This window comes from Cryptomeria japonica, chromosome 5 (genome assembly GCF_030272615.1).
Source record: "Cryptomeria japonica chromosome 5, Sugi_1.0, whole genome shotgun sequence".
NCBI lineage: Eukaryota > Viridiplantae > Streptophyta > Pinopsida > Cupressales > Cupressaceae > Cryptomeria > Cryptomeria japonica.
Genome location: NC_081409.1, coordinates 628,341,850 through 628,630,207, shown reverse-complemented (window position 1 = coordinate 628,630,207; position 288,358 = coordinate 628,341,850). Strand labels below are relative to the sequence as shown.

Sequence of the window (288,358 nt, the reverse complement as noted above, 5' to 3'; positions counted from 1 at the left end):
ACAAAGTTCGCCATGGGGAGTTTTCATGGGGACTGGTGTTTGGCTGCCCCGGAGAAGTGAGTGCCGATGGTGGAGCCAGTGGGGTCAAGTATCTAAGTATCTGCTCTGAATAGCATAGCCTCGGGGGAAACCCCATGTGGGATCAACAACTATTGTCTAGGCCAGCCATAAGAATTTTGCTTGTCTTATTTTGAACAATCAAACATTCAAGACCAAACATCAAAACATTGTCTTTGGTGTCTTCAAGTGTATGCAAAACATTTTTACTTCAAACAACACACTTTCTTTGGAGTCATTTTTGAGTCATTTTTTGAGTCTAAACACTTGCAAACATTGAGTCTTCATCAACATTGTGTCCTCTTGTCATGAAAAAAGCAGTCAAAAATTCAAATTTGGTCACAACAAGCAACTTCACACATTGGAAAAATTGCACTTAATTTCTAGAAACGTGTCTGTGTCTGATAGAATCATGTCTGTGTCATCTAGCCACGTCTTTGTAGGGAAGAAACGCATCTGTGTTCTCTTAAGCAACATTTCATTTATAAAATCTCTGAAATGTGTCTGTGTCTGACAGAACCATGTCTGAGTCATTTAATCATGTCTATGAAGTATACAAGCATGTCTGTGTTTAGAATTGGAAAAATTTATAGTCCAGCCAATAAGAATAGTCAGTTTCAGACTTATTGAGCTTCCTAGGTTATCTCTCTGGGTTTTCATCTAGCATTCAACCTATCTTTGGGTCTCACAAAGTTCATCATTGCTTTACACCTTACATTACATTCACATTTGTCTAAACATGAGTCAAAAGGTCACTTTCTTGTCCTCATCTTGCTTTGTCAACACACTACATACAACAACATTTTTCTAAGTGGTCCCTCATCAAGGTATATCACCTTTGGGTCTCATTTGGTCTTACTTAGAGTCAAGGTCAACTTAGCTCATCAAGAGAAACTATCATCTCTTTGGAGGACACACCTACTCTACTACATATATACTTGGATTTACACTTTGGACATTGCAAGTACACTTCAGATTCATTTACATTCCATCCAACTCTTGGTCTTCCATACTCTTTTCCACTTTCATCTAGTCTCACACATCTTGGTCAAGACCTAGCTCATGGTTGAAACTCATTCCCAAAAATCTAGGAGAGAAGCTAAAGAGGCTCAGGAGTCCATAAACATGAGTTCCTATGAGTATGACAATGATGTCTTTTTCAATTCTGATCATACCACATTACCTAACATGGATGCCTATAGAAACATTCCAAATTTTGAGAACATGGACACTGCAAACAACAATGATACACACAATGACAATATGGACAACTTTTCCATACATTCAACAGAAGTGTAAGAATCCATTATGGATCCCTGTTTTAATCAATTGGTTGAGGAAATAATGAGGAGAGATAGACAATACTTCTTACAAGTGATGGCACAAAGTGGAGCCAAGATTCCTCATGATTTTGACATGTCTCAAATAATGGAAAATCGACCTTTGCAACAACCTCACCTCAACATGGATCAAAGGAGGCCTAATAGTGGAGGCAATAGAGGACCACATATGGTGCTTGAATCACCATCATCTTTGTTTCAAAAACCTGAGGTCCCATACACACATGGTCAAGCATATGATACTCACCTTTGTAGACCATTATGGAAGTCTTATACAGAAAAATATACTCAATCACACACCAATGCTAAGGACCAACCACCAAAGCAATTGGATATCCAAAGGCATGATCAAAATTTGGACACAAGAAAACCCCACGTCAAATTTGGGGGCAACACACTAGAATAAACTCATGACATGCCTGTAGAGTATGGTATACATGGACAAAGTAGATATTCCATTCCTCATCATGACTCTATACCAAGTGGTCCTTATACGCAACATCATTATAGACCTCCTCCATATGAACATGTGTATGATCAATACCATCCATGTATGCAACATGTTTCTCCACCTAGTGGTTCAGGCATGGGATATGGTCCAAGAAGTCGGTCTCCACCTAAGAACAATTTGGAACAACAAATTAAGGACTTACAAAAGAAAATAGAGGACATAAATACACCAAAGCCAACTTACACAATGAGAGACATATTTCCCTATCCATTTGACAAGAGCATTCCAATGCCTCCATTTCTTGCACATTTTGTCACACCTAAGTTCGATAAGTACAGAGGCAAAGGAGATCCTAAGGAACATATAAGACAATTTTTCACAGCTTGTATTGAGGTAGCAGCAAAAGAGACATATTTGATGAGATTATTCCCACAGAGCTTAGGTGATCAAGCTATGGAATGGTTATCCAACTCCCACCTGGAAATTAAGTCATGGGGTGACTTAGCAGAGGAATTTATCCAACATTTCTCATACAACATAGAGATAGACCTACCAGTCACCACTTTGTGCAACACTAAGCAAAACGATGGAGAGTCTTTTTCATTATTTTTACAAAGATGGATAAATCTAGCTAGCAGATGCTCTTGTGAAATTCCACAAAAACAAATGGTAGAGATGTTCATCCAAAATATTAACAAAGACATTGGTTATGATCTAAGAAAAGCTTGTTTGTCCACCTTCAAGGACGTCATTGAGAAAGGCTTAGTGATAGAGAAGGTCCTAATTGAGAAAGGCATCATCAAAATATTCAAAGAAAACAAAGAGGACTTTAAAGGAAAAGACAAGCCAAGATTTTGGAATAAAAACAAGAACACAATCAATGATGGTGTGGTTGATGCCAATATAGTACGACCCAAAATCATTTTTTTTGGATCAAGCTCTACAAACAATCAAGTGAATACTCAAACAGCTTCCAAATAATGAAGGAAGTACACCCTATTGGGAGAACCACTAGAGTCAGTTTTCAAAAAGCTAGTGGAAAACAAAATAATAACAATTCCAGATCTGCCTCCATATGAGCCAAAGGTCAAACCAAATTGGTCGAATGACGATGAGTATTGTGAATTTCATAAGAGCAAGGGACATAAAATGGGAAACTGTCATTGATTGAAGAACATCATACAAGATCTCATTGATAGAGGCGACATTGAGATAGAGGGACACTCATTCAATCAAGAACATGAAATGTTTAAAGAACCATTCCCAAAACATGATAAGAGAAAAGCCAAAGCCATAGATGACCAAACCAACTATACCAGAGCATCTTATAACTATGATTAAACTTTCAATCATATTTCGATGGATAATTACATCTCTACCATTATCATCAAGGACGAAACACCTGAGAATTCTACCCAAAGACCCAAGATTGTCCTAAAAGGCATTGGATCTTCTTCTAAACCTACCTCTGAATGTAATGTTACAACTCATCAAGGTAAATTCATCTTGCAAGGTGCTCGAGCTAAAAACATCACTTCCTCATCAACCAAACCTGAGTATGACCTTGTAGAATAGTTAGGGAAGACACCCACGCTTATCTTCATCCTCAAGCTCTTACGCATATCCCTTGCACATAAAGCCATTCTTGACAAAACTTTGAGAGACACTTTTGTCCCTACTAATCTGAACATGGACTAGTTTCAATCCATGGTGGGATACCTTTCCATTCCACACCCCCTTACATTCACAGAAGCTGACGATGCTTCTGTTAGCCAAGCACATAATGTACCTTTATAGATTGAAGCCTTCCTACACAAACATCGAATAAAACAAGTCCTGATAGATGGAGGAGTAGGTCTAAACATTTGTAAATTGAGCACTATTAAACAATTGGGATATTTAGACAGAGTTGTGAATGCTACAAACAAAATTACCATCAAAGCATATGATGATGACGAGTGTTCATCCAAAGGAACAATCACCTTACCTCTCAGAGTTGGACCAGTTACAAAGGATGTGGTTTGTCAAGTTCTTGACCTGGATCTCACATACAATATATTGCTAAGACATCCTTGGATTCATGAGATGAGGGCAGTCCCATCTACATACTACCAATGCATTAAGTTTCCTCACAATGGAGTTGAAATAACAGTTAATGGTGATCCTAATCCATTGATATACTGCAATAACTTGAGACCAAAAACTGAGACGATCAATCCAAGTAATAGGGAAGTTGTTCCTTCTTCTGCATACATTGATTGTGAATCATTAAAACCTTCAACATCAAAACAAGGTGAGCTTAAAGGGAAAGATTGGGACAAAGGAATGGGTGGATACACTTTGAATCAAACCATGTGCTTACAACAAGTTATGAGTTCACTAAAAGAATATGGACAACCACATCCTACTAAACAGGTATCTATCATTACACTCAAGTGGGATCCTACTATCTTCCAAAAGTGGGGTGAAATGAAAGAGGAAGATTTATACAAAATGCTTTACAAAGACCTTGGAAATGGTACACAAGATCACATCAGCATACCATGTGAAAAATATGGCAAAGGATTCAAGATCCTACAAAATTTTGGGTATGATGGTAAAAGTCCTCTTGGCTTAAGAAAGGAAGGTATCATTCAACCTTTGCAACTAGAATTGACATTTAAAAAGGAGTGCTTGAAAGGAATTGGTTTCATGTCTTCTAGGGTAAATACTCAAAAGACACAAAAAGCATTACAAATCAAAGCTGCCAAAAATCAACAAGAGAACCACTATTCCATAGACTCCAATGAATGGGAATGGGATTTAGACAAATACTCCAGTGACTATGAACTCATTGAGACATTTAGATAACCAGGTGAACCCATAGAAGAGGAGGAATTTTATTGAAAATTCAAAGTTGGCCAGGAAACAACCCCTGATGATCCCACACAATCTTTGCCTCTAGGTTCTAGGTTGAAATCACAAAGAATGAGGAAACTCATCCTCGAATGCACTACTAGTGATGACAACTTGGATTCGTTCACAATCGAGATAGATGAGGAGAGCGCCAATGATGACCTCGATAATTACCTCGACATACTTGAATATAACTGCATCTTCACCCTTAGTCCCACTGACTTTGAAAACATTGAAGGCCTTCTCTTTGTTCACCACCAACTCATTGACTGGGACCATGAAGGACCTGTACAGTTTGACACAATCCAAAATGATGAAGCCTTTATTGACTATCTAGGCATACGAGATGATCTTCCCCCTGGCGACCATAAGGCAGGATACACTATAGAACTCAACAACATGGCATATTTTGGTGAGGGTGCTGGGCCTTCTAGTTGCAAAAATATAAAAATAAAAACAAATCATGGATCTTATGGTGAAAACCACGTTGTGGCACTATCTGACCCCAAAAAAGTAAAAAGAAAGGACATATCTGAGGGTGAAAACCTCTCTGAGGCACCTGAAGATGGAAGGCTTGACATTCTCCTAACATCATATGAAGAAAAATAATCTATGTTAGTAGAGGAGACCATCAAAACAAACATTGGTACAGAAGAAATTCCACATAACATATTCCTAGCACAGTCTTTGACAGAGGAAGAAAGACCAAAATTCATAAGTTTCTTCACAAAGTGACAAATCAATTTTGCATGGTCATATGCTGATATGCTTGGACTAGATCCGGATTTAGTAATGCATCATTTGACAGTCAAACCGGGGGCAAAACCAGTAAAAAAAAAATTAAGAAAGATGCATCCACAAGTGGCATTATTAGTCAAAGCAGAGCTTGAAAAATTATTGGATGTTAGATTCATACGACCAATTGATTATCCTGAATGGATCTCCAACTTAGTACCTATCAGTAAACCAGATTGTAGCATCAGAATATGCACAAATTTTAGATACATCAACAAAGCTTGTCTTAAGGATGATTTTCCATTGCCAAATATCGACCTAATTGTAGATCTTACAGTAGGTCATGCGATGTTATCTTTGATGGATGAATTATGTGGCTATAATCAAATAAAAATCACATCCGAGGATCAGCACAAAACAACATTTACTTGTCCTTGGGGAAATTTCTATTGGAATGTCATGCCCTTTGGGCTAAAGAATGTAGGTGCTACATATCAAAGAGCCATGACTACCATCTTTCATGATCTCATGCACGTTACTGTGGATGATTATGTTGATGACCTCTTGGGCAAATCAATAGATAGAGATACACATTTAGACATACTTTCAGTCATTTTTCATCGGTTGGAAAAATACAAAGTAAGATTAAACCCCAAGAAATGTGTCTTTGGAGTAACCTTTGGGAAGCTCTTGGGATTCATTGTCTCAAAAAAAGGAATTGAAGCCAATCCAACAAAAGTCAAGGCCATCCTAGAGATGCAACCACCAAGAAATATCAGTCAAATTAGATCTTTGCAAGGGAGACTCCAATCCATACGAAGATTCATAGCACAACTTGCAGACAAATGCCATCCTTTTCAGCACTTGCTACACAAAAACATCAAATTCAAATGGGATGATAATTTCCAACAAGATTTCCAGATATTGAAAGATTATCTTCTGAATCCACCAGTCTTGATGCCACCACTTCTGGAACAACCCCTATTACTATATATATCTCCTACTTCAACAGTACTGGGGGCACTCTTAGCACAACAAGATGCTTAGGGAAAAGAAAAGGCAGTCTACTACATCAGTCGTAGTTTGGTGGGATATGAGCTAAACTACACACCAATTGAGCATGCATGTCTCTCTTTTCTTCGCAGAAATTATGACACTACATGCTAACTCATAAAACTAAGTTGGTCGCAAGAATTGATCCATTGAAATACCTTCTCAATAAAGCAACGCTTACTAGTCAACTAGCCAAATGGGTGATGCTCCTGAGTGAATTCGACATTGAATATGTAGACAGAAAAGAAATAAAAGGACAAGCTATCGCAGATCAATTAGCAGATGATCCCATGATAGATGATGCTCCTCTAACTTCAGAATTTCTAGATGAATCCATCTTGATAGTATCACACACAAAGCCTTGGCAACTATACTTTGACGGCTCATACACACAACATGGTGTAGGAGTTGGCATCCTCTTCATTACACCTCAAGGGGATTATATACCAAAAGCATATTGATTATCATTTCCTTGCACTAATAACATATAAGAATATGAGGCATTAACAAATGGATTATAGATTGCAGTTTAGTGGAAGATCCAGGAACTTCATGTTTTTGGGGACTCTCAACTTGTAATTCATCAAGCAACTGATGATTACCAAACAAAAGATGAAAAATTAATGCCTTACAAAAGAATGGTGGATGACCTGAAACAACATTTTGCAAAGTTAGACTTTGAGCAGATACCAAGAGAGTAGAATTGAGCCGTAGATGCCATGGCTACCATTGCTTCACTAATCTATCTACCACAAAATGAAACCTTCTATGAGTTCTTGGTGGATAACCTTTTGGTTCCCTTGTATGAGATCACTCCTACTAAGATGATATGTTTTGTTGGTCCTGATTCTTAGTTATATGGTTCCATTTTCACATACCTTTTTAATAATACCCTTCCTCTTGACTTATCCAATAATCAACGTTGCACTTTCATTCGCCAATCTTCTCGATACATCATTTTAGCCGATATCCTATACCGTCGAGGTCTAGATGGCACTCTTCTTAGATTTTTAGAAAGGGACGAAGATCAGATTGAGTTACGTGAAGTTCATGAAGGGATATGTGGTCCACATTCTAGTGGTCCTACCTTAGCCAAGAAACTAATCAGGACTGGATATTATTGGCCCAATATGGAAAAATACTCATACCAGTTTGTCAAGAAATGTAAGCAATGTCAAATTCATGGAGACCTTATTCATGTGCCAGCACAAGAACTTCAACCAATTGCGACTCCTTTGCCCTTTTGCGAATGGGGAATCGATCTCATAGGCAAGATTCACCCTCCTTCCTCCAATGGCCATAAATTCATCATCACCGCCATAGAGTATTTCACAAAATGGATTGAAGTCGTGCCTCTTATACAAGTCACTGGAAAACAGATTGCTACATTCATCCTCAACTACGTCATTTGTCGATACGGTATTTCTATTTCCATCATCACTGATAACGGGAGTCCCTTCAAAAATCAAAGATGTTCGTGAACTTTGTGATCACTTCCATATTACACATCATTTCTCCACACCTTATTACCCCCAACATGATGGCCAAGTTGAGGCATCTAATAAAACCATTCTTAAAATCCTAAAAAAGATAGTCGATGATGTTGGCTGCAATTGACATATCCAACTTAATCCTGCACTTTGGGCTTACCGCACAAGTGTCTGCACACCTACAGGAGCCACACCTTATTCACTTGTCTACGACATTGAAGCTATCTTTCCTATTGAGGTCAAGTTACCCTCTTTACGAGTCTCTCTACAAAACATTATCAGTGATGAAGACTACAGGGTCTCTCACTTATAGGAACTTGAACTATTGGATGAATAAAGATAAACTGCTTTTAATCATCTCAAGGCTTATCAAGAATGAATAAGTCATAGTTACAATCAAAAAGTCAAGCTTCGGACATTTGAGGTAGGTGACTTAGTTCTCAGAGAAAATCCTAAAAATGGGCAAGACAGAGAGAAGAAGGGCAAGTTCGAACCAAATTGGCTTTGTTCTTACATCATTACAACATCCTATGGATCCAATGCATATCGGATCTCAACCACATAGGGAGAACCTTTGGAGGATCCCATCAATAGCATGCACCTTCTCGGGTTTTACACATAGCTCTTCAGAGTATCCTAAGTCAAAATACAAAAAAATCAAAAAATGATCAAAAATACAAAAAAATCATAAACATAAAAAAATCGTTACTTGGTGAAAACCTGACAAACAGGCGCCTTGTGACACAAAAAAATTGGAAAACAGAAAAATATTTCATCCAATGGTGAAAACCACTTTGGTGGCGCCTTGGGCAGGGACCCTGGTGAAAATCGGGTCACCGACGCCATGTGTAGAAACATTGCTCCTCTCTCCTTCAGGATTGACTTTCATCCTCTCACTTTGCACACACTCACAACCTATTCATCCATAATAAAGCAATGGGGATGTCAAGCTTTACTTCGTTATCATTTCCCTTGGCTTCCCTTATTTTTCCTAATTTGGGCTCTTTCGTACTCGATGGGCCAAAACCCTGTAAATTGGGTTTAGGGATTTTATACTTACTGGAAGCCCATTTGGGGTGTTTGTTTCTTTTGCTACTACCTATGCCAGGTGTAATATTTTGTTGGGGGCCCTCCTCCTGAGAGGCACAATAGTCTAGATCTTCCAAGAAATTGAGGTATTGCCAGTCCATAGTCATACCAGATCCCTCTTCCTCCATCTCCATGTCAGACACAATTTGTACATCAGGGTTAGTCGAAGAATTTGTAATTTTGACAACTGGGGATGATTTAATCCCATGATCTTTGGCATATTCTATGATAAGGATGATTAACACCTCATACAAGATAGGGTTGTCACTATTTTTTGCGTGATTCCCAAGCTATTTTCAAGAGAAGATAACAAGTAGAAAGGCAAACAAATTCTTTTGTTATGCCTAAAATGATCCAATATCATAAAGTGGTAAGAGAAGATACTAGAATAGCAGCCCTCAAGAGTAATGTACCTCATTATCACTTCAACCACATCTGCCTAGAGTGATTGTAGGTCCTTCGTATTATAACCATCATCTGCTATCTTTTGTATGCTATCTCATCTGCTATCTTTTGTATGCTATTTCTCTTTCTTTGTTTGTCGAAGAAGGCCAAAATGGCTTCTTCCGCTACCTTCCTTTCTCTGTGAAATATCTTGCCATCCATCTGCAAGCCAGTTATCTTTGCAATTAAGGTTTCATTGATTCCAAACCCCACTCCAAAATCTTTGAGGATACCTTTCTTCCAACCATTCACAAAATCCTCTATCATTTTTGGGTCATTTCCATGAAGCCTCTTGAGATACGACACAAGGCCGCCATTAGTAATCGCCATCCACAAATCCCTATTATTTTCCCATTTCTTATAGGAATTAGGATCCATTCTATTTTTGTCACCTCCCATAATCAGTCTACCTCTGTAAATTTGGGTGTACTCACCAAACCTGAACCAGGAAATGAAAAACTAGCCACGATAGAAATCTCTAGAAACACTAGTTTTGAAATTCGAACTCAAATACCACAAAAGATCATTAGTCATTCGACAATTTGCCATCATTAATGTGAGATAAATGGCCAATAAATTCAACATCCTTTCTTGTTAGTTCACACAATTGTATCAGGAAAGTTTCCCTTCCCGTCCACCATCATATGTCTGCATAATCCACACCAATGTTTGCCAGGTGGTCCATTGGTATGTTAGCTTCCTGATAAACATGGGAAATTTTGAATTCATCCAATTTTTTTTTCATGATGTGGCACTATCAAATTAAGTACTTGATAGTCCAATTGGGATCAGAATGTTTACTCACACATCTAATGATGTTTAGTGAATCTCTCTTAAGCCACACATTTTTGAACCCTTCTTTGATAGCCATGTGCAACCCAATGTAAGAAACTTTTGCCTCGGTGAAGTGGTTTGTATGGGTGCCCAGTGGGAGTTCCACCACCGAAACAAGCCTACCATTATAGTTGCGAGCAACTCCCCCACAACTAGTTGGCCTAGGATTATCTATCTGTAAAAGTAGTTACTTTGTCTTTCGCACCGTGTTTATGATGCACCAAATATGTTAAAATAACTTGTACCAAAATGTTGTAAGAATTGATTTATCAATTGTTAATTTTTTTTAATAAAATTGTTAAGAAAAGAGAAAAAAACAATCTAGGTTAGATACTCTCAAGGATCTAGGAAATAATTTAGTGAGAATAACATCCTCAAATATGAAAATGTTGCATTAAAAAGTAGAAAATGTCGACATATGACTATTAGGATCACCTTTCTCAATATATTTCACAAAGAAAGGTATCTCAATATGTTATGCAATCGAAGTCTTTAGAATGACAATGAAAAATAGATTACTTTTACAATATGATGGGAGATTTTATTAAAATTGGGTTATATTGGCCAATTATAAAGTTGTAATGATGAAACATTATACAATAATTGGTTTATGGCAGCATTTTTTAGGTGAACTAGTTTGTGAAATGTTAGATTGTGGTGGTGTGTATGTTGAACATAATGGTAAGTGAGAGGTGGAGATGGTTGATTGGTGTCTTGATAAAAGAAAGGAAGATTAATTAGTGATGGAACATAGCTATATTGATTAAAAGGATTAGAGTCATAACTAACATGAATGACATTACCATTTTGTGTATTAGTAGAAATCATAATAGAGGATATGTATGTAGGAATAGTGGACATTGTAGGTATGGATATCTCAAATTGATATTTAGGAGTGGTATATCCTTTTTTTTTCATCCACTATGTGTGCTATTGTATGAAAACATCCACACCATGTGAATCACCTTGTATCAAATTCCCTAGTTTCTCAAATTAAGGGGACTACCTCTTCATCCGAGTATTCTCCACTCACAAATTGTTAATAATAATCCAATTCTTTGTTGAAATTCATTATTTGTTTGTTAGAAATTTGTGTTTAAGAGTTATTCTCATCATGAGAACCTTGAGGAGAATGATTTTTTAGTTATGTTATGCAAAATGTGTGCTTGATTATGAATATTTCTCTCCTTGGTGGGAATAAGTAAACATGTAACCCAGACTCTATGCCATTTCTAATTTAGCATGGGAACCAGTGAGATAGTAACTTCTTCTCACATGAATCTCATATTTATAATAGTGAGTTATAATGTTCATAAACAAGTATAAGCTCAAAAAGCACACAATTCCTCCTAAAATCAATAAAGAAAAACTAGAGGCAAATATATGGAAATTGGTTTATGCTTTTAATTCCATGATTTATCTCTCAAAATTTATTAAAAATGTAAAATCAAATGAGAATGATGTAAACAATTAACCAATCACTCAATCGATATTAGATGATAGTAATGATGAAATTGAGTAAATCATTCAAAATAGGGTTCTATTATGATCAATTAACCACTTCATCACGTACTACAAGATAACAATATTATTACTAATTGTTGGTGTAATTCGTGTCTCATGTAATTACACTATACTTAAGTTGACTTAGGATAATGCATTTAATAGTAATTTGCATATGAGACACTTAGGGAATTACATATCTAGCGAATATGGTTGTAGGAGAAATTCTACCTTTGGTGGGTGATCAACCTTAGTGGAATTATTTTTTGTTTATCCTACCTACTCCTACAAACCCTTGCATCTCATTGAGCCACATTTCATGATTGTGTGCTCTTTCATTTCCCTATAGCTTTGCCTTTATAAGCAAACTCATGATCATTGTATGTTAATCTAGTTGGGCATTTTGCATCTTGATGAGAATACAGTTTGTTCTTGTCTATATTGTTCTCTCTTTATTTTGTCCTATTCATTGGCCTCTAAATCTTGGGTTGCTATAAGAAATTTTTTACATAGTATCAAAGCTATTAGAGTGCCATTGGTTTTCCATTTGAGAGAAATTTGATGCAATTTGGGGTTTCACATTTTAGAGCTTGTTGGGTCAAGTCTGAGGTTACCATTGGATTGAGGAGGTTCGAGAAAGTCAGAATCACCTTTTGTTTCATCTAAATCTGACACTACGGGCCAAATCTAGGACCATTTGAAGGTGGAGGGTAATTACCTATCCCAAGAGTGATATACATTTTAGGAGCACTTTGGGCAAAATTTGACATCACCATTGTGCTTATAAGGCCCAAAAGTCCCAAGATCACCTATCCATTCGTCCAAATTATAGCTTGGCACCTTGAGGTGAAAAAATTACCCTCCCCAGGGCTATATAGATGTCATTATTGTACATCTGATTTTTTAAATATTTTTTAAAAAAAAATTTAAAATTTTTTTCAATTAATTTATAAAAAATAATTAAAAAATTAAAATGTTCACGAGGGGGTGTTGTTTGTTAGGAATTTTAGCAGGGTGGTACCCCACGGGTACTGCAAACCCTACAACTTGCAATGTACCTATGGTAACACAGGGTACGTATAGTTAACGCACGCCCTGTAGCTCGTAGGTCATTTGTGAGTACCATAGGTCTGTGGCCGGCAGGGGTCATGATTTGCAGCCATGGTAGGGTATTATGACCTACCACGACCTCGGCTATAACATGGGACAATACTTATTGCCATGGTGTAGCTTTTTATTTTTTTTAATGAATTTTTTTTAATTAATATACTTTAAAATCATTTTTTATTAAGTTTTTTAAATATAATATTATTTTTTTATTAAGTTTTTTTAAAATAAAAAATTTGATTATTAAATGAATTTATGAAAATAACTTTTTAATAATTTTTTTAAAATTAAAAATAAAACTAAAAAAATCAGATTTTTTAAATTATGTTTAATAAAGTTTTTTATGCTTTTAATAAAAAAAATTATTAAACTTTTCAATAAGTTTTAAAAAGAGTTTTTTTTTCCTAAATAAGCAAAATTGGGAACACATTTTTCTTGTCCACATACATACCTGTATTGAAGCATCATCCAATTAGCTATCGGGGGGGGTAGTTGCTCCTATATTTTTCTTGCTGACATACCAATCAGAGACATATTCATTTACAGTCTTTTATAGGGCATATTTTTTGTGGCATCATCTTCATGTTTCTAGATTCGTACTATGTCATGTTGTATTCTCTTGCATGAGCTATGTTGTACATGCACTAATACGTGACTAATATAGAGTGCCATTTTTCTTTGTACCTTGTCATTGATGACATATTTGATGTAATCCTCTTGTACTCTATACGTTCGGAAATATCTTGTGAGACTTGGTACATGGCTCTAGTGGAGACTTAGTTTCTACAAATTTTTGCATGGCTCTAATGAGTCTTATATTTTACTAATCTTCCATTGATGAGTATCTAGTCGATGCTCATACAGGTTGTCTCCATGCTTGATCTTCATTTTGTTGCAAGGAATGATTCATCGACATTTGTACCTGGTTTTGTTACACTTTGGCATTCTTGGTGCAACATTGGCTCTATTTCTTCCTAATGGGGAATAATTTTGGTCAACATCATTGGACAATCTTTGCAAGAGATTATAAATTGAGTGGGGCTTCATGGTCTCTCTTCCTTTCTCTTGTGGGGGGGACCTATCCCTCACATGAGGTTTTGTTCTTCTCATACATCATTGATATCATTGTGTATTCATCTGTCTTTTGGGGGACGTTTTTCCCATTATAATTTTCTCACTTTCTTCATTTGTGAGAGATTACATTGCATTTGTACATGGGTACCTAATAAGACCTCATATCAAGGACACATCTTGCATTGTTATCTTGAGTCTACATTCCCCTTAAGTTGCACTTAAGGGGGTGTTGGTGTAATTTATGTCTCATGTAATTAAATTTTACTTAAGTTGACTTAGGATAATGCATTTCATAGTAATTTGTATATGAGACGCTTAGATAATTGCATATCCAGGGAATATGATTGTAGAAGAAATTCTACCTTTGGTGGGTGATCCACCTTTAGTGTAATCATCTATTGTTTCTCATACCTACTCCTACCTACCCTTGCATCTCATTGAGCCACATGTCACGATTATGTGCTCTCTCATTTCATTTGTGCTATTCATTTGTTCTCTCTTTCTTTTGTGCTATTCATTGACCTCTAGATGTTGGGTTTCTATAAGCAAATTCTTACACTAATTTATGAATGCAAGAACATAATCTATAAATTTTAAAAGTGAATGTCTCTAAATCTAAGAAAAAAATTAGAAGTTGTATAAGCATAAGATATGTTGGGTTCACCAAAATGCAATGTGATGGAAATGAGACCCTAGCCTAGGAATGCAAACTAAGATCTCAAATTTCCATTGCATGTCATTGGAATAAAAAATTGGGTTCAACTAGTCCTAATAGGACTTTAGAGTGTTGAAAACTTGTGGATTTGTGATCTTTCTTTTGTGTATTGAAATGGGTCCAAATTACAAAGTGTGTATGAATGAATTAGGTTAAATTATTAAAAAACATTACTTTTAGAACAAATTATAAGATACAACACTAGAAATCATCACAATAGCTTAGATCTAGAAACAAGAGATAGAGAAGAACTTGTTACTACAATATAGAGTAGAATATGTTGGATATGGATGGAATGCACTCTACTATGGGGATCTCTAATGCAATAGAAGGTTCTAGTTTCTCAATTTGAAGGCTTTGTAGATCTCCCTCTTCACAAATTAGCTAAAATGTGTTAGACATAGTTGGAGGACACCCTAGTCTAGGAGTTTCTACCTATTCGAAGTCTAAGGTCATCTATCATTGTATACCTTGTGCACCTATAGCACACTTTGTAGTCCAATTTGAACCTACGCACATGAAAAGAGAAAAAATAGTTGTGATATATAGAGGTTTTCTTAAGTTTATCCACGTGTTGGTATTTCCACCTCCAATATAACAACAAATGATGAAAATGAAGCTTATCCCTATGGAGGAAAAATGTTTAAACCTCAATGGAAATGCTTGAAATGATAAATATTACCTTTGATATTAAACCTTGGTTTTAGGTTGCTTTATTTATGTTAATGTATGCCTTCATCATTGAGAAACACACAAAAATTGATCATGATTATTGAAACTTTAATGCTCAAATAATTTATTGTAGACTTGTGCTCAATTGCATTGAAACAATTGATTGAATGCTTGAAGTATGATAATTGTAAGATCTCTAGTTCAAATGAGAGAGAGAATTATATTTATATTCTTAAACTATTTTTATTTACTTTTTAGTCAAGATTGACATTCAGGAGTACTTTCCCAATACATGCAAATTTGAGAATTACATATTCAAATTCGGGGCTAAAATTCCTAGACAAAGACATTAGACAACCTAGTCCACTAGGACAGGTGCACTAGGTTCCCTTTTCCTAGTAGTCTAGACCATAAAAAATGTCAATGAGTATGGGATATCATTGATATTTCAAACATGGTCACAAAATTAAGCACAATTAGGCATGAATTAGTAATACTAGGCACAGCCACCAAAATGAGTCCAAAGTGAGAGTGAGATTGTAAAGTTATCCAATTTACTACACTAAACTTTGTATAAGATTGTGGCGAGTAGTGAGATGCGTGAACATAAAAGGAAACCTTACTCAAGTTTGTTAGAGTGGATCTCTAGATGAATTAATCAAAGGTGGTGTACAAAGCAACATAAGAGTGCATAAAAGAAAATAAATAATTGATAACTTTTAGATCAAAAGATTGAAGTTTATAAATGTGATAACAAGATAGAATCATACCAATCCCTTGAGCAGAGGTACAAGTTTATCATCAATTAGTAATTCCCTATCATCCCTCACCTTTCCATAAATATTTAATAATCTTACAATAAATGGTGAATAAACAATGTTGAAAACTTGATACTTGGATTATTCTTCAAATTTATAGATATTTGTGATCAATTTGGCAAAGCTTTGTTTTTTATTCAATTACTATTTACAATAAGATAAGATACTAGCTTATATATGACTCACGAAGATGATTTTTCATAAAAAGTTGACAAAGATGATAAAAGAAAAAATTAATGTCAAATTTCATAATTTCAAGGCCAACACTTAATATTGAAAAAATTGAAAGACTTTAGAGGGAAATTTGTGTTGAGTATCCTAGTCCCACAAAAATAAGCTCTTTGAAAGAGGAATGTAAGGATCTAGGAATTTTACATCAAATCTAGTTCTAAGCCTAATGATGGATTTAGTGTGAAATAAAATGAAGAAGATTTAAAATATAATAGGACATATCACATTGGGTTAGGAGTAAAATCAAGGCTAGAAATTGTCCTAAAATGGTTTAGGGTATGAAACCTAAATTGTGTACTAAGAAGATTGTGAAATTGGGCTCACAATGAAGGAGTACAATTTAGAACACTATAAAGTCCTTGAATTTATAGAATCTTGGAAGAGGTAATGGGTGTGTATGTGAAAAGTGGACCTGTATCTGAATGCACAACACTTCAATTAAGTCAATAGATGCATGGTTAGTAAATCAATAATCAATGAACAATGAAACCATTACAAAGAGACCTATTACCTTCTAATAGATGTGAGTTTAGTTTTTCTCTCTGATTTCTTTATGCAACACTAGTGACTAGACGACACGTAACGAAGGATTTAATCTATATGAATATGAAATTGAGCTAAATGGATGCAAAGTTAAGCTAACATGATTAAGTTATGAATGAATATTTAAGCTAGACGACTTAACAAATATGAAATATTCTCAATGCACAAAAATATCAAGACCTAGAGCAAAACCAACATAATAACGATAAATCTCTAGGTTCTTTTTATGAGAGATGAGGGCCTAAATTTATAGAAAATCCAGAGAGAGACCAACGGCCAAAGATCAATCAATGATGAATGACAAAGATTCTCCAAGAGGAAGCACAATCCAGGAGAATTGATGTGATTGGCTGCTTTTATCAACTTTAAAGGAAATTGAGCTAAATTTAAGATAAAATCAGAAAAATTGATTTATTTCATATTTTATTCAATTTTGATATTTAATTGATTTAATTGTTTTTCTGATATTTTTCAATTTAATTCCATTTTGATTTATTTTCTCAATTTTAATTCTTTTTTCAAATAAATTCCTTTTTAATGATTTAATGGTAAATTGATTTATTGATTAAATATTATAGGATATTTAATTAAATAAATAGGATAATTGATTAAAATGATTTACATGGAATGATTAATTAATTAAATGATTATTTAATTAATATAGAATCTTTTATTTGCCATGTGACATTGATGACTAAGAATTAATTAATTAGGTGTTCTGGATTGATTTAATTTTCCTTTGGCTACGACCTTGGTGATGTAGTCAAGATTAGGGGCCCATGGTTTAGATGACCATTTTTAGGGTATTACATTTGCCCCTCTTTGAATTGATGTATGACAATCGCATTGATTCAAAGGAAATTTAATGTCAAACAGATTATCAGTTCTGAACTTGATGGATCACAAACTGATGAAGAAAGAGATATTTAGCTTGATTTGAAGCGATGAAACTGAATAGATTGATTAAAGAGACAACGATCCGAAACTTTATTGAACTAGGACCAACAAAGAGCGAGATACCGATATTGAACTTGATGAATCAAGAAATGAGTATCGATCTAGAACTTGACTGAACTAGATTGAGTGAAGAGATGAAATCGATTCCTAACTTGATTGAACAAAAATTGATTGAGCAAAATAGAATGTTCAACTTGATTTGAAGAGATGAAACTGAACACTGACTTGAATTAAGCATAATTCAGATGAAGACTGATGCTCTGCAAAAGGGATTACAAAATCTGCTTGATGGCAACACACACAAGAGCACAAGAAACAAACGTTAGTGTTAGCAACAAAAGATTATCTTAAACAGGCATATCAAGAGAGATATTAAACATGAAATAGAAAGCATACAAACATAGAATAGATAAACTATACTCCTCCAAATGCTAATCAAGATGCTCATAGTTGCTCCTCCCTTGTTCCTCTCCTCTCCAAGTCCCACATGAGTGTAGCTCTCAGCTTTTAGCACTAGCCATGGATGCCATATGGAGATTCAAAATGGTTGAATATGATAAGCAAATGCTATGCAAGTGTAGATAGTGATGCTATGAAAAATCTCTATGCTAATACAAGTATAACAACAATACTCTAATTCTTCCTTCTTTGCTTGAGGAGAAGGGTTCTATTTATAGAAGAAATGGGGAAATGAAGGGTTAAGATTGAGCAATCTTAACAAGGGTTAGGATTGAAAGATATTCAATCCATGTGAGACTTTCAACCCAATCTCATGTTGACAAGTGTCACCATGAGGAGGCTTGAGAGGAGAGATAAGGAGCATTAAATGCTTGAGGGGACATGATGGTTACCCTAGTCAAAGAAATAAATGCTTTGAAGAGACCCATGAGTCAAAAGGATGGTTAAGTTAGAGGAAAGTCTCTAACCAAAGGTAAAAGGTGAGTTAACCATAAATGGTTATGTAAGAGCCTTTAATGGTTTGGAAGACTTTAGAGGTTAACCATTTGAAGACATAAAGCCTTTAATGGTTATTGAAGACTTTGGAGGTTTTTGAGAAGTGACTTCCTTTTATTTAGGAATGTGACAATGATTAGGATAAGATTAGGATAATTAGAAAGAGTTAGAAGAATCTAGAAGGGATTTAGGAATGCAAGTGGATTTTGTAGGAGAATGCAAGTGGGAGGAATTTTGGGATTTTCAATTGAAATAAAATCATTCATTTCAATTAAATGGTGTAATTTGCATTTGGGTAAATATTCAAATAAATATTAATTTATTTAAATGAGAAAAAGGAAGATAAAGCATTAAATGCTTGAAGACTTTAAGGGAAACCATTAAAGGTTTGAGAAGACTCTAGAAGGAAGCCATTAAATTTGAAGACTTTAAGGGAAACCATTAAAGGCTTGAGAAGACTCTAGAAGGAAGCCATTAAGTTTGAAGACTTTAAGGGAAGCCATTGAAGGTTTCAAGTGGGTGAGGATAAATAGGATTTTAAATAAATAATTTATTTAAAATAGTTGTGCAACTTGCATTTGTAGGAAAATGCAAGTGGGTGGAGGATAAAGGTGATTTAAATAAATGTTAATTTATTTAAATGCGAGAGATGGGATTTTGGGGGAATTTTAATAAATATTAATTTATTTAAATGTGAGAGAAGATTTAATTAAATAAATATGATTTATTTATTTAACTAATGGTCTGAATTTGGTTAAGTGAATTAAATCAAATAAATTGAATAATTTATTTAATTAATAGGAGAAGAGGGTTAAGATGAATTAATTAAATATAATAATTTAATTAATTATTGATTGATGGTTAAATAATCAAATACATACTAAATATTCATTTACTACATTTGCCCCTCTTTGAGACAATGCAGTTTTATCGTGTCGTTTCAAAGAAAGAAAAATAGGTGTGAAGAAATATGCCGCATAAATGTTAATTTAGTGGGTGGTATGCCCCCTCGAGAGATGGGCCGAAAAATTTCAAAAAATTGGGCAATCTCTCGAAAAAGAACGAGAAGTGGAGGGGAGGTAGAATAAAAGAAATTAGCAATAACGGTGAAAGAATGGAAGAAAATAGAGTGAATACGGAGAAATGGAAAGCCAGTGAGTACCCGTAGGTTATGCAGGAGATACAGTGCAAATGTGGTGTTGTTCTTTTGATTGATATTGTACAATTGATCAAAGTTGGTTGGACAATTTGGTGCAATCGGTTTAATTGCTCCGATCGAGTCTAAGCATGACAGTTGATGTCAGTTGTTCGCTTGGACAAGATAAAATCTGAGTAAGTGAATTAAAGTGACCTAATGGTGACTTAGACAATTGATGTAATTGCTCAATGAAGTCAAGGTATTTGAAGCAAAATACTTGTTGAGACTTAGACAATTGATATAATTGTCTGTTGGATTGTGTTTGATTGGTTGATCAATTGATAGTGTGTGCATGTGATGGATGGTTGTGGTTAATCGTAGCAGCCCCGTTGAGAATAGGTCATTATGATAAATGCCTGATGTAGTCTAGGATTACCATGATCGATTACCTATTGAGACCCGAAGATACTTGATCAAAGTATCTGTTGATAGTCTAGGTGTGCATGAGTCGAGGTACCTGTGTAGATAGAGTAACTTGCATGGCTTATTGGATGACTTAGGATAGGAAACACAATCCCTTCTATTTAGAGATGGATGGTGATGAATGTGGCTTGATTAGGTTGATTGGGACACGATGTAGGGTATGTGATGCTGATTATCAAGATAGGGAGGGTGAGGGGAGGTTCAATGTTAGATAGAAGAAAGGGAGGACCTATGACTCATTCCTATGGAAGAAAAGGAAAATAGAGTATGCACCCATTGTCATTACTATGTATGAATGATATGCAACTATTATGAATGTATGGATGGATGGAATGCAACAGAATGCAATATATATAGATGAGATGAAATGATGATCCATAGTGCTTTATTTTTCATCATTGAGCTTTTAAATGTTATAAGAAAATACAAGCAACTTGACATAATGATTCAAGATGACCTGGGTATTCCTTACATGGATTTCGATATAGCAAGTTAATACAAGCAATTTGATATAATGGATCAAGTTGACTTGAGTATTGCTTGCGGAATAGACAAGGATCATCTCCTTTCATACATGACTTGGAATGTCCTCCTTGATCTTGGGTTGATCATATCCTAAGACAAGTTCATGCCATAATAAGAGATAAAACCTTTATCCAGTTTGGATGAGGTAGGAGAAACCAAAGAAAGAGCATTGTACCTGTAAGAAAACATCATTTATAAAGAATAAAGAATATGGATCCTCGATAATGGTTCATGCTCATATGGTCGAGGTATACACTGTAGTTAGCAAGCCATAGTGATCTATGACTATATTTCGCATAAGATCATGTAACTTAGTGAACTTCCCACATAGACACCATTAGTACATGCCCCAGAATTTCATCAAAATAATTCACAGAAGACATGCAAACAATGTCGTAGGAACCATCTCGGCTACTCTAATCACTTGCGGATATCCCGGAGTAGTGTAGGAACCTGATATATATAAATGAATGAATAACCTACAAATCAAATCAAGTATTTTGATAGCTTAAACATAATTTTCTTATCAAAGAAAATGTCATCTTGTCCTTGTTTTGGTAAGGAAGGATGCATCCTTGTTAAGACAGTTTGTGTGTTGATGGTTGATTGTTGATTTTGATGTGATAAGAGGGAATTTTGTGGAGTATATCACAATGTTTGCATGGTATTTGCCCAGATGAGTATGTACAATGTGGTGCCATGTTTTTGTTTGATTTTGATGTTTTCTATTGTTTTTGGATTTTGTGATTTTGAATGTTTTTGGTATTTTGATGATTGTTTTGAATGTTTTTTGGATTTTTGTGAGATAGTTTTGAATGAAAAACCCAATGAATCATAAGTAATGTAGAATCCACTTCCATCAAAAGAGGGTAAGGGCATTGCCCCCAGTTTAGACATGACTATGAAAAAGCGGGATACAAGATGCATGAAGTACTTTCTTTTTAGTGCAGATCAATAACAAGCCATGATTCAAATGGATGGATGTGTGTATGTAATGAATGTGATCACAACAAGTCTGAAAGACAATGGAGCCATAGCCTTTACAAGTGGTGCCTATTTGCCAGGTTTTCACCATCGCACTTACCCAAGGTGCCACCGGAGTGGTTGTTCACCATTTGGACGCATGATTTTTCTTTACATTTTTTATGTTTTTGTATTTTCTTCAAGTCATTTATTTGAATGTTTTTGGATTGATTTTCTAGTATGTATGAGAGCCTGATACTCTGTACAGCTTTTATGTATAAAACTGTTTGAGGTGCATGTTGTTGATCAGATCTACTAGTGGTTCTCCTTCTGAAGTAGCCAACTGATATGCCTCGGACCCAAATACAACAGTGATAACATATGGACCCAGACAATTTGATTCAAACTTTTCCTGATGTTCTCTGTTTGGTTGGTTACAAGGATTCTCTCAAAGAACAAGGTCACCTACCTCAAATGTACAAGGTTGAACTCGGTGATTATAGCTTCTGCTCATGTGCTGCTAATAGGCTTTGAGGTGATTGTATGCAGCTTGTCATTTCTCATCAAGTAACTCTATGTCTTGAAGATGGGATACTCTGTAGGCTTCGTCATCTATAAGATTATGAAAGGAAACCCATAGAGATGGTATCTCGACCTCAATAGGAAGGATAACTTCCACACCATAGACTAGTGAGTAAGGAGTTGCGCAAGTAGGGGTTCAAATGCTAGTTCGATATGCCCATAGTGCTTGATTCAGTTGAACATGCCAATCATGACTGACATCATTGACTGTCTTCTTGAGGATTCTCAATATGTTTATGTTTGATGCTTCGGCTTGACCATTGCCTTGTGGGTAATAGGGAGTGGAAAAGCGGTGTTGAATGTGAAATTTTTCACAAAGTTCATGGACATCTTGATTCTTGAAAGGAAGCCAATTATCTGTGATGATGGACATGGGTACACCATACCAGCAAATGATGTAATTAAGGATGAATGAGGTGATCTACTTTCCGGTGACTTGGGTAAGTGGAACAACTTTGATCCACTTTATGAAGTATTTAGTGGCAGTAATAATTAATTTGTGGCTGTTGGATGAAGATGGATGCATTTTACCCACAAGGTCAAGTCCCCATTGACAAAAGGGCCATGGTGTTGTGATCGGTTGCAATTCTTGTGCTACTGCATGTATCAGGTCTCCATGAACTTGACATTTCTTGCATTTTCTAACAAAGTAGTAGGAGTCTTTTTCCATGGATGGCCAATAGTATCCATCTCGTATGATCTTCTTGGCTAGTGATGGGCCACTTGAGTGAGTCCCACAAATTCCTTCATGTACCTCTTCCAAGGCCTTTGTTATCTCATCTTGTTCCAGACATCGAAGGAGAGTACCATCAAGACTGTGTCGGTATAGGGTTTCAGCAATAATCATATATCGAGGAGTTTGGCGAATGAAAGTTTTACGTTGGTTATTTGATTGGTTGGGAGGAAGGGTGTGATCATGGAGATAGGTGTAAAACTCACCAAACCATGGGGATTCAAAACTGACAAGGCCACATATCATCTCAGATTCGGGGATATCATAAGCGGGAATCCAAAGTTGTTCTACCAAGAACTCGTAGCATGTTGAATTTTTCGGAAGATCTAGGAGAGATGCAATAGTAGCCATAGTGTCAGCAGCTTGATTTTGATCTCTTGGTATTTGCTCAAAGGTGATAGTAGTAAATGATTCCTTTAGACTGTCCACCATTTGCTTGTATGGCATGAGTTTGTCATCCTTGGTCTGATATTCATCTGTTGCTTGTCAAATGACTAGTTGGGAGTCACCATATACTTGTAGTTATTGTAACTTCTATTGTATGGCTAGCCTAAGTCTTGTGATCAAGGCCTCATATTCAGCTATGTTGTTTATGCATGGAAATGTAAGCCTATAAGACTTCGGGATGCTGTCACCTTGAGGTGTGATAAATAGAATGCCTGCACTCGAGCCATGCCTAGTGTATGAACCATCAAAGTATAGTTTCCATGGTTGTGTTGTTGTGATCATGAATATCTCTTCATCTGAAAAATTAGAAATGAGGGGATGATCGCCTATGAGTGGTGCATCGGCCAACTGATCTATAATAACTTGTCCTTTGATAGCTTTACGGTCCACATACTCAATGTCAAATTCACTTAGAATCATCACCCATTTGGCCAAGCGACCTGTTAATGCTGCTTTGCTAAGTAAGTACTTGAGTGGATCAATCTTTGCAATGAGTTGTACTTTATGTGTCAACAGATAGTGCCTCAATTTAGTGGCTGCCAAGATTACTACTAGGCAAGCTCACTCAATAGGTATATAATTGAGTTCATAGCAAACCAGTGTGTGAGAGATGTAGTAAACAACACACTCTTTCCCTTTTGCATTGTGTTGAGCCAGTAGCACTCCCAATGCTGTATTAGTTGCTGAAATATAGAGTAACAGAGGTCTGCTTGGATCTGGTGGGATCAACAATGTTGTATTCATGAGATAATCTTTAAGCATCTGGAATGCTTGCTCGCATTTGGTATCCCATTGAAAGCAGATGTTTTTGTGTAGCAGGTGTGTAAATGGGTGACACTTATCTACCAGTTGTGCAATGAATCTTTGGATGGATTGTAGTCATCCTTGTAATGTCCTTAGTTGACTAATATTCTTTGGAGGTGGCATGTCCATGATTGCCTTGACTTTTGTTGGGTCAACCTCAATACCTTTGCTTGAGACAATGTATCCGAGAAGCTTCCCTGAGGTTACTCCAAAGACACATTTCTTTGGGTTGAGTCTAACATGATATTGTTCCAATCTATCAAAGATTCTCTCTAATATGTCCAAATGACCTTCTCTTGTGAGTGATTTTGCTAGCAAGTCATCAACATAATATTCCATTATGGTGTGCATCATATCATGGAAGATAGTGGTCATTGCTCGTTGATAGGTCACTCATGCATTCTTTAGACCAAAAGGCATTACATTCCAGCAGTATGTTCCCCATGGACATGTGAAGGCCATCTTATGTTGATCCTCTGGTGTGATCTTTATCTGATTATACCCTGAAAAGCCATCCATGAGTGAAAGCATGGCATGTCCTGCTGTTAGGTCCACTATGATATCGATATTTGGTAGGGGAAAGTCATCCTTAGGACATGCCTTGTTCAGATCTCTGAAGTCAGTACAAATGTGGATGCCCCCTTTTGGTTTGTCAATAGACACAATATTGGATATCCAATTTGCATAATCAATTGGTCTAATGAAACCAACATCTAGGAGTTTCTTAAGTTCTTCTTTGACTAGTACTGCAATCTGAGGATTCATCTTGTGAAGCTTCTGCTTGACAGGCTTGGCTCCTTCTGCTAATGTGAGGTGATGCATGACTAAATTAGGATCAAGCCTAGACATGTCTTCATATGACCATGCAAAGTTGATCTGACGCTTTTGAAAGAACTCTACAAATTTAGGTTGTTCCTCTAGAGTTAGAAGAGATGCCAGATGTATGTGGTGAGGAGTTTCAGGAGTCCCTACGTTGTATTCTTTTGTTTCCTCGATGAGAATCGTTGATCATTCCCATTGTGTACTAGCAGGGAGAATGTCAAACCTTTCATCTGTCGATGCCTCAGAGAGGTTTTCACCATTGGATACGCTCTTTCTTTTTACTTTTGTTGGATCAAACAGTGCCACAGTGTGGTTTTCACTGGAAGATCCATGTTTTATTGTTATATTTTGCAGCTGAAAGGTTTGGCATCTGCCCCAAAGTATGCTACACTATTAAGTTCTATGGCGAATCCAACTTTGTGATCCCCACTTGGTATGCTATCTCGCAGTTCCAAAAAGTCAATAATCGCCTCATCATTTTGGAAATGGTCAAGACATGGGGGATTAGGTTGGTTCCATTCGATGAGTTCAGGATGGATAATGGGCATTACTTCATCGATTAGGTTAAGTTTGTTAGATGTGTCAGTGAGGGTTAAGACGTTGTGGTGAAGGTTGTTGATGGTACTCTCCCTGTCAGAATCAGGCGTAGGATATGACGTAGGGCCTATGGAAGATGTTTCCAGTTTAGGAACCCAAGAGGTTTTAATCTGTGCTTCTCCATAAACAAGAATGTCTTTGTGAGGTGGAAGGGGTGATAAGTCTTCCTCATTTGAAGTATTCAGATGTATTGAATCAAACTCCCACTCATGTGAGTCAGTCTCTGAGTCACTTTCCAGTATCCGATTGTTATACTATATTGGGATATCTTTTGAGTTAAACACTACAGGTGTGATTGGCTGATGTACCATTGTAGATGAAATGATCAGTGCTACAGGAAGGATTATGGGGATTAGTGAATCCAATACGGGGAGCATCGGTGTTGTTGACTTTGCTACTTCTGCTGGAATTGCCAGTGTTGTTGATACTATTGGGAATTCTGATATAGTTGTTGTTGCTAATGGTGCTTTTGATGTTATTGCTGCTGTTGATAGGGTTGCTGGTTTGATTGGTGGAATGATGGGTGCTGAGGATGATCTTGCTGGGATTTTTAGCCTCAGTGGGGCAGTTGTGATGGTGTGCGGTGTTGCTAATATGATCAAAGGTAGCCTTTTTGTAGTAGGTTGATATAGAGGTTTGTTGGGTTTCCTTTTGAATCAGAGCTTAGGCAGGATCTCCTTTTGAAAGCCTAGTCCTATGTTATCCTTAGGCTTTAATTCCGACTGTAGAGGCTCATGTCATCCTTGCTTGCAAGATCCCAAAGCACTCTGACCATCATAACCCATCCTTTGCATAATGAGAAGGCCCTTTCCATATTGATATGTGGGAAGCTTAGCTTGTGCGATGTTTGTGGTGATAGGATCTTTATAGATCCATTCTGCTAAGTCCTCCTCTCTGGTTTCCTCTTCTTGACTCTTTCCAAGGATAAAAGGTGTCAAAGTACATGCTGGTTTGACCAGTGGTGATTGAAGTACCTATTGAGGTTTTCCATGTGTTCTAGGAGAAGTGGGCATTTGTCCAACACAAAAGAGTTGGCTTAGATTGTAGTCTCTAGGACCTTCTTCTGTTATTTTCATCTTGAGCTTCTCTTGCTTGGATATAGTGGTGTTTGAACTGGAAAGAGAGGATGGACTTATGCATGAGGTGGAGGAGATGGCTTCTCTATTGTTGGGAATGGTAATCTCTGGTTGATGACTTATATTATGACAATATGCAAAGCGATTTGCATCTCCCAAGATTGTGATTTCTACACCATTATGCGGGAACTTGATACACTGATGGTAAGTGGATGGAACGACTTGCATGACGTGTATCCAAGGTCTTCCCAACAACAAATTGTATGGTAGAGGAAGGTCCAGGACTTGACAGATGATGTGTTTCACCATAGGGCCCACTCAGATTGGTAGTACAACAACTCCTTTGGATGAATGCTCTGCATTATCATAAGCTTTGATTGTGATCTTCTTGTGGGGATCCACTGAGTCAATTGCATATCCCAAAGCTATGACTAATTGTAGTGTACAGATATTCAGGCCTACTCCATTATCGATCAAGACTTGCTTGATCCTACGTTGGTTGATAAACCCTTCAATGTGGAGTGAGGCATTGTGAGGTTGTTGGAAGGATGAGTTGTCACTTTCAGAGAAAGTGAGACAAGGTGATGACCTTAGATTTCCAACCATGGCTTGGAACTAATCTTTATTTAGGTTTGCAGGGACTGACGCCTCTTGGATAGCTTGATCCAAAATTGTTTTATGGGATGGAGATAGGCGCAATAGCTCTAAGATACATATTAGTGTGAGCATTTTGTCTAATTGGTCCACAAGGTTATACTACTTTGGGATAGATTGAGTGCCTTGTGGAGCTGCATTTATGGTAATCTTGCTGCGACATGTAACAACATTGCAGGTGGAGTTGGGATTTTTGATGGTAATAGTTGCAAATTGTTCACTGGCATCATATAGATGATTCATAGTGTAATTATATGCAACTTGCGTATAATTGGTGGTATTTGTGTTTCGCCCTGAAGTGGAAGGACCCCTTTGATCTTGGGATGGAAGTGGATTTTTGAACATTAGATGATCATTGTTTGTTGTCTTTAGGTCGTGCCCTTCGATTTTGATATCACCTCGGTCAATAAGATCTTGAATAAGATCTTTCAATCTGTGACAATTGCTTGTCTTATGCCCTTTTCCTTGATGGAAATCACAATGTTTAGTATCCCTCCACCATGAAGGTTTGAATTGAGTTTTGTAATTTGATGTTTTGGGTAAGGTCACTAGATTTTGAGAAACCAATTAGCGTAACACTATTTGGATGGGTTCCCCTAAGGGAGTGTATGTTCACTTCGGTTTAAAATTTTGTTGACGTTATCTAGGTTCTTCTTGAGATCTATTGTGGCCTTGATTTGGAGGAGCAACTATGTTATTCTTGGGTGGGGGGTTCTGTCCTGCAAATCGGACCACATGTTGTGCACTTTTGATAGTTCGTGCATCCACAACCCCGTCATTGATAACATTTTTATTTTTGTTCCAAAAGTTAGGCTTGTCACTATTGATAAATCCTTTCTTGATGAGAGCTCGCTCACATTTTAAGCCTTTGGTGATCATGTCATTGAAAGAATCTATGTCTTTTACATCTAGGTGAAATTCCATTTCTTCGTTTAAGTTGGAAATAAATATTTCCACTAGTTCTTGTTCAGGTAACTGAAGAAAACGTCTGCCAAACATCTGATGCCATCATTGTAGGAAGACTAAGAAAAGTTCACCTAGTTTTTGTTTAGTGTTACATAGATTAGCCATGGTGATATCACGTTCAATGTTATGTGAGTAATGTGCTAGAAACTTCTAGATGAGTTCCTCAAATTTCCTAATTCCACTTGGTAATCGGGAAAACCATGATGTGGTTGTTCCTCCCAAGCTTTGGGGAAAAAGGCACATTAGGTATGTATCCTCGTATGCCACTTCAAGGCATGCTGAATGGAATTCTCTGACATGATCGTGAGGATCTCCTTTTCCTCTGTAATTTTCAAACTTGGGTATTTTGAACCCTCATGGAAAAGGTAGCATATAAAGATTCCTATCAAAGGGATAGGGACAAATGTCATTAAGTGAGAATTGATTAGTCTTCACACCACTACGGAGTTGTTGGGTGAGATTTTCAACTTGTTGCCGCAACATCTCTATGTCATTTGGAGGAGGAGGAGGTGGTGGATTACCTTGAGGAATGTTATATCTGATGTGATCTCTACCTCTATCATCCTCATTGTGACTCTGTCATTCTGATGCTTGTCTTAGTTGTGGAAGATCAAAGTCAGAGGGGAGTTTAGCTCCTTCTTGAGCAAGTCTTAAAAAGTGAGCATCAACATTACTCCTGAGTATTTCATCAAAAAGTCTGTTAAAGAGAGGGCTGTGTTGTGCCCTTTCTATTATCACAGGAGTAGGAGTACTTGGGTTTTCGTCATTCACATTTCCTCCAAGTGCTTCTTGAAATTCATTGAGATTTTCCTCTTCTTCTTCTTCAATTTCTATTTCTCATTGCCTTGACCATGATCGGGTTTGGGCCATTTTGTTTACAAGCTTTTGTTGAAGTTGGGTGAAAATGATGATGAGTTGTTGATGAAATGAAACATTTATGATTGGTGAAGTGTTTTGCATACGGATCTCTAACACTTAAAGGTAGATATGACAAAAATTATTTCTTGAATTGCTTGTTGTGTTTGATAAGGTTTGATGTGATAAGGTGTAGAGAAATCTGAGATGCATTACAGACTTAACTACCTAGTAATGAGAGGATTCACTCATACACTAGTTTTAACCTGCGTAGATATGTCTCTTAGGATGAGCTTATCCTAGATGTAGAAACAATCTAAAAAGTGATTTGTTGTGTTGATTCAAGCAATATCCAAAAGAGAATTTAGGACAAGAACCTCTTAATGTTTTGAGAGTTGAAATGAAGTGATGAAGTGAAGGTGAGAAATGGATGAAATGTTTAACTTCAATAAAAGCTTTGTGTAACAAATGGAACAAATTCTACCTCTTCTCTTTCGGGTGTTGGTGACATTTCTCGAACCACGTTGTATGTGATACAAATGTCTGGGAAGAAGTCAGGGTTGATCTTTCCTCCTTTGTTCTTGTGATAACTCAAAGCTCTATATTGCATAAAAGCTCTGTGGTTCAATGATTCTGGATCAAATTCATTTGATTTTCCTTGAAGATAAAGGTACATGTGACACAAAAAAGCTCTATGAGAGATAAAGATTTGTCTATTTAGATAGAAGAATTTCTGCCTTTTGATTAAAGCCTTTGAGCTCAAGGATCTTCTTTTCAAGTTGATGTGCTGATGAAGATTCTTCTTTCTCAAGATGTGAAGAATGGTCATATATTTTGATACTCTTCTCTTTGTTTTTGATCTTTTTGGTTGTTTTGAAAATATTTGGTTGGATGAATACTTGTTCTGAAATTTTGGATTTTATGATGTTTCTTTGACAAGAAAACAAAGCAAGCACACAAACACAAGCATGTTGCCTCAAAGGCACAAATGAGTATGGGTCTAGATCAACCCAATCCTTGGAATTTTTATGACCCTTTCCTTTAAGTGTATTTTAGGTATTTTTCTTTCCAAAGCCTGAAGTCGGCTCAATTTGCACTTGGTCTTAACTCAAATGAAAACACTTCAAACACTTTTTATCCCTAAGGTCAAATGGCCAGTTGCAATAAATTCAGCCCACATCTTGATATTTCTTCGACTTTGGTACTACATACCTTATGAATCCCATTGTGGCAGGTAAGGATGTGATATACTAAGTCTTGCACAAGCATAACAAATAGATGATCTCTATGATGGGGGAGTCACCACTTTCATCAAGCCACAAGTGACTTTTCAAAAAGCTATGTTTCTACTCAAGGAAATATGTATGGTGAGTATCTTAGGAGCAAAACCATCTATGCTCTTGCACTGAATTGTATCACAAATATCCTCAATCAATAGAACGGGTGGGCTACTACTTAAAGGTGTTTAGCAATGTTCGATGTCTTTGAATATAAGTTCATTATGAAGTGACTCACTTAAGAGCCTTGTAACTTGTGGTGGGGCCCATTTGTCCTTTCAGCAAGTTACATTGTAGGAACAACTATACCCAAGGCTACAACTTTCACTCTCACCTGATTTATATAGCGGCTCGAGGATTTACTGCGCGAGGTCGTTCCCAAGAGTAAACGATCCCTTGGCAGGCCTCTCTTAAAAAGATAAAGTTTTGAGTGTTACTAACACTTTTCTCTTGCACCTAGGACCATGAGAGCCAAGGGAGAGGATAGTGTGTGTTAGAAGTAGGACCACTCGACTAACTCTTTTGCACAAGTGTGCCAAACATGAAATTCACTTGTTCTTTTTAACTTGTCATTGCAATGATGTTCTATCTAATTGGAGATGTTGCTCCAACAATCATGGTGTTCTTTTTATCCTTCAATGGCAAAATGTGTTGTAATCTAGGAATTGGAAATCCCGGTCAACTAAATTAAGAGCACGTTTTGCTTGAAGTAAATCGATTTGAGAACAACTATGACAAATTGGGGATTCTTTTTAACTTGCACAAAATGAAGTGTTGATTGTGAATTTTAGTTTGATGCAAGAAATAAAATTTGCCTTGTTGATTTTAAGAACCAAAAGAATTTGTTCCTAACTTTGCAAAAAATAATTTTGTGTTTGTTTTTGTGATTCTTTTTAACTTTGAACAAGTGTGATTCTTTTTAGAGCTCTAAACAAAAGATGTGGTTCTTTTTAAAACTCCAAATGAAAGTGTAGGTGGTTTCTAACCCAAAAGGAAAATGAATTTATTTTATCCTAACTTGAAAGACAAAGTTAGCAATATGAACAAATTTATTTCGTAAGCTAAAATTGCTAAAAATAATCCTATTGTAGGGGTTACTTAAAACTTGCACAAAAGATAATTAGTTAGAAAAATCTGCATATTTTGGTGGGCTTCTACAAGCCTAGAAATTTTGGTTTTTGGTTACAAGGAATTTTCTTACAACTCTCTGTTACAATAGTGCTACTCTGTGTGAAAATAGAAGCGCTATTTAACATGAAAGATCAACAGTATAGACGATAGCGCTAAAGTATCAATTTATGAAGGCGCTAAACTAAGAACAAAAGTGCAAGAGAATGACCTATGAGTCAAGCTAAATAGTCAAAAAGTTAGTAAAAAGTTGTTGGATTCACGTCGGGTTCACCAAATGATGCTCTACAAAAAGGGATTAGAAAATCTGCTTGATGGAAACACACACAAGAGCACAAGAAACAAATGTTAGTGTTAGCAACAAAAGATTATCCTAAACAAGTATATCAAGAGAGATATTAAGCATGAAATAGAAATCATATAAACATAGAATAGATAAACTATACTCCTCCAAATGCTAATCAAGATGCTCATAGTTGCTCCTCCCTTGTTTCTCTCCTCTCCAAGTCCCACATGAGTGTAGCTCTCAACTTTTAGCACTAGCCATGGATGCCATATGGAGATTCAAGATGGTTGAATATGATAAGCAAATTCTATGCAAGTGTAGATAGTGATGCTATGAAAAATCTCTATACTAATACCAGTATAACAACAATACTCTAATTCTTCCTTCTTTGCTTGAGGAGAAGGGTTCTATTTATAGAAGAAATGGAGAAATGAAGGGTTAAGATTGAGCAACTTTAAAAAGGGTTAGGATTGAAAGATATTCAATCCATGTGAGACTTTCAACCCAATCTCATGTTGACAAGTGTCACCATGAGGAGGCTTGAGAGGAGAGATAAGGAGCATTAAATGCTTGAGGGGACATGATGGTTACCCTAGTCAAAGAAATAAATGCTTTGAAGAGACCCATGAGTCAAAAGGATGGTTAAGTTAGAGGAAAGTCTCTAACCAAAGGTAAAAGGTGAGTTAACCATAAATGGTTATGTAAGAGCCTTTAATGGTTTGGAAGACTTTAGAGGTTAACCATTTGAAGACATAAAGCCTTTAATGGTTATTGAAGACTTTGGAGGTTTTTGAGAAGTGACTTCCTTTTATTTAGGAATGTGACAATGATTAGGATAAGATTAGGATAATTAGAAAGAGTTAGAAGAATCTAGAAGGGATTTAGGCATGCAAGTGGATTTTGTAGGAGAATGCAAGTGGGAGGAATTTTGGGATTTTCAATTGAAATAAAATCATTCATTTCAATTAAATGGTGTAATTTGCATTTGGGTAAATATTCAAATAAATATTAATTTATTTAAATGAGAAAAAGGAAGATAAAACATTAAATGCTTGAAGACTTTAAGGGAAACCATTAAAGGTTTGAGAAGACTCTAGAAGGAAGCCATTAAATTTAAAGACTTTAAGGGAAACCATTAAAGGCTTGAGAAGATTCTAGAAGGAAGCCATTAAGTTTGAAGACTTTAAGGGAAGCCATTGAAGGTTTCAAGTGGGTGAGGATAAATAGGATTTTAAATAAATAATTTATTTAAAATAGTTGCGCAACTTGCATTTGTAGGAAAATGCAAGTGGGTGGAGGATAAAGGTGATTTAAATAAATGTTAGTTTATTTAAATGCGAGAGATGGGATTTTGGGGGAATTTAAATAAATATTAATTTATTTAAATGTGAGAGAAGATTTAATTAAATAAATATGATTTATTTATTTAACTAATGGTCTGAATTTGGTTAAGTGAATTAAATCAAATAAATTGAATAATTTATTTAATTAATAGGAGAAGAGGGTTAAGATGAATTAATTAAATATATTAATTTAATTAATTATTGATTGATGGTTAAATAATCAAATAAATACTAAATATTCATTTAATTAAGTGGACAGATTTATGTGACTACATTTGCGCCTCTTTGAGATGATGCAGTTTTATCACGTCATTTCAAAGAAAGAAAAATAGGTGTGAAGAAATATGCCCCATAAATGTTAATTTAGTGGGTGGTATGCCCCCTTGAGAGATGGGCCGAAAAATTTCAAAAAATTGGGTAATCTCTCGAAAAAGAACGAGAAGTGGAGGGGAGGTAGAATAAAAGAAATTAGCAATAACGGTGAAAGAATGGAAGAAAATAGAGTGAATACGGAGAAATGGAAAGCTAGTGAGTACCCATAGGATATGTAGGTGATATAGTGCAAATGTGGTGTTGTTCTTTTGATTGTTATTGTACAATTGATCAAAATTGGTTGGACAATCTAGTGCAATCGGTTTAATTGCCCCGATCGAGTCAAAGCATGATAGTTGATGTCAGTTGTTCGCTTGGACAGGATAAAATCTGAGTAAGTCAAACAAAGTGACATGATGGTGACTTAGACAATTGATGTAATTGCCCGATTAAGTCAAGGTATTTGAAGCGAAATACTCATTGAGACTTAGACAATTGATGTAATTGTCTGTTGGATTGTGTTTGATTGGTTGATCAATTGATAGTGTGTGCGTGTGATGGATGGTTGTGGTTAATCGTAGCAGCCTCATTGAGAATAGGTCATTATGATAAATGCCTGATATAGTCTAGGATTACCATGATCGATTACCTATTGAGACCCGAATATACTTGATCAGAGTATCTGTTGATAGTCTAGGTGTGTGTTATATTGTTATATTGGTATATTGTTATACTTGATCAGAGTATCTTTTGATAGTTACTCATATCATAGAGTTTACTCATATTGTTCAAAATCTTTACTCGTATGAGTTGCTGCCCCTTTGTGTTTACTTGTTTAAAAAATAGTGAGCATTTTTTAGCATTGAAACTTGAAATTTTGATTTCTATGATTGATTAGTTAGATTCATGGGCACTTTTGACATCTTTAGAACTCAATTTGTATTGCATACTGACAAGTTTATGTTTAATTTTGCAGGTTAGCTTGTTGGACATACAATTTTGGTGTACCTATCTACCGACCATGAGATTAGTTCGACAAATATCAGATGCTCAAAGGGCTCATATTGAGGCATGTGGTTTTGGACACTTGTTGTAAATGCCAAATATTCATGTGAATCATGGATTGCTGATTGCATTAGTTGAGAGATTTCATTCAAAGCATAACACATTTCAACTACCTACCGGGGAGATAATGATCACTCCCGAGGATGTATACAGGATTCTAAGGATTTTGTTTTTAGGTGGTGGAGTGGATTATGATTTGTCTCCTCAGGTGGGGATTATAGCATTACATAGGGTCTTCCAGGAGGACAGTCTGATAGTCTAATCCATTTCACGGGGTGACCTAATGAGCAGATATGGAGGGAGATTTCCCATTGGTTGTGTGTTGGCTGGATTGATAGAATGCTTTATTATGCTAGAAAAATGTCAGTAGGGATTCTTGTATGGTTGGGGGAGGATTTTAGAGATGTTAGTTGCTCATCCAAGAAGATTGGGTTGGGGATCTCGCTTGCTGACACATATGTATCATGAGATGAATGAGATTGCATACTGAGATGCGAAGAGCATGGCTATTGGAGTTCTTATTCTACATATATGGGCATGGGAGAATATCCCAGTATAGAGGCTAGTGGTTGATGATTTGAGAGAGGCACATCAGCCCATCGTGTGTCGATATTTAGGTTACTTGACATAGCCTCACTTGGGGAAGATAGGTTTCTAGAGATGCCAATTGGATGACCTTATTGCTGTTGTCTAGAGGCCTTACAGATAATTAGAGAAGTGGGATGACTAGAGGCATGAGTGGAGATTGATGTGTATGACACACCCACTCATTGGGAGATCGCAATTAGTTATTGAGCAGTTTTTTATTAGCCAGGTGATGAGGCAGTATGGGCAAGTGTAGACTATTTCATAGTAGTTTACTACTTATGCTTGGTTTGGGCTTGAGGAGAGGAAGGGATGGGCGCTGAAGTTATCTTATGCCCTAGTAGTATAGGAGATGATATTTAGAGTACAATGCTAATGCAGGGGTGACCCCAGAGTACAAGGATGAGTCCTTGAGACATCCATTCCCATGGTTTATAGATCTATGAGAGCGAGTGCCTCAAATTGATGAGGGTGGAGAGGATGCACGAGCTCAGCCACAGGGATAGGCTCAAGTATAGGGAAAAAGAGTAGATCCACCTAGGTAGGCCAAAGGTGATCCCGGTGCGAGCAGTAGTAGGGCACCAGTGATTGGTCAGCATTGGAGGAGGGGATAGCCTGGTTCATTTGGTGCAGTTGAAGGATAGGCAGGTGGATCTTGGGATGTAGGGGCTAGAGGTGGTATTGATGGTGAGGGATGAGAGGAGGAGATACCTCAGGGAAAGATGCTAGTGGATATGATCCGTATGATGAGAGGGAAGGTGAGGACTCTCAAGACATAGATGGCAGTCATGCAGAACCAGGTTGTAGAGCATGATCAAGAGGCATTGAGATTACGAGGAGAGTTAGCTGCCTCCTGATGTGAGGTTCTACATCAGTCTAGCCGAGAAGCATATTACATCGCAACATACAGTGCAATAGTGCTTGCACATAAACAAGTGACTCCTTACTTAGAGTATATGGCTAGATTAGAGTGAGCACAGGCACCTTGACAGTTTGATGTTCCATAGGCACCTCCTCCTCTAGGTGATGAGGCAGAGGGTCAGAGCTAGATTGTTATAGGCTCTGTTTTATGTTGTATACCCCATTTTTGTATTTTATGCAATTCCTGCTCTGATAGACACAATTTATGATATTTTATATCATTTGTACCCATTTGGCATTGACATTTTTGATAAGATATATACAACACATGATTCAATCTTAGTGTTGTTGTGTCGAATATATGAAATGTTTTGTGAGATGTCCATCTATATCCATTATTCTATGTGATGTTCTAAATGAATGCATTTCTTTTCAGTATGTAATGCAGATGAATATGGATGTTTTTGTTTCTTTTTCATATGCAATAAATAATAAAAATGATGAGCTAATGATGTAAATGTATATTTTTTTGTTTTTCATGCAATAATATGAATGGAAATGAATGCTTAATGAACTTATGGATCTATATATGATATACTCATGAATGCAGCAAAAATCTCATGTAAGATTTTAGATTTTGGTGCTCAACAACTCAATTGTGTCGATAAAGTCAGTTGACCACTTGGTGAAGAAATGATGATTGTTTCGAAGTTAGGATCTCATTCAAAGAACAAAGAGAGAGATTGCATTATGCTGAAATCACTTGTAATGCACAAAATTAAGAATGAATGCAACTTAAAACCGAGTCACTAGGTTTTAATTTGTTTTTATCATCACTGAGCAGAAATGTAGGAATAAACATAAGCATCAAAGCACGAAGAGCCAAGATGACTTGAATGTCACGTCCTTTTTAATATAGCAAGCAAACATAAGCATCAAGGCATAAAGAGCCAAGATGGCCTGAATGTTGCCTGCATGCAAACATACCAGACAAAGCAGAGTTCCTTCCTTGTTATATGCAATATTGATTATCTCATCCGCAATCACCCTTGTATCATTGATATCCTAGGACAGATTAAGCATGTATCTAGATTGCATGATAAAGAAAGTTACTCAAAACATACAAAGAAATTATTCCAACCCCCCTGTAGCATACAAATAAATAGAGTCGAGGTATGTGTGGAGAGTTCACCTTGATGTGAAGGAACTTATCACAGACACCCAACTTATGAGATGTTTTTAGATCATCAGAATCATACCTACAAGCAGAAAACAAATAAAATTATCATGCCCCCAGTCCTTGCTCCTCTTGGTCAAGATAGACTTCCTCGAGTTACTTAGAGGGAATAATAATCGAAAACCAAGTTAAAAGACAACATTCAAAGAAAATTTAAATCAAAGCTCAAACAATTTTCAATGATTGTTTTCAGTGTTCCTTCTTTATGGGTCTATTCAGTGGTCAAAATCTATAGTAAATAGGAGACAGGCGAATGACTCAGATTGGATGACCTAGTACTACCAACCTAAAGATGACTTGGTTGAACTACTTAGGACATTTAAATTGATCAGTGGATTACCCTTAGACTAGGACGTTGATTGGTTTCGAGCCACGAGGGTTCCAAGAAGAACCAAGGTGTCATGAAAGTGACTGAATGATATATACAAGATAAAGCGAAGATGCAGAAATGAGGGAAATAAAGAAGGAAATGCCCAATTTGCATTGATAGATGGAGCAATTCATTCTAAGAGGTGCCTGCTTACCAGGTTTTCACCTGCTTGGCAAATATTCTTTCTTTTTTTTTACTACCAAGGTGTCTGTTTACTAGGTTTTCACCAAGGCATTTTCTTTCATATTTTGATTTTTTTTTTTGTTGTTTTCTCTTTTCTCTTTCTTGTTTTTCTATAGGACCTTTTCTAGTTTTTTAGAATTTATTTAGGACTTTTTTCAATTTTTAGAATTTCTTCAGGACTTATTCTGATTTTTAGAATTTCTTTAAGACTTTTTCATTGTAGAGAATGCTGGAGCAAAGAATGCTAGGTGTAGAATTTATTCAAGTGGATGGTGTTGATCAGTTCACAGAGCTGTTCTCCTTTTGATGTTGAGAGTTGATAAGTGCTAGAGCCAAAGGCTGCAGTAATGATGTAGGGACCCAACCAGTTGGGTTCAAACATCCCCTTTTGTTCTTGAAACTGTTGATTTTTAGGATTCTCTCTTAAAACAAGGTCACCAACCTAAAATTCTGTATGTCAAACTTTCTTGTTATAACCTCTAGACATTTTTTTTTCTAATAATCTCTCAGATGATCAAACGCCACTTGCCGATGTTCATCTAGCAATTCGAGTTCTTGAAATCTAGATATTTTGTGGTCTTCTTCAGTGACAAGACCTTGCAGAGAAACTCTCAAAGAAGGGATTTCCAACTCTATAGGCAAGACTGCTTCAACCCCATATACCAAAGCAAAAGGTGTAGCTCCTATAGGTGTTCTGATGCTTGTTTGATAAGCCTACAGTTTCAAATTGAGCTGCAGATGCCAATCCTTCCCAGATTTGTTGATCGTTCTATGTAAGATAGTCAACAAATTTTTATTAGATGCTTTAGCTTGGCCATTACCTTGAGGGTAATATATAGAAGACCAATGCTGTTTGATTTTGAACCTTTCGTAGAGCTCATCTAGATCCTTGTTTTTGAACTGCCCTCCATTGTCAGTCATAATCAAATAAGGTATTCCATACCTACAGATAATATAGTTAAGAATGAACATAGCTACATGTTTACCAGTTTCTTTGATTAGTGGGAGCACTTCAACCCACTTGGTGAAGTATTCAGTTGTAGTTATGATAAACTTATGTCCATTAGAGGATGTAGGATACATTTGGTTGATGAGATCAAATGCCCATTGTTGAAAAGGTCAATGTATAATAAAAGGTATTAGCTCTCTTGCTGGAGCATGTATGAGATGCCCATGTAGCTGACATTTCTCACAAGTTTTAGCAAATTTTATAGCATCTTTTTCCATATTTGGCCAATAGTAGCCAACTCTTAGTAGTTTCTAAGCTAAAGTTATATCAGTTGAGTGAGATCCACAAATATTTTAATGGACTTCAGAATGCATGTTGGGATTCTTTAGGTTCTAGACACCTAAGCAATGTACTATCCAAACCTCACCTATACAAATAATTAGCAATGATGACATACCATGAAGCATTTCGGATCAGGTTTTTTTTCTCATTATAGGTAAGGTTATTAGGGATAATTTGGTCACATAAATAAGAGTAGATATGACTATAGCAAGATGAGTCATGTCCAATGATAAAACAGACCATTTGGGACTTAGGGGAATCATAAGCAAGATAATGATGCTCTTCCACCAAGAATTAATAGCGATACTCAAATTCTTGTAGTTGTGGTATGGATGCCAATGTAGCCATAGCGTCGACTGCTCCATTTGTTGATTTGGGAATCTGCTGAAATGAGACAAAAGTAAAGTATTTCTTAAAGTCATCAACCATTATTTTGTAGGGAATCAGTTTTTTATCCCGAGTTTGATATATATCATTGTTCTGGTTGATTATTAGCTAAGAGTCACCATAGATTTATAACTCAACCAATTTCCATTCAATAGCTAGCTTGATTCCATTTACCAAGGCTTCATATTTTGCAATATTGTTTGTACAAGGAAAGAGGATCTTGCACACCTTTGGGATTGAGTATCTTTGAGGAGTGATAAAAAGAATTCCAGCAATAGAACCTTGTTGAGTAAAAGACCCATCAAAGAACATTTTCCAGGATCACTGAGTAAGGTGCATTATGGACTCATCGATAAATTCTATGTGCAAAGGTTGATTGTCTTCAAGAAAAGCATCAACAAGCTCATCTGCAATGACTTGTCCTTTGATAGCTTTGTATTTTATATATTCAATTTCAAATTCTGTAAGAATCATAACCCACTTAGCCAATATCCCTGTAAGCATTGCCTTGCTGATAATATATTTGAGCGGATCTATCTTAGCCACCAATTTGATAGAATGTACTAGCATGTAATGTCTTAATTTATGTGGTGCGAAGACCAATTCTAGACAATCTTTCTCAATAATAGTATAGTTCATCTCATAGGACACCAACATCTGACTGATATAATATATAACTCTTTCCTTTTTATTCTCATCCTGTTGAGCCAAAAGTTCCCCTAGTGATGTATCAGTAACTGATATGTAGAGTATCAAGGGTTTGTTTTGAATCAGTGGCATTAATATAGGTGGATTGGAAAGATATTCCTTAATTTTCTTTAGATGTTGTTCACAATATTCATCCCAGTTGTAGGTAGCTCCTTTCCGTAAAGATTTTGTGAATGGCTAAGCTTTATCTACGAGCTAAAAGATGAAATGTCCTATGAATTGGAGCCGCCCTTGTAGAGTCCTCATCTAACTGACATTTTTTGGAGGTGGCATGTCCAAGATAGCTTTAACTTTTCCTGAGTCCACTTCAATTCCTTTCGCTGAAATAGTTTATCCTAGGAGCTTGCCAGACGTGACTCCAAATGCACATTTCTTGGGATTTAATCTGAGTTTAAATTTTTCCATCTCGTCTAAGATTGGACCCAACTCTGAGAGATGTGTTGATCTTTTCATAGTTTTGAGTAAAGTATCATCGACATAGTCCTCCATGTTTTTGTGCATCATATCATGAAAAATTGTTGTTACAACTCTTTGATAAGTGGCACTTGCATTCTTTAACCTGAAAGGCATTACATTCCAGTAGAAAGTTCCCCATGCATAGGTGAACACTATTTTCTCTTGATCCTCAGGTACAATTTTGATCTGATTGTATCCAGAAAAACTATCCATCAGATAGTACATTTCATAACCTGTATTCATGTCCACTATCATGTATATGTTGGGCAGTGGAAAATCATCTTTTGGACATGCTTTGTTTAAATCTCTAAAATCTATGTAAACATGTATTGATTTGTCAGGTTTGGAAATAGGTACAATATTAGATATCCACTCAGCATAATCAATTGCTCTGATGAATCTAGCTTTTAGTAATTTTTCTAACTCAGCCTTAACAAGTAATGCAACATGAGGATGTATTTTTTTGAGTTTTTTCTTAACAAGTTTAAGTCCGGGAGCGATAGAAAGATGATGCATGATGATGTCAGGATCCAGACCTAGCATATCAGCATATGTCCATGCAAAATTGATCTTTTTTTCATGAAGAAATCAATAAATTCTTTCAATTCTTTTGCTAATAAGGATTGAACTACATGTATGGAATGTTAAGCTTCTTTTGTTCCAATGTTTACTGGTTGTGTAGGTTCAATCAATATTGATGGTCACTGTTGAAAGTGATTAGGTAAAATATCAAGTATCTCACCTTCAGGTGCCTTAGAGAGGTTTTCACTATTAGGTACATCCTTTATTTTTCCTATTTTTGATTCTGACACTGCCACACTGTGGTTTTTTCCATCAGAACACTTGTTTTTCTTTTTTTGACTTTTGAGACTAAGATACAAGTGACATTTGTTGTTGTCATGTTCTCATTTTGTTCATTGGTGGAAGAGCCCATTTTTTTGAGTGCATTAAGATAACAGGATAATGTATAGTCATTGAAAAAGGTAGGGATATTCAAGGGTTTATCTTGGAGAGTACATTTAATAAGCTCAGGATGTACCAGGGATAAAGATTTAATAGGTTCAAGGGAATTCATGATATTGTCATCACAACCTTGGACCGACAAGTTGAGGTCTAGGAGACTACCTTTCGTAAGCGTCTCGAGACCACGAAGATTTATAACACACTTATCAAAGTTTACGTTAGTATTTATGGGACCTAACCCAACAAACTTACCACTAGTACTGTCCTCTACTTCAGACTAGACTACATATTGTGGTTCAACAGTAATAGGATTTTCTGACAGAGTTTCGACATTCATGACGAAGTAGTCATAGTTTGGTGTCGAATAGGTAATGTCATAAATAGATCTTATTTCAAAGTGATCAGAGTCAGAAGAGGAAGCCTCTGACTCCTCTTGAAGTGGCTTAGTGAAAGCATGTATAGTATCAATATCAACATCTTTGATGCTGCAAGTTCCTTCATGATTTGGCTCAATGATCACTTGTAGTTGACATACCTATTGACATAACCTTGATGGCTTTGTTAGTCTCTGTCATCATTCCCACTTATCTTCCTCTAGGATGATGACCGATCCTTCTTCTCTAGCCTACATTTCTTCATTTATAGTCTCGTATCTAATTTTCTCTATCTCATTAGAGGGAGATATAGTAGGTGAAGAAATTTCCTATTCTTTTCCTTCTTTCAATTGTTGTTCATAATCTTCTTGTCTTTTTAGTCTGATTTCCTCTATTTCCTTTTGCATCTTCAAGTGTATTCTTTCTTGTGCTCCATCTATGATATCATTAGGTTCTTCAAGAGAAGTATCTGAGAGAGGCTCTGGACCCCATTCACACTCATTTTATTCTATTTCTGAATCCTCTACTTGCATTCTTCCCATATATGTGACAAGAATGTTTAGCAGTGCAAACAGGTTTTTAATTCCTTCTGCCTCTTCTCTCATGTATTTTGGAACATCTACTTCTTGTAGTGTGTTTGCTGATATAGTTGGAACTTGATTACAAGCTTCTTCTTCTCTCTTGATTACCCGTTCTTCTTGTTCTTTTTCATACTCATCCTGAATTTGTTGAGTATTTACTTCTTGTGATGTTGGAGGTAGTATCTTTTTCCTAAACTTAGGTTGTTGATGAGAAGTATGTTTTTTATTTGGTGACTCTTCTAGATGGCCACTGAGTCCAGTTTTATCATTTGTAGACTTAGTTTGTAACTTGATAGGTTCAATGATTCCTTCTTGGCACTTTTCCAAAGGATCGAGACTTGCATACCCCATGCATTGAATCATCTTATAGCTTGGACCATATTGTTCAGGGGAAATATCACTATGTTGTCCTTCTCTATTTTCACTCTCTTCTTTGAAAATCCATTTGATAAGTCCCACCTCTTTTATTTCATCTGCAAGGGAAGTAGAGGACTATACAAAAATACCATCATAGACGATGTTTGTATTTTAAGTTTGTGGTTTCATAGCCTTTGATGGTTTTCTAGACTGTCTCAATGATGGTGGAAGAGACATTAATGAGAGTATAGGTTCTATTTTGTATCCATCCATGCCAGTACCTGTGATTTTCAATTTATGTTCTAAGTCTTTCATTAAAGTTTCTGAACTTTCAAGTGCATAGGCTTCTTTTTTATGAGGAATAAGGGTATCAACACACTACTTTAAAGCATTACAGGTATAGGTTGTATCCGCAGGAACACTAACTTCAATGCCATTGTGTTGAAATTTAAAACACTGATGGTAAGTAGACGACACTGCTTGCATTTCATGAATCCATGGTCTACCCAACAAGATGTTGTATGATAATGGAAGATCAAGTACCTAATAAATAACATCTCGTTCTATAGGTCCCACCCAGATCGATAATAGTACCAGACCCTTGGATGTTCTTTCTTCTTCATCATAAGCTTTGATTGTTATTTTCTTTGTTGGATCAATGACATTATCAAAAAATCCCAACTATATTAGTAAATTATAGGTACAAATATTCAACATAGTGCCTCCATCTATCAAAACATGCTTGACTTGGTGCTTATGGATCATTGCTTCAATATGCAATGGCTGGTTATGCGGATAATTCAGTGAATTATCATCTTGTTTAGAAAAGGACAGGTAGTGAGGTGAAGTCAGGCAACCCACCATAGATTGAAACTAACCCAAATCCAAGTCTTTAGGGACGTTAGTAGTGAGCAAAGCTTTGTCTAGAATCTCTCTATGAGCAGAAGAGATTTTAAGTAGTTCAAAAATGGAGATTTGAGCAATAGATCATTTTAATGGTTCAACAATGCTATAACCAAAAGAAGATGATGAAGTTAGCTATTTAGATTTATCCGTGATCGTATCTGGTTATTTGTTTGAAGATGTTTGTAAGTTTGATGTTGTCAATGGATTTGATGATGTTTGATCAGGGGAGGAAGAGCTAGCTCCTTTGAGAGTAGCCTTCTTTTGAGCGCGGGTTATGATATTTACTGTTTGTATTTTTTTTAACTTACCTTTAACTATGATCACATTGTAATATTTAGATTGGGAAGATTCAATCATGTTGATCACATTGTCATTGTTGGAATAGGTGTAATTGAATTTGGCACCTCCCTTGGATTTTGAGGAATCACCCTACTCATAAGCAGGTAAGGGGTATTTGAAAGCCTTGTGATCAACAATGGTTGCTTGATTCCAACAACAATTTTGCCAGCATCGATGAGGTCTTAAATCTTGTGTTTGAGCTTCATGCAGTTATTTGATGTATGAACCTTGTTTTGATGATATTCATAGTATTCATTTTCCCTCAACCATTTAGGTTTGACCTCAAGATCATATGGCTTAGAGTTTTTAGGAAATGTGATCAGTTCGTTTGCTAATAGAGTTTTAAAAGTTGACTCATAAGATTCACCTAGAGGAGTAAAATCACGCTTAGGTTTTGAAACCTAAGGTTTCTCTTTAAACCACTCTTTTGATTTCATAGGTGGGTTTTCTATAGCACTTTCAGCTGCTTTGAGGGCTTGTGTTCTGCTAGTTAGATTGAATACTATAGGTTTTAATTTTATTTTGGCATTATCAACTACTTTGTCATTAACAACATTTCTGTTATTAACTTTTTTGTAATTCTAGTATTTGATCTTTTCTTTGGAACTAGAGCCTTGATGTGTTTCTTTATAAAGTGATATATTTCCTTTCCTTACAAGCATGTCTTCCATTTTGAGAGAACTATCCACCATTTTGTTGAATGAAGAGTATACTTGCATTTGGATATTATATTTCAACTCAGAAGTCAAATTATTGACAAAGATGTCCATTTTCTTAGAATCAGGAATGGGTCATGAATATCTAGAGAACCTCTTTATCCAACGCTGAAGGAAAGTAAGAAAAGGTTCTCTTGTCTTCTGTTTGGTATTACAAAGCTCAATCATTGTGACCGAATGGCGAATGTTATAGGAGTATTATTGTAGAAAAAATTCAACCAGTTCTTCAAAAGATTTAATTCCTATAGGCAGGCTTGAAAAACATTCCATAACTTGTCCTCCTAAACTTCTTGGAAAGAGGCGCATGAGATAAGTCTGTTCATGCATGAACTCCATATATAAGGCACAAAATTCTCGAGCATGGTCATGGGGATCTGAGTTTCCATCATATTTATCAAACTTAGGAATTTTTGTTCTGGAAGGAAACAGAGGCATGTAAAGACTCTTGTCGAATGGAAATGGGCAAATTGTATACAAGGAATATTTCATAGGAGATTTTCCCTTGTCTTTAATTTCTTTAATCTCAGTTTGTAGTTCTTGTAATTGTTTTGTCACCAATGCTAGTGGAGTATCGTCTTCTTTAGTGATAAGAATTTCAACATTGTAATCAGGGGGGAGTTTAGCTCCTTGTTTGCCCAATTCTAGAAAGTATTCTTCTTTTTCTCGGGCCAAGATAATCTTCATCATCTTTTTGAAGTCTTTGTCCTTTTGACATTTTACTCTTGTATCTTCTCCAGGTTCAGAAACTTTAGAATCATTGTCATTAGCCTAGATGCTAAGGTCATCACGAGCATTACATTTACTGGCCTCTTTTTCTTGTCTTCTTTTAGACATATTGGAAGATAAGGATATTTCCAAAAGTGGTTTGTTTGAAGACCAAGGTTTCTCTAAACTTTTTTGTTCAAAAGGTTCGTCAAAAATTGGTTGTTCTTGGAAAAATGGATTAGTTTGCAATGTGACTATCTCTTCCTCTTTCTTGTTTTTGTTTTTAGAAGAGCTCCTAGTTTGAGCAAGCATTTACAACTGATGTGACTAAGATTTAGATGTGATGCAAATGTCAAGATCAAATCAAAGCTAGTTACATGTTTAACGTAGTCATTGAGAGAGGTGACTAAGACCTAGTCTAGTTTCAGGAATGATCTATCCTATATAAGACGTGATCTAAAAAAACTAGGTTGATTAAGTTTGATAAGTGAATGATTGAACTAGCTGGGAGATGATCGAAAAAGTCATGCAACACAATGAAAAAGGTACACTATCAAGGCTGTTTATGCTCAAGATTAAAATGACCATATTTACGCTTACTACAGATTGATTAGGTAAGTTTGATAGATCTGAAAAGAATGCAAAAAATTAGATTTCTATAATGAAAGAATCAGAGGTTCATACAACAAAATATGACAACCTGGATGATAGTTTAGTAACTTTCAAACAATAAAGACAGATACTCATACGAGTTGCTGCCTATACTCGAACGATAATTTAAAGCTTTCCAGACAACAATTTTTTATAGACCAGTGTGACTCGTACGATAGAGTTTATAAGCCCAAATTACAATCTTCAGAGACCAAAATGATAGTTTGGAGAAGATAGAATGACAAACTAGATAACTTGAATGACAATGTAGGTAACTCATATGACAATTTAGATGACTCAGACAATGAATTAGGAAGCTTGTATGATAATTGTGACTAGATCTCAAAAGAGAAAACTCAAATAATCCCATCCTCTGAGCCTTTAATCCCAGAAGGCCTATTTATTATAATGAGTTGGAATGCTTGGGTTTAGCTGTACTCACTTGGGTCATTCTCACATGGTGATTACTTTTTCCCACTTTGACAGGCCTGCTAAAAGGTACACAAATCTCAAACTTAGAAAAAGCTTCAAGGGTCTGGATTTCTGATTGTCTGTGCAGACAAGAGCATACTCTCCTACCACTTATATTTTTCTCCAATACCAAAAAATAGATTTGTTCATTAACAAATAGAAATTTAAGTGCCTAAAAATGAATTAAAGAATACACAATATTTGGTCTATTATCCTTAGGCAACCTGTAAAACCAATGCGTCAGTGGTCATATTTTTTTTGATTCTTTGACATGCGTGAGTTTGATTTGATAGATTATTTGACAGGCATTTTGCAGAAAATTAGTTAGGTTATAAAAATACCAGGGATTCAGGTAGATAGAAGACAATTTAGGGTTAGCATCAATAAATCCAAAGCCAAATCAAGAAAACCCTAAAAAGTATATTGTTTATAAAATGAGAAAATCAGAAATTTGTACGACAATTCTCACATAGCAGAAGGAGTATTCTCACTGAGCCAAACGAGTAAACCCCAAAAGAAGAAAATAAAGTAGATACTTGTACGATGATTCCCATAGAGCCAAACGAAAAATCTAAGAACTCGTCCTGTATGCTGTAAAAACTCATACGACCTTTTGCATATATAAGTTGTATGGACGAAACCTAAAAAATAAAAAAAAGATTTGCAAGGTCAAAAATTAAATTCTCGAGCCCCATGGTGAGCGCCAAAAATGCGTGTGTGAAAAGTGGACCTGTATCTGTATCTGTATCTGAATACACAACACTTCAATTAAGTCATTAGATGCATGGTTAGTAAATCAATAATCAATGAACAATGAAACCATTACAAAGCAACCTATTGCCTTCTAGTAGATGCGAGTTTAGTTTTTCTCTCAGATTTCTTTATGCAACAGCAGTGACTAAGCAACACCTAAACAAAGGATTTTTTCTATATGAATATGAAATTGAGCTAAATGGATGCAAGATTAAGCTAACATGATTAAGTTATGAATGAATATTTAAGCTAGATGATTTAACAAATATGCAATAACTAATATGCAATATTCTCAATGCACAAAAATCTCAATAGACCTAGAGCAACAACAACATAATAATGATAAATCTCTAGGTTCTTTTTATGAGAGATGAGGACCTGAATTTATAAAAAATCTAGAGAGAGACAACGGTCAAGATCGATCAATGATGAACGATAGAGATTCTCCAAGAGGAAGCACAATCTAGGTGAATTGATGTGATTGGCTTTTTTTCTTAGCTTTAAAGGAAATTGAACTAAATTTAAGATAAAATCAGAAAAATTGATTTATTTCATATTTTATTCAATTTTGATATTTAATTAATATAATTCATTTAATTGCTTTTTTGAGTTTTTTCAATTTAATTCCATTTTGATTTATTTTCTCAATTTTAATTATTTTTTCAAATTAATTCCTTTTTAATGATTTAATGGCAAATTTAGTTATTAATTAAATATGCTAGAATATTTAATTAAATAAATATTATAATTGATTAAAATGATTTACTTGGAGTGATTATTTAATTAATATAGAATGATTTATTTGCCACGTGACATTGATGATTGACAATTAATTAATTAGGTGTTCTGGATTGATTTGATTTGCCTTTGGTTAGGACCTTGGTGATGTAGTTGAGATTAGGGGCCCATTGTTTAGATGACCATTTTTAGGGTATTACAATGGGTAGTTGAGATTTGATGGTGAGATCAATAGTGAAGGATGATTAAGAGGATTTCCCTATGATATAGGTGAGAATGAAGGCTTTAGATAAATGTTGTTGGAAGGTCAAGGGATAGGATGAACTTACTAAATTTAGTAGTTGCAACCATGAAAATATAAGTGATATATTTTTAATAAAATCAATGAAAAGATTTGATAATTTCCAATATATGTTAGAATCAATTTAGACTAGAGTACAATTACATAGAGAAAGAAATAGTTATACAAATAACTATATTGACAATATATAGTTATTTATAGTTATGCTAACATTTGCCCCTTATTTCATTGTTCTTGCAAGTATAATCAAAACCTCAAGCTTACATTTTTTAGAAGACCTTTCTCTGAAGAACAAAACTTGAATGAAGTGGAATTCCATCAAGTTTCTCAATGACTCAAAATGTCAACCTTCATAAACATACTTCTTTGAATTGAATTCTTAAGTTCTTAGTCCTTAATTCTAAAATCACAAACAATAAATTATTTTGACAAAAATACACGATGAGTTTTGCACACATATCGATCCATCATTTTGTCTCTAATCCTTGTAAGGTGATAATTTTCGATCACAATCTTGTGAAATCTTAGGGCAACCATCCATACTATTCTCTACACCAAACCCCTTACTTCTCTAAAAAAATAAAGCTTTATAATGCATGTATTATTTGAATCCATCGCTAAAACTAAAAGGAAAGAAATAAAGTAAAGCCAAAAATGCTTCTCATGCAAAGAACCATCTCAAGTAAGAAGGTAGATTGAGATGATGGAAATCCTCCATCCTTTGGTGCCATAGCCTTCAAATTGACCTTATTACACTTTATCCATTTGTTATTTCCATTGACTCTTTGGAAACCTTATTAGGTATAGAAAAGACAACCTAGAATATCCAATCATAACTATTTTAAGATGAGTTCATGCCTTCAAAGGCCCTATTAAGTGTAAAAAGGATGGCTCCAAGTGGCATTCTAAATTTTTCCTCACTATGATTGGAGGATCCAAATGTCACATATGGCTCAACCTGATGAAACATGCTTATTTTTTCTTTGTTCATGACATTGAAGATCTTCCTCATTTATAGAAATTAAGAAAACATTCTTGTCTTTCGATGCATATTGAATCAATACCAAATTGTATGAAAGTCTCTATATATTTGAATAATGGGAAACATAGTCAACCTAATATTTGAATCTTAAAAATGAAACCCAAACACCAAACAAGTAAACAACTAAAATTACAAACAAAAATAAAACTTTAGACACCATTACATAACCTCTTTTATTACTTTTGTCCAACTACTCATTATTGGGTTACTACCAAACAACAATAAAACTTTTCCTTATGTTAATAACAAGATACTTCTCATGAAACAATAAAACGATTTAAAATCAAATTATGAACCTCTAGAAACATTTGCCTATTCGAATGGGAAAATTGTTCCATGGTTTTTATATGCCCTTGAAAGAGTAAACCATATTTCTATAACCAAGCAAGTATTTTTATGAAACTATGGCATGCGGGTTTTGATCCTTCATAAGAGATTTCTTCTAAGGTTCATGTTTGGGTATGCTTTCTTTGTCTTCCAATGGAGTTTTGATGCTTAGACACTCTTCATTCTATAGCTACAATTCTTGGGAAACCATTGGGTCCTTCACATCATACTTTGAAATGTAAGGTACTCACATATGCATGTGTTTGTTTTGAAATAGATCTTAATCAACCTTTGCCCAAGTCTATTGAGATTAGATTTAGAAATGTTAATTGGATCCAATATTCAGATTATGAGGCACTCCCATTTTGTTGTCATGTGTGTCATGCTTATGGTCATTTACAAAGGAATTGTCCCAAGAAACCTTTTGTAGTTTCTTCTACTACTTCTGGTTCTTCTAAGAATGCTTCTAACATAAAAGGAAAGCAACCAGTTCCTAATGATAATAAGGACTCTGATGGTTTTAATCCAGTTAAATCCCAAAATAAAGGGAAAACAGTTGCTAAACATCATCCAAGTGTGGGAAATGGAGTGACATCTAATAAGTTTGATGTTTAGAGTTCTTTTGATAATATGGACATGCATGTATTTGAGCCTTCTCCTGCTTCAACACTTGTCCAAGCTCCACTAGAAGAAATTGTTTTTCTTCAAACCTCACCTCCTAGGGACAAAGAGAAGGATTTTGTTGATAATTTTGTCTCAAACCCTTCCTCTAATTTAGCTATCATTCCTTTTGGATATTCTTCTGATGACAAAAATAGAAGCATTCTCCTCCTCCTTTAGATCTCCATCAACAACAACTTAAAAAGGAAAATTTAAATAAAGGAGGGAAGCTCCACCTTAGGGATTCTTAGGAAACTACTAAGAATATAGGTGATTCTATGGAAGAGGAGTTGGGAGGAGTTCTTACTATAGAGCCCCCTACATCCCATCAATGATTATACTATCATGGAATGTTAGAGGTCTTGGCAACACCTCTCATTGTTAAGATATTCAGAATTTGGTTCATGAGAATAAGCCTTCAATTTTGTTTCTTCAAGAGACTAAGTTATTAGTTGAGAATATGAAAAATGTTTCCTTGGACTTATGGAAGGGTATTCTTTGCCAGTGTATTGGATCTCTAGGAACTAAGGGGGGGGGATTGCCTATGGGATCCTTGTCAGTTTACCCCGATCTTTTGGATTGCTTCTAAGAATTATTTATCATTGGGGGAATTTGTTTTTCTTATGGTGATATGATATTCCTCTTTAATATTTAATCTCCTACTGATTATTAAGGTAAGGGTCATTTGTGGTCCCATTTTGTTTCATTCAATCTCAATTTGACTCTTTTCCTTGGATCTTGGCTGGTGATTTTAATGCTATTCTTTCTTTAGATGGTAATATTGGAGAGAATACTCGTTTGGACCCTTCTTCATTACTATTTCAAGAGAATATTTCTTCACTTCATTTGGTTGAGACAAGCCTTTTAGAGGTTCTTTCACATCGAATAATGGATGGTGTGGTTTTGCTTCAATCTCTGAACGATTGGATCATTTTATTGTTTCCTCTTCCTGTATAAGGAATAGGTGGCAAGTTATGTCTAAGATTATGGATTGGTAAGGTTCAAATCACTGGCCCATAAAATTTATCTCTTCCAAATTTTTGATTCCTAAGAAGTCTTCTTTTAAATTTATGTGGTTAAGGGACTCAACTCTTCATGAGTATGTAACCCAGTGGTGGCAACTAGTGAAACCTTCTTATGGTAGCTCTATATATTATTTTTTTAAGAGGCTTTAGTTTATTAAATTCCAGCTCAAAAAATGGAATAGATCACATTTTTGGCGACATTTTCTCTCAGAAGCATCAACTGCAAGAAAGGCTATGGGTAGTCACTTCCCTTATTCAGGATCATAGTTTGTCTATAGATTGCCTTTAGGAGGAATGTTCTTTATCTAGACAAGTTTAAGAATTGGATCTCTGGGAAAAGTTATTTTTGAAACAGAAGTCCTGCATTACATGGTTACAGGAGGGAGATCAAAATACTACTTTTGTCCACTAGTTTGTTAATGAAAAGAATAGTGGGAATGCTATATCTTAAATTATTTCCTCTCAAGGTGAGAGGTTTTCTTCTTTTGCTAATATTAGTATGAAGGCAGTTAAATTTTTCTCTTCTCTTTTTACCGATTTTGGTCTGCACTCTTTGATAGAGGTGTAGATCATTCTGACTTGCATTCCTTCTCTTTTTTCTTGGGAGATGAATGATATGTTTATGGCTCCAGTTACAATAGATGAATTGCAAACCATGGTTTTCAGCATGAAAAAAGGTAAAGCCCCCACCTAGATGGTTTCCTCGTTGAGTTTTCCCAAACTTTTTGGGAGCTTCTTAAGGATGATTTACTTGCAGTAGTGAGGGAATCTCAAATCAGTAAACAAATTCTTAAGGCATTAAATACAACTTTTTTCGCCTTGATTCCAAAGAAGACAGGTGCTGATTGTTTTAGTTCTTTCCATCCAATTACTTTGTGTAATGTGGTGTATAAGATCATTACTAAGCTTATAGAAGATCATTTGAAATAGATTTTGGAATCTATTATCTCTGCTAAGAAAGGAGGTTTTGTTAAGAGTCATCATATCTTGGATGGAAGTGTTATTGTGACTGAGACTATTCATTCTATGGATTCTTCTAGGAAGCAAGCTATGTTTGTCAAGCTAGATATGTCAAAGTCATATGACAGAGTTCGTTGGCCCTTCTTGCATCACATCTTGTTTGCTTTTGGGTTTAGTTCCAACTAGATCCATTGGGTTATGAGTTGTGTTGAATAGTTTTCTCTCTATTCTTATTAATGGTGTTCCTTCTCCTCTTTTTATTCCCACTTGTGGTATTCGATAAGGTGATCCTTTATCTCCTTATTTGTTTATTCTTATGGCTGAAGGACTTGGATGGTTTATAAGTTATTGCAAGTCTATTGGTTCTATTCAGGGTTGGCTGGTGGGTACAAACTGTGAGTTTGTGTCCCATCTCCAATTTGTGGATGATACTTCTTTGATGGGAGTTTCTACTATTCATGAGGCCACTGAATTCTACTATGCTTAAGATATCTATTTAAGTGCTTCTAGACAACGAATAAATGAAGACAAGTCTATTATTTATTTCTTCAATACTCCTAATACTAATCACAATCAATTTGTTCTATTCTTAGATTCCCTATTGGTCATCTTCCTTTGGTTTATTTGGGAATTCCTCTCCACTTTGACTCGCTTGGGCGAGACTACTAGAAGTGACTTCTGGATAAATTTTGAATATGGATGAACCATTAGACTTATCATTGTCTCTCTTTTGCTGGCCATGTTACATTATTGAAATCTAATTTCTAGGCTCTCTTGATTTATAAGTTAATGGTTCTTTCTTCTCCTAAATCCTTTTTGAAACAATTTGATTCTCTTTCTAGGAATTTTTTATGGGCTGGTAAATTGGATATGACTAGGTGGAATCTAGTAAGTTGGGATTGTGTTTGTCTTCCTAAACAATTTGGTAGCCTAGGCCTTCGACAAGCTCTTCTGAATAGTCAAGCCATAGCTTCAAAAATCTATTGGAGATGGTGTGTTCAATAGACTTATTTTTGGGCTCAGATAATTACTCATAAGTATCCACATGGAGTGAATTATCAAGATGTTGGTTGTTTTAATTCACTTAGTAAGGGCTCATTTATATGAACTACTCTTCAGAAGGAGGCTTCTCTTGTTAAGCAAGGTCTTTTGGGGCCTCTCAAATCTTGTAATACAACTCTTTTTTGGTGTGATTCCTGGCACAATTATCCTCCTCTACTATCTACCTTTCCTGCTCTTCAGCCTTTGAGTCAGATTTTCATTGGAGTTGGCTGGAGTAGTGTTTTTGACTTTAAGGAATGTTGTTCTATGGGCTTGTTCCCCATCTATCAGTGGAAGGATATGTCTAGTTGTCCCCCTGGAGGAGATGTTTCTTCTCGTGTGCTTCTCTCTTCTATTTTGGAAGAAATAAATCACTCTTCTTTGGGAGGTAATGATATTATAGCTTGTGGTTTTAACTTTGTAGGTATTTACTCGGTGTCTAGTGGTTATAAGAAATTGGATATTGATAAGTTTGGATTGGAAACTTTCCCCTGTTAGAAACAAGTTTGGAATAATTTTTTTTGGCCCAAATGTAACTTTTTTGTTTGTCTTCTTAGCCAAAATAAGTTTGACTTGGGATAACCTTTGTAAACAGGGGTTTCAAGGGCCTTCAAGGTGTGTTCTTTATGGGTGTAATGGGGAGGACTCTACTCATCTATTTTTTCAATGTCCTTTTACACTACAGTTATGGTCTTTATGGTGGAATTGTTGGAATAGACCTATCATTCATGCTACTTCTTTGATTGACTTTTGAAGACATTTGGGTCGGCCTCCTACCAAGGCTCTTGCACTTCAAGTTGCTTTGGAAATTGGTCCTACTTTCCTTCTTTGGCAGGTTTGTTTGGAAAGAAATTGTAGTATTTTTTAGGGTCATCAACATCTTATTGATCATTTTTGGTCCAAAGTTATATAGTCCATACAGGAGACCCTTATGGCTAAGTGTTCTTCTGATGGGGATCTTGCCCTTGTTGACATTACAATGATTCAAAATCTGTAGCTTGGATATGTTTTTGAGAATTATATCTCCCTTTCTCAAATCTGATATTCCTCTCGTCAGATTAACAAGGATGGTCACTGGACTCTTCCTCCTCGCAATGTTTTCAAGATAAACATTGATGGTTCTTCTCATGGGAATCTTGGACCTACAGGTATTGGAGGTGTTGGAAGAAACAATTATAGTTCTATGCAATTCTTTTTTTTAGTAGGCATGGGTTTTGGAACGAACAATCAGATGGAAGCCCATGCACTCTTATTTTCCTTATAACAGGCTCTCGAGTTACATTGGAATCATATAATCTATGAGTTGGATCCAATGATTTTAGTCTCTCTCCTTACTAATCCATCTTCTAAGAGAAATTTTTGGCAACTTTCATCTCTTGTTACCTAAATTCGACAAATATCTTCTTGCTTCAATTCTATCTCTTTTACTTATATTCCTCGTGAGTGGAATAGAGTTTCTGATTTTCTTGCTAAATGGGCATCAAATGCTCCTTGAGGTTGGAATGCTTTTTATTTGGATTCTCTATCAGCTGACAAAGTTTCTCAGTTATTTAGTCTTCTTCAGAATGGTACAGGGTGATGGTTTTCTTTCTTTGTTTCCTCTTGGTATCCTGTGGATCATCTCTTTGTTGTGTAGGGTTGTTAGGAGGCCTCTGTGGCTCCTTCATGTTTTTTGGGTGGTCATGTCCACTTTTATCTGGAAGTCCTTTAGCATTGTATATGAATTTATGTACTTGTTCATAACGTATTTTTAGCTTTTTACCAAAAAAATAAATAAAATTGAGGTGATTTTGTTATCACCACAAACAAAACCTCAAACCCTCTTAGATATGCACAAATATTCACATGCGATCTTCTTCCAATACCATTACTCTCTCTGACATCACAAAGATCACATATGATACAAATTCCTAGCAATGAATAACAATCAAGAATGGTGTAAATGCTTACCAATTTTTATGCCACAAATCTTCTTTGCAGTTTACAATGACAATAATGCAAGCACAAAAGTAAATGGTTAGTGATAAAAAAGGTATTGTCAGATACATATCTTCCACTTGGAAATAAGGATTTCTAATTTTTACCCCTCAAATAATAGTAAAATTGATGCAAATCTAAGTGTAGTCTGTTGATTTCTTTGAATTATGAGTGGCAACTAATCCATTCGGCATAGGATTTCATTGTCTAGTAACTCACACAAGTTAACATGGTTATTAGAGTTGTGCTTCATCCTTAATAGAGTAGCACTCTAGGGTTTAACAAGAAAAATCCCTTTTCTTCAGATGAAAACATTAGATCCCATTCTCCCTTCTTTCCTAGGGGTTAGTGCAGGAACATGGGGGGCCAAAAAGTGGCGATGTGAAAAAAATAGCCTTCTCCACCTGGCTAAAAATGCAAAAAATCTGTGTTGACTTTTTGCTTGGCCTGGGTGTCAGTACACCTTGGCATGGTAATTACCTAAGCAAACCGGATATCGGATAAAATCAGATATCCGATTTTTATTTGTAATTTTCAAATAAAATATATATTGTATAATATATAATGTAATATTATATATTACATATTATATAATATATAATATATTATTATATTAAATTATATATATAATATAATATTAGATTATAAAATATTATACTATATTATATTATAGTATATATTATATTATATATTATATTATTATATTATATAATATAATGTTATTTTAAAATGATTTAAGTATAAAAATCGGATATTCGATTTTATCGAATATCTGATTTTCTGAGATAATATATTTCAACTCTGACAGCCCATGAGTCATTTTTAACCCACGGGCTGCGTGATTTTATAGAAATCCGATATCTGATTGCATTCAATCTAATGTTTTGCCCAAAAATTGCTAAAAAATAGATTGAAAGGTAAGATTTTTATTGTTTTCAATCATTTTCATTCAATTTTTGTATTTTTTTAATGTTTATTTGATTTTTCATTGAAAATATGGTTTTTTTCATAAAAATTAGGTTTTTTAAAATCAAATACAAAATTGTTTAAATTTGTTAACTAAATTCAATTGTTTACATTCAATTAGGTTAAAAATGGGGGATAACAATGAAAACATTGATCAACCACAACCACAACCGCAACAACCAAACCCTCCTTTGCCAAAGCCCCCCTCAATTCAGGATTTGATTGCACAAAATTTGAATGAATTGAGGGGGATTGCAGATGTATATCGTAGGATCCCTCATCTAAACCTAATGTTTGATCCTCTCATGTCGATCATAAAGAGTATGGAAATCATGAATGAGGAGTGCAATGTTGCCCTTTTGTGGCAAGATTCTATAAGGGAACAATATGCAGATGGCTTGTCGTATAAGGAGAATAAGGATCTCAAGATATCGAAAGTCAATATCGCCTCATTGTTTGTGAATCCTCGCACTGGTCAACTCGTAGACCCCCCCCCCCAAAAAAATTTCTATTAAATGGTGCACAAATGATGGTATTGTGAAAAACTTTTGGGATCGTTGGTGGATGGTTTTTGACAAACCACCCAACAACAATCTTGATGTCCCCTTCTACTTCATAAAAAAATTGTATGCTGAGTTTGTTTTATGCAAAAATGTGAACTACTTTGACATCCAACCTTTCTAGGGTGTGGGTTAAGGTATGCCCCAAAATAGACCTGGGGCAATTAGAGTAGTTCAGGGTCCATATGTCCCCCCTCCTCCTGTTGATCCTGCACCTCCAGTGCAACATCCAGATATCATTTGTGAGGCAGCTTCACGGACCATATCGACTATTCACTCTTTGAGTAGCATTTTGGTTTCTCAGGCTGGGTCAGTAGCTCAACCTAATTTTGATGATAGCGGTGTATCTAGTGGTGCTGACACGTCATCCTCGACTCCACACATATGCGTGCCCCATAGTTGTGTCATGTGTGGGCACGTATGCTTGGGTCCAGTTGGACAACCTGTTGATCCTCCTGTGGACAATGCAGATTATTAGGGGCATGAGATGCATGATGCACCAGATGTTATGACACAGAGTGGAGGATACCCTAGGGAGTCCTCGCATGCTAGAGGCGAGGAGGCACCGTCATCATACATTGATGATGTAGTGGTAAGATTTGTATTTTCACAGTTCATGCTATATTTTAAATGAATATTTATAATCTAGATAATATTAGTTACTAATTTTTATTTACATGGTCTATTTAACAGTTGATGACCGAGGAGGAGTTGAGACAGATTCAGGAGGGCACCTTGTCGGCCATTTCATTTGGCCTTGATAGCTTGACGATACATATATTATTGCACCTAGTCATTTGTATTTTATTGTACATACATGCTCATCAGTTATATTGGTATTAATTAGATTATGTAGTAACTTGCATGTATATCTTATTTTACTCTTGTAGGGCACAAGCAACACGAGTGTGGGGCGGTGTGATTTAGGATCTGGCAGTGTAGTTGGAGACAAGGGAAAGGTAATTAAAAACAAATATGATTGAATGAATAGTTTGAATAACTTATAGTTATTATACACGTCTAGTCATAGATTGATAGTTTCATATACTTGTTGTGTATATGTACAGAGAATTCTTGGCTTCACATCTATGATGACTACACCCAGTATACCTGAAGATGAAGAAGAAGAAGAGATGCCTCGAGTAGATGTGTGTTTATTTTATTTTGTGTTTAGTAGATATAATTTATTATCAGTGACAATTATATGCTAACTTTTATCAATGTCATGTTTCTGAACATATGTAGGTTCTGTATGAAAATATTGAAAACATACCTCCTCTACTGAAGACATACATCAAGAGTCCCGCAAAGATGAAGAGAAAATGTGGAGATGAAGTAAACATGAATAGTTCAATTATAGTTCATTTTTATGTTAACTTTTTGAATGTGAATTATATAATATAACTAATATTAATCATGGTTTGTTTTTCTTGTGCATGATCCTTCAGAGCTGAGCAATGCAGCAAAGAGGATCAATTTTGATGATCCATTAGTAGCTTAAGATGTTATAGATAGTTTTGGGATGCTTACATGTCTAGTTGGCATGTATATTTTGTATATGGACATACATTCACGTATTTAGACATACATTTTGTTTGAGTTGGTGTTTATGCCATATTTGTGTATGGACATACATTTATAATCATTTGACATTTTTATATATACAGAAATTGATTTTTGATCCTATAAATTGTTGCTCATCTGTGCATGGTGTTATCACGGAAATCTTTAATCTTCATTCTAATAATTAACAATTGTTAATAATGGTTATTTAATGAACAATACAATTCATTCAATGAACAATAGAATACAATTCATTTAATGAACAATACAATTCATTTAATGAACAATACAATACAATTCATTTAATGAAAAATACTTGACACAATTCATTATTACCCTATGCATGCTCCTATTTTTCCCCCCCACTCGATCGAACACTCTGGGTCATACCCTACCGACATCGTCCCTTGAGCGCCCTAAGTGCTAAAATTGTCAAACTTTGATGGGCCCTAACTCAAAATCTGTGACACTTGTGAATGATCTATTTGAACCTATGGGGCCATGAGAGGAGTTCCTACCAAATCCTATCTCAGTTTTTCAATTTTCCCTACGGTTTTATTAGGGCAGCAATTTTTTGATTGGCAAAAAAACCGTCAATCTTATTCATTCGAATGTTGTCTCGTGGCCAATTTCTCATTCTACTCATTGTAATGACAAACCACCAACTCCAACATGTCTAGTTAGGCATATGCTCCTATTTTTTTGCCCCACTTGGTCAAACGCTCGGGGTCATACCCTACGAGCGTCGTCACTTGAGCACCCTAAGTGCTAAAAGTTGTCAAACTTTGACAGGCCCTAACTTGGAATTTGTGGAACCTTTGAATGATTGGTTTCAAACTATGGGGCCATGAGAAGGGTCCCTACAAAATCCTATTTCAGTTTTTCAAGTTTCCCTACGGTTTTATTAGGGCAACAATTTTTCGGCTGGCGAAAAAATTGTGAGTCTCATTCATTCGAATGTTGTCTTGTGGCCAATTTCTTGTTTTTCTCATTGCGATGATGAACCGTTAGCTCCAATATGTCTAGTTGGTCATTATTACCCTATTCATGCTCCTATTTTCCCCCCCCACTCGGTCGAATGCCCGGGGTCATACCCTGCTGACATCGTCCCTTGAGTGCCCTAAGTTCTAAAAATTGTCAAACTTTGATGGGCCCTAACTCAGAATAAATGACACCTATGAGTGATCCATTTGAACCTACGAGGCCACAAGAGAGGTCCCTACAAAAGTATATCTCGGTTTTTCAATTTTTCCTACAGTTTTATTAGGGCAACAATTTTTCAGTTGGGGAAAAAATCGTTAGTCTCATTCATTCGAAAGTTGTCTCGTGGCCAATTTCTTATTCTACTCTTCACAATAATGAACCATCAACTCTGACATGTCTAGTTAGGCATTATTACCCTATGCATGCTCCTATTTTTCCCCCCCACTTGGTCGAACGCTCGGGGTCATACCCTACCGACGTCATCCCTCAAGCGCCCTAAGTGCTAAACATTATCAAACTCTGACATGCCCTAAATCAGAATCCATGGTACCTGTGAATAATTGGTTTGAACCTACGAAGCCAAGAGAGGGGTCCCTACAAAATTTTATCTCGGTTTTTCAAGTTTCCATACAGTTTTATTAGGGCAAGAATTTTTCGGTTGGCAAAAAAATCATCAGTTTCATTCATTTGAATGTTGTCTCGTGGCCAATTTCTCATTCTTCTCATCGCGATGATGAATCATCTACTCCAACATGTCCAGTTAGCTATTATTACCCTATGCATGCTCCTATTTTTCTCCCCCACTTGGTCGAACGGTTGGGGTCATACCCTACGGGTGTCATCCCTTGAGCACCCTAAGTGCTAAAAAATGTCAAACTTTGACGAGCCCCAACTTGGAATCCATGGCACCTGCAAACAATCCATTTGAACCTATAGGGCCCAGAGAGGGGTCCCTACAAAAGGCTATCTCGATTTTTCAAGTTTCCCTATGGTTTTATTAGAGAAACAATATTTCAGTTGGCAAAAAAATCATAAGGCTCATTCATTAGAATGTTTTCTCGTGGCCAATTTTTCATTCTGCTTGTCATGATGATGAATCGTCGACTCCGACATGTCTAGTTAGGCATTATTAACCTATGCATGCTCCTATTTTTCCCCTGTTAGGGTTTCAAGTACATCTGAAGCAAATATGAACTAACAATTATATGCAGATTTAAATACAAAAAGATAAAGAAATAAAACAGGAGACAGATAACATAGAGATTTAACGTGGTTCACCCAAAATGGGTTACGTCCACCATACATAGCCATCCAATCTTTCTTATTATCCAGCAAAAATAGTACATCAACCTTACAATGCCTTAAGCATCCCAGCCGCTTATAACATGTGTTTTTAGGGCAACAAACAAAGTCGGCCTTTTTAGGGTTTTATTACAATGTCGGTTTTCATCAACGAAAAATAGCAAAATTTTTTTTCTTGGGGGCTACCGCCCCCAACCCTCTCTTTTCTCGGGGGCTGCCGCCCTCGAACCCCTGCCCGGGGCCCAACCCGGCCCCGGACCTCGGTGAGGATACGTGTTGAGTGTACAATACTTTGCTGATCAGTCGCCACATTTCAACAATCTCCCACTTGGAGATTGATCAGGCTCCACACTAAACAATCTCCACTTGGAGACTGATACTACACGACACCACTATACATGCAACATCTGCTGGATAAAACACTAGGACTCGGCTAGTATAAATTCCACAATTATCAATCAAGAAGACCAATAGAAACTGATGAAGAAATCAGCTTCTCCTATGGAACTGCCTTTGTGAACATATTGGCAGGATTCTCACTTGTGTGAATCTTCTCAAGCCGTAACTGACCCTCCTCCAAAATAGTCCAGATGAAGTGATACCTGAGCTGAATGTGCTTTTTCCTTGAATGAAAAGCAGAGTTCTTTGCAAGATGAATGGCACTCTGGCTATCAGTATACAATGGGCTATCCACTTGTGTCTAGCCCAATTCCTTCAGAAAACATTGCAACCAAATCATCTCCTTGCTAGCTTCTGTAGCAGCAACATGCTCAGCTTCAGTGGTTGAAAGTGCAACAACCTTTTGCACCCTAGAAATCCAACTGACTGCAGTTCCCCCTATAGTAAAAACATACCCTATAGTACTCCTCCATGAATCAATATCACCTGCCAGTTCAGAGTCAACAAATCCACTCAGAGCAGCATTAGATCCTTTGAAACATAATGCCTTCGTAGTAGTTCCTTTCAAATACCGAAGAATCCATTTCACAACATTCCAATGTTCCATACCCAGATTACTCATAAACCTACTCACAACTCCCACTGCATGTGCAATATCTGGCCTTGTGCATACCATTGCATACATCAGACTGCCAATAGCTAATGAATACAGGATGTTAGACATTTTATTAACCTCTTCTTGTGCCTTTGGGCACATCTCCTTAGTCAATTTGAAATGACTAGCCAAAGGTGTACTAACTGCTTTCGCATCCTGCATGTTAAATCTTTTCAACACCTTCTTTATATACACACTTTGGGACAAATTCAATGTTCTATTTTTCCTTTCCCGTGTAATCCTCATACTAAGAATTTGCTTAGCTACACCCAAATCCTTCATAGCAAATGACCTCGCTAATTTCTGTTTAAGATCATTTATATGTTGCATGTTAGACCCAGCAACAAGCATGTCATCAACATAAAGCAACAAGTTAATATAACTGCCATTGTCAATCTCTTAAAATATACACAATGATCAGAATGACATCTATGATAACCGTGTTCAACCATGAAACTATCAAATTTTAAATACCATTATCGGGGTGCTTGCTTTAGGCCATACAAACTTTTCTTCAACCTGCACACCAAGTTCTCCTTACCTTTGACCTCATATCCCTGTGGTTGCAACATGTAAATTTCCTCCTCCAAATCTCCATGGAAAAAAGCTTTTTTGACATCTAATTGTTCAAGATGTAAATCAACTGCAGCCACAAGACTAAGTACAGTTCTAATTGAAGTCATTTTTACAACTAGAGAAAATATTTCATCATAATCTATACCCTTTTTCTGTGCAAAACCTTTTACCACAAGTCTGGCCTTATATCTTTTCTGACCTCCTTCCTCCTCCTTCAGCCGATAAACCCATTTGTTAGGCAAGGCTCTTTCTTCTGCAAGTAAAGGGACTAAGTCCCAAGTCTTTTTTTTTATCAAGGAGTCTATCTCCTCTTTCATGCCTAGCTCCCACTGTTGTTTGGCATCTACCTGCATTGCTTCTTCATATTCTTCTGGTTCACCAGAATCTGTTAATAAAATAGAATACAAAGAAGGAGAAAATCTTTCAAGGGGCCTACTTGTCCTCATAGAACGTCTAACACTTGCAAGAGTTTGTGGGACAATTTGTTGTTGCTGAGCATCAGGTACCTATGGCATTTCATTTTCAGGAATCTCATCCAACATCACATATTCTTGTTTGTCTTGTTCATGCTTCTTTTCCTGCATCTGTTCTTTATATATAGCCTTCTCATTGAATATAACATCTCTACTTCTAATTATTTTCTTATTTTCAAAATCCCATAACCGATAGCCATATTCATCTATCCCATATCCAATGAAGGTACAATTCTGAGATTTAGCATCAAGCTTGGTTCTATTTTCATTATCAACATGGACAAAAGCTTCGCAACCAAAAGTTTTTAGAAAAGAATAATTTACCTTTTTACTAGTCCATGCCTCCTCTGGAATACCACCATCCAAAGGGGTTGAAGGTCCTCTATTTATCAAATAGATAGCAGTATGTATAGCATCTGCCCAAAAATGTAAGGGCAATCCAACATGCAATCTCATGCTCCTCGCACGTTCCATGATAGTCCTATTCATTCTCTCTAACACACCATTTTCCTGTGGAGTTCCTGGAACTGTCTTCTGCTTTCGTATCCCATTTAAGGAACAGTAATCTTCAAATTCTTTGTTGCAATACTCACCTCCATTATCCGATCTGAGACACTTCAACTTTTGTCCTGTCTCATTCTCAACCAAAGCTTTCCATTTCTTAAAAGTTTCAAAAATATCTGATTTTTGTTTTAGGAAATATACCCATGTTTTTCTAGTTGATTCATCAATAAAAATAACATAATAACAAGAGCCACCAAGAGATGATAACTGAGCCGGTCCCCATACATCTGAATGTACAAGCTCTAACTTCTCACTCTTCTTCTCTTTCCCAACCTTGAGAAATCTGACTCTTTTCTGTTTACCATAAACACAATTTTCATAGAACTCTAAATCAATCTTCTTTAGTCCTAGCAATAGATTTTTGGAGTGAAGGATTTTTATCCCTTTCTCACTCATGTGCCCAAGCCTATGGTGCCACATAATCGAATCTATTCTTGCAATATTTATTGTTGTTGTCCCTGCAGTAACTTTATCTGTAGAAGCTAAGGTAGAGTAAGTGTTACCAGTACATAGATATAATGTGCCTACCTTTGCACCTTTAGCTACTAGTAATGATCCTTTAGTGACCTTCCACATACTGTCTGAGAAGGTAACTATGCAACCTTCACTACCTAGTTGCCCTGCAGAAATTAAATTTCTTCTTAAATTAGGAACATGTCTTACCTCCTGCAGAAACCAGTCATTACCATTCTGCAACTTGATCTTTATCTTTCCTTTTCCAACAATTTGATATGGCTCATCATCACCCAAATATACCTGTCCAAAATCACCTTGAACATAATCTAGAAAATATTTTCTATGGGGTGTAGCATGAAATGAAGCCCCATAATCTATTACCCAGGAATTATTAACATTATCCAAACATAAGATTAAAGCATCTTGTAAAGTATTACTTGCAATATTAGCTTCCTTACTGTCATTTTCATTTTTGTCTCTTTTGTTTTTCCGAGACCAACAATCTTTCTTTAGATGACCAGGCTTTCCGTAGTACCAACAATCTTTCTTTCCTCTAGATTGAGAGCATCATTTCTTTGACTTCCCTCGTGACTTCTCATTCCCAGGGCCTTTTCCTCTTTCCTTTGATCTTCCTCTATTCTCCACATTCAAAACACTACCCGATGATGTTGGAGTTTCACCTATGCTTTTCCTTCGCATTTCCTCGCTTAGGATAACACCAACAATATCATCAAATACCAAAGTATTTTTACCAGAGACAGAGTTACTTACAACCATAACCAAGCTATTCTAGCTTTTTGGCAAAGAACATAAAATCAAGAGAGCCCTAACCTCTTCTGCAAAGGTAATTTTTATCGAAGACAATTGAATGGTAATTGTATTAAATTCATTTAAGTACTCCGCTACAGATCCTCCCTCACTCATTTTCAAATTAAACAAACGCTTCATAAGAAATACCTTATTCAAAGCTGAGGGTTTCTCATACAACTTAGCCAATGTTGCCATCAAATCTACTGCCATTTTTGCTTCTGTTATATTGAATGCTACAGACAGCGAAAGGTACAATCGAATGGATCCCAGTGCCTTTCTATCTAAAATGTCCCACTCTTCATCTGACATTGTGGTCGGTTTCTTTGCCTTTCCTTCCAATGGCTGCCACAAATCCTTTTGATATAGGTAATCCTCCATCTGCATTTTCCATAGCTGATAATTCTGGCCGTTAAAATTTTTGACCTTGAATTTGGAATCCTCCATTGCTCCCACTCAAATTTGAAATCCTGCCAATTTACAGAAAACCTCGCTCTGATACCAATTGTTAGGGTTCCAAGCAGATCCAAAGCAAATTCGAACTAACAATTATATGCAGATTTAAATACAAAAAGATAAAGAAATAAAATAGGACACAAATAACCCACAGATTTAACGTGGTTCACCCAGAATGGGTTACGTCCACCATACACAGCCATCCAATCTTTCTTATTATCTAGCAAAAATAGTATATCAACCTTACAATGCCTTAAGCATCCCAACCGCTTATAACATGCGTTTTTAGGGCAACAAATAAAGTCGGCCTTTTTAGGTTTTTATTACAATGTCGGTTTTCATCAACAAAAAATGGCAAATTTTTTTTTCTCAGGGGCTACCACCCCCAAACCCCCACTTTTCTCAGGGGCTGCCACCCCCGAACCCCTGCCCGGGGCCCAGCCCGGCCCCAGACCCCAGCGAGGATATGTGCTGAGTGTACAGTACTTTGCTGATTAGTCACCACATTTCAACATCCCCCTCACTCAGTCGAATACTCAGGGTCATACCCTACCGACATCGTCCCTCGAGCGTCATAAGTGCTAAAAATTGTCAAACTTTTATGGGGCCTAACTCAGAATCTATGGCACCTACAAATGATCTGTTTGAACCTACAGGGCCATGAGAGGGGTCAATACAAAATCCTATCTCGGTTTTTCAAGTTTTCCTACAGTTTTATTAGGGCAACAATTTTTTGGTTGGCAAAAAAATCGCCAGTCTCATTCATTCGAATGTTGTCTCGTGGCCAATTTCTCGTTCTGCTCATCGCAATGATGAACCATCAACTCCAACATGTCCAGTTAGGCATTATTAGCCTATGCATGCTCCTATTTTCCCCCCCAACTCAGTTGAACTCTTGGGGTCATACCCTACCGGCGTCGTCCCTTGAGCGCCCTAAGTGCTAAAAATTATCAAACTTTGACGGGCCCTAACTTAGAATTCGTGGCACCTGTGAGCAATCGGTTTGAACCTACAGAGCCATGAGAGGGGTCCCTACAAAATCTTATCTTGGTTTTTTCAAGTTTCCCTATCGTTTTATTAGGGCAACAATTTTTCGGTTGGCAAAAAAATCATCAGTCTCAATCATTCAAATGTTGTCTCATGGCTAATTTCTCATTCTTCTCATCGTGGTGATGAATTGTCAGCTTTAACATGTCCACTTAGGTATTATTACCCTATGCATGCTCCTATTCCCCCCCCCCCACTCAGTCGAATGCTCGGGGTCATACCCTACGAGTGTCATCCCTTGAGTGCCCTAAGTGCTAAAAATTATCAAACTTTGATGGGCCCTAACTCAGAATTTGTGGCACCTATGAATGATCCATTTGAACCTACGAGGCCATGATAGGGGTCCCTACAAAATCCTATCTTGGTTTTTCAATTTTCTCTCCATCTCTCTCTCTCCATCTCTCTCTCTCTCTCTCTCTCTCTCTCTCTCTCTTTGCTAATCTCTTTATCTCTCTCTCCCTTCCTCGCTCCCTCCCTTCCTCCCTCCCTCCCCCCACTCCCCCCTCTCCCTCTCCCTCTCCCTAATATCATTTACTAATTTATTTATAAATTAATATATTAAAATATTATATATTAATATATTAATAAACATTAGATTAATTATGTGCAAATTTAGTTAGTGAATTTACTTATTAAAATTGGATATCCACTTTGTGTTGTAAAATTTTCAAATTTTAAATTTCGGCTTAGAAATACTTTGGGATTTGGCTTGGAAGTGACAAGCCTAGAAAGTCAACTGAAAAAACGTGTTTTTCAATATTCCTTAATTTTCCAGACTTTACATTGGTGGCTGACGACTTTTTTTGTAGTCAAAGTTGATAAAATGAAAAATGGTTTTTTAAGGACGTTCTCAACTTTCCAACAATATAAGGCTTGTCTTATTTCAACTTTAATAAATAATAATTATTTTTTTCCTAATTGAATTCTAACAATAGTCCTGATTGATAGATTGATTGAAAAACACTCATAACTTTAAAACAGCATAACATTTTTTGAATCTGAAACATGCATCACATCCTATGCTTCATCTACTATAGGGAAAAATTTTAAAAAAATAAAATTCATAAGGTTTTTGACCAAGTTAAGGTGGTCAGACGTAGGAGTTTTTGAAATTCTGAAAAGTTGTAGTAAAAAATTCATAAATAATTATTTACTTTATCAAAAATTTAAAAAAAAAAATGTGTCACTTCCGGACACGAGTCTAATACTTATATTATAAATATTATGATTTGATTGTGATTAGGGTGGCCAGACATACATCTACTTCTTATCTTTTTCCTGAAATTTTAGTGCCACTGCATTGAAATTTGAAATATTCATCAAATAGCATTTTTTTTCCAAAAAAAACTAGTAGCTTAGAAACTACATTCAATTTTCTATAGATTCTCTTTTTACATATTTCAAAAATAATGTTCACAACTTATTCAAATTTTCATGTCAAGTTGCATAACTCCAATTTTTGAAAATTTTATTGCCACTTAAGGGCCTGTTCTGGCACACCATGATCCTGCACATACCCCTAAATAACACATGAACTATCATTTTAAATTCTCTTCATAGAAAATTGTATATTAACACTTATATAGACAATTATTATATGCTAGAAAATTATTTCAACATGTTCAAATGAACTAATTAGGAATGAATTGGCTTTTATTTGAAATTATTAGATCTCACACACAAGTGGGTTTGGATTATCATGAAACTCTAAACAAGTGGTTTTGGATTATCACAAACCAAGCATACAAGTGGTTTCTGATTATCATGGATCACCATGATGGGGAAGATAATGTACATAGATTCTAATCATCACTTTGGGATTTATTTTTGTACTTTTATGCTTCTCTTTCTATACTTGCATTTATTATTGATTCCATATAAAAAGAAATCCATCTACAAAAACACATGGGTAACTAGGCACTATTCTCACTATTTCTATAGGAATCATTTTCATATAAATGGTTCATCAATATGTTAAAATAAAACACTTTGTTTTGCTAGGTACAACCTATCATGCACCCCTTATAACAAATTAGGATGATACATACTTTGGTTTTAACTTTTAACAAAGGTGACTGGCATGGAGTCATTTGAAGCTTTTCAACATACTTTTAGTTTTGCCTTTTAATAAAAGTGACTAGCACTCAAACATTTTCCCAAAATACCTATGCTCATTTGGTGTAGTTACGAAAGGAGGGTCCTCAAGAGAACAGTCTGGACCATGCAGCAAGAGTTACACTACATAAACAAATCAATTTTTATGAAGGTAATATAGAAACAAATTGTATTATGTCATGAAAATAAGTTACAAACTACTAGCAATATGCAAGCTTACAATATTCAACACACTGACCTAATTACATACATGCTCAAGTACAATATGTAGGCTCAAGCAAGAATGTGAGCTAACTCTGGACCTTCTAACCTTCAGATTTTTCTTCTATGTTTTGATGAATGGCTACTACATTTTTGATTATATTGATTTATATGATCAAGAATGGTTTGCATTGTCCCAAGATGAAACAAATGCCAATGATCAAGAGGTAACGTGTAAAACAACCAGGCCGACCTCCACCAAGGAGATCCTTCCAGAAAAGACATAGAATGAAGTGCGGACCCAAGGGAAGGTCAGCCACAAGCCAAGGAATATTGGAAATAATGAATTGAAGCCCTACAAGCTTGGAAAATGATCCACAAGATTTGCCAAAAATAAAATAGGTTCAAGATGTTCGGGTGCTCAAGACAGAAAACTATCTCAGATTTTGGAAGTGATAACATGTCAAAAAAAGATCCAACCATCCTATAAAATTAGGATAAGATATAATAACATGTCCACAATCAAAATCCAGCTCCGCAAGATCAAGTGATCAAATGCAAAGAAATGCAAAAAGACATGCAAAAATAAATGTTGAACTGCAAAATAGGAAACAAACTCAAAGAAAATATATTTTTTTGGTTGATGGAAGATTGTCAAGAACCAGGGATACTCCTACATCAGACATCTAGGGTTATTGAAAAAGTGAGCCGCTCACTTTGCTGGGATCAGAGAAAAACCAAGACGGTCTACCTCTGCCTAAGAAATCCATGATGAATCTTCAACTGGTCTGCACTTCCACTTAACAAGATACTCTCTATATTGGTTGCTCCAGGTGCTACGCCCAATCCTACTATCCAAAATATCTTCAATCTGGTCTGATTCTCTTCAGGGTATCTACCTCTCCATGTCTGCTACAATGTCTTCACTCAATTTTGTCTCATGATACTAATGTAGGTCTACAATGTTGAGTATAGTTGAAATTTCCAAAGTATCAGGTAATTCCACTTCATATGCATTGTTGGAACTCAATTTCTTAAGTATCTTACAAGGTCCAAAGTTCCTCATCTTCAATTTGTTAAAGGTTCCAATTGGAAATCTCTCTTTTCTCAGATACACCATCACTTCATCTCCAACTTCAAATTCCTTGTGTCTCCTCTTTTCATCTTCTTTCTCCTTATACTTCTTGTTCATGTCTTCCAAATACCATTTAACCTGAGTATGTACTCTCTTCATATGCTCTACAAATTATTCTACTTCTACACTCCTTTAATCTTCATTACTGATGTTTCTCAAGTTTGATATGCCTCTAGTGTGTGCTCTCATAACAATCTCAAAAGGTGTTCTTCTGGTACTCTTGTTCACTGAATTATTGTAGTTGAATTCCTCTTGTGCAAGAATCGAGTCCCAACTTTCAATATTTTCTCCAATTAAGCATCTCGACAAGTTTCCCAAACTCCTATTTACCACCTCTATCTGTCCATTCGTCTGTGGGTAAAAAGTAGAACTAAATTTTAATTCTATCTTCATCTTCTTCCAAAGTGTTCTCCAAAAATATCCAACAAACTTAGTGTCCGTATCAGAAACTATTCTCTTAGGTCATCCATATAGTCTCACTACCTCCTTGAAAAATAGGTCAGCTATATGCACTCCATTTATTGTCTTCTTACAAGGTATGAAATGTGCCATCTTTGAGAATCTATCCACCACCACAAATAGGAATCATTTCCTCTTTGTCTTAGGAAATCCAAGTATAAAATCCATTCTTATGTCCTCCCAAGGTCTCTCTCGAACTGTCAAAGGCTTATACAATCTAACATTTTGACTACAACCTTTTGCAAGTTGACAAATCCTATAGCTGCACAAATTTCTAGACATCCTTATGAATCTGAGGCCAAAAGTAATTCTCACTAATCAATGCCACTATCTTGTCAACACTAAAGTGTCCAACTAATCCTCCACAATGCTTCTCTTTTATTAGATTCTCTCTCATAGAACTCCTAGGTAGACACAACTAAACTCCTTTGAACAACATCTCATCTTGAATGAAATAATCTAACCACTTACTTCTGTCCACCACAACCGGTTCCTTACAAGCTTTCAAGGGTTCTGCAAAATCCAGTTCTACCTCATACAAGCTTTTCAATTCCTCAAAACCTAGTACCTCCACTCTCATCTCTGTCAGTATATTCCTCTTTCTACTCAATGCATCAACAACTTTATTTGACTTTCCACTTCTATGCTTCAAAACAAAGGTATATCTTTGCAAGAACTCTACCCATCTCATCTGTCTCTCATTAAACTTACTCTAACTATTCAAATACTACAAAGCTTGACGATCAATATACAACACAAACTCATTAGGCAACAAATAATGTCTCCACTTCTTCAATGCTTGAACTATGACATTAAATTCTTGATCATACACTAAATATTTCCTTCTTGGATCATTCAACTTCTCAATGAAATAAGCTATCAGGCTTCCTTCTCGACTTAACACTGCTCCAATTGCATTACCATTTGCATCAAAACCCACTTGAAATACTTTGTTAGAATCCGGTAAAGCCAACACAGGCTACTCTATAACCTTCTACTTCAATAATTCAAAGCTTTTATTTTATCTGATTGTCCACTTGAAATCCTTCCCATCTCCTCTCATTGCTTCTATCATAGGGCTACAAACTGAACTAAAATTTTTGATAAACTTTCAGTAGAAAATAGCTTACCCATGAAATGATCTTACCTCTCCAATACTTTCTGATGTAGGCCATTCAACAATTTTTCTTACCTTCTTAGGGTCTATCTTCAATCCATCCATAGATATGACAAATCCGAAATAGAGTGATTATTCCTTCATGAAACTGCACTTCTTAATGTTCATTAGCTTCCCTTCTCTCAACCTCTATAAAACTTGTCTCAAATGTAACATATGTTCTTCCTTGCTCTTAGTGAAAATAAAAATATCGTCCAAATATATAATAACAAACTTACCCAAGAATTTATTCAATACCTCATTCATAAACCTCATGGAAGTACTCGATGCATTAGTTAATCCAAAAGGCATCACCAACCATTTATATAGTCCAACATTTGTCTTCATTGATGTCTTCCACTCATCTCCTTCTCTAATTTTGACCTCATGGTGTTCACTTTTCAAGTCTATCTTTGTGTAATATCTAGCTCCACTCAAACAATCCATTATGTCATCCATCCTAGGAAAAAGAAATATGTACTTCACTGTGATCTTGTTTATTGCTCTGGAATCATTACGCATCCGCCATTCTCCATTCTTCTTAGGTGATAACACTACTAGAACTACACAAGGGCTCAAACTTTCTCTGGTCAAACCTTTCCTCAACAAATCCTGCACTTGTTTATTCATCTCATCATTCTCTATCAGTCTCATCCGGTGTATTTCTTTATTAGGCAAACTATCTCTAAGAATTAGTTCTATGTAATGACTGATACTTCTCACAGGTAGTGATCCATTAGTTACATTATCTAAAATGGTGTCTCCATACTCTGTCAATAACTTCTTTATCTCCTTCAGTTGTTCTTCTTCATGCTCCAAATTATTAGTCTTCTTAGGAACTAAGGCAAAAGACACATTCTCATGTCTCATCCCATCCACCAATTTCCTTCCATCCACCAAAAAAATCCTAGCACTGGTATAAAGTTCACTTTTCAAAGGCTCCTCGAAGGGAAACAATGTCTATTTCATCCCATTTGTAACAAAAATATATATGTTCTTCCTCCCATCATGTATTTCCTTTCTATCAAACTACCAAGGTCCACCCAACAAGATATGACATATATCCATAGGCATAATATCACACAAAAGTTCATCATGATAATATATAATCTTCAATTTTTCCAAACATTGTTAACTTACTAGTATCTTATTATCATCTCGAATCCATGCTATTTGATAAGGCTTAGGATGCTTCAATCTCTCTAAATTAAACTTATTCACCATCTCTGCTGAAACAAGATTATTTAAACTACCACTATCAATTATAACTTTACCACACTTACTGAATACTTAACATTTGGTCTTGAACAAATTCTTCCTCTACAAGGGCTCTTAATCCTCTCCGGTATGACACAAAGATCTCCTCATCACCAATAATTCTCCATCTTCCAATTTATTAGTTGATCTGGTGTGGTCTTTTTCTACCAATGTTGTTCTCTCACTCTTCTTTGCCTTCCTACATTCAAAACAATGATGTCCTTCTCCTCTTCACTTAAAGCAAGTTCCTCTAAATACTCTTTTATCTTGTCTTTTATCTTCTTGTCCATAACCCTCATTCTGGTATACATTAGGTTCTCTTCTCTGGTAAATTTTTTTATCATCCTTCCGATATGAACTACTATCTCTACTAGATTCCTTGTCCTTGTTCTGATTTGCATAGGGTCCTCTTCCTCCAGAATAACTTCTTCCTACTTGAAATCTTCCTCCTTGAAATCTTCCACCTCTACCTGTCTTCTTTTGCTCATGTATTTTTTTCAACTTCTCTTCTACTTTCAATGCATATTGATAAGCTTCCTCAACACTCTACAACTTAATTAAACTGATTTTATCTTGTATAGAAATCCACAACCCATTCAAATACCTAGAAAATATTTCAATCCCGTCATCATTATATCCAGATCTAATATTCAACTTGTAGAATGATTTGATTTACTCCTTCACACTAGATTCCTTCTACTTCAGGTTCTGTAACTTCCAGAACAAATTCACTTAATAATCAGAAGGCATAAAATTTGATTTCAACTTGTTAACCATTCGCTCCCATGATTTAATCTTCTCTTTATTTTTCCTATCTATCTATAAATGTTACCACCAAAGAGATGCATGTCCTTTCAACTTAGTGAAAACATATCTTACCTTCCTATCTTCCGTAGTGCCTTCAAATTTAAAATACTTTTCCATCTTCATGATCCAATCCAACAATTCATCTGAATCCAACTTGTCATCATAATTCAGTGGATTGAAATGTGGTCTAGTATTCTCTCTTGACAATGCTCTTATAAACCTCTCTTCATTTGGGTCATTCGCTAGTGGATTTGCTCCTTGTTCTCCAACTACTTCTTCTTCCTAATCATCATTCACATCTTCAACATGTCGACCTCTTCTATGGGATGTTTCAACAACTTTTAACCCAACTACAATTCCTCTTAATATTTCCATCATAGCATGGTTTGCATTTCCATGCACTTCCTCTTTGAACCATCTTCTCGCCAATCCTTTTCACCTGGAGGCCGAATCCTCAATCCGCCACCCTACAACAAATTCTTATAGGACTCTAAAATCTCTAGAACAAAATCTCGCTCTAATACCACTTGGTGTAGTCACGATAGGAGGGTCCTCATGAGAACAGTCTGAACCATGCAATAAGAGTTACATAGAAGAAACAACTCAATGTGATGGCGGAAATATAGAAACAAATTGTATTGTATTATGAAAATCAGTTACAAACTGTCATCAACATCCAGTCTTACAAGATTTGACACACTGGCTTGATTGCATACATTCTCAATTACAATATTTGGGCTCAAGCAAGAATGCAAGCCAACTCCAGATATTCTAACCTTCATATTTTTATTTTATGTTATGATGACTAGCTTCTACATGCTTGATTACATTGATTTATATGATCAAGAATGATCCGCATCGGTCCAAGATGAAACAAATGTTGATGATCAAGAGGTAACATGTAAAACAACCAGGTCGACCTCCAGCAAGGAGATCCTTTTAGAAAATCCATTAAATGAAGTGCTGACCCAAGGGAAGGTTGGAAATAATGAATTGAATCTCCGCAAGCTATGAAAATGATCTAGAAGATTCACCAAAAGCAAATAGGTCCAAGCGGTTCTGGTGCTCCAAGCTAGAAAATCGTCTCAAATTTTGAAAGTGATAACTTGCTAGAAAAAGATCCAAATGTCTTGTGGACTTATAATAAGGTAGAATAACATGTCCACAATCAAAATCCAGCTCCACAAGATCCAGTGATCAAATGCAAAGAAACACAGAAAGAAATGTTGAACTGTAAAACAAGAAACAAATAGAAAGAAAATGTTTTTTTTTGGTTGATGCAAGATTGCTAAGAACCAGGGATGCTTTTGCATTATCATTTGTAATGAAAAAATTCTTGGCCACTTTACAAACAACATCAAACTATTTCCTTACAAATTCCCAAAATCTTCATGAACTTGAATGCATTACTTTGGACTGGCCTCTTTTCAACAACCACTCAAATATTATCAATGATGTGGAGAGTTTTGAACACTCAATGATCATCTTTAAATCAACAAGATTAAACTTCTCATAGCTTCCAAATGCTAGAATATGATTTGTGCTCCATATTTAGGGGTTTAAACCTTTCAATCAACAACTTAACCAATTTTTGGTCACATTTAACTAATTTGGGACAAATCAACATGCCTTCATACTCCATAACTTCACTTTGCACAATAACTTAACAACCCATGATCATGCGTACAAAATGACTTCCTTTGCCACACTCAATCCACTAAAAACTATGAAATGTGCTTATCAAAACTAGATGTAAAGACACAAAGAGAAATGGGTCAAGAATAATGACTTCCTTTTAGATCTATGATCTCTTCTCTTTTACTCAATTTAAAAAAAATAATTTATTCTTAGCATTGATCTTTTGTATAACATCAATCCCTAAGACTATAGCTGCCTCATAATCCTTTTCTTGGCTAATGTATAGGTACATTTAATCTCATTCAATCACAATCCATATGACTCATTTAGTCTACTATAATACAAGTGAAGAAAATACTATAAACAAAGAAACATAGAAACAAAGCAATATAGAATTGGTTGTAAATTGAAAGCATACACTATAGAGTCAAATTGGGAGAGAATGCAAACACAAAAAAGCTAACAAGATGGCATTGGGAATTGCAAAACATTAGGAATAAACTCTTCCTTTGGAAATCTTCAAAACAAACATCAACCTCAACAAACAACTATCTATGCAACTTGACTTACTTTGGTGACAACAACATCATTTTACTTGTTGGCAGTAGAAGTGGTTAAAACTTGGATGATTCTTGTTCTTTAACATCAATAATCCTTAAAATTATCTAGTACACACTCCTTCAGGTTGTTCTATCTCCAGACAACTCACAAAGTATAGCATTTAATAATGTCTCTTTGATTACATATGCCATTCAATTCAATATATAAGAAAATATATAATAAATTCCAAGAGGATTGTAGCAAGATGTTAGCTATAACATTTATGGTGGATAGGTGCAATGTGAATGCCATGGGGTGGATAAGGATAGTGATTAGTTAGCTAAAGGTTGTGTAAGGGGTTCTCTTGGCATGTGTTGACAACTAAAAAAATAATTATTTTATTAATTCTAACAAGGTTGACAAAATATAGTCACACAAAAATACTATTATTATTATTTAAATATTTTAATTGTGTGAGATGGAAAATAGGTGTGAAAGGTAATTATTTATTTATTTATGTGAGATGAGATGGAAAAGGGGTATTTAGTTGAGTGAGAGATTTAAGATAAAGGGGAATTTTCTATGTGATGTATTTTCCTATCAAAATAAGGAAACTTTATGTTTTCGCACATGCTATAATCAAATATATTAGAATGAAGAACATAGGAAAGCTAAAAATTGTTTAAAAATTTATCATCAAATATTTATGTGTCTTGGAAACATTAAGAACCCTAATAAATTATCTACAAGAACATATAGGAGGCTTCTTAATAAATAAATTATAAAGACATTGTGAAGTAGTCACCGGTGAGGAGGGACCTCAAGGAGATCAGTCTGGACCAGTCAGCCAGAGTAAACACAACGCAAACACACATATATGATGGAGGCAATTCAGAACATATAGTTTCATTGCATGAAACTTGATTACATCCAACCGGTAACAATCGGGTTACAACATACCTGCACACATGCCTGGTAGAATAGGTGACAACCGGGACCTTGAATCAAATCTATCTTCTAGGAATAGTCTATCAATTTGATACTTTGCTTGATTCTTATTGATTACATTCTAAAGAATGATTAAAAATATATATATATATCAATCGAAAGGATCCAGTCAATCCAAAAGGGATCAAAACCCAAAGAAAAAGACCTAACATGCAAAATGAACAATGTCGACCTCCACCAAGAGATTCCTTCAAAAAATACAAAGTATGAGATGTAGAAGGCTAACCACACGCCAAGAAACATCGAAATCAATGCTTAAGGATCTATAAGTTTCAGAATGGGTTCCGATAGATCACTAGAACAGGTCTCAGGGAATCGTTAACAAAGGAACAACTGGTAACAAGAAACCGTCATGGAAACTGTTGGCGATATCTAGCCAGAAAGTGATCCAAATGAGATGTAGTTTGACAACAAGAAAGATGATCAGGTCTTCAAGTAGAATCCAACTCCACAAAATCTGATGAGCCAAAACTGGGAAACACATAAAGAAAACCGAAACTGCAATCAAAACAGAAAGGAAAATGTTTTGGTTGATGCAAGATTGTTGTGAACCAGGGATGCTCCTCCATCACATTGGGACACAATAAACTATTGGACATTATTGATATGTTGTTGTCATTGGTGTCAATATATTCCTATAATTTACTGCAACCAAAGTTGCAGATTGGTTTATTGGGATCATGGTTCAGTCTATAGAGTATTTATAGTGTCATTATATCTTTTTGTATTGGTTTAGTGATCCAGAAATCCTAATTGATCATATCATATGATCTGGTTTGCGGTTTATTTTTCTAATGAGTGCTTTGCAGAGTTCAATATTTCCTCTAGTATATTCTGGTGTGATCATATATTGAGCTAAGATTTTGGGAGATTTTTTGGGATGTTCATGTGTATCTTCATTTTAGATGGTTCATTATTTGGTTCTCCACAAGTTATCTTTCTTTGTGACAGTTGTTGTTGGTTGAGTGTTCTTTAGTTTTAGTTGTTGATCGATGAAGATTTGATAAGTGGTGTTGGTTCAACTGTTACTGATGATTCTAATGTGCTTGCTGGTGTTTCCTAATTGTGTCCTATTTTTTTTGATGGTCCACATTGATCATCATGTTATATTTTAGTTATTTTCATGATCCTATGATATTCTTCATGTTATACAGTTTTCTTGGTGGTGTAGCATGTTCCGGTTGATCTTGGTGAGATTTACGGTGGTGATGTGTGTTTAGAAATTTGGTTTAGGTCCATGTTATATCATGTATACCATAATATTGGTCCGATGGTTGATCTTTGTATCATGTGATGTAATTTTGTAATTATGAGATGAGGGTTTAGCAGACCTTGTTGTCAAGGTTAATGAATTGTATAAATAGGTGGTATAGTCAAGTAATTTAGCTATCAAGTTTGTCTCTGCATTATTAGGGAGTGGTATATGTGGTTCTTAAGTGAATTTATCCTTCTCTGTGGTGTATTGCATTAAGGTGTTGTAGGGTAGACAAATATTCTTAACCGAAGCTGTCATCAGGCATTAGCAAATGCTATTATTGCAGTTCATTCCTTTTGGATTGTAGTATGAATCTTGTTTTAAGTCAGTGAGATTTCCCTGAGGGTTGTAGCCTTCCAGGTTATTGTATCTTGAGTTGTGAGTTCTAGGAAATATTCCTGAATGCTGGTGCTTCCCCAATGTAATTATTTTCACATACTACTACAGAGTATCATCTTATTTTGGGTACGTTCCCAGTGTGGTTTTTCCCTTAATTGAGTTTTCCACATTAAAATATTGGTGTTCTGCTATCAATTTGCCTATCTTTGTTGTTGCTACAGTTTATCAAATTTGTATTTAAGGTTAAGTTTGATAATCCAGTGAACATTGATTCATCCCCCCTCTAAGTTTTTTCTCATTGTTGCTGCCAATAATTGGTATCAGAGCTAGATCCTTTAGAAGAAGCTTAACCACTCGAGGAAATTGGGGATGGCAACTGGAGGTGTTATCTTTAAGAAGGAGAGTTCGAGATTTGATAGAAGTAATTATGCTATATGGAAGAACCGGATGGAGGTGCACGTGAGATGTCTGTGAGAAGATTAGTAGAATATTACAAAGGATGTCTATTATGTTCCTCATAATGGACCAGTTGTTGCTATTGAAATCAAGGATGATGAAAATAACATTAGAGCCAAGGAAGCATTGATGATCGCCTTGACTGATTCAAAAATAACTAATGTAATGGGATTTCAGACCGCACATGAGATCTAAGAGAAGCTGGACACCCTAAATGAAGGAGATAAACAAGTCAAAGTTTCTAAGTTGCAGAGTTTGAAAGGAATGTATGGGATGTTGAAGATGGGAGAAGATGAGAACATAAACACCTTTATGGATAAGGTGAATGAACTTGTCCTAAGTATCAAATGCACCGATGAAAGCCTTAAATATGATGAAATTATTGCTAAGGTGCTGAAATCATTGCCTCCTACTTACAAACATAAGGTACCTTCTATTGATGAGATCCAAAGTGTAACTACTGTGACAAAAAATATGTTGGTTAGAAAGATTGCTACATTTGAACTGAGCGAGTTTGGTGTGTCACATGGAAAGTCTAAGACAACATTTAGAGCATATGTATTTAGAAAGAAGAAGTATGATCTTGATGAATGCATAATATCTAGATATGAAAGAGAGAGAAGAGATATGGAAGAGCAAAAAAAGAGAATTGGATGAGCTTGAAGCATTGATCTCCTGGAGATTGTCTACGGGAGCTGGTAAGTATGATGGAAAATTACCTCTGAAATGTTTCCCTTGCAATAAGATAGGACATTTTGGTTCTAGATTCCCAGAGAGAATGTCTAAATATGATAGGAATGATAAATTTGATAAGCATGACAAGCATGATAGATATGAGAAGCATGAAAAGTATGATAAACCTTACAAGTCTAACTAGATGTATAAGCATTATAAGAAATGTTATTATGCTGTTGATGAAGGTGTTACAAATGAAGAATCAGAAGGAGATGAAGTTGTTTTTATTGCTATCAAAGAAGATGGACCGATACCTACTGATTCCACAAGCTGCACTATTGAGGAGAAAGCTTTAGGTGCTAAACTTGAAGAGAAATATGAATGGATGATTGGCAGTGGTTGTTCACATCATATGACCGGTGATAAAAGAAAATTTCTGAATATGGAGAGGTATTGTGGTGGAATAGTAAGATTTGGAGATGACAAAGCCTATGTGATTCATGGTAGAGGTTCTATTTCCTTTGATGGTTAGCATAATACTGATGATGTCTTGTATGTTGAAGGTTGGAAGGATAATCTTGTAAGTGTTGGACAGATGGTTGACAAAGGTTATGAATTATAATTCAAGAATGGAAAATGTGAGATCCTAAATGTCTCCGATATAGAGATTACATCAAGAACTAAGACTGGAGGTAATATCTTTCATTTGAATATGAGTGAGAAAAGTTGCTTGATTACTCAGATTGATGAAAGTTGGTAGTTGGTTGTGGCATAGTAGAATATGTCATGTTAATTTTGATTCAATGATTAAGATCAGTTCTACACAAGTTGTTAGAGATTTGCCTAAAATTGTTAAGCCCACTAATCTGGTATGCAAGGATTTTCAATTGGGTAAGAAAACAAGAATTTCTTTCAAGAGTAAGCAATATACATCTAATGGATTGCTAAACCTTTTGCATACTAACCTATGTGGACCTACAAACATTAGAAGTGTGCATGGTGACACATATTTCATGTTAATGATTGATGATTATTCCAGAATGATGTGGGTTGTCTTTTTGAAGGAAAAATCAGAAGAATTCAAAAAATTCAAGATATTCAAAGAAAAGGTTGAGACTGAGCAGGATTGAAGGTGAAATGTCTGAGATCTGATAGAGGAGGAGAATTTTGTTCTGGTGATTTTGATTCATTCTATGATAAGCATGGGATAAGAGGACAATTATCTTCTCCTAGAACCCCACAACAAAATGGAGTTGTTGAAAGGAAGATCATAACTATCTTGGATGCTGCAAGGACTACGATGATTGAAGGGAATGTTCCAAAGATCTATTAGAGAGAACTTGTCAGCACTCTTGTTTACACATTCATCTGAGTGCATATAAGAGGTGATACCAATAAGACTCCTTATGAGCTATGGTTTGGTCATGTTCCTACTATGAGATATTTCAAAATTTTTGGAAGCAAGTGTTATATCAAGACTATTGAGGATATAGGAAAGTTTGATGCAAGAAATGATGAAGGAATTTTCTCAGGATATTCAACAAGGAGAAAAGCCTACCAGTTCTACAATAAGAGATTGAGAAAGATAGTGGAAAGTGCAAATGTGAAAGTTGATGAGAACTGTGGAAAAGAAATCAGAGCATGCGGATATGATGATGGTGAGCATGTTGTTCTAATGCCTATTCAGACTGAACAATTGAAGAAAAATGATCTCGTAGAGACAACTAACCTAGATATTTCTGCTACCAATGGAGAGGTGTAGGAACCTGCAAATTAGAATAATGAGAAGGCTCCAAGGTATGTAAAATTGAATCGCCCAGAAAATCATATTATTGGTGATAAAAATAAATGTGTGATGACTATAAGAAGGCTCGCTGTTGAAGAGGTATGTTTGATTTCTAAAATTGGACCTAAAGATGTTGTTGAGGATTTCAAAGATGAAAATTGGATAAGGGATATGGAAGAATAATTGAATCAGACTGAAAAGAATAACACATGGGAACTTGTTACTAGACCTAAAGACAAGAATGTGATTGGTACTAAATGAGAATTCATGAAGAAATTGAAAGTTGGTGAAGTTGTCAGAAATAAAGGAAGATTAGTATGCAAAGGATATTCACAGAAAAAAGGGATTAATCATGAGGAGACTTTTTCTCTAGTAGCTAGACTTGAATCTGTTAGACTATTCCTTGAGACAATTGCTGTTGGTTGAGTGTTCTTGAGTTTCAGATATTGATCGATGAAGATTTGATAAGTAGTGTTGGTGCAGCTATTACTGATGATTCTAACATGTTTGCTAGTGTTCCCTAATTGTGTCCTATATTTTTTATGGTTTTCATTGATCGTCATGTGAGTTTTTGGTGATTTTCATGATCCGATGATATTCTTTGTGTTATACAGTTTTCTTGGTGGTGTAGCATGTTACAGTTGATCTTGGAAAGATTTCCGATGGTGATGCGCATTTGGAAATTTGGTTTGGGTCCATCTTATATCATGTATATCATAATATTGGTCCAGTGGTCGATCTTTGTATCGTGTGCTGTAATTTTCTAATTATGAGATTAGGGTTTAGTTGACCTTGTTGTCAAGGTTGATGAATTGTATAAATAGGTGGTATAGTCATGTAATTTAGGTATCAATTTTGTCTCTACATTATCAGAGAGTGGTATATAGGGTGTTTAAGAGAATTTATCCTTTGGTGTGGTGTATTGAGTTAAGGTGTTGCAAGAAAGATAAATGTGCTTAACCGGAATTGTCATCATGCATTAGCAGATGCTATTATTGCAGTTCATTCCTTCCGGATTCTAGTCTGAATATTGTTGTAAGTTAGTGAGACTTCCTTGAGGGTTGTAGCCTTCCAGGTTATTTTATCTTGAGCTGTGAGCTCTAGGCAGTGTGCTTGAATCCTGGTGCATTCCTCATTGTAATTATTTTCACATACTCTTGCAGAGTATCATCTTATTGTGGGTAGGTTCCCATCATGGTTTTTCCCTTAACTGAGTTTTCCACGTCAAAATCTTGGTGTTGTGTGTTGTCCTATCAATTTTCTTATCTTTGTTGTTGTTGTAGTTTATCAGATTTTCATTTAAGGTTAAGTTTGATAATCTGGTGAAAACTGGTTCACCCCCCCCTCCCCCTCTCTTAGTATTTTGTCATTGTTGTTACCAACAGAAACATGTCACATGTTAGAACTTCTATTAGTAAAAAGTAGAAAAAAATTATCAATATAAAATATTTTATAATAGGTATTGAAACATACAACTAAAAATGATGAACATGGCCATAAAGAACATTGGAAATTCTGTATTGATAGATATAATACATGTTTTTTTTCATAGAAAGTGATTCACTAATTCATGCAATTAAATCATGGATATATAATCCATGATAAAATTGATATAGAAATTGAGATGAAATGGCTATGACAACTATTGCGAGATAATTCCTAAGGTTTACATCCATCCATGCATATAAAATACTATAAATAGATTAAATATTTGGTCTAACTTATTACTTTATAAACCATTTTATAACATAGAAAGAGATAATAGACTTATAAATCAAGCAATAATATTAAACCGAGAGACATTCAATTATAACCACTGACATGTGAGAATAACAACTACTCTAAAAGATACTTAATAAAAAACATCTACTTTAGAAGAAATTCAAAATAATAACATGAATCTAAAAAAATTAAAGATAATCAACCTCTTTAATAAGACACATAGTAGCATGAGTAAGAAATCATATTTAGATTAAAACATGGTCAAATTATTTAAGTAATAGAAATAGATTAGTTGGGAAGAACAGATATTGATAAACAAACACCATGGTCTCATGACTGTCAAGGTGAAGAATATATAATTAAAGCAATAAAATTTACAATCACCACAAAAGATGATGGGTTTCTCATAGATGATAACACACCAAAAATAAGAATAAGAATAGGAAAATTGTATCTATTTGGTGTCATTATCAATTTTAGAAGATACCAAATTCTTAGATTAGTCTTTACTTCTATTACTTGCTCTTAGTAGAGTTGTATCATTGAATATTAGAGCCTTAAGAATCCATTGCCAATTATAGATTTCATTCAATTAGATTGTTCAATACTTACAATTTTTTAAAAATAGATTTGCAAAAGAAGGTATATTAATTGATTTTATTAAATTTATTGAATATAATTCTCCAAAGAACTTAGATTCTGGATTATGTGAAATTGTAATCATAAATTTTGGAGATATATCTAGATTTTGATTAAACATAGAAAAATATATTTTATATTTTAATACATATAATTCACAGGAGAGTGACTATTAATAATAGATATTTACAAAAAAAAAATATTTATTATTTTTGTATTTTGGAAGTATATCTATGATTCTAGTTGGATTTTTGGGATAGTCGTTTCCTGTTAATGATAAAGCACCATATGATAGGCAACGCATCAGTCAGGAACACTCTTGTCATTCCTCACATGCACCATATGATCTTTAGTAACTCACCATCTGGGCAGAGGCCATCGCTACTCAGATCCATTTCCTCTGTCTAGTATTCCATTGTCATTGGATTTGTAATTTGCTTGAAATAATAGGTAGCGTAAGATTTTTCTTCACTTTCCTTTATGGTTGTAGCTCAAATATAGCATTTCAAGCATTTAGAATAATATATCTAAGATGCTACTGTCTTATTAACATAAATATACAATATTCATTTACTATCTACAAGTACTCTATTAATGTAGATCATGAAGAAATAATTTGAAACTTCAGTGTATTCTTTGTTTATAACTTAAAATATTATATTTAATAGTTCAAAGATCAATATTTTTTTATTTTTATTTTTGACATAGATTATTGTCCATCCTTATCTTACAATGATATAATTGCATTCTTTAATTCACAAGATTATTCTATACAATTTCCTCCATACAGATTTGAATATTATAATATATTCTTTAACACATTTACCCACCTAACTTCAAGATCCTTGACACCAATGGAAAAATATATACCTCTGTAGATTAAGAAAACATGAGTTTCAGTCCACCTTGATAGGCTAATCATAAAAATGGAAGAATACAATAAATAACATCTTGGATGCCATGGTAGGATACACTTGACTTTGTACCATTATTATTTTTTATTTTTTATTTTTATTTTTTATTTTTGTTGAGAAAATGATAATTAAAATCTTAATAAATAAGAAATTAGATAAGATAAGTTTAATTTTAGAGTCTATAATATATTTTAGAATCATTATTCCATATTCCATATAGTAAGTGAATTTCTTTCTCTTGATTTCAAAGTTAATAAAAAATAATGATAGATAATAAATGATATTATTATTTGGTTTCCTTGCATCAAAAGAGATAGCATAGGAAATGTTTAATATGAGTAAATAAAATTCAAATTTAAATCTATTTTATGTGAAACAATTATTATCTTACAAATTTCTCTTTGAATAAATGATAAGTTTGCATGTTACTAAAGAGATATTGAGTTTAGATGAATAGTTATGATCATAAAACCATTACTTTTTTAATCATATATTACTTGGGGATAGCTTTGGAACGAGTTTTTAATTTGAATGGTGAATTTCTAATGAACTGTGAACTCTTACAAAATTCTTCTAGAGTTCATAGTAAGTTAGTTGAATATTTATGGATTTTATTTATTGATTTGTCAATCATGAAAGCATCTTGATCGATTTGAGTAGTTGCCAAAGAAAATAAGTATGATTTCATGTCTTTTAATTTCGAACCAATTTAAATTAAGACATTGAGTTTAAGATGCATTGATAATAGTAAATTTCTTAGGAACTTTTTTATTTGATACCCATTAGACCAAACTATACCCATTTGAACCAGACTTAGGTTTTTTGTAAAGATAAAAATATTCACATTAAAAAAAAACAATTTAAATGCTTCCGTAAAGTGTGTTTGTGACATACATATCATTTTTAGTAGTTAATTTATCCGTATTCCACTTTAGTGGTTGGTAGTCAATGAAGAATTTTTTGAGGAAAATATACCGTAGAAAGGTTCATTAAATCACTCACACAATTAAATGAAGGATTTACTAGAAAATAGAATTATGTTTTTTTTGTCTTGGTCCTTTTTGGAAGTAGGGAATGTAGGTTTTTTTAGAAATAAATTATGTTCCCATTACTCTTGCATTCAGGTATAAAGTTAGGGGAGACCCTAAAAATGTTGTGACAATTGAATAGTTAATACAAGGTTAATTATTCAAGATAAACATTCAATTTAGGGAAAGGTTTATTTAATCTATAACATATGTAATACGCTAAAATAAATTCCTTTTATACTCCTAAATATGAGCCTCAATGCACTTCCATTAGGGAGTCAAGTTTTCAAGGGGACTGACTTAGGGTGATGGGTTATCCCAATATCTAAGTATCTGATAAGAGTATTATTCTTCCCATCATGTTTGATGGGTTGATACCTATTCTATTTAATGGATAAATGATGGATGCCCATCTTGTTTGATAGGTGAATGTTGATCTTGTTTGATGGGTGGATGTCTATTTTGTTTGATAGATACATGAATATCTGAGTATAGAAGTGAATGAATATTAAATAAATTATGTTTAGAATAGTAACACAAAAAATAGTGGTATTTTTGGGTTAGATGGATTAGATTACTACAAGAAGATTTGTTGTTAGTATTTATTTTTATTTAAGAAGGTTAAGAATCTCTTTCATTTCTGGTGGAATGAGAAGTTCCATATGGAAGCATAATACCTAATAGCTCAGGACAATGATTTTAGTGTAATATATTTGGAGAAAGTTTAAATGACATAAATAATTTGGTGATTAGTGTGGTGGATTTGACCATTACATTAGTTTTCTACAACAAGAATATTATGACCATAGCTCAATGTATGAGACATGACGTGCTCATACTCATGTTGGGTTTTATTCTCAAACAATATAATAAACCTCTCAATTATTCTTCTCTTATTTGAATTATGAAGAAACACATTTTCTCTCTATGATGTTGTATTGAATTTAGGAATTTTAAAGGCCTTCCTAAATGTTGATTGTAAAATATTGATAGAATAAAATTAAAAAACATTTTAAGTTTCATTGTAGATTATGCAAAAATTATGGACATTAGAGATTAGGGATTTTTAATTGTATATCTTGGTTTGTTTGTTTTCTTATGATGATTTCTCCCTTCTTCCAATCAATAAATAATTATCTTTGTATATGCCAACTTTGTTAATTTGGTTCTTTTTCTTTGAGGATTTTTAGTTTTATTCTTTTATTTTCTTAGAAATTTCCATACTTTTCTCTCAATTATAAGGTAGTTTAGTTGGTGTGGAATAGGAAATTTCACATTTTCATAATATCCAAAGTTATAATTTATTTCTACTTAATTGGTCATTAAAAAAAACAATATTGTTGTGATTACTTTCAACAAAGATAAATGAACTTGGAATGTAATACATTATACACATGGTACATTTTTATTCTCGAAGGAGCATAATTCATTGTAATAGATTTATGCATATTATTTGAAAGTTTTGTGTAAACTATGCAAATGCATTTATATACAAAGTGTTAGTTCTCATAAAGATAATTCTATAGACTATTAAATTTAATGTCAAGTGCTCCCAGTTCAATTTACATATCTACAATGAAAATGATTGAGTGGTTTTGTTGCCTTTAATCTATTATACAACTAGTAGAATTCTCTTCACTAATTATGCTATCATGATTGCTCATTTAGAACCATAATTAATTTTTTTACATATTTAATGAAATGATTATATGAATTTTAAAATTAATGTATATTTAACTTTAACTATCGAATAATGTTGTAGATGAGGGTTGCATAGTTTATTGCCAAAGAGCATGATGCCACTTAATGTATAATAATAAACCTAGTTTTCATTGTATTATTTAGTTAATTAATTCTTATGGTCATGGTTAGGGCTAGGGTGTAACTAGGGTTATGATTCAACTATAGTTAGGGTTAGGATTTGATTAGGGGTAGGGTTAGTATTAGGGTTCCATTAAGATTATCTTTATTATAATTAAAGTTCAAATAGGGTTTATATTAAGATAATGATTCAATAAAGATTATATTTATAATTCAATTATTAAATGTTGAATTTCTATTATATATACTTATAAAAATAACTATTTTATTTTTCCTATATAGATTATTTTTGTCATCTAATAATGTTATCAAACACGTGTTCGCCTTTATTTCTCTAACATATGGTATCAAACCATTGGTTCTCTCCTGTATTGCTATGCAAGATGATTTTAACCAGTTGATGTTTGCCATGGTAGTTTAGGTGCATAGAAGGTTGACCAAGGATTGTTGAAGACAAATCAAGATGTGGAGAATTTATTGAATAAAATCATAGACCCATGTAAAAGGGATAGTGAATTTATAGTAGGATTTAAAAGAGAAATTTGATGCATCCAAATGTGAATGTGAATGAGTTTTATTGGTTCAAAGATTTTATAAGTTGATAAAGGTGCACTGAAGTGAATAATTTTTACCTTGAGCTTGAGAATGGTAATATATTTTAGCCACTGACATTCAAGGTGTTGGTGTATTTAAAACTCCTTTTTTATGGGCTTACAAGAAATTTGTTAGTTCTTGACATGCCTAGTTGAAGTATGGGATATCAACTCTAGCAGGCATTTGAAATGATCGTATATATTGTGTTAAAACAAATTATAATTTTTTTAGTCATTAGAAAAATATCTAACAAATTATATTGAGATAATTGACTAGATTGATTTCTACTCCTTACATAAATTTGATAGACAAATTTAGTGCAAATGTTCTAAGTTTTATAAAGGTTGAATGATGGGTTGAGTTGGTGGAAGATTTTAGAGTTTTTTTCTTCTCCTTTCTGTCAAATTTCTCCAACCAACCAAATTAGCATGTAAGACACTAACATATTATAGAGTATAACCAAAATATATAAGAAAGTTAATCTCATCATAAATCAACAAATTAATTATTGGTTATATGAAGTCTTGGTTTATTCATTTCCCTCAAAAACTTGGTTTATTCTTTTCCCTCAAAATATGTGACTATGAGTTTCTCATTCAAAATCTCATTAATAGTTGTATGGATAATGTAATTCATGATGTAATTTGGAGATTTTAAGATTGTTGTTGTATGTATTCCAAAAATAGAGATACTAATAAGAGATATTTACCCTTCTTCAAAGTGGATGTAGCCTTTATGGTGAACTAATATACATGAGGTGTGTTGTCTATTTCTGATTATATTTATTTTGTTTCATATTTTCTAATTCTGCATTTATATTTCTTTACACTTCATAATTAATAATTGGTATCAAAGATAAATGTTGAAGATACTTGGAAATCAGTGAATAATCTCCAAAAAAATGAAGTAAATAAATGAAGAATAGAGAAATTCTCAAGGTACAAATTTTGATTGTGGAATGTTGAAATAAAAATATTGCTGATCAAACATGATCTCTTACTCATATTGTAAGGAAAAGTGAATAAGTCCACTTTGATGGTTGATGAAGAGTAGGATAAATTGGATAGGAAAGTGAGAGAAACAATCTTCCTGTCATTATTGAGCAATGTTCTCTTCAATGTTTCAGTTAAGAAGATATCAAAGGCATGACAAGATAAACTTTCTGCCATGTATGAGATGTTTTCAGCTTCGAATAAGGTTTTTATTATGAAGTAGAATTTAAAAATAAAGGAGGGATCATGTAAAATAACCTCAATTAATTTAACTCCTCGATTAGCCAACTAATTTTGGTAACCATAAATTTTTGGTTTGAAATTAAAGTTATCTTGTTATTTTTCTCTTTACTAGATACTTGGTAAGGTGTTGTGATGGCAATCAAAAACTCATTATTTGACAAAGGAAAACTAATTTTTGATGATGTAGTCGACACTCTTCTCAACAAGGATATGAGCAAAAAAAGTCAAGGGTCTTTGTTCAGTGATGTAAATTTTGGTAATAATGGAATGCCTCAAGATAGACATAGAAATAAAAATAGGAGAAGGTCCAAATCTGCAAGAAGATCAAAGTGAAGGGGTAGAAATGGAGGTTGTTTGTTTTGGGGTAGATTCAATTATCCTATAAAAAATTGTTGGTCTTAAAAAAGGTACAAGAACAATTAAAGGAAAATGAAGCCAATACTGCATACGAAAAAGATGGAGGTGTTCAAATTTTATTAACAAGTGATAATATTGTAGATTCATGGGAATTAGATTGTAGTGCCTCTTTTAATCCAGGTCCATTCTAGCAAGACTTCACAAACTACCAAGAAGGTCATCTTGGGATATTCTATCATGGAAATAACAAACACATGTGAAATAATTGGCAAAGATGACATGTTGTTGCAACTAAAAATTACAATAAATGAATTTTAAAGATGCAAGACATGTACCAAGATAAAAATAAATTTGATATCTATGGGCCAACTTGGTGCTCAAAGGTGTACTATCAATTTATCTTCAAGCATGTGGAAGGTGAGCAAGGAAGCCTTGAAAATTTTAAAAGAAAATAAATTAGGCAATCTTTACATGCTAGAGCATCATATTGAATTGGGAGTTGCAATAGTAGTTGTTGACAATAGGATGAAGCTTTGGCATAAAAGGCTCGAAGATATGAGAAAAATTTGACTTAAAGTTATTATCAAAAGGGATCAAATTCCTAATATGAATTCAATTGATTCAGATATGTTCAAGAATTATGTCCATGGAAAGAAAAGATGAACCAACTTCTTGAAGACCTGTCATGACAAGAAAAATACACCCTTGGAGCTTGTGCATTCAGTTGTGTTCAATCATATGGAGGTGACTTCTATTGAAGGACATAACTATTTTGTTACTCTTAATGATGATTATACTCAAAGATTATAGATTTGTATACCAACAAGAAAACCAAAGGTATTTAACAAATTAAAAATAATTAAAGTCATTGTTGAGAATCAAATTTGGTACAAAAATAAAATGTTTAAAAATATATAATGGGGGAGAGTTTTATTCTTTATAATTTGATATTTTTTTGTGAAAATAATGCTATTTAAAGGGTTAAGTATGTTTCATACACTCTTAAATGAAAGGATGCAACTGAGAGGTTGAATAGAACAATCTTAAAGAGAGCTTGATGTGTGCTCTCTAACGTAGGCTTACATAAAGAATTTTGGATAGAGGTATGTAATACAATAGTCCATCTGATTAATCAAGAACACTCATCTCTATTGGATTTTAATATTCTATAGGAGAGATGGACAGGGAAATAAATTTCTTATAATCACCTATAGATGTTTGGTTGTGAGGCGTTTGCTCATGTCCCCAATAAATTGGAAATAAAATTGGATCCTAAATCCAAATGATGCATATTCATTGATTATCATGAGGAGTTTCTTGACTTTAGACTTTGTGAACCAGTCACTTGAAAGGTAATTTAGAGTAGGGATATTTTATTTAATTAGAAAATGTTTCTAGGTTTATAGGAACATGTGAAATAACTAAATAAAACTTGTACCTCTATTAAACATTTATAATAATAGTGATATGTTAACATAAGCAACAACACTTAGAGGTAATTCTTAATTATTCACACAAGTTATTTATGTTCCTAATGTAACAGGGGTCATAGTGGGAACTAATCCCACATATTATATACATTCAAACCAATATTATTATCCAACATTATGGTTGAGTCAAATAGAGCCTCTTCAAAATTTGTCACGACCTCCTGTTGCTTCAGCCATAGATCAAATTTTGCCCACAAATTTTGTTGTTCATGTGTAATTGACTATGGATAGTAGCAAAGGAAATCATTTAATAGACCTAATCGATGGTCAATACCATTTCTCCTCAACACTAGCTAGTCTTAGTGTTGAAAATGATTTTAACCTACAATCAAATGAAACTGCCATATTTTCTTTTTGACTACTACATGAGGATTATTCCACACAATTATAGGAGATTTCTACTTTACCACATTAGTTTGTTCTTGACTCTTCATTATGTGAGGAGGATAGAAAGAGAACTATAAGTGGTCATAATTCTATAGTATTGAAAATAAGAAAAATTACCATCTCACTATTATAGCAATTAAGTTATGGCATGATGATTATATAAATATGCATGATATAGCATAAAATTTAAATTTACCAATTCAATGCACGGATGGTAACAACAACACACATAGTTAAAAAAATTAATGAGATGATAAATTATAATAAAATACAAAGGAATTAGAAATATAAGGTTGTTTCCGTGCATCAATAATTTATCTACCAAAAAAAATAAGATACAAAGGAGTGATATTAGTGAATTGGGCTTATAGGGTATCCATGTTGTTTGTATTACATAGGGTATAAGGTAGACTAGTAATGTTTTCATTATAGAGGTAGAAATGAGACAAAAATAGTGGAGTCATTTTGTAAATATTGACAATAGAAAAAATTTTTTAGGGACAAATAACTTGTAGAGTCATGATTCTTAATTGGAGATGTACACCCAAGAGCATTGACCTTTGATGAAATACCATAATTATGAATTTTTACTCTTTGATCAAGAAGAACCTGCAACATTCAAAGATTCTTGCAAAGACTCTTATGGCCATGAAGGATGAAATGAATTTTCTTATGGCCAATCACACTTGAAACTTGGTTAAAATTTTGTCAAATAGAACAACTTTAAAGAATCATTGGGTATACAAGTTGAAAGGAGAAGAGGGAGGCAAAAAAAGTTATTTGGAAAGCTTGGTTGTGAAAGGATATGATCAACATAAGGGGGTGTATTTGAATGATATTTTTTACCATATTCAAATATGACACCCATTAGATCAATTTTTGGTTTAGCAACGGTCTATGATTTTGAACTTGAGAAACTTAATATCAAAATTACCTTTCTTCATGGTGAAATAATTGAATAATTGTATATGAAACAACCTGAAAGTTTTTAAAAATAACATTTGTATTGTAGGTTGAATTGAAGTTTGTATGGGCTCAAACAAGCCCCAATGTAGTGGTACCTCAAGTTTGATAGCTTCATGACTTATCAATGTTTCACATGATGTGAATCTAATCCATGTGTTTAGTACAAAAAGTTAGATAATGGTGAGTTTTTCTTATTATTTTTCTAGGTTAATGACATCCTAGTAACTGACACTAATATAAGGATTGTTTGTGATTTGAAGTAACATTTAGCTCAAACATTTGCAATGAAGGACTTAGTGGCAACAATAAGGATACTTGTTATGACTATAATCTAAGATAGTAGAAGAAAATTAAATTGTCACAAGAGAAATATATTAAAAAGGTGTTGAATAAGTTTGATAAATGCCAAGGTTGTTAGAACTCCATTATCTAATTATTTTAATTTATTTTATTCCATGTGTCCCAAGAGAAAATAGGAACAAGAAGAAACGAAAGCTATTTTTTACTCATTCATCTATCATTCGGAGTCTCGTGTATGCAATGGTATCCACTCCAAATATTTCTGATTGTAATGGGAGTAGTGAGTAGATTATGAGAAATCTAGGTAAATCACATTAGTATGTAATCAGTTGGATTTTATGGTATTTAAAAGATAGGATTATGTTTTGTGTTTTGGTATGAAATATTCTTTTTTGCAAGGTTTTGTTGACTCTAATATGGCTGGTGATTTGTAAAATAAAAGATCAACTTGGGTTATTTCCTTACATTTTCCAAGATAATGATCAACTAGGTTTATAGATTGCACTTTCTACTACAAAGGTTGAATACATAACTATCAATGAAGGAGAAAAAGAGATGATATTGCTTTAGTGATTGTTGGTTGAATTGGACTACAAACAACATGGTTCCAATTTTTTTGTTATATCAATAACACTATTCACTTGACAAAGAATGTTCCATTTCACAATTGTACCAAAAATATTGTGTGGTATCATTTCATCTAAAGTTTGCTTGAAGAGGGAATGTTGCAATTTGAGAAGATTGATACTAACGTGAATTTCATTGATGCATTGATGGAGATCATACCAAGGAAGAAGTTTAAATTTTGTAGGACTTCACTCAACATTATCAAGATCTGACAATAAGATTGAAGTAGGGGAATGTCTTTATTATGTTTCAATAGTCATTGAACTTCAAGTGGGAGATTGTTGGTTGTATGAAACCCAATGATTTATTTTTTTCCCTCCAAATATGTGGCTCTTGGTTTCTCATTCAAAATCTCATTAATAGTTGTACGAATAATGTATTTGATGATTTAATTTGGAGAGTTGAAGCTTGCTAATGTATGTATTTCAAAATTAGATATACTAATAAGAGATAATTCTCCTACTTCAAAGTGGATGTATCCTTTATAGTGAACCACTATAAATCCTATGTTGTGTAATTCTATTTGTATGTCTTTTTCTCTTTATTTTTTTATTTTACATTTAAATTTGTTTGCAATTGATAATTAACATTAATAGCAGTACTGAAAGGAAAAAGCACAAAATCTTTTCTTTAGACTATGATATTCTGATGATTTTATACTTCAATTAGTTAGCTAAATATGTCTTTGGAATGAATTAAATTTTATTAAAAATTTTGAACATATAAAGAGCTCCACGTGTATGACTTAAATGTATGGTGTTGATAAAAAAATATTCTGAGTAGTTTAAGGGTTCAACAAACATCTTAAGATAATTATTGAGAATTTTTTAATTTTAAATAAACATAACAAGAACAGTGAAAACACTCTAAAAAGAAGACATGAAACCAAAAGAAAATTAATATAAAAGGGAAAGTTTTACCATTAGTAATTCACTAACTTTAATGTTTTGAGAATTCCATGAGAATTTGAACCAAAGGAAGTTTTTATCCTTGGCGATTTTGAAGGAGACAATTTTGTTGCATTCAGTCATGGCTTATGCTATGTTGAATCATGAAGACTAAAATTTCAACCATTTTGGAAATGTATTTTGAATTAGTTAAAATACTAGGTGAATCGAGAGAGGGATTGAATCCTTACATAACACTGAACTAGGTGAAAAGATGATGGATCTCACAAGCAATAAGACAACCAAAACCCAAAATGGATTTTTTTTTTTGAAAGAGAGGCTTTTTACCAAAGCATCAAACTAATTGGAACAAGGGTCTTGACCCTACATTAGATTAATGTTTTCAAATTAGAGGGGTTTAGGTAAGAACCCAAAATCAACTTCCAAAATAAACCCCTTAAATTGAGACAAAAGTATTCAAGGAAAGACTTAATAACCATTTGTTTTTGAAAGGCTCCATAAAACCTTTTATCTCTAGGACCATCTTAAACATAGACTCTCTTATACAAATAAAGGGACAACCAAGATCTCATAAACAATGTGTTTTGGAAGGCACACAAAAACCTCGTGATAGTATAAACACCTAGATATTCCCAAAAGAAAGAATCAACTAGAATAGAAATAACCAAAGGGTTTTGGAGGACATACCTTAACCTTTTAGTGGTTGAATCCCTTGCAAAAAAACTAAATCGAGCTACTTCAATATGACCAAAGTTAGCAGTGCAACTAACTTCCATAGGGATTGCAACAATATTCTTAATGGATACAACTCTATATTTCAAGGCAAAGGTGGAGTCCACCTCTAGTGAGCAAGTATAAGTAAGACCATTTGAATGTGGTCTCAACAAAACCAACCTCCATAGGGCCTAAGGTAGCAAGGCATAGGCATGATAGGAATAAACTACAACATCAAACAAAGGGCTCCTTCTAATGCATCCCATAAGGATGAACCCAAAAGCCATTAAAAATAAAAGACTGGCAACAGAAGAATAGAGGTTGTCAATCCCAGAAAGAGGGAATAGACACCATAATGAAGGTTCAACATAATTTCATAGCTAATTGTGAGAAAGCACAAAGAAATAAACCCTAGATCCCTATAAAGAAATAATCAAAGCATCAAGATCCTCTACCCAAGCTGTTACAATGGTGAAGCCAAAAAAGCCTCACAACAAAGCAAGGAAGTAAGAAGAGCCATATCTATAGGGATAAGAAATCCTAGCCCTTGAGAATAGATCAAAACAAGCTATAATGTAGTAGATCCACACAACAGAGAAGCCAAAAGGGCTAAAAAAGTCCAATGAAAACTCTAAAGACCAAATAGGTCAACCAAATCCTTCATAGACCTAAAACAAAAAAAGAAGGGGGATGCCACATCCAAGATACAATAAATAAGAAATAGGCCTTGACTCTAAGACCTATTGAACTCCAAGGGACAATATATATACCCATTGTGGTAAGGAAAAGATGTTGAGGTAAATAAACCCTAACCAAAGAATAACAACCCACACCTTCAATAGCCAAGGCATTTCCCATTATTATAGAGACCTCATTAACTATATATCCTTTCTTTTCATTGTGCACATCCATATTCCCTTCTCCATCCTCTCCTAAAACCCTAGCATTTTTTTCTCCTCCACCTTTTCTCTTTGCCTCTATTTTTTATTTTGAAAACATGTTATGCATATTTATAGGATGTCGTTTGTTGCATAGTGATAGGATGTTTTTCATGCCTACTTTAGTGTCCCATATTATCTCTCCCATCAATATTTTTCTAGCCTTTTACCTCAAAATTGATGTCACCTTTCTCCATAGAGGTCTGAATCTATTTCTTGGGTTGTTCACTTTCTATTTCTCGTTTATTTTCCCTTTTTTTTACTGGACCAAGGTGCCTAGGATATCTTGATCCAAATAGGGGTGCCTAGGTCTTATTGGAACTCCTTAAATAGGACCTATTTTGAATGCGTCAGTGCATGTCCCCTTATTATTTCAGATCTTGGTGTCAAAATTTGACCATTGGAGGTCAACCTAATCACTATATTACCTCGAGAATCCTATATAAGGGAATCCTTTAAATACATTTATAAATCATATCATCTCAATCACTTTCATTCATCATTTGTACATCAGAAATCTTCAAAAATTCAAGGCATCATTTCATCACACCATATTATTCAAGCATTTGAACATCATGGAGCAACAAATTACATCAATCTTCTTGGAAGTATGTTTTCATGTTTGATTCATTCATGTTATTTCATCAACAACTATGATTACATTCAAAGAGTATTACATCATCATCCATTATCAATTATAGCATATCTAAGGTACAACATTCAACATTCACATCATTATTTCTATTTACAATTTTAATTCAATTCAAGCGTTAATTCCAAATCTAGGTTTCGAATTAGGAAAACCACTATCAACAACACCAATTACCTTCTTTCCATGTGTAAGAAATAGATTGAAAAGCTATGAATAAATATTTAAATATATAATTTGATGATGATCAGATCTAGATTTTGCATGAGCAAAAAGTGGAAGAGTAGGTCACCTTGGGCATCTCAGTCCAACAATTTTCTGATGAACTTTTGGGAAAAAATTATGTGTGACATTTTGATTTTAGAATTTTATTGTTTGTCTACATTAGATAGCTATAGGACTAGGATTCCTTGAGAAGCTTGATCTTGTACTTTCAAGTCAAATTTCCTGACATAGGTTCTTTTCTATTCAAATTTCTCATACCTATCTTTGTTTCTCCATATCACATGTATAGCTTATTATTCAAGTTATTTTGTGCAAATTTTCCATCATTTACCATAGATATAGCATTCAATTTCTATTCCCTTAAGAAACCTTGACTCAAACAAATAGGAGTAAATTCTAATTAGTATTCAATACCATAAGAGTCAAATCTATTAATTTTATTCATCTCTTTTATGTAAGGTGGTCCTTTTAAAAATAAGTGGATTTATACCTAGGTTTGTGGATCTCTATTTCACCATCTTACATTTTGGTGAATCCAACATATATACATATTTCTAATTTTGTGTTTTCAAATCTATTTTTTCAATGCTTTCATTGAGTCAATATTGATTTTCTTATTCCATATCATAGGTATATTTCATAAATGGAGTGACTATCTTGCTTTGCTTGTTCAATTTCAAATTTTATCTAGAATACCTTCATGGTGTTACCTTTTATACATATGATGACATTTCATGTTTTTCTTTCATCCATCATTATTTACCCTCTCCCACAATTAGACCCACCCATAAAGATAATTTTATGCAAGAGGTTAATATTGTGGCTAACTTTCCCATTGATGTCATTCCTTCTTTTCATTTCAATGACCTTTCCTCTAGAGATGAAGCATTGATGGCTTTTTGTATCCCTCCTAGAGTATATTTTATTCATGAGAAAAGAATCACTACTTCCATAAATGATCTCTCCAATGAGGAAGCTACATTGAAGAATAAAATTGAACCATCGTCTTCTCATAAAGATACTTTAGAGAAAAGGGAGAAAGGTAAACATGTTGGGATATAAATCACTCTAGATTCTCCTTATTCTCCTAGAGCTTGTCTTAATTAGCAACATATCTTAAGAAAGGATGATGTTATGCATTTTATTCATGATCTATCTCTTAATATAATATTGAGCAAAAATGAAGCCTTAGATGATAAGGATTCTCACTCCAAACCTAACAAAGTGGAGATGATTAGTGATGGTAGAAAAGAGAATCTTCGTATAAATGATATTTAATCCTTATCCATTCATTCCTTTGGCCAAGTTCAACATGTCCTTCGACAAATTTTTTTAAATAAATCCTTGATGAATTTCCTTCTACTTCACAATTGAAAATGTCTTATGAGGTTGGTTATAATATAATTTCAAGATAAGGCTATATTGGACAAGGAATTCGGAAAATAAAACATGGAATTAAGATCCCTATAGATACTCACTCACAAATCAGTAGAGAAGGCATAGGATATCCCAACTCATCATCCCAAATGGATGTTTTGTTGGCATGTTTGGCATAACTGATACAAATGGAGAATGATGACTGAACCAGTACAAGACTATTTGAGATGACATTGTGATGAAGAGACTGAGATTGCATAATGGATGACTTTGATTAGTTATTTATGTTGTCACTGATGGAAACACTAATCATGAACATACTCAACTCATACTGTTCCACTCTAATCTAGACCTTCTCTGCAACTCTTCTCTTCTCTGTTGTGCCTCATTTTCTGGATACACATTATCTTCAATAACACATCTTCTCCTCCTGATCATATTTCTTCTCCCCCTTTGACAACAATGCCAAAGGTGCATAAGCATCACAAATCATCAAGTCTATTGTTGTTGTCTTTAACTTGTCTGCAAACTCATCTAAGTTGCTCCCCCTGCGGAGTAACCTGCATCTCATCAATCCAAAGTGAAAAATAGTTATGAATCCCACTACATTGATGCACTCTATATTATAGTTAGTTTTAAGTAGGGGTCTGACCCCTAATTTGCCTCTAGGATACTCAAAGGTTGTCTTTTGCAATGGTTCTACGAAAATGTCTACTAGCTTCTCTTTGCTTGTCACATACTCCATTCAGACTTTTTCCCCCTGTACTCTTTCCCTTAGAAAATGTTATTTAAATTCTATGTGCTTTGTCCTTGCATGCAACACATGATTTTTTGAAATATTATTTGCACTATTATTATCACAGTAAATAGTTACCAGTTCAGACATATCAAATCTAAATCCTTCAAGAACATGTCTCATCTAGATTGCATGCACGCAATTCATTGATGTTGCAACATATTCTGCCTCTATTGTTGACAAAGAAACACAAGTCTTCTTATTACATGTTCAAGCAACCAATCTTCCTCCAAGAAGAAAATCTCCACTGGTAGTGCTTTTCCAGTCATCAACATTGCCTGCCCAATCTGCATCAGGAAACACATTCAAATAAAAATTTCTTATATAAGGATACCATAAACCATAATATACTATGCCTTTCAGGTACCTGAATATCCTTTTCACCTCTACCAAGTTATTCTCCTTGGGATCCTTTTCAAATCTAGCAACAAATCTAACATCATGTGCAATATCTGGTTTACTATGAATGACAAAATGCAATTTACAAATTATAGACTTGAATTATTTCTCATCAATAGATGGTGAATCATCTTGTTTAGAGAACTTGCAGCCTACCACCATTGGAGTACCAACTAGTTTACAATCCTCTATGCCAAATGTTTTCAACAGCTCTTTGACATACTTACTCTAATAGATAAAAATTCTACCATCTAATTGTTGGACCTGCAACCCAGTGAAAAATTTAATTTCGCCAATAAGAGACATCTCAAATTCCTCTTTCATCTCCTCAGCAAAATCCATGCATAAGTCATTATTACCACAAAAAATTATATCATCCACAAATACTTCAGCTATCAACACTTTCTCTCCATCAATCTTTAGATATATGTTATTGTCCTCAATGGTACGCTGGAATCCTATCTTGATCAGGTGTGCATGTAACCTTTCAAACCATACTCTTGGTGCCTATTTCAAACCATACAATGCCTTATGTAGTTTGCAAACCATATCTTTGTCTTCAGACAAAGTAAATCCATTAGTTTTTTGTATTTATACTTCTTCTTCAAGGATGCCATTATGAAAAGTTGATTTAGCATCCATCTGATAGACTTTAAATCCTTTAAATGAAGCATAAGCAAATATAATTCTTACTCCTTCCAAGTTTACCAAGGACAACTACCAAATATGGAGTGATCAGATGAAGATCTACCTTAAAGGAATGGGTGCACAATATTGGAATCATGTGATAACCAAGTAAGTTTCTCTTACTACTAGTCCCTTGACATTGGATGAACTCAAAGAACAATAGGAAAACATTCGAGCTCTTGAAGCAACTATAAGTTCTTTGTCTGATTCTGAGTATATTCATGTTCATGGATTAGAAACTACAAATGAGGTATGGGAGAAATGAAATTTAATTTATGGAGTAGATGAACATATACAAAGGGAAAAGGAAGAGAGTCTGAGAGGAAAATTTTATGATATGAAAATGGTTGATGGTGAGAACATAACTCAATATGGACAAAGGATTCAGGAAATTGTAGGTGGTATAAAGAGTGTCGAAGGTAAGATTGAAGATAATATTGTTTTTAGCAAAATGCTTAGAACTCTTTTATCGCAATATTCTATCAGAGTATCTGATATTCAAGAACTAAGATCATTTCAAAAGATAAGGTCACTGTTGATTCTCTAATTGGAAAGTTAACTGCATTTGAAATTAACAGTTTTGGTAATAGTGTTTCCAAACTTTCTGAATCTACTTTTAAGGCTTTTGTAACCGGTAAATCAGCAAGGAAAGAAAAAGATGTTTGTCATAATCATGACTGCAGGTCTAGTCATGGCAGCAGCAGAGGTGATAGTGATGATGAAGACCATCTGATGCAACTTGAGGCATTATTGGCTAAAACATTCCCTAGAGGAACAGGTAAATATAAAGGTAAATTATCCTTGAAGTGTTTCTCTTGTAGTACAACTGGACATATAGCTGCTAACTACCCTAACACTAATAAGAAAGAGAAGTTTCATAGATTCAAAGGAAAAAGAAAGAAACATTGTTATGTTGGAGTGGATGAAGGTGTGACTAGTGATGAATCAAAAGAAGATGTAATGAGGATATAGTATTTGTTGTTGTGAAGGAGGATATAAATGATGAGAATGATTTGTTGTCTCACATGGATAGAAACAATGATTAGATAATAGATAGTGGTTGCTCACACCATATGACCAGTGACAAAAGTAAGTTCTTATCCCTTGAAGAGTTTGACGAGGGTGTTGTAAGATTTAGTAATAACTCTCCCTGCATGGTTAAAGGTAAAGGATCAATTTCATTAAATGGGAAGAGTAATGCAAATGATGTCTTTCGGGTTGAAGGACTAAAACATAACCTCTTGAGTGTTGGAAAACTTAATAATAAAGGATATCTACTTGAATTCAAAACTGAATATGCAAGATTCTTGGAAATAATGGAGAATTGATTGCTACTGGGAAGTAGACTAGAGGTCATCTATGTCATCTAAATACTAATGTAAATGATTGTTTGGTGGTGAAGATTGAAGACACCTGGTTATGGCACAAGATATTTTGTCATGTCAATTTTGACAATTTGATTAAAGTTAGTAAGTCAAGTATTGTGAGAGGTTTGCCCCAGCTTGTGAAACCGAACAATATGTTATGCAAGGATTGTCAGATGGGTAAGATGACCTATGTATCTTTTAAGAGTAAGTCTTTCTCTTCAGAGAATATTCTTGATTTGTTTCATACTAATCTTTGTGGTCCTATGAGGACTAAGAGGTATTCAGTAAGTTTAAAGCATTTAAAGCTCTTATTGAGAAAGATACCGTGAAGAATCTAAAATGTTTGATATCTGACCAGGGAGGTGAATTTACTTCTGATGAGTTTGTGAATTTTTGTGATGAATAGGGAATTAAGAGGGAGATGTTAGTTCCTAGAACTCCACAACAAAATGGTATAGCAGAGAGAATGGATAGGATAGTTGTTGAAACTGCTAGAACCATGATGATTCAAGTGAAGTATCGAAGATGTTTTGGAGAGAAGTAGTCAACACTATTGTTTATACTTTGAACCGGTTACTTGTCAAAAAAGGTTCAAAGTATAAACAATAGTGAGAACTAAGAAGACTATTGAGAGTGCTAATATGAAGATAGATGAACTCTTTGAGAAATCTGGAGAGACCAGCAAATTTGAGCCTAAGAAAGATGAAGAAAGCCTTGTGTTTATAGAACCAAAAGTGCAAAAGACTGATGAGCAAAATGTTGCAGAAATAGGTGCACAACTGGTAAATGCAGAGAGGGATGAAGAAGATGAAGAACATGAAGCAGGAAGCACAATACTAGAACCGGTTATTCCAAGGTATGTCAGGCTAAATCACTCAGAAGAACAAATAATTGGAGATAAATATGCTGGAGTACAAACAAGGAGGAAAATTAAAGAAAATTCCTATCCGATTTCTACTATTGAGCTGAAAATAGTAAGAGAGGCATTAAAGGATGATGAATGGATTAGTACAATAAATGAGGATTTGGATCAAATAGAGAAGAACAATACATGGACACTTGTTCCCAGAATGAAAGACAAGAATGTGATTGGAACTAAATGTGTCTTCAAAAACAAGTTAAATGAAGAAGGCAAGGTTGTGAGAAATAAAGCAAGATTGGTTTGCAAAGGCTATGCACAAGAAGAAGGAGAAGATTCTGGTGAAACCTTTGCACCTATGGAAAGATTGGAAGGAGCAAGAATTCTACTTTCTTATGCTGCATTTAAAGGATTTAAAGTCTATCAGATGGATGTTAAATCAACTTTTCTTAATGACATCCTTGAAGAAGAAGTATACATAGAACAACTAGAATGCAAAGTCCATCAATCTAGTGGGCTTGATGACTATTTTTCACTTTGGATTGATGAGATGTAGGCTACTCCACAAAGGGAGCAATTTAGATGAGTTTATAGACAAGTTAAAGATAACAACAACAAATTTGATGGTTTGTGATGCTTATGCACCTTTGGAATTGTTGTCAAAGGGGGAGAAGAAACATGATCAAGAAGAGAACATGTGTTATTGAAGATAAAGTGTAACTGACAGATGAGGCACAACAAAGAAGAGGAGTTGCAGAGAAGGTCTAGAACATAGAAGAATAGTATGAGTTGAGTGTGTTGATGATTAATGTTGATATCAATACCAAAGGGGGAGATTGTCGGCATGTTTGGCATAACTAATACAGATGGAGAATGATGACTGAACCGGTACAAGACTGTTTGAGATGACATTGTGATGAAGAGATTGAGATTGCATAATGGATGACTTTGATCAGTTATTTATGTTGTCATTGATGGCAACCAATGTTTATAAATGTCTATTGATGTTTAATTATGTTTTATATTGTCATCTAAATCTTTTGGTCTACCGGAGAGGGCTTACCGGTAAAGAATCAAGAAACTAAGAATTAGGACCTTAACTGGCAAACAAGGAAATATTCTGATTGTATTTGGCAATTGATGATGTTTGAGGCTTTGTGGTTTTTAATGTAAGTTTTTGTCATTGTAATATGTATTTGACTAGAATCACATCATATTGTGACAACTGGAAGTTATGCTTATAATTTTTGTTCAGTTTTTGCCAAGGTTTAAGAAGGGTTTAAGGACCGGTAAATAATTCTCTTGACCAATAATGTTTTTTGGTTTTGCAGTGATATACATCAAGTTCACATGTTTATGATAACGTGACACAAACAACTTGATATGTTTGGAAGATTTTTTGGCGTGTTTGGAGAGAGAATTTATTGGGAATGTGGAAAGTGCTTAGCAAGATGAGCTAAGGGTTTGACTTTGTACCAGATTGACTTGTTGTGATGATTTATGGTCATTCAACGAATGATATTGATTTGTAATTGATTGTAATGATCCATATGATGATATGTAATGAGTTGTAAAGATTTTTGATGATCTATGTAGTAAATATGAGGGTTTTGATATTGACCTAGTTGTAAAGGTTATTTATACCGGTAAGGTTGATGTTTTCAGTGTCAGTAATTTTGAGAAGTGTGGGAAGCCGAACCAGGGTGTGTGAGTAGATATGCCAGAGTGATGTAGATTTAAAACTTAATTGGATTTGATCAAGCAAGTAGTTGAGTTATATACATAGATCATTTCACTATTGTTTTCTAACAATTACAACAGCTAAAATCCATTAATCGAGTAGGTCCTAATAGGCCTCACATTGTAAATCCCCTAATAGGGTGACTCAATATCTAAGTTATAAATCCTCTTACGAGGTTGATCCTAATAGATCAAAGCTCCTAAAAGGGCTGAGGTAAATCCCTTAATTGGGTGACTCCTAACAGGGTCTTCTCCTAACATGGCATCATTATAAGCTTTTTAACTGGGTTTGGATCCTAATAGGGCACATTCTGAAAGAGTGAAAAATATTTGTGGGTACCAATTCCCACTGTGGTTTTTCCCTATTTGGGTTTCAACGTGAAAATCATGGTGTTCATATGGTGAATGTTTTTGATGTGATGGTTTTCTTTACTTTCAGTTTATGCATGGTTAATGAGCAGTTAATGTGTAGCATTGATATATCTATTTAGAAGATGTTTAACAATAGATATCGGTATTGGTAACTAACTCTAGTGTTGATTTATATTTAATTTGGTAAAAGTTTTATGAGTCTGAGTTTATGATTTCAAATTATTGTTAATATTGATTCACCCCCCCTCTTAGTATTAACCGGATCCTCTAAGACTAACATGGTTTTCTTAAAGTTTAGATGCTTCCCTATTATTTTGAGACAAAGAGAAGAATATATAAACCTACTCAATCATCAAACTCATGGCCATCACACAAATGAATATCCTAATAACCAAAATGAAATGCAAAGACCCATTGATAATGATAGACTCAAAATGATAGTCAAATAGCTCTCCTTTCACCCTATTATGTTGCTCATCAATATGTGACATTAGTAGTATACCTTAGTGCACACTCTTTATCATTTAGCGTGATAGAACTTCATGTATAATCATACTTTATTAACAACATAATATTCTTTCTTACCTTTTTTCCTTGCTTGGGGAGCAAGAATAATATTTCAATTCTCTCTTTTTAAAAGATTTCCTTTCTCTTGGTTGAGTTGCATCTTTCATAAATTGAGTTGATTTCATGCATAGGGTGGTCCTCCATGTGAGTACATATATGTCTCTTAGTAGGACTTGATCTTTGTTTGAAGTGGTAAATCTTCTTATGAATAATCTCTCCTTAGTGAATGTGTGCAATCCTTCACAAAGAAGGTGCAATCCTTCACAAAGAAGGTGCAATCCTTCACAAAGAATCCACTTTTTCCTAACAAGTAGGGAAGGTGTGTATTCATGGCTTCCTTTCCATTTGGAAGATGTTATCCCTATTAATGATATCTTATACTTTTGGAGGTATATGTATTTGGGTAAAGATCAATTCCTTTGTGAATCCCTCTAAAAGATCCCTTTACACCTGTTGCAAGATATCTCTTTTACAACTATCTTTTCCTTTCTCATAAGAAGTTATGCCTCTTTATCTTAGAGTTATGTATATTGTTTCTTAAAGGATATCTCCTTGGTGGTGAAGTTTTTTATCCTTTACTCTCATTATACCTTAAGACATCAATAGAGGGCTCTGTTAGTATCTTAAAGGGGGACATACATCATGTCCTCCTTGTAGAGTATGTTGAATTCAATTTGTGGATTTCCTTGCATACAATGCTTTTCTTGGTTATCCTTTTTCAAATTCAAATTATGGATTTCCTTATAGGGAGTGGGATTTTCTTTTTTATCCTTTTGCAAATTTTTTTGGATGGGTTGACTAGCATAATATAACTTGATAGACCTTTCAAAGATTCATTTACAATTCCTCAGAGTGAGTTGACTAATATAACACAATTGATAGAGCTTTCATATCCCCCTTTTCAAATTTTAGGATGATTAAAACTAGCATAATAAAACTTGCTACTTCAACTCTTCCTTCCAACATGGATCATACAACATAACACAACTTGTTGTCACATGAGAATTGGTCCTACCATGGATCATCTATAATAACATAATTTTCTAGGACATGGAATCCATGTTTCCTCTTGCTCTCTCTCATGGATCACCTAACATAAGATATCTTTCTAGCCCATGGAATTTATATTTCCTTTTTTCTCTTCCCAATGAACCATAGCATAAATACATTTTCCTTATCATTGGATTATGGCTCATCACTAGGTGCATGATCTTGTTCTTTCTATTTGACAACTTTTTCTCTTATAATAGCATTTTAAGAATGATATTAGCAGTTGAGACATTTTGACTATCAACGTCACTTCAACTAGTTCACTTGGAGCCTTGATCTTTAGTACTAACCCCTTGTTGTCTTTTTATGTCCTTTTATGTGTCTTTTTGGATTTGACTTTATTTTTCTTTTTTCCTTGTCTTGCATGTGATTGCATATGGATGTATGAGTTAGGATGCTAAGTTTGGGGACTTCTTCTCTCGAATATAGTGATGTCTTATCTCTTTGTGATATTTCTCCCAATTTCTCACATCTATATCTCTCTCTTCAAACTACTTTGCCATGAGTATGCACATAGGCTTATACCCCTACTAAAGTGGGGTATAGATGTAGCATAGTATATTATAACCATGCACAGTTTTCATCACCTTTGTGACCCTACTTTAGTGTGTCCCATCTTAACTCTCCCCCAAGTCCATTTTCATCCTTTTTACATCAAAACTGATGTCATGTTTCTACATGAAGATTAACTTGTGTCTTGGGATGTCTACTTTTCATTTCCTATTTTTCCCCTATTTTTGGTGGACTAGTGTGCTTAAGCCATCCTAGTTTATATAGGGACACCTAGGGCATCCTTATCTCCTTTAAATAAGACCTATTTTGAATATGTTGGTGAATTTCAGTTCCCAATAATTTCAAATTTTGATGTCTTAATTTGATTGCTGGAGGTAAATCTAATCAATAAATTACATTGGGAACCCTATATAATAACATCATTTTGATTCATTTTGACATTATATCATCTCAATCACTTCCATCCATTGTTTGTACATAAAAAAATGTTTAAGAATTCAAGGTAGCATTTCATCTCACCATATTCTTCAAGCATTGAACAACATCATTGAGTATAAAATTACATCAATCCTTATGCAAGAATGTGTTTGTCCTTGAGTCATTCGTGTTATTGCATCAACACCTATGATTACATTCAAATAGAATTCCATCATAATCCATTTTTAATTGCAACATATTTGAGGTATATCATTCAAAATTCACTTCATTATTTCCACTTATAATTTCAATTCAATTCAAGGGTAAATTCCCAACCCAAGGTTTGACTTAGATAAACCCATATCAACCACACCATTTCCCTTCTTTTTGTGTGTAGGTGATAAATTTATAACAAGTAGAGATTTCAACAAAGAATATGATGATGATTAGATCCAGCTTTTGCAAGAGTGACAAGTGAATGAATAGGTCGCCCTTGGTATCTTAGTTTGATAAATTTCTAATTAACTTCTCGGAATGAATTCTAATCAAAAAATTTATTTTGAAAGATTATCTATATAATATTGTTCGAGGACTAGGAATCCCTCAATATTTGAATCTTGTACATTTGGGCTCAATTTCCAGGCACATGTTTATTTCTATTACTATTTATTAGACCTAGGTTGGTGTCTAAATATTGTATATGTAGCTTGCTATTCATGTTATTTTATGTAAATTTTCCATCATTTATTATAGATTCAATATTCATTTCAATTCCCTTAAGTACCCTTGACTCAATAAAAGAGGAGTAAAGTCTAATCAACATTCAATACCATTGGAATTTAATCTATGAATCTATTAATTTTACTCATATCTTTCATGTAAGGTGGTCCTTTTGAAAATAAGTGGATTCATACCTAAATTTGTGGATCCCTATTTCACCATATTACAACTTATATTATCATGATTTTCCTATAGGACCTTGATATTTTATTAGAATTAGATGTCTGTGTGTAGATTGGATAATTTACTTGTATGCCCAAATTGTATCTAGAGGATAAAATGCAACCAATATTTTTGTTAAGCCACCAGCTAAAATGACTACTATGATTCACATAACAAGGTAACACATGCATTAGGTGGCATTGCATGTGCAACAACATCATTAGAATGCCACTGAAGAATATGAAAGTGGATAGAATATGAGAATGCATGTACAAAATCATTTATAGTCACCCTCCAATAAAGGGCATACTATAAGAGGGTAAAGTCTCTAATATGAGAACCTTAAGGAGCTTTTCATTCAATGATCAACAATATTTCCGATTACCTTGTAAAGCGACAAATAACTTATACCATATTGGTATGACCAAAGACCCTAAAAGAATCAGTCTTCATAATCAAGGTACTATCCTAGTATTCTTAAACACAATTTAAATTGAATTGATACATTAAAAGGAACATACAAATATAAATTGTAAAGTTACACATTTTTTATATTCAAATAATTATTTGAATAATTTAACATATATATAAAAGAATCTTCAACCTTCTTTAGGAAAGAATATTTTTAATATTTTCACTAATCTAAATTCAAAATATAATTGATGATTAATTTTTTTCTCTACATTTTTAATATTTCTTTTATTTATTGATTAGCTTATTCTTATCACTAAAAGGGATTAATGACAATAGTATATAATTTAAATGGGACATTTATTTTATCTTAAATGTGTTGATGTGAGTTTTGAGTTCACTCGACATACATAAACTCTTGCTCTCAATTGTAAATTTATGTTCTTGAAAGGTTTAGGGAACCTAGACCTCAAGGCTTGAGACGCCATGTAAGACCCTATGGTTTTACTCAATAGCATACATCAACTATTTTTATACGAGGGGATTCCAATTAGCTCCTTTAAGATAACATAGTTCTTTTACTTCCTAGAGGATTATTCTGTTGGAGTTCATAATTCTCAAGATATTTTGAAATGTAAACAGACAACATGAACTTAAATGCTGAACTAAATTCTAACATCCTAGGTTAGTATCTCAATATATGCCTTTCTGAAATAATAAGTAATGATAAAGAACAATTTTACAAACAAACATAGATAGTCTCTCAATTATTTTTAAAACTGTGTTATTTGTAAATGAAACACTGAATTAACAAAGTTAGGGATATAACACACCAAAAATCCGTGTAGAGTTATATTTCACTTCATTCAAAATAGTGAAGTAAAATCACATGTCATCAGCTATAAGTCCTTCATACTTTATCATCACTATTACTTGCAAAGAACATACACTACTGAAATAACTATTTTGTAAGAGAAACAAGAAAAGAGGCTCTAACTTGTCAGAGCTCTCTCAAGTCTACAAATCTCAAACTATTTTTAAAATGAACATTCTTCTGCTTTTATAGAAAATTTCTCAACAAAAAGACAACATATTGATAGCTCAGCATCATTCTTGCTCCTGGTCAATTTTTGACTTTTCTCTCTACTCGGTCACATCCTATTGTTGCTCCCAGTACCATTGAAGGATTGCCAAAACTTGGGTTTTCTCTTTAATTTTATACTACTTCACTAGTGGACAAGTTCTATTCTTGCACTCGGCATTTTGCCCACACCAATTCTGTGTTTTGATCTTCTTCTGAAACTTTGCCTTCATATTGCCTTGATCAAATTTGGATTTATCGCATGTCTCCTAGGACCCATGCATCAACATCGTTGCCTAACTTTGACACTCTCCTATTATGCCTATAATCAAATTCTTCTAATATTACATCTTTGTGTGTCTCGATTATGTCTTCTACTAGCCCTCCCGTCAATATTTCAATGAGTTTAGTATTTGGATGTTGGGCCTCCATTGCGTCTCTTTTTTTGTCTCTCAACTTATCTATTATACTATGTTAATCAATGGTCTCTTCTGCAATCATTTCTTTAGCTATTTGGAAATACGATGTTTCTACCATAACATGCCCCAATAGTTCCTCGTGTGCCTTGAGGATTCTATCGATCATCCTGATCAGTTTTCCCCAAGTGGTATATCTATATATTACCTTCTTCAGTGAAGCTTTTCCCTACTCTAGTACTTTTCCAGTCCAGTCATCCATTAATTTGACCTTTTTTCTCAACACATCCACTGCTTCGGCTTCATCTTGGGACACTAGCACTGGATGAGCTTGGATTTTTTGTGGTGTTTCTCCTCTTTTGGTAATCCCTTTTATAAATTTTACCAATTGGTCTATTTGCATCTTCTATTCTTTAATCTTTCTTTCATCCATCTACATCCTTTCTTCCATCAGGATGACTCCTTCTTTTGTGACTCTCACTGGTTTTGCCCTTGATGGTTTTCTCAACTGAATTGTAGTTATTCGGTATTCTTGACCAGTTGGTTCTTTCTCACCCTCTCTGATTACTGGCTCAACAATATATAATTCTCTTTCTCCCTTAGGATTGATCACTTTTCTCTTCTTCACGCGGGATGTGCTTGACAGTAGGCTATTGAAATCTAATGGAATCACCTCTATCGACTCGCTAGGATTTTCCTATTGTTTTAACCATTCAGGCATGTTCCTAGCTTCTATACTTACTATACTGGCTCCTTTCTAAATATCTCCTTCCATTTCTGCTTCTTTGTTCATTTTTGACCCTTTTGGCCCTTGATCTCTCACTTCTCTTTTATCGAAGCTATCTCTCGTTTCTCCTTGCGGGGATTTCCCTTTATCTTGTTCTATTTCCTTTTGCTATTATTCTCTGTTGTCGAGTATATTTACTGTTTCATTCAACTCTCAGGATTCCTTTTTTCCTTTCTTGGTGGGACTTTCATTTTGCAAGGGTACAACATGCCAGATTTCTTGAAGTGAAACTTCAACATCTCTTGGTTCTTCTTGGTGTAGGGGCACTAACACTTCTTTGTGCAGAGGTTCTTGTATTTCTTCATTTCCACTTCTTAACTATTTTTTATTTTCTTACACTACTCACATCTCTGCATTCTCTTCCGTTGTCTTTTGTTGATCTTCCTCAGGAAGTGTTGGATTTTCTTCTACTCTTCTTTGCTTCGCAGTGTGAGTTTCTTCCTCTCTACATTGTATGTTCATTTCCTTCATTGTGTCTTCCTCGGATTCTCCTGAGCCTTCCAAGTTTATTACTTGGTCCATAATGCTCTTATCAGTTGAATCTTTTGCTTCATGCACTGGCTTTTGTGACAACTTCCTCTATTCCTTCTTCTTCCTCAATTCTTCTATGTTTCTTTTTCGGTATTATTCTAGCACCTGATTCAAATCATCATATAATCCTGGGTCTTCCTCAAGTCTAACACCACCTTGCCTAACTATGTCACCAAAGGTGTTGTTAACCGATGGAGGGGATGCAAATAGCTGTGTAGCGGATGGAGACACATTTATAGGAATGGCCCGCAATGGTTGTTCTTGGAATGTTTCTTCCCGCATCTCAACCCTTTCTTCTTGAGTGAGGGTTTGCACTGTTTTGTTGCCTTGGCCTTGCGACTCATTCCTTTTTCTTCTGGCTAGCATATTCAGGTCTGCATCTATAGTGACTACCTATACACCTCCTTGATCTAGTTCTTCTACTTCCATGGTACCTGGTTGTATAATTTTAGTCATATCTATACTCCTTTTGTGTACTAGGAAATCTCCATTCTCGTTAGTATCCTTTCTTTTTCTCTTGCTCCTTACAGTTAGTTTTGTTCCTTTTTGCACCAGGTCTGCCTTATATGCTTCTTTCCATTTCCTCATCCCTTCTAGGAGCGATTGATTTACCTGTTCCATCAAGATCATTTATGGTTCATTTGATGTGGGTTCTATTACTAGTCTTTTCTCCACATTCTGTGCCATGTAGTTTGGCCTCAAGATTTCTTCATCATCTTCAATTATCTATGGGGCAACTTCAATCCCTATCTTGCCTGACCCTAACTATTTTATTTTTGTCAGTGTTAATGTTTGGTAATACTCTTCTAGCAATATACCTCTCTATTCTATGCAAAGGGTCGTAATCCTTCCTTATGTACTGGAAATATTGCAGGTGCCAGGCCAACAAATCTTCCTCTACCTTCTTCACATTCTGTAGTGATTCACATCTGAATTCTCCTATTTATATGGGGAATTTAAAACCTAACTTTCGTTGAGAATTGAGGTAGGTGTCTTGAAATTATATCATCTATATATAAAATTCAGTTAACCATGCCCAAACTGAAGGGTACTTTGGCAGTTTGAAGGGCTCTCCTGAAAATCCTTCTGCCCTTAAGTATGACCATTTTGGAAACTGTATATATGAACCTCCATAGCACTGGAGAACTTTTCTTACTTCTTCTAGAACTCTTTCATCAGGTCTTCCTTCTAATTCATGAGCCAACTTCATGATGAAGTGGTCATGGACTTCTTTGTAATACAACATCGATTCATTCTTTTCCAACCGCAGAAAATATACATACACTGGGTTGTGGCTTGGCTCTATTCCCAAGAGTCTTACATTGTTCAACACTTGAATATTTGCCTTTATTGCGCATGCATACACTATGTATGAAGACATGTAGAATTTTCTTGATTTTTTCTCTATGGCATGATATATAGGGTCACTAATAAATTGAGCCCAGTCATAAGTTCTCCTATTTTTCCTCAAGCTTTGGATGTAAGTCAACATCCACTCATGAAATACACCATTGATTTCCAATCTAGTTATCCTACTGAGATAGGTGATCCCAATGTACACATCTGGGTGCATTTCTTTCCTTAATACTAGAGTGGGTTGTTTAGCCAACGTTCTTCCCTATTTCTTAATGTACACTCTTCGCATATAATTTTCTCGCATGCTGACTTGAACTCTTGAATTTTTTATTTATTTTTGCTTGTGCTCTACTTCTTTTTATCCATCTAGTTGGAGTGGGAATCCCAGAAGTCCTTTTATTATTTATATCTCCAGGTGATAGGTCTCCATATACTATGTGATTGTAAATGACTCGTCTTTTGTCTACGTCATAATGTTGGATGCATTGCTTGACCAGGTCATGAGCATCTACTGATACTGGAAACCTTGTTTCATGTATTAGGCCACTTTCTCCCATTCTTTTCATCTCTTTTGTGGCGATTGGTTCCCTCATCTTGTCAATGAGGTCAGCGAGGTTGCATTCTCACATGTAGGTATCCACATAGAACTTGGTATTAGGTATTATTTGGGGAAATTTCCATTGAAATTATCTCTTCAGCTCGACTTTCCTGGTACCCATTACAATGTTTTTTGTTCTCCCTGCAAATATTTTTTCTTAGCCTTACTCTGTTTCTTGACAAATCTTTTGTATAAATTCACTGGGCTATGTTAAGGTACTTTCCTGCTCCGCCAGTTGAATCACTAGAAGAGTCTGAGTATACTACCCATTGGGATGCCCTGAGCTTGCTCATGTATCCACTCATGTATCACCTTTGGCTTATAACATTGCAAAGTGTACCATTGCATAATTTATGCTATTACTGTTACTTCTATTTAAGAACCAGTCATGTCCTACGCTAAATTTGACATAGGCTAATACATTGACCCTATAAAGGCACCTACTTGGAGGGAAATTCAAAAACCCTATATCTAACGGTCCCTATGGTGCTTCCTTGTTCTTGGGCCAGCATACCTCCTTTTGAAGATGTTGACACGTGTTTCATCTTTTGAAATCACTTACGCAAGCTCTTTATTACCCCATAATCCTTGACGACAATCTCTCCATAATCGTCTCCGCTACTGCTAGTGACACTTTATGGCTCTTTATCCCTTTTATCTGCTGCTGATTCTGTTCACTTCTACTACCTTTTTAGCTTGTCTAAACCTTGATGGGGTGATCTTACTTATTTTTCTCTCTCGGGGTTTGGCTAATTATTTAGCAATTCTTCACTTAATACCCGCACTTCAGCTTAGTCTCATTAAATAACCCAATTCTGTGAACCATCGAGTTGTGGAGACATTTTGATTTTTTGTCGCTTCTATTATTTCTATCTTGCCATGCGATATTCTCCGTGATTACTATTTTTTGGGGAAATGGTTCTTCAAGAACTTTGAACTTTCTTCCGGTATGGTCTATTACCCACTGTCTATTTATTCCCACAATCATCTTTTTCCCGCAAGGCGATATTCTTTTCTATCCAATTAAAAGGCCCATTAGACAAAAATTTCGGTTGGTCCCTATTTGGTATCTTAAATGGGGCATGCTATATTTTGACACAACATTATGTTATATTAAAATTAGCATTCCGCATTGTGACACTTAGAATAAATTAGAATAGTATTGAAAATAAGTAATTTACACTGTATAAATTTATTCACTTTTATTATCCATAATCAATTAAATTCAAATGGTCATATTGAACATGTTATTTTACTTTGCTTCAATTAAATGGTTTATTTATCATCACTTTCTATATAAGAAAAATTTCTAACCTTTGTCTCTTTATTTCTTAACTTTTATAGTAGCTAAAATAACTCATTGCTTATGCATATTTTTGTTTTGTGAAAAAATCCACTCAATATATACATTTTCTCTATTTTGTAGGTTCTATGGAGTGATCAAAACAAGGAGCAGACATGAGAATTTCAAGAATATTTCATTACATTACATGGACCATATATTACTTTTCTGAGTGTTTGAATTTATTTAAATTTCACGTTGGGTGATAACTTTCATGTTCTTTTAAATACATATTAATTATAAATTCAAATGCACCTAAAAGTGTAGATAAAATGTAAAAGTGGATTTTTCATATCCATGCTAATTTTTATTTAGTTTTTGGGTCTATTTTGACATAGACTTAGACAATTGACATACTCTTGCGCGAATTTTGCTTCATGAACTAATCTAAATTCCTGTATATTTTACTTACATTTACCATTATTATGTACTAAAACTTAGCACAACCCTATATTTGCACACTCCCATATGTTTACCATCATTATATATTTATTACCCCTACACTTACATCTATAATCACACATTCATTTCGAGTATCAAAATTATAATCTTGTTGTATTAGGTCAATCTCAAGTGTTTTGGGATTGAGTTGGAAAGATTAGGATTTTAAATTTAATGTTTAAAACTCCCACCATTCCTAAGAGTTGTTATGAGTGACTCGGTAAATATTTGTACAATTTTTTGCTATTTTGCTAATTAAATACATTAAGCAAGTGACTAATCTAGATGAATACAAGAAAGAGAAAAACGAAAAGAATACACATATCATAAATCATTTCCATTCTTAAAGTTCGAAAGTTGAGATAGTTTTAGATGCACATTTGATGGTAAATAATAATTAATTAAACGTAATAATGAAAATAGTGATGGATGGTGATCTGTTTTTCTGTCTATACATGTCTTGTACTATATGGGACTACCCCTAATCTATAAAGAGATACCTATAATACAAACAAGATCTACATACCCTGCACCTATAAAATTTCATTTTCAAGATTATAATAATTTATCAACATTAAAATTACATTAATTATTTATTAATTCTTGTTTCAGGTCAAACGTCCATGCGTAGTGGAATCATCCGCCATTCCTGCAGCATATTCTCTTTTGTACTTCGCCAACCATTTCAATAAATATTAAAAACCGGAGGATCGATCTGGTAATTGGGTATCCGTTCTTATCTTGCTTCAAACAATAAAAGATCCACGGACGTACCCGAGGCGGCTCAAAAACACGTATATTATTCCATTGATTTGTCAAAACGATTGGATTAGAATGAATATTTTTCAATCAATCCATCCCTTTGTTTGACCAAATAAATAAACACACAGATTATTGCAGTTGATTTGTTTAAAGGTTCTTATTACAAGACCAAATCCACCATCCATCCATCCCTTTAAATTATTGCGTTGATTTGTCAAAAGGATTGGATAAGAATTCCAGTTCTACAATCATTCCAATTCCATCCCTTTGTTTGGCTATAAAAAGCAGCAATTGGTGTCGATATTCTCAGAAAAGAGAGTAGATGTTAGAGATGATGAAGATGTTGTGGCTTCTTCTCTTACTCTTCTTTGTGCAACTGTGTTCAACTTCAGCCCAGGATGTGCGAAGACAGTATTTAGATCCCCACAACAGGGCCAGATCTCAAGTGGGTGTAGGCCCTCTTGTGTGGGACAATACTCTCGCTGCCTATGCCCAGAACTATGCTAATAAACGCAAGGCAGACTGTGCCTTGAGGCATTCTGGCGGTCCCTATGGAGAAAACCTTTTCTGGGGAAGTGGTAGGGAATACACTCCTGCAGATGCAGTGCGTTCATGGGTTGATGAGAAGAAGTATTACAATTATAATTCCAATTCATGCGCTCCAGGGCAACAGTGTGGGCATTATACTCAAGTGGTATGGAGAAATACCAAGAAGGTTGGGTGTGCTCGTGTTAAATGCAATAATGGTGCCATTTTCATCATCTGCAATTACAACCCACCTGGGAATGTTAATGGGCAGAGGCCATACTTGACTTCCTTACTCACTTCTGTTTCCTCTGTCTAGTATTTTCCTCTGTAATAAGACATCTTGACCTCTTATACAGCTTGGTCAGGGAATGATGTTTATCATCATTGGGTATGTAATTTGCTTGAAATAATAGCTAGCGTGCCGTTCGTCTTTGCTTTGTTTATTTAGTTGTTGTAATTAAGGCTAGTACTTGAATTTAATAAATGCATTCGATATAGTACTTTATTACATTAAATGAAGCAAGATAACGTTTCTGAATTATTTAATGATTTGTCTGTTTCATATGATATTTGTTTGGTTACCTATCTTGTTTAAATAATAATGGACGGTCTGAGCGGTGGGAATCTCAGATTAAAATAGTGTGATTTGGTTTTAATTATAATTATAACCTATACGATTGCCAAGGCAGATCCTATCTTCAACGTTCATAAAAAATTTCTCTATTCAGTGACCTTGTATTTGCAACAATTTTAAGGACAGCTTGACAGTTACGTTGTATTTTGCAAACAAATCATCTTAACTGAAAGTGTTGCCTTCTCTACACTAAGGTATTAGGATTATAGATAAACAAATTTCAAGTCATTGCTATCTCTAGTATTAGGATTATAGATAAACAAATTTCCATGCAACTGCATCCACTAACAAAATTCATGTATGCTGACAAAAGGTGGTGAATTCCACCTTTCCACCCACCAATTTCAATTGCATTAAATTTTGGCATAGTTTGATGTGATTGTTGATCTAATGATTATTCTCCATACAAAATAGCATTCGATCAAAAACACAAATTTGTATAATATTATTGTTTTTTATTCGATTTTTTTAATTTTTACAGAATTGAGAAAACAGATTAAGAGAATCCAACCAATAGAAATCTGTTGTAATTTACAAATTTTATATTTTTGATCACATACTGTTTTGTATGGAAAGCAAACAGCTCCCCACATTTGCTTAAAACATCAAGTAAAATAGATCATGTGCCATTTATTTATGTTTTTTCACTTTTGAATATATCATAATTAGTTTACCTACTCTTGAAATTATCTTTCTAATTTTTTTTATTTTTTTATTTTTTGTCTGTAAAATTATATACTCTCGGATGTAGATCGCTACTCCTGATCCGATTAATGAACTATTTATAGAGCTATATTACTTTAAATGGTAAAACTATTACTTTCTAATCACAACCTTATACATTGCATAACATCTCCCTTTTCATAATATTGTTTTTACATGATATGCCTTCGTCGAGGCATCTCATATTTTGTCCATAACCTTTCAAACAACCTGATTTGGAACCCTGATAAAACACCTCTACTTCATTATCTATGAAGCTCTCGACGCGTTATTGAGAAATTATTGACTCTGACTGCAACAGCACAAATTCATATCACAAAATCAATAACACCAGTTTTCTTTTCAAATGTTCAGTTTTCTTTGTGCTTTTCTAGTTTAGAACATTACTTTATGCTAAATACTTGTCTAAATAGGTTCTTTAGAATCGTAAGTTGAAATATTTACAACACTTTTAGTAGTGATATTCATATTTCTTTTCTATTTTTCACCTATCTATGAGAATAATTAGATTATCAAGATTTAGCACTTCAATTATTGAGGATGAACATACTGAGATATATCAAGTGTCATTCACAGAATTGGATTTTCCTAAGTGAAGTACTTCATAGTTTAATAAATAGTTTTTTGGGGGGATGATATTGAAGTATAGTTTTTAGTTTTAGATTCTATTGAATTCCTTCACTCTTAGCAAACAAGGCAAATTTATTATAGAGAATCAGTTTGATGAATAATTAAATTCTTTATGTTATCAAGTATAACAAGATACTAGCTCAAGTATAGTGTTCAAAGTGTTGAGAATAATTCATCGAAGATACTATTGCCTTATTAACATAGATATAGGCTATTCATTCACTATTTATAGGTATTCTATCGATTTTCATTATGAATAAATAGTTTTGGACATCATCATATTCTTTGTTTACAAAATATAATTATATATTTAACAACTTAATGATCAATAAAAAGATATATATACTTTTAAGATAGTTTATTACCCATCATTAGCTTACAGTATTATTTACACTCTTTTCTTCACAAGACAATCTAAACATTGTCCTCCATAAATATTTTCATATAATAAGATGTATCTTGAAACTCTAATAATGAAGACATAAACCCACCTAACCCTAATATCCATGCAATCAATGGAGAAATATATACCTCTAAATATTAGGAAACCACAATGTTTACTCCACCTATCTAGGGAAATAATAAAAATGGAAGTACAAACATTCATATAATAATAAACATCTTGGACATCTTTGGTGTGTGTGTGTGTGCGCGTGCGCGCACGTGAGTGTTGGTGTATATGTATACATTTGTATCTATAAATATGTGTGTGTGTGTATGTATGGATATACATATATATGTATGTACATAGTCATATATATGTATTTATATGTACTCCAACATGTCCAACATATTTTTGATATATGAATGTGTGTGCTTCCATGTTATTATTGCCCTAGCAAGGTGGGTGAACCTCACTATTTCCTAATACCAAGATATATATTTCCCCTTTAGTTGTAAGGATCTTGGGGTTAGGCATAGGCTAATGTGATCATTATCAGATTTTCAAAATACATGTTATAATATGCAAATATTTATGGAGGACAATGTTTAGAATAGTCCTACAAATAAAATAATGTAAACAACATTGTAAGATAAGGATGGGTAACAAACTATCTTGCAATTATACTGTATTGCATATATGTATGTATGTATGTATGTATGTATGTGTGTGCATGTATGTATACACACACATAAATATATCTATGTGTGTGTGTGTATGTATATATATACATATGTTTGTGTGTGTGTGCATGCATGTAAATATATGTATATACATATGTATGTACATATATATGTATATATGTGTGTATATATATGGATATATACATATATGTATATGTATATATATATGTATATATATATATACGTATATATGTATATATATATGTATATATGTATATATATACGTATATATGTAAGTATATATATTGTATGTATATCTACATGTATATATGTATATTTATATGTACATAGATACATACATTTATACATACATATATTGTTGGCATACAAATTTGTCCCTATAAAATGAAACCCTTTGTGCCCTATGATAGAGATGAGAATACAACAAATAGTTTGAGAAATTGCTTATTGGTTAAGGAGTTTTCCTTTGAATTTTAGAGGTACAATTCCCTCTTATGATGTAATTGAAATTTTTGCATGGTATGCTTTTAACTAGAAAGCAAAAAAACCAAATGTTTGAAAAGAATCATTCAATTATTATACATAGTCAAAAGTGAAGGAAATTTGATATGCACTCATCCCAGATGATATAGACGTATCATGACTCAAAGTTCTGTAGACATATATATCCATAATTCAATGCCTAAAATGGATTCTAGGAAGTTCTCACAAATCACAAAGCATTTTTTGAATGGATAAACATGCATTAATACATAGCTTCACAAAAATTCACATCCCTAAATCCATGTTCAAAGGACAAAGTCTCTTTTTTGCATATAAATTATGTTTCTGAAAATGAAAACATGTTGTCAAATCCTAAAGTTAACCTAGAAAACACATCAAAACAAAACTGATTGATACTCACGCATGCATCCAAGTGCAAGTGGGATTGGTCCTTATTTTTTACGCTCTACAATAAAATATATTATCAAAAGAAAGTAACTTCCTGAAGATAATGGTTTCTTTAAAAAGTACCATTTTTACAAAGAAAACTAAAAGCTACTTTAAGGTCCATGTGGCATAGGATTTGTTGCCTCCTCAATCCTTTGCTAGATTTGGGCATGAATAATCTCAGCCTTTTCCTCTTCTTCAATTAGAACTATAGTCACGATTGCAATATCCCTATCATTGTTGTGGCATTCCGAGGCCATGATGATCAATCCATGAAGAATATATTCCTACGGATTCTCCATCATGTTTTCCCTTGGATACATAACTAGAGCTAAACTATTACCTAAGAGAACCATCTTCTTCAGTGAGTTAATTTGTCTAAGCCCTAGCTACTATGATGCTTTCTTGCAAATGAACATGATTCTCTTTAGGTTGCCTTTTTGTTTCTCTTAATATAGTAACTGTCTTTCTATAGTCTAAGAAATCTATTTGTTATTTTCATGCGAGAGCACTCTATCTAGAGATAATATCCACTTGCTTACTTTCTGGCCAATTCAAATCAAGATGGTTGATAGGGAATCGATATTCATGCAAGAGACCATTCCAAGCGAAGGTAGCTCGAAATAATCCATTCTCTAATACATTAATCTAGCTAATCATGATAGGCCCTAAAGCATCACCACCTTTCCTTTGTATACATAGTTCCTTTATTGCATTAAATGCAAGCCATGAGAATTGACTTTATTTACTGCCTCCCTACTCGTGCTACTGCCTCGCAATGTCTTTCTCCATTTAATTAATCATTAAGGAGATGTACTTGCAAATCTGCATAGGATTAAGCTTTGGAAAAAGCACAAACTAGGATAAGCGGGGAGTGGAAAATTTCGAAGGAAGATTTCATTTTTCAAATCCTCTGATATTTTGATGCAATTGTGACTCCTCCATTATTTAGTGTGCTCCATCTCTAAAAGGTATATTGGCACTTAGAAAGATCAGGCACTTGATTATTATTGGAAGTAATATTGAAATTCCCAAATCAATTGATCAATCAATAGATACTACTTAACAACATGAAGATCACATAATCGAACCTTTGGGGTTCAAGAATCTTGAAGGTAGTTCCACTCCACTAAGATTCACTGATCATTTCTTGAGCTAATGCATGAATGTGAGAGATTGGAAAAACATCCCTCCAAGGAAGACTCGAATAAGGCAAGCCTTGGTTCCCAAAGGTGGCTGGAGGTTGATAATGTGATATAAGTGCTTATGGGATGAGTTTAAGGAAAAAGGTGATGTCTCAAAAAAATATGGTGAAGGAAAAAGGGGAAACATATAGGCTTTCAATGGGGACAAGGACTATAGGGATGCAAATAAATTCAAAAGTCTAGGTCAGACTAGTGCTTTATCCATTGGGCTATAGAGTTGGAAAGCCTGGAAAAGACAAGGCACTACTTAGTAGATGGGTGGGCGAAGGTTAGAAACGCGCACCCACTAAAAATGGGCAAGCGAAAATGAAACTAGGCTAAAGCACGCTAAAACTTCCTAATTATATAAATGTTCATAAGACCCTACCTCAATGAATGCTTAAACAAACTCATGCAAATCCATTGGCAATTTGAGAGAAACAGTTGTCGTTGTGATATAGTGACTGATGAATAAAAATCATTTGCAAACCTGACAACCAATTTACAACTACTACAAGAAAAAATTTACAAACAATATCTCGTAATAATTCTCTGAAAGAAAGATCCAACTGTGAGAGCCAATCTACATTATATGTATCCTGAGCCAATTAGAGAGTGTCAACATTATGTTGTGTAGGTTGATTTAATTTTTTATTGAACATGCCAATTAATTGTGTTTGATATTTTGTGGAGTAAATTGAATCTCAAATTGGGCACCCTATATAGAAACAGTGAAGGCAACTTGCAAGGATATTTTTATCTGAGCATCTATCTTCTAAATTTCTATTTGCATAAAATGCACTTTTAGACTCATCTATTTTAGCCTTTATTTGAATATTTTTTTGTTTATTATATATCCCATATGATAACTTATGAGATAAAGAAAACATAATGTCACCTTCAAAATGAAAAGATTCTAGTATTAGGTGATTACTTACCTCTTCAGAGTGTAATGTGTTTTTACAATTTTCATCATCAAATTTGAATGTCTCAAAATTTGGTTGCACATGAGACATTATATCTATAGTATATGATTATTGCGTTCAAGTTTTTCTCCAACATCTTCATGATTTTCCAAATATTTGGGCTACAACAATTCTTCATCATTATGTTTATAATTAAATTGAAATGGTTCATATTTTATTTGCATATCAACATGATAAACATCCTCTAATTTTTCAAAGCTACATATTTCCTTTTGATGTTGATTCTCATATTTTGTTGCATCGAATCATGTGCTGAAATTCTGTTAATAATTCAAATGTGAAAGATTCAAAATTTGAAAAAGAAGAGTTTTCTATAAATTTTTTTGTTTAATTCTCAATCATCAAAAAGTTGTTCAATAATGGCTACGAATGGGCAATTTATGAATTCTCCTAGTTGGGTGGACCGATTATCTGCAGCTCCAGAGGGGTTAGCTCCATTGCTATTTAAATAATAAATTCCTTTAAGATTCGCATTGCAAGTCCTAACTATAGAAGATGTTGGAATGTTTTCTTCATTTAAAACTATTAAATTATGTCAAGAGGATATAGGGGGTACCCACTCTGCTCTTTTCATAATAATATTTTTTTTAATGTAAGAGGCCTCTTTTCGAAATAAGAATTTTGATATTGTAAGACTTTTAGATTTTGAAAATTTTAAACTACATCCATTTATACATTGCTTTTCTTTAATTACCCAAATAAAATCAAGTCATCTTCCATCTCAATAGCTTCTTTTTGTGCATCTTACAAATTTTGTACCTTCTTACACTTCAGGCAAAATTTTACTTCCGGATGTAATCCAACAATAAACACACATAGCTGGTTGTTTTCACTTGGTTGACCACTTAAAAGTTGCCAAAAAATTGATGGCATACAGATTTATCCCTATAAAATGAAACCCTTTGCACCATATGATAGAGACAAACATGAAACAAATAGTTAGAGAATTCGCTTACTGGATAAGCAATCTAAATTTTAGAGGTACAACTCCCACTTATGATGTAATTAAATTTTTTATAGGGTATGCTTTTAACAAGAAACAAGAAAGGAAAATGTTAAGAAGAAATAAATAGTAGAAGGGACAAACAAATGTTTCAAAAGAATCATACGTTTGTTATACATAACTAAAAGTGAAGGAAAGTTAACAGGAATTCATCCCAAATGATATAGATGTGTCACGACTGAAAGTTCTATAGACATATATATCCATAATTCAATGCACAAAATGGATTCTTGGAAGTTCTCGCAAATCGCAAGGTGTTTGTTGAATGGATAAACATGCATGAATACACAACCTCAAACAAATTTACATCCTTAAATCAATGTTGAATGTACAAAGTCTCCTTTTTTGCATATAAATTATCTTTTTGAAAAGGAAAAGATATTGTCAAACCCTAAACTTAACTTGGAAAGAACATCAAAAGAAAACCGATCGATACACACTCATGCATTCAAGTGCAAGGGGAATTGGTCTTCCCTTTTCACCCATTTACAATAGAACATATAACCAAAAGAAAGTATAACTTTGTAAAGATAATGATTTCTTTGAAAAGAACCATTTTTGTAAAGAAAATTTAAATCTACTTTAAGGTCCATGTGGCATAGGATTTCTTGCCTCCTTAATCCTTTATTGAATTCGGGCATCAATCATCTCATCCTTTTCCTCTTCTTCAACTAGTACTAGAGCCACCATTGAAAATTCCCTATCATTATCGTGGCATTCTCAGGCCAGAATGGTCAATCCATGAAGTAGATATCTCCCTTTGGATTCTCCATCATATTTTGCCCTAGCTGCATAATTGAAGCTAAACCATTACCTGAGAGAACCATCTTCTTCAATGAGTTAATTTGTCTAGGCCCTAGTTGTGATGATTCTTTCTTGCAGACAAAGGTGAAGCTCTTTATCTTGCCTTTTGGTTTCTCTCAATATAGTAACTATCTTTCTATAGTCCAAGAAATTTGTTCATTGTTTCCACGTACAAGCACTAAATCCGTAGATAATATCCACTTGCTCACTTTTTGGCCAATTCAAATAAGGATGCTTGACAGGGAATCGGTCTTCCTATAGGACAACCATTCTAAGCCAAGGACAAGGAATAATCTATTCTTATCTACTCTAATACATTAATCCAACTAATTATGATAAGCTCTGAAGTGTCACCAGCTTTCCTTTGTATACTAAATTTCTTAATTGCATTAAATGCGAACCATGAAACTTAATTTTATTTGCTGCCTCCCTACTTATGCTACAACCTTTGCATGTCTTTCATCATTTAATCAACCATTAAGGACATGTACTTGTAAATCTACATACGATTATGCTTTGGAGAAAGCACAAAGTAAGATAAGTGGCAAGTGAAAAATTCTAAATCAAGCTTTCATAAGTCTTCAAATACTCCCATATTTTGATGTCGTTTTGACTCCTCCATTGTTTAGTGTGCTCCATCACTCTCAAAGGTATATCGGCTACCTAGAAGGATTAGATACTCAATTATTAGTTTAATTAATAATAAAATTCCTAAACGGAATGATCACTTGATAGATACCAATTAGCAAGATGAAGATCAGTCAATCAAACCTTTCGGCTTCAGGAACCTCAAAGGTAGTTCCACTCCACCAAGATTCACCGATCATTACTTGAGCTAATGAAAGAATGTGAGAGATCGAAAAACCATACTTCCAAGGAAGATTGGAATAAGGCAAGCCTACACTCCCAAACGTGGTTGGAGGCTGATAATGTGACAAAAGTGCTTATGGGATGAGTTTAAGGAAAAAGGTGATGTCTAAAAAAAAGATGGTGAATGAAAGAGGGGAAGCATATATATAAAGATATACATATATAAACACACACACACACATATATATACATACATATATACATATACATACATATACATACATATAAAAATATATATGTATATGTATTGTAAAGTAGAAAATTGAACCCTAGTGATTCCCCACCTAGGACAGACAAAGGAAATCACTAGGATAATTTTCACTTGGGAGATACTTTACATTCAAAAGAGGGGTTGAATCCACTAGATCCAAATCCAAGGGAAACAAGGATGTGAATTCTAAGTGGATTGCAAGTGTTGGAATGTAAGTTGCCCTCTTTTGTAAGTAGAAGAGTTGCCTTGTTAACTATGCAAAAAAGAGAGATAAAATGGGTAAAGTGAGGAGCTACCAGTTCGAGATCACACTGTAACTTTGGATGTAACATATTTAGACTGATATGGATCTTCCCTGCAAATTTGGAGAAAAGTCGTCATGACCATGTTGAAAGTGCATAGGGTCCTCTAAAAAATCCGTGAAACGAAAAAGGTTTTTCTGTCTCTGCAAATGAAGCCCAAACCTAAAATTATAGTTGCGCACCTACAACCTACACACATAAAAGAAGGGAAGAAGGCTTGTGGATAGGGTTTTGCCTCAGTCAAACCCCAGTTGAGAAATCAACATTGAAAGAAAGTAATTGTAAATGCTTGAATGTAAATGATAGAAATGTATACCTTGTAGATCTGCAATTTGTTGATGATGGTTGCTTTGCTTCTTGAATGTAATCACAAGTGTCGCATGAAATGGCATGTAACATGAGAAAACCCTAACACACACACATGCTTGCAAATGAATGTTGTAATGTTGCTCCAATGGATGAATGAAAAAGACTTGATGGATGCTTCAAGACTTGAATGCTTGATGAAGAACTTTCGCTTGAATTTTGTCTATAGTGTATTTTGTGTATATGCAAATGAGAAGACTAACTGCCTTTTATACATGCCTAATAAAATTAATTCATCTCACCAAAGGTTGACATTGGGGAAGTTTAGAATCCCAAAATGCAGATAGGACCCGAGGGACCTATCTTGGGACCACCCTAAACAGGGGGGAAAGGGTCGCCATGCCCCTATCCTAGGGGGATAAGGGTGCCACGCCCCTGTCCTTCCCTATCTTGGGGTCCAGATAGGGTCTAAAGGCAGAAACATGGCTTAAACAAGGAGAGGTTCAAGGTGAAAATGCAGAGACAAGTCTTAGGTGCGAAGGAAGATGTTGTCATCAAGGTGAGGACCTCAAATGTGGTTAAAATTTCTAGGGTCACAATTTTATGACACTACATTTAGCCCCCACTTTACTAGGAGTATGGCTTATACCAATACTACCAGTAAAGTAGAAGAAAGAGAGAGATCAAGATTGGAGATGTGGAGCAATACCACAAGGAGTATAAGACATCACTAATCTTGAGGAACAAATCTTAGGATCTTAACTCACTCAAACATATGCAAGAGAACACAAAACAAAAAAGATGAGACAAACAACACAAGACAAAGCATGAAAAACACACTATAAAAACAAAACACAAGACCACACATCAACTAGCCATAGAGACCTTGATAAAAATGTCTTAAACAACTAATTGAAACACAAAGAAAAATTCCATCACCTAAACACAAATTATCAAATAGAAGAGCAAAGCTGACATCATCCATGAACAATCAATAGTAAAAGTATGGGTTCATGAGAGGAAGGAGAGAGAGGACATGAATACACACTTTGGTGATCCATGAGAAGAAAGGTGAACAAGAGAGAAACCATGGGCATCTCGCCCCTAAAACTAGGTGATCCATGGAGAGAAGGACATTGAAATATAGCCCCCAAAGTCTGTCTAGGTTATCCATGTATGGGAGGAGAGTGAGAACACCATTAGTTCTACCCAACCTCATGCACATGTGTGCATGTGAGGTTCAAAGTGCCTCATAGGAGTCTATGCCCGAGTACGGTACAACCTATATAAGATGTATAGTACAAATGTCAAGAAAGGTGTGTCAACTTGCTCTAAGAGTCTGTTCTGTGGTTCCAATAATAATCACCCTGCATAAGAGAAAAGTAATGTCATATCGATCTAAGAGTCTATGCTCTGGTTATGAGAATAACCCACTATACAAAGAAAAAATAGCATCATGTCACTCTAAGAGTCTATGCTTTGGTTTCGAGAATGACCCATTGTACAAGAGAAAAGTGAAGACATCTTTCTCTAAAAGGCTTCCCTCTAGTTCCAAAAATGTACCATTGTATAAAAGAAAAGCGATGACATCTTTCTGTAAGAGGCTTCCCTCTGGTTCCAAGAATGTCCCACTATACAATGCACGAGAGAAGTATAGTATAAAGGAGCAGTGAGCCCCCCACCCCCCCCCCCCCCCTTAAGATGTCAACATAGGTTGATGTTGATATCTTAAGCAAAGTAGAAAAAGGATACCTACCTTCATCACAAAGAAGATATTCGTTATCCAACAATGTCATAAACCCAAGCAAGAGAGGGAATACTCTTCAAGCAAGGATAAGATAGCTGAAAAGAGATATCTTATTATAAGTGTAGAGGAGATCATTGGAGGAGAAGAGATATTTGTTTAAAAGACATCTTCCTCCCAGAGGAGTTGTCTTAGACAAATGTAACATCTTCTAGAACAAAGCAAAGGAGAGAACAAGATTGCAATCCTTCCTCCTATTCCTAGGTGAAACGTATTCTTGATGAGGGATGCCTCACTTTTAGCCCCAAGAGGGATGGGTGAATTTATCATAGATGTACATGACCAACTGTGAAAGAGGTTTTAATCAAGGAATTACACCTCTTGTATAAGAGAGAATCCTTGGTCAAACAACCAATAATTTCACACAAGGAATGACATCAAGTAATAAAACTCACACCATCCACACAATAGGGAAAAGTGGATCCTTAGAGAAAGAGAGAGGGAGAGAGATCATTTCCCCCCAAGTGTAGAGAAATGAGAAGAATTACATAACTTCTAGAGAGAGACTACTCATAAGAGACGTACCATTTCAAGCAAGGAATACATCCTAACCAAGGAACAAACATGCACTCGCATGAAGGATAACTCCATTCAAGAAAGGACATCAAGTTATAAATAACACAATACAAGAGGTAATTTGCAAAAAGAGAAAAAGAAGAAGAAGATTCACAAAAAATTTCTGAGGAGAGATGGTTCATAATAGATGTCCTATTTCAAGAAGGGAGAAGATCCCACTCACGGAACAAACATGCACTCGCATGAAGGAATACTCCATGCAAGAAAGGACATAAAGTTTATGAATAATGTAATCCATAAAGAAAATAGTGAAACCTTATCTAGAGGAAAATAAATATTCTTTCCCCACAAGCATAGAGGCGAGAATAAATATTTTTCTCACTAAGTATGATTGCACCTGAAATTGTACTACCATGTATGACAAGGAGCCCCCAATAAGTAGGCTAATGATGTCACATAGTGAGGAGCAACATAATAGGAACTTGAATGTTATTTTAAATGATCATGATGAATATTCCATTGATTGTCAGATGTTATTTTTAACTTGAATTTTGAGAATGTTGCTTATGTTTTCTTCTTCGTTTAGGACAAAGAGGAGATACCAATTTGGAATTTAGAAGATTGGTCAACACATTTTCTTGTTGTAACTCAAAATTAGAATGAGAAGGTGTGGATTTACAAGACAATGGAGAAGAAGATGTTGACAAAGGAGGATGTGATTTCTCATGACTTTATTGCTCACATTCAAGCATTTGTCCATTGCATCCATGTGTATGTTCCAAAGAGGGTTCACTCTTAGGGGGAATTGAATTTAAGTTTAAAGAGGCCCAATCAATTTCAAGATATGTGTTAAGAGAAAAATTTGGAATATGAAATTTAGGCATCTTAGACTTGCTAGAAAAGGTAGGAGTGAAATATATGGACCCCTAATCATCCTCTAAGAGTTCTTCTTTAGGAAACTCTGTGGTAGGAGATGGTATATTTGAGTGAATTTAAGAGAGGATTGTAGGAACTAAGAAAGCATATTATGCTTCACTTATGTTCTCAACAACTACCTCATTAGTATATGTGTAAGACACAACATGATATTCAAGAATTTTTTTTGGTTTCCTAGGAACATGAATGGAATTGATTTGATTTTTGTTAGGCTCTTGACTTTTGGGAGAGAGAGCATTATGATGAGAAATAATATCATCCTCTTGTTCTAAGGTATCTTTATGTTCAAGACACTCATTAGGAAAACGACTATTATATGTAATTAATGCTTCATTTTTTGAGGGAAGATCATGAAAAGAAGTTATGGTATCACTAGGATAAGTAGCCATAATATCGTCCTCTTGCAACAAATAATCCTTATGAGGGAGGTACTTTTTAGGAGAGGAAGGAACACAATTCTCCAAAGATGCATCTTTAGGAGGGAGATCTTTGACATAAGTGTCCATATTCCCTTTTTGCACCAATGTTCCCTCATTAATGAGTTCAATTTTTGGATAGGGTAAATCATAGGTATGAATGAAAGGGAGAACTAATTTATCATCATATGCATGAAAGGGAACATAATGAACATCTTTAATGTAACTTGAAATTGAATTAGCAAAATAAGATAAGAACTCCATATGCACTTATGAACAAACAAGAAACTCATATGTCATTTAACCATAATAATGTTCACCCCATACATGCATGGAAAATTGAATAAAGGAGGGAAAATGGAATTTGAATTGAAAATTTGAAAATTGAAATTTGAAACATGCAAAATAATTGAATAATTCAAAATTCTAGGAAAGTTGATTATTCAATTAAATGAACAAATTGATTGAAAGAATAATAATGAAACCTCCTAGGAAATTGAAATTTAAAATTAGGATTATGTGAAAAAATAACCTCTTAATTTAAAATTTAAAATTATCCAAAAGAGATTAAATTTAGGACCTATTGAAAAACCTCTTAATTTTAAATTTTGAAAGTTGTTGAATTGAAATTTTAAAATTAAAAATTAGGGCTATTCTTAATTAACCACTTAATTTTAAACTATATCTTGAAAATTGAAATGTTGAAAGTGGATATTGTTTTTTATTTTAGAGGGATCAAAATTCGACAAAATTAGCCAATTTTATGGATTTAAGCAAGTGAATACAGTCATAATAGTCTCCAAAAAATTTTGGAAAAAAACCAGGGACCATGTTGAAAGTGCACATGGTCCTCCCAACTTTTTCAAAAAAATTTAGGGCTCGAAATTCGACAAAATCAGCCAATTTTCTGGATTCAAGCAATTAAATACAGTCATAAAAATCTCTTGAAATTTTGGGAAAAAAGCCAAGGACTGTGTTGAAAATGCACACGATCCTTCCAACTTTTTTGGAAATTTTCAAGGCTCAAAATTTGACAAAATCAGCCAATTTTTCATATTTATGCAATTAAATTCATTCATAACAGTCTCCCAAAATCTTGGAAAAAAAGCCAGGGACCATGTTGAAACTGCACACGGTCCTCTCAACTTTTTCAAAATTTTTCAAGGATGAAAGCTATGATGATTTAAGAGCTAACCCCCAAAAAATGATTAATTTTACGATCTCTAGATAGGTGAAATTAAGGTTTGAATGTCGAAATAGGACCTTATTAGGGTTTTGAAAAGGATAAGTAATTGAATTGTAATTTTTGAAAAATATCAAACCTAATGAATAAGGCCACCTTAATAATATTTAGAAGACTAAAATTGGCTGAGATTGATAGAAATTTGCACAAAATCCAATTAAATTTGAAATTTAGGGTTTTAGGACCTAACCAATAAATTTTAAAATTTTGAATTTTGGGAAAATGAGGGAAATTAAAAAGTTGAATTTTAGGCAAGAAGACAAGTCTGACAACAATGATTTCAAATCCAGATTTTTTGTAAATTGTAAGAAAATCAAACATTCAATTTTGAATTTGCTTTTGACCTTAGGATGTTTAAATTGTGATAAAATCAGCCAATTTCCTCGATTTAAGCAGAAAAATATAGTCAATTTCGACTCTCAAAATTTCAGGAAAAAAGATACGAACCATGTGAAGTTCAACACGGTCCAACCAAATTTTTTCAAAATTTTCAAGGATGATAGAAATTATTAATTTATTGTAGAATCCAAAAAAACAACTGATTTGGAGATGTCTAGATAGGTCAAATTAGCAGTCAAAGGTTGAAATAGGAGATTCATAAAAATTAGGGTTTTCTAGTTTAACCACTTAATTTTGAGAGTGAAAAGATAGGTTTGAAATGCAATTTTGAAAATAGAAATATGATTTGAAATAAGCAACCAAAATGCTATACTTCACAAGCTTAATTTCCTCAAGATGAAAAATTAGGTGTTTTATGCAATTAACCTCTAAATTTTGCAAAAAGATCAAACTTGGAAATGAAATATTAAATTTCAAATTGCAATTATTCAAATCTAACAAATAAGAAATCAGAATTAAGATGTAGAACATCGGGTTCACCAAAATGTAATTGGGAAATTGAACCCTAATGATTCCCCACCTAGGAGAGTGAAAGGAAATCACTAGGATGATTTTCACTTGGAAGATACTTTACATTCAAAAGAGGATTGCAAGTGTTGGAATGTAATTTGCCCTCTTTTGTAAGTAGAAGTTGTTGACTATGCAGAAAGAGAGATAAAATGGGTGAAATAAGGAGCTATCAGTTCGGGATCATGTTGTAGCTATAGATCTGATATATTTAGATTGATATGGATCTGCCCTACAAATTTGGAGAAAAGTCATCAGGACCATGTTTAAAGTGCACACGATCCTTCAAAAAATATGCTAAACAAAAAGGGTTTTTCCGTCTATACAAATGAAGCTCAAACCTGCAATTACAGCTACACACTTGCAACCTACACACAGAAAAGAAGGGAAGAAGGGTTGTGGATAGGGGTTTGTAATAGTCAATATGTATGTATGTGTGTGTATGTATATGTATATGTATATGTATGTGTATATATACATGTATGTACATACATACAAACATAAATATATATATGTGTGTGTGTGTGTGTATGGGCTATCCCGCATTAATGGTTCCCACTTTCACCAGCGAAGGAAATTGGCAAAAGTGGAGAATTATGTTTGAGGGCGGTTTGAACGAAGTGGGGTGGTTTGAGCGAGCCCCCCCTCTAGGTTTGAGCAAGCCTGCAATCGGATGCGGGTTCACTTGAATCCCGGGTGGGTATGGGGGTTCGTTTGAACCCCTTAAAATTAATATTTTAAGGGGTTCAATCTAACGCCCCCCTTCTCTCGAACCCTATTTACAATTTTTTTTTCATACTTCTATAAATTCCAAAAACAACAGTTAAACTATTATTTTCTAACTTGTTTTTTCTATCTAGTGGGGGCTAGAGCGAACCCAATGTCAGCACCACGTCACTGTGCCCTATCTACAACAGCCAACGTGTCTCAAATTTCAGCTTTCAACCTACATTATTTCAGGTGCACAAAATAACCCTTTTTTTTGTTTAATATTGTCTTTTTTTATTAAATTTATTCAAAAATTAATAAATAATTTGTTTGTTATTTTATTTTTTTAATTACATAATTGTATATTTATTGTTTTTCATCATTTTAGAAAAACATTTGATAATTTGATGTTTTGATTGAAATTTGTCAATTTGTTTTTAAAATTACATAACTGTATATGTATTTTTTTTTCAACTTTTTTTAAAAATGTTATCAAAACTTAGAAAACTAAGGTAGTAAATTAGAACCTATAAAAACATTAGCAAAAAAATAAAATTAGAAAAATGTTACAAATCTAAATATAATAAATTAAAACATTAGAAAAATTAATAAATTTTAATTTAAAAAAACATTAGAAAATTTAAATAACAAATTTAAATAAATTAAACAAAATAAATCCTCTACAATGTGACCCCTTTTCACATCCTATTACACACACAACATGACCCCTTAAGACTACATATGCCCCTGATGACACTATACATTCCCTTAGGACCATACAGGATTGCATAGTGGACCCTAAGGGGTCACGCATGGTCCTAAGGGGTCATGCATGTGTTAACACATGCATGACCCCTTAGGACCGCATGTGACCCCTTATAAAATCCTAGTGTGTAAGACATGCCCCTTAGTCCATTACATAGTTTCCTAAGAGGTCATATGTGGTCCTAAGGGGTCATACACATCTTTGACCCCTTAGGACTACATATGACCCCTTATAACATCTTAGTGTACATACGACATTCCCCTTAAGGGGTCATATGTAGTCTTAAGGGGTCACACATGTGTTCTAACACATGCATGACCCCTTAGAACCACATATGACCCCTTATAAATCCTAGTGTGAATGGCATACCCCTGAGTCCATTAGATAGTGTCCTAAGGGGTCATATGTGGTCGTAAGGGGTCACACATGTGTTAATGCATGTGTGACCCCTTAGGACCACATACGACCCCTTAGGACACTATCTGATGGACTGAGGGGTATGCCATTCACACTAGGATTTATAAGGGGTCATATGCAATTCTAAGGGGTCATGCATGACCCCTTAGAACTGCATATGACCCCTTATAAATCCTAGTGTGAATGGCATACCCCTCAGTCCATCAGATAGTGTCCTAAGGGGTCGTATGTGGTCCTAAGGGGTCACACATGCATTAACACATGTGTGACCCCTTACGACCACATATGACCCCTTATAACATCCTAGTGTACATATGACATTCCCCTTAGGGGTCACGCATGTGTTCTAACACATGCGTGACCCCTTAGAACCGAATATGACCCCTTAGTCCATCACATAGTGTCCTAAGGGGTCATATGTGGTCCTAAGGGGTCATGCATTCTTTAAAACATGCGTAACCTCTTAGGACCACATATGACCCCTTATAACATCCTAGTGTACATATGACATTCCCCTTAGGATCACATAGTGTCCTAAGGGGTCATATGCGGTTCTAAGGGGTCACACATGTGTTATCACATAGTGTCCTAAGGGGTCATATGTGGTCCTAAGGGGTTACACATGTGTTATAACACATGTGTGACCCCTTAGAACCGCATATGACCCCTTATAAAATCCTAGTGTGAACAACATACCCCTTAGTCCATCATATAGTGTCCTAAGGGGTCATATGTGGTCCTTAGGGGTCACACTTGCATTAACACGTGTGACCCCTTAGGACCACATATGACCCCTTTTAACATCCTATTGTACATAATACATTCCCCTTAGGATCACATATATGTGGTCCTAAGGGGTCACGCATGTGTTCTAACACATGCGTGACCCCTTAGAATCACATATGACCCCTTAGTCCATCTCATAGTGTCCTAAGGGGTCATATGTGGTCCTAAGGGGTCATACATGCTTTAACACATGCATGACCCCTTAGGGCCACATATGACCCCTTATAACATCCTAGTGTACATATGACATTCCCCTTAGGATCACAAAGTGTCCTAAGGGGTCATATGTGGTCCTAAGGGGTCACACATGTGTTGTAACACATGCGTGACCCCTTAGAACTGCATATGACCCCTTATAAAAGTCTAGTGTGAATGACATACCCCTTAGTCCATCACATAGTGTCCTAAGGGTTCATATGTGGTCCTAAGGGGTCACACATGCGTTAACACATGTGTGACCCCTTATGACTACATATGACCCCTTATAACATCCTAGTGTACATATGACATTCCCCTTAGGATCACATAGTGTCCTAAGGGGTCATATGTGGTACTAAGGGGTAATGTGTGTGTTCTAATAGATGTGTGACCGCTTAGAACTACATATGATGCCTTAGTCCATCACATAGTGTCCTATGGGGTCATATGTGTTCCTAAGGGGTCACACATTCGTTAACACATGCATGACTTCTTAGGACCACATATGACCCCTTATAACATCCTAGTGTACACATATGACATTCCCCTTAGGATCACATAATGTCCTAAGGGGTCATATATGGTCCTAAGGGGTCACGCATGTGTTCTAACACATGTGTGACCCCTTATAACCACATATGACCCCTTAGTCCATCACATAGTGTCCTAAGGGGTCATATGTGGTCTTAAGGGGTCACATGCATGCGTTAACACATGCGTGACCCCTTTGGACCAAATATGACCCCTTATAAAATCCTAGTGTACATATGACATTCCCCTTAGGATCACATAGTGTCCTAAGGGGTAAGACATGCGTGACCCCTTAGGACCACATATGATCCCTTAGTCCATCATAGTGTCCTAAGGGGTCATATGTGGTCCTAAGGGGTCACGCATGCGTTAACACATGCATGACCCCTTTGGACCACATATGACCCCTTATAACATCCTAGTGTACATATGACATTCCCCTTAGGATAACATATTACAAATTTAAGAATTTAATAATCATATGCCCATTACAAAAATACAATGACCTCTATTTTTTTGATATATGGAGTTCAATAACAAACAATGTCAAAAACTTTAGAGAAGTTACATTCCATTTTGTAGATCAATGCCCATGTTTTAGTTTCAAACAAAAAAATTAATTTTGATATACACACAAATATTTATACTATATAATAAAATATAGAACTAATTTTTTTTGTTATTGACTTATAAAAATTATATATATCATGTTCTTGAATTTTTTATGTATTCAAGATTTAAATACATATATCTCTCTATCTCTCTAAAATATATGTTATCTCTCTCTCTGAAATATTTGAATTTTTGATGTAAATTCAAAGATTTAAATTTTTTATTATATATATATATATATCTGAAATAAATGTTATCTCTCTCTCTCTCTCTCTCTCTACAATTATTTATACAATACAATAAAATATAGGTCTAATTATTTTTGTTATTGACTTATAAAATTTACATATATATCATGTTCTTGAATTTTTTTTTGTATTCAAGATTTAAATATATATATCTCTCTATCTCTTTGAAATATATTTTATCTCTCTCTCTCTAAAATATTTGAATTGTTGATGTATTCAAAGACTTAAATTTTTTATTATATATATATATATATTTGAAATATATGTTATCTCTCTCTCTCTCTCATGAAAATGATCTCTCTCTCTCTCTGTGCAATTTAACTGATTTTATTTTTAAATGTTTTAAATTGAATGGACTTCATGTGTGTGTGTGCTTACATATTTATTTTAACTTTATGACATACCTAGATAGATGGCGTCCTAGGATATACCTTCACAGGCTCCTGATCAGGATCCACCTACATAGGCTCCTGATCAAGTGCCACACATTAATGATAGATCCTCCACACTAGGATCCCCTGTTGCCCAACATTGCTACCATTTTCCAGTACAGTGATCGTGAGATGCATAGGTTGAGGGTCATATTAGATAACCCCTGTACTCATGGCGTGTACAAGAGTACATGCACATCCATTTTTGATAGTTTGCAGACATTGAGGGACCGCTTATTTTCTCACACCTCATTGTCACCCGAGGTTATAGAGGATATTTATAGACAATTGAGGAGTGAGGTGAGAGGTCCTGATTCTTTTTCTGATGTGGTGAGGGTGGTCTCGAAGGAGACCATGAAGGAGAGATGCTTTCCATAGTATCAGGTCACGAGATGTATCAACCCACAAGTTGCATCATTGATTTACCCACGCTTCTTAGCTTCCCATGGTCATTATCCTAATAACGACTAGATACCATTATACTTTGTACAACAAATATTTGTTGAGGTTCATTGTCAGATGAAACCAAACTACCTTGATATTCCAGCATATTATGGACACGGGAGGGGCAGGATTGCTTGTAGAGATGCATATCGTAGGCGTGATAGAGCTCTGCCTAGACATAGGGACCTTGTTGGCCAGATATTTCCTATAGTAGTCCCAATGGTGGCCCCCATAGTGGATCACATTTTGATTGCTTCTCAAAGAGAAGCAATTGATAAGATTGGACAGATTGCATCAGCAACAACCACCATATCATTTGACAGGTTGGGTAGATATTTGATGAGCCAACCATGTTCGACATCATCCACAGATCATGCATCTTCTAGTCATAGGGTGGCTTCAGATTCAGATGATCAATATATTACTATTGGCATCCCCTCCCTAGATGAGGTAGCAGCTATAGTCGAAGGTAGTAGAAATGTACAAATGTCATAGTATTTAGCCAAGGACCTACTACATTCTTACCATTTTATTTCATCTTGACTTGGGATACCATTGGCTGATGTTAGAGAGGAGATTCTTAGAGACAGATAGGCTACCACTGCATTGATGCATACCTCGAGGTAGTCACAATATTCTCATCACTCTACACATGCTCCAGGTACTGACCCACCTACAGATCACTCTGTTGCTATAGAGGAGGAGTTACGAGATGATCAGGTCCATATCACAGATGAGGGCTTGGATTCGTTTGAGGAGCAATTGCGAGGTTTGAGCCATACTGGGTTTATAGATATGCTACTACAATCATATACTTCATCCACGATGCCTAGTCATCTAGTTAGCCCCTTACACTCCTCAGTCATACGTACAGCCAGAGAGAGATATGCAGACACGAGTGATGTGGTTGATATGATCAGAGGACATGATTAGACTATACAGCCTACTCCTGATACACAGGTATGTACATACATGTGCATTTTAATTTTTACAAGACATGTATACATGTTGTAATGTACAATAAATCTATATATAGATCATTTAATGAATAATCTATTTCTAAGTTAATTTGTATCATTTAAATTGATCCTAGACTAATTCTTAAACACACACACACACACACACACACAGATATATATATATATATATATATATATATATATATATATAAAACAGTTAGCTCATGTCACTCCTCAATTGAGCTTTGAGCGTGTGTGTAGGAGAGATTCTTTCATGTTATTAGTGGACAAGTTAGTTATGGTTTTGGGTATATATGTACATATATGTATGTGAGTTACAATTTATATTTTAATTTTAATTTAACTCTAGTTGGATTTGATGTACATGTGTCTAGAGAGATCTATATTTAATATTTAAATAAATTCTACTTTTCCAGGGGTCTATTGGACATCCAGACTCTCACCAGGACTCTCCTTCAGATGGTCGCTCTATTCATGGCTGACATGATGCATGTTGATTTGCTGGACTTTATAGCTCATTTGTTTATCTTTTTATAGACTTTCATATTTTATATATATATATATATATATATATATATATATATATATATATATATATATATATATATATATATATATATATATATATATATATTCATGCATGTATGAAGTTTAGACTAGATTATACTTTATACAATTTGTGTTTGATCAAATTATATATTTCATGCATGTATGAAGTTTAGACTAGATTTTACTTTATACAATTTGTGTTTGATCAGATTATATATTTCATGCACACACATGTACATGTTAGATTATGTGTACTTTATACAATCTATGTTCGATGGACTAGATTATATATATCATGTGCATGTATGGTTAGATTATACTTTGTATATATACATGCATAGTTTGTTAATTTGATCCTGGATTAAATATATTGCATCATTTATATTCAAATAATTATATATATGATTGAATGCACATGTTCTCTAAAATTTTTAAATTTATATATATCTATGACTGAATTTACATGTACATGTAGATATATTAAAAAAAGATTGATATATAATTTAAATTTTAAATTGTAAATTTTACTACATGTAATATGTATACAGTAGATCTATGCATTAATTTAAATGAATATGTTCAAACAAAAGAGTATATCCACTCCACTGTGCAAGCCATGAACAATATAAAAATCACACTTGTTAATTAATATCAAATGAACAAACTAAACTTAATAGCATGTACTAAATAGTTCACATGGTATGTACTTGTAGGTATGTATACAAGTTAAATAGTTCACAACACATCACTTAGCACGGTTCAGACCGCTCTTCAATTATTACACATGTATGTCCTAATTTAATATATCAATTTTACACATGTACATTCTAATTTAAATATGCATTTCGAATTAAATTTATGTGCATGTGCATCTTTAATTAAATAAATACACATGTCCTAATTTACTTTACATACATGCTTTAAAATTATTTTAACAACTTACAAATTACATAAATTTAGAATTAGATATCTACTATATACATGCATTTAGAATAATTAGATATCTACTATATACATCCTAATCAACTACATACATCGCCCACCTTAACACATTTTAAACTCATCCACATGTCCCAATTTACTTTACATACGTGCACATAAGTATTATTTAACATACACACAAATTAACTTCATACATCCTAATTTGATATAATTAAAAATTTCATGTATTTAAACTTAAAAAATATATGGTCCACACAAGCCATATATATATATATATATATATATATATATATATATATATATATATATATATATATATATAAATCAAATATTTATCCAAGTTTCAAAACAAGTTAAGTTCTAAATTATCAAGTATTAGTTTAATCAATGGGTTGAACCACATGTACATTAGAAATACTAAATAGTTCATACCACATCAAGTGGTTTAGAACGCTCTTCAATAACACTTAATATTTTGTCACAATCTTCACTATCTAGTCTCCACTTTTGAGACCACCCGTTACGTGGAAATGTTTGAAGAATTAGGCCAACAACAATGACCAAGTGGCTATACTGATATACCTTGTTTTAAATTTAGTATTCAATGAAATGAATCCCATGTTGAACAATTTTAACTTGATTGAAATATGTCCCTTGCACTACAACTGAGCCTACATATACCTATATATAAGAAACGTGAGAAATTAAAAATTTGCACGTAAGTTATCTGTACATACATATGCATCAGTTCAAACCTATGGGAAATGACATTCCATCGCTCATTTCAGATTTCGTTAACTTCTTTCTCTCTTATGTGCAACACAATAAATAATAACTAACACCTTATATATTTCCATGTTCTGCTATGACTGCAAAAATATCTCTTGGAATTTGAAACAAGTTAAATAAATTTTAAATATCATTTTTAAGGAAATATTTAGATGTACACAACATTTTTTACGGAAATATATATATATACTTTCAATATATATGTGTACGTCATATGTACCTTTTTTAATCAATCCTGAAATATGATCATAATCACCAGAAATCAAAGGAATGTCTTCAAAGATTTCATCCTCATTTGAATCCTCGTATGTGTCAGAAACATCTAGTGGCACTAATTTCCATTCACTAACATATCCAAGCTCTTGGTTCTTGCAATCAACATAGTTTTCCAAAATGCAATTAGAACAAAAACATTAATAATCCCTTGTGTATAATGTCCATGGGCAATTATCTGTACTCATGACACAATGCAAAGATCTTGTCCTCTCCAAGCTCTTGCATCCATGCATTGATCTTCTATCCACATCTGCAAAATGTACATGTGTATGAAAACATACATGTAGATCAAGTTGTTAAATTGAAACATTTGAACTAGGAACATTTTTTAAAAATTTTAAAATTTTAAAATAAAACACTAAAAGAGAACACATACCGGTTAACTCCCAAAACACTCTATATGCAATGGGTCTGTATGTTCTCGATGACATGATGATTCACCAGGATAATTAGGTTGCTCAAAGTGTTTCTGACACCATTCAACAACATCATGTGCATGGTCTATACGATCTCCTATGTAATTTATTTGATACTTTCTTAGAGCACGTTTGATACAAGCTCCTGCACCATCATGTTGACCCTTTCCATGACCTCTCTTAAAAAAACTCCAAACATGTGGTATTTTGTCATTTCGATGATATCTACATAGTGCATAAAATGGCCTCAAATATTTGAATTGTGCTGCACATCCATCAGACCAAACAAAATGTTTAACTATTGTTATGCCTCTCTCTTTCAAATATTCAAAACACTTCTTAAAGCAATGTTGTACAATAAGTGTGTCATGCTCCTTATCATCACTCATATAGAAGTGGTACTCTTTCTTAATGACATGATTTTCAAACGTACTATCAACATGTTACCGCATCATTCTTCCTTTGTAATAAGAACAAATTCTTTTTTTTTTAAATTCCTTTCGGAGTACTAGTCTTTCTTGTAATACCTCGGTTCAAGCCCTTAGTCCGTTTGTAAATTGTCTTCCAATAAAAAAAAAATGCTGAGTTTTCATTATTGGTTGAACTCTGTGAACACTTTGAATCATCTTGAACTAGAACAGGTTCATTTAGGTTCCACAGGTTCCTAGGTGTTCAGGGGATTTTTCATACTAAAATTTTCTTTAACTGTTTTGCAGTGGCTCTTTAAGGTTTCTTGTTCGGTAACTTGTTATGTCATCTCTCTCCAGGCGTTGAACTCATTGAACTAAGTTCAAAAGGTTCAAATTTGTTCAACATGTTCAACACAACACAAATGGTCAGTAGCTTGGCATAATTAATACTCTCATATAGGATTTCCCCTGAGCCCAGTTTATACCTTGAACTACTTGAACCCCAATGAAGTCTGTTCAGGATGTTCATATGTGTTCAAATGTGGTGGGTCCCGCGGGTTAAATGATTTGATTGTGCATTGATTGCCAAATATGAGGAAGGTAAACCATATCTTAAGCGATGTCAATTGTTGGCTTTTCGAAGTAAGTAATCATTTCGGGAACTGGTGGTTACTTCAAAAATGCCACCATGCATTTAATCCATGCGTGCGATGTCCAATCCACAAACTTGATACACTCAAACTGACAATTGGAATTATTGCACTCAATAGTTCTGTATCATTTCTCTCCCTATAAGGTATGAAGGATTAACTCTCCGAAAATTTGTTCCTCGCTACTGTGGTGTTATTTTTCTTGGATAGAAGTTTTAATTGCCGGTAGTCATCTGGTTGCTCAACTGTGAAGGTGAGTCTTTTTCTTGTTCTCTCCAGTAATTTTTACTGGTATTTCTTCTCTCATTGTAGGGTTGCTGCAACAAATTAAGGCTTATCACTTTGAGTTATGAAGTCCACACTGCACTTGTTCGGGAATGTTTTTAGCCTCACATGTACAGAGCCCATAGTTAGCGATACCGACCTTAAAGGGGAGAATCTTGAAGTTTTAAAAGAAAGGGTATTCAAGGGAATTGATGGTTCATTTGGTGTAGAGATTTTGAGTAGTGGTCTCATAGTGGCAACAGCTTTTCCCCTAGCTATCCCTTGCCCAAAATTGGTTAAGGAATGTATCGCTAGGTATGATCCAGTCTCTGAGACCATTAGAATAGACAATGGCGAAACCCTTCTTGCTATAAACTGTGAAGTAATTTACTCTATCTTCAAGATACCTGATTACCAATTCTCCAATTTTTCTCCTGCTCAGTCAATCACCGAGTTCAATGTGGATAGAATCGGACACCGAAATAATGTAGCAAAATACTAGCTGAAAGTTCCTCAAAGAGGTGGTTCTAGGTTTCCCAAGAATCCCAATAAGAATCACATGCTGCCCAATATTCATGATTTCATGCTTTTGTTGCACTGAGTCAGAGGCTCTGTAGAAGCCTACAGTTTCAATGACTGGATTTATTGCTATGTTCAGTTAGTACTAGAGGGGAAGAAATACCTTGATTGGGCAGAACTGATTGCCAATTCAATGAGGGAGCAATTGAGTATGGCTAAACAGTTTAAACATAATTTCTTCATGTCTTCCTATCTTGTATACTATTTGGCGTGTGTCAAGGAGTTAGTTGGAATACCAAGACAACTCACAGAGGAAGATGTTCCCATGTATGATTTTTATCCCATGCTAAAAAAGGATAATGCCTTGTAGGATTTCAGAATGGTACACAATGCTTTTCTGGGTAATTTGTGCTATGAATTGAAAAATGTGAAAACCAAAAGAATCTCCAAGGATGCGCAAATGTTGATAAAGAGGTTTGGCAGTTTCTTTATCCAGTTTCCTCATTTTTGCTATATAAGAATAGATGGCTTTGAAGAGGAACCCTTCAAACTCCCTCATTTTTGTTCAAATTGCTTTGTTTTTGCGGAGATATGTAGGTAGCTGACCTCTGTGGTTAAAAAGGTGCAACCCAGGGATAAATGGGAGGGTCATTTTCCCATCCAATAAGGTGTGTTGTCCTGTAGTTCAATGTCGGACGCCTTGAGCATTGGAGAAGATCTCAACAACTTTAATTTTCCCATGTATCTCGAAAGAAAAGGTTTTGATAATAGGGTTTTTCTTGAAGTCTTGGTCTAATGCCATATCTCCCAATGCCACAGTTAGAGGACTTATGGGAAGATTGTACTGATGAACTCGAGGTGTTCAAAAGGGGAAACATGAGAATGGTGTTAGAACAAGTTATTTCACTTCAAGTAAAGCTGGACATTAAAGGGCTCGAAGAGGATTATCTAGAATTGTTTGATCCTGGATACTTAGCTCGAGCAGAAATTGAGATGCCTTCAATCAACTAGGATGAGGAAGAGGAAGATGATATACAACTAAGAACCAAAGGAGTCTTGGAGAGAACCATGGCATGGGTTGCTAGGAAAAAAGCAAGGAAATTAGGCATCAAGTCTGATCCTGCAAGAAGTAATGGGTTCCTCTACATTCACCAAAGCGCTTTTCTAATAATGCTTCTATGCCTATTCATGCAGGTAAAGATAAAAAGGCACCTTAGGTTAGACACAAGCCTAATTCAGCTTTGGATTTCTATACTCCTCGACATACCCGGTCACGAAGTGCTGCTCACAGAAGGATGGATCAAGCTAAGGATGCAGAGGTGAAGGATACGATTCTTGATGCCCAAATATTTGAAGTTGAAGACCTAGATAGCGATGTTGTCAATGCCCTAGAGTCCCATGCGGTAACCATTGTTATGACACCACCTTCGAAAGCCATCGAAGGAACAACCAGTTCCAGTTCAACTCCCAAGTGGTTAACCACTTCGGTAAACAAAAAGTGGAATTTCCTTCCTATGACTATTCCAATTCAAGAGATGGTCGTGAAGTATATTGAGAAGGGACCAAAGCCAAAAAAATTCAAAACAACTGCTCATCTAGATAATGATGAAAGAACCAGAAAATGGGTCACTAAAATTGCCTCATACAAGCCCAAGGATGAAAAAAATGAGGCCAATGCAGATGATTTTGAGATCACTAAGGTGGAGGTGAGAAACATGAGTAGGGACTCAAAAAATCAGTTCTTCCAGGTATTGGCAAAGAAAATGCTCACCAGATCAGAGAAAGACAGGCGGGAAAAGAGAGAGCTAAAGCCACACATAAATATTCTTGCCCAGTTCATTGACATCATTGGTTGTTTTGGGGCACTCCCTATATCTCATGCTACAAAGAACTTTGACCCAACTTCACCAGAAAATAAAAAGTTAATGAGCCAGGTTCAATGGGCCAAAAGTATTGTAGAGGTTGTGGAGAGATGGATTGAAGGAATAGTCAAGGATGGAGAGAAGTATATCACTGACTCTCGGAAGTTATGTGATGAAATATAGAGCCTCATCGCAGAAGTTCAAAATCAGATTTCGCCATGGGTGAAAGAGGAACACAAATGGGAGAACGTCTTGTCGATGTTCACAAAAATAGAAGAGTATGGAGTTACCTCATTTCTGACAGAGCATTCAATCAAATTGGTGATAGATGAATGTCAGCTCTTCGTGTTGAAAAAGACTATAATGTGGCAGGTGCTTACCTTCAAGTCTGTGATCTCCAATGCTAAGACTTCTGTGTATGAACTCCAAGACCTCCAATGCAGTATAGTTAATGACAACAAGGTGGTTAACCCTGACCACGATTGGTAGTTGGGGATTTGTGGGCTGAACACGCAGAATGCGATTAAATTTTTCTAAATACACATGGAGAATCTCAAAGCCAATGGCAATTTCACTCCAGAGGATATAACACAGGTTGCTTCGATCGAGTCCATGACCTTTATTAGTAACAGTCAGTTACCAAAACATGCCGAAAAGATGGTGAAGCACCAATGGAACAAGGAAGTGGCGAAGGCAAAGCTCAATGCGATGAAGGTTTCGAACCAATCTATAATCCAGGAACTCACAACCACCCACAATGCCCAGGAAAGAGGAGAAGAAGATGATAATGGGAAAGAAGCATAATGCATTGATCTAGGCCTTGTTTTTGTTTATGTGATTTTCATGTTTATGCAAAGACTTCGGGACATCTATCCCAATTATATCTTGTTAGTTTCATAACTATTTTGGGGGAGGTTGAGTTTTCAGGGAGACCTCCCCTATTCTAAAAACTATAAATTAAAGGAAGATAGATGGAATAGGGGTTAGATTATGTAAAGAATTTTAGTTAATTTTTTTTGGTTTTATATTGCTCTGCTTTGTAAAATTCTTGTTCGGTGGAAGGAAGGATTAGAGTTTCAAATCTGGAATTGGAAAGGATTTATAGATGTATTGTCGTGCCTTTGTCGCATAATATATATATATATATATATAAAAGATCATACTATTTTTGGGAGAAGGAAAATCTGTGTAGACACATATCTTTGCATATGTTTATCAAATCAAACAATAGTAATGACCTTTCTACTGCAGAAATTTTTTTTTTTTTTGGGACTCCTTCCTATGAGTGTTTGTTTTTAGGAAAAGATTTGTTCTTGAGAATAGATTTGGTTTCTCTTATCTGAATTGTTGGAATGGTGTTCTGAACTTTGTTTCAGTTACTTCCATCTCTTGTGTTGAAAAGGTTGGAAAGATAATTTTTCTCTAAAATATGTGTGAAATATTGGCCTCTCATCCAAGAATGAAGTAGGTGGCCTTACATGCTTTCAGGTTAAAAGCATACTACTCAAATAAAATTAATTAGATTATTCCTTGAATAACTAAAATAGGGAGTTGTACCTATGGGAAATTCAGAGGAAGTGGTTTATATAACACTTGCCCAACTGTTTAGTTGAACACTTGTCTTTAAAAGAAGGCGACAGAGTTTGAAATCTATCATTTTTAAGAAAGGCAAAATCCGTTCACTAACAGATTTTTGGCGACTCTGCTAGGGATCCAAAAAAACAAGTAGAACATTCAATAGTCTAGCATGCAATGAGCATGTAAGAGTTGAACTCAAAATCAACAATAACCATAGGTTTTCTTTGTCTGCGACAAATTCCCAAAGTACAGGAATATTGATGGGCTTGAAAGAATTGTTTAAAGATCTGAGAATCCTAGGAGTAACAACACTAGATTCTTGCCCTTATACCAGATCATAGAGGAGAGAGGGAATAACTAATAATTGTTTTGAAGAATTGTAAGAGTTATCATTTGCCACAAATTTCACTACCAAAAGAAACGCTAAAATTAGAGCTTGCTCTCCTATCATAACTACTTCTATACCTTCCTCTTCAAACCCTTGGCAAGCACTAACGCTTACTGGAGTTCAAGCCCCTCCTCTAGTAACCATTTATCTAGTGTTCATTATGGCCCAACCATGGGGTGCTGCTATCAGACCTCTTGCCCTCGGAGCTCACAACCCACTTCCAAAAGGAGCGAGGGATGTCCTACCTAAGTATAATGGAGATGGAAAAGTCTCAGTTGAAGAGCACTTGAATTCTTTCAATGTAGCCACTAGGATACTGGCAGTCCAATATGAAGATGTGGCTGTTAGGCTTTTTGCCCAAACTATTACTAAGGGGGCAGCAGATTGGTTCAGTCATCTGCGAGCAGGATCCATAATCGGCTGGCAAACAATGAAAACCACTTTTGAGAAAAGGTTCAAGAGCGCTGATGATGAACACTCTTTACTAGCTCAACTCACACAAATGAAAAAAGAAATTCATGAGCCAATGAGGGACTATGTAGCTAGGTACAATAAGATTATCCATAAAATTCCTTTGGCTAAAAGACCAACCGATGATAATCAACAATGCTTTTTGATAAATTCCATGCCTCCTGATGTAGGATTCCACCTTAGAAGAAATAGGATGGTTGATCTTAAGACTGTGCAAAATGAAGCTATACAACTTGAAGATGACCTAATAACTGCTGGGAAATGGAGGAACGATGTACAAACTCCTCAAGGTCAACCCCAGGCATCCACCTCTTCTACTGACCCAGTTGTTCAATGGCTTGTCAATGATATGATTGCTTTGAAGAGGTAGATACCAAACCCCAGAAGTTCCTATCCACGACCCTATCAAGATATAAGAAGAAAAACTCCAAATCAATATAGCTATGGACAATCATTGCAATTGCCTGCTGCTCTATAAAGATTGCAAATAGAGGCTCCTCCTAACAAGGGTGTTATGTGTTCATTTCATCTTACCACAGACCATGATGGGGGTTCTTGTCTTGATATGATAAGACATGTTCAAATGCAAAACACAAAGGATGAATTAGGTGAGTTCATTGAAGTAGAGAAAATTCAAGAGATACCTGGCGACTTTGGATCATTCTACCTCGAATATGAGTCAGATTCAGAAAGAGGTAGTAATATTTTGGCAACCCTTTAAGATCCTGCATGTGCGATCCTTACAAGGAATCAACGAACTTCCCAGTCTTCCCCTTTTGTGAACCCTTTTGGAGGTAATTTCAAAGGTAAAGATCTCCCAAATAATATCTATCCCTCTCATTCAAAGACTCCTGAAGTTAGGATTTTGCAAAGGAATCATGAAGATAAAAATAGCTCTTCTTCTTCCTCCTCCTTTGACATCATTGAATTTTGTAAAGCTTCTACTGTTCAACTTTCCACTACTGAATATTTGAAACTGAACCCAAAAGAACTAGATAAGCTAGTCAAGTATGTTAAAGGAGACTCTTCTTCAGAGTCCTTAGTGCATGAATGTGTGGGGAGTAGTGATTTGTTTTCTGCTGAAAAAACTTCCTTTGTTCCGTGTCCATCTATTGATTTGGTTAATCCCTATGCTTTCCATAATGCTGAAGATAGGATTGATGTTGAGTTTCTGAAACTTGAGCCTTTCTACATATCCCTCCTCCTGAATGGTCAAAAGCTTAGTAATTGCATAATAGATTCAGGGGCATCAGGCAACATAATGCCTTCATCCGTTGCTAGGTCTTTAGGTTTAACTCTCACAAAAACATTTGGGAAATGCTATTCAATGGATGGGAAACAGGTTCCTCTTATTGGATAGGCAAAGGATGTTTAGGTAGTGCTAGCAGCATGCCCTGATAAAAGAGTAGGTTACTGACATTCCCACAAGTTACGGGATGCTCTTGAGTAGAAATTTTTGTAAGGACCTTGGAGGTGAAATTAGGATGGACTGGTTGGAAGCTATTATCTCCCTTGGAAAATAGAAAATTAAGCTTGAAACCGAGCCAAAAAATAAGTACATTGTCTTTCCTTCTGATAACCCTAAAGCTCAGATTCTGTTTCAAGAATGCGAGTTTAGAAACTATCTCATCCTTGCACCTGGTGGAAAAGAACTTGAAGAAGTAGTTGACGAACTTGGCGGGTTGTGGTAGATGGAATTCGATGGAAGTTGCACCAACTTTGGCTCTGGAGGAGGAGTAGTTTTACTGTCGCCTAATGGTAACATTTTTCCTTTGTCTTTCAAGTTGGATTTTAAGAATACTAATAATACTGCGGAGTATGAGGCATTATTATTAGGATTAAATGAGGCCAAATGTAAAGGTATTAAATTACTCAAAGTTAAAGGTGATGCAGAGTTGATTGTCAGATAGGTGAGAAATGTTTATACAGTTAAGAATGACAGATTGAGACATTATAGAAATAGGGTTTGGGATGAGATAGAATTCTTTGATGCCTTCTTGATTGAAGCCATACCAAGGGATCAAAACAGTAGGGCAGATTCATTGGCCATTTCAGATTCCCTTTTGTTACCACATCCAAACTTTAAGGATGATTCATATAGGATTGAAATGATTTATAGGCCTAGTGTCCTTGATATTGTAAACCATTGGCAAGTATTTGATACAGATGCTCAGATCAAAGACTTTCTGGAATGTGTTTAGTCATTTTCCCAATCATATTTTGAAGGTTCTAAAAATAACTGTAAGGAGTTTAGTCCAGACTCGGATGTTGATCCTACAAATAGTTTTATCCAGCTTAAAGGCAACAAAATTCCGAAAGGGCTAGTGACTTTGGAGAGGTTTTTCACCTGGGATGATGTGTTCATAGGCAAGAAAACCTTCGAGGATGATGGGAAAGGAAGTTGTGAGAAGATTAACCTGGGAGATGAATCCAACCCCAAAGTGGTAACAATTGGCAAGTGTTGTTCTCCGGAGGAAAAATGAATACTCGACACACTACTGAAACAATAAATTGATGTATTCACTTGGTCCTATGATGATCTGAAGGAGTTTAGGGATGGGCATTTTCAGCATCAGATTCTGTTGAAGCCAAGCGTCTCTCCCTTCAGACAAAAATTGAGAAATTTCAACCCTATAATGGTAGACACCATCTTTAAAGAGGTTGATAAAATGCTTAAAGCCGAAATCATATATCCAATTCATCATTCTACGTGGGTAGCCAACATTGTGCCCATGAGGAAGAAGAATGGGGAGATTCATATTTGTGTGGATTTCCGCAATTTGAATCAGGCAAGTCTTAAGGACAACTATGCCTTACCCAATATGGATCATATTCTGCAGACGGTATCCGGGTCAGAAATGATGTCGATGTTGGCCGGTTTTTCTAGTTACAATCAGATTAGTGTTGCAAAGCATGAACAACACAAGACGACATTCATTACTCCATGGGGAACATTATCATATAACCGTATGCCTTTCAGTTTAATAAATGTCGGAGCCACCTTTCAAAGGGCTATGGATTCCTCTTTTAAGGATTTTCAAGACAAAATTATTGTTGTTTACGTAGATGACTTGACAGTGTTTTCTAAAAAGAGGGGGAATCATCTCAAGATTCTGAGGGCAGTTCTGCTGCATTGTCGAGAGCATGGAATCTCCCTAAACCCAAAGAAGTCAGTTTTCTGTGTAATGGAGGGCAAATTACTAGGACACATTGTTTCAAAAAAAGGAGTCAAGATTGATCCTGAGAGAGTTAATGCAATTCATTGTCTCAACTTACCTTGAAATAGGACTGGAGTAAGGTCTTTGTTTGGTCAAGTGAATTTCTTAAGGAGGCTCCTTCCAGAGTTTGCAGAAACTACTAAACACATTATCAACTTGTTGAGTGAAAAGCATCCTTTCAAATGGACTGAGGAGGCCAAAGAAGCTTTCGAAAGAATGAAGGGTTTAGTTGCTAATGCACCAACTCTCATCAACCTAGATTTCAAAAAGAATTTCATTATATATTTCTATGCCTTCGAACATACGATGTCTAGAATACTGTTGCAAATGGATGAATCTAGGGCCAAAGCACCTATAGCGTTCATGAGTGTTCCACTCAAGAAGCATGAGCTTAAGTATTCACTTTTGGAGAAACATTCCTTTGCTATGGTCAAGGCTATGAAACAATTTTTATATTACATTCTGCACTCTCACTCTTTGGTTTTTGTTCCAGACTCCACAGTGAAAAGCATTTTAACTTAGCAAGAGATCGGACTCAATAAAAGAGCAACTTGGGTAACAAAAATCTAGGAATATGATCTAGACATTCGCCCTACAAAGATAGTCAAAGGACAAGGCTTATGCACGTTAATAGCAAAAAATGAAATGGAAACAGTAACATAATTACCATTGACTCTATTTGTTGGATTGTAGGATACTTGGTTCTCTGATGTGGCCTACTATTTGACTTATCATAGTTGCCTAAGTCATTTGTCAGCAAAGGAACAAAGGAATCTTAAGTTAAAGGCTGCTAAGTATGTTATTTGGCAAGATGTCTTGTACAAAAAAGGTTTGGAAGGAACATACTTGAGGTGTGTGGATAAGCCTCAATAGCAAAAACTTCTAGAAGTTTATCATGATGAAGCCTGTGGTGAACACTTCTCATCCTCTGTCACTGCTTTCAAAATTCTAAGGAATTGCTTTTATTGGCCTGACATGTTTTGAGATGTGTATATTTATGTAAAAGAATGTGAGAAATGCCAACTCTTTTCTGGGAAGCCACATTTAGCGGCTCTGCCTTTAAGGTCTGTGGTAATTGATGAACCTTTCAGACAGTGGGGAATTGATTTCATTGGGCTGATAAACCCTCATTCCAGTGCTAGTCCTATGTATATTTTGACACCAGCTGACTATTTTACCAAGTGGGTGGAGGCCATTCCTACTAAAAAGGCAAACTCAGAGGTCGTATGTAACTTTCTCAAAGATTGCATCCTAGTCCATTTTGGGGTCCCTCAAAAGATTGTTGCAGATAACGCATCATATTTCTCCTCTAAAGAACTAACCATGTTCTGCTATGAAGATTAGATTACCCTCTCACATTCTTCTGATTACTTTCCACAGGGTAATGGATTGGCAGAATCAAGTAGCAAGAACCTGGTTGCAATTATGAAAAAGTTGGTGGATGAAAATGCTCGGAACTGGCATAAGAAGGTATATGAAGCTTTGTGGGCGGATAGAATCATGCCTAAAAGAGCCATTGGAATGGCACCTTTTGAGCTTGTATATGGGATCAGTGCAAAACTTTCTTTACCACTGGAATTGTCAGTAGCCAAGCTATAGATAGTAGTGGAGGATTCTTTCTTTTAGAATGCTCTAGAGAAGAGGGTTATGTACCTAATGAAGCTAGAAGAAGAAATAGAGATGTTGGTGGATAGAATTACAGAGCATCAGAGCAAAGTGAAGAAGATTTTTTATATGAGAGCTCATCCAAGAGGTTTCCTAGAAGGAGATGAGGTACTATTATGGGATAAACAGAAGGAACCAAAGGGTGTGCATGGTAAATTTGACTCATTGTGGAAAGGCCCATTCAAGATCTATGAAGTGGTGGGTCAAAATGCTTTTAGAATGAGCTATTCTGATGGAAAGCTTATGCCCTATACCTATAATGGGCAAGATCTCAAGCTTTACAAACTGTGAGTCTTGTGGTCAAGAATTTCTGTATATAGTAGTTTAGGTGTTTCATTTTAAGTGTCTGTTTGGGTGTGAGTCCCCTTTATTCCCCTATTTACTTTCGGTCATGTGAAACTAGAGATTTAGAGTTCTTTTCATTCTTCTTCGCAAACTGCAATCCCCAATTAGAGCCAATGTTACCACGTCATTCTTCCTTCATAATAAGAACAAATTCTTTTTTTTTTAAATTCCTTTCGGAGTCCTAGTCTTTCTTGTAATACCTCGGTTCAAGCCCTTAGTCCATTTGCAAATCGTCTTCCAATAAAAAAAAAATGCTGAGTTTTAGTAATTGGTTGAACTCTGTGAACACTTTGAATCATCTTGAACTGGGTTCGATAGGTTCATTTAGGTTCCACAGGTTCCTAGGTGTTTAGGGGATTTTCATACTAACATTTTATTTAAGTGTTTTGCAGTGGCACTTTAATGTTTCTTGTTCGGTAACGTGTTACGTCATCTCTCTCTAGGCATTGAACTCATTGAACTAAGTTCAAAAGGGTCAAACATGTTCAACATGTTCAACACAACACAAATGGGTAGTAGCTTGGCATAATTAATACTCTCAGAAAGGATTTCCCCTGAGCGCAGTGTATACCTTGATTTACTTGAACCCTAATGAAGACTGTTCAGGATGTTCATATGTGTTCAAAGTTGGTGGGTCCCGTGGGTTAAATGATTTGATGGTGCATTGATTGCCAAATATGAGGAAGGTGAACCATATCTTAAGTGACATCAATTGTTGGCTTTTCGAAGTAAGTAATCATTTCGAGAACTGGTGGTTACTTCAAAAACGTTGCCATGCATTTAATACATGTGTGTGATGTCCAATCAACAAACATGATACACTCAAACTGACAATTCAAATTATTGCAATTAATAGTTCTGTATCATTGCTCTCCCTATAATGTATGAAGGATTAACTCTTTGAAAATTTGTTCCTCGCTGCTGTGGTGTTATTTTTCCCGAATAGATGTTTTAATTGCCGGTAGTCCTTTGGTTGCTCAACTATGAAGGCGAGTCATTTTCTTGTTCTCTCCAGTAATTTTTACCTATATTTCTTCTCTCGTAGTAGGTTGCTACAACAAATTAAGGCTTATCACTTAGAGTTATGAAGTCCACACTACACTTGCTCGGGAATGTTTTTAGCCTCGCATGTATAGAGCCCATAGTTAGCGATACTGACCTTAAAGGGGAGAATCTTGAAGTTTTAAAAGAAAGGGTATCAAGGGAATTGATGGTTCTTTTGGTGTAGAGATTTTGAGTAGCGGTCTTATAGAGGCACCAATTTTTCCCCTAGCTATCCCTTGCCCAGAATTGGTTAGGGAATGTATCGCTAGGTGTAAAGCGGAAAATCACGATCGAACCCCAGTTGCTCTCCCCTCTTCCAACTCCAAGGAGAGAGAAGGGAGATTCACTAGGGTTGATGGTTTTCACTTAGGGGAGAGACTTTACATTCAAAAGAGGGGTTTGAAACCCACAAGATCCAATCCCACACAATGCAAGATTGGATGCTAAATGAGTTTCAAGGGTTATGACAGCAAGGCTACCCTCTTTTGTAAAGAATGTGCATAGAAGAATTAAGCTAGGAATGCATAGAAAGTGACAAAGATTCGCTTATAAATTGAGATAGGAATACAGTATGAAGCTGCGGACCTGGAATTAGCAGTAAAATGTCGATACGGCGCTGTCCTGCAAATTTGAGCAAAAGTTGTCAGGACGATGGTGCCCGGTGCCACGGTCCTCCGAAAAATCCGTGAAACGAAGGGGGATCTGTTTGTCTCTGCACAAGGATTCCAGATCTTCAATTTCAGCCGCGTACCTGCAACCTACACATAGAAAAGCGAAGACGATTGGGGGGTTAGGGATTAGGGGTTTGCCTTTAGGTCAAACCCCGGTTTTGGAATTAACCAAGAAATGAGCAAGAGCTGTAAATGTAAATGACTGTAAAACAAGTACTAATACCTTGTTCTAAGGATGTTTGTATCCTTATGTGCGAAGGTTTAGATGTTGTTGTTTGTTGTATGTTTGTATGTTGTATGTAGCATGTAGTATGTGATCTCCTCTTCAATGGTTGAATCCTTGTCTTGAATGCAACACTTAGCCTTGAATGGAGACTTGAAATGATCAAATGCTTGAATGCTTGAATGCTTGAGTATAGTTTCCACGCTTTTTCCATCATGTCAAATGAAAGAGAAAAATGTAGTTTATATACTTGTCATTTAGGGCTGATAGACTGATTTTCCTGACCTTAGGCCGACCAGGAAAGTTTATTTTCCAAATTGCAAACAAAAAGACCCGAAGTCCAAAGGAGACCGGGCCCAAAATAGGACCCAGGGACCAGGGCGCTGGGCGCCGTGGTCCTGGGGGACCAGGGCACTGGGAGCCCTGGTCCTGAAGGACCAGGGCACTAGGCGCTCTGGTCCCACCTCCCAGGACAACAGGGTGCAAGGAGGTTCAGGCCAGGGTGCTTGAAAAATGCAGTTTTCAGTGTCGTAATCAGGTTTTGGGGTCTCCATTCAGGTTGCGTGTTGTGTCGCCATCGTGAAGACCGAAATGCAATCGAAATTGCAAGTGTCACAATTTTAGGACGCTACATTTAGCCCCCACTTTAGCGGGAGTATGTATGCTCATACTTTCGGTAAAGTACAAGGAACAATCATTGAAAGACTTTCACCATGTCAAGGAGGCAAGACACACCAAGCCCCCAGTGGACTAAGGATCTTACGACTTCGATTGAAAAAGTAAAAGGGAAGATCACGAGGGAGAACCATGACTTTCAGTAGTAAGGTTCCCTCACTATGAGTCATGCAAGAGAAATACCGAAAATTTTCAAGGCAAAGCTAAATTTGTCAAGAAATTTTCAAGTGTCTTGAAAAGATATGAACGGGATGTATGCCCCCCTATGTTAAAGCGATCGCACATGCCTCATCGGGGGTGATTGCTTTAAGGTAGTGATACATATAAGGAATGAGAAAGGAAAGGAGCACGTTATCGCAAGGATTTAGCCCCCAAGTGTGAGATAAGCCCAAGGATAATAGACACAAAACACAAAGCACAAGGTGACTTCACTTTCCTCGGGGTCAGTATGCTATATGATAATTCATGTGTATCATATGTACGTATGCATAATTGTTCTTCATTCCCCAATCAAGGAAGGTCACCTAGAAGAAGGGAACACATGTGTCTTTTGAGTCAACATGAGAGAGATCGAGAGATCTCAATGCTTTGCATCGTCCTCAAGTAGACAACACTAAGGACAACAAATAGAAGAATGAGAATAACATATAGAAGAAGTAACACAAGAGAGGAGGAGAGAATCTGCTATGCTAATGTATCTAGTCTAGCACGTCATCTACCCCCCGATCTTGCTGATCAATGTTTCGGGAAGGCAGGGAACACGCTAGAGGAGGAACATTCAACACAGCAGATGGAGCTATCACAAGATCCAAACAAGGGCTATGTTCATGTTCCAAGCCACGTTGTTCTTGTCTAAGAGCTAGGATAAGTGCTTTAGAAAATTCATTAGATAAATGGTTATCAATATCAACAAGTTCATATTCACTATCAGAAGCAAGAGAAGTAACATTTTCATCATGCATAACATTTTCATCTATATCATCATCAAGATTTATAAAAATAGGGTCTTTAACTCGCACAGGATCAAGACCATCATGCATCTTATGTTTAGGAGATTTTGGAGAAAATGGAATAATGCTTGTTGAAGGTGTTTTTGGAGATTGCAAAGTTTGAGAAGTAGCTGCTTGAGCTATAAGACGACGCTTTTGTCGGCGTTCACGTGCAGAACGATTTCGTCTAGTCTTAGTAGGAAGTGGAGAAGATAGAGGAGGAGGAATGTTCTCATCCTTATCACTTGGTTGTTTAGGTTGTGGTCTCTTAGGCTGAATAATAGGAGAAGAAGAAGGTCTCTTCTCTCTATAAAAAGAAGGAGGAGGAACTGCTCCATATAAGGGAGGAATATTTGGTTTAGGAAGGAGACCAAGTCCATCATGACGAGGAGGGATAGGTCTACTTTTAGGAAGTTTATTAGATATAGACATAGTCACATCCATAGGGATGGGTTGGGAATCTTCTTGAGGAAAGACATTAGTTTTATCTTTCAAAGGAAGAACTTCCTTCTCAAGAACAATAGGAATATCAAGTTTGGGTGTTCTAGGTTCACTTAGAGATAGGATCATATCTGTTTTCCACTTTTGATAAGATTTAAAAAGATGATCACTTCGCGGAGGAAGAGACTGGAATTGGTTAGGCCAAAAGTAATCAATAGGAACGCTAGAAGTTCTTGCAGCTGGTTTAAAGAGACTATGATTGACAGTAACAACTTCACCATTATGGGGAAATTTCAAACACTTATGAATAGGAGAAGCAATAGCTTTCATGGAAGATAGCCAAGGATAGCCAAGCTTCACACGAAATTGTTCGGAAGATGGAATAATAGCAAAGTTCACATCAAGGGATTTGTTATGGACCTCAATAGGCAATGTAATAGAACCAATTGCAGGAGAAGAAAATGCATCAAATAGTTTCACAATCACATCTGTTTTGTCATATATCACTTGATTCAATTGCAAAGTAAAAAGAAATTCTTCAGTAATAACATTAACCATGCACGAAGGATCAATAAGCACTCCATGGCAAGGTGTATTCTTGACTTTTGCAACTATGTATAAAGGACCATCAGGTGCCCTAATGGTTTCACTGGAATCAAATGTGATGGAAGGTTCTTTAGGGTTTTCTTGCTGCTCTACAAAGTTAATCACATTCGGAGTCATAGACACGAGATCATCAGGTGAGACAGAGGAATCATTAGCCTCAATCGCATTAGAGGTATGAGAAGGTAATGGATCAGTGAAAATCTGAAGATTTTGGTTAGGAGGAGCTACAGATGTATTGCCTTTATCATTCACTCCAGATACAGAAATAGTATTATTATCAATCAAATCTTGAATTTTACCCTTTAAAGAAAAACATTTTTTAGTATCATGCCCAGGCTGACGATGAAATTGACAAAAAGCTTTGTTATCAAAATAAGGTGAAGTAATATTTACAGGATCAATTTGTCTTATAGGAGGAAGAGTAAGCACATTTTGTTCCAATAACTTATTCATAATACTATGCAATGATTCATTCAAAGGAGTATACTTTCTTTCTTTCTTGAAAAATTTAGAAATAGGAGGCACACCTGATGCTGCATTCACATTGTTGTTGATGATGTTTTCATTGAATTTGATGGAATCTCTATTCGGTTTAAACTTCCCAAATGGTTGTTGACTGCTATCACCCTTATCACTCAGAGCCATAGGATGTGATTGTTCCATTTGACTCACAGTCAGTTGATAATTGTGAAGAGTTGCACACAACTGTTGGAAAGAAGTAAACTCAGAAAACAGAAGTTTGTCTCGAATATCTTTTTGTAAATTAGAAATAAAGATTCTTTGAATATCCTTGTCAGGCACTGGAAAAGAAATTTGAGCATACAAATGCTTATATCTACCACTGAAATCAGTCACTTTTTCTTTAACACCTTGTTTACAATGCATTAAATCAATCAAAGTAACTTTAGGACTTATATTGTTTTGAAATTGTTGAATGAAAGCATTTGCCTGTTGTTCGAAAGAAGTAATAGAATAAGAAGGCAACGAGCAATACCATTGTAGGGCTTTGTCTCTTAATGTTCTAGTGAACAGTTTTGCAAGCAACCTTTGGTCATAAGCAAAATCGGTACATATTGTTTGAAAAGTCTTAACATGTGTTAGAGGATCACCTTTACCATTATAAAGCTCCAAATGCGGGATTTCAACATGTTTAGGGGGAATAACTCGAACAATGTCAAGAGAAAGTGGGCTCGCAACATCAAATGTGGGCACACTAAACTTAGATTGATTCATAGAGGCAATTTGTTGCTGTAAAGAAGAGACAGTTTGTGCAAGATTGTTAATGGTCGCTTCAGTCGAAGAGTTCATATTAGACGTGTTAGATTGAGATGGAGGTGTTATGTTATTGAAAGAAGGTAAAGAGTAAGGTGGTGGGACTCTATGATAATTAGTCATAGGAGATGACTGGATAGGAGGAACACTACAAGGAGGAATGGAATGATTGAATGAATTGCCCCCTTGCATCATGTTCATTTGTGAAGATGTAATAGGGACACTCATTGAAGGAATGAATGAAGAATTCGGATTAAATGAAAGAATATAGTTAATTGAAGAGGAAGGATTGCCCCCATGACTGGTGATCATAGGAGGAATGTCTTGTATTGAAGTAGTCATTATGTTTGATGTAAAGGTAGGTATGCTAGCAATAGAAGTCGTCAAAGGAATAGAATGATTGACTTGAGTAGGAGGTTGTGTATAACCCAAATTTTCAGCACAACTCTTCATAGGCATCACATTTGAATCCACAATGTGTGCAATACCACGCAAAATATCAATTCCATTCTTATCACTTTGAAGCATACGTTTTAGACCCTCAATTAAAGGAAGAGCTTGACTATCGGGGTATTCTTGAGACATCCATTGTCGAAAATCGTCAAATTGGTTATCCAATTTCGAAAGTTGTTCTTCAGAAACCTCATGGAGAGCTTCTTCATCATTAGGAGGATTAGAGGAATTACCCATGTCGTCGTTAAAAAGGCTATTCAAATTAGGTTCCATCTCCTCGGTAATTAAACCTTGGAAAGACTTAATTCTACGGCTTCGTCTAACGGGAATAGTGTAAGTAGGGCTTATTGTTGTAAAACTCATGCACTAGAAAGAGAGAGAAGATTTTGAATTTAGAGGTAGCAATTTTCAATAAAATCAGCCAATCTTCTGGATTTAAGCTGTTAAATGCAATCACGACAGTCTCCCGAAATTTCGAAAAAAATGTCCGGGACCGTGGCGATCGGAGTGCAACACGGTCCTTGCAACTTTTTTCGAAATTTGCAGGGATGAAAGATATGATGATTTTAAAGCTAATCTGAAAAAATTGAGTGATTTTACGATCTGTAGATAGGCCAAATTAAAGTTGCAATCTCAAGATTGAACCCTACCTAGATTGTCGAAAAATGCAAAAATTTGAATTTTGAAAAAGAGAGGGGAACTGAAATTTTGAATTTTATGATTTTAGAGGGAATGTCAAAAGCAATGCAAGTTTTCAAATTCAAAAGTTGACTCAATTTCACGCAAAATTCAATTCTGAAAGCGGAAATTAAAGTTGTTGTAATTAAGCACTTAATTTCAAAAGTCACAAATTGTAAGAATTTGAATAAATCATTGAAATTTCGAATGAATGCAAACACACTTTTCAGATTTAGGACAGTAAGAACACAATTTTGACACAAAATTTTTGTTTCAATGATTTTTGAATGATTATTAGCGTTAATCCAAGCAATCCCTAGACCAACTTTGACTTTAATTTTGAAGGTGTTAAAATTGATAAAATCAGCCAAAATTCTGGATTTTAGCAGAAAAATACAGTAAGATCTAGCTCCCGAAATTTCGGAAAAAATGTCAGGGACGATGGCGCTCGGAGTGCACACGGTCCTCACAACTCGTTTCCAAATTTTTAGGGATGAAAGATATTGTGATTTTATTGCGGAATCCAAAGTTACAGCTGATTTGGAGATGTTTTGATCAGTGAAATTGTCAGTCAAAGGTTGAATCAAGAGGGTTTCAAAAATTAGGGTTTTGACACTTAACCACTTAATTTTCAAAATTAAAGCATAGATATGAATTGATAATTTGTAATAGAAGGGCAGATCTGAAACAAGCATTAACAATTAAAAATTTCACAAGCTTAATTACTAAAAAGAAATTTTAGGGTTTTTATGCAATCACATCTAAAATTTTGCAAAAGATCAAACATGGAAATGTAATCAATTTTTTCAGATCTAAGCATGAAAAATCAGAAAGGATGTTTCACGTCGGGTTCACCAAAATGTAAAGCGGAAAATCGCGATCGAACCCTAGTTGCTCTCCCCTCTTCCAACTCCGAGGAGAGAGAAGGGAGATTCACTAGGGTTGATGGTTTTCACTTAGGGGAGAGACTTTACATTCAAAAGAGGGGTTTGAAACCCACAAGATCCAATCCCACACAATGCAAGATTGGATGCTAAATGAGTTTCAAGGGTTATGACAGCAAGGCTACCCTCTTTTGTAAAGAATGTGCATAGAAGAATTAAGCTAGGAATGCATAGAAAGTGACAAAGATTCGCTTATAAACTGAGATAGGAATACAGTATGAAGCTGCGGACCTGGAATTAGCAGTAAAATGTCGATACGACACTGTCCTGCAAATTTGAGCAAAAGTGTCGGGACAATGGCACCCGGCGCCGCGGTCCTCCGAAAAATCCGCGAAACGAAGGGGGATCTGTTCGTCTCTGCACAAGGATTCCAGATCTTCAATTTCAGCCGCGTACCTGCAACCTACACACAGAAAAGCGAAGATGATTGGGGGGTTAGGGATTAGGGGTTTGCCTTTAGGTCAAACCCCGGTTTTGGAATTAACCAAGCAATGAGCAAAAGCTGTAAATGTAAATGACTGTAAAACAAGTACTAATACCTTGTTCTAAGGATGTTTGTATCCTTATGTGCGAAGGTTTAGATGTTGTTGTTTGTTGTATGTTTGTATGTTGTATGTAGCATGTAGTATGTGATCTCCTCTTCAATGGTTGAATCCTTGTCTTGAATGCAACACTTAGCCTTGAATGGAGACTTGAAATGATCAAATGCTTGAATGCTTGAATGCTTGAGTATAGTTTCCACGCTTTTTCCATCATGTCGAATGAAAGAGAAAAATGTAGTTTATATACTTGTCATTTAGGGCTGATAGACTAATTTTCCTGACCTTAGGCCGACCAGGAAAGTTTATTTTCCAAATTGCAAACAAAAAGACCCGAAGTCCAAAGGAGACCGGGCCCAAAATAGGACCCAGGGACCAGGGGGCTAGGCGCTCTGGTCCCACCTCCCGGGACAGCAGGGTGCAAGGAGGTTCAGGCCAGGGTGCTTGAAAAATGCAGTTTTCAGTGTCGTAATCAGGTTTCGGGGTCTCCATTCAGGTTGCATGTTGCGTCGCCATCGTGAAGACCGAAATGCAGTCGAAATTGCAAGTGTCGCAATTTTAGGATGCTACACTAGGTATGATCCAGTCTCTAAGACCATTAGAATAGACAATGGCAAAACCCTTCTTGCTATAAACCATGAAGTAATTTCCTATATCTTCAAGATACCTGATTACCAGTTCTCCAATTTTTCTCCTACTTAGTCAATCACTGAGTTCAATGTGGACAGAACCGAACACCAAAATGATGTAGCAAAATACTGGCTGAAAGTTCCTCAAAGGGGTGGTTCCAAGTTGCCCAAGAATCCCAATAAGAATCACATGCTGCCTCATATTCACGATGTCATGCTTTTGTTGCACCGAGTTAGAGGCTCTGCAGAAGCCTACAGTTTCGACGACTAGATTTATTGCTATGTGCAGTTAGTAGTAGAGGGGAAGCAATACCTTGATTGGGCAGAACTGATTGCTGATTCAATGAGGGAGCAACTGAGTATGGCTAAACAATTTAAGTAGAATTTCTCAATATCTTCGTATCTTGTCTACTATTTGGCATGTGTCAAGGAGTTAGTTGGGATACCAAGACATCTCATGGAGGAAGATGTTCCCGTGTATAATTTTTATCCCATGCTGCAAAAGGGTAATGCCTTGCAGGATTTCAGAAGGGTACACAATGCTTTTTTGGGTAATTTGTGCTATGAATTAAAAAATGTGAAAACCAAAAGAATCTCTGAGGATGCGTAGATGTTGATAAAGAGGTTTGGTAGTTTCTTTATCCAATTTCCATGTTTCTGCTATATAAGAATAGGTGTCTCTGAAGAGGAACCCTTCAAACTCCCTCATTTTTGTTTAGATTGCTTTGTTTTAGCGGAGATATGTAGGCAGCTGACCTCTGTGGTTAAAAAGGTACAACCTAGGGATAAATGGGAGTGTCATTTTCCCATCAAATTAGGTGTGTTGTCTTGCAATTCAATGTCAGACACCTTGAGCATTGGAGTAGATCTCAAGTACTTCAATTTCCCCTGTATCTCGAAAGAAAAGGTTTCGATAATAAGGGTTTTTTTCGAAGTCTTGGTCTAATGCCATATCTCCCAATGCCATAGTTAGAAGACTTTTGGGAAGATTGTACTAATGAACTCAAGGTGTTCAAAAGTGGAAACATGAGAATGGTGTTAGAACAAGTTATTTCACTTCAGGTAAAGCTAGACATTAAAGGGCTTGAAGAGGATTATCTAGAATTGTTTGATCCTAGATACTTAGCTCGAGCAGAAACTGAGATGCCTTCAATCAACTGGGATGAGGAAGAGGAATATGATATACAACTAAGAACCAAAGGATTCTTAGAGAGAACCATGGCATGGGTTGCTAGGAAAAAAGTAGCAAAATTAAGCGTCAAGTCTGATCCTGTGAGAAGTAATGAGGTTCCTCTGCATTCAGCAAAGCATTTTTCTAATAATGCTTCTATGCCTATTCATGCAAGCAAAGATAAAAAGCTGCTTCAGCCTAGACACAAGCCTAATTCAGCTTTCGATTTCTATACTCCTCGACATACCCGATCACGAAGTGTTGCTCAGAGAAGGATGGATCAAGCTAAGGATGCAGAGGTGAAGGATACGAATCTTGATGCCCAAATATTTGAAGTTGAAGACCTGGATAGCGATGTAGCTAATGCCCTAGAGTCCCATGCGGTAACCATTGCTATGACACCACCTTCGAAAGCCAATGAAGGGACAACCAGTTCTAGTGCAACCCCCAAGTGGTTAACCACTTTGGTAAACAAAAAGCGGAATTTCCTTCCAATGACTATTCCAATTCAAGAGATGGTGGTGAAGTTTACTGAGAAGGCACCCGAGCTGAAAAAGTTCAAAACAGCTACTCATCTGGATAATGACGAAAGAACAGGAAAATGGGTCGCTGAAATTGCCTCATACAAGCCCAAGGATGAAAACAAGGAGGCCAGTGCAGATGATTTTGAGATCACTAAGGTGGAGCTGGGAAACATGAGTAGGGACTTAGACAATCATTTCTTCCAGGTATCGGCGAAGAAAATACTCACCAGATCGGAGAAAGACGGGTAGGAAAAGAGAGAGCTAAAGCGACACATAAATATTCTTGCCCAGTTCATTGACAACATTGGTTGTTTTGGGGCACTCCCTATATCTCATGCTACAAAGAACTTTGACCCGACTTCATGAGAAAATAAAAAGTTAATGAGCCAGGTTCAACGGGCCAAAAGTATTGGAGAGGCTATGGAGAGATGGATTGAAGGAATAGTCAAGGATGGAGAGAAGTATATCACTAACTTCGGTAAGTTATGTGATGAAATACAGAGCCTCATCACAGAAGTTCAAAATTAGATTTCACCATGGGTGAAAGAGGAACACAAATGAGAGAACATCTTGTCGATGTTCATGAAAATAGAATAGTATGGAGTTACCCAATTTCTGACAGAGCATTCAATCAAATTGGTGACAAATGAATGTGAACTCTTCATGTTGAAAAAGACTATAATGTGGTGGGTGCTTACCTTCAAGTCTGTGATCTCTGATGCTAAGACTTTTGTGTATGAACTCCAAGACCTCCAATGCAGTATAGTTAATGACAAGAAGGTTGTTAACCCTGACCACGATTGGCAGTTGGGGATTTGCGGGCTGAACATGCAGGATGCGATTAAAGTTTTCCAAATATACATTGAGAAAATCAAAGCCAAGGGCAATTTCACTCCAGAGGATATAACATGGGTTGCTCGGATCAAGTCCATGACCTTTATTGGTAACGATCAGTTACCAAAACATGCCAAAAAGATGGTGAAGCACTGGTGGAACAAGGAAGCGGCAAGGGCAAAGCTCAATGCAATGAAGGTTTCGAACCAACCTATAATCCAGGAACTCACAACCGCCCACGATGCCCAGGAAAGCGGAGAAGAAGATGATGATGGGAAAGCAACATAATGCGTTGATCCAGGCCTTGTTTTTGTTTATTTTATTTTCATGTTTATGCAAAGACTTCGGGACATCTATCCCAATTATATCTTGTTAGCTTCATAACTATTTTGGGGGAGGTCAAGTTTTCAGGGAGACCTCCCTTGTTCTAAAAACTGTAAATTAAAGGAAGATAGATGGAATAGGGGTTAGATTATGTAAAGAATTTTAGTTAATTTTTTTTGTTTTATATTCCTCTATTTTGTAAAAATCCTGTTTGGTGGAAGGAAGGATCAGATTTTCAAATCTGGAATTGGAAAGGATTTATAGATGTATTGTCATGCCTTTGTCGCATAAAATATATATATATATATATATATATATGTAAAAGATCATATTGTTTTTGGGAGAAGGAAAATCTATGGGTTTTGAATCTATTTAGACACATATCTTTGCATATGTTTATCTAATCAAACAATAGTAATGAGTTTTCTACTGCAGAAAATTATTATTTTTCTGGGACTCCTTCCTATGAGTGTTTGTTTTTAGGAAAAGATTTGTGCTTGAGAATAGATTTGGTTTCTCTTATCTGTTATTTTCTTATCTGAATTGTTGGAATGGTGTTTTGAACTTTGTTTCAGTTACTTCCATCTCTTGTGTTGAAAAGGTTGGAAAGATAATTTTTCTCTGAAATATATGTGAAATATTGGCCTCTCATCCAAGAATGAAGTAGGCATCCTTACATGCTTTCAGGTTAAAAGCATACTACTCAAATAAAATTAATTAGATTATTCCCTGAATAACTAAAATAGGGAGCTATACTTATGGAAAATTCAGAGGGAAGTGGTTTATATAACACTTGCCCAACTGTTTAGTTGAACACTTGTCTTTAAAATAAGGCGACAGAGCTTGAAATTGATCATTTTTAAGAAAGGAAAAATCCGTTCACTAACACAACACCATCCAAATCCATCTCTGCATGTCGATAACACACATGCACCAAAGTAGTGATTTCTTTGAAAAGTAATACTCTGATTGAATCTCTTTTTGATATGCAAAAGAGTAATTTTCTGCGAGGTCCACTATAGATAGAATAGATCCAAGTGGGAAAGTGTCTCTTAATATTTTAAATTGTTCTGATTGCCACTTGGAAAAAAACCATGGCATATGTATGGTTTTATCAACTTACAAAAATTTTCCATTAATGTTCCAATAGGTATTTCCTCTTCTACATAATCTAACCTTGTAGATTCCTTTCCAAATTTTGTTTCAAATATTTTTTACTTGTAACTCTTGCAATTTACCATCTTCCTGATGTCAGTATCTTCATCTCTCAAAGGCAATTTAGTCAAGTCCTCGAATGTTCCACAAATTCCTTTTATCCAATTTATTTGACCGGTTGCATTATCATTTGATTTATCATATAAGATGGATGCTAGGAATTGACTTGTTCATTTAGGAGGAGCATTTTCATAACCATCACTATCTTCTCTAATCTTTCAAAACACCTGATAGTACAAATCAAATTCAATGTGATAACGACAACAAGTTTCTAAAACTTTGTTTACCTTCACATAATATGACCTTAACCGCTCAAACATGGTTTGTCCAATCTTTATATGAGGGTTTGTTTTAGTAAACAAAACATACAATTCATGTTTTGTTGTGTCTATCCAATGTTTTACATGGAGATCATAACGATCAGGACCAATCCTTTGCTTGATAACACTAGATATGTAACCTGCACACAAAAAAGGGATTTTTTGGGGGTTGTATAGGAGTTTACATAAGTCAAACCCTAGGTTGGAATTAAAATCCACTACAATAATTAAGATTAGAAGAGAGGTTAGCCCTAGTAGGACAGAGGTTTAAAACCTTAAATAAATATTGAATTAAAATGATATTACCTTAGGCTTTACGATGATGGTAATTCAATGATCTATGGATAAGACCTTAAAAGGTATATAATAACATGACATATCAAGAAAGAAAAGGATTAATAATTAAAATATACTTTCATGTAGGTTGTTATAGCTTGTTGCTCCATGATAATTATATTTGAAGAAACTTGCTCAGTAATGCTCAATTAAAGATTTGGAACTCATGAACATGCTAGATGATAAAATGAACTAGAAAGAAATCCTTTATAAATAAATCTCAAGGTATTTCATATTTTAGGCCAACTTCCAACTATCATATTTTAAAATAGTAGGATTAGATAACAATGTGGGAACAAACACTTTGACATGTTCAATTTTGGGCCCTCTTTATGTGGACTATTGTGCTAGGAAGAAGTTCACTAGGAATATGACACTAGGTACCATGGTCCATGTAGAAAAGGGAAAACTGGTGATGGTTGTAGAGTGCATAGGTCCAATGTATATGATCTGGTTACCAAATAAGAATATGATGATAATTTGGTTGTGACAAGGTTATAAATAGGCTTAGAATGAGCTATGAGATAGCACACTAAATAACGGGCCCAAAAACGAGTATGAAATTATAATCGAGTTACAATTTATTACACTACATTTAGCCCCCACTATAGTGAATGTATGAACTTATGTTGATACTCACAATATAGTAGAGAGAGAGAGAGAGAGAGAGAGAGAGAGAGAGAGAGATGACACTAATTTTAAGAGAATACATCCCCAAGATTATGATCTTAACTCGAACAAAACATCCAAGGACAAAAAAAATACAATGGAAGATAAAATGGTAAAACAAAATGGTAACAAGGCAAACAAGAATACACACACAAAAGGGATTAGTACTAAAAAAAATCTCCAAGCCAACTATTTGAAAAGAACTCAATAATAAAAATCTATCGATTACCAATATTATTTTTTAAATGTTATTTCAATAGCACAAGAAAAAATTATATAAAGAGAAAGAACACACACCAATTTATGTGATAACAAACCATGATCCAATCACTAGTGTGTTATGTTATGCTATGGGTTTGTAGGAAATAAAGAGAGGTAGAGATTCTACTAGTCAACAAGGAATGCTATTATTTAGGATCAAAAGAGATGGGGTAAACTAGTTATCATTTCAACTAGGACCAAACCTTAATTCATTAAGAATTGAAATACAAACTACAAAAGGGGTATATGCTTGATTAACTCTTAATCAAATAGAGTCAATAAATATTTAGGCTCTATTTCTTTGTCACTTGAAAGTTTGTTTGACTGATTCAAATGTATCCAAACTAGATCCTAGGGATGTATGATTGAACATATAAACTAATAGATTAAGAAACTAAAAGCTACAAAATAGTACAAAATAGAATAGAGGCTCAAAGATGCAACTATGACAAAAATAAGAGTTAAAACTAGGTAGACACTACACCTATGTCTCTTGTTCATAACTTTTGATTAGTTGAGCATCAAAATCAGAGCTGGAATCCAGAGATTCTGCATTATCTTCTTGCAAAATTTTAGCCTAAATAGGGAGTACTATGGACCTAGTCTTGGAGGATAAAGGTGTTGGGCACCCTAGTTGAGAGGATAAAGTCCTTGCAAGATTATATTTAGGACACATCCACTATAGATCACTATACTCATGCTAGATTTAATTCCAAAAAGGAAGATTTTCATAATCAATCTATTAGATGCAAGAGGTGGATCCTAGATGAATGTCTATAGAATATAGTAAAGGTTTACTTAAATAAATTTTAAAAAAAAACTTAGGCATAAGTGAAGACCATTTTATCTATAGTTTGTTGAGATGGTCCCACTAGTTTTTCAAACAACAACACAACAAAATTTGAAAAATATCATGTCTCTAGAATTATAATCAGAACCATGAGAAACATACCCAAACTAGAATCCTTGATGGGAGTTACTCTATCAAGTTGAATGTTATAAGCCACAATTTAATAAAAAGACCAACATGATTGTAAAAATATCGGTCCCCTTCAAAGTCCTTAATCCTATCTAAAATATATGAAAAAATCACAAAAAATAGTTATTAGCCACCACCATCACCTCCCTTTCACCCTCTAGATTCCAAATACGATGAGACCAAGATTCAAACAAGTGTAGTGAAACTAGGATACATATGAATTTGTAAATCAAGTCATGACTATTCAAATAGTTGACATCCTATTAACCTTTTCAGGATGAATGACAAGCACGAGTTATGATCACTCCTTATCAGACATCCATTCACCTTCGAAAGTAAAAAACCACCATTTTGAGATGAACCTTCACAAATGTAGTTTTATTTGCCCCAAAACTAAAATCCACCTACATGTTTGACGTTGAACTGGATCCGATAATAATATATTTAAAAGGCAAGAACAACATTGTAGAAGGGCCTCCTAGCATGACCTTGAAAGACCCACAAGGGAAAGCCACACACAAAGAGCACCACATGAAAACTCTAAATAGTAACCACCTAAAGGAACCTAGAAAAGGAAGGAAGAGAAAGAGAAACATACACCACATAACACTGAAGTAAATACCTACACTATCCAAAAAACACAAATAGTCTCTCTAAAATAGAGAGAAAAGCTAAAACCAAAAATCAAAGAGAACAAAAAGGCCTACCAACTAGTCTAAAATTGCAAGGAAATCACCAAAAAAAACTTTGAACACCCGCCAATAATCACACGCATCACGCCCAAGCACACAACACACCAAACACCCTATGATTGTAGCGAGAAGTAGAAGAAGATCACAAGGTAGGAAAACCCTATCCTACAAAGAGAAATGTACAACCCCTTTTCCTCTTAAAAATAAAAACCAAAATGTTAGGCCCAATATGGAAAGCTAATGTACTGAGAGGGGAGGGGTGAATCAGTACTTCAAAACTTTTCTTCAATAATAACTTTATTGTTATGCATAAACTGAATAGTGCAGTAACATAATATAAATCTAAAACAAATAGATAACAATCATACATTATTCACTCCATAACACATATATTTTGGTTACACAGAAACTCTTGGTTAGAGAGAAAAACTGCGGTGGGTATGGCACCCACAACTTCACTACTATAATAATAAAGGGCGCTCAGTTAGAGCTACATATTTAGCTATTTCTGATAGCTTACCCTGTTAGGAGTAACAAGATCTGTTAGATCTACCTTGCTAAAGGATTTTACAACACTTAATCTAAATGCTTCACCTAGTTAAAGGCTTTACAATTTATAGACTTGATTAGAGTCTTTTACCCTGTTAAAGGTTTCTCTTACAACTTCAAAACATTACAATAAATCATTACAAATATCTGCAACTTTACATCTGGAATGTTATAGAAGATTCTATGTGCTCAAAATAAATTACCTTGCTTATAGCATACCTCGGTAACCCATATAGTAACCCGGTAAACCATTCTATTTACTCTGTTCTTTGACTATTCTCTGAAAACCTTCTCCAGTGACCTCTGTGTCTCTGTAACATTCTTCTTACACTCATGCACACACCTTTTTAATTCTTAACTCATGTTGTATAAATAGATCTCTTATGTTAGTGATCCATTCATTGCTTTGATCTTACAAACATGTTTTATCGAATGAATAACCATGCAAAATATTTCATTTGTTAGATGACCTCAAAATCATACACAATCTTTAAGTGCAATTTCTAATGTGATAACGGTTCTATGTACCTCGATCTTGTAACATGTGTTCATATGTATGTCCAGGTTCAATGAATCTAGTAACACGTTTCACTCGGTGTGTCATCTTTGTTGTCCGGTAGACATGGAATGATACTCGGTAGACAGCTTGGTGTATACTGCGCTCTTAGACTACTTTCTTCTGTAACCAACTAGACTGTGCATCCTGACTAAATATCTCGGTAGTAGTAACCGACTAGAGTATATAGAATAACTTTGAACATAAAACTAATGGCAACTTGATAAGTAGTAACAATCTCCCCTTTTGACATTAGTTGAGATGTTTGACAAAAACTACTTTCAAAGTTATAACTCAATAATCCATATACTTGCAAAATTTTGACTATACTAACAGTATATACAATAGTCAATGAAATAATATATCCAGATATACTCCCCTTATCGATATACTATACAAAACTCTGATTTTGCATGCTCAGTGATCTGTTCTATGTGTTGCTCTTGATCTTTGCTTATTGTCCTGTTCACTGCTCTTGGATACGTTTCTTGCTTTGCTCGGTATACTCCCCTTGTATACTATACTCCTTTTGTTTGATACTATACTTTGAATACTATATCACTTCCCCAATATTGTATTACTCCCCCTTTTTGACAAACATCAAAAGTTTAATTACGATTTGGGGGTGGTAACTGATCAAAAATGGATTTGTACTTGGTTCGTGCTTCAATGAGAGCCACAAAGAGTGCATTCTTTACACTGTCCATTAAAGAATTTTGTGCTTGAGTATCAGCCAATAATGATATTAAGCCATCTAGAGTGCTTCCCTCTTATGTAGTAGATAGGGAGGTGGCTTGGTTGATCTGTTCTTGGACGTATGAAAGATGAGGAAGGAATAATGTCTGAAGTGTCATTATGTCCATCCTGATCTTGTGTTCTTTATTTCTTAGGTCCAACTGTTGAGCCATGAGCTGTTGTAGCTTTGTATAAAAATTCTGAATTGAATTTGGTTCTGTGGTCAACTTATTTGAGAGATCGGTGATCTCTTTCTCAATTGCCTTTGTTTTATTTTAAATATCTTTAATGAATAAAGAAAATGTGCAGAGTTTCTAAAATAAATAAAGAATGTGCTTGAGTTGATGAGTCAACTCAACAATAAATTTGACAAGTTTAACTTTGCCAATAGCTATAGCTTTCTGTACCTCTTCTATCATTTTTGTAGTGAGCTCTTTGTCTTTTAGCTTGCTTAGATATTCTGATGCATCTACTCTAGATGTCTCTATCTTTGTTAGGAGTTCATCCAGTTGAGTGTGGATGGCTGCATCTATTGACACTGTAGCTTTAGGTAGCATATCTATTAAGAGTTCTTTCACCTTCTAAAGTACCTTATTTTTCTTTTGAATTGCCATTTGCTTCTCTTGTCCGGCCTTTGCTTTGCATAGTTCACCGAAATCAATGAGTGCTTGCCCCTTTAATTTTGATATATCTACATTGGGAAACACTATTGGTTTTGACAAATCAATTTTAAAACTATGCTTTTTCATCTTTTTTTCTTTACCTTTTACCGATGGAACTAAGACAATGGCTTGTGAGGCTTGATGACCCTCGGTAGGTTGCTCAGTAGAGGAAACACTTTGATCGGTTTCTTTAGCCTCTGTAGAGTCCTTTGGTGTCTCGATACTCGGTGTCTCAGTTGCAGCATTCTCAGTGCTAGAAGGTGCTTGAGATGTGTGTTCTTGAGTAGTACCTTCTTCTGTTGTAGACTTGTGACCTTCGGTGCCTTGATCCGTGTCATGAGGGGTTTTGATTGAGACAGGTTGCTTGACCGGTGGATAAGGCTGAACTTGTTCCAAGACTGATTCACTAGATACAAGTTTTGCATATGCATTGCCTTCTATCATTTCCTATTTCGTTGCCTCTGTATCCATGACATCTTCATCTATTTGAATGGTGTCAGCAGGGTCTTGCTCGGTAACATCAGGATCTTGCTTGGTGACATCAACAATTTCAATTTTACTTGCTCACTGACATCCTTGACTTTAAATATTTCCTACCATGTTGCTTTTGTCTCATTTTCAACTTCAATATATAGCCCATTCATCAATTTTAAGGCTCTTTGTTTGACAAGAAACTTTGAGTTGTAGTTTGTCAGATGTTCTTTTATTTGAACTACTGATATGTCAGGAAATAGATGAATAGGACTTCTTTCTCTGATCTGTTTCTCCAAGTCCATTGCATACGTCCACCTATTATCAATATGCAAGTAAAGTTCATTCGGAAGTGACTTAGCTAGTTCCAATGGAGCTAACCGGAATTTTAGAAGTGTGCAGATGATAGCTTCTTCAATTTGTCTCTTCTCATCAATATTTCTAGTTTCATACTTTACATATCTGAATGATCCAAATCCTCCATATTCTTTCAGATTAGCATAGAAGTTTTCAACACTATGTACATTTACCTTCTTGCTCTTAACAATCTGAAATTTGCTTGCATCCTCTGATTCAGTATCACTAGACTCTTTTGCCAAAATGAGTCTCTGAGTAGATTTCTTGGAGGTCTTTGTTACCTTGGGAGTAGTAACACTCTTTGTTTTCTTACTCGGTGAAGCTGTAGATGCTCTAGTGTTAGGTCGCTTTGGAGGTGGAGTCAGTGAGGCCTTTGATGTGTCCTGTTTCTTTCTCTTCAACACTTTTCCCTTAGGCAATTTAGTGCTCAGTGTTATTGCTGCCTCTTGGGCTTCAAATTCCTCTTTGGTAATGGCAATGGTGCCTTTGACAAGTGTAGAGGAAGAATCTTCTCCGAATTTCTCCGACAATGCCTCTATCATCTTTGTTGCCTTTCTTGTAGCTTTGGGTACTACAATTCTCATCTTTACCTTTTCCTTCACTTCCTCATAGGTGCCATACCTTAGCTCAGTAGCATGCCTTGGTAATGAGAGAAATGCATCAATTTGCTATTGTGTGATGTCAAAATCAATCTCGTAACCCATCGGTGACAAAGATTGAGTTCTTGGTTCCACAACATTCACATAACAGTAATCAGTGTCAACTTCAAAACATATGTCATTTTTGTATTTCTCCACTAGCTGGGGTGGAATCCGGTACCTGTTATGCATTTTCTCTTGAAATTTACTGAAGTAGTCATCCATAATATCATTGAAATTATCACCTAACTTCTTGATGAATTCATTTATCTAATGGGTGATTGGTCAGTGTAGTTCCCAAACAACTTTACCGACTAATGGAAATAATTTTTCAAAATAGAAAAACATGCATACAAGTAATGATCCAAACTTTAGTGTATTAGCCAAGTTGTTTTTTTTCGGCTTCCTGATGGTGTTTAGATTCTCAAACATGTTCTTTAGTAACACCTCACACGTATCAATTTTGATTCCCTTTTTCACAATTTTGTATGCTAGGTCTACTGCTGCATAGGGTACACTGTTTTCCCTTGCTAATTGGAAGAAACAGTAACCTATTACTCTTATGGAAAATTTTAGTTCTTCATCAATGACATTATTCAATTTCAATCCTCTACAATCTGATTCCACTCCACTTAAACTGATCAACTCCTTCTATGATATCATCTTTTGGGCTCGGGCATGATCATAAATGGGGTAACCGGTAATCAGATGAATGATTTCCTTGGTAATCTTAAATGGTTGCTCTTCTAGCCAGATGAAATCATCGTGAACTCTTCTTAGAACAAACTTGACCCACTGGGGTTTAAACACATGGGGATAGGTTAGGGCTTCAGTCAATCCCTTGATCTTGATGTGCTCATACTTGCTATTCAATTTACCATCGGTACATAGCTCATCATAGGTGTCTTTTATTTCACCATGACTGAGTTCTTCAACACAAAATTTGGTGAAGAATCTCACATCCTCGACTAATAACACTCTATCCGGGATGAGTGAAAATGCGGTTTTGTCATCCGGTTCAGAAGAAACTTTGGGAGTCAAAGAGTATTTTAGTGAGGGCTTCTCTACATTCTTGACAATAATGGGATCTTGGATCTTAGGTGCCATTTTAGATTTTAGATAAAAGCTAACAAAGGATCCTTAGGGTTTTAGGATTTCAAATGACTGACACTTTATACTTAGCAGATAATGGTAACTAGATACAATCGGTAAATCAGTTTAACAATGCATTGAGATTGATGTAAATACCTTGAATTTTCTTTATAGGAGGTTTTGATCGCCTTAGATTTGCTTTGCTCTATTCTCTCGAAAACTTGGTGAGTTGAAAATGACCACGAAAATGCTTTTAAGTACACATTATACCTTATCGGGCTCCATGCAGGTTAGGTCAAAAATATTAACTACACTCGGTTCCACTTTAACTTTCTTTCCTTTTTCCGCTTTAACTGAGTAACCAAACTTCCTTCATTCACCGACTAGACAGGTTTCCTATATAGTGCTTCAAATGACCTTGATAGAGTTTCAAACTTACTATTACATCTTAATTATGCAGATTTTGTTCATTAAGTACATAATAAAATAGGAACTGTTAAGATTTAGCCTTGTGAGGATGCAGTCCCTTCATACCTTTACCGATTAATTTGGAATAGGTACACCTAACTCGGTAGGTAAGGTGCTTTCTTCATTTGACACAGTTTCCTTCTTTTTCCAAATCATCTTTAATTTTTCTTTTATTTCCTTAGTGTCTTTTCTAGGTTGATCTCTACAATCTCCAACCAAGTGTCCAACTTTGTGACAATGAAAACATGCCATACCAGGATTTCTCCATGATCTTCGGTTGTTCATCCCAAACCTTACAAAATAGTTGGCACTTATATGTCCATATCTTCCACAACATTCACACCATATCCTTGTATTGTAATCCCATGGTACTGCAGAATACTATTGGTAAGGATCTATGTGAGTTCTGTAACCTCTAGCATTTGCTCAGTGTGCATACCACATATAGTTCTTTTGCTTAAACCAACACTTCTCGTTACTATGTCCATATCTATTGCAGTTTTTACAAAACCCTTTGAATTTTGCCTTCTGATAATTGTTTACAGACTTTGTCCTACATTGATTAGATGTGTGACCATATTTATTATAATTGTAACAATAACCATTGGACTTAGTGACCTTGGAAAACATGTTGGTAGTGTGACCTTGATTTCCACAGTAGTTGCAAATAGGCTTCTTTCTTTTGATGTTGTTCTTGTTTCCAGCTTGCTTTGATGATTCTCCTCTCTCGGTAGTATGAATTCCCTTTTCGGTAGAGTTTTTTCCTTTGTAACCGAGTCCTGCATCCTTGTTGGGTCTTCTTGCATTCAGTTGCTCATCCAACATCTTTGATGCTTCATAACTCTTCTTCAGTGTTTCTATGGATTTCTTCTCTGTTTCAAGTTCATTGGTCAACCTTGACACTTCAAGTTTCAATGCTTGATTCTCATCATCCTTCAGATTTACTTCATGATGTGCATAACCTAGTTGATCTGATAGATTTTGTTGAATTCTAGTCATCCTTGTGATTTCATCATTCTTATCAGATACTAAAGCTTCAAGTTGTTGTTTCTCTCTTTCTAGATCTCTTACTTTATCCTCGGCTATCCTCAATGCATCAAGATTTTCAATCATCTGTGTGCTGAAATGTTCATGTTCTCTTTTCATTTCTTTTAGTTGATCAGTCAGTTCTTTGTTCTTTTCTCTCAATACTCCAATCATTTCTTTAGTCTCTTCAGATATACTATTCTCAGAGGATGTCTCAATTTGTTCCACTAACTCTTGAGAGTCCTCCAAATCATCAAATAATCTTCTTCTCACTTTCAGAGATTTTTGCATTTTCCTTTGCATGTCTGCAATCACTTGATTAGCATGATCCAGCTCTTCTTGCAGATACACAATCCTCCGAGATTATTTATAGCCTTCCAGTGATAAGATCTTTCTCTTTAGGCAGTTAAACCCTTTTCCAAGATTGAAGCTTTGATACCAATTGTTAGGCCCAATATGGAAAGCTAATGTACTGAGAGAGGAGGGGTGAGTCAATACTTCAAAACTTTTCTTCAATAATAACTTTACAGTTATGCATAAACTGAATAGTGCAGTAACATAATATTAAGCTAAAACAAATAGCTAACAATCATACATGATTCACTCCATAACACATATATTTTGGTTACGTAGAAACTCCTGGTTAGAGAGGAAAACTACGGTGGGGATGGCACCCACAACTTCACTACTGCAATAATAAAGGGTGCTCGATTAGAGCTACATGTTTAGCTATTTATGATAGATTACCCTGTTAGGAGTAACAAGATCTGTTAGATCTACCTTGCTAAAGGATTTTAGAACACTTAATCTAAATGCTACACCTAGTTAAAGGCTTTACAATTTATAGACTTGATTAGAGTCTTTTACCCTATTAAAGGTTTCTCTTACAACTTCAAAATATTACAATAAATCATTACAAATATCTGCAACTTTACATCTGGAATGTTATAGCAGATTCTATGTGCTCAGAATAGATTACCTTGCTTATAGCATACCTCAGTAACCCATATAGTAACTCGATAAACCCTTCTCTTTACTCTGTTCTTTCACTGTTCTATGAAAACCTTCTCCGGTGACCTCTATGTCTCTATAACAATCTTCTTACACTCATGCACACACCTTTTTAATTCTTAACTCATGCTGTATAAATCGATCTCTTATGTCGGTGATCCATTCATTGCTTCGATCTTACAAACATGTTTTATCGAATGAATAACCATGCAAAATATTTCATTGGTTAGATGACCTCAAAATCATACACAATCTTTAAGTGCAATTTCCAATGTGATAACGGTTCTATGTGTCTCGATCTTGTACAACATTTTCATATGTATATCTAGGTTCAATGAATCTAGTAACATGTTTCACTCGGTGTGTCATCTTTGCTACTCAGTAGACATGGAATGATACTCGGTAGACAACTCAGTGTATACTACGCTCTTAGACTACTTTCTTCTTTAATCGACTAGACTGTGCATACCGACTCAATATCTCTATAGTAGTAACCAACTAGAGTATATAGAATAACTTTGAACATAAAACTAATGGCAACTTGATAAGTAGTAACACAAAATCATAGTAAAATCTTCTAATATATATTTCATTGAACTAAAAAAGAAACATAAAAAATACAAAAAGAAGAAAATTAATACAAAAACAATAAAAAAAGAATAAAACTAAATTACCTCTAGACTAGATGGCTGATTTAAACTAAAAATTGAAATTAAAAAAATGATATTGGCTCTATTGGTTCAAATATCCATTTTGCATTTCTCTTCTCATCTATCAGAGGTTATTTTGGTATAGGAGAAGACTATTTTTCTCTTTACAAATTTTCCAAAATAAATATCCATTTATAGAAATGGATATATCATACAATCACACACACACATTACAATATAATATATCATATTATAATTTTATAGTTTATAATATAATGCACTGCTAGGATTCCCAAAAATACTGAGAGGGGGGGTGAATCAGTATCTGACCGATTAATGAATTTTTTGAACTTATTATATGAAAAGCATTCCAAAACTATGTAGTGGTAAACCAAAATTAATGCAGTAAATAAGAACAATAAGCACAATATGAAAGACACACCATAACACAATATTTTTAACGAGGAAACCCGGTGTGGAAAAAACCTCAGTGGGATTTGTGACCCATAATATTCACTTACTGGCCAATAAGAGAATATTATTGTTACAATAGGGGCCTGCACATGCAGGATGGCCAAGTGCCTAGAGCTCACTGCTTAGTTACAAAAGAAGTCTCACTGACTTACAAAAATGGATTATACAAATCCAATGTCATGTACGGCTTTAGATCAGCATCTGCTATGCCAGGTTTAGTACTAGTTTAAGCTCTGTAATAATCATAAACCCTTATCCAAAATCTGCCTTACAATTTGCACAATTAGGTCTGCAATAATCTAGCCATATCCTCTTCTACTAAATGATCTACAAGATCTCATACTTATATTAGTCTTATTACAATCCACCATGTCGTCTTATAAAAAGATTTTACAATTAAATACAAAATACACTTAAACAAAATTCCTGTCAGCCATGGTATCGGTAATCAATCTTTTCGGTACCGATGAACTATATGTCGGTGTAGAGTCTACCAGTGTTGGTGTCTGCCGGCAACATATGATTGTAAGGTTTCCATCAATGACAATACCTTCAATCACCTACAATTTCTTATTGGAGTGTGCATTTGCCAACAATCTCCCCCTTTGGCATTTATGGCAACACTCATGAGAAAAATCCAAAAGGTATCCAAAAAATGTTGTCCAAAAAGAATCTGCCAAAATGTCTTATCAAAACTATGTTATCAATATGTCTTATCAACTTCCAAAAATGAATCCAATGTTCCTATTAAGTTGTCAGCAATGTTTTTTATTTCTTTTTGTGCTTTGTTGATCTCTAAATCTATGTCCTCTATCAAAACATCAATTTTGCAGGTATCTCTATACAGTTTTTTGAAATCCAAAATTGTTTCTCCTAATGCCAGTAATAAGGTTTCCATTTGTTCCTTATTCTTCTTAATAGTTTCCTCAAAGAATTTCACTTTTTCCTTATTCATTTTCTCTTTGAATGTATCTTCATTTATCTGGTCCAGTGTTATTAGGTTGCCAGTTGTATACTAAGACAATGTGTCTAATTGGCTCAATGAATCTTTATTATCTATGTTACACTTTGGAGCTATCATATTCAAAATTGGTAAAGTGTCATCTATAGCCTTATAAGCTTGTGCATTGCACTCTGTTATTTTATTTATTGAATCCAAGAGTACCTTTGTTACATTTGTTGGCCTAAATTCAGTCATTGATGTGCCGAATGACTGTCCAACTATTCTCACAATTTGTAATCCACCAGTGGTTGTGATAGCTTTGCTTTCCTCTTTCTCCGAAGGGTTAGTTTGTGTTTTCATTTCAGCTACCAAGGGCTTAGGATTGTCAGATGTAGCCAATGGCACTATCTATGAAGAAGCCTATTGCTCTGTTTGTTTTTCTATGTTTTCCTCAGTATGAACCTGTTGCTCTACTAGTTTCTCAGTGTCCTTCCCTAAAGGTGTCTCTGTTTGTGCTTCTGAATATTTCACTATAGTGTCCACTACCGGTGACTCAGTTGGTTTTTTAGTTTTAGTGGTTTCCGGTGGTTCAATAGATGCATTAGTATGCACATCTGTGGTATTTGCCTTTCTAGTAACCAAGGGTTCATTTGTTTTTTTAGTTTCTTGTTGTTCCCCAATTTCAATGTTTCCAACTTCAACATTTTATGTCGGTTGCTCAGTTGCCACATCCTTCTTATAAATTGATTCCTTATCCACCACAATATTGACTTCCTATGTGTCAATGTTCATTGTGTATAACACCTCAGAATCAGGATTTGTATCCTCATGTGGTGTTTCCATACTCTCTATTGTCAGTTGTGTGTCATCAGTTTGTACTGGTGGAGTATCAGAGGTTGGTGGGGGTAAATTATCTATTATTTTTTAGGCTTGGAGGTCCACCTATCTTACCTTTCCCCTTATCCTTCTGGTAGACTTTGATAGTCGTTGGTTTCTTAAGTTCTTCCTATTTTTCTTTCTCTACAAAAAATATATCCCACTGATTTGCAATCTCTTCTGTTATTTCATTTACTCTACTTGCCATAAGTGCAACATGTCGGTGTTTAGCTGAAAATACTGTCTGGTTTTCTTCAATGATCAACTCATCAATTTCTTGTGTGGAGTTCACTAGGTGAACTGCAAGTAGCTTTTCTATTTTGATTTTCTTATCTAATTCAACAATAGCTACCCTTCTAGCTTCTAACCTTCTGTATAAATCATTGGGTATCTCATCCGCAATTTCCATCAGAAATTTCTTATAAATGTCTAAGTGTAAGATTACACTATTTTCTATGCTCTTCCTTTCATCATTTGATATTATGTTATATAACTTACTGATGTTTTTCAATTTCCCATCCTCAGTTATTTCATTCCGAAGTTTATCAAATGGTGGAATAACGTGTCTTTCTTTTCTTTTCTTTGGTGTTAATTTCTTAGCCGGAGGCCTAACTGCCTGTTGTTTTTGTCTAGTCCTTCTGGGTGTAGGTGAGGATACCGGTGAGGGTTTTCTTTTTCTTTCTAACCTTTTGAACTCAGCGGGTATCTCACTGTCAAAAGAAGTAGCAACCAGTGAGAGATGTGTCTCTGGTTGTAATCCTTCCAATTCACTTTCCTTAATACCAGTTTTATTCAAAACATCTTCCTTTATTGCTTTTGCCTGTATTGAACCTCTCCTAACTATCTGCTCAGTTTTCTTAACTCTTTTTTGAGATTGAATGCCACTTTCAATTGTTTCAACATTGCCAAATACTTTTTCTGTCATTTCCTTAGGGGCTTCTAAGAGGTCTTTTGCATAAGTTTTAATTATGTTGTCATCTGTCTCATATCCCATCTCGGTAGCCCAAATAGTTCTAGGGACAACTGCCTCCATCCAGATTTCATCTTTCTTGATCACAAAGCATATCTCTTTTTGATACTTATCAACAATTTCTTGAGATAGCCTTATTCTTGTCTTCATTCTTGCTTTCAAGGTTTGAATATATTCATTTATGTTTTTCTCTCTATCATCTCCCATGTTGTTTAGTATGTCTAACAGTTGCTTTCCTACTGGTATATCAAAACAAAAGTCTTTCCTACCAATACCGGGTACTTCCTCAGTAATGTATAGCATTAAGCACACAAGCAAGTTACCAAGTCTGAAAGTTCCCTTCTTATCACCTTTGATTTTCTTCAAGTTGTCTATTAGTTCATATTTAAGCCATTCACATACATCAATTCTTGCATTATCATTCACCATGTCATATGCACTTTTAATACATAAGCTAGAGACAAAGTTTAGTCTGTTTGCATGGGTAGCCTTATAACCAAGAATCATACTGACAAATATAACATTGATGTCCTTCACATAATTTACTCTTAGGGATCTTTTGTCAAATGTTATGCCGGTTAGGGTCATCACAGTATCATTTGGAACTTTCTTAGTTATGTCAGGCTTGCTATCGATGGAAGGTAAGCCTTTTACTACCCTAACTACCTCTTTAGTGATCTTATGGATGGAATCCAAACCAAAATAACTCTCCATGAACTCTGCTCAGGACTATTCTCATCACATCTTTAGGAAAATCAGGGATACTAAGAATGTCCACAAAGCCTAGTGTTTCCACTATCTTGTGTTCCGGTTTAACATTACCATTTTAATCACAAATTATAGTCCTATACATGTTCATTATTTCTTCAGCTCCTAGTTCCTCAATATGACAATGTATATACATTCTAGGATCCTCTGCATAAACTACTCCCTTAGGTATTTTCGAAAATGCTCCTAGGGTATTATCTTTCTTTGTAATTTCGGGGATAAGTTTGAACACAGGTCTAGGGCACTTGATAACTTCCATCACAGTAGGGTTTGCAATAAATTTAGGTGCAGATGAAGAAGCCATAGTTATAAATACCTTAATCTTCCTTTAGGATGAGTGCTTTTATGAACTACTTCACTTTTCGCTAAGGACTCCTTCACTCGGGATTTTCGCGCTCTATAGAGATTTGAATGCTCAGTGAATGAAAAAGGAGCCAAAAAACTTCCTTTATAATGTTATTTCTTTCAACTGCCACATTTAATGCCTATCGGTTAAGTCAAAAACTTAACTCATCTATCGGTAAGGAAGTAATTCAACTTCTCACCATCAACCGAGGGTAAATTAGCATGTTTTGAATTTGTTGCCATACCCCAAGGGATTTTTCTTCAGTTAGATGAACAATCTCCTGCCGGTGGAGTGATACTTTGTTCTGCCGATGGAGGAGTATTCCCATCAACATTCCGATCTGACTTTTGAATCCATTGCTTCAAAAATTCTTTCTTTACTTCTTCAACTTTTTCTTTACCTTTCAAGTTGGGTCCCTTGTTATTTGCTGGTGATGTCTTACTTCTACAGAATTTTGCAATAAGTCCAATCTTGTTGCAAGCATAACAAGTTCCATTATTTTTCTGAATAGCTTTCCCATATACTATGCCAGTATGTGTTATGCATTGATTAGATAAGTGTCCAAATCTTCCACAAACATAACATCTTACATTCATTCTGCAAATTTCCAAATTATGACCAACTTTGTTGGATTTAGAACATTGACCGGTGGGTGTATTAGTGTCCTAATAATTTCTAGATCTACACTGATTTTCTCTATGACCATACTTGTTACAGTTAAAGCATTTCCCATTAAATTTGTAGGCATTAGGTTGTCTTACCGGTTTGCTGTGATCATGATTGTTTGCAGTACTGGATCTTTCACCGATTTCAAAGCCAAGGTCATTTGTATCACCATTAGGTTTCTGATTCTTTAGCATGTCATCAAATTATTCTAAACTTTTCTTGAATTTCTCCTTGTGTTGATTTGAAGTAGCCAATTCATTTTCCAAGAAATCTTTCTATCTCATGAGTTTAGTTTTGTCATGTTCTAAGTAAATTAGATCTATTTTTAGCATATCATTCTCATGACTAAGTCTTAGATTTTCATTTACAGCATCATTGATTCTTCTAGTCAAGTCATCTTCATTCTTCTTCTAATTTTCAGTCTCTTTACAAAATCTCATAGTCATATCCTACATCTCATTCTTCATTGTACTGTTTTCTTGTCTCAGTTTGTTCACCAGATCATTAAGAGTTTCTTTTTCATCATCATCATTCTGTATCTTTTCACAAAGTTCTCTTCTTTTGTTTCTTGCAATAGTGAGATTCTCTTAAAGTCTTTGAATGATATCCTGTGCAGCCTTCAGATCATCTTCAAGTTTGATATTCTTCACTTTTTCTGCATCATAGTCTAAAAGAGTTGTTTCCAATTTCTTTCTCAAGTTTTCTATCTCTACCAGTGTCAGAATCTTCCTCAAGCTATTAGGCTTTTGAAAATAGAGGACCAGGATTTGATACCAATTGTTAGGATTCCTAAAGATACTAAGAGGGGGGGGGGGGGGTGAATCATATCTGACCATTTAATGCATTTTCTGAACTTATTATATGAAAAGAATTCCAAAACTGTGTACTGGTAAACCAAAATTAATGCAGTAAATAAGAATGATAAGCACAATATCAAAGACACACCATACCACAATATTTTTAATGAGGAAACCCGATGTGGGAAAAACCTCAGTGGGATTTGTGACCCACAATATTCGCTTATTGGCCAATAAGAGAATATTACTGTTACAATAGGGGCCTACACATGCAGGAAGGCCAAGTGCCTAGAGCTCACTACTCAGTTACAAAAGAAGTCTCACTGACTTACAAAAATGGATTATACAAATCCAATGTCATGTACTACTTCAAATCAGCATCTGCTATGCCAGGTTCAAGCTCTGTAATAATCATAAAACCTTATCCAAAATCTTCCTTACAATTCACACAATCAGGTCTACAATAATCTAGCCATATCCTCTTCTACTAAATGATCTACAAGATCTCATACTTATATGAGTCTTATTACAATCTGCCATGTCGTCTTATAAAAAGATTTTACAATTAAATACAAAATATAATTAAACAAAATTCTTGTCGGCCATGGTGCCAGTAATCAATATTTTCGGTGCCGGTGAACTGTATGCCGATGTAGAGTCTTCCAATGTTGGTGCCTGCTGGTAACATATGATTGTAAGGTTGCCATCAATGAAAATACCTTCAATCACCTACAATTTCTCATTGGAGTGTACATTTCCCAACATACACATACTATGATAGTTTTATATGTAGAAAAAAGGATATCCGTTATTTATAATAAAATTTATTTATTTTAAATGGGTATGCATTTTTCATTGGTCGTCCCTAAGAAAATTACTTTTTACTTTACCTTATAAAAGTCATATTTCTTTCTAATTTTGGGTATGAAAAAATGTGCCTTCTCTATATTTAAATTGTTTAGCCCATCATGATGATGTACTCACCCTTTACATAGATTAGTAGACATAATTACAAACTAATAAAAACTAATGTAGAAACAATAAGTTGAAATAAAGAACCCAAAATGATGAAACTTGTCCAAGAGCCAAAATTTCTAACATATCAAAGAGAATGCAAATAATTAATAAACTAAATAAAGTGTATTTGAGCTAAATCTATAAGTATCTCATTTTGTTTTTAAAATCTCTTTATTACCTCTCAAAATTTAATATTTCATTTCTAGAGTGATAGATTCCAACATAATGTTATAATCTACAATGATAAAGGGAATTATGGATATTGATTAGAAATTAAATATACTATTAGAAAAATAGAAAAATACCATTACTTCTATGAATATATCAAAGATAGCTTATTGATACATGTTCATTTGGGAAAAACCAACATTGTATGGCCATTATATGAGCTTCAAATGAAAATTAACCCTTTAGAAAATACAAAGAGGCTTAAAATACTATTTAAGACCTAAAAGCACTATTCATAGCCAAAATACACTATTCATATCTAGAGAAATGTTGTTGGTCACAAAAACCATTGTTCACACTAGAAACACTCTTTCATGTGAGAAACATTATTCAAAAGGTCATACAACCTCAAAAGAAATGTTCTGGAGGCTCTTACGTCTAAATATGACATTATTTAAATAGACAATAGGTTTGACATCTTTTCAGTGTGATGGTGAGGTCATTTTTGTACTAGGATGCACGATATGAAACCTCATGGTAAAAACCTTAACAAAGAGAGATTATTTTTGGATATCCTAAACTCTAATAATATGTTAGCATTGATATGTAACCCTATAAGAAATAATAATTTATTTATTAATTATTATACATATGAGAGATTTGTTTTTTATTATATAAGCAGGGAGATGGCCCTAAACCAAGAACAACAATGAGTTGCAAAGTTAAATATTCAAGAAAAGAACAACCACCCGAAGGCCAAACAAAAAACAGAGTCCACCATTCAAAAATAATAAAAAACTTTCATAGTTCTGTAGCTATTTCTGCACATCATATTTAACTTTTGGCTTCTATACTTATCATCCCGTTTAAAAACATCATCAGTAATCCTACTACTTAAAGTCTTACTAAAAACACCAACAGAAAACATATTGCTAAGATTTTTATCAGTCCTATAATATTAAGAGTTAACATTAAAGGGTACAAAGATCCAGCATAACATCCTTAAAATGATCATAAAAAAAAAATGACAAGAACCAGAGAGAAGCTAATCTTTCTTAAGCAGGTTCTAGTCACGTTGGAGTCTGCCAAGATTGCATTCCCAAGTGTCCATCTTCTACTCATCATCATCCACAGTGTGCTCCATCTAGCCCCGCTTCTTCATCTTCTTCTTTTTCTTTTTAATCCTCCCCTGACCAAAAACCGTGCCTAGCACAACACTCTTCATATCCCCATCCATAATGCAACAAAGCGAGCTTAAGGCATCACACAAGTTTTGAATGTAAAGATTTGTTAAAAGAGAACCAAGTTGGAAAAATTGATGTAAAAGTAAAAATAGGTTCATTCATGCATTATTGAAAAATAAAATAAAATAAAAGATATATGTCCACATTTATAAATAATAGACATTGCAATAAAATAAATATTATGACACATCACAACATTCACAAATAAGAAGAAAAGGGAAATTAATTCCTAATAAAGGATCAATAATAAACCTCTAGCACACAAGTACAATTTGACACCAATATTACAAAAAGTTCATTGTAGCCAAAGTTCACAGAAGAATATGATATAATTATTTATCATGAAGCTATTTTTTCTTGATTGAACATGAAATTTTAAAATTTATGGTAATTCACATTTTTTTTTAATTATGTTAGGTATTATATAAATTATTTAAGCAATTTATTTATATATTTATTAGTTTTTTGGAAAATCAAATAAAATTGTTGGGCTTATGTGGCCATATCTAACCCAGTCAATTTCATTGAATGACCATGTGAAAGAATAGGGTGAATAGGACAGTTATAATATTTATAGTACCTTATCCCAAAAGTAACTAGTTGAATTGATGGGGTTTATGGAGACCACCTAAATTCTTTATACCTCACTTAATAGACTACCTAGCCAAGGTTTTGACTCAAGGGAATATTACATAACAAAAAATATGAACATTATTTAAATATGTTGGAAGCTCCAAATAGATACATGAAGGTAATATTCCCCATTATTTTGTTGATTATTATGCTTAACAAGGTGGAATATACTATATTTTTATGTGATTTAATTATCTTGACTTGTTGATAGTTTATTCCAATGTGGTTCGCTCTTGTGACCTCTATCATGAATAGTAACCTGTATTATCTTTTGAGGTGATGAATAGAGGATCGATATGACTCCATCATTGGTGGAAAAGTGCTCTTATGTTTCTCTTCTCTCTCTCTTAATTTTACACTCCATTTTTCTATTTCATCTATGAGGTAAAATTCAAGCTTAAGTTATATAGATGGTGTGGCATATCAAATTATAATTATTTATTATATGATAGAGCAATAAAGTCTTGTAGGAATTAGCCTCTATTAATGGGGCTTTCAACACAATATTTTTTTATTGGCACAACATGATAACTAATTCATCAATGACTACCAATTAATTGTTAATAAAGTAGAATTAATGATGAAAGAGTGATGTTGATGATGTTCAAAACCAATTTGTTAGTATCTATGAAAAAAAAAATTATACTTATATGATAATTCTCTTAGTGTCTAAAATAGTCTAGAAATTCATGTAAGTTAATCTCAAAACTTAAATCATTGTTATTGACTAATACAAACTTAGTCTAGCAAGCAAGAATGATCTAAAATAATACATTTAGAAAAAATATTCCATCTAAATCTCCACAATAAGAAAGAGTCTTGGCCGATGCATAAGATTATTCAAATTCCTACAACTAAAGGTGTGATCTCGGAAAAGGTCTGATAACATAAACAAAAGCTTTGATTTCTTCAACAGAATTATATATATTCTTGAGGAGGCAAAGTACAAACCAGTTGCAATAATGTAATCAGAAAAAATAGATAGAAAATTAAAAGGAAGAGGTGTTTGATCTAATCATTGGGTTTCCGTACTTGACCCCTTTGATCTAATCATTGGGTTCAGAACCTCAATTCTACAAGCAATCCATCCCTTTGTTTGCCCATAAATAGCAGCAATGGTGGTACAGACATTCTCAGAAAAAAAAATATGTTAGAGAATATGAAGATGTTGTGGCTTCTTTCCGTGGTGTGCCTCCTGCAAATATGCTTAGCGCAGGATTTGCAGACAGAGTATTTAAACTCTCACAATGATGCGAGGTCTAAAGTGGGCGTGAACCCTCTGGTGTGGGATGACACTGTGGCGGCCTATGCGCAGAAGTATGCTAATGAACGCAATGCAGATTGTGCTTTGGAGCACTCTTCCGGCAGTCTCTATGGAGAAAACATTTATGTGTCGTCTGGTGAAGCAACACCTGCGGATGCTGTGAAGTTATGGGTGGATGAAGAGCAATATTACGATTATGATTCCAATTCATGCGCTCAAGGACAGCAGTGCGGACATTACACTCAAGTGGTTTGGAGTAACACGCAGAGGGTAGGGTGTGCTAGTGTTACGTGTGATAATGGGGGCACTTTCATTATCTGCAGTTACGACCCACCTGGGAATTTTAATGGGCAGAGGGCATACTGACTCAAAATCCACCGAAATAATCGCTTCTTAATAAGACATATTAATCGCTTATACTGCTGGGTCAATTGATTTGTAATTTACTTGAAATCATAGCTTCTTAAAAAAACATATTGATCGCTTACACAGCTGGTTCAATTGATTTGTAATTTGCTTGAAATAATAGCTAGCGTGCAGTGTGTTCTTGTTCTACTTAATAGATCACTCTCGCAGTGTGTTCTTGCTCTACTTGATATGGTGGCAGACAGGTGGTTCATGCCAAGCTTTATGGATCACTCTTTACGTTAAAATCTACGTAGAAATTTATTGTTCATGGTTTTTGAAGCCTCAAGATTCAATAAAAAATTATAAAAATTTGATCTCTCTTTTTTTTGCATTTATATTATTATCCTCTTGGCTTTGGTGCAAGGCGATTTATGTAAGGGTGGAGGTCGACTCTTGTCGTAGGTCTCATATTACATTGGTCAACAAGTTTCCATGGAGCAAGATGTGAGCATAAATCTTTGCATGCCACAAGATTGTATGCATATTTTGTCTTTGCATTATCTCCTTGATTAATGCATTCTTTAGCTTTCCCCACTTTGGGTGGTGGTGGATGAATTGGCTCCTGTTAGAATAAATAATGGCTCTCATCATCTCAATTTTGATATAATCATGTGCTCAGTTTGCTTGGAAGATTTGGAATCAGGGGAGAACAAACGTCAGATTATAGTTTTTTTTAAAGCCCTTTTCTCATAAATCCATTTTTTCCATATTCTGCAACCGATACATTTCATAGGGCTATCATAGTAACGTTTTTTTGATCAAACAATTTGCATGCATTGCCTGAGCGTACACAATTGCTTGCATGTCTAGCGGGGCACTAGTATCCACAATGTTAGGAACTATTTTGCTTTGGTTTGTTAGATCTTTCTCCACCATTATTACTGGACATTTGAACTACGGACAATTCTGTGTCTAAAATGATGGAATCCGTTCACATCTCTGAGATAATAACGTACAATATACTTGGGGATGAATTCAGATGCAGTGTAGAGATTGGGGTCATAAGGATTTCTTCTAATTCTTGCTTTCCCAAATACGTGTAAATTTTAATATGCTAGAATCTATGGAAGTGCAGATGTATTTAGTTTTGAGGTATTAAAATTCCTTTAATAAATCGATTGTGCTGAAACATTAGAGCATGTCCGGAATAAGTAATACTCTTAACAGTGTAATTAAAATCAGTTTACTGACATTGTTCTTCTGTGCATTTCGTGGTGTTTGGTATTTACCACATTCTGAATAAATTGGAAAACCTCTTTTAAGTCCAATGATACGACAGTAATAAAACTTTACCTTCAAAACAATAGGATAGTCTTTTAAATAGATTTCTAAACTTATTTTTTTATTTATGCCACTTCATATTTATCATAAAAAGAACTTTTAAATAAAACTCATGATAATTTGGTTTTAAATAATGTTAAAACTTTAGTTTTAATGCAAAAAGCTACTTTTACTTTTTATATTTTATTTTTATGGTAATAGAATCTTTAGTGAATTGTGGTTTCTTATAATTAATAGTTAGAAATTAATACTCTTTATATAAGAGAGCATTCATATATTAAGTTGCAAGTCATTAAATTGACACTCTTTGGGATATAGAGGATGAAAGATCATAGAGTTGATATTTTATTAAAATTTAGTAATATGAAGATTGGATATCATGAATGGATTGAGTATTTAATTTATGATCAAGGGTAGTTATCCATCATTAGTTATTAGCAAGTTGATGATTTATATATATTTGAGTTGTCAGTAAGTATTGTATTATATACAAATCTTCCTGCATTTACATAATATTTGATGATTAAGGGAGGATATTTGTGAGTAATTTATAATTAGGAATAATATTATATCACTTGAGAATAATGGATGAGATGATGATCCTTTAATTAGTTATGTTTAGATCTATTTTGATCATGTCACATGATTTAATGGAGTATCTACAATATCTTTAAGAGTTACCATTTTACTTATAAAATTGAATTGTATGTTCATTTTTATTTTTTTAATAATGGTGCATGAAAGTGATATTAAGATCTTTGAATAGTCATTGAGTAAATGTGCATAGTTTAATGCCTTGTATACTCTTGAATACTATTTGTTTTGTATTATTATACGTGCATTTATAATTTTATTTGTTTTTACTCTTATGAACAAGATTGGAAAACGTTGTGATTAGTTCCGTGTGTATTTGAATGTGTGAGCTACTAGTCAAAAAAGAGCTTTAGTATCATGAATCTGCATAGATAAATGCTTTTATAAACATGAGTGTTTTTAGTAGACCTGTAGACATGTTTAAACTAATGCATACTTATATACATTCTTGTGTATGTCTTGAAATGCTATACATTCTTGTGTATGTCTTGAAATGCTATACATTCTTGTGTATGTCTTGAAATGCTCTTAGTTGTTCTTGTATAGTCTTGTTTGACTGTGTATTCTCCTGTATGTTGTTGCAATCTTGTTTATACACTATTGCATTATTCATAATTATGATGGTATGTGTGTAATAGATAGGTGTCCAATATGGAACAACAGGGGAGGGTAAACCTAAACACCTGGTTTACCTGCCAGTAGTTGGCAAAATATTTGGCCAATGTAATTACAATAGTTTACTATTGTCGTTTTCTTTCTTACCTCCTTCCATATCATGAATATAGGAACTACAAAGTCATAAGTTCTATGTAGTTATATGTATTCATGTTGCACTAGATTCTATCACTTGCCAGTTTCAAGTTGCTAGACTTCTTATTGCATGGTTGGTGGTTCTTCAAGTTGGGAAGAACTCCAGGGAAGCATAAAATCTTCGCAGTTGGGCAGTAAAGTGCTCCAATAGAGTTCTGACCCATGGGTTAAGCATGGGAGATAGATGATGGGGGTCCTTGTCAGGATGATATTCATCTTTGTATTATTTATTCATTGTAAATCAACATTATGGTCTCTTGTAACTAAAGCAATTTTCTTAAGATTTGCAAATCTCTTGGCTCATGTAATTCAAATATTGTGTCCAGTAATATTAAACAAGGTGTCAAGTTAGAATATTATGTAACTATTTTTTTGTATATGGAGCATTACGGATTAATTGACAAAGTTTTTTTTTATAATTATGTGTAATCATTTGAAAATTTATCGTAATTTTATAATTTAATATTTTAATAATAAGGAGGCTTTTACATTTGGTATCAGAGCTCTAGGTTCCACACTAGGGCCTTGTGTTGACTATGCTAATCAATGTAAGGGAGACTATGCTTTGAGGCATTTTGGTGGTCCCTATGAAGAAAGCTTTTTCTGGGGAAGTGTTTTCTGATCTTGAAAAGGGTATGCCCTTATCATATGATCTTGAAAAAGTTTTCCCTTATCATATGAATAGTGCCTTTATGGTTATTTTCCCTTTATAGAACATTATGTCTATTATAGAGAAGATCTTTTCTCTTTTGACTATATTTTGGTAATTGCCTTTGAGAGTCTTGAGTTACTACATGGTCTTCATTCTCAAAACTACCAAAAGGACAAACTAGCATTTGGATTAGGTTATTTGGTCTTTACACTATATTTGCCTCAATACAACCTTTGATAACCAACATTTGTATCTTTGGTTTAGGTGTCACATGGTACAACTATAATAACATAATTTCTTCCACCCCCAATGTTGGTGCTAGACATCTACATTGCAAATTACAATTTACGTCTCTATTGGGACTATTTGTGGTGCCCAAACTTCCGAGCAAAAATGCAATAACAATTTCTTTTTTAAATAACGCTAAATTACTTGTGATCTATGTTCAAATAGATGTGATAGATCAATTAGTTTCACTAAAAATATATTCTAAATGTCAATTTAAATGGGTCTCTAAAGTGGGCGAAAAAATATTTTATTTACCTAGGAGGCTTAGAAGTTTTCCCAAGCTCCTAAGCGATTTAATAATCAAATTAATTAGATTTTATCTAAGTGTTGAAAGCCATCAAATAATTTTGAATATAAATCCTAATAAATTGTATTTTTATTACTTAACATTTACTCTAATTTGCATTAACTAAAGCTGAATAAAATATTCTATAAAGTCAACACAACTTTAGTAATTAATTATTTCGCCCAATTTGCAATCTCCAATTTTGATTATATTTAGAGTTAATATTATTTCCTTAAAATATTTAAATAATTTCAAATTCCAATAAATTAATATTAATACATTTTCATTATGTTAGTATTAATTAATTGAGCAAATGAATATAAAGTTCCAAAACATCATGACTATAATTAAATCATTAATAATGTTTCCTACTTGGACTAATTAACTCCATAGGATCAAAAGTCCATTATCTTAATAAAATGCATTAGCCTACTTCAAAATCCCCTTATAATTAAATTAATCATTTACATCACCAACAATTAAAATACCCGTCCCCCTTACATAATAAAATATCCATCTAAATAATTTTCCATTAAAATTTCCCCTATTACAACAAATATCCTTTTGAAACCAAATTCCCTCTTTGATTAAAATGAACCCTAAAAGCATTATGAAATTACTTTATTAAAAATGGGGTTTTCCCCGATAACTATATTTTAAATTTTAAAACCCTTTTATTATTTTATTCATTTGAGACAACCCTATTTAGGGTTTTTTTTTTTTCAAATGGAGATAACAAAATAACTCTCGTCTCCTATTTTATTTTTATCCCTAACCGAAGTTAGGGTTTATTGTTTTATTTTTTTGTTGTAGGTTGTAAGGAGACATGGTAGAGGGTAGGGAAGGCCGAACGGTGGCGGCGTTCTTGTTAGCACGAGCGGTAAAATTTATGAGGCAGGTGGCGCTTACGAGGGAGGCAGCAGAGAGTTTTTGAAGGGCTGGTAGATGGCGAGTTGTAGGCCCATCACTAGGGATACCCATGACTGTGGGTCGTGGCTCACATCCGTGGTCGCCCACGACTGTGGGTCGCGGTCTACAGTCGTGGCCACAGCTCAGGGTATGTGGGGGTATAAACTGCTCAAATGCGATGTGCAACATGAGTTTTATATATATATATATGAGTAGGTTTATTTTATTAAAACGTCAACATTATCAATTTATATAATGGTCTAAATATACTTTTATATATATATATATATATATATATGCATAAGCATGTATATGTATATGTATGTACGTATATAAACATATTTGCTAGATTTCTCTTTACTTCTTATACTACAATGCTAGATAGTTTCCTTTACCCTTTGTTTTTAAATAACATCTTATAGTATTTACACATGATTAAAATGCACAAATAGCTTTAAATGTGGAGATTAACTTTGTTTAACAATATGATTATGCAATGAGATAATAACTATTTACATAACAAAAATATACTTTAAGTTTTCAAATGAAATAATAGAGTTTAACAAATGTTTTTAGCTACACTAACTAGAATTAAGGTTACGACATAAAGTTATTTCTTATTTCTTTTTTCTTGGAACTGAAAACTTTTTAACCTTTCTTTAGACTAAATTTTCTTTCTACAATCAATGAAATGATAAATTTAAGAAACAAAAAACTTTTTTCTTAACTAGCAAATATAAACTATACATCTAACTTGCACATTATTTTTTAATACCACTTTAAATGGAATTTGATTTACTTTTAAATAGTAATAAGAAATAACTCAATGAAAAGGCCTTTCCTATGGTGAATGGAAAACTTCAAATCTTTATTTCATTTCATTTATGAAGGAGTTACAACAACAACATAACACATTTTCTCTTTTTTTTTTCTTTTTTTTCTTTCATGCTAAGGAATAAAAAAAGTAATGAAAGTATTACATTCTTTTTCTTTCGAATACATTGAATACAAGGAAAAATACATTGATCTATCTCTTCACAACATTTCCAGAAATTCAAATAAATTTAATAGGAGGAATTCAAATCTGAAGATGAACATTTGGGTACACTTGGAATCACTTTAGAAGCCACTTTAGGGAAACTAGCTTTCTCTATCCTCTAATTAAGTTGCAAACCTGCAAATAAAACTTTGGATGTGACCATGGAGGCTCACCTCCCAACCTATGCCTACTAGAGGCCACCCATGAGCTAGAAGAACCAAGGACCAAACAGATTACACACATACTCAAACACAAATGCAAGAAATCAAATTTTACAAAGGAATCATTTCAACAATGAACTCCCAATCCAAGGCTTTCACATAGTCACCAAGAGATTCAAAACAATAAGGTGAAGATGGAATAAGTATCAAAGGGGAAAATTGCAAATAACCATTGATAACCAAATGCCTTCACAAGGATAAAAATATCCATCTACTTGGTCTCTCACATGACCAAAATAATCCTTATGACCCCCAAGGCTTCAAACCAAACTCCCCTTATGACCCCCATATGTTATATATAAAAATAAATAGCAGCAAGACACTTAAACCTTATTTATCCCTCTCTTTCGAGAAGAGAGACTCTACACTTAAGCCTAATAGTACATACTATCTTGATTATGCCTGATCAATTGATATAAATTAAGAGTTTTGAACTTTGCAAATATGGTTAGAGGATGTTACCACGGTAATGTCTCAGCAATTTAGTACTTACCTAGTAGCTAGTAGAAGAAATATTACTTGTCTTTTGAGGAATGAATTTGCACTCGACGAATAAAGCAAGAATGGGGAACTCTGATGTTGAAACCTCACCTTCAATCAGGAAAAGACTAGATAATACATAGTTGTCGAAGCCCGATATTAGGTAGACTGGATGGACTATTGGCAAGTATGTTGTAGTAGAATTAATAATTGTTTATGCTTAGAGGAGTGTTTGGATCGAGTAATGCTTGATGTATCTTAACAGGGTGCAACTTCCAAGAGTAAGTCAAACCCAAGGGGGGGAGGATGTAATGCCCCTCCCTAAACTGGTTGATGTGATACCCATGATAAGCTTGCCAAGGGATTTGAAGGTTGTTTAGGATTTTGATTAGGAAATTAGACATTATGGGGACTCATGTTATCTGCTGGTTGCATGGATGATGGTGTAGAGTTCACCCATGACCTGACTCCCATTCTATTTTAGTAGACCTAATCGGGATTCCTATTTTTGCATGATGGATATGATTAGACATATATGATGTTTAGATTGATTATGGTTTCTTACATTACTCAAATGATGATTTTGGATGTTAGACATTGTTTAATTTCATGATGTTTGATATTATGGACTTTGCTCATGAGTAGTTATGATTTTATGTGATTTTTATTGCTATATGGATTATGATAGGATTGATTCATAGATGGTTAGCACCAATATCTTGTGTATCATGTACTTGATATATTTTATAGATTATAGTTTATTATGAAATGCGTTTAGTAACCCTAATTTGATTTACTTACCATGTGATGCTTCATGAGTTGCATGTCTTCTGTGAGGATACTGTTTGACTATATGCGTGAGGGACTCAATGTCACATCACTCATTGCGAGTGATATGTTCCATTGTGACATTCCTCCACTTGTTTGTGATGTATACATATATATGCACATGTATCATTTTGTTGTTGCAAGGTTGCAGGCACTAAGGCATTCATTCCTCCTAGGGAACTGGGTGTGAGATCCCCTGGCTTGACAGGTGCGAGCATGCCTCTTCCTAATGGAAAATATGTGGTCAAATATGTACTAGTTCCCGACCTGCACTCTAGGTCTAGTTGGTCGCTAGTGATGTTGTCAGTCTTGGGATCCACCATCTTGTCATGTCATCAGGGTATGCGAGTATGTGGTGTGGGGAGTGTGTATATTTGGTCAATTTATTTAATTTAATAAATTTTAACTTGTTAGTTATGAGGACAAATTGATTATTTGATCCTTTGGATATGATTGTGGATTAATTGTGTTAAGTGATTATCGAATATTAATTAGTAATATTTTTAATAAAGATAAATGAGTTTTACATGGACCCGAAACCAAAAGTTTTACAAAAGTCATCCATCAGCCAAATAGACATGAACCATTAGCAAAATAGGGGAGCACCCCAGAATAGTCACGAAAGAAAAAGAGATGCAGATAAACAAGACAAAACAAAAGAAAAACACTCAATTAAGAGAGTGCACTAGATCCTTGTTCTTCTGGATGGAAATCTTGTTGATTTCCTCTAGTTCCTCCATAATAAATCTAGCGGTACCCTTTTTCTTGCTCTTGCTTCTGGTTCTAGAAATAGGACCAGTGGTTTTGTTGTCTCCAACAGCCATATCTTCACCTCCAATATCTTTCACCGGTTCATTGTGATAGGATATGTATTCCGCAACCATGGCATTGATCTTTTCAAGCCCCTCTATACTATTGTTCATGGATTCTTTGCTTATGTCAACCAAGTTCTTCGGGTTTTTCTTTATCTCTACCATAGAATCTACCACCTTTTCATTTCTTTGTTCGTGATTGAATTTCATCACCTCAATGCCCTACGAGAGCTTCTTGGTCATAATCATGAGTTTCCTAGATTTGCTGGGCTCAGGGGAGGCAGTGAAGATATCAAAAAATGTCTTTAACCCCCACTTTGAGGGTATCAATTTCTTGCTCCACCCACTTCCATCATCTCTCTTGGTTTCTGGTAGCTTCCATTACAAGGCTCATCAGATTACTAGTCCTTTGTATCCCATTGTTCTCTCCTTCACCCTAGTCCCCTATTTTTCTTTCAGGACATTGATTGGAATGTCCACTTTAATTTCCTGATCTAAATTCCTCAGACCATACATTAGTACATTCAAGGCTAATTTCCGATGACCGATCATCAGAATTGTGACTACTTTTCGTCAGACTACCGATAAATGAAGTCGTCAAAAACTCATCGTCAGACTTTTTGATGATGCTTACGAATGTCGAAATTACGACAACGCCATGGACTTTGCCGACGATGGACATGATCACTCTTCTGGTTAAAAAATCTGTTAGACATACAACATCCTCATTGGATGTTTGTTTAGTTTGCATTAGAATTTTGACGACAGCTTGAAGCTTTGCACTGACGAGAATAATGTTGGTCCGACGGTTTGGTCATCGGTCCAGTAATATGCATCGATGATCATCTGATAAGGAAGTATCATCAGACATAAAACATCCTTGTCGGATGTTTGTTTAGTTAGAATTGGAATTGCAATGGCAACCAAAAACTTTGCACCGATGAGAATGTTGTTGGTCCAAAAATTTCATCGTCAGTGCAAAGTTTAGTCTCTGTCGTAATTCTGACAGCTATTTATTTTTAAAAAAAAAAAAATTTATTATTATCTAGACGTAAAGCACACCTCATTGATATTTACAGTGAATGATATTCTATCCCCATCAGATACCAACAGGGGGCATAGGTTTCAAGCTAATATGAGGTGCACTAGTTTCAAACTACTATGAGGTGCACTGTTTTCAATCTAATATGATCAGGCGCACCATGTTTGAGATGGCCCAACTTCTAAGAGGACTGTATCAACCATTGAGTACTGGTAAACCTATTAAAAATGTTGTTGATAGGGAATTAGCTAACTGAAATACAAGAGCCTTTAAATCCAATCAAGGAGATGAAATGAGTTTATCTACTTTATCTAAGTTCGTTGTTGTTGGGAGCTACCAAAACTTTTCTACTATATATATATACATGAAATCAATTTAACTACTATATATACACATATTTCTTATAAGTATATCCCAAATTGATAATCTCATATAAAGTGTCATCCTATGTCAATACATGACATATACATATTGAATGACATGTATATATCTCATACTAGGTATCACTCATTATTATATATTCAACATATATTCAAAGATGATAATCATGCATTCTGAACTACATGAATATCCTCTTTAATAAAATAAATGACAAGTACAAGGTTATTGGATTGATCAAGTCCAATAGCAAATTACAATAGGTAAAGATAGTATTAAAAAAAGTGTTACTAGAATCTTAAAAGAAAACAAAAATTCATTATGACCACCCACAAAACAATTGATATAAAATAGTTCCAACCTTTCTTTTGTTTACGTAACTAGGGTATTTGAATTTATAAAAAAATAAAATTTTAAAGGTCATCTCTCCCCCTGTATAGTTCAACATGTCCACATGTTTACTCCTAAAAATTTTCAACTCATTTAGATATCTTACTTTGTAGTTATGAAATTGATCTTGGGACCTATGGGTTATAGGCCCATAATATACTTAAAATTGACACATATAAGAAATTGTGATCCCAAATTGAAAGACATACCAAACATAGTAAATCCATTTTCTCAAAATAGACAGAAAACCACTATTAATTAATTGACGTGATACTAAAGGAAATTTGTAGTATAATAGGGTGCTAGCTAACACTACTAAAGTTATGCTCAAGTTTTCTTTGGATCTCATCATGGTAGAAACCAAGGGAATCAAAAAAATATTTTTTGTTGTAATTTATTATGTGTTTTATATTATCTATGATCAATAATATTAAAATGTTTAATAGTAGTATCTATAATAAGTGTATCTTATCTTTTACCTTGACATCCTTTTCCTTTATAAAAGGGAGTAAACTTATTTTTTTCATTTTGATATGATGAGGATAGGATACTCTTTTGTTAATAAATTGTACAAATCTTCTTTCTTTTTTGTTTAGTAAGATTAAAAAAAAAGTTATCCAAATATAAATCTAAAAATATTAAAATGGCAAGAGCTTCAATGAAGATTAATTGATGACTTGGTAACAATATTTCAATGGTTCATAAGATAATAGAATTGACACATTCTTAAAGTGGTTTCCATACTTGAAACCATATATATTCATGAATGATAGAATTTCATAAAGCTAGGTGACAAAAACACATTTTAAAATCTTTTATCCAATTATATAATCTCTTATATGTACCAAGTTGAAAATATAAATTGAGATTTCATTACATCTTAAGCACATTCTAGTGGTTTTGGATATAATATAATATATAAAATGAAATATTGTAAAGGCTCAACAATAATCTCGATTTGATTTTAAGGAGACAGTTTTGAAGAAAACCATTCTTTCAAATATGGTGTGAATTCTCTTCAAAAAATAAACAATAAAAATAATCTAGATATTTCTCTTTCATTTATATAGTCTTCTAACTTTATATTTCTTTCTTTTCATTCGGTGTCATTTCTTCATGCAAAGGGTGGAAACAATGTCTTTTCAAGCGAAAGTAACAGGAATGCTTCGACAATTTAGTAATTTAAAGAGAAAATACTAGATACAAACCCCACCATCTGGTCAAATATCTATTAAGAAAACGGTAATCTAGAAGGACAAAACTTCTCTGCTCAAAATGGAAGCATTTTAGGCAAGGTAATTTCTTCATTCATGAAAGAGGAGCAGTTATGAGACCTCAATCCATGGTAAAATCATTTGCTAGAACCATCAAGGATGTTGATGAAAGAGAGATCAAGATTTCTAAGGATTGAATGCCAGAGAAATTATAATGTTGCAAAGAGAAAAAAAATTTGGATGATATTTACAATTATAACAATTGCTGAAATAGAGGACATGAAGGCCTACATATTCTTTTGGTTGCCACAATCACAAGGGAGGTGTTTTTCGGTGAGTGTCTCTTCACTGGAGACAGGATGATTAACTTTTCAACTTGTGACCCATCTAATGGCATACTTAGGATGAGTTTCAACAACATAAACCAGTGTTATAAATTAATGTTAGCTAAGAAAATCAAGTGTTATCATCAACACTTATATACGTTGCTACTCCATGACTATCCTCATACACAGAGTGAATATAATTTTAATTTTAAGGTTCTAAAACACTTATATAAGGTGAAAATCAGTCATAAATTGAATTCGATTGAAATAATTTGTCGATTGCAAAATCACCCACAATCTGAATGTGGTTGCCCAAAATTTTGTCTAGCAAGTGCAATAATTCCTTAAATATTTGTCAAAAGGAAGGCAAATGAAGTTATAATATATTATGTGATAGATCATTGATCAAATATGCATCAATGACCTCAAATCGTCCTACCATTTATTGGACTTTAATGTGGAGATGAAATGTTTGGAATTTGTTTTCCTTTCTCCCTTGGATACCATCAAGTATTTGTTACACCAATATTATTGGCAGCATCAAAAAATATATGAGAACCTTGTATATATTCTTATAGTTAAATTCTAAGCTAGCATATGTCTTCACCCATGGAGACGTCATCTTTTCCGAATAATACAACCCACTTCTTTAGGAGTTGATTGCATTTAAAAGAAAAAAGAATTAGAGATGAGATCACCATGTTGAGGATGAAAAAATATCCAGAGCATAAAACTAATCATTATAAATGTATTAACAAGGGCCAATAAAATTTGAGAGAGCTTTTAACTAAAACCAGTTCTTTTGGTTTCATGTTGAAATAGCTTTGGAAATGTTGCATTACTATGAAATATAGGATTGCATCCTTGTTTTCTCTGGTTTGTAACTTTCTAACCAACATGAAACACATGATCGAGCATTTCCCAAAAAGGACATGATCTGATGGAAACATTCTCAACCCTTAGAGATGAGACATGAGTTTCTTAAGTGAAGTTACCCACAAACTATGTACAATTGTTTGAATTCTTTTAGCATAAACCAGAATGAATCTACACCTATAGCCCAAAGTAATCTAGTGAGGCATTCTATCTAAAATCCAAAATCACGAGTATTGGATCCAAGAGTATAGCACAAAAATTTGGTTATAGCAATCTGTTATACATAATATATCAAAGCAATTTGCAACCATATCTATTTAAGAACTATTTAACATATAAAATCTCATCTTTCTTTTTTTTGGTATGCATTATCAGCTATAATTAATATATAATACTGTAAAGAAGTATTTATTGTTCATTATATAATATTGTAAACAAGTATTTATTGTTCATTATATTCACATGGTTTGATGGTGCAGGAGCACCCTAGGGACCTAGGTTTGGCCAAAACAGTCAAAATTTGAGATTTTAGTTTTTATTGTGTTATTTCATGTAAATAAGGCCATTATGAAGTATTTGGACCTAATTGGGAAATTTTAAGGTCCATTGGGAAAAAATTGTAAAAATTGTAAAAAGTTGTCATTATTATCATGACAACTTTTTAAAATTTGGTTGGGAGGTTGTTTTTTGGCGGTTTGAGATTGTGACCCACTTGGATGGGCATAAATAGGCCTTTGTCACACCACCCAAGTTTGTCTTGTTAAATTTTGAAAGTCTTACTAAATGAAGTTGTATATTTTTGTTCATACAAAAACGTTTCAGTCTGATTGTCATTATTTTTAATTGTGAAATTCATCATAGTTTCATTAGAAGTCGATTGTATATGGTAGAGAAGTGATTTACCTTAATTTAAAATTTTGTATCATTGATATCCATTTAAATTTGAGCAAGATATCACTATTTTTCCAAAAACTATCAAAACACTCACTAGGGTTTCCAATGAGTGGGAAAAAAATGTATTTTTGGTCTTTTCACCATTAAAAACTCACACCACTGGTTGGAAGGGCTCTTGTAAATATGTATTTTCATTTCTCTTTCTTGCAGGTCGCCAAAACCTCTTAGACACGTGCTAGATTTGATTGACTGGTCTAATATTCTTCATGTATCAGACCTCTAAGATAGCAGCATAAAGAAAGTGGAATATAAGATAGGTGAGAGTGAAGTGCCTTGGATGGAATGTTGGAAGATATGTGTGGCACCCCTGCACACCTCATATAATTATTTAGAAGCCATAAAAAAGTGTCATAGACCAAATATTAATGACTGTCCTAAGGGTACCAATTGTGACAATCACAATTTTACCAGTGATACTGTCTACTCAAACAAGTTGCATTTGGAAACCCCACTAGGTGTGGATATGTAATGGTAATGAAATGTCCTAAGAGTATCCCTTACACTAGTATGCATAAACCTTGTTGTCACAATGGTGTTGGTGTGGCCTTGGGCCAATGGTGGTTGACTATTATAATTAGGACAATGATCTCAAACACACTCTACAGTGTTTATAACTCTAATGTCCCAATCTACTTGTATATATTTTCACAAAACAATGAACAACCCAACCATAGCTATTAATAATATTTCCCCATAAAATGCATACAAAACGTATCATCATTGATAGGATAATTGACTTGCATTTAGTAAGGGACCTCAATGAGTGGAGTTTCATGCTGAAAAGAGTACTTGCAATAAAGATATTGAAATCAACGAGACATTATGCATTCAAAAATCCACAAGGAAGATCTAATATTTATGAATGAAATTGCAAATCAATCTAAGTTACATGTTTGATATCTTACTTATATCATGGCAACATAAAATGTATATATGCACTCAACATACCTCTTTGCTTGTTTATTTGAGAATGCTGCTAGGAATTAATAGGTGAATGATACATTGATCTACACATGAATCACTTGTACTTTCCTAATACTTTCATCCCTTGGTCAAGGTCACGTACCCCCTAGCACTTGAAGATTGTTTCCACCTTCTTGATTACTTGAAGTCCATGCTCAAATCACACTAAATGACAATAGTTAGTAAAAAATAGTGACCATAGCCAAGGAAGCCCAAATTTACTCATACTCAACATAATAAGAAATAACTAAATCATCTGGACCATTATTCATAACATAACTTCTTTTTCACATCATAGAAGGCCAAAATTACAAGTAAGGCTAAAATTACAAGGATCACACTTCTTCGAAGGAGCCATTGTTCAAAGCCACCAAACTATCAACAAGAGTAGAAGCTAATAGGCTCATACAATTTTAGGACATATAAAGAGTTGAATCAGAACCGAGAAAAAAATGAAAAATCATTGAAATATACTTTTCACAATTCTGTCATCACGAGTGCAAACAATCCACTGAGGAGGACAAAGGTGAATAGTGTGATGAGGATCAGAGCCATTCAATCTAGGAGGCATAATATGAGACTCTTTCTGAACCAATGCTAAGGGCTATTATGATTTGAAGCTTCTCTTAAATCCTCACATTTTGTTGTCACATAATGAGGTAGAAGAGGCAGATTCAAAGTCTTAGAATGAGGTCGATATATATATGAATGGTAAAATATGAAAGGATATATGAAAGATATATGAAGTACATGGTAGAAGAGAATAATTACTTCACACTAACTGAGGTTATGGAGGTAGTTGCCATGGATGTAAAGTGGGGAGTGTAAAGGAGTCTTTGGATTCATGAAGAACAATAAGTAGAAAAGGTTAGTTATATCAAGGAAAAATAGAGAAAAAAGGGAAGCGATAAAGAAGGGAGGAAGAAAATAGGGAAGAAAGTGAGGAAATGAAGAGGGAGATCTAATTTATTTTGGTATGTAGCCTCTACTACTCTTTTTATTGTTTAATGATTTTACAATATTTTGAGAAGGCTGCAAGGCATTAAGTAATGCTCATAAGGCATGAAGGAGCTATGTAAAGCACAAACCATACATATGAATACATGCAAGGCATGAATCATACATGTAAACCATGAAGTAATACATAAATACACATAAGGTACAAGCATATATCAGAAAGGTTCTCATGGAGTGGACATGCTGAAGACACATCGATCATGATGCATACAATAAAGAGTTATTCATGGAATAGACATCTGAAAACATCTCATTCATGAAGTAACAAAATGCTAAAGAAAATGACAAGTAATAAAAAACTTACAAGGATGAGGCATATTCATAAATTTTGCAGTCCCACCATGGATACCAACAATAGAAGCAACTCATATTGTTAGTGCACATACAAGACAATATGGGAGTTCATTATACCCAACAACTTGTGGTTTTGTTGTTCGTGTTGACTTTGTTGGACCCTGCAATTAAGATTCAATATACATTATTCAATAAGATTAACTATGCAACATAATGAAATATTGAAAGTGTGTTATCTTATTGAGCTTCTCTTGGTTTTGAGAATATTTTAATATTCTCTACTTAACATGGCCAACCACGTGAAGGTGGAAGCTCATTTGGCCCCTGCCCCCCTAACATCACTCTAAATTCCCCGTTAACATCTTATAACAATCATTCATTCATTCTTTCTACCATTAATAAGATGTAACATTCATTCATTAATATCACATAACATTCATTAACACATAACATTGATTAACATTAATTAACATGCAATATTCCTCAATATTAATTAACACATATCATTTATAACCATTCATTAGCACATAATTACATTCATTAACACATAAAATCAATCATTATCAAATAAGGTAGATTAAAACCATTTCTTTTTTTTATTTCTTTGAAGCTATGAAAAGACTAAGTGGAACATTGGTTTCTTCATCATTTCCCCCCTCTACAGTTGTTCTACCCTCTTCTCATGATCTTGATGTATGCCTAGTCCTATACTGTGGACGAGGACACTGAAGCGAAGGGTGGTCCTCTGCAATAACAAAGAAATGGGTTAAATTCAAAAAAAAAAATTATTATTGTTACAAAGTATTTCATTAATTTAGAGAACATAACTGTTGTGCTCTTTACCTGATGGGGCCACATCATTTTGTCTATCCTTAACCTCAACATGTTGAACACCCTCTAGATCATCTGGAGTTGAAATACTAAAGGTTACATTAATGTTGAACACCAATTGCAATTATATTTGTTTAAAGGAATAACAGTGGTCCTCTTTACCTGATTGGGAAATATCACATTCCTAATGTTGTGTACCCAGATCATGCTCCAGTTGGTCACCACCGACTACATGCTCTAAAATATTAACAAAAAAGGTTACATTAATTACTACTCTAATTACAAATTAAGATGTTTAATTATATTAATAACTACATAAATAAATTTGAATAGCAAATCAATACCTCCACTACTGGGATGCACATCCGGACCTTCATGTGTAGGTGGTGTTTCACGATTAGCAGACTACATTCCAATGCCATGCACATTGTTATCATTGCTTGCTTACTTAAAAGAAAATATAGTCACTTTATGTTGGAACTTAACATCAATTAGATTATTGGTAAAGTATTCAATTTGAAACAATTTCAATTTAGCATATTTACCTATGTAATGGATGCACTAGAATATTGTGTATGCCCACTCAATTCTCATAGCCAATCAACCATGGCTATATATCCTTGCTGGTAGGCAATTCTCTTGTCATCTTCTGTGGGTGTTCTATTGAATTCAGAGCCTCGCATTTTTGCTTGGTATCGTGAATTTTTCTTGCATTGTTTGATTAAAAAAGATCGTTTGCAATTTATAAATATTTTGATGCAATATTTCATTTACATGAGATACTTACAATTCATGCAACAAGTTTCATATAACCACCAAAGCCGAGTTTGTGTTGCCCATGCTTTTCTTGTCTTGTGTTAGTTTCCTTTGATGTGTCACTCAGTCTATGAAAATTTTGAAATATGTTAGATCATATAAATATAAAGAGTAATTAATAAGTACATAATTACATTCTTAATAGTATCTTGTGCCTTCTTTTGGCATTTTGTGGTGTAATTCCTTTTTTCCTTTCAATTCTCTCCTTGGCATCCAAAATCAGGTCCTTCCACTCACTCTCTGGAATCATGGGGGGACACTCGTACTTTAGGTTCTTCTCTAAATGGGTCCTGTATTGGTCCCTCACATACTTTAGATATGTGCCATCTTTTTCAAGGAACTTGGTTTTGTCAAAGGTGTCATTTCCAAACCACTCAACCATATGGTTTGTCAATTCATCTTTTAACCTTTTTTCTTGCTCATTCCACCTTTTAAAGAAAAAACAAACCTGTTAGATTCAGAAATGAACTGAAGCTACATTTATTATAGTTCAAGAAATGGATCAAAGGAAAAATATTCTAGCAATGATATGAGATCAAAATAGTGGATTAGGGTTAGTTCACATATGATGTACCATATTTTATGTATGGTGGGCCCAAATATCTGCAATGTAATGTCACAAAGATGTTTATATAAAGTATCATTTCCTGCAAAAACTTCATGGGATCATTAGTCCAAAACGAGTGATCAAAAAGTAAATTACAATCAAACTATATATAATAATAATTATAAAGTACCTAGAACCTTCTGTATCTTCAAGGGAATCATTTCTTCATCGCTCACCACAAATGTGGCTTGCAACGTTCCTGTACTAGCAATACAAGAAGATCCTGGAAATGATGGTATGTTATCAGCAGAAGTCGCCTCTAGCGCATCCTCATGTGCATCTCTTGCTATAGAAAATGAATCCACTATGAAATGCCCCCAATAAAGAACACTTGAAGGGAAATAAACACATAACAAAAGATAGAGAAAAAGAGGGATCTACCAATAGTGGGTGGGCCAATATGACGTACAGTAGAGGATGTCTGCATGCTATGTGTTGCCGACATTGCAGTCGGCAATACAGGTGGGGCTAACCTCTGATGAGGCATCGACGACATTTACACAGGAACATTGGCAGCACCTAAAGAATAATACATTAAATATATCAAACATTAAATATATGAAAAGTGCAATATTTTTAAACAAGGATTAACCTTTATTATGAACATTGATAGTATCAAGTATGATGTATTCTGGGTACTCAAAGTGATAAGCCAAGAAAATTGTCACCACCTAAAGTACCTGCAACACCCTGATCATGGCCACCAGATTCATGAGGGCGCATAAATTGCTATAAAAACAACACGTACATATTTTAGTTAATGACATGAAAGAGAATAAAATATAAACCATTATTGAACTTTTTTTATAATTAAAGCTTTCATTACTTCTTACTTGCAAGTTTTCTACTATCTGAATCAATACTTGCACCCTCTCTCATATCTCATCAATATGAGGATACACGGATGCCAAAGTAACAATCTCTCTACTAATATTTCTAAGAGGCTTTTTTATCAATTCCATAAGGTGTGTAGAATTTCCAGGGTCATCATCAGTTAATCCAATTGAGTCCACATCCCTAGAGAGGTGCTTAGGTACTGCAACTCCCTTTCCCTTTCCTCAAACATCCGTCTATGTTAAGAATATCATTAGCATTTATAAAATTAGTCTAAAACACTCAAAAAAGAACATAATAATGTAATAGTTTGCTTCTTGTTGGCATTATGTGAACTGGTATGAGGACATGATGCCATTGTATGTTGTCTTTGATGTCAATATGCTGAAGAAGAGAGAACCGGTATGTTACCAAGAATTGGTATATGTGAGAACCAGTATAACATTGTGAACTGGTATAAGTGCTAGAGTGAAGCGGTGTGTTTGTTCAAGGTGAACCGACATGTGGTTATGGGAACCCGTACATGGAAGATTTGTATGACTACTAGTTGGTAGTCTCAACTTCAAGGTTTTCAGTTGAAATTCTTCAAGCCTGTGTGACTCAATCAGTGACTTTGTGTGATGAGTTACCATTGTAACAAAGAACAGATCATGTTGCCACGTCAGCCTTGAGCGCATGAAAGATCTTGCATGAAGGAGATTGTTGCTATCTACCTCAGGAATGTGCAAAGTCTATAAATAGTGAAAACGTGTGATGGGTTATCAACTGCCATGAAAGCGATAGGAAATAAACGATGGAGAACGTCTTGAGATCGGTTCAAGACTATTGCATTTAATGCAATGTGCTCAATGGTCAGGATTGAACCATTTAAATTGCCTAACCTAACAAGTTTAGGGTTTAGGGTTTATGCTACCGACCTATCTGTTTCCTATAAGGTCGTTGTTGTGTTTCTTTCAGAGGTGGTTGGAAAAAGTTGTGTGTGTGTATCCAAGTGAAGAGATACATGATTCTTGCTAGACCAGAGGAGAGAAGTGATACTTGCAGAGTGTAAGTGCAAAAGGTGAAGAGGAGCTAAAGCGAATCTAAATTGGCATTAAGTGTTGTTACCAGATCATTGTAATACCTGTTGATCTCTAACCACTTCAACAGTTGGGAAATCCCTTAACAGGGTAGCTTTAACCGGCTTACTGTAAATCCTTTGATAGGGTGACTCAAAACCATTGAGTTTTTGAAATCCTCTAACAAGGTAACCTTTAACAGGGTTTAACCCTTAACCGGGTATTCTAGCCATCCCTGAACCGGGTGATCCCTAACAAGATCGGTTCCTAATAGAACCTATTGTGTCAGTCTCTAACCGGACAAGGCTCCTAATAGAGTGAACTTCTAAAGAGTCAAAAAATAGCTTGTGGGTATTCATCCCCAATGTGGGTTTTCCAGTTGGGTTTCCACGTGAAAAATCTGTGTGTCATGTGTGGTGTTATTCTTGTGATGGTTAAAGTGATTTGTGTCTGAAGGTAAATCATGTTGATCTAGCTATTTAAATATCTATGATGATAGATTACCTATTCATGCACTAGGGTGAAATGGAAATAAAGTATTAGGCTATATGAAAAGATAAGTGTTAACCGATTTATGCTTGTCTCAGTTATTCTGGGTTTTTGCTGGTTGTACTTATTTTAAGACCGGTGTTACTATTTGTTTGCCAAAGTGCAGTGTCTACTAACAAACCAGTTTTAGGAATGTGTTTTTGTCTATACTGATTCACCCCCCCCTCTCTCAGTACCGGTTTGGTACTATCTGTTCATCATTGAGTTATCAGTTGGTATCAGAGCATCCTCCAGGTCCTCTGTGTTATAAGCTTAACTACTTGAGGAAAAGATCCCAATCTAATGATGAAGAGGGAAGGTCCAAAGTTCAATAGAGATAATTTCAATATATGGAAAGACAGAATGAAGATATACATCAGAAGCATGGGTGCTCAACACTGGAGCTATATCAAGAATGCTTATGTTGCCCCTACCGGTACTCTCATCGATGACCAAAAGAGAGAGATGCAGGAGAATGGGCAAGTCATGGAATCCCTAATTAGTAGTTCACCTAGCATTGAGTTTATTGATGTCCAAGATAAAGTAAATCGCAAAGAAGTATGGGATACTCATGAAAATATCTATGGTAGTGATGAGCATGTAAAACAAGCTAAGGAAGAAAGCCTTAGAGGGAAGTTTGAAGACATGCAGATGGTTGAAGGTGAGACCATTCAATAGTAACGAATAAGAATCAAAAGTGTTGTCGGAAATATCAAGAGTGCAGGTGGTAAAATGGAAGATTTCACTGTGGTAAGAAAAGTTCTGAGATCCTTATTACCAGTCTATGCAATAAGGGTTGGTGCTATTCAACAGTTGAGATCAATAGACAAGACTAAGGTATCCCTAGACTCCATCATTACAAATTTGACAGCCTATGAGCTAAACAATTTTGATGGCAGTGTTCAAAAGACTGAATCAACTTTTAAAGCTTCTGCTATACCATCCAGAAAAGGAAAAGAAGTAAGCACTAGTGGTGAACCAAGACAGAGTAGAGAAATGGATGATGAGGAGATTCTGATGGAATTTGAAGCTCTTCTTGCAAGGAAACTTCCTAAAGGAACCAGTAAATACAGAGGTAATCTCCCTTTGAAATGATTTTCTTGTAACTAGATAGGACATATTGCTGTAAACTGTCCTAATGGTGACAACAAGGACAAACCGGAAAAGTTCAAGAAATTCAAAGGAGGAAACTGGAGAAACTGTTTTGTGGCAGTTGATGAAGGTGTCACAGATGAGGAATCAGAAGATGAAGAAAATGAAGATATTGTGTTTGTTTCTATCAAGGAAGATGTGTCAGACAAGAAGGCTCTTGTCTCCCACTTTGATAATTCCAATGAGTAGATTAGTGACAGTGGTTGTTCTCACCATATGATTGGTGACCGAAGCAAGTTTCTATCCCTGGAAGAGTATGATGGTGGTGTGGTTCGCTTTGGTAATGATGCACCATGTATGGTCAAAGGTAGAGGGTCCATCTCTCTGAATGGAAAGAGTAGTGCTGACAATGTGTATTGGGTTGATGGTCTCAGACACAACCTTCTAAGTGTTGCCCAGCTGAATGATAGTGGTCTCACTCTGGAATTCAAATGGAGTGTGCAAAATTAAAGGAAAGAATAGTGAACCGGTATATGTGCCAAAGTGAAGTGGTGTGTTTGTTCAAGGTGAACCGGCATGTGGTTATATGAACTGGTACATGGAAGCTTTGTATGACTACCGATTGGTAGTCTCAACTTCAGGGTTTCCGATTGAAATGCTTCAAGCCCGTGTGACTCAATCGATGACTTTGTGTGATGAGTTAGCATTGTAATGAAGAACAGATCATGTTGCCACATTAGCCTTGTGTGTGTGAAGGATCTTGCATGAAGGATATTTTTCCTATCTACCTCAGGAATGTGCGAAGTCTGTAAATGGTGAAAATGCATGATAGGTTATCAGCCACCATGAAAGTGGTGGAAAATAAACGATGGAGAACATCTTGAGATCGGTTCAAGACTATTGCATTTAATGCAATGTGCTCAACGGTCAGATTGAACCATTTGAATTGCTTAACCTAGCAGGTTTAGAGTTTAGGGTTTATGCTACAAACCTATCTGTTTCCTATAAGGTTGATGTTGTGTTTCTTTCAGAGGTGGTTGGCAAAAGTCATGTGTGTGTATCCAAGTGAAGAGATACGTGATTCTTGCCAGACCAAAGGAGAGAAGTGATACCTGCAGAGTGTAAGTGCAAAAGGTGAAGAGGAGCTAAAGCAGATCTGCATTGGCATTAAGTGTTGTTACTAGATCAATGTAATACCTGTTGATCTCTAACCACTTCAACAGTTGGAAAATCCCTTAACAGGGTAGCTTTAACCAGCTTGTTGTAAATCCTTTGATAGGGTGACTCAAAACCATTGAGTTCTTGAAATCCTCTAACAAGGTAACGTTTAACAAGGATTAACCCTTAACCGGATATTCTAGCCTTCCCTTAACTAGGTGATCCATAATAGGATCGGTTCCTAATAGAACCTATTGTGCCAGTCTCAAACCGGACAAGGCTCCTAATAGAGCGGACTTCTAAAGAGTTCAAAAACATCTTGTTGGTATTCATCCCCACCGTGGTTTTTCCCAATTGGGTTTCCACGTGAAAAATCTGTGTCATGTGTGGTGTTATTCATGTGATGGTTTAAGTGATTTGTGTCTGAATATAAATCATGTTTATCTAGCTGTTTAAATATCTATGATGATATATTACTTGTTCATGCACTAGGGTGAAATGGAAATGAAGTATTAGATTGTATGAAAAGATAAGTGTAAACCGGTTTATGCTTGTCTCAGTTATTCTGGGTTTTTGCCAGTTGTACTTAGTTTAAGACCGGTGTTACTGTTTGTCTGCCAAAGTACAGTGTTTGCTGACAAACCGGTTTTAGGAATGTGTTTTTTTCTATACTGATTCACCCCCCCTCTCAGTACCAGTTTGGTACTATCTGTTCATCATTGAGGTATCAATTCTATCTAATTTATACAATTACAATGAGGTTTACTTGCTCGATAGAAGTCTCATGACCTACATCCATGTTTGAGCTATGTGATATATCCATGTTTCCCAATGACAAAGAAAAAATATAAAAACGTTAGCGAAATTAAACCAATAGACTTGGCAAAAAAATTCATAATAGAATGGTATATTGGAATCATTAATTAGAGGTTGGTTAATTTAAATAGTATATAGTACATACCACCCCCATGATATTAACTTTGTTTGTATCTATACGATTCAAACTGTAATCAATTAGAAGCTCTTCACTTGCACTTATTGATTTTATCGCACATACGAATACATGATTTCTCTTGTGCGCCTCAAATATGCAATTGGGTTGTTTATTAGTTTACCCGAGTCATGTACTATTTATAAAACCTACAATATTCCCTGTTGCTTTTTGCCTTCAATCAATGTATACAACCACTCATTTACTTTGATCATTATCTTTTTGTTGTATATAATTTGCTGATAGTGCATAACTACGCATACTTTTTTTATATCAAATAATCAGCATCCAATTATTGTAATTGTAACAAGGTCCAACAAACTCCATGATTGCAGCAACTTTGTTGTAACAGACCTTTATGCCATCCATGGAAAATAGGCCCAAACCATGTAGCAACGAAGGTGCTATGCGATATATCCTATCATTAATGCAAAAATTGGTGTTTATTGGAGGAAGTTCCTTGGGTACCCATTGTTTCTGTAGATGTTTGTACCTCAATGGCACGTCAATGTTGCCTTTGGTCTCATCATCATAAAAGCATGACCCCCCTTGAGCAAGGAAAAATGTCATGCATTTATTAAATTTTCTTCTAATTTTTAGACCTCTAGTTGATCTCCCTATTGTAGACCTACTACATGTCTCACTTTCATTTTCTATTCATGCATTTCCCTCACTCGAGGAAGACACATCTACCAAATACCTATTTGGTGGTACCTCCACTCCATCAAATAAGAGAGTTAGTTGGTAATGAGAGGGAAATTTTGCAAATGAGGGTAATGTTGATGAAGAAGTTGGCCCTAAAGTTGATGTTGGGATTAAAATTTGAATAAGTCCAACTGGGGCCTCAAGTGTTGATAACTGTATTAGATTTGCTGCTAATGTCGAGGTTTGAAAAAATAAGGAAGTTTTTTTTCAAAATAATTTTTAAAAAATAAACTATTTCTATAGAGTGTATTGACTAGTTATACCTATTGATCCATGAGACTGTGCAGGATCCTCGTCAAAGGGGTTCATGTTCCTGCACATGTAATTCAACTATCTTATGTTAGCTAAAAATTACATAGTGCACAACATGAACAACATGAAATTTGTAGACAAAAAGAGTATTAAATAATAAAAATATGTTGTCATCAAAATCATTGTAAATTTTTTAATTTCTTACCTTTACTTTATATAGACTATGCAGGATCCTCAACTAAATGGTTGATGACGTTTGTAGTCAATGACCTATTCCCACCAAGGCCGACAACATCACACAGGGACTATACATGAAATCAACACCATCAATTGAGCATCATAAGCATTACATTTGTAAGTTGATAAACAATAAATACATATGTATCATAAGCATCATAAGCATCACATGATGTATCATCATATATGTAATTGAGTATCATAATTAGCATCACGTACGTGTCATCATAAACATGTAATCCATCACATATGTATCATAAATCACCATCCATCACATAGGTAATAAACAATCCACATTCTATAAATAAATACAAAGTTCAAAAAATGTCACATGTATCATCATAAACATGTAATCCATCACATATGCATTTTAAATCAACATCCATCACATAGCTAATAAACAATCCAAATTACATAAATAAACACAAAGTTTAAAAAATGTCACATAAATTGTCACTCTCCCTATCTCCATCTCCCTATTAAAAAGTGCATCATGAATTAATTATGTAATGGAATTAGAATTCAAAACATAATGAATTAATTATGTAACCATATAAGGCAAAAAAAATCTATCAAGAAATCAATATTAAATAGATAATATACTAATCGCATATCTCATACATTTCATTCACCATCATGAACATCATCATCATTATCATCATCATCATCATCATCATCATCATCACCACCACCACCATCACCACTACCATCATCATCTTCATCATTGTCATCACCATCATCACCATCACCATCACCATCACCATCACCACCATCACCATCACCATCACCATCACCACCATCACCATCACCATCACCATCACCACCACCATCACCATCACCATCACCATCACCATCACCACCACCATCACCATCACCATCACCATCACCATCACCATCACCATCACCACCATCACCATCACCATCACCATCACCATCACCATCATCATCATTATCATTATCATCATCATCATCGGGTAAGTGCAAGAAGTTGTGTCCACTTAATGTGGAAGTTTTGGACTTAGTTAAAAAGTCAAAATCGGGCAGAAAGAATAGGAGATGAATCGGGATCCCATTGGCTCTCGGCATCCCAAGCCTAAAATCAAACGGGATCCCGTGGGCCCCAGGATCTCGAGCTTAGAGCTCCAAACGGGATCTCATGTTGAAAATGAAATGGGATCCCGTGTTGAAACGAAACGGGATCCCGTTTCATTTCAACATGGGATCCTATTTCGAATATATAATTTTTTGTTTTAGCGAAATGTGGTTCATTTTTGTCATATGGGATCCCGGTTCAAGGTGTGGAGCCCTCACAAGAATTGTCAGCAACCCGCCTTCTAGTCTTCCAAGTATGCCCAACACCCATTTTTATTCAATAATTCATGTTTAGATTAATTTTTTAGTTGAAAAATTAGATTTTTAGTTTAAAAATTGTTTATTTTGTTAATAATTTTTAGTTTTAAATTTATTTTTTTTGTTAGAAAAAAATGTGTTTTAGTTCAATAGTTTTATTTTAATTAGAAAAGTATGTTTTTATTTTAAAAATTAGTTAAATTTAGTTTGAATTTTTTTTATGAATTGATTAGATTAGGATTTTTTTAAACAAAACAAAAACCAAAAAAAAAAAACAAAACCAAAACATTTAGTTTACAAGATCAAAACAAAAATGAAAATGAAAACCAAAACCAACAAATTACAACAAAAATGAAACTATTTAAAATGTCTTTAGATTTTATACAACATACCCCCTATGACCACATAGGATCACATCACGTCCAACCCCTTACGACCACATATGACCCCATAGAATCAGCCATAGTGTCCAAAGGGGTCATGTATGTGGTCTTAAGGGGTCATGCATGCACATTCTAATGTACATGTGTGACCCCTTAGGACCACATACATGACCCCTTAGGAGACTATGCATGATCCCATGGGGTCGCACATGTACATTGTAGAACACATGCATGTATCCCCTTAAGCCATCTCCTATTTTCAAATTCATTCCGTTTTAAGCCACATTTGTCCTATAATTTAGTTTGAGCCATGTCTATATTATACCTTGAGTTAGAATGCATGTATGTGTGTGACAAGCCTTTGCTAGGACCACATTCTATTCTAATGGGTCATAATCTTGTCCTAAGGGGTCACACATGTGTTAGAACACATGTGTGACCCCTTAGGACCACATATGACCCCTTTTACCATCCTAGTAGTTGGGTTATATTGCATACACTAAGTAAAGGATGTTAAAAGGGATCATATGTGGTCCTAAGGGGTCACGCATGTGTTATAACACATGTGTGACCCCTTACAACACAATGTGGTCCTAAAGGCCCACCACACACATGCCACTTTTTTAACATTTATGTACACAACATGTACCCTTTATGACCCAATTTGACCACATAAGAGAGATCCTATATTGTGTACATATGTCCATCCCCTTAAGTAAGGTGTCTTAAGTACATGAAATTAACTAATTAACTAATTACGACTATACCCCTCTTAAAACATACTATTACAATCATACCCATTTTAATGTATACTAGGACCTATTAACTATATTTAAAGTAAATCTTCTTATAAAATGACCCCCTTAATTATATGTATACTAGGACCTATAAAATATATGTATACTAGGACCTATTAACTATATGTATATACTAGGACCTTATAAAATGGTCCCCTTAAGCCACATGTGTGTCCTATATTTAAAGTAAATCTTCTTTCCTTTACTTGCCACATACATCCTATAATCTAGGTAGATGGTATTAAACCACATACATCCTAATTAGGCCTATCATCTTAAGCCACATACATCCTAATTAGCCCAATCTGTTCAAGTCATGTGTCTTAAATGATTAATTACATTTGTAGATGCTAAATTTGAAATTCCTATTCTAATCTTACATGAAATTAACTAATTACAACCATACGGGCCTCTTAAATAGCATGTAATAGGTCCTATTAACTATATAATCAATTTATTAAACTTGATTATGATCAAATGTAATTTAATTTCGACCATGTCCCCTTAAGACACATGTAATTAGGAAATGTTGCATGTACATCCTATAATTTCTAGGTCTATCCCCTTAAGCCACATACATCCTATAATTTTTTGCTCTCCCCTTAAGCCACATACATCCTATCATTTGTAGATGCTAAATTTGAAAATCCTATTCTAAGTATATTAAATCAACTATTTACAACCATACGGGCCTCTTAACATACTATTACGACAATTCCCCTTTTAACATACTAGGACCTATTAACTATATATATTATTAAATGCCATATATATTAAATAGCATGAAATAGGTCCTATTAACTATATATTCGATTTATTAAACTTAATTATGATCAAATGTAATTTAATTTCGACCATGTCCCCTTAAGACACATGTAATTAGGAAATGCCCGTACATCCTATAATTTAGGCTTGTCCCCTTAAGCCACATACATCCTATAATTTGTAGGTGCTAAATTTGAAATTCCTATTCTAAGTACATTAAATTAACTATATTTACAACCATATGAGCCTCTTAACATACTATTAGGACAATTCCCCTTTTGACATACTAGGACCTATTAACTATATATATTATTAAATGCCATATATATTAAATAGCATGAAATAGGTCCTGTTAATTATTCAATTTATTAAACTTAATTATGATCAAATTTAATTTAATTTCGACCATGTCCCCTTAAGACCCATGTAATTAGGAAATGCACGTACATCCTATAATTTATGCTTATCCTCTTAAGCCACATACATCCTATAGTTTGTAGATGCTGAATTTGAAATTCCTATTCTAAGTACATTAAATCAACTATATTTACAGCCATATGGGTCTGTTAACATACTATTATGACAATTCCCCTATTAACATACATTCAATCTATCCCCTTAAGCCAATCCACTTAAGCCAATCTATTAACATACATCCTAATTAGGCCTACCCCCTTAAGCCAATTGTCCTAGTTAGGACAATCCCTTTAAGTCATGTGTCTTAAATGATTAATTACAAAATTTAATTATGACCTATTTAGGCCTATCCCCTTAAGCCATGTGTCCTAACTGTAGGCCAATCCCCTTAAGTCACGTGAGTCACTTGATGATTAATTATAAACATTTTCATGTAGATGTTAAATTTTAAATTCTTATGTACATGATCATATATATTATATGTAAAATTGTGCATGTTCTTAATTTCATATGTACACATGTAATTTTTTATCATTTATTTATTTGTAAAGTTTGTATATGTATATATATGTTTACAATGTATATATATGTAGATTGTACATGTTTTAAAATTATTTCTAATTTAAATTCATGTTTTAGTTTCAAAAGTTAGATTTTAAATTCTTATTTGATTTTTAATTAAATGTATCATGTGTACATGTGTATATATATATCTAGAGCTCAAATTACATACACATCATCACATGGATTTGTTTGATATAGAAGATTTGCTTAATAAAATAGGGCCTGAACAACCCCCCCCAGATGACCCTTCCCATGGTGCACCACCTCCACCCCCACCTCCTCCTCCACCTCCACCCCCACCCCCACCCCGTCCTCCACCCCCACCCCAACCCGATCATCATCCTCCACCTCGTGATTCTATTGAGGGTCACTTTTGAGCCATTATTGATGAGAATGTTGTTTTCATATAGGGGAAAGTTAATGAGATCCTTAGATCACCACATATATCCGCACACATGCACCGTTTTGCATCGAAGATGCAAAATGCTATTGATGCAGTTAGGTCTATAGATGCAGAGCTCGATTCACATAGAGCATGCAGAGAGGAGAGACACTAGTTTTATTCTGATGGCCTCTCCTATAAGGATATTTTGAACCTAAGAATAGACAAATCTCACCTTGTTCCATATTTTTCAAACCCCATCATAGGTGAACCCATTCCACCAAACAAAACCCATGTTGCTTAAGGGGATCAAACTAGAAATAAGACATGTTGCTTAAAAGAGGATCATTTGAAGTAAATTATAGGACATGACTTAAGGGGAAATTAATTGATTAGGACATGACTCAGCTTAAGGGGATGGGTGTATGATTGAGACATGTGGTTTAAGGGGATCAAACTAGAAATAGGACATGTGCCTTAAAAGAGGATCATTTGAACTAAATTATAGGACATGGCTTAAGGGGAGATTAATTGATTAGGACATGACTTGGCAAGTATAATCATTTCAAAAGACATACATAGTTTTAAAACAAGTATACGTACCTCTATATATTAAATACTTATTCCATTACATGTAACACAATTGTGTAAGAGCTCTCAATAAGGGGATGGACCTATATATATCAAACAATAATATTTAAACCATCTATATGATCAAATGGTATGTAATAATAAGTATACATGTACACAATATATACATACAAACATTTAACATGTATACATACCTCTTTATTTAAATACTTATTCCATTGTACCATCTGCATCCTCTCTTTTTTCCAAAGCATCTATAATTGTCTCATGATCTTCCATAGAAATTGTCCACAACTTTTTATTACTAGGTCTGCCACGATATCTCACTAGTTGTATATTTGTTGCAACAATCAAATGTGAGTAGTGTATTATCTTCTTTTGTGTTTCATAATCTTCAAAAGCAGGCAAATCATTCTTCCTTGTCAAATATTTCCTTAACCAAGTTCCAACAACTACCACTAAACCAGTCGGATAATGAAAACCATCGTCACCTTCTCGAGGATTAAGTAGTTTGTGTTTAGTCTCAACACATCGAGCCAACCAATATTATGTTTCCTCTTCATTGTCCTCGGGTGCAACAACAACATACACATGTCCTAGACAAACAAAAAATTAATAAATTATCACAATTTAGAATTTAAAAAATGCCATTTTTAATTTACACCAAATATAAAAAAGTTTGAAAATAATCTTATTAAATGGCCAAAAAAATAATAAAAAATGATTACCTTTCTCTACAAGGTCTGAAACACGATCATAATCATCTGATGCAAATAGTTCATCATTATCTTCAATTGTGTTAATCTGATCTTGTGCTTGAGTAGGACTCAATGATCTTTGATTCCAATCTTCAACCCATTCAATATTCTCACATACATCAGAATCACCTGAAATACAAAACTGACAAAAACATGCAAGTTCCCTTATCCATATAGTCCATGTGCTTGCATTTGAACTCTTAAATGAATGCCATTTTGCTGATCCACTAATTGTCTCACAATCAATTTTCGGCACAATGTTTTCCTCTTCAACTAACCAAAAGAATCGTTGAATTGTAGAGTTCACACTTCATCCAGTAGATAAGGTTGTGTTGTACCAATCTACAATTGCATGTGCATCTTTAAATTTTACATTATCTTCAAATTTTAATTGCTCTCTAGCAAGAATTCTCTTAACACATGCACCAGCTCCATCATGTTCTCCTTTGCCATGTCTAGCTTCAAAAAAACTCCATATATGTTGGATATTGTATTCCTTGTGAGCCCTGCTTAACCAATAAAACATTCGAGCATTCTTGAATTGTCCAGTACAATTATCTGACCATATAAGATGTTCTGTCATCTGGATTCCTCTTTCTCTTATATTTCTATAAAATATGTTGAAACAATATTGAACAAACTCTGACAAGTGCATCCTATTATCACTCACATAGAAATGATACTCCCTTAGGATTTTTCTATCATCCTTTGTGCTATCATTTGCGTGTCTATAAAAAATATGAACAAAAATAGCAACTTGAGTGGAATTATAATATTGAGATTGAATTTCTTCTTGTGGCTTAAGAGTATAGTTTTCTGCAAAGTCCACCACTGATAGTATACTTCCAACTGGAAATGTATTTCTACATGTGTGAAATTGAGAATCAAGCCATCTAGCATGTTGAGAGTGTGTCACATATTTTGGTACAATATTACTTTTAAATTCTAACATGAATGCATGTACACTAACCTTCTCTATGATTAAATCAACACACTTTCCTATTTTCCCATCCTTTAAGGGATACTCAACATTTTTAAATCCTCTAACATCCACTAGTTGTTGTCCAAAATCAGTTTCACTACTCTCATGCATACATTCTACTGGTGATGAAAAATTGCCACAACTAGAACATTGTCCAGAAATACATGAATGTAAATAAAATAATTATCCATCAGTTCTAAATGACAAAATAAACTTGCTATAAATTCTTTGATTGATTCAGGTGGCATATCAATACCACATTCCTAGATAAGCATGTTACTATGCAAAACACAACGTATGTATAGAGAAACATCATAATAGTAATGAAATTGCACGTGCGTTTTACAACAACAAGAGACTCTTTGCTTGTTAATTTTCACATACCAGGGCTTGCATTTTTCAAATGATCTTTGAATTATAGTGATATTTCCAGGTAACAAAACTTCATCCAAAAATTTTCTATAAAATTCAGTTTGAGTTGTGTCTAATAGGTGTTTTGGATGAGGGTCATGAATTTTACACCCCACTCTCAACTTTAGAACATCTCTAGCATTAGATGATACCCTTGTATTATCATGCCCAAACTTTTCAACCAAAGATTTCACTTCAATATTCAATTTCATATCTGACCTACAATGTCTACCACTAAAACTCCAACTTTGGTTGATTGGATCACTTTCAATACTTTTTCTTTTAGCTGCTCTAACCAATGTTTTAGGATGCATCTTTAAAATTCCACTAATGTTGCTTACCATCCTTTTATTCAAGGTTTCTTTATTCACTATGGCAGTTGTTATAGCTCATTGTGCTATATTCTTATCTTTAGATCGACTCATTGTACCAATAGATTCAATGGCACTTGCAACAGTAGACATAACATGCTTAACAGATTCATCTTTTTTTTATGGTTTCACATAGATGCCTATTTTTTTCATCACTTTTCTCATTTTCCACATTCTCATCAATTGCATCATAAGTTGACATTGAATTGCAAGTTTTTTTCTATAGAAAAATTCTTTGTATATTCTATTGGCATATGTTCTTATCTGTCTCCAAGAAATCTTACCAGGAAGATTATCCAAAACATTTTTTTCAATTTTTATAAAAAAGTTTCCCTAATCTTCAACAATTGGAGGATTTTCATTTTCACCATGTTCAAAAGGATTTTCACTTTCAAAATTCAAAAGAATTTCATCTCTACCAACATGAAGGTTTTCATTTTCATGGACAATTCTATCAATCTCAACATTGGTATATCCAGCTTCTACTAAATCAGCAATATGAAGATCACCTATAATCACATTATCCATGTCTTGTAGAGAAGGATTTGAAGATGTGCTTGGATAATTTGAAGATGTACCTGGATTTGAGGATGTTTTACTTGGAATATTATTCATAATTATTTCATTCACATCATCATCATCCATAATTGCATCATCTATGTCCATTTGATCCCCCAAAGCATCATCTTAAATGTTTGTCTCTTCCATTGTTGTGGATCCAAAAGCATCAGGATTATTCATTTGTCGAATCGTCATTCTTCTATCCCTTTGACGTTTGGCCTCCTTCTCTCGTTCTTCTTGAATTTCCTTGACGGTTAATTTCCTCCTTTGTTTCTTCTTCTGACGTTGTGTTAGACCCCATGACTAAAAACTTATGCAATAAATTCCACCTTCAAAAAATGGATCTAAAATTGCAAACAAAAAGCAATCAAAGGACAACTAGATCATAATATATCATGTAAAAACTCGCACATTTGAATCGACATGTTTTATTATGTTAAATGATCATATATTTATACAATTCAAAAATTAATGGTAAAAGAAAATGGGATCCCGTGTTGAAAATGGGATCCCATTTTAATTTGAAATGGGATCCCATTTGCTTTTTTTTTTTTTTAATAATTTGCAATAAAAAATGGGATCTTGTTTTCAACACGGGATCCCGTTCTCAACACGGGATCTCGTTTGTAAAAAGATTTTTCTGGGGCCCACTTGTAGGTTCAGAATTAGGCTTGGTAAATGGTTTGGAAAGCCGAACTTGAGGCTCGGAACTAGTTTGACCAGCAACTTCAAGCCTAAATCAAGCTTCATACAAAAAAATGACTTCAAAAATATATCTGAACACCTAATTTTCAGAATTTTTTTAAACAACGAAAACCTATTATAGTACTCACTGTCTAGATTCCAAATATATAATTTTTTAAGAGAATGGATCAATATTTTTAATTTTAAAATAATTTATAAAGAAAGAGATCCATAAACTTGAAATAACATGCTTTTTTTAAATTTTAATAACTTTTTTGTCTTTAAGTTTTTTGAAAAAAAAATTATATGGCATCAAACTTCAGACAAATATATACAATTAAAAAAAATAAAAATTGAAAAATGTTAAGTTTAGGTCAAATTATGATTTCCATACATGCGGATTTTTCAAAACAATGATTATGCCCAATTAAAAAATAACAAAAAAACAAATATATGCAAAAAAATAACAAAAAAATATCCTCATCAAAGATGAGTGAGTTATAGATCTTTTCCCAAAAGTATAAAGAAAAATAGTTTCATTTAGGTCAAATTATGCTTGCCTTACATGGGCATGGTATGGTCCTAAAAAGTGACTTTTAAACTATAGGTTTTACTAATGCCTATTCAAACTTCATTTTTAAGATCTGGGTATTGAAACAAATTACATATTTGGAAAGTAGACTACAAGCACTACATTTTCTATTACTGAATTTTTCCAAGAATCATCCTTTAAGTACCTCAAATATTTAGGTCAAATGGGATGAAATCGAAAAAAAAGGGAGAAAACTTCCACTTATTGGCCAAAAAGTGGACACAACTTCTTGCACTTACCCAACCAGCTTCTTCTTCTTCATCATCATCGAGAAACTATCGATTGTGATAATCATCTACTTCATCTTCTACTTCTTCGGTATCTTCTTCTTCCATTACATTATACTTTATCGGCCTTCCTCTTGGATTATGTCTAAAAACAAATGACGAACCAGGTTTATGTGGAACCTCTGAGTAAAATACCTACTCACATTAGCTTGGAAGAGCATAGGGCTCATCCCCAACTGGTTCAAATGACCTTGTATTAACCATTGTAAAACCATTATCATGTTCAATAACAGTTCTATCAAGATCATTTTTATTCAATCGTAGCCTGTACCATTTGACGACGAACAAAACTAATTTGAAAGAATTAAAGTCGCACTCAAGTATATCATCCAAAATGCCACAGTTTTGATTTTGAGACTCTTGAGGATGTATGTCATTTATCGATGAAATATTTGTCACCTCAAAGACTGCAGTGATGCTAGAATCACAAGTTTTCTTTGTGTCATTCAACTTTTTGATGTGAAATTTATGACCATTGCAGCACATAGCATTGTGGTGTTTGACCTACAATATGTCAAACATGTAAAAATTATTGCATTGTGAGTTGATAAACATATGGGTGATTAATAAATTTATATGTACCTGTTTATCTCTTAAACCATATGCTAAATCAATTTCCCTTTGCGTAACATTGGAATCTCCATTACGATGAGCTTCTTTAACCAATGAAGCCACACCTTCCCATGTTAATGTGCGACCAGAATGTTGACAACGTTCAATCCAAACCGTCATCCAATCAAGATTGTTTGCAATATACAAAGGTAGTGCATCCCACTCTCGGCCAACTATACAAAAAATAAATAGACGTCTTACAACCAATTTATTTTAAAGATTAAGAATTAATTAACTACAATAACATCTTATAATTACCTCTCACTTTCCTCAATCTACCTTTCCCCGTCAAGTAATCCCCTTCAAATTTGTTAATGGGCTTGGGATCCCAAATAACATTCACGTGGATCTTTGCTGCAAACTTAGGAAGATATTCAGAAATGTACACCATAGTCTAGTATACCATATATCCCTCCACCATAGAACCCTCAGGATGTGTTGTTTGTCGAACCAAAACCTTCAAAAATTTCAAGTGCCTCTCAACCATCCACATTGACCTAGTGTGTACAGGTCCACACAATTCAATCTCCTCAACTTGGTGTATGAGCTAGTGTTCTTGTGCATTGAAAAAAGCTGAAGGTAGACACTTTTGCATTTCACACATTAGATGAGGAATTTTTCTCTTCCAATATTTTATCTTCTTTATGAATTTTTGTACATGGGAACCACCTACAAGATATTCAAGACACAAAAAAATATATTACATAACAAGTAAAACAAATCGCAAATATAATATCTATACAAAGAACTAAACAAATATCACTACTTACCTCATCTATTTTCCAAGATAATATATGACTTGCTTGACATTATTGTCGAAGTCATCTGGGTGAGATAGAGGTAGAACGTACTACAACAATTATAAAATTATCTTTTCATTTTTTTCTAACATAATACAATGAAAATTACATGCGTAGTACTTAAATATATAGTAAAAACATAAGAAAATGAATTACCTTAATGAAGGTATGCCAATCATGCATTTTCATCCCTGGCCCAAATTCACTTTTCTTTGATATGAGATTATTTATGTTTGCAGCAAATCTTGTGGGAAATCAAATTTTTCGTATGACTTCTTTTATAGCATTGCTTTGCTGGTCCGTTAAAAACCAAGGAAGCTCACTTATATTAATCTGGTCTCCATGGCTATTTTATTGAATGACATTTTCAATTGCATGATTGCAATCCTGAATGTCACTACAACTTTTGACAATTTTTTATTTGTCATGCCTTCCATCCAATATTTTCCATAATGTCTCTATTATATTCTTTCCAATATGCATAGTATCAAACAAATGCACAGTTTGTAACTACTCATAGTAGGGCAACCTACTAAATTGTCGGGGATAAGTTTTTAGTCCCTTAAGAAGCTGGTCATTTATGCCTTCACGACCTTCACGATCATGAATCACATCATCAGTAAACAAAACACAATAGAAAATATTTTTTATGACATAAACCATTAGACAAAATGATATTACCTTGACAATTAATTCTATTATATTCCAACTTCCACAAGTGAGGTGTCATTCTTCGTGGCTTTGATGTATTCTCTTCTTTCCCATTGAAAAGATGTTTTTTCAGTATTTTGATACTATGATTTTTGTGGAGAAAGTGCCTATACTCATCAAACACCTTCTTTCCTAAAAATTTTGAATGACGAGATTTCATCTTTGGACCACAAACTGGACATGCAAATTTTCCCTTTGTTTGAAGACCTACAAGATAATGTATAAATGGATTAAATATGTTAATTTTTTGAATTATAATTATCATGCGCAACTTGAACACTATAACATACCACAAAAAAGTGTTAGCACTGGGGCATCATGTATTGTCCATAGAAGCATCGCATGGAATTGAAATTGTCTTTGTCCTAATTGTCTAGAGATGTTGTACATAGTAACACTATTCCATAACTCTAGCAACTTGTCGATAAGAGGCTCGATGTATACATTTATATCTTTAACTTGGTACTTACCTAATCGAATGAACAAAAACATTACATAATTATTATGACCATTTTACTATAATATTTATAATTAAATGTACACGATTATATTTAAATGATAAAATACCTAGAACAATCATTGCCAAAATTATGTGCTCCCTCTTTATTGAAATCCAAGGAGGAATGTTATTGTTGATAACAAAAACAGGCCACACTGAGTAAATAGATCTCATCTCTCCAAATAGATTGACACCATCCACTGCCAATGAAAGCCTGAGATTATGAGGTTCTTCTTTAAAGTGTGGCCACTTTTCCTCTATGTCCATAAATGTTGAACCATCTGCAGGCATTTGAATAATGTCATCTCAACTTCTATTGTGTGCATGATAATCCATAAATTGTGCCAAGCTAGTGCACTTGAATAATCATTGCATACGTGGAATAATGGGAATATAGTGAAGAACCTTGCGAGGAACCCTTTTTGTTATTTGATCTGTTGAAAATCTACTGATATGACATTCAGGGCATTCAGTTTCAAATTCTTGTTGTTTGTGATATATAATATGATCATTGGGATAAACATCTATTGCTTGATACTCCATTCCAATATATTTCATAATGGCAGATAATTCTCAGTACGAGCGAGGTAGAATATTTGATGGTGGTAACAAAAACTCACCTATCAATCTAGAACAAAAAAATATAATATGTTAATATAAAGAAAATTAATGGTACATCATGATTCACCATTTATTATGACATATATGACATACCTTAACATACGTGAGATTGTTATGTTGGATACACCATTCATAACCTTCAAGTTCACCAACAACAATACAGTGGAGAGAAAACTTGTTTGGGAGCCTTCGTAAAGGCCCTCAGATGCCTTCTCAAGTAGAGGGACATCATGAACAACATCAAGGTCATCTTCATCATCATGATCAGTTGCGCTAGTACTAAATGTGTTATGGATCAATGTATTAGTACCATCATCTTCAATTGTGTTTCATGACTCATGATCGTCATCTTCCATGGGATCATTATCTTCAGCTTTGATATTCACACCTCCATGTTTGTCCACTTCGAAAACCATGTTCTTCGAGTTGTGTTGATCCATATCATGTGCTTTGGGGTGCTCGACCTATATAAAACTAATAGCATAAATAAACCATGATCATGATCTCATCATCAAGTGATTTCTTATGTATATAAATTGTTTAAATGATATAATGAAAAACTTACCAATGGATGATAATCATGTCCACCTTCAATGTGACCATGCAGCCTACAATGTTTCTTAGTTGTTTTGATTAGAAGTCTTCTAGTCTTTAACCCCTTACAAATTTTGTAGGGATAATAACAGTTTCCATCACCTTTTCTTTTCAAGTTAGACCACACTCTAGCTATTGTCTCCTTATTTTGTTGTTCGCTGATATTGTCTGACATGGTATTTCTTCACAGGTGAGAAAATTAGGCAATAAAACTAGTTATATAGAAGTTAAAATGTTAGTTATGAAATCACATTTCAGTATAATATACCAAATTAAATTACTTGAACATAGAAATTATGCAAATTGAATCAAAACCATTTAACTCTTCTTTTTCATCTCAAAACATATATAATGGCTTTGTGGTATGCAATCCTTGTATCATATCTTAAGTTGGCTAATGTCTAATTGGGGTAATCTATGAGTGTAATGTGAATTCATTATCAATGTTGTGAAGTCATCGCGAGTATGGTGATAGTCATCCTTATAGGATCCTCTCAATACTATCCAAATCAGTCTAAAAGGAAAGCAACTATCCATTCCCATGCTCATGCATACCTACATGACTAATGTTGCCCTTGTGTATCCTAAACATTGGAGAGACCTTATCTAACTTGCCTAATCAATGTGGTTGTTGTCCTAATATTAAATATTGAGTTCTACCCTTGCATCTACATCAAACTTCTCACATCATGTTTCTTCAACAAAACACACTAATATGGTAACTAATCATAATACGTGAAGATGGGGTTCACACATAAGTGTTGGCTCTCAACAATACCACACTTCCAAAATTGTCAGTCTCAAGACTTCTCCTATTGGGTCAATCACTCTTTGATGGCCACAAGGCCAAATCAATGTATCTAGGCTTTGAACTCCTTACTCTAGGCTTTGAGGACCCTACATAATGTCTATGAACACTCACTTGGTATTACAATAGAAAGAGCCTTCCTCTAGAACTTTGTTTGCAATGCACACATCATTGGTAATCATTGTTATAATGGATGGTCTATTAGGAAATCATTGGTAATCATTGTTTCCTTTGGTCAGGCTCTGAATCCAATAGTATGCTTCATTTGGTTGCCTGGGATCAGGTTTGTTTCCCTAAAAACCGTGGAGGCCTATATATTAGACATCTGAGAGACTTTAATAGAGCTTTAATGGCTAAGAAACTATGGAAATTTCTAAAAGATAACAATGTGTGGATTGATATTTTTAAGGATAAGTACTAAATTCATGGCTTCCAAAGAATGCTGAAAAATTATTCCCTCCTGACTTTTGTCTCTAATTTGTGGAATAAATTCTTTAGATCCTCTTCCATTTTTTCTCAAGGAAGTCAATGGGTTCTAAGAAATGATAGAAATTTAAGTTTTTGGGATGATTGGTGAACAAGAGAGGGACCTTTGTCTAATGAGGTGTTGGATTCACAATTCAAAGAGAAATGCATTAATCAGATTGGATCTTGGGTTGTGAATTATATCAATAATGGCATTTGGGTGGATCTCAGAACCATGGATGCTTCTCAAGCTTCTGTGTTTTCTTGGATCAACTTGATCATCATTCCATCCTCTCTCATGGAAGATGTGGTTATTTGGATTGGCTCTACCTCGTGGCAATTTCTGGTGGCAGATGCTTTTAGAATCATCACTGGGTCTTTTTCTCCTCCCCCCTTTTGGGCTGGAATTTGGAATAAACTCTTAATTCATAAAGTTTATATCTTCTTCTAGTTATTCATACAAAATAAGATTTCTACCATTGATAATCTATGTAAACATGGGATCCCCATCACTAATAGATGTTTTTTATGTAAAGAAGAATCTGAAAATGTTGAGCATTTGCTCTTACATTGCTCCTATACCAGGGACATCTGGGCCTACTTTTTCAACCTATCTAATTGCATTTGGGTTCCCCCTGATTCTATCCAGAACTTCGGGTTCCAATGGAAGTGCCCTTATGACAATCATGCAATTGTTATTCTATGGAACTTATCCCTACCTCATATTTCTTTGGGTTTACGGAAGGAAAGAAATAATAGGGTCTTTAGAGATCTAGAGTCCAATGCTCTTGTGGTGGCTATCAGAATAAGGAATGTTATTAATGAAAATTTTCTTAATTAGTATCCTGGTAGGAATGATGATCCTCCTCTCGAGTGTTGCCAAGAGGAATGGGATACTATCAAGCAATGGCAGATAAGCTAGAATATATCTATCCTTGTTTATAAGATAAGACATACCAGAGAGAATGTTTCTTGGAATCCGCCCCTTTCAGGGTAGATCAAAATTAATATCAATGCGACAACCAAAGGAAATCCTAGGCTAGCTGGCTATGTGGGAGTGGCTAGAAACCATTTGGGTTTGCTGGTCTCTATGGTGGCGCTCCCTTTGGGCACCTAGACTAACCATTTTGCAGAGGCCAATGCTAAATACATAGACCTACACATGGCGAGCAAGGAGAGGTTCAAATGGGTCTTGCTCGAGAGTGATTCTCTTAACATTATCAAATGCATTAAGGGATGTACGGTGCCTAGCTAGACTATTTCAAACTTAATCAAATATTGTCTTGAAATGATAGCAAACTTGGAGGATTTCAAGATCTTGCACGTTTTCTGGGAAGGAAACAAACTGGCGGATCATTTGGCCAACTTGGTGATGGGTAACATGGTGGTTAAATGGTGGAGAGGAGAGGAAAATTTCCCAAAAACCCTATGCAACCTGGTAAGAAATGATGCCAAGATCTTTGGCCTTTCCAATGAAATTTATGATGAAAGATTATGATGGGATGGGAGCCGTTGGGGTGGTATTTTGAGTTATTACCACTTTGAGAAGTGTTAGAACGTCCAGTCTGCCATGTTTATGGTTTTCTTTCCTCCTCATTTTTCTAGAATCTCTGATTTTCTTGAGCTTCAGAATGGGAGGTGAGAATAATAGGTTTGAACCCACAATCTATGATAAGTGGCAGAAGAACAAAGAGGTTTCGAAGGAAATTTTTGATGGCGGGATGGTCCCTTTTTTGGAGAGATTGCATGGTCATTCGACCATTATTAGAGAAAGTTTTGTTAAAGGTTGGAATAAGAGTGTGCTGATTACCTTTGGTGTGGATTTTCAATTCAATGAGAATTTTTTTGTCACTATTATTGGTCTGGATATGAAAGGCAGAAAATTCTATAGAGACAGGAAGTCGGGTGAGGAGGCTATTGTTGCCTTTTATGATAAGGAGATGGAAAGATCGAGGGTTACAAAAATGGCGGACGGTGGCTATAATACGAAAGAGTTGATTTACTTGTGGGCTGATATGGCAAAATTCATCATGAGGTACATCACCCTGGATGGTAGATATGATATTATTTTCTCTCATCATTTTACTATCTTAAACAACTTTAGGCATGGTAGATTGATTTTCATTCCTTTTTATCTGGTTTCTTCCTTGGAGAATAGTTTAGTTAAACATTCTAAAAATCAGGATAACCCTATGATTCATGAAGCTCCTATCTTATTGATTATCAAATATGCCCAGGGTCATGAAGTGAAACCCTCCCCCAAGGACAAAACCCACATTTCCTCTTCTAACCCTGATGTGCACAATTGGTTTCTAATATGGACATGGTTGAGGATGATAAAGGTATGGCCACTGATTGGCGTGATATCAAGGATATGAAGGACCTTGAGTATAGACCAAATAAATAAGGGGAGTTTATGGTGACCCCGGGAACTAATAGTAGCAAAAAAATCAATCCTCCAAGGTGGGCGACTAGTAAGTTCAAATCGAGCAGCAGGAAAATGCAAGACCTGGAGCCACCCACCAAAAAGAAATTGAAACTTACCAAATCTAGTGGGTCCAAAGCCTTGGACAAGGAGATTAGGTTGGACATCCCTATCAAGGTGGGTGATGAGATACAACAGCGTGCGATAAAGGAAAATAAAGGCAAGATAAAGGAGGAGAGGGTGATGGGAAATCGGCTATTGGAAGCTACCAGAAGTCAGGGGAACTATTGGAAGTGGGTGGAGAAGGAAATTGGATCCCTTAAAGATGGGATTAAAGGAATTGTTGACACTTTCACGAAATCCCCTGGGCCCAATAAATCTGAGAAGATCATGAGAATGATCCAGAAAATTTCTCATGATATGTAAACTATGAAGGTTAACCAAGAGCACAAAATTGAGAAGCTGGAAGAGGATATGAGTGAGATCAAGCAAAACCTTAACAATCTGGTAGAAATTAGTAGGAAGGCGATGAACAATAGAGTTGATGGTTTAGAAAAGATTATTTCCATTGTGATTGATTATAGAACTAGGACAATTACCAGTGACCCTCCTATGGGAGAAAAGAAGAAAAGATTTCTTCAGAGGGTGGACAGAGTCCAGCTAGTGGGAAGATTAGTTCGGGTCCGTGTAATAGAACCAGGAGCCAGAGCCAGGACCAGGGAGCCTCCAGAATCATCATGGAGGACTTGGAGAAAATTAAAAGGAGTATTATTCAAAAAAATAATGAATCGATGCACTCTCTTAGCTGAGTGTGTGGTCCTATTTCTTGGTTCCTCTTTTTTCGTTTGTTTTTTTGTTTGATCTGTGTGAGGCTTATCCACTATTCTGCTTAGTTTTTTGGTCTGGTTGATTGTTGGCCTTGGTCCGTAATACTTTGGGTTTCAGGTCCCTATAAAACCTATTTATCTTTATCAAAAACATGTCACACAAACATGTTGTAAATCAACTCAGACAAAATAAACTACAACTAATTTTCTAGAGGTGACAAATCAATGCAACACACTATATGTTTATTTTCGAATCAACAAACTCAAAACAATGTACATCTATTCTTTTCTATCAAATTTTATATCTATATTTATACAAACTCTAATTATTTAAATTAATAATAAATTTATAAATAATATTAACATGAATAATCCATATAAATTACTTTTTTATTTATTTATAATGTTAAAATATCTTTATTGTTATTATTTTAACATAAATAATCCCTATCATTTCATCATCTTGCCTTATATATCTCTAAAATGCCCCCAAAATATATATCCATTAAATACATGAAATAGAAAATAAAAAATTCTTTTATGACAACATTTACACATGCTGAAATGATGAGAATAAATGTACGTAAAGCTAGATGTTCTGATCTAATTTATTGAAGTATATGAATTCAAATAAAATTAATTAGTATTATCTATTTGTAGTTTCGCATAATATGCAACTAGATGATTACTTATTTTTGTATTTTTAGTACTTAGCTCTAGAATTAATGATGATGGAGTGATATTGATGATGTTCAAAACCAATTTGTTAGTATCTATGCAATTTTTTTATTACTTATATGATAATTCTCTCATTGTCTAACGTAGTATAGAAATTCATGTAAGTTAATCTCAAAACTTAAATCATTGATGTTGACTAATACAAACTTGGTCTACCAAGCAAGAATTAATGATCTAAAATAATATATTTAGAAAAAATATTCCATCTAAATCATAAATGATGGTGTACAAGAATCCCATTAGGGAGATTGCAAACTTCATAGATGAGCTTGTTCTCCTAGATTAACTTCCTTGATCAATATAATTAATGGTGGTAAGGAAGATCGAAGACAACACTTACCGCTAGGCAAATAGTTTATATTCAAATGTTATTCTTTTCTCCATTTAGAAATTGATATACACTCTAATATTTAGTCCTCCTCAATCTTTTATTTCTAAAAAAAATATTCATTGTATATTGAACTTCTTTAAATACATTGGCATAACATGTCAGGCAAACATGTGCTAAATCAACCCATTCAAACCAAAATACACATAATCCTCTAGAGGTGTTAAATCAATTCAACACATCATATGTTTTTTGTTCACATGAACAAACTTAAATTTATATATATCTATTCCTCTATAACAAATTCTATATATCTATTAATAGAAACTCTAATTATTTTAATAAATAGTATAATAAATAATATTAAGTTGAATAATCCATATATATTTATTCATTAAGAAACATGAAAGAAAATAAAAAATTCTATTATAAAAAACGTAACTAAGACTAGAAGTTCTTATTTATTGATTGTCATCTTCACAATAAGAAAGAGTCTTGGCCAATGCATAAGATTATTCAAATTCCTACAACTGAAGGTATGATTTCGGAAAAGGTCTGATAACATAAACAAAAGCTTTCATTTCTTCAACAGAATTATATATATTCTTGAGGAGGCAAACTACAAACCAGTTGCAATAATGTAATCAGAAAAAATAGATAGAAAATTAAAAGGAAGAGAGGTTTGATCTAGTCATTGGGTTGCCGTACTTGACCCCTTTGAAAAACAGGCAAAACCACGTTCATTGTTACAAGGGTTGGTTCTGAACCTCAATCCTATAAGCAATCCATCCCTTTGTTTGCCCATAAATAGCAGCAATGGTGGTACAGACATTCTCAGAAAAAAAAACCTGTTAGAGAATATGAAGATGTTGTGGCTTCTTTCCGCGGTGTGCCTCCTGCAAATTTGCTTAGCGCAGGATTCGCAGACAGAGTATTTAAACTCTCACAATGATGCGAGGTCTAAAGTGGGAGTGAGCCCTCTGGTGTGGGATGACACTGTGGCGGCCTATGCGCAGAATTATGCTAATGAACGCATTGCAGATTGTGCTTTGGAGCACTCTTCCGGCAGTCCCTATGGAGAAAACGTTTATGTGTCGTCTGGTGAAGCAACACCTGCGGATGCTATGAAGTTATGGGTGGATGAAGAGCAATATTACGATTATGATTCCAATTCATGCGCTCAAGGACAGCAGTGCGGACATTACACTCAAGTGGTTTGGAGTAACACGCAGAGGGTAGGGTGTGGTGGTGTTACGTGTGATAATGAGGGCACTTTCATTATCTGCAGTTACGACCCACCTGGGAATTTTAATGGGCAGAGGCCATACTGACTCAAAATCTACCAAAATAATCGCCTCTTCTTAAGACAATATTGATCGCTTACACAGCTGGGTCAATTGATTTGTAATTTGGTTGAAATAATAGCTTCTTAATAAGACATATTGATCGCTTACACAGCTGGGTCAATTGATTTGTAGTTTGCTTGAAATAATAACTAGCGCGCAGTGTGTTGTTGTTCTACTTTATAGATCACTCTTGCAGTGTGTTCTTGTTCTACTTGGGGATGAATTCAGATGCTAGAATCTATGGAATTGCAGATGTATTTAGTTTTGATGTATTAAAATTCCTTTAATAAATCGATTGTGCTGAAACATTAGAGCGTGTCCGGAATAAGTAATACTCTTAACAGATTTGGATTGCATACAAATTCTTGTGTATTTAAAATCACTTCATTGACATTGTTCTTCTGTGCATATCGTGGTGTTTGGTATTTACCACATTCTGGACTAATTGGAAAACCTCTTTTAAGTCCAATGATGCGACAGTAATAAAACTTTTAAGAACATTGAAATATGTAGCTTTTCTTGTCGTTTTGATAAATAGTGAATAGAATGACATAAGTATATCTTCACCGTTTTCATATCTCGCAACTCTAAAATTTACCTTGCATAAGATTGCGTGAGATTGCATGGCCAAATAAAATCTTAAATGAGAGTGGCGCTACTTAATAAGTAGTGAACTCTCCTTAAATTCTATAGTTTCCTTTAATAGAATTCCAATATCCTACATGTTTCAAACTCTCCTAAAGTGCCAAGTTTCCCATTTTAAAACTTCATGCTTTCCTCCCCCTTTTCAAAACAATAGGATAGTCTTCTAAATAAATTTCTAAACTTATTTTTTTATTTATGTCACTTCATATTTATCATAAAAAGAACTTTTAAATAAAACTCATGATAATTTGGTTTTAAATAATGTTAAACTTTAGTTTTAATGCAAAAAGCTACTTTTAGTTTTTATATTTTATTTTTATGGTAATAGAATCTTTAGTGAATTGTGGCTCCTTATAATTAATAGTTAGAAATCAATACTCTTTATATAGCAGAGCATTCATATATTAAGTTACAAGTCATTAAATTGACATTAAAATTTAGGATGATACTCTTTGGAATATAGAGGATGAAAGATCATAGAGTTGATATTTTATTAAAATTTAGTAATATGAAGATTGGATATCATGAATGGATTGAGCATTTAATTTATGATCAAGGTAGTTATCCATCATTAGTTATTAGCAAATTGATGATTTATATATATTTGAGTTGTTAGTAAGTATTGTATTATATACAGATCTTCCATTTACATAATATTTGATGATTAAGGGAGGATATTTGTGTGTAATTTATACCTAGGAATAATATTATATCACTTGAGCACAATTTCTTTTATGGGTCCTTCAGAAATTATCTCACATATTACACAAATGACATTCTATTTAATCATCAAACTCTTTAATGATCAAATAATCAATAATAATTATAGCTTATTCATATCAAAAAATGATAAATAATTCTATTTTTTCTTTGTTGCACCAAGGGTATCCCCACAACTCTCTACTGGGTAAACCTCAAACTTGGAACCAATAGGGTTAATAATTGTCTTACTTTTATTGTTCAAATTTTACTTTTGACCATTCAGTTTATTGGACACTTTATTTAAAAATCACACTCTTGAACAATCAAAGAGTCAATAGAAATTTTATATTGGAAAAGTGGTAAATACTTGTCTTTGATTGGTCAAATTTTATTTTTGACAATTGAATTCAAATAACTAGGTTACTCTTTAATGGTTAAATAATCAATAGAAATTTTCTAGGTTATTCAACGATCATGAAATGCTATGCAGTATCTAATTCAAATAACTAGGTTACCCTCGACCCTATCTTCACCAGTATACAAAGCTAAGAAAAGTTTGTGAATAAAATAATAATTTGACTATTAGTATATACCAATTTTCATAGACAAGAATGAAACTTATCCTAATCCTATGCCAAATCAAATGCTTATCCATATTGAATCATAATTGTGAACCTAATCATACCCTATGTATAAGACTAAATCTAATTGAACCCTAACCCTAACACTAGAAAGAAAATTGAATAAACCTAAACCTAACTACACTCTAAACCAAATCAAACTCTAAACCTAAATAAAATTGAACCCTATCCCTAAATCAAACAATGCCTAAACCAAATTTAACCCTAAACGTAAAATAAGTTACACCCAACAATAAACAAATTAAACCATAACTCTTAACCCTAACACTAAACCAAATTGTACCATAAGCCTGACACAACCAACTTTAATGATAATCTTAAACCAAATCAAACCCTAACCCTAACACTAAACAAAATTAAAATTTAACATTAAAAATAATTGAATGCTAAACCAAACTTATCTCTTACCATAAACATAATTAGCCACTAAACCAAATTGAACCCTAACCTTAACACTAAACCAAAATCCATATTGAATCCTAAACCTAAACCTAATTGAATAGAAGACTAGATTAAACATCACCCCAACCTAGACCAAATCAAGTCCTAACCTTTACATAAAACCATTTATAGCCCTAATTGTTAACCTAACTAAACCCTATCTATAAGGGTAAACCTAAATTCTAAACCAAATTGAATTTGAACCCTAACACTTCACCAATTTTGACCCTAACCCTAAACCAAATTGAGCTCTAACCCTAGCGCTTACAAAATTGAATCCCTAACCCTAAGTCTAAACCAAATGAAACCCTATAACTAACACTAAATCAAATCAAAATATAATACAAAACCTAAGTTAACACTAAAGAAAACCAACCCCAACCCTTATTAAATTATCCCTTTCTAATCTTAATCCCAACTCAAGTTCTATATCAAACTTAACCCAAATTGAACCCTAACCGTAACACTGAATCAAAATCAAAATTCAACCTTTAAGCTTATAAAACCCTAATGGAAATTGCATCCTAACCTTGAAATTAATTAAACACTAAATTATATTGATTCATAACCCCAAACTTGAACCAAATTGACTCTTAACCGTAATACTAAACCAAAGTGAACCATTGTCATGCCCACTTCTTACCCAGGTGAACATGACACAACACGAACAATTTTTTTCAACTTTAAACACATTTAACATAATATTTTAATGTAAATGGAAAGCCTATAATGTACACACTTAAGAGATAAAACAAATCTTAAATAAATTACACCAAACTTAACTAATTTGCAAAATAAATAAATTAAAAGTTGCAACTTAATGCATTTGTAAAACTACTGGGAGTACAAAAATATAACTAGTATCCATGCAACCTAAGATTAAATCTTAAATAACAACTTAAAGATTCTTTTAGTTAGAACTAAACATAGCTTCTTTGTACTCGAGTTGCTTTCAAAATTCTGCAGTTATGTATTTTCCTTACTTCCCATACTTGCACCTACAAGTTGTCTAATGGTCTATATGTACAATAGAAGGTTAGAGGATTATTAGAAACATGATCATCATGACAAAGCATTTCATTACTTTTAACTAAATAAATCATACAAGAGTCAACTAATTAGTTTGTAAATATTAATGAGGAATGCATAAGATTGTGAGGGAGTAGTAAGACCAAGAAAACATAGAAGGACAAGACCTAAGAGCGAGACCTAGTGTCTCGGGGGCTCATCTCAGATGGCCTTGCCTACGTGAAAGATTCGAGAATTCGTAGTTCGTAACACAATTTAAAACCTAGCTATTATGAAAGTATAAGAGTGGGTATGCAACCCTTTCTAGGGTCAAAATTCCCTAGACAGTTCTCTCATCAACTGCCACCCACTTAGGTGAGACAGTGACGATGACCTAGCTAGAGCCAATGGAACACCCATAACCCTTTAACCATTTTCCGATATATTTCAATGATAATATTTAAAAATAATCTACTTGCATCATCAATCAGTAATCTCTACAACACTCGTGTGATCCCTCCAAAGTTGTAAATAATAAGATGACTCATACAACCCTCACGATAATCCCTTCAAGGAAGCAGAGATTTCAAGATTAAAGGTGCAAACACGTTATGTATAAAATAAAGAACAAACAAAATATGCACTCTCCAAGAGAAATCTATAATCCATACACCACCTAATTGGATAATATACTGATATAACCTCTAGGTTCATAAGTTAACTTTTAATGCACCCAATCATGATCCTAGTAACCATATTCCTCTTCATGCTAGAAAATCATATTTAGAGAACAAATATTAACTCTAGACATGTGTATATATTATTAATATTATTATAAATAAAAAAAACAAGTAATAAACAATTCTCACATTAGATCTTCTGAGAAAACATACTATATTTTTTTTTATTAACTACCAATGTTGACACAACTTACACATAGAACATGAGAAAGCACACTAAGCACATGTCTTTCCAAAACACAATAATTTAGTATAATTCACAAATGAACCATATCTCTTCTTTAATCTAAGGGGGTACTTTATTTCTAGGGTTTGGAGTCATGTATACATCTTATGGCAATAAATTTTATAATAACAAAGCCATGTTTGAATGTAATTGGTACTCTTGGGAAGACTCCATCCATATGTAGTTATCAACCATTATATTTGACCTTAACAAAAAAAGTAATGCCCTTTTAGAAACATCCAAGACTAATATAATGACTAAATACTCATGGTCTAAAAAATCTTCCAATTTCAATGGGTAATGAGGCTCTTGTTATAACAATAGAAAGTATTCAAAAATACAAAGGTACAAGGGTAACTAAAATGATCCAATTAAGCTAGTCCATGTAAAGAAGGAAATACTCTTAATAACTATATGATTCCTGAAGCAAAGTCATTTGTGTACCCAATTCACTAAGATCTATGACACAAATCAGTTAAGTCCTAGCTTAAATTGTTAGGATTATATGAGTAAAGGTATGAAATAACTTGCAAGAAGCATAAGGATCAAATTTGTTATCATCTATCTCCAACACCAGATACAATCATTCCTATCAACCTCATAGCTCTTATATCGAGATGTCAGTAATGATTTTGATCATGTTGAGATTCCTCATAAATATTTTTATGGTGTAATATTTTAATGGCCATGGATACTAATGATTTAGTTCAAAATTAAATAATACACAATACAAGTAAATTTTCAACTTTCATTTCCTGATGTTAACCTATTAATAACTTCACCAAAGAGTAATAATGAAAGACAATAGGATTAAATTCAAACAATGAACCGACAAAGTTTCTTCTAACATTCACTTCTCTCCTTAACAAGGAAGTGCCCCTGTTTTATTTTTATTTATTAATTTTAAACCAAGATAATCAATTTTGATAACTTATAAAATTGAAGTGACCTAACCAAAATAATTAATTCTTAGATCATCTAAATTTATTGCAACTTATTAATTTAAATAAACTAATAACTATTCAACTAGAAATATTAAATTCTTAATAAGTGATACCAATATAAGGATGACAAAATAGCTTACATTTGGACATAGATTAGGTATTTCATCCTATCAGATTTCAACTTTATGGGACATAACATGCAAATAGAAAAATCCTTAAGTTACTTAAAAGATGACAAAAAAAAGGTTCCTAAACCCATCGGGTTACCAAGTTGTAAAGTGGCACTTAGTACGCTTGAGTTTGAGCAATATGGCTAATCATTAGAGGTAATACGTTATATTCATGTTTGAATAAATGGATAGAACGCTCCAATGTAGGGAAAGGACTGAATAGTTGAGCACGTTCCAATTTTTGTGGTAGAAGTTGTTGATTTAATACCTCCATACTTGTTGATTTAATGTCCAACTTTTGTACAACATTCCACCAATAGTTGTATGATAAGTACCAATAATTGAATGAAATATACTATTTGTTGTGAAAAGTAACCAATCATGTGATGCCACATCAGCTGCACAAGTATTGGGGCCCTTTTGCACACCTATTGGTCTCACTTTTTTGGGGGTTTGTTTTGGACACCCTGGCAAAAAGCATGCTGATGTGGAATCATATTTGTTTATGTGGCCCTGAAACCTTAGTTAGAAGCAGGGGACTTGTCAAGTAAGCTGCTGTAAAAAAATCGAAGTGATTTGAAATTTCCACATAAGCTTTTGAGAAGCATGAAGTTAGGATGCACAACTACTGGATAGTTTCCCCTAATCACCTTATTTAAAATCATATTTTTTTTTCCCCTATCAAGCGGATTTCCAAATCAACCATTTACTCACAATTCAAATCTAAACATTTATAATTATAAACTGGTCATATGTAAAGTCACTATCGTTTTTGGAGCCAGAAGATGTTTCCATTGTGACACGAGAGCAGAGGAAAGGCAGTCAGAATTGTTATCATGAGTGTCCCAGAAAATATCACATGAAATAGTGCCTTGATGGGTTTGCCTCTTAATCAAAGTTACGCTTCGAGATTTTGAAGAAAACTGGTTAACTCTTGAATTGATACCATCATTCCAAATTTTCCTATTTCATAAATGCTGTCCATGACATGTGACATCGAACTTTGGGATGTGTTTTACTGCAGCATTTTCCCGTTACAATTGTCTCCCATGTTATAAGTAAAAGAAAGAATCAAATGGTTTTGCAAGGCCCATATGGGCAGGAGTGAGAAGCATGATTTTGAGCTTCAAACAACAAACAGGAATTCCAACAAGGTTAGCGAAATTTTATCAATCTTGACCGGAAGGAGTTTAGACACTGCTATTTTCAAAATATATTCCTATGGCATTTCACTAATCCGCATTATTATTATAATACCTCAAGAAATGTCCTCTATCGGCTGCCATGGTTGCGGGGTGCACACAAAATGAATTCGTTGAAAGGCATTTAGATAATTTCAAGCAAATGCAATCCGCTGCTGTCTGCAACGTCTGAGATAAAATCGGGAGCTCTAGAATAGCGTACGAACATCCCTTTATGCATAATGGAGTGATGCCCAGAAACTGCTCTCCACTATCCTACAGACTCCAGACTGACTTTAACAGATACACGTGAATGTAAATTGCAAATGGAAGCCCCAGGTAACTATACACCGTGGCATGGAAGTAAAAATCAGAAACCTCCCACAAAATTATATCATGATGGGCTGATGCAAGTCTGCGCCTCCCCTGGTCAATTCATTCTTCCCCAAACTTTAATTCTGAATGGCTTTTGTGCATTGCCAAGGGCAAGAGTAAATGGAAATAATAATGGGCAAGTCAAATTGTAATTTATCTAGGTTCTTTTTATACGCAAGGATGTACACCCTCATTCATGATCAGATTACACTATGTTGCCTTGCGTGGGATGCAGCCGGAATCCCTAGAAAGAAAAGGACGACTCCTCCATTAACTGTGTAGCAGGAACCCATGCCTCACCATCAATTCTTTCTATCTAAATTTATCCAACTTCTATATTACTAGTGCCAAAGCTATTTTGGTTCTAAAACAGACCTTTTGTACAGCGTGATAGCGACATGTTAGTCAATCGCAGTCATTCATTGCAAAATCGACGGTGTAAAATGTGCGACTAACACACATGTTAGTCAATCCATAATGCCGTTTTGGAGCCAGAATAGACGTGTCCTATTACTAGCTGGTAGGATTAAAATATAAATGTTAGAGTCAATGTAGGTGCCTTTTATTGAAAAATAAAATTTCTATAAAATTTGTAACCATGATTTCCGACCTCTATTTAATTTACGATTTTACACCAAGTTTATGAGGGATCTCAAACCATGGTTGAATTGTGAACTCTCCTTTGTACCAATACTAAATAAGTAAAGCAATAAAACCATCTTGTAATAGTAAAATTATTCTCGTTGATAATGAGATTGTTATAGATTGTTAGATACTAACAAACTAGTTATAGCTAGAGTTAGATATTCAACAAGTATACATTGTTACAATTATGAAATGAACGAGGACACAATAGTATTTACTCAATAGTTTAGATCCAACATTAATTCATTATCGCATTAGGAAACTATAAGGATTAAATAAACAAATGTATATCTTTATTTCTTTCTTTTCAAGATATAATATTAATCCATACCTTTTCGAACAATTCCATCCCTTGATCAAAACCTTATATAACATACACCCCACCACTTAAAGATTGTCTCCACCCTCTCAATTACTCCAAGTTCATCTTCAAATCACATTCCATTGAAATAGTTAGTAGAACATAGCAACCATGACCAAAACAACATGAATTTACTCATACTCAATATAACAAGAAATAGATAAATCATCTAAACCATTATTTGTAGGGAACAACTATTCACATCATAAGATTTATTTTATTTCTATTCAAGATTTGATATTCACATATTCCTCAATTCACTATGCAGAAACTCTTGAAGTCCATTATGCTCACTTACATCAATGGGTAGAAATCCACTATAATTTGTTATCTTTCGTTTGACTAAATCATAACATTTATAACAAATCACATAATAGGAAATGTGACATGATTTAAAATTGTCATCCTCATATTCATTATAATGTTGAAGAACGGAAGGTATGATTAAACTTACAACTTGATCAAATATTATCCCCTTATATATTACCTTTTTATCACATTACTTGTTAAAACAAAGAAGTTGTCACCCTATTCCTATGCCCATTTATATCATGAGAGGATGGACCAATGCTTACAAGGTCTTTTATTCCCATGCAAGAAAAATCACTATGGTTCATTTATTTATGAATTTAGTTCACTCTAGTTATTGCTACATATCAATAGGGACAAAATTACAATATCAAGCCTCCCTTAAGTTTATAAGACTCTTAGAATATAATTAAACTGTCATAAGCACGCAATGTAACTTTATTCAAAGTCAAATCATAAACTAGATGATGCTACTATCACAATAAAGCAAATATATAGTGTTCATGTCCAACTATAGGTGGTGCATCACAACCATAATCATCACATTAATTGAATCCTAACCCTGAACCAAATGGAACACTAACCCTAATTGTGACCTTTGTTGGGATTAGGCATCCCAACCTTGGAGTCCTAACATTGATTATTTAATAATTGTTTATTCTAATTTGTTAATTTCCTAAGTTGCCATTCACTTTGTGGATCCTCTTGGTGAGGTGGCATCCTACATGGTAGTGATGAGATGGAATAATCTTGTTTTTTGGGAAATTGGTGTCTAGTTGGAAGATTATACACTTTGGGAAGGTGTTGTCATATATTTCCAATTTGAAGTGGAAATTGATTTGGCAATTTCTTATGATAACTAAAGAGTCTTGGCTTGTGTTTTCTATTATGGATTGGAGTTGTATTTGAGCAGTTAATATTTATGATGAAGTTCACTTTTGACAAGTGGTGTGAAGTAAGGAAAGTGCCTATTCTTGGTTATGTGAGTTGCTATGTTGAACTTGCATTGCATTGTGCAAGACAACCATTTTGGATGAGACAAGTTTTAGTGCTTTGGAAGGTTTCTATGTGCAACATGTCATGACAATGGTAATTATGTTATTTTGACACAACTTACTTCTTAGGCTTTGAAGTTGGATTTGGAAACCATAGAAGCCTACTACTTTTTGTTGAGCTTTATAAATATGTGATTCCTTGGCTTATTTTATACGTGCACTTGAAGATTTTGTGAGACATCATTATGCTGCCAGAATTACTCTCGAATCTTGTAATAGTGTGAAGACTCCTGAAGGGAATTGGCTATGTGCATTGTACTGTAACTATTGTTGTTGATTAATACAATTGAGTTGAGTGTTCTGGAGTGTGGGTTTTTTCCCAAAAGGGTCTTCCCACGTATATGATGTATCATGTGTTTATTCTGTTTTGAATATCTATTAATCTTTAATTAGATGTGCATTTGAATCTGTAATTGTTAAAGGGTTTATAGTTTTTTTCCATTCACTCTCCTGATAGTTTAGTGTAGGAAGTTATATTCCGCTACCTGGTTTCCTTTCAGTTGGTATCAGACTCTAATCACCTTTGATCTCAGTTGTGGGGATTGTTGGGTTTTTTGTATTGATCTAGTTTTAGAGGGAGTTTTGCAAAAGTAATTTTCTTGATATCCTATTGCAGATAAAGATGGTGAGAAAATCTAGAAGGATTGATATGGAGAATGATTATTTCAGTGAAGCATTGGTTGTAGCTTTGGTAACGTGGCCATCTGAAGATGTGTGGTTAATAAATTCTGGGGAATCTTTTCACATGACCTCACAAAGAGATTGGTTCTCAAAATATGAAGAATTTGATGGTGGAAAGGTGTATCTCATTGATGATTCTCATCTGGAAATAGTTGGCCGTGGAAGAGTCCAAATTAAATTCCTCAATGGCAGAGTGAAGGGAATTGATGGTGTATTGCATATCCCCGGTTTGGCACGAAACCTCCTTTTAGTGAGTAAATTGAATGATGTGGGTGGGCAAGTTGTCTTCTCGAGTGGAGGATGTAAGATGAATAGAGGAGCTATGGTTTTGGCTAGATGAGTTGAGATAGGAACCCTATTAAAGATGGATGCATGCACTGTTCAATGCAATAGTTCTTTTGATAAGTTGAAGAAGAGGAAATCTTTAGATTCTTCATCCTCACCATCAGATAAAGCAGTGAAATAATTTGTTGCATCTACTTCTAATGGTCATGCTTTTTGGGTACCTAAGGGTGCCCATTCATTGGAAATGAAGCTTCCTACAGAGAAGACGATGTTATGGCACCAGAGACTTGGCCATATTGGTGAGAAGGGTCTCAAAACCTTAAAATCTAAGAGTCTTGAAGAAGGCCTTGAAGATTGTAATCTCAAATTTGAATTCTGTGAACATTGTATCTTTGATAAACAAAACCATGTGCAACTTTATAAAAGTTCTCATAAGTCTTCTCGAGTGTCGGACTACATTCATGCGAATGTGTTTGGTCCTGTAAAGGTTCCTTCGTTATCAAAATCTGTATATTTTGTCTCTTTTATAGATGATTATAGTAGGAGGACATTTTTTTATTTCCTCAGGAGTAAGGCTAAATTCTTTAGTCAGTTTAAGGAGTTTAAATCCTTGGTCAAAAATTAGACTAAGAGGAAGATTAAATGTTTGAGAATTGACAATGGTGGTGAGTTTTTTTCTACAGAGTTTGAAATTTTTTGTAAAGAGCATGGCATTGAAAGACATAAGACAACTCCTTACACCCCTCAATAGAATGGAGTTGTAGACAGAATGAATAGAACATGGATGGAGAGGGCTAGGAGTATGTTGAGTGGAGTTGGCCTTGAGAAGAAGTTTTGGGTTGAAGTTGTAGCCACTGCATGTTATCTAATCAATCGATCTCCTACATCAACTCTTGTTGATAAGACAACCATGGAGGCATGTTTTCGTAAAATTCGTTCATTAAGGCATCTCATAGTATTTGGTTGCGAGGCATATGCACATGTGCCAAGTGAGAAGAGGTCTAAGATGTAAACAAAGTGGTTAAATGTATCTTCACTGACTATAGTGTCAATGTGAAACGGTACAAGCTTTGGAATCTAGTGGTCCAAAAGGTTCTCTATAGTAGAAGTTTAATTTTCAAAGAGATGAAACCTTCCATTGTATTATTATAGCCAGAGAAAAATGAGGAAAAGAAGGAGGTAGTTTAAGTTCTACTTACTCCGACAAGAAATGAACTACGCACTCCTAGTGCACTTGATAATGAGGAGAGCTCTAGCAGTTCTGGACATTCTAAAGAAGATGAGGAACCTCAACCTCAACTATTGAGGAGGTCTACATGTGATCGGAAACAACTAGATAGATTTGATTATTCACCAAAAAGGTTTAGTTATTCTTTGTTGGATTCAAATTGTGTTTTTGCCTTTATTGCTAACACTGATGAGCCACAGATGAAGAGATGGCTTCTTCGAATAAAAATGAAACTTGGGATCTAGTACCTTTTCTTGATGGACATAAATCCATTGGTTGTAAATGGGTGTTCAAGAAGAAGTTGGGTCTTGATGGCAGTGCTCAAAAGGATAAGGTATAGTTGGTCACGAAGGGGTATTCACAGAATGAGGGAATTGACTTTGGTGAGATTTTCTCTCTTGTAGCAAAGCTGACATCCATTCATTTTCTATTATCACTTGCAGCGGCGTATGATTTGGAAATTGAGAAAATGGATGTGAAGAAAACTTTCCTTCATGGCAATTTGGAGGAAGAAATTTATATGTCACAACCTGAGCATTTTGTGGTTGAAGGTAAAGAACATCTAGTATGTAAGCTAAATAAATCTCTGTATGGTTTGAAACAGTCTCCTAGGATGTGGTACCAAAAATTTGACACCTATGTGTTGAGTTTGGGATTTAAAAGATCTAAATTTGCCCATTGTGTGTATTTCAAAATTGAAAATGGCCACATTTTCATTATTACATTGTATGTAGATGATACGTTATATTTTGGGAATGGTAAAATATTTCAGATTTGAATTTTCAGTTGTCATCGCAGTTTGATATGAAAGATTTAGATGTAGTGAGGTATATCATTGGGATGGAGATTAAAAGAGATAGAGATAGCAGAAAACTTTGGTTAAGCTAGAGAAAGTATGTGAACTCGCTGTTGGAGAGATTAAGCATTTCAACTTGAAAACCCCTTGTAGTTCCTTTTTTGCAAGGAACAAAGTTATTAGTTGACGATTGTCCAAAATCTCCTGATGAGATAGAAGACATGACCAAAGTACCGCATGAAAGTGTTGTAGGCAGTTTAATTTATGCCATGGTCTATACTAGGCCAGACATTGCCCAGATAGTGGGAGTCCTGAGACAGTTTATGGCTAATCTTGAACAAGTACATTGGGATGTAGTGAAGAGAGTGTTCAGATATTTGCAAGGTAATTCCGAGTATTCCCTATGTTTTCATGGTTATTCTAGTGGACCTCGACTTTCATTTTGTATTTGTGGGTGTGTGGATTCGGATTAAGTAGGTAACATTGACAATAGGTAATCTAGCAGTGGATATATTTTCATGATGTTTGGTGGTGCTATCAGTTGGATGATTAAGCAGCAAGTTGTAGTCGCTTTGTCCATGACAGAAGAAGAGTACATGGTAGCTACTCATTCTTGTAAGGAAGTCATTTCGCTTAAAAGGTTGTGTCCTGCTATTGGTTTTAATGCAGGACAGATTACAATTTGTTGTGATGGTCAAAGTGTCATTAGCTTAGCTAAGAATCCTACTTTCCATGCCCTAACAAAGCATATTGATGTACAATTTGATTTTGTTCATGATATGGTACAAGATGGAAAGGTGAAGTTGGAGAAGGTTGATACTTTGGCGAATGTCGCAGATGCATTAACAAAGCCAGTGAACACTGGGAAATTCAAATGGTTTGCCAGTTAGATGGGCCTTGGGGCCCAACCAGTTGATGATGTAGATTCTTGATAGGTCTTCGACAAGTGGGAGAATGTTAGGATTAGGTGTCTCAACCTTGGACTCCTAACATTGATTATTTAATAATTATTTATTCTAATTTGTTAATTTCCTAAGTTTCCATTCACTTTATGGGTCTTCTTGGTGAGGTGGCATCTCACATGGTAGTGATGAGATGGAATAATCTTGTTTTTTAGGAAATTGGTGTCCACTTGGAAGATTCTACACTTTGAGAAGGTGTTGCCATATATTTCCAATTTGGAGTGGAAATTGATTTGGCAATTTCTTATGATGACTAAAAAGTCTTGTCTTGTGTTTTCTATTATGGATTGGAGTTGTATTTCAGCAGTTAATATTTATGGTGGAATTCACTTTTGACAAGTGGTGTGAGGTAAGGAAAGTGCCTATTCCTAGTTATGGGAGCTGCTATGGTGAACTTGAATTACATTGGGAAAGATAACCATTTTGGATAAGATAGGTGTTAGTGCTTTTGAAGGTTGCTATGTCCAACATGTCATGACATTGGTAATTATGTTATTTTGACACGATTACCTCTTAGGCTTTGAAGTTGGTTTTGGAAACCATGGAAGACTACTACTTTGTGTTGAGCTTTATAAATATGTGCTTACTTGGCTTATTTTGTAAGTTAAGTTAAAGATTTTGTGAGACATCATTATGCTGTCGGAATTACTCCTAAATCCCATAATAGTGTGAAGACTTCTGAAAAGCATTGGCTCTGAGCATTATATTGTAAATATTGTTGTTGTTGATTAATACAATTTACCTGAGTGTTTTGGACTGTGAGTTTTTTCCCGAAAGGGTTTTCCCACGTATATCATGTGATATGTGTTTATTCTACTTTGAATATCTATTAATATATAATTAGATGTGCATCTGAATCTGTAATTGTTCAAGGGGTTAGAAATTTTTTGCATTCACTCTATTGATAGTTCAGTGTAGGAAGTTGTATTTCGCTACCTGGTTTCCTTTCAACCTTAAGTAAACCTAATTGAACCCTAAATAATGGATAGGTTTTAATTATGGTTTGCCTTTAGAGAGGTTCAACTTAATTTTTTTTAAATATTGAAGTAATCTTATTAAAATTAAATATTTTAAGGTAAAAAATATTAGTTTTCATGAAATTTGATTTAAATAATTTATATGTAAAAAATTATTGAAGTTATAAAATTATTATTATTCATTTATTTAAAATATTAACATTGAATATTTGAATTATTAAATTTAAAAAATATTATTATTTTACATTTAATTTGACTTTATATAAATTATAGTTCAATTAAATTATAGTTCATTAAATTATTTTTTAGTTTTTTACACTTTGCAACTATGCATGCTACTAGCATATATATATATATATATATATATATATATATATATAGATATCGAGGCTTTAATTTTTTAGTTGAATTTAAGTTTGCCCCTTAAAATGAATATATGTTAAATATTGATGAGCTATTGATTTTGAAATATAGTTAAAAGTCAAATCATGAACTCTTACAAATGTTCAATGATGAAATAAATTAGAGATGGAGTAATAAATTTCAGACATATTTAAAGTATCTATACTAATTTCTATTATATATTTTCTAGTGTAATGATTTTTCCAATATTTTTTAATAGCATTATCTTTTTACAAGTAACAGAATTAATATTTTTAAAAATAATATTTTAAACTTACATATATGTAAAAAAACAAAATAACATAAATTTTCTAAAATAATATTTAATTATGAGTTTTATGTTTAATTTTTAATATTCATATATGTCAAACGATTTACAATAATTTATATTTTAAAATAATAATGTGTGATGTTATAATCATATATAAAAATAGAAACACAAGCAATAAATATTAAATAAAATTAAATAAAATTCATTTAAACAATCTATTATATATATTTATTATTAAATTATATTTTTAATTCATATGATATCAACACTCTTAAGTGATAATTTCATAAAATTCATATATTAGGAAAGTTAGTAGTATTACATAGTTCTAAATTTTAATTGAAGGGTTTATCGATTAAGGCTTTAAGTCAATACAAAATCCTTTAAATCTTGTGTTTTCTTTTCCTTTCTTAGCATATTAATAAAAATTTATTCTTTTATAAATCTCGTATGAATGTGGGAGTAAACAAAAGAAAGACTAGATCGAAAAATCTACACCCATTTCCACGACAAAACATAGACATCAATTTTCAGAGTTTCTAGGCAATTTCAAAGATTTCATTGTAATTTTTGCCATGTAATTTTGTACAAGGGAGGAACGAAGAGGAGAATCTTTCAAATGGAGGAAACAAATTGCTATGGGATCATAACGAAATAGAAATGACTAACAGAAATGAAGGAAGGAAATAGTTATAGAAATAGAATCCCACAAAATGGAAATGTTGAATGAGAGCGAATGAAAAGTTTCAAAAAAAGTGGGGTCCATGAGCTCGGCACTCTAAGCGTCAATGCTTTGAGTGTGTTGGTTAAGCCAAGCCCCAAAATTTAGTCACTTTGAAGAGTCCACTACTTCCAATAGTGTTCAATGAGAATACAATACACAACATTATGATAATTACCAAACTCAATCAGAGTTATACTAGCTATAGTTCAATTGTATATATCCTCATGCAGACTATATCTTAAAGGCATAACATTGTTGTCCCCTTAGAATGAACATTAGTCCAAATATACTTCATTTTTCCATGTCACATCTTCATTGGCCAATTTTTTTGACTTAGTCAAATTGTTTGTAACTTTTTTTTATCTTCTTATTCTATGTCTAAAGGATTGCCCTAGGTTCCAAAATTATTTTTCCTTTCTCATCAAGATTTAGTAACTATTGATGTATTCAAATCATGTGTTGATTAACTTGCTACTTTTTTCTAATATAAGTGTTTATTTCTTTATTATCCATGAGATTAGAGAGTTTCTCTTCTTTGCACTACAAATGTTAATGTGTTTTCTGAAAACTTGGACTTACTAAAGATGAAAAGGTGATAAGTGGTGCATGGTAGGTACTATAAATAACTTTTTCATAAATGTAAGTGGGGAAGGGCCCCAACCCATTATATATCAAATAAAAAACATCAAAACAACAAACTATTTTGAGACCAAAGAACAAGTTACACCTAGGTAACTCACGTACAACATTGCAAAGTTGAATCAAACTTAAAACACAAACTACTAAACATGAAAGCTAGGACCAAGTATTGGGCCTAATAGAACGGTTTAAGATTTTTGGGTCGAAAGATGATGGCATTTTTTATTTATTCGTACAAGTATCCAGCATGAAACATCTTGTTGCAGGGAAACAAGGGGAGCAATGCTTGCAAGTCACTTAGAAATAATAGACAAAGTGGATACGCGAGTCTTCAAACTTAGAAGGGGAACTTGGTAGTCCGAGGAGAGAGAGAATCGGGGACCATTGAAGGGGTAAGGCCAATACTCAAATTTTTCCTTGCATGGAATGCAGCTGGAATTCCTAAAAAGAAAAGGATGACTCCTCCATTTATTGTGTAGCAGGAACCCATGCCTCGCCATCAATTTTTTCTACCTAAAATTGTCCAAATTCTATATTACTAGTGCCGAAGCTATTTTCTCTCCAAAATATACCTTTCGTACATCGTGATAGCGACATGTTAGTCAATCATAGTCATTTATTGTAAAATCGACAGTGTAAAATGCATGACTAACACACATGTTAGTCAATCCATACTGTCATTTTCGAGCCAGAATAGACACATCCTATTACTAGCTGGTAGGATTAACATATAAATGTTAGAGTCAATGTAGGTGTCTTTTATTGGAGAATAAAATTTTTATAAACTTTGTAACCATGATTTCCCACCTCTTTTTAATTTACTATTTTACACCAAGTTTATGAGGGATCTCAAACTATAGCTGCATTGTTAACTCTCCTTTGTACCAATACTAAGTAAGTAAAGAAATAAAACCATCTTGTAATATTAGAATTATTCTCATTGATAATGAGATTGTTATAGATTATTAGATACTAACAAACTAGTTATAGCTAGAGTTAGATATTCAACAAGTGTACATTGTTACAATTATGAAATGATCGAGGACATAATAGTATTTACTCACTAGTTTAGATCCATCATTAATTCATTATCACATTAGGAAACTATAAGGATTAAATAAACAAATCTATATCTTTATTTCTTTCTTTTCAAGATATAATATTAATCCATACCTTTTCGAATAATTCAATCCCTTGATAAAAACCTTATATAACATACCCCCACCACTTAAAGATTGTCTCCACCCTCTCAATTACTCTAAGTTCATGTTCAAATCACATTCCATTCCAATAGTTAGTAGAACATAGCAACCATGACCAAAACAACATGAATTTACTCATACTCAATATAACAAGAAATAGCTAAATCATCTAAACCATTATTTGTAGAGAACAACTTTTCACATCTTAAGATTTATTTTACTTCTGTTCAAGATTTGACATTCACATATTCCTCAATTCACTATGCGGAAACTCTTGAAGTCCATTTTTCTCACTTACATCAATGGGTAGAAATCCACTATAATTTGTTATCTTTCATTTGACTAAATCATAACATTTATAACAAATCACATTATAGGAAATGTCACATGATTTCAAATTGTCAACCTCATATTCATTATAATGTTGAAGAACGGAAGGTATGATTAAACTTACTTACAACTTGATCAAATATTATCCTCTTATATATTATCTTTTTATCACATTACTTGTCAAAACTAAGAAGCTCTCCACCTATTACTATGCCCAATCATATCATGAGAGGATAGACTAATGCTTACAAGGTCTTTTATTCCAATGCAAGAAAAATCACTATGGTTCATTAATTTATGAATTTAGTTCACTCTAGTTATTACTACATATCAATAGGGACAAAATTACAATATCAATCATCCCTTAAGTTTATAAGACTCTTAGAATATAATTAAACTATGATAAGCATGCAATGTAACTTTATTCAAAGTCAAATCATAAACTAGATGACGCTACTATCACAATAAAGTAAATATATAGTGTTCATGTCCAACTATAGGTGGTGCATCACAATCATAATCATCGCATTAATTGAATCCTAACCCTAAACCAAATTGAACACTAACCATAATTGTCACCTTTGTTGGGATTAGGTGTCTCAAAATTGGTGTCCTAACATTGATTATTTAATAATTGTTTATTCTAATTTGTTAATTTCCTAAGTCGCCATTCACTTTGTGGGTCCTCTTGGTGAGGTGGCATCCTACATGGCAGTGATGAGGTGGAATAATCTTATTTTTTAGGAAATTGGTGTCCATTTGGAAGATTATACACTTTGGGAAGGTGTTGTCATATATTTCCAATTTGAAGTAGAAATTGATTAGGCAATTTATTATGATCACTAAAGAGTCTTGGCTTGTGTTTTCGTTATGGATTGGAGTTGCATTTGAGTGGTTAATATTTATGACGAAGTTAAATTTTGACAACTGGTGTGAGGTAAGGAAAGTGCCTATTCTTGGTTATGGGAATTGCTATGTTGAACTTGCATTGCATTGGGCAAGATAACCATTTGGATGAGATAGGTGTTAGTGCTTTGGAAGGTTGCTATGTGCAACATGTCATGACATTGGTAATTATGTTATTTTGACAAAACTTACGTCTTATGCTTTGAAGTTGGATTTGGAAACCATGGAAGCCTACTAGTTTCTATTGAGCTTTATAAGCATGTGATTCCTTGGCTTATTTTGAAAGTGAAGTTTAAGATTTTGTGAGACATCATTATGCTGCCAGAATTACTCCCAAATCCTGTAATAGTGTGAAGACTCCTGAAGAGAATTGGCTTTGTTGCATTGTATTGTAACTGTTGTTGTTGTTGATTAATACAATTGAGCTAAGTTTTTTGGAGTGTGGGTTTTTTCCCAAAAGCATTTTCCCACGTATATGATGTGTTATGTGTTTATTCTATTTTTAATATCTGTTAATCTTTAATTAGACGTGCATTTGATTCTGTAATTGTTAAATGGTTTAGAATTTTTTTTCATTCACTCTCCTGATAGTTCAGTGTAGGAAGTTGTATTCCGCTACCTGGTTTTCTTTTAGTTGGTATCAGACCCTGATCACCTCTGTTCTTAGTTGTGGGGATTGTTGGTTTTTTTGTATTGATCTAGTTTTAGAGGGAGTTTTGCAGAAGTATCTTTCTTGATATCCTATTGCATATAAAGAAGGCGAGCACATCTAGAAGGATTGATATCGAGAATGATTATTTCTGTGAAGCATTGGTTGCAGCTTTGGTAATGCAAGCATGTGAAGATGTGTGGTTAATAGATTCTGGCATATTTTCAAATGACCTCACATAAAGATTGGTTCTCAAAATATGAAGAATTTGATGGTGGAAAGGTGTACCTCATTGATGATTCTCATCTGGAAATAGTTGGCTGTGGAAGAGTCCAAATTAAATTCCTCGATGGCAAAGTGATGGGAATTGATGGTGTATTGTATATCCCCTGTTTGGCATGAAACCTCCTTTCAGTGAGTAAATTGAATGATGTGGGTGCACGGGTTGTCTTCTCGAGTGGAGGATGTAAGATGACTGGAGGAGCTATGGTTTTGGCTAGATTAGTTCAGATAGGAACCATGTTAAAGATGGATGAATGCACTATTTAGTGCAATAGTTCTTCTCATAAGTTGAAGAAGAGGAAATCTTTAGATTCTTCATCCTCACTATCAGATAAGGTAGTGAAATAATCTATTGCATCTACATCTAATCGTCAACCTTTTTGGGTACTTAAGGGTTCACATTCTTTGGAAATGAATCTTCCAACAGAGAAGACATTGTTATAGTACCAGAGACTTGGTCATATTGGTGAGAAGGGTCTCTAAACCTTAAAATCTAAGAATCTTGAAGAAGGCCTTGAAGATAGTAATATCAAATTTGACTTTTGTGAACATTGTATCTTTGGTAAACAAAACCGTGTGCAATTTTATATAAGTTCTCATAAGTCTTCTTGGGTGTTGGACTACATTCATGTGAATGTGTTTGGTCTTGTAAAGGTTCATTCATTATCAAAATATATTTTGTATCTTTTATAGATGATTATAGTAGGAGGACATTTTTTTATTTCCTCAAGAGTAAGGCTGAATTCTTCGGTTGGTTTAAGGAGTTTAAATCCTTGGTCAAAAATCAGACTAATAGGAAGATTAAATGTTTGAGAACTAACAACATTGGTGAGTTTTTTTATAAAGAGTTTGAAATTTTTTGTAAAGACAATGGGATTGAAAGACATAAGATAGCTCCATACACCCCTCAACAGAATGAGGTTGCAGAGAGAATGAATAGAACATTGATGGAGAGGGCTAGGAGTATGTTGAGTGGAGCTGGACTTGAGCAAACATTTTGGGTTGAAGTTGTAGCCACTGCATGTTATCTAATCAATAGATCTCCTACATCAACTCTTGTTGATAAGATAGCAATGGGGGTGTGGTTTGGTAAAAATCCCTCATTCAGGCATCTCATAGTATTTGGTTGTGAGGCATATGCACATGTGCCAAGTGACAAGAGGTCTAAGTTGTAAAACAAAGTGGTTAAATGTATCTTCACCGACTATGGTGTCAATGTGAAAGGGTACAAGCTTTGGGATCTAGTGGCCCAAAAGGTTCTCTATAGTAGAAGTTTAATTTTCAAAGAGATGAAACATTCCACTGTATTATTGCAGCCAGAGAAAAAAGAGAAAAGGAAGGAGGTAGTTTAAGTTCCACTTACTCCAACAAGATATGAACTACGCACTCCTAGTGCACCTGATAATGAGGAGAGATCTAGCAGTTCTGGACATTCTAAAGAAGATGAAGAACCTCAACCTCAACTATTGAGGAGGTCTACGCGTGATCAAAAAGAACCAGATAGATTTGGTTATTCACCAAAAAGGTTTAGTTATTCTTTGTTGGATTCAATTGTGTTTTTGCCTTTATTGCAAACACTGATGAGCCTAGGATTGGTAGAGAGGATATCAGTATGGATGATGCAGATTCCTCGAAGAAAGCCATAGATGAAGAGATGGATTCTTCGAATAAAAATGAAACTTGGGATCTAGTACATTTTCTTGATGGACGCAAACCCGTTGGCTGTAAATGGGTGTTCAAGAAAAATTTGGGTCTTTATGGCAATGTTGAAAAGGATAAGGTGTGGTTGGTCACAAAGGGGTATTCACAGAATGAGGGAATTGACTTTGGTGAGATTTTCTCTCTTGTAGCAAAGCTGACATCCATTCATTTTCTTTTATCACTTGCAGCGGCGTATGATTTAGAAATTGAGAAAATGGATGTGAAGACAACTTTCCTTCATGGCAATTTGCAGGAAGAAATTTATATGTCATAGCCTTAGCATTTTGTGGTTGAAGGTAAAGAACATCGGGTATGTAAGCTGAAGAAATCTCTGTATGGTTTGAAATAGTCTCCTAGGATGTGGTACTAGAAATTTCACACCTACGTGTTGAGTTTGGGATTTCAAAGATATAAATCTGACCATTATGTGTATTTCAAAACTGAAAAATGGTCACATTTTCATTATTGCATTGTATGTAGATGATATGTTATATTTTGGAAATGGTAATATGATTTTAGATTTGAAGTTTTAGTTGTCATCGCAGTTTGATATGAAAGATTTAGGTGCAGTGAGGTATATCCTGGGGATGGATATTAAAAGAGATAGAGCTAGCAGAAAAATTTGGTTAAGCCAGAGAAAGTATGTGAACTCAGTGTTGGAGAGATTAAGCATTTCAACTTGAAAATCCTTGGTAGTTCCTTTTTTGCAAGGAACAATGTTATTTGTTCAGGATTGTCCAAATTCTCCTGATGAGATAGAGGACATGACCAAAGTACTGCATGAAAGTATTGCAGGTAGTTTAATGTATACCATGGTCTGTACTAGGCCAGACATTGCCCAAGCAGTGGGAGTCCTAAGTCAGTTTATGGCTAATCGTGGACGAGTACATTGGGATATAGTGAAGAGAGTGTTTAGATATTTGCGAGGTACTTCCAAGTATTCCCTATGTTTTCATGGTTATCCTAGTGGACCTCGACATTCATTTTGTATTCGTGGGTTTGTGGATTTTGATTAGGAAGGTGACATTGACAACAAGAGATCTAGCAGTGGATATATTTTCATGATGTTTGGTGGTGCTATCAGTTGGATGATTAAGCAGCAAGTTCTAGTCGCTTTGTCCACAATAGAAGAAGAGTACATGGTAGCTACTCATTCTTGTGAGGAAGTTGCTTGTCTTAAAAGGTTGTGTTCTGCTATTGGTTTTGATGCATGACAGATTACAATTTGTTATGATAGTCAAAGTGTCATTAGCTTAGCTAAGAATACTAGTTTCCATGCTAGAACAAAGCATATTGATGTACAATTTGATTTTGTTCATGATATGGTACAAGGTGGAAAGGTGAAGTTTGATAACGTTGATACTTTGGCGAATGTCACAGATGCATTAACAAAGCCGGTGACCACTGAGAAGTTAAAATGGTGTGCCAGTTAGATGGGCCTTGGGGCCCAAGCAGTTGATGATGTAGATTCTTGACAGGTCTTTGAGAAGGGGGCAAATGTTGGGATTAAGTGTCTCAAACTTGGACTCCTAACATTGATTATTTAATAATTGTTTATTCTAATTTGTTAATTTTCTAAGTTGCCATTCATTTTGTGGGTCCTCTTGGTGAGGTGGCATCCTACATGGCAGTGATGAGATGGAATAATCTTGTTTTTTATGAAATTGTTTTCCACTTGGAAGATTCTACACTTTGGGAAGGTGTTGTCATATATTTCCAATTTGGAGTGGAAATTGGTTTCGCAATTTCTTATGATGACTAAAGAGAAAAGAGCTTGTGTTTTCTAGTATGGATTGGAGTTGTATTTCAGTAGTTAATATTTATGGTGGAGTTCACTTTTGACAAGTGGTGTGAGGTAAGGAAAGTGCCTATTCCTAGTTATGGGAGTTGTTATGTTGAACTTGCATTACATTGGGAAAGATAACCATTTTGGATGAGATAGGTGTTAGTGCTTTCGAAGGTTGCTATGTCCAACATGTCATGACATTGGTAATTATGTTATTTTGACACAATTACCTCTTAGGCTTTGAAGTTGGTTTTGGAAACCATGGAAGCCTACTACTTTGTGTTGAGCTTTATAAATATGTGCTTACTTGGCTTATTTTGTAAGTGGAGTTGAAGATTTTCTGAAACATCATTATGTTGTCGGAATTACTCCTGAATTCTATAATAGTGTGAAGACTTTTGAAAAGCATTGGCTCTATGCATTGTATTGTAAATGTTGTTGTTGTTGATTAATACAATTTACCTTAGTGTTTTGGAGTGTGGGTTTTTTTCTGAAAGGGTTTTCACAAGTATATCATGTGTTATGTGTTTATTCTATTTTGAATATCTGTTAATCTATAATTAGATGTGCATCTGAATTTGTAATTGTTCAAGGGTTTAGAAATTTTTTGCATTCACTCTCCTGATAGTTCAGTGTATGAAGTTATATTTTGCTACCTGGTTTCCTTTCAACCTTAAGTAAACCTAATTGAACCCTAAATAATGGCTAGGTTTTAATTTGGGTTTTCCTTTAGAGAGTTTCAACTTAATTTTTTTTAAATGTTGAAGTAATCTTACTAAAATTTAATATTTTAAGGTAAAAATTATTAGTTCTCATGAAATTTGATTTAAATAATTTATATGTAAAAAATTATTGAAGTTATAATTTTTATTTTTATTTTTGATAAAATTGGGTAAGCCACTAAACTTATACTTTATTAATTTTGAATTTTCAAAATACAAATGAGTTCAAAGGGCATACCAGCAAGAAAGAACCCGCAAGAAAACCTCTAATTATGGCCCAAAAAAAGTGAATAAAATTTAAAACCCCATATACCCAATTACATATCTGATTTTGATCACCCTCCCATTACATGGCTTTGAAAGATATACATATCATTATCCATTTAAAAACCCTAGATACCCAATTACATATTTGATATTGATCACCCTCCCATTACATGGCTTTTCGAAGATATACATATCATTATCCATATGACCCAAAAAATTATGAGTAATCTGTAGAGGAGGCACACAGCCTCAAGGCTTCCCAAGCTTGCCAAAAAACATATCAACCGATCAGAACCCTGCATCAAAAAAAGACATCAACATATCTGCACACATTGTTAATTTTGAAACCAAGAACTTGAGCTCTCAATAGGGGGCTCTCTATCCATGATCAAAGGAGGAATGATCTGGAAGGGAGATTCTAACTATGGAGGAGCTAAGGCCAAAAAACCAAGAGAGAGCAGAGAATGTAAACCCATAAGCACCACTAATGCTTTATCGACAAACTGAGAGGGAACCGATTCCAACAAGGATTCAAAAGCATGCAAGGTGTCCTCCAATCTATCACATAATAACCCCATTCTCAACTCAAACAATAAAAATCCACAATACCCATTATCCAATAGATCAGAGAGAGGAAAAAAACCCCCATAATAAAAAGAGCCCAGCTGAAAATGATAATTCTCCAATGCAGAACTAACAAGCTCCTAGGAGAAAATCAAGGGAGAGATAAACGTATGAACCAAGAGATGGATTAAATCCTTATCAAGCAAAATGTCATAGAAAATAGTAAGAAATCGAGACAAAATCTCAGAGCCAGAAAAGGAAGGACCAGACTACAACCAGAGAGATCCCAGCAACCTGTGAACCTCAAAATCCACTTGAGGAGTAAGAAAACATAACACTTCCCCAAGCATTTTAGAATTATTACTGGGAGCCTCATTTTCCCTCTCAATTAGGCATTCGACAATGACCCTATATCTTGAAAGAGAAAAAGCACTCGACATATGAAACAGAGCTCAAACAAGAATAATTCAAGTATTTACTATTGTATTGAGAATGAAATCATCTTTTAAAGACCAGTCACCACCAAAAACATGAACCAAGAAAATCATGGTACTTCATGATTATAAATGAAGCCAATTAAAGCAAGATTAAAGCTCATACAAGATAACACATAAATAATGGACTTCGCACGAGGGTGGCGACTGAAAAAATAGTACTTCATGTCCTAGCCAGTGCCACATAACAAGCTACATACTCCTATCATAATGGCTTCATAAAAAACCATGAATGATTACAACCGAAGCACATTTCCTTCGTACTTCATAGAACAATAAAGCCTTTAAAACACATGAGCGAAGACAAAGAAGATCAAACATACCAAATCATAATAACCCATATCGAAACAAATCTGCTCACAGGGCGCCACTCTAATACCATAACAGGTACCCACCCTTGCTGCTTATGACAGATCATAAGCATACTCAATAGCCAACTAGGAATTGCCTACTAAGCATGCTTACCACCTATGCATAAACCCCAAACATGCTTACCTCTCAAGGCATAAGGGCGCTAAAAGATTTTTTATGAAAACATAATTAGAAAAAGCCAAGAAGATTTAATGCAAATGTTAGAGAAGGGAAGGCGGGATCTCATCCATACTTATATCCCACAAATTTGCATTAGTGTCAATGGCTAAGTTTGCCAAAAAATCCGCTATTATATTAATTTCTCTGAAGCAATGAGTGATCAAGAAGGAATAAAAGAAGACCAATAGCTGTAAAATTAACTCTAGAACATATTGTAATTTAAAACAGTTAGATTTCTTCTTCATAACACATTGGATGGTTACCATCGAATCCCCTTCAATTACAAGATCCTTGCTGCCCAAGGATATAGCCATGTCCAAGCCCAGAGACAGGGCCTTAAATTCTCTGAAGTTATAAAATTATTATTATTCGTTTATTTAAAATATTAACATTGAATATGGGTTAACTTGAATTATTAAATTTAAAAAATATTATTATTTTATATTTAATTTAATTTTATATAAATTACAGTTCAATTATTATCATTAAATTGTTTTTTAGTTTTTTACGCTTTGCAATTTTGCATGCTACTAGCATATATATATACATATATAAAGTAACTCGAGAGATATCGAGGCTTTAATTTTTTATTTAAATTTAAGTTTGCCCCTTAAAATGAATATATGTTAAATATTGATGACGTATTCATTATGAAATATAGTTAAAAGTCAAATGATGAACTCTTACAAATGTTCAATGATGAAATAAATTAGAGATGGAGTAATAAATTTCAGACATATTTAAAGTATCTATACTAATTTCTATTATATATTTTCTAGTGTAATGATTTTTCCAATATTTTTAGTAGCATTATCTTTTTACAAGTGATAGAATTAATATTTTTAAAAATAATATTTTAAATTTACATATACGTAAAAAATAAAATAAAATCATTTTTTTAAAATAATATTTAATTATGAATTTTATGTTTAATTTTTAATATTAATATATGTCAAATGATTTACAATAATTTATATTTTAAAATAATAATGTGTGATGTTATAATCATATATAAAAATAGAAACGCAAGCAATAAATATTAAACAAAATTAAATAAAATTCATTTAAACAATCTATTATATATATTTATTATTAACTTATATTTTTAATTCATTGATATTTTTTCACTAATATTTGATAAAAAGATATTTTATTTAACACTCTTACAAAATATAATTTCAATTGTTAAATTAAATTTGTAATCCATTGATATTGAAAAATTTATATGATTTCAACATTCTTAAGTGATAATTTCATAAAATTCATATATTAGGAAAGTTAGTAGTATTGAATAGTTCTAAATTTAATTTTAATTGAAGGGTTTATCAATTAAGGCTTTAAGTCAATACAAAATCCTTTAAATCTTGTGTTTTCTTTTCCTTGGTTAGCATATTAATAGAAAATTATTATTTTATAAATTTCATATGAATGTGGGAGTAAACAAAAGAAATACTAGATCGAAAAATCTACACCCATTTCCATGACAAAACATAGACAATAATTTTTCAGAGTTTGTAGGCAATTTCAAAGATTTCGTTGTAATTTTTTCCATGTAATTTTCTACAGGGGAGGAACGAATAGGAGAATCTTTCAAATGGAGGAACCAAATTGCTATGGGAACACAACGGAATAGAAATGACTAATGGAAACGAAGGAAGGAAATAGTTATAGAAATAGAATCCCACAAAATGGAAATGTTGAATGACAACGAATGAAAAGTGTCAAAAAAAGTGGGGTCCATGAGCTTGGCACTCTAAGCATCAACGCTTAGAGTGTGTTGGTTAAGCTAGGCCCAAAAAGTTAGTCACTTTGAAGAGCCCACTACTTCCAATAGTGTTCAATGAGAATACAATACACAACATTATGAGAATTACCAAACTCAATCAGAGTTATACTAGCTATAGTTCAATTGTATATATCCTCATGCGGACTATATCTTAAAGGCATAACATTGTTGTCCCCTTAGAATGAACATTAGTCCAAATATACTTCATTTTTCCTTGTCACATCTTCATTGGCCAATTTTTTTGACTTAGTCAAATTGTTTGTAACTTTTTTTTTAGCTTCTTATTGTATGTCTAAAGGATTCCCCTAGGTTCCAAAATTATTTTTCCTTTCTCATCAAGATTTAGTAACTCTTGATGTATTGAAATCATGTGTTGATTAACTTGCTACTTTATTCTAATATAATTGTTTATTTCTTTGTTATCCATGAGATTAGAGAGTTTCTCTTCTTTGCACTACAAATATTAATGTGTTTCTCGAAAACTTGGACTTACTAAAGAGGAAAAGGTGATAAGGGGTGCATGGTAGGTACTAGCAATAACCTTTTTATAAATGTAAGTGGGGAAGGGCCCCAACTCATTATAGATCAAATAAAAAACATAAAAAAAAAAAACTATTCTGAGACCAAAGAACAAGTTACACCTAGATAACTCATGTACAACACTGCAAAGTTGAATCAAACTTAAAACACAAACTACTTAAAATCAAAGCTAGGACCAAGTATTGGGCCTAACAGAACAGTTTAAGATTTTTGGGTCGAAAGATAATGGCATTTTTTATTTATTCGTACAAGTATCCAGCATGAAACATCTTGCTCCGAGGAAAAAAGGGAAGGGGAATTTGGTAGTCCGAGGAGAGAGAGAATCGGGGACCATTGAAGGGGTAAGGCCAATACTCAAAAGAGCACTTCAAGGAGGCATAGGAACACCCATATCATGATCTAGCACAAAGCCAGGAGCAAGAACCACCAAACTAGGAACAACACCAGTTGATGAGATAGTGGCCACAGGAACTGAGTAGAAGTGAGACACCGAAGCAGGAATCGCTATCAAAGAGGGGGTGCACATAATTCGTAGAAGAGTACTAGCAATGGTTGAATGGTATGATCATAACATTTTTCTAGAGGTAATCCTTTGGTGCATCCCTATAGGTTACGAAGTTCACATCTTTAAATTATTGTATTTTGGACGGTTAGAAATATCTCACTTCTTTTGATCCTCGTCTTCCTCCTCCTCCTCCTTATATATCCACATTCATAATAAGATATAAGATCTAAAGTTATTTTTATGGAGCACACGGGATTCCAATTCTTTTGCTGACAGGCAACAATGTTGACATTACACTCAAGTGGTTTCAAGTTGCATGCAGAGGGTAGGGTGTGCTGGTGTTACGTGTGATAATAAGGGCACTTTCATTATCTGAAGTTACGATCCACCCAGAAATTTTAATGGGCAGAGGCCATACCGAGTCAAAATCCATCTAAATAATCGCCTCTTAATAAGACATATTGACCTCTTACACTAGGTCAATGAATAAAGTTTTCCATCGCCTAGATTTGTAACTTGCTTGAAATAATAGCTAACATGCAGTGTGTTTTTTATCCGGTTGACGAAGTATGTTCTACTTTTCTTAACAATATTTTCCAATTGTTTTTGGAAATATACGTGTTCTATTTTAGGTTAGATGTAAAAGTAGTTGTGTTGATCACGCCATTTAAGTTAACCAATTGCTATGTTGTAGTTTTCCTCAATTCATTTGCTTGATATCTAGATTCACAGATTTTCATAATTGAGTGACCAAAAGTAAGGTATATTTTTTTGAGTAAGAGTTTAGAATCATATAATGATTCTCAAAGTGTCTTACCCATATTTTTCTTCTTTTATTTACTTACTCTTAGTTAAGGGTTGAGAACAATTAAAAGTGGCATAAAATTCTAGATGTTTATGATAGAGAATTCATAAATTCTATTATATATATGCATCTATATATACATATATAAATATTTGGGTCCAAAGGATATTTTAAATAGGTTAATATACTAGATATTAGGTGTATAATATTCACAAGGTTCTCTGCCATAATACTACCATATATGAACCACCAAAAGAATGACTGAAAAGTAATAAACCAAACTAATAATAAATCAAGAATAAAAACCTAGATAGTGTCCACTAATTAATCATAATATATATTCATACTTGCAACCAATCTAACCCACTTCCATACAACGCCCTATAGTTGTTCTATGCAACCAATACATCCTACCCTCATACCAAAAATAATAACTATTATACATATCCAAGACCATCTATGTTAGTGATGAATATCCCTTTAGAGTGTTCCTTCTAAATAAGCTTGCTAATGGATAATATCTTCTAGGATATACTTGTTTAGGTGTGTTTTCTTGTATGGAGTTGTGTGCCACTATTGTAAATGGCAGTTGATCATCCTCTTTGCTATATATATACATATTATTGTGAGTTTAACAATTCCATTCAGCTAATCCATTGAACTATTTTATTTACATTCTGCATTTTATTAATCTCACATTTAATCAATATTAGCATTCCATTCTAAGATTTTGGTCGATCTAATATGATATCATAGTGGTTTTGGTTTTAGTTTGTTGGTTTGGCATTATTTTTTATTTGTTATGTTTTAAATACTATTGCATTTAATCTAGGGTTTTTTTAGGTGTTTTCACATGCAAATTTTTAGAGTTTTTTTTTTCAATGGAAGCTCAATCTAGTGGTGAATAGGTGGTTTTTACATAGTGGCGGGTGTTTGAAAGCCTTATCCATAGTCAAATTTTATTATTCATTCCATTGTGTAGGATATTCTTCTTTTGGGATAAGCAAAGCTTCTTTTCGCAAGCATGTTCATCTATGAATATTTGCATGTTCAATTCATCAAGTACTTTATGCAAAGAAGATGTGTTTAGAAGGTTTTGGTATCTTTGCTTGAGGCTTTGCATGCCACATCTATGTCTTTGCATATGCCATATCTCATATCATTAGAGTGGATGTTCATTTAATCAGAGCCATTAGTTGAGAATATGTATAAATACTTGGGAAGCCATTGAGTATGGAATTTATTCCTCACTTAAGGTCGCATTAAGTTTGTATTTTATGATGCTATTGGTAATTTTCAACCTTAAATGATACATTTTGACTGGATACTGAGTAATTTCTTTCCCTATGTAGGTTGAATGTATCTCTTTCTCTAGTCAAGTATTGTATTGTGCAAGCAATAAGATTGTAATTTTCCTCTATGTGATATGGTCATACATAGGTGATTCATGCCAAACTATATAGATCATTATTTAGGTTGCAAGCTACTTGAAAATTTGTTCATTATTTTTGAAGCTGGAAGATTAATTAAAAAATATAAAAGTATGTTCTCTCTTTTTTTGCAAGTATATATTATCTTCTTGGCACTAGCTCCATCAATTTGATGCAAGGTGATTTATATGATGCTAGAGGTTAATTCTTGTTGTTGGTCTCATATGTGAGTGGGCAAAGGCAAAAGAAAACACATAAAATGATAACAAATTTTTGCACAAAATTTTTAATTCTATTCCTCAAGTATAAAATTGTTTTACATCTGCCTCTTTATAGAGGAGTATAGAAAATTCTATTTAATGAACCAACTTACAAAAATTATAGAAAATACTATATGACAAATAGATTTACATGATTGAAAGAAGGAAATAACAAAAAAATAAACTAACTATAGAATATGGGAGAAATTTCCTAAATATTATAACATTAAAATAAATTATAAAAAAATCTTAATCCAGTAGAAATTACTAGAACATCTAGAACATTCTAACAGTCCCCTCTAACTTTGACTGCTAATTACGTCAATTTTTACAATACCAAAAACATCTCTGAAATACTCAAATTGTTCTTGTGCTAAAGCCTTTGTGAATATATCTACAAGTTGTTTCTTTCAACTGCAATGTTGTAGGCCGATTTCACAATTGTTGATCAACTCTCGAATAAAGTGATATCTAGTATCAATGCATTTGGTCCTCTTATGAAAGATGTGATTCTTAGACAATGCCATGGTAGACTTGTTATCACAATAGATTGTAGTTGGCTCCTTTTGATTATGCTTTAGATCCACCAAGACTCTTCGCATCCATACATCTTGACATGTTGCTTATGTACTTGCTACATATTCTGCTTCCACTACTGAAATTATGACTATGGTTGTTTCTTTGATGCCCATGCCACAAATCTTGTTCCAAGATGAAATGCATATCCTAATGTACTTTTTTTTTCATCAATGATCCCTGAAAAGGCACTATCCGTATATCCAATCAATTAAAAATTATCTGAAGTAGAATACAATATGCCATGATCCATAGTTCCTACAATGTACCTCAATAACCTTTTTCCTACTTTCCAATGCAAGTTCTTTGGTGAATACATGGATATAGAAATCTAACTAACTCCATACATTATATCCAACCTTGTTGCAGTGAGATACATCAAACTACCAGCCAATTTTTTGAATATAGTTGAATCAAAATGTGTCTCATTATCTTCTCTACTTAGTTTTATGCCTATTGCCAAAGGTGTAGAAGCTTGACTACAATTTATTGTTCTAAACCTTTTCAAAACATATTTTTCTTATTTACTTTGACAAATAAAATAAAAATCACCTTATCATTTTGAGTGACTTCAATACCAAGAAAATATTTCATCAAACCCAAATCTATCATCTCAAATTATTTCTTTATTGTAGATTTAAACATGCCTATAGAAAGATTTTCAGTAAAGATTAAATCATCAACATATAAAGAAACAATTAAAATCTGAACTTTCCCATTGAGTTTGGTTTATAATGTAGGCTTACTAGAGCTTCTATTGAATCCATTCTTTATCATGTATGAATCTATCATATTTTACCATGCTCTTGGTTCTTGCTCCAATCCATAGAGTACCTTATTCAACCTATAAAAAATTTATTCAATGCCTTTTATCTCATAACCTGGTGGTTGTTCCACATAAACTTCCTCAAAATATCCATTCAAGAAGGCTGATTTGGCGTCCATTTGATAAACTTTCCAATTGTTTTGAGCTGCATTACCTAGTACCATTATAATACTATCAATTATTTCTACGGCTGCAAACATTTCATTATAATCAGCCCCATATTCTTGTGCAAATCCCTTAGCTACTAATCTTGTCTTATATTTGTCAACTTCTCCATTTGCCTTATACTTAGTTTTATAAACCCAATTCACACCTATGAATTCTTTATCCATAGGCAAATCAACTAATTCCAATGTATCATTTTTCTCAATTGATTCTATTTCATAAATCAATGCATCAATCCAATGTTTTTCCTTAATTGCATCTTCAAAATGTATACAATCTTGAGCAAATAAAGCAAAGTTTCATTGCAAATCTATTCTATCTCCTTGATCATAAATTTCATGCAAACTTATAGTCTTCTTGCTTCTAATTCTTGATCTGAATAATGCAAGTGTAGGATTTAAATTATTACTTACATGTGAATTAGGGGAGGAAAAAGTTTGTGATTCTTCTTATTCAATCTCCCTTTGTGAATATTGTCCTTGTGAACTTCTTGATCAACTTCCTCCTTGTTCATTTGATTGTTCTCCTTGTTTTCCTTGGTCTTTATCTTCATGTTCATCATATGGTATTGGTGCTACACCTGCAATTGTCTTGTCTATATTGCCATCCTAAGATTCTTCTTTGAAAACATCTCTACTTACAATGAATTTCTTTCTTGTAGGATTAAACAACTTATATATCTTAGACTGATCATCATAGCTACTAAAAATGCATTTTTCACCCTTATCATGTCCGACTTCCTTCTTATTTATTTAGACACATGTGGATATGCAATACAACCAAATACTCTAAAATAAGAAACAATATGATGCTTACCACTCCATGAATGTTATGGAATCATGTCCCTCACAATATTGGTTAGCCTTCTATTTAAAATATAAATTGTACAATCAATTGCTTCAACTCAATACTCATTAGGTAGATTATTTTCTTTCAACATGCTTCTTTCCATATCCAATTGTTCAGTTCTTTCTTTTTGTGACACCATTTGCTTTGGTGTATACCTTGTAGTGAACTTCTTCTTTATTCCATGATATCAACAATAGTCCAAAAACTCTTTCAACTACATATTCTCCTTCTCTACCTGATCTCAATACCTTGATGGACAATCCACTCTATTTCTCAACCAACGTCTTAAACTCCTTGTACTTGCCAAATGTCTTAGATTTATATTTGAGAAAGTAAACACATGTACCAAGTTGAAAATATAAATTGACATTTCATTACATCTTAAGCACATTCTAGTAGTTTTGGATATAATATAATATATAAAATAAAATATTGTAAAGGCTCAATAGTCAGCTCGATTTGATTTTAAGAAAACCATCCTTTCAAATATGGTGTGAATTCTCTTCAAAAAAGAAACAATAAAAATAATCTAGATATTTCTCTTTCATTTCTATAGTCTTCTAACTTTATATTTCTTTATTTTCATTCAGTGTCATTTCTTCATTCAAAGGGTGGAAACAATGTCTTTTCAAGCGAAAGCAATAGGAATGCTTCGATAATTTAGTAATTTAAAGAGAAAATACTGGATACAAACCCCACCATATGGTCAAATATCTATTAAGAAAAGAGTAATCTAGAAGGACAAAACTTCTCTGATCAAAATGGAAGCATTTCAAGAAAGGTAATTTCTTCATTCATGAAAGAGGAGCAGTTATGTGACCTCAATCCAATGTAAAAGCCCTTGCTAGAACCGTCAAGGATGTTGATGAAAGAGAGATCAAGATTTCTAAGGATTGAATGACAAAGAAATTATAAGGCTGCAAAGAGAAAAATGTTTTGGATGATATTTACAATTATAAAAGTTTCTGAAATAGAAGACATGAAGGCCTACATATTCTTTTGGTTGCCACAATCACAAGGGAGGTGTTTTTCGGCGAGTGCCTCTTCATTGGAGACAGGATGTGATGCAAAAGGATCCCCTACTCTAGACCTCTCAAGGGTTCAGTCACTCAAGGTGAGAGTCTAGAGGATCCTTCTACATGCAAGGTGAAACCAACTTCCCATTCCAACTTCTATTGATCATGATTTATCATCTCATGGTTTTTCCTAAGGCTACACTCTCAAGGTTTTGGTGACCTACTCACACCTTTGGACCCTACTCAAGGATCAATGCTTGGATCTTAAGCCTCTCCATACCCTAAAAACAAGGTATATTCTTCCTACTTTTCATTTGAAATCCCTACAATCCACTAGACTCCAAACTAGGTTCACAAGACAAAAATGCTCAACACTTTGATTAAATAAAACCAAAGTTACCTTCTTATTGTCCTCTTAGATATACCTATACACAGAGGTATATAACGTTTGACCAAGTTTAAAACTCCTCAATCTCTCTGGTGATATTCTGAAGAACTTGATTTGGCACAACATATCCAAAATTTAGACAAATCCAATAGTTCAACTCCAAGTTATGGCCACCGCATCAAGTTACATTTTCTGTGACTATCATTCTGTCACACTATGACAGTCTGCTAGTATCTTTGGAAACCCACTGGTTTAAGCCATTCTTTGTGCACTCCACTTCCTCCAACACCTTAGGAAGGTTTTTAACACACCAACCAACACTCCCCTAATCCCTCCTGGCCATCACACACTTTTTCATATCAAACAAATCCTTCCTCACTTGACTGTGACAGTCAAACTGCACCTATGACTATCCTAATAGTCTGAAACCATCATGTAGCACATGCCAAACCCTTGCATGAAACCCTTAACATAACTTAGACAAGTATAATACATCCTTTCCCTCATCCCCACCGAAAATGAGGTTTGGTCAATCACTAAAACAAAAGATATCACATTTATGAGGTCACGGGATACCCTAGTTCAGGATTATGATAGTTTTCACTAAAATACAAATAACTTTGACAAAACACAATAAAAATAGGTGCCACCACCTCCAAAGAAATTATAAATCACTCCTCTATCACCTCTAAACAATAAAATTGCAAGATATAAGCATCAAATGCATCAAAATTAACAAAAGATTTGACTGTCACATTAAAAACTCAGAAAATGTACATAAAAATATGGTTTTTAGTGCTCCAAATGATTGTGTTCGACCATACACTCACCATATCACTCAATCTCATTTTTTTACAACATTTTATATAAATTTTGGCCTACAAGACCAAAAAATAACCACCCAACTACCTCTAACCACCTATTTTTGTCATTTTTGCATTTTTGACGATAAAAGTTGCTCTCAAAAGTTGCTCAAGATTGACAATTTCATTTGTCAACTTGATGCTTTGGAAAATAATCATCCTTCCCAACCGAAATGATCATAAAATTACCTTTTAAATATTATTACATGATTTTATTCATTATATTACCTATTCTACCCTTCAAAACCCAATTTTAGCCCTTTCTAGGCCTAATTGCCAATTTTGACAATTTTACACTTTTTCACCTTTCTATTACATTTCATTGCATATTTAGGCTCTATTGGCCATGATTACATTTTTTTAAGACCTTAAAGGCCTTTTAGACTTTATTTTTCATTTATTCTCCATGAGGGCCTATCAGTGACCCTAGTGCACCTTGTCTCCATAAGTCTTCATAGGTGCTTCATAGGTGTTCCATAGGTGCTCCTGCACCAGGATGATTAATTTTTCAACCTATGACCCATCTAATGGAATACTTAGGATGAGTTTCAACAACATAAACCAATGTTATAAATCAGTGTTAGCTAAGAATATCAAGTATTATCATCAACACTTATATATGTTGCTACTCCATGACTATCCTCATACATAGAGAGAATATAATTTTAATTTTAAGGTTATACAACACTTATATAAGGTGAAAATCAGTCATAAATCAAATCCAATTGAAATAATTTGTCGATTGCAAAATCACCCGCAATCTAAATGTGGTTGCCCAAAATTCTGTCTAGCAAGTGCAATAATTTCGTAAATGTTTATCACAAGGAAGGAAAATGAAGTTATAATATATGATGTGATAGATCACTGACTAAATATGCATCAATGACCTCAAATTGTCCTACCATTTATTGGACTTTAATGGGGAGATGCAACGTTTGGAATTTTTTTACCTTTCTCCCTTGGATACCATCAAGTATTTGTTACACCAATATTATTGGTAGCATCAAAAAATATATGAGAACCTTGTATATATTATTAGAGTTAAATTCTAAGCTAGCATAGGTCTTCACCCATGGAGACGTCAACTTTTTCGAATAATACGGCCCACTTATTTAGGAGCTGATTGCATTTAAAAGCGAAAAAAATCAGAGATGAGCTCACCATGTTAAGGATGACAAACTATCCAGAGCGTCCAACTAAGCATTATAAATGTACTAACAAGGGCCAATTAAATTTGATAGATCTTTTAACTTAAACCAATTCTTTTGGTTTCATGTTGAAATATCTTTGGAAATGTTGCATTACTATGAAATATAGGATTGCATCCTTGTTTGCTCTAGTTTGTAACTTTCTAACCAACATGAAACACATGATCGAGCATTGCCCAAAAAGGACATGATCTAATGGAAACATTCTCAACCCTTAGAGATGAGACATGAGTTTCCTAAGTGAAGTTACTCATAAAGTATATAAAATTTATCAATTCTTTTAGCATAAATGACAATGAATCTATGCCTATAGCCCAAAGTAATCTAGCAAGGCATTCTATCTAAAATTCAAAAACATGAGTATTGGATCCAAGAGTATAGCACAAAAATTTGGTTATAGCAATCTGTTATACATAATATATCAAAGCAATTTGCAACCATATCTATTTAAGAACAGTTTAACATATAAAATCTTATCTTTCTTTTTTTTGTATGCATTTCAGCTATAATTAATATATAATACTATAAAGAATTATTTATTGTTCATTATATAATATTGTAAACAAGTCTTTATTGTTCATTATATTCACATGGTTTGATAGTGCAGGAGCACCCTAGGGACCTAGGTTTGGCCAAATCGGTCAAAATTTGAGATTTTACCTTTTGCTTTGTTATTTCATGTAAATAAGGCCATTTGAGGCCATTATGATGTATTTGGACCTAATTGGGAAATTTTAAGGTCCAATGGGCAAAAATTGTAAAACGCTGTCATTATTGTCATGACAACTTTTTAAAATTTGGTTGGGAGGTTCGTTTTTGGCGATTTGAGATTGTAACCCACTTGGATGGGCATAAATAGGCCTTTTTCACACCACCCAAGTTTGTCTTGTTAAATTTTGAAAGTTTAACAAAATGAAGTTGGAGATTTTTGTTCATACAAAAACGTTTCAGTCTAATTCTCATTATTTTTATTTGTGAAATTCATCATATTTTCATTCGAAGTCGATTGGATATGGAAAAGAAGTGAATTACCTTCATTTCATATTTGGTATCATTAAGATCCATTGAAATTTGAAGAAGATATCACTATTTTTCCAAAAACTATCAAAACACTCACTAGGGTTTCCAATGAGTGGGAAAAAAATGTATTTTTGGTCTTTTCACCATTAAAAACTGACACCATTGGTTGGAAGAGATCTTGTAAATATGTGTTTTCATTTTTCTTTCTTGTGGGTCTCCAAAACCTATCAGACATATGATAGATTTGATTGATTGGTTTGATATTCTTCATGTATCAGACCTCTAAGATAGCAGCATGGACAAAGTGGATTATAAGATAGGTGAGAGTGAAGTGCCTTGGATGGAATTTTGGAAGAGATGTGTTGGACCCCTGCACACCCTATAGAAGCATTTAGAAGCCATAACAATGTGCCATAGACAAATATTAATGACTGTCCTAAGGGTACCAATTGTGACAATCATAATTTTACCAGTGATACTGCCTACTCAAACAAGTCGTCTTTGGAAACCTCACTATGCGTGGATATGTAATGGTAATGAAATGTCCTAATAGTATCCCTTACACTAGTATGCATAAATCTTGGTGTCATAACGGTTTTCACGTGGCCTTGGGCCAATGGTGGTTGACTGTTATAATTAGGACAATGATCTCAAACACACTCTACGGTGTTTATAACTCTAATGTCCCAATCTACTTGTATATATTTTCACAAAACAATGAACAACCCAACCATAGCTATTAATAATATTTCCTCATAAAATGCATGCAAAACGTATCATCATTGATAGGATAACTGACTTGCATTTAGTAAGAGACCTCAATGAGTGGAGTTTCATGCTGAAAAGAGTACTTGCAATAAAGATATTGAAATCAACGAGACATTATGCATTGAAAAATCCACAAGGAAGATCTAATATTTATGAATGAAATTGCAAATCAATCTAAGTTACATCTTTGATAGCTTACTTATATCATGGCAACATAAAATGTATATATGCACTCAATGTATCATCTTTGCTTGTTTATTTGAGAATGTTGCTAGGAATTAATAGGTGAATGATACATTGATCTACAGATGAATCACTTGTACTTTCCCGATACTTTCATCCCTTGGTCAAGGCCGCGTACCCCCTAACACTCGAAGATTGTTTCGACTCTCTTGATTACTTGAAGTCCATGCTCAAATTACACTAAATGACAATAGTTAATACAAAATAGTGACCATAGCAAAGGAAGACCAAATTTACTCATACTCAGCATAATAAGAAAAAACTAAATCATCTGGACCATTATTCATAACATAACCTCTTTTTCACATCATCGAAGGCCAAAATTACAAGGAAGGCCAAAATTACAAGGATCACTCTTCTTCAAAGGAGCCATTGTTCAGAGCCACCAAACCATCAACAAGAGTAGAAGCTAATAGGCTCATACAATTTTAGGACATATAAAGAGTTGAATTAGAACCGAGAAAAAAATGAAAAATTGTTGAAATATACTTTTCACAATTCTATCATCACGAGTGCAATCAATCCAATGAGGAGGACAAAGCTGAATATTGTGATGAGGATCAAAGCCATCCAATCTAGGAGGCATAATATGAGACTCTTTCTAAACCAATGTTAAGGGCTATTATGATTGGAATCTTCTCTTAAATCCTCACATTTTGTTGTCACATAATGAGGTAGAAGAGGCAATTCAAAGTCTTAGAATGAGGTTGATATATATATGGGTGGTAAAATATGAAAGGATATATGAAAGATATATGAAGGACGTGGTAGAAGAGAATAATTACTTCACAATAAGTGAGGTTATGGAGGTAGTTGCCATGGATGTAAAGTGGGGAGTGTAAAGGAGTCTTTGGATTCATGAAGAACAATAAGGAGAGAAGGTTAGTTATATCAAGGAAAAATAAAGAAAAAAGGGTAGTGATAAAGAAGGGAGGAAGAAAATAGGGAAGAAAGTGAGGAAATGAAGAGGGAGATCTAATTATTTTGGTATGTAGCCTTTACTACTCTTTTTCTTGTTGAATGATTTTGCAATATTTTTAGAAGACTGCAAGGCTTGAAGTAATGCTCATAAGGCATGGAGGAGCTATGTAAAGCACAAACCATACATATGAGTACATGCAAGGAATGAATCATACATGTAAACCATAAAGTAATACATAAATACACATAAGGTACAAGCATGTATGAGAAAGGTTCTCATGAAGTGGACATGCTGAAGACACATCGATCATGAAGAATACAATAGAGAGTTATTCATGGAATAGACATCTGAAAACATCTCATTCATGAAGTAACAAAATGCTCAAGAAAATGACAAGTAATAAAAAACTCACAAGGATGAGGCATATTCATAACTTTTGTAGTCCCACCATGGATATCAACAATAGAAGAAACTCATACTGTTAGCGTACATACAAGACAATATGGGAGTTCAGTATACCCAACAACTTCTAGTGTTGTTGTTCGTGTTGACTTTGTTGGACCCTGCAATTAAGATTCAATATACATTATTCAATAAGATTAACTATGCAACATAATGGAATAGTGAAAAGTGTGTTATCTTATTGAGCTTCACTTGGTTTCAAGAATAGTTTAATATTATCTACTTAATAGGGCCAACCACATGAAGGTGGAAGCTCATTTGGCCCCTCCCCCCATAACATCACTCTAAATTCCCCGTTAACATCTTATAACATTCATTCATTCATTCTTTCTACCATTAATAAGATGAAACATTCATTCATTAATATCACATAACATTCATTAACACACAACATTGATTAACATTAATTAACACGCAACATTCATCAATATTAATTAACACATATAATTTATAACCAGTCATTAGCACATAATTACATTCATTCACACATAAAATCAGTCATTATCAAATAAGGTAGATTAAAATCATTTTTTTTTTTTTTCTCTAAAGCTATGAAAAGACTAAGTGGACCATCGGTTTTTTCATCATTTCCCCCCTCTACAATTGTTCCACCCTCTTCTCGTGATCTTGATGTATGCCTAGTCCTATACTAAGGATGAGGACACTAAAATGAAGGGTGGTCCTCTGCAATAACAAAGAAATGGGTTAAATTCAAAACATTTTTTATTAAATTGTTACAAAGTATTTCATTAATTTAGAGAACATAACTATTGCACTCATTACCTGATGGGGCCACATCATTTTGTCTAGCCTCAACCTCAACATGATGACCAACCTCTAGATCATCTGGAGTTGAAATACTAAAGGTTACATTAATGTTGAACACCAATTGTAATTATATTTGTTTAAAGGAATAACAGTGGTCCTCTTTACCTGATTCGGGAACATCACGTTCCTGATGTTGTGTACCTAGATCATGCTCCACTTGGTCACCGTCGACTACATGCTCTAAAATATTAACAAAAAAGGTTACATTAATTACTAATCTAATTACAAATTAAGATGTTTAATTATATTAATAACTATATAAATAAATTTGAATAGAAAATGAATACCTCCACTACTGGGATGCACATCTGAACCTTCATGTGCAGGTGGTGTTTCATGATTAGCGGGCTGCATTCCAATGTCATGCACATTGTTATCATTGCTTGCTTATTTAAAAAAAATATAGTCACTTTATGTTGGAACTCAACATAAATTAGATTATTGGTAAAGTATTCAATTTGAAACAATTTCCATTTAGCATATTTACTTGTGTGACGGATGTACCAAAATATTGTATATGCCCACTCAATTGTCGTAGCCGATCAACCATGGCTATATAGCCTTGCTGGTAGGCAATTCTCTTGTCATCTTCTGTGTGTGCTCTATTGAATTCAGAGCCTTGCATTTTTTCTTGATATAAAGAATTTTGCTTGCATTGTTTGATTAAAAAAAAATTGTTTGCAATTTATAAATATTTTGATGCAATATTTCATTTACATGAGATACTTACAATTCGTGCACCTTGTTTCATATAACCACCAGAGCTGAGTTTGTGTTGCCCATTCTTTTCTTGTCTTTCCTTAGTTTCCTTTGACGTATCACTCAGTCTATGAAAAGTTTGAAATATGTTAGATTATATAAATATAAAGAGTAATTAATTAGTACATAATTACATTCTTAATAGTATCTCGTACCTTCTTTTGACGTCTAGTGGTGTATTTCCTTTTTTCCTTTCAATTCTCTCCTTGGCATCCAAAATCAAGTCCTACTCCCTCTCTAGAATCATGGGGGGACGCTCGTACTTTAGGTTCTTCTCTAAATGGGTCCTGTATTGGTCCCTCACATACTTTAGATATGTGCCATCTTTTTCAAGGAACTTGGTTCTGTCAAAGGTGTCATTTCCAAACCACTCAACCATATGGTTTGTCGATTCATCTTTTAACCTTTTTTCTTGGTCATTCCACCTTTTAAAGAAAAAACAAAACTGATAGATTTAGAAATGAACTGAAGCTGGATTTATTATAGTTCAAGAAATGGATCAAAGGAAAACTATTCTAGCAATGATATGAAATCAAAATAGTGGATTAGGGTTAGTTCATATTTGATGTACCACATTTTACGTATGGTGGGCCCAAATATTTGCAATTGAATGTCACTGAGATGTTTATATAAAATATCATTTCCTATAAAAAATTCATGGGATCATTAGTCCAAAACGAGTGACCAAAAAGTAAATTACAATTAGACTATATATAATAATAATTTTAAAGTACCTGAAACCTTCTGTATCTTTAAGGGAATCATTTCTTCGTCACTCACCACTAATATGGCCTGCAACGTTCTCGTACTAGCAATACAAGAAGATCCAAGAAATGATGGTATGTTATCAGCAGTAGTCGCCTCTGGCGCATCCTCATGTGCATGTCCTGCTACAAAAAAGGATTCAATTATGAAATTCCCCTAAGAAAGAATGCTTGAAGGAAAATAAACACATAACAAAAGATAGAGAAAAAGAGGTATCTACCAATAGTTGGTGGGCCAATTTTACATGAAGTAGAGGATGTCTGCATGCTATGTATTGCCGACATTGTAGTCAGCAATACAGGTGGGGTTAACCTCTAATGATTCGGTGGTGGCATTTGCACAAGAACATTGGCAGTGCCTGAAGAATAATACATCAAATATATCAAACATTAAATATATGAAAAGTGCAAGATTTGTAAACAAGGATTAACCTTTATTATGAACATTGATAGTATTAAGTATGATGTATTTTGGGTACTCAAAGTGATAAGCCAAGAAAATCATCACCACCTGAAGTACCTGCAACACCCTGATCATGGCCACCAGATTCATGAGCATGCATAAATTGCTGTAAAAACAACATGTACATATTTTAGTTAATGACATAAAAGAGAATAAAATATAAACCATTATTGAACTTTTGTTATAATTAAAGATTTCATTACTACTTGCTTGCAAGTTTTCTGCTATTCGAATCTATATTGCACCCTTTCTCATATCTCATCAGTTTGAGGATACACGGATGCCAAAGCAACAATCCCTCTACTAATATTTCTAAGAGGATTTTTTATCAATTCCATAGGGTGTGTGGAATTTCCAGGGTCATCATCGCTTAATCTTGTTGACTCCACATCCCTAGAGAGGTGCTCAGGTACTGTAACTCCCTTTCCCTTTCCCCGAACATCCGTCTGTATCAAGAATATCATTAACATTCACAAAATTAGTCTAAAATATTCAAAAAAAGAACATAATAATGTAATAGTTTTCTTCTATCTAATTTGTACAATTACAATGAGGTTTACTTGCTCGGTAGAAGTGTCATGACCTACATCCCTGTCTGTAGTATGTGATAGATCCATGTCACCCTATGACAAAGAAAAATTATAAAAACATTAGCAAAATTAAACCAATAGACTTGGCAAAAAACCTTCATAATAAAATGGTATATTGGAGTCATTAATTGGAGGTTGGTTAATTTAAATGGTATATAGTCCATTAGACCCCCATGATATTAACTTTGTTTGTATCTATACAATTCAAACTATAATCAATTAGAAGCTCTTCGCTTGCACTTATTGATTTTATCGCACATACGAATACATGATTTCCCTCGCGTGCCTCAAATATGCAATTGGGTTGTTTATTAATTGACCCAGGTCGCATATTATTTATAAAACCTGCAATATTCCTCATTTCTTTTGGCCTTCCATCAATGTATACAGCCACTCATTTACTTTGATAATTATCTTTCTATTGTATATAATCTGTTGATAGTGCATACCTAAGCATACTATTTTTATATCAAACAATTTGCATCCAATTATTGTAATTGTAACAAGATCCAACAAACTCCATCAATTCAACAACTTTGTTGTAACAAACCTTTATGCCATCCATGGAAAATAGGCCGAAACCATGTAACAACGAAGGTGCTATGTGATATATCCTATCATTAACACAAAAATCGGTGTTTATTGGAGGAAGTTCCTTGGGTACCCATTGTTTCTGTATATGTTTGTACCTCAATGGCACCTCAATGTCCCCTTTGGCCTCATCATCATAAGAACATGACCCCCCTTGAGCAAGGAAAAATGTCATGCATTTATTGAATTTTCTTCTAATCTTTAGACCTCTAGTTGATCTCCCTATTGTAGATCTACTACATGTATCACTTTCATTTTCTATTCATGCATTTCCCTCACTCAAGGAAGACACATCTAACAAATACCTATTTGGTGGTACTTGCACTCAATCAAATGAGAGAGTTAGTTGGTAATGAGAGGGAAATTTTGCAAATGAGGGTAATGTTGATGAAGAAGTTGGCCCTAAAGTTGATGTTGGGATTAAAATTTGAATAAGTCCAACTGTGGCCTCAAGTGTTGATAATTGTATTAGATTTTCTACTAATGTCAAGGTTTGAAAAACTGAGAGATGTTTGTTTTCAAAATATTTTATAAAAAAAAAACTGTTTCTATAGGGTGTATTGACTAGCTATACATGTCAATCCATGAGACTGTGCAGTATCCTCGTCAAAGGGGTTCAGGTTCCTGCACATGTACTTCAACTATATTATGTTAGCTAAAAATTACATAGTACACAACATGAACAACATGAAATTTGTAGACAAAAAGAGTATTAAATAATAAAAATATGTTGTGGTCAAAATCATTGTAAATTTTTTAATTTCTTACCTTTACTTTATATAGACTATGCAGGATCCTCAACTAAATGGTTGATGATGTATGTAGTCAATGACCTGTTCCCACCAAGGGCGACAACATCACATAGGGACTATACATGAAATCAACACCATCATTTGAGCATCATAAGCATTACATTTGTAAGTTGATAAACAATAAATACATACGTATCATAAGTATCATAAGCATCACATGATGTATCATCATATATGTAATTGAGCATCATAATTACTGTCACATATGTGTCATCCTTAATATGTAATCCATCACATATGTATCATAAATCACCATCCATCTCATAGGTAATAAACAATCCTCATTCTATAAATAAACACAAAGTTCAAAAAATGTCACATGTATCATCATAAACATGTAATCCATCACATATGTATTTTAAATCAACATCCATCACATAGCTAATAAACAATCCAAATCACATAAATAAAGACAAAGTTTAAAAATGTCACTTAAATAGTCACTCTCCCTATCTCCATCTCCCTATTAAAAGTTGCATCATGAATTAATTATGTAATTGCATTAGAATTCAAAACATAATGAATTAATTATGTAACCATATAAGGAAAAACAAATTCTATAAAGAAATCAATATTAAATAGATAATATACTAATCACATACCTCATACATTTCATTCATCATCATGAACATCATGAACATCATCATCATCATCATCATCATCATCATCATCATCATCATCACCACCACCACCACCACCACCACCACCATAATCGTCTTCATCATCGTCTTCACCATCATCATCACCGTCACCATCACCATCACCATCACCATCACCATCACCATCACCATCACCATCACCATCACCATCACCATCACCATCACCATCACCATCACCATCACCATCACCATCATCATCATTATCATCATCATCATTAGCTTCTTCTTCTTCATCATCATTGAGAAACTGTCGATCGTGATCATCATCTACTTCATCTTCTACTTCCTCGGTATCTTCTTCTTCCATCACATTATACTTTATCGGCCTTCCTCTTGGATTATGTCTAAAAACAAATGACCAACCCAGTTTATGTTGAACCTCTGAGTAAAATACTTGCTCATATTGGCTTGGAAGAACATAGGGCTCATCCCCAACTGGTTCAAATGACCTTGTATTAACCATTGTAAAACTATTATCATGTTCAATAAAAGTTCTATCAGGATCATTTTTATTCAATCGTAGACTCTACCATTTGATGAAGAATAAAAATAATTTGAAGGAATTAAAGTCGCACTCAAGTATTTCATCCAAAATGCCATAGTATCAATTTTGAGACTCTTGAGGATGTATGTCATTTCTCGATGAAATATTTGTCACCTCAAAGACTGCAGTGCTACCAGAATAACAAGTTTTCTTTGTGTCATCAAACTTTTTGCTACCAAATTTATGACCATTGCAGCACATAGCATTGTGGTGTTTGACCTGCGATATGTCAAACATGTAAAAATTATTGCATTGTGAGTTGATAAACATATGGGTGATTAATAAATTTATACATACCTATTTATCTCTTAAACGATATGATAAATCAATTTCCCTTTGCGTAACTTTGAAATCTCCATTACGATGAGCTTCTTTAACCAATGAAGCCACACCTTCCCATGTTAATGTGCAACCAAAATGTTGACAATGTTCAATCCATACTATCATCCAATCAAGATTGTTTGCAATATACAAATGTAGTGCATACCACTCTTGAACGATTGTACAAAAAATAAATTGATGTCTTACAACCGATTTATTTTAAAGATTAAGAATTAATTAACTACTATAAAATCTTATAATTACCTCTCACTTTCCTCAATATACCTTTCCCCCTCAAATACTCCCTTTCAAATTTGTTAATGGGCTTGGGATCCCAAATGCCATCCACGTGGATCTTTGCTACAAACTTAGGAAGATATTTAGAAATGTACACCATAGTCTAGTATACCATATATACCTCCACCATAGAACTCTCAGGATGTGCTCTTTGTCGAACCAAAGCCTTCAAAAATTTCAAATGCCTCTCAACCATCCACATTAACCTAGTGTGTACAGGTGCACACAATTCAATCTCCTCATATTGGTGTATGAGGTAGTGTTCTTCTGCATTGAAAAAAGCTGAAGGTAGACACTTTTGCATTTCACACATTAGATGAGGAATTTTTCTCTTCCAATATTTTATCTTCTTTATGGATTTCTGTACATGAGAACCACCTACAAGATATTCAAGATGCAAAAAAATATATTACATAACAAGTAAAATAAATAGCAAATATAATATCTATACAACAAATTAAACAAATATCACTACTTACCTCATCTATTTTCCAAGATCATTTATGACTTGCTTGACATTATTGTCGAAGTCATCTAGGAGAGATAGAGGTAGAATGTACTGCAACAATTATAAAATTATCTTTTCATTTTTTTCTAACATAATAAAATGAAAAGTACATGCCCAGTATTTAAATATATAGTAAAGACACAAGAAAATGAATTACCTTAATGAAGGTATGCAAATTATGCATTTTCATCCCTGGCCAAAATTCACTTTTCTTTGATATGAGATTATTTATGTTTGTAGTAAATCCTATGGGAAATCAAATTTTTCGTATGACTTCTTTTATAGCATTGTTTTGCTAGTCCACTAATAAACAGGGAAGCTCAATTATATTAATCTGGTCTCCATGGCTATTTGATTGGATGAAATTTTCCATTATATGATTGGAATCCTGAATGTCACTACAACTTTTGACAAGTTTTTCTTTGTCACGCCTTCCATCCAATATTTTCCATAATGTCTCTGTTATATTCTTTCCAATATGCATACTATCAAACAAATGCAAAATTTGTAACTTCTCATAGTAGGGTAACCTACTAAATTGTCGAGGATAACTTTTTAGTCCCTTAGGAAGGTGGTCATTTATGCCTTCACGACCTTCATGATCATCAATCACATCATCAGTAAAGAAAACACAATAGAAAAGATGTTTTATAACATAAACCATTAGATAGAATGGCATGACCTTGATGATTAATTCTATTATTTTCCAACTTCCACAGGTGAGGTGTCATTCTTCATGGCTTTGATGTATTCTCTTCTTTCCCATTCAAAAGATATTTTTTTAGTATTTTGATACTATGATTTTTGTGGAGAAAGTGTCTATACTCATCAAACACCTGCTTTCCTAAACTTTTTGAATGACAAGATTTCATCATTGGACCATAAACTAGACATGCAAATTTTCACTTTGTTTGAAGACCTACAAGATAATGTATAAATAGATTAAATATGTTAATTTTTTGAATTATAATTATCATGCGCAACTTGAACACTATAACATACCACAAAAATGTGTTAGCACTAGGGCATCATGTATTATCCATAGAAGCATCACATGGAATTGAAATTGCCTTTGTCTTATTTGTCTAGAGACATCAGACATAGTGACACCATTCCATAACTCCAACAACTCGTCGATAAGAGGCTCGATATATATATTCATATGTTTAACTTGGTACTTACCTAATTGAATGAATAAAAACATTACATAATTATTATGACCATTTTACTGCAATATTTATAATTAAATGTAGACAACTATATTTAAATGTTAAAATACCTGGAACAATCAGTGTCAACATTATCTGCTCCCTCTTTATGGACATCCATGGAGGAATACTATTGTTGATAACAAAAACAGGCCACACTGAGTAAACATATCTCATCTCTCCAAATGGATTAACACCGTCCGCTGCCAATGAAATCCTGAGATTATGAGGTTCTTCTTTAAAGTGTGGCCACTTTTCCTCTATGTCCATAAATGTTGAACCATCCATAGGAATTTGAATAATGTCATCTTGACTTCTATTGCATGCATGGTAATCCATAAATTGTGCCAAGCTAGTGCACTTGAATAATTGTTGCATACGTGGAATAATGGGAATATAGTGAAGAACCTTGAGAGGAACCCTTTTTGTTATTTGATCTTTCCGATATCTACTGATTTGACATTCAAGACATTCAGTTTGAAATTTATGTTGTTTTTGATATATAACATGATCATTGGGACAAGCATCTATTGGTTGATACTCCATTCCAATATCTTTCATAATGGCAGATAATTCTTGGTATGAGAAAGATAGAATATTTGATGGTGGTAACAAAAACTCACCTATCAATCTAAAACAAAAAAATATAATATGTTAATATAAAGAATATTAATGGTACATCATGATTCACCATTTATTATGACATATATGGCATACCTTAACATACGTGAGATTGTTATGTTGGATACACCATTCATAACCTTCAAGTTCACCAACAACAATACAACAGAGAGAGGAGTTGTCTGGGAGCCTTCGTAAAGGGCCTCAGATGCCTTCTCAAGTAGAGGGACATCATGAAAAACACCAAGGTCATCTTCATCATCATGATCAGTTGCGCTAGTACTAAATGTGTCATGGATCAATGTATTTGTACCATCACCTTCAATTGTGTTTTGTGGCTCATGATCGTCATCTTCCATGGGATCATTATCTTCATCTTTGATATTCACACCTCCATGTTTGTCCACTTCGAAAACCATATTCTTCGGGTTGTGCTGATCCATATCATTTGCTCTGAGCTTCTCAACCTATATTAAATTGATAAGATAAATAAACCATGATCATGATCTCATCATCAAGTGATTTCTTATGTATATAAATTGTTAAAATGGTATAATGAAAAATTTACCAATGGATGATAATCATGTCCACCTTCAATGTGACCATGCAGCCTACAATGTTTCTTAGTTATTTTGATTAGAAGTCTTCTAGTCTTTAACCCCTTACAAATTTTACAGGGACAATAGCAATTTCCATCACGTTTTCTTTTCAGGTTAGACCACAATCTAGCAATTGTCTCCTTATTTTGTTGTTCGCTAATATTGTCTTACATGATCTTTCTTCATAGGCAAGAAAAGTGGGCTATAGAACTAGTTATATAGAAGTTGAAATGTTAGTAATGAAATCATGTTCCGGTATAATATACCAAATTAAACTACTTGAACATAAAAATTATGCAAATTGAACCAAAACCATTTAACTCTTCTTTTTCATCTCCAAAAATATCTAATGGCTTTGTGGTATGCAATCCTTGTATCATATCTTAAGTTGACTAATGTCTAATTGGGGTAATCCATGAGTGTCTAATGTGAATTCATTATCAATGTTGTGAAGTCATCGCGAGTATGGTGATAGTCATCCTTATAGGATCCTCTCAATATTGTCCAAATCAGTCTAAACAGAAAGCAACTATCCATTCCCATGCTAATGCATACCTACATGACTAATGCTGCCCTTGTGTATCCTAAACATTGGAGAGACCTTATCTAACTTGTGTAATCAATGTGGTTGTTGTCCTAATATGAAATATTGAGTTCTACGCTTGCCTCTACATCAAAATTCTCACATCATGTTTCTTCAACAAAACACACTAATATGGTAACTAATCATAATATGTGAAGACGGGATTCACACATAAGTGTTGGCTCTCAAAAATGCCACACTTCCAAAATTGTCAGTCTCAAGACTTCTCCTATTGGGTCAATCACTCATTGATGACCACAAGGCCAAATCAATGTATCTAGGCTTTGAACTCCTTACTCTAGGCTTGGAGGACCCAACATAAGGTCTATGAACACTCACTTGGTATTACAATAGAAAGAGCCTTCCTCTAGAATTTTGTTTGCAATGCACACATCATTGGTAATCATTGTTATGATGGATGGTCTATTGGGACATCATTAGTAATCATTGTTTCCTTTGGTCAGGCTCTGAATCCAAGAGTATACTTCATTTGGTTGCCTGGGATCAAGTTTGTTTCCCTAAAAACTGTGGGGGCCTATATATTAGACATCTAATAGACTTTAATAGAGCTTTAATGGCTAAGAAACCATGGAGATGTGTAAAAGAGAATAATGAGTGGATTGATATTTTTAAGGATAAATACCAAATTCATGGCTTCCAAAGAATGCTGAAAAATTATTCCCTCCTAACTTCTATCTCTGATTTGTGGAATAAATTCTTCAAATCCTCTTCCATTTTTTCTCAGGGAAGCCGAAGGGTTCTAGGAAATGGCAGAAATATAAGATTTTGGTAGAAATATAAGGTTTTGGGATGATTGGTGGACAAGAGAGAGACCTTTGTCTAATGAGGTGTCAGATTCACAATTCAAAGAGAAATGCATTAATCTGATTCAATCTTGGGTTGCAGATTATATCAGTAATGGTGTTTGGGTAGATCTCAGAATCTTGGATGCTTCTGAGTCTCCTTTGTTTTCTTGGATGAACTTGATCATCATTCCATCCTCTCTCATGGAAGATGTGGCTATTTGGATTGGCTCTACCTCGTGGCAATTTCTGGTGGCAGATGCTTTTAGAATCATCACCAGGTCTTTTTCTCCTCCCCCCTTTTGGTCTAGAATCTAGAATAAACTCTTAATTCCTAAAGTTTATATCTTCTTCTAGTTATTCATAAAAAACAAGATTGCTACCATTGATAAAGTATGTAAATATGGGATCCCCATCACTAATAGATGTTTTTTATGTAAAGAAGAAGTTGAAAATGTTGAGCATTTTCTCTTACATTGCTCCTATACTAGGAACATTTGGGCCTTCTTTTTCAACCTATCTAATTGCATTTGGGTTCCCCTTGATTCTATCCAGAACTTTTGGTTCCAATGGAGGTGCCCTTATAACAATCATGCGATTGGTATTCTATGGAACTTATCCTTACCTCATATTGCTTCGGGTTTATGGAAGGAAAGAAATAATAGGGTCTTTAGAGATATAGAGTCCAATTGTCCTCTCAAGTCTTGCCAAGAGGAAGGGGATACTATCAAGCGATGGCAGATAAGCTGGAATATATCTATCCTTGTTTATAAGATAAGACATACCAGAGAGAATGTTTCTTGGAAACCGCCCCTTTCGGGGTGGATCAAAATTAATATCAATACGACAACCAAAGGAAATCCTGGGCCAGCTGGCTATGGGGGAGTGGCGAGGAACCATTTGGGTTTGCTGGTATCTATGGTGGCGCTCCCTTTGGGCACCCAGACTAACCGTTTTGTGGAGGCCAGCGTTGCCTACATAGAGCTACACATGGTGAGCAAGGAGGGGTTCAAATGGGTCTTGCTCGAGAGTGATTCTCTTAATATCGTCAAATGCATTAAGGGATGTATAGTGCCTAGCTGGACTATTTCAAACTTAATTAGATATTATCTTGAAATGATAGTCGGCTTGGAGGATTTCAAGATCTCACACGTTTTCCAAGAAGGAAACAAACCGGCAAATCATTTGGCCAACTTGATGATGGGTAACGTGGTGGTTAAATGGTGGAGAGGAGAGGAAAATTTCCCAAAAACCCTATGCAACCTGGTAAGAAATTATGCCAAGATCTTTGGCCTTTCCAATGAAATTTATGATGAAAGATTATGATGGGATGGGAGTCATTGGGGTGGTATTTTGAATTATTACCCCTTTGAGAAGTGTTAGAATGTCCAGTTTGCCCTGTTTATGGTTTGCTTTCCTCCTAGTTTTTCTAGAATCTCTGATTCTCTCGAGCTTCAGAATGGGAGGTAAGAAGAATAGGTTTCAAACCACAATCTATGATAACTGGTAGAAGAACAAAGAGGTTTCGAAGGAAATTTCTGATGGCGGGATGGTCCCTTTTTTGGAGAGATTGCATGGTCATTCGACCATTGTTAGAGAAAGTTTTGTTAAAGGTTGGAATAAGAGTGTGCTGATTACCTTTGGTGCAGAGTTTCAATTCAACAAAAATTTGGTTGTCACTATTATTGGTCTAGATCTAAAAGGCAAAAAATTCTATAGAGACAGGAAGTCAGGTGAGGAGGCTATTGCTGCCTTTTATGATAAGGAGATGGAAAGACCGAGGGTTAGGAAAATGGCAGACGGTGGCTATAACAGGAAAGAGTTGATTTCCCTCTGGTTGATATGGCGAAATTCATCATGAGGTACATCACCTTTGATGGTAGATATGATAGTATTTTCTCTCATCATTTTACTATCTTAAACAACTTTAGGCATTGTAGACTGATTTTCATTCATTTTTATCTGATTTCTTCATTGGAGAATAGTTTGGTTAAACATTCTGAAAACCAGGATAACCCTATGATTCATGAAGTTCCTATCTTGTTGATTATGAAATATGCCCAGGGTCATGAGGTGAAACCCTCCCCCAAGGAAAAAACCCATATTTCCTCTTCTAACCCTGATGTGCAATTGGTTTTTGATATGGACATGGATGAGGATGATAAAGGTATGGCCATGGATTGGCGGGATATCAAGGATATGAAGGACCTCGACTATAGACCAAAGAAATAAGGGGAGTTTATGGTGACCCTAGGAACTAACAGTAGCAAGAAAATCAATCCTCCAAGTTGGGCGACTAGTAAGTTCAAATCTAGTAGCAGGAAAATGCAAGACCTGGAGCCACCCATCAAAAATAAATTGAAACTTACCAAATCTAGTGGGTCCAAAGACCTGGACCCCGAGATTAGCTTGGACATCCCTATCAAGATAGGTGATGAGATACAACAGCTTGCGATTAAGGAAAATAAAGGCGAGATAAAGGAGGAGAGGGTGATGGGAAATTTGCTATTGGAGGCTATCAGAACTTAGGAGAACTGTTGGAAATGGGCGGACAAGGAAATTCGATCCCTTAAAGATGGGATTAAAGAAATTATTGACACTTTCACGAAATCCCCTGGGCCCAACAAATCTGAGAAGATCATGAGTATGATCCATTAAATTTCTCATAATGTGCAAACTATGAAGGTTAACCAATAGCACAAAATTGAGAAGCTGGAAGAGGATGTGAGGAAGATCAAGGAAAACGTGAACAATCCGGTAGAAATCAATAGGAAGGTGATGAACAATAGCATTGATGGTTTAGAAAATATTAATTCCATGATGACTGATTATAGAAAGAGGACCATTAGAAAAAGATTTCTTTGGAGGGTGGACAGAGTGCAGCTAATTGGGAAGATTAGTTTGGGTCCGTGTACTAGAACCAGGAGCCAGAGCCAGGACCAAGGAACCTCTAGATTCGTCATGGAGGACTTGGAGAAAATTAAAAGGAGTATTATTCAAAAAAATAATGAATTGATGCACTCTCTTAGCTGAGTGTGTGGTCCTATTTCTTGGTTCATCTTTTTTTGTTTGTTTTTTGTTTGATCTGTGTGAGATTTGTCCCCTATTCTACTTAGTTTTTTTGGTTTGGTTGGCTGTTGGCCTTGGTATGTAATACTTTGGGTTTCGGGTCCCTATAAAACCTGTTTATCTTTATCAAAAACATGTCACACAAACATGTCGTAAATCAACTCAGACAAAATAAACTACAACTAATTTTCTAGAGGTGACAAATCAATGCAACACACTATATGTTTATTTTCAAATCAACAAACTCAAAACAATGTACATCTATTCTTTTCTATCAAATTTTATATCTATATTTATACAAACTCTAATTATTTAAATTAATAATAAATTTATAAATAATTTTAACATGAATAATCCATATAAATTACTTATTTATTTAATTATAATGTTAAAATATCTTTATTGTTATTATTTTAACATAAATAATCCCTATCATTTCATCATCTTGCCTTATATATCTCTAAAATGCCCCCAAAATATATATCCATTAAATACATGAAATAGAAAATAAAAAGTTCTTTTATGACAACATTTACACATGCTAAAATGATGAGAATAAACGTACCTAAAGCTATATGTTCTGATCTAATTTATTGAAGTATATGAATTCAAATAAAATTAATTAGGATTATCTATTTGTAGTTTCACATAATATACAACTAGATGATTCCTTATTTTTGTATTTTTAGTACTTAGCTCTAGAATTAATGATGATGGAGTGATGTTGATGA

At 34.4% G+C, this 288,358-nt stretch overlaps 2 protein-coding genes across 2 annotated transcripts; both read left to right on the top strand.

Moving 5' to 3' along the window:
- Positions 1–116,278: 116,278 nt before the first annotated feature.
- On the top strand, positions 116,279–116,914 carry LOC131055038 (pathogenesis-related protein 1B). Its single transcript, XM_057989646.2, has one exon. The coding sequence runs from the start codon at positions 116,284–116,286 to the stop codon at positions 116,785–116,787; it is 504 nt and encodes a 167-aa protein (XP_057845629.2). The 5' UTR covers positions 116,279–116,283; the 3' UTR covers positions 116,788–116,914.
- A 111,368-nt stretch (positions 116,915–228,282) lies between these two features.
- Positions 228,283–233,119, top strand: LOC131875639 (pathogenesis-related protein 1A-like). The gene is made up of 2 exons (XM_059220232.1): positions 228,283–228,345; positions 232,706–233,119. Exons 1-2 carry the CDS (start codon positions 228,283–228,285, stop codon positions 233,117–233,119), a joined length of 477 nt encoding a protein of 158 aa, XP_059076215.1.
- The last annotated feature ends 55,239 nt before the right edge of the window (positions 233,120–288,358 follow it).

Excerpts from the sequence above, each read along its gene's own strand:
- LOC131055038 (XM_057989646.2), top strand. The coding sequence starts at position 116,284 with ATGTTGTGGCTTCTTCTCTTACTCTTCTTTGTGCAACTGTGTTCAACT.
- LOC131875639 (XM_059220232.1), top strand. The coding sequence starts at position 228,283 with ATGTTATTAATGAAAATTTTCTTAATTAGTATCCTGGTAGGAATGATG. Across the intron at positions 228,346-232,705 it reads TGATGATCCTCCTCTCGAGT|GATTCGCAGACAGAGTATTT; the intron begins GTTGCCAAGAGG and ends TGCTTAGCGCAG.